General features: G+C 40.6%; 5 protein-coding genes, 1 long non-coding RNA gene, 1 other non-coding gene and 1 pseudogene across 17 annotated transcripts; 3 read left to right on the top strand and 5 right to left on the bottom strand.

The window, feature by feature from the left end:
- Positions 1-27,923: 27,923 nt before the first annotated feature.
- CXHXorf58 (chromosome X CXorf58 homolog) lies at positions 27,924-50,919 on the bottom strand. 3 transcript variants are annotated; one of them, XM_042241877.2, is made up of 8 exons: positions 50,839-50,919; positions 47,130-48,364; positions 45,168-45,262; positions 44,633-44,744; positions 37,491-37,622; positions 31,984-32,213; positions 29,432-29,594; positions 27,924-28,468 (listed from the first exon to the last, which is right to left on the bottom strand). In XM_042241877.2, exons 2-8 carry the CDS (start codon positions 47,202-47,204, stop codon positions 28,295-28,297), a joined length of 981 nt encoding a protein of 326 aa, XP_042097811.1. In that variant the 5' UTR covers positions 47,205-48,364; positions 50,839-50,919; the 3' UTR covers positions 27,924-28,294. The 3 variants fall into 3 exon arrangements, with proteins under 3 accessions (XP_042097811.1, XP_027818993.1, XP_042097812.1); XM_027963192.2 differs by lacking the exons at positions 29,432-29,594; positions 31,984-32,213 and having other exon boundaries at positions 47,130-47,226; positions 48,229-48,364; XM_042241878.1 differs by lacking the exons at positions 44,633-44,744; positions 50,839-50,919 and having other exon boundaries at positions 47,130-47,146.
- A 383-nt stretch (positions 50,920-51,302) lies between these two features.
- Positions 51,303-118,300, top strand: APOO (apolipoprotein O). Of its 7 annotated transcripts, none has more exons than XR_006058285.2 (10): positions 51,303-51,367; positions 76,416-76,523; positions 77,928-78,047; positions 80,551-80,605; positions 83,265-83,360; positions 88,261-88,352; positions 91,721-91,801; positions 114,692-114,757; positions 117,737-117,765; positions 118,193-118,300. XR_006058285.2 is itself a non-coding variant. In XM_004021968.6 (9 exons), exons 1-8 carry the CDS (start codon positions 51,359-51,361, stop codon positions 114,725-114,727), a joined length of 597 nt encoding a protein of 198 aa, XP_004022017.1. In that variant the 5' UTR covers positions 51,303-51,358; the 3' UTR covers positions 114,728-114,757; positions 118,193-118,300. The 7 variants fall into 7 exon arrangements, 4 of the variants coding, with proteins under 4 accessions (XP_004022017.1, XP_060264103.1, XP_060264104.1 ...); XR_009598881.1 differs by having other exon boundaries at positions 51,303-56,665; XM_004021968.6 differs by lacking the exon at positions 117,737-117,765.
- Positions 100,731-107,158, bottom strand: LOC132658821 (endogenous retrovirus group PABLB member 1 Env polyprotein-like; annotated as a pseudogene).
- Positions 118,301-122,829: 4,529 nt separating the features above from the next.
- LOC132658820 (uncharacterized) lies at positions 122,830-160,250 on the top strand. Its single transcript, XR_009598872.1, has 3 exons — positions 122,830-123,112; positions 157,616-157,680; positions 158,305-160,250. It is a non-coding gene; the product is annotated as an uncharacterized LOC132658820 (long non-coding RNA).
- A 12-nt stretch (positions 160,251-160,262) lies between these two features.
- On the bottom strand, positions 160,263-163,333 carry SAT1 (spermidine/spermine N1-acetyltransferase 1). Its single transcript, XM_004021966.5, has 6 exons — positions 163,089-163,333; positions 162,806-162,857; positions 162,634-162,717; positions 161,046-161,147; positions 160,912-160,952; positions 160,263-160,785 (listed from the first exon to the last, which is right to left on the bottom strand). The coding sequence occupies exons 1-6, from the start codon at positions 163,152-163,154 to the stop codon at positions 160,615-160,617; spliced, it is 516 nt and encodes a 171-aa protein (XP_004022015.1). The 5' UTR covers positions 163,155-163,333; the 3' UTR covers positions 160,263-160,614.
- A 27,390-nt stretch (positions 163,334-190,723) lies between these two features.
- On the bottom strand, positions 190,724-190,796 carry TRNAE-UUC (transfer RNA glutamic acid (anticodon UUC)). The gene has a single exon. It is a non-coding gene; the product is annotated as a tRNA-Glu (tRNA).
- A 14,115-nt stretch (positions 190,797-204,911) lies between these two features.
- Positions 204,912-234,365, top strand: ACOT9 (acyl-CoA thioesterase 9). 2 transcript variants are annotated; one of them, XM_027962917.2, is made up of 15 exons: positions 204,912-205,081; positions 209,589-209,680; positions 211,767-211,812; positions 213,608-213,778; positions 214,001-214,038; positions 218,735-218,818; positions 219,216-219,319; positions 224,165-224,238; positions 231,268-231,335; positions 231,795-231,906; positions 232,059-232,149; positions 232,327-232,412; positions 233,242-233,329; positions 233,477-233,627; positions 234,062-234,365. In XM_027962917.2, the coding sequence occupies exons 1-15, from the start codon at positions 205,062-205,064 to the stop codon at positions 234,148-234,150; spliced, it is 1,314 nt and encodes a 437-aa protein (XP_027818718.1). In that variant the 5' UTR covers positions 204,912-205,061; the 3' UTR covers positions 234,151-234,365. The 2 variants fall into 2 exon arrangements, with proteins under 2 accessions (XP_027818718.1, XP_060264101.1); XM_060408118.1 differs by lacking the exons at positions 204,912-205,081; positions 211,767-211,812 and having other exon boundaries at positions 209,611-209,680.
- Positions 234,366-246,719: 12,354 nt separating this feature from the next.
- Positions 246,720-257,908, bottom strand: PRDX4 (peroxiredoxin 4). Of its 2 annotated transcripts, XM_027963038.3 has the most exons (8): positions 257,567-257,908; positions 254,000-254,117; positions 251,619-251,735; positions 250,796-250,918; positions 248,712-248,842; positions 247,718-247,752; positions 247,042-247,092; positions 246,720-246,830 (listed from the first exon to the last, which is right to left on the bottom strand). In XM_027963038.3, exons 1-7 carry the CDS (start codon positions 257,811-257,813, stop codon positions 247,042-247,044), a joined length of 822 nt encoding a protein of 273 aa, XP_027818839.1. In that variant the 5' UTR covers positions 257,814-257,908; the 3' UTR covers positions 246,720-246,830. The 2 variants fall into 2 exon arrangements, with proteins under 2 accessions (XP_027818839.1, XP_027818838.1); XM_027963037.3 differs by lacking the exon at positions 247,042-247,092.
- Positions 257,909-266,022: the final 8,114 nt, after the last annotated feature.

The raw sequence follows: 266,022 nt of genomic DNA, 5'->3' as shown, positions 1-266,022 counted from the left end.
CCATGCCCAAAACAGAGTTCAAAGTGGTCCTGGGAAGTGCCCTGAGAAAACTACCAGAAGAAAACAAAAACTTTTCCTAGAAAAAACACATTTACCAGCTTTAAGAATTACCAGAAAGTTACTAATTTAGAATAATATGTAAATCACAAAATCTGTGAGCATTAGCATAAACATCGAAATTCAGAATCAGGTACATAAACACACAAAACAATAGATATGTGATATTCAGGTACTGATTATAAAATACTAATGTTTGTTGTATATAAAGAATTAAAAATAGGGTTGCCAATTAAGGGCAAACAGACTATCAAAACTGACTAGGGTATATTGGAAAGAAAATCAAATAAGAGCTTATGCAATAAAAAGTAATAATTTAAATTAGAAACTCAAAGGATCTTATAAAGAGCAGATAGAACTAAAGATAAAATTGGAAAATTTATGAGATATTTTCAGACATAAACAGACATCATTAAAAGAACTTTTAAAGAACATATCCCAGAAGGATAAAAATGATTCTAAGAGGAACATCTGGAACATTGGTAATGAAAAAAGGCAAGAAAAAAGAAATAAACAGCATACATATCAGAAAAGAAATAAAATCATTTATATCAACAAACAACCCTTCCATGTATAAAAACCCAAAGAGTCTACCAAAAAACTATTAGAAACAATAAGTGAGTTTTTCAAGGTCATAGAACAGGAGGTCAATGTACAAAAATCAACTATATTTCTGTATACCAGTAATAAACAATTGGACGTTGAAAACACTCCTATTTATAAGAGCACCAGAAACATGAAATCCTTAGGTATGATTCTTATAAAATACGTGCCAGATTTATAAGCTAAAAATTACAAAATATCAATGAAAGAAATCAAAGAAGTCCTAAGTACATAATGATACACCATCTTCATAACCTGGAAGACTCATTGTTAAGATGTCTGTGGCAGGCAGCCTCTAAGATGACCCTTAATGATCCCTGCCTTCTGGTGATTATGCCCTTGCACAAACCCCTCCCCTTGAAGGTGGGCTACACCAGATCATGCACATCTAATGAAGAGAATAGGGCAAACATGATGTTGCTTTCTAGGTTAAGTGACAAAGATTCTGTGGTTTTGTCTTGAGTACTCTCTCATCTTCTTGCTCAGAAGAAAGCTAACTGCCACATTGTGAGCTACTCTAAAGAAAGGCCCATGAAAGAAAAGTGAAAGTTTAGTCACTCAGTCGTGTCCGAATCTCTGTTACCCCATGGATTGTAGACTACCAGGCTCCTCCGTCCATGGGATTTTCCAGGCAAGAGTACTGGAGTGGGTTGCCATTTCCTTCTCCAGAGGATCTTCCCGACCCAGGGATCGAACCCCGGCTTCCCACACTGTAGGCAGACTACCATCTGAGCCACCAGGGAAGTCCCATGGGTAAAGAAAGGCCCATGGGCAAAGGAATTGAGGGAGGCTTCTAGTCAACACCCCAAAAGAAACTGAATCTTGCCAACAACCACATGGGTGAGTTTGGAAGGAGAACTTCCACCAGTTGAGCCTTCAACTAAGCCCTGGCTGACATCTTATTGTAACCTGATGCAAAGACTTGAGCCAGAGGCACTCTGGGAGTCCCAGGTGGCTCAGCGGTAGAGAATCTGCCTGCAATGCAAGAGACTGTTTGCAATGCAAGAGACACAGGTTCAATCCCTGGGTTAGAAAGATCCCCTGGAGGAGGAAATTGCAATCCACTCCAGTATTCTTGCCTGGGAAATCCCATGGACAAAGGAGCCTGATTGGGCTACAGTCCATGTGGTTGCAGAAATCGGACACAACTGAGCAACTAAACCACCACCACATATGCACCCAGCTAAACTGAGACACCTGATCCACAGAATCTGTGAGGTAATAAATACTTGATGATGTAGACTGCTTAATTTTAAGTGAGTTAGTTATGTAGTAATAGATAAGACAATGTCAATTTTCCGCAAATTGATGGATAGATTCCATGCAATCCCAACCAAAATCTCAGAAAGATTTTGTTAGAAGTTGTCAAGCTGACTCTAAAATTGATATGGTAAAGCAAAGGAACTAGAATAGTCAAACAGTATTGAAAAAAAAAACAAAAACAAAGCTGGAGGACTCACAATGCCTGATTTCAAGATGTGATATAAAGCTAGAGTAATTAAGTGTGGTATTGGCAAAAAGATAGACCCATAGATCTATGAAATAGAACAGAGAGTCCAGAAATAAACCCACACATATATTGTCAACTGATTTTTGACCTAGGCACAAAAGCAAGTTTTACATAGAAAATTTCTTCAATAAATATTGTTGGAACCACTGAACATTCACATGCAAAACAAACAAGAGAACCTCATTGTATACCTCACATCATATACACAAATGAATTTAGCATAAATTACAGACCTAGATGTAAAATCTAAAGCAATTAGAGTGAAATCTTCGTGACTTTTGTTAGACAAAGAATTCTTATCTCTGACACTAAAAGGACGATCTATAAAAAACTGATAAGCTGGACTCACTAAAATTCTGCTCATTGAAAAGCACTTTTAAGAAAAGGAAACAGACAAACCACAGTCTGAGAAAAATACTTGCAAAATACATATCTGATAAAGAAATTGTACCAGAATACATAATGTACTCTCAAAACTCAGTAAGAACACAAACAACCCAACTAAAAATGGTCAAAATATTTAGATACTTCACTAAAGAAGATATATGGATGATAAAAAGCACATGAAAATCTTCTTAACATCATTAGTTATTAGGAAAATGCAAATAAAAACCATAATGAAATATCACTCCATTCCCTCTAGAATGGCTAAGATTAAGATGACTAATAACTTCAAGCACAAAGCAAGGATGTGAGGGAACTCGAATTCTTTTTTTTTTTTACATATTAAATTGTATTTTTATTTTTTTCCTATACTTTGCTAGTGGGAATGCAAAACGTTACAGCCACTTTGGGAGAGAGTTTGGAAGTTTCTTATAAAGTTGAATATACACTTACAAAGTTAAACATACATAGGCTGAATAATTGCTTTCTAAATGTGCCACATCCTAACCCCTGGAATTTGTGAAAGTTACTTTACATGGTAAAGGGAACAAGTTGCAGATGTGATTAAATTAAGGCTATTTGGAGAGGAAATAAGTCTGGATTATCTGGATGGGCCTCATGTAATTTCAATGGTATTTATAAGGGCGACACAAGAGAAGTCAGAGTAAGAGGAGAAGGTAATGTGATAATGGAGGCAGATAACTGGAGTGATGAGTATTGAAGATGGAAAAAGAGACCTTCATCCATCCTCCTATATTCCACCTGAAAAAGGAATACAAGTGGCCACAAAGATATTCTCTCCCACATTGATCAAAAATTCAATGCAACCCCAAAGTCTTAGCACAATTTATTTTGGGTAAAATGTTGACAAATAGATTAATCAAATAGAGAGTTCAGGAATAAATCTTCACATATATGAACAACTTATTATTATTATTTAAAACTATTTATTTTGCTGTGCTGGGTCTTTGTTGCTGCACAGGCTTTTCTCTAGTTGTGGCGAGCAGTGGCTACTCTCTAGTTACAGTGCATAGACTTTTCTCATTGTGGTGGCTTCTCTTGTGGTGGCTTCTCTTGAGCAGGGCTCTAGGGCTCGAGAGCTTCAGTAGTTGCAGCACATGGATTCAGTAGTTGTAACTCGAGGGCTCAGTAGTCCTGGTGCACGGGCTTTAGTTGTGTGCAGCATGTGGAATCTTCCCAGACCAGGAATTGAACCAGTGTTCCTTGCATTGCAAGGTGGATTCTTATCCACTGTACCATCAAGGAAGTCCATGAACAACTTACTTTTTAAAAACAAGGGTGCAAAGGCAATGTGGTGGAGAAAGAATAGCCTTTTCAAAAACTAGTACGTAATAATTTGTTACACATGTGCCAAAAAAAAAAAAAAAAAAAAAAAGGAACTTGGATCCAAGCCTCACACCATATGGTGAGGACCATATACCAAAACTACTATAAAATGGATCATAAAATAAATGTAAAACCTACAATTATAAAACTAGAAGGGCTTCCTGGTGGCTCAGTGGTAAAGAATCTGCTTGCCAATACAAGAGACATGGTTCAATTTCTGATCTGGGAAGATCCCACATGCCACAGAGCAACTAAGCCTGCGAGCCACAACTACTCAGCCTGTGCTCTAGAGCCTGGGAGCTGCAACTACTAAAGCCCTTGACCCCTACAGCCTGTTGCCTCCAACAAGAGAAGCCACCACCATGAGAAGCCCACACACCACAACTAGAGAGTAGCCCCCACTTGCTACAACTAGAGAAAAGTCCAGGCAGCAAGGAAGACCCAGCACAGCCAAAAGTAAATACATAAATAAAATTATTTTAAAAAAACTAGAAGAAAACATGGAAAAAGCTTTGTGACTGAGTTAGGCAAAGATTTCTTAGATAGGACAATAAAAGCATAATCCATTAAAAACCAAACTGATAAACTGTGTGCTGTGCTAAGTCGCTCAGTTGTGTCCGACTCTTTGTGACCCCATGGACTGTAGCCCGCTAGGCTCCTCTGTCCATGGAATTCTCCAGGCAAGAATACTGGAGTAGGGTGCCATTTCGTACTCCAGGGGATCTTCCTGACCCAGGGATCAAACCCAGGTCTCCTGCATTGCAGGCAGATTCTTTACCAGCTGAGCCATCAGAGAAGCCCAAACTGATAGATGTCATCAAAATTAAGAACTGCTCTTCCAAAGAGACTTGTGATGAAAAGACAAGCCACAGACTGGGAGAAAATCTCTGTAGAGAATATATCTGATAAAGAATTTGTATTCAGAGTATATAGAAACTCTCAATACCCCAAAGTAAGAAAACAACTGACCCAATAAAAATATGGCCAAAAGATTTGGCAGGACACTTCACCAAAGAAGACATATGAATGGCAAATAAGCACATGAAAAGATGTTCAACATCATTAGTCCTTGAGAAAACGCATATTAAACTACAGTGAGATATCACTTGACACTTATCAGAATGGCTAAAATTAAAGAGACTGATGATGTCAAGGAAACGAAAGCCTATATCCACAAAAAGACTGTACATAAATGTTCAAAATAGTAGTTTCATTTGTAATAGCTCCAAGCTGGATACAACTCAAATGTTCATTACAGGTGACTTACCCAACATGGATAAACAAATTGTGGTGTATCCAAACAATGAAATATACTATTCAGATGAGTACGTGTAACAACACAAACGAATCTCCAAATAATTATGTTGAATGAAAGAACCTAGACAAAAAAAAAAGCAGATGCTATTTGATTCCACTTATACCGAACTCAAGAAAATGCAAACTAATTTATACTGACAGAAAGCAGATCAGCAGTTGCTTACAGATGGGGCTGGGAAAGGCATAAAGCAGGGACTACTGTGGTATGAAGAAACTTATGGGGATGGCAGAGTACGTATTCACTACTTTGTGGTGATGGTTTTATGGGTGTATATGTACATCAAAACTTCTCAAATTGTCCCTTCAATATGTACAATTTATCATATGTCTATTATACCTCAACAAAGCAGTTGAAATTTAAAAAATTAAGATTTGTGTATTGTGTATTGAGAATATTTTTCCCTGGCCCAATTTTCTATCTGAGGATTATAACCATAGTCATGCTTGACTAGGAACTCATCATTTATTAGTTATCAGAGGCAGAAGAGCAGGGATTAAAAGGCTCAGTTATTTTTCTCCTCTTTGAAAATAATTTATCTTTTTACTTGCAGAATTAAATTTCTTCAGTCAATGTACTTCAAAATTCAGCAAGAATGTTTTGCATTTTAGTAAATCAGGAAGGAAATAAATGAAAGAAAAAACATAAAACTTAAATTTGAAAAATTTTATCATACTGCTTTGTCCATTATCATTGTTGGTCTCTCATCTCAGTCTGGCCAAAATACAATTAAAGTATTATTAATTTCACTAGCATGGAGCTTCAAGTCTAGAATGGAATGATAGAAGAAAATGGAGTTTTGTCAGAAAAGGCATGTCACTCTATAATTCACATTTCCTGCTACAATTCCCTGTTCCAGCTATTCTTCACAAGCAAAGGCAAACATTTAAGACATTTAAGGAGTCATGTCCCTTTCTGAAAAGACAAATAGTAGCAACAATAATGGCATATGAAAAATTAATCAGAGTGAAGCTCCAAATATGGGAAACACTGGTGTGAGGTTCAAGTTCAGTCAGTTTAGTTCAGTTGTTCAGTCGGGTCCGACTCTGTGACCCCATGGACTGCAGCATGCCAGGCTTTCCTGTCCATTGCCAACTCCTGGAGTTTACTCAAACTCATGTCCATTGAATCGTTGATACCATTCAACCATCTAATCCTCTGTTGTCCCCTTCTGCCTTCAATCTTTCTCAGCAGCAGGGTCTTTTCAAATGAGTCAGTTCTTCGCATCAGGTGGCCAAATTATTGGAGTTTCAGCTTCAACATCAGTCCTTCCAATGAATATTCAGGACTGACTTCCTTTAGGATGAACTGGTTGGATCTCCTTGCAGTCCAAGGGACTCTCAAGAGTCTTCTCCAACACCACAGTTCAAAAGCATCAATTCTTCAGCGCTCAGCTTTCTTTATAGTCCAACTCTCACATCCATACATGACTACCGGAAAAACCATAGCTTTGACTAGATGAACCTTCCTTGGGAAAGTAATGTCTCTGCTTTTTAATATGCTGTTATGCATAAAAGTTATGACCAACTTGGTCATAACTTTTCTTCCAAGGAACAAGCATCTTTTAATTGCATGGCTGCAGTCACCATCTGATTTTGGAGCCGAAGAAAATAGTCTGTCACTGTTTCCATTGTTTCCCCATCTATTTGCCATGAAGTGATGGGACCAGATGCTATGATCATAGTTTTCTGAATGTTGAGCTTTAAGCCAACTTTTTCACTCTCCTCTTTCACTTTCATCAAGAGGCTCTTTAGTTCCTCTTTTACTTTCTGCCATAAGCGTGGTATCATCTGCATATCTGAGGTTACTGATATTTCTCCCAGCATTCTTCATTCCAGCTCGTGCTTCATCCAGCCCAGCGTTTCTCATGATGTACTCTGCATAGAAGTTAAATAAGCAGGGTGACAATATACAGCCTTGACATACTCCTTTTCCTATTTGGAACCAGTCTCTTGTTCCATATTCAGTTCTAACTGTTGCTTCCTGACCTGCATACAAATTTCTCAAGAGGCAGGTCAGGTAGTCTGGTATTCCCATCTCTTTCAGAATTTTCCAGTTTCTTGTGGTCCATACAATCAAAGGCTTTGGCATAGTCAATAAAGCAGAAGTAGATATTTTTCTGGAATTCTCTTGCCTTTTCAATGATCCAACAGATGTTGGCAATTTGATCTCTGGTTCCTCTGCCTTTTCTAAAACCAGCTTGAACATCTGGAAGTTCACAGTTCACGTATTGCTGAAGCCTGGCTTAGAAAATTTTGAGCATTACTTTACTAGTGTGTGAGATGAGTGCAATTGTGCAGTAGTTTGAGCATTCTTTGGCAATGCCTTTTTTGGGGATTGGAATGAAAACTGACCTTTTCCAGTCCTGTGGCCATTGCTGACTTCTCCAAATTTGCTGGCACATTGAGTGCAGCACTTTCAGAGCATCACCTTTTAGGATTTGAAGTAGCTCAACTGGAATTCCATCACCTCCACTAGCTTTGTTCGTAGTGATGCTTCCTAAGCCCCACTTGACTTCACATTCCAGAATGTTTGGCTCTAGGCTGGTGATCACATGATCTGGGTTGTGAAGATCTTTTTTGCATAATTCTTCTGTGTATTTTTGCCACCTCTTCTTAATATCTTCTGCTTCTGTTAGGTCCATACCATGTATATCCTTTATTGTGCCCATCTTTGCATGAAATGTTCCCTTGGTATCTCTAATTTTCTTGAAGAGATCTCTAGTCTTTCCCATTCTGTTGTTTTCCTCTATTTCTTGCACTGATCACTGAGGAAGGCTTCCTTATCTCTCCTTGCTATTCTTTGGAATTCTGCATTCAAATGGTATATCTTTCATTTTCTCTTTGCCTTTCACTTTTCTTTGGACTTCCCTGGTGGCTCAGATGGTAAAGTGTATGTCTACAATGCGGGAGACCTGAGTTCAAGCCCTGGGTCAGGAAGATCTGGAGAAGGAAATGACAACCCACTCCAGTATTCTTGCCTGGAAAATCCCATGGATGGAAGAGCCTGAGCCTGGTACGCTCCTCTGTCCATGGGGTCACAAAGAGTTGGACACAACTGAGCGACTTCACTTTTTCTCTTCTATTCACAGCTATTTGTAAGGCCTCCTCAGACAACCATTTTGCCTTTTTGCATTTCTTTTTCTTGGGGGATGATCTTGATCCTTGCCTCCTGTACAATGTCACAAACCTCTGTCCATATTTCTTCAGGCACTCTGTCTATCAGATCTAATCCCTTGAATCTATTTGTCATTTCACTGTATAATCATAAGGGATTTGACTTAGGTCATACCTGAATGGTCTAGTGGTTTTCTTCAATTTAAGGTTCAAGTTAATGTTCTTTTATTTTTGCTTATGGATGTCCAATTGTTCAAGCACCATTTGTTGAGAAGACTATTCTTCCTTCATTGAATTGCTTTTGCATATTTGTAAAAATAAACCAGTTTGGTGTATTTATTTTGATTTATTTCTGGGTTCTATCTTGTTCTGTTGATCTATATGTCTATTCCTCCACCAATATCACAGTCTTTATTACTGTGGCTATACAGTATCAGGTAGAGGTATAATTCCCACTTTATTACTGTTTTTCAAAATGTAGCTATTCTAGTTCCTTTGCCTTTCCATATAACTTTTTTTCCTGTTTCTCTGAAGTTTAATAAAAATTACAAAAAGGATTTTACTCCACAATTACACAGTTTGATGAATTTTGTATTGTAAATTGCTAAACAATTTTCTATGTCTTCTTAGAACTCCTAGATAATGTACTCTTGGGGCTCAATATTTTAGTTCTATTTTGACATTATGTCTGGGATCTTCTAGTTTGCTTCTAAACCTGGAGAGAAAATCCTGGGCATGTCTTTGTGTATGCACAAACACAACAACTGGGGTGTTCTTTTTCCCACCATTTACCCCATTCTACCTCCATCCTCAGAAAAAGCCACGAGGGTGGAGTAGATTTATGTAGCATAGAACAGTTTCACTTCTTCTTATCATTCTTGTTGGGTCACAAAATTATCATTATCAGACAGAGTGAGATTAAAAGTATCTGTTCCTTTAGAATTTGCCTGTTTTCTTTTTTTTTTTTAGTTTTTTATTTTTTAAATTTTAAAATCTTTAATTCTTACAGGCATTCCCAAACATGAACCCCCCTCCCACCTCCCTCCCCATAACATCTCTCTGGGTCATCCCTATGCACCAGCCCCAAGCATGCTGTATCCTGCGTCAGACATGGACTGGCGATTCAATTTTTACATGATAGTATACATGTTAGAATGCCATTCTCCCAAATCATCCCACCCTCTCCCTCTCCCTCTGAGTCCAAAAGTCCGTTATACACATCTGTGTCTTTTTTCCTGTCTTGCATACAGGGTCGTCATTGCCATCTTCCTAAATTCCTACAGGTGGAATGTAATACATTAGCCTTCTTTTAGTTGCTGCTGCTGCTAAGTCGCGTTAGTCGTGTCCAACTCTGTGCGACCCCATAGACGGCAGCCCACCAGGCTCCCCCTGTCCCTAGGATTCTCCAGGCAAGAACACTGGAGTGGGCTGCCATTTCCTTCTCCAGTGCATGAAAGTGAAAAGTGAAGTCGCTCAGTTGTGTCCGACTCTTAGCAAACACGTGGACTGCAGCCCACCAGGCTCCTCTGTCCATGGGATTCTCCAGGCAAGAGTACTGGAGTGGGGTGCCATTACCTTCTCCCTCCATATAACTTTTAGAATAAGCTTGTTCATATCTACACAAAAATCTTTCTGGGATTTTGATGGGAATTGTGTTAAGCCTGTATATCAACTTAGAAATAATTGATACTTTTACTATATTTTCTGCCCATTCATGAACACAGCATATCTCTCCATTTATTTAAATCCTTGATTTCTTTTATCCATATTTAAAATTTTTTAGCATACAGATTATTTACATGACTTTTTTAGATTTGTACCTGGGTGGGGCTATTTTTGGTATTGATTTTAGGTGGTATTCTTTTTCAGTTTCCATATGCTTATTGCTAGTATACAGAAATAGATTGATTTTGGAGTATTCACCTTGTACTCTGCAAACTTATTGAACTCATTGGTTTTAGAAGTTTTTTTTTTTTTTTTGGTAGATTCCTTGGGATTTTCTATGTAGACAATCATTCCATCTGCAGATAGGAATCGTTTCCATTCTTTCTGATATGTAAACATCTTATTTCTTTTTATCATTTTTATTGCACTGGCTAGGACTCACAGTGCTATGTTGAATAAGAGTGGTGAAAGTGGTGAAATCCTTGCCTCGTTCCTGACCCTAGGGAAAAAGCATTCAATTTTTTACTCTTAAGTATGATGTTAGCTGGGGGCTTCCCTGGTGTCTCAGACAGTAAAGAATCTGCCTGCAATGTAGGAGACCCAGGTTCAATCCCTGGGTGGGAAAGATTCCCTGGAGAAGGGAATGGCTACCCACTCCAGTATTATTGCCTGGAGAACTTCATGGACAGAGGAGCCTAGTGGGCTACAGTCCATGGGATTGCAAAGAGTCAGACACGACTGAGCAATTAACACTTTTCACTTATAATGTTAGCTATAGGGGTTTTTTAAAATAATTTTTTTCAATGCTCTTTATCAAGGTAAGGAAGTTCCCCCACATTGCTAGTTTGCTGAGAGTGTTTATTATGAATGAGTGTTTAGTTTTGTTAAATGCTTTTTCTGCATCCATTATATTATCAGGTGATTATTCTACTTTAGCCTGTTGATATGATTTTAAATATTTTACCTTTACATCCTGGAATAAACCCCACTTGGTTATGGTGTATATACTTCTTTTTATAAACTGCAGGATTCAATTTGCTAAAATTTTTTGAAGATTTTTGTGTCTAAGTTTATGAGTGATGCTATTCTATAGTTTTCTTTTTACACTGCTTTGGTCTGGTTTGGGTATTATTATATTGTCCTCAAAATGAGTTAGAAAGTATTTCCTCCTCAACTTTCTGGAAGAGTTTCTGTACATTAGTGCTAAAACTCAAAGAATTTTAAAGCTGGAAGGCACCGTTGAAATCACTGATTACTGACTGGGACCTTTATTTGACTACAGGGACACCAATGTGTGTGTGTGTGTGTGTGTGTGTGTGTGTGTGTGTGTGTTAGTTGCTTAGTCGTGTCCAACTCTTTGCAACCCCATAGACTGTAGCCCACCAGGCCCCTCTGTCCATGGGATTCTCCAGGCAAGAACACTGGAGTGGGTTGCCATTTCCTTCTCCAAAAGGAACTACAGAAAGAAAGAAAGTGAAGTCGCTCAGTCATGTCTGACTCTTTGCGACCCCATGGACTGTAGCCTACCAGGCTCTTCCATCCATGGAATTTTCCAGGCAAGAGTACTGGAATGGGTTGCCATTTCCTTCTCCAACAGAGACACCAGAGACCTCATTTTTTTCTCTCCAGGTAGCCAAATTCAATTGCAGATTTCTATACCTTGGAGGATTACAAAGGAATTAAAGTGACTATTCTTGACACAGAATACAAAGAAGATAGTATGTTCAGAAGGAGCAGAACAGTCATTTCTTAACTAAGTTGCTATTTGTTCTCTTTATTGCACTATAAAACCAGGAAATTACAAATAAATTCAAATGTTGAGTAAAGAACGAACCAAAGCAGTAAGAGCTGGTCCTTGGTTGGTTTTCCCCAGAAGCTGACTCTGAGGCAAGGACCTCAGTGCAAGTAGCTTATTTAGAAGGTATAAAAATAAACAAATCCCTCAGTAGGAGAATGAGGAAGTTATTGGGAAGGTAAGACATGGAAGGCAGGGCAGCCAACAGAGTGAATTATTAAGTCTATTGCCACTATGGGTGACTGGAACTTAATCGTGCTGTGGAAAATGTGAGAACCAGTTTAAGGCATATACACCTCAGTGACCCCACCAAAGACAGAAGGAGCTGGGATATTTATATACCAAGTTCCTTCAGGCATTGAATTAGTCTCACTTTTGAGACTCTCAGGCATTAATTGCCTGGCACTTCTGCCCTGCTATGTAAAAATCAGCACCAGAATGCCCTAAACAAAGGTCAGCCTGCTTACCAAACAAAAACCAAACACATAAACATAAAAAACAAAAATAACAGTTTTACCTGTTGGTCCCAATATTTATATATTTTTTAATCCACTCTTTTCTTCTTTTTCTGGTTCTTCATCTCTCTATAATGACAATTCTCAAAATCACATTCTCTCCAGTTTACATTTAAAAAGTTGTTTACCATTAGTACCCTGCAGTGGTCTTCCTAATGATGCTCTTAAATATTAATACACAATTTGATGAATAAGAAGAAAAAAGGTGGTTAGGGCTTGATAAATTGGAAGTTAGGCTGTGTTCATGAAAGTGGTAAAGGCAAGGGGATACATGGAGGACATCTACAGCATTTGCCATAGCTGGGAAGGGGGATCACATTTTGGAGACAGTGAAATTACCTTACAGAGAAAGATTTGTGTGATTTTATTAGGAAAATATGAATATCATGGGACTTCCCTGGTGGTCCAGTGGTTAAGACTCCATGCTTCCAATGCAGGAGGTGTGGGTTCCATCCCTGGTTGGGGAACTAAGATCTTACATGCCCCTCGATGTGGCCAAAAGAAAGAAAAGGAATATCATAAGTTAATTTATTCCAAAATTACTCAAACTACAGAAACATATTTCTGGGAGTGACCTGTAAAATTTTTGTCAAAAATAATATCCCTTTGATGCTATGCCTTCAGAAATAATCTGTGAAGGCAATAAGGGACTGGTAATGCATAGTCTTTGCACAGAGCATTTTTATTCACTTTAAAACAAACTTGAATATCATCATCTGATCCTATGTAGCATGTTAAAGGAATCACATCAATTTACATGCACCACACAAGAAAGTACTCTGAATGAGGGAAAAGCAATGGATTGTATGCTGAGAATAACCTATGGATTAATATTTAAAGTTTTTCAAGATGATATCATAATAAAACTCCCTGGGACAGACAGTATAATGGCATTAGTCATAGATTTCTGGAAATGCTGATTCAATATCTTTTAACACCAGAGGATTTTTTTTTTGATTTATAGAAAGTTGTAGTAATTATTGATCCAATATATGCTCAGGCTGTGTTTGATTTTTTCTTAATACTCCATGACAGAATGGTATAATTTTTGATATTTATTTTTCTGGTCTTGTCCCTAACCATCACTGATATTTTCACTTTTAGAAGTTTCTCATATCTCTGCAAATGTTGGAGAATATAATTTGACAGGTTAATTTTAATGCCAAAGATTGTCAAAATTTAATATTAGCAGGGAGAAATGAATATTCACTTTTCCAAAAATACAGAAGGAAATGACTTACTCTTGGAGAACTTTAAAAAATGATACATATGAATATTTTAAACTTAATGTCATTCCTATGAATCATAGCTGAATATAATACTGTAAATTTATAGAGAGGGGTTGAGACTTTTTGGTATTTGGGTAATCTTCATTCTTTCTTATCTTTCTGGTCCACAAATCTGAGCATCTTACCTTACTTTCAAACAAAGATTGAATAGTGGAGGTGAAGTAAATTCTTGTTAGTAAAACCTCATTAATTTTATAAACATAATATATATATGTAAAGCAATCACTATACACTATGAAAATAAGCCACAACACTATTCTAAATTAAATCACACTTTAAATAATTTAGCCTAGTACTACTTACGAACAGGAAACCTTGATGTTTGATTTAAAGCAAATCAACAGTTCTTTGAGTTGTCAGTATTATTCTAGAAATAATTAGTATTGGTGGTTCAGATGGTAAAGAATCCACCTGCAATTCAGGAGACGTGGGTTCGATCCCTGGGTCAGGAAGAGCTCCTGGAGAAGGGAGCAGCTACCCATTCTAGTATTCTTGCCTGGAGAACTACATGGACAGAGGAGCCTGGCAGGCTACAGACCATGGGATCACAAAGAGTCTGACATGACTGAGAGTCTAACACTTTCAAGGAGACTGTAAAAGTTATGACCAACCTAGACAGCATATTCAAAAGCAGAGACATCACTTTGCCGACTAAGGTCCGTCTAGTCAAGGCTATGGTTTTTCCAGTAGTCATGTATGGATATGAGAGTTGGACTGTGAAGAAGGGTGAGCGCTGAAGAATCGATGCTTTTGAACTGTGGTGTTGGAGAAGACTCTTGAGAGTCCCTTGGACTGCAAGGAGATCCAACCAGTCCGTTCTGAAGGAGATCAGCCCTGGGATTTCTTTGGAAAGAATGATGCTAAAGCTGAAACTACAATACTTTGGCCACCCCATGCGAAGAGTTGACTCACTGGAAAAGACTCTGATGCTGGGAGGGATGGGGGGCAGGAGGAGAAGGGGACGACAGAGGATGAGATGGCTGGATGGCATCACTGACTCTATGGACGTGAGTCTGAGTGAACTCCGGGAGTTGGTGATGGACAGGGAGGTCTGGCATGCTGTGATTCATGGGGTCGCAAAGAGTCGGACACGACTGAGTGACTGAACTGAACTGAACTGATTATGGCTTCATCATGGGAAAAAGTTACAGAGAGCATCAAGTACTAAAATCTTATTCTGTGTCCTTTTTTAAACTTAAGATTTTGGTTTTTTTTTTGTTGTTTTGTTTGTTTTTTGGCCATACCACCTGGTTGGCAGGATCTTAGTTCCTCAACCAGGGATCAAACCCCAGGCTCAGCAATGAAAGCACTGAGTTCTAACCACTGAACTGCCAGGGAATTCCCAGGTTCTGAACATTTGGAATCATGTAATCAATTTCCCTCCTTTTCTTTCTAAAAAATCCTTTACTGTTGTGTTCCTATAAACTGTTCCTATAAAATTTGCAATCACTGTCAGTGGTGTTTGTTAATGTAAAAGCAAACAGAGGTTTCTGCACGAGTGGTTATGCAGTTAATAATTTCTTCAGGAAGGCATTGCTGCACTACTTCTATGCTATTATAAAGAGTCCCTCTGTTGGTTAATATATATTTCACATATAAGACCTAACACTTTTGCAGATGCCTCCTGAGTTGGTGACCAAGCTAATGCTATAGAGGGAAGTATAATAATTTGTCCCTCAAGAAGATTCCATCAGTTACCTGAAAATAGTGTAAGTCCTTAAAAATTACTTCATATTTTTATAGCATCCTATTCAGGAGCTGACTGTGGCTCAGATCATGAACTCCTTATTGCCAAATTCAAATTGAAATTGAAGAAAGTTAGGAAAACCACTAGACCATTCAGGTATGACCTAAATCAAATCCCTTACGATTATACAGTAGAAGTGACAAATAGATTTAAGGGACTAGATCTGATAGACAGATTGCCTGATGAACTATAGATGGAGGTTTGTGACACTGTACAGGAGACAGGGATCAAGATCATCCCCAAGAAAAAGAAATGCAAAAAAGCAAAATGGCTGTCTGAGGAGGCCTTACAAGTAGCTGCAAAAAGAAGAGAAGTGAAAAGCAAAGGAGAAAAGGAAAGATATTAGCGTCTGAATGCAGAATTCCAAAGAATAGCAAGGAGAGATAAGAAAGCCTTCTTCAGTGAACAGTGCAAAGAAACAGAGGAAAACAATAGAATGGGAAAATCTAGAGATCTCTTCAAGAAAATTAGAGATACCAAGAGAACATTTCATGCAAAATGGGCACAATAAAGGATATACATGGTATGGACCTAACAGAAGCAGAAGATATTAAAAAGAGGTGGCAACAATACACAAAAGAACTGTATAAAAAAAGATCTTCACGACTCAAATAATCATGATCATGTGATCACTCACCTAGAGCCAGACATTCTGGAATGTGAAGTCAAGTGGGCCTTAGAAAGCATCAGTATGAACAAAGCTAGTGGAGGTGATGGCATTCCAGTCGAGCTATTTCAAATCCTGAAAGATGATGCTGTGAAAGTGCTGCATGCAACATGTCAGCAAATTTGGAAAACTCAGCAGTGGTCACAGGACTGAAAAAGGTCAGTTTTCATTCTAATCCCAAAGAAAGGCAATGCCAAAGAATGCTCAAACTACTGCACAATTGCACTCATCTCACACGCTAGCAAAGTAATGCTCAAAATTCTCCAAGCCAGGCTTCAATAATATGTGAACTGTGAACTTCCAGATGTTCAAGCTGGTTTTAGAAAAGGCAGAGGAACCAGAGATCAAACTGCCAACATCCGCTGGATCATTGAAAAAGCAACAGAATTCCAGAAAAACATCTATTTCTGCTTTATTGACTATGCTGAGGTCTTTGACTGTGTGGATCACCAGAAACTGTGGAAAATTCTGAAAGAGATGGGAATACCAGACCACTTGATCTGCCTCTTGAGAAATTTGTATGCAGGTCAGGAAGCAACAGTTAGAACTGGACATGGAACAAGAGATTGGTCCCAAATTGGGAAAGGAGTATGTCAAGGCTGTATACTGTCACCCCGCTTATTTAATTTATATGAGAAACGCTGGGCTGGATGAAGCACAAGCTGGAATGAAGATTGCTGGGAGAAATATCAATAACCTCAGATATGCAGATGACACTACCCTTATGGCAGAAAGTGAAGAGGAACTAAAGAGCCTCTTGTTGAAAGTGAAAGAGGAGAATGAAAAAGTTGGCTTAAAACTCAACATTCAGAAAACTAAGATCATGGCATCCGGTCCCATCACTTCATGGTAAATAGATGAGTAAACAATGGAAACAGTGACAGACTTTATTTTCTTGGGCTCCAAAATCACTGCAGATGGTGATTGCAGCCATGAAATTAAAAGACACTTACTCCTTGGAAGGAAAGTTATGACCAACCTAGACAGCATACTAAAAAGCAGAGACATTATTTTGCCAAGGGGTCCATCTAGTCAAAGCTATGGTTTTTCCAGTAGTCATGTATGGATGTGAGAGTTGGACTATAAAGAAAGCTGAGTGCCAAAGAATTGATGTTTTTGAACTGTGGTATTGGAGAAGACTCTTGAGAGTCCCTTGGACTGCAAGGAGATCCAACCAGTCCATCCTAAAGGAGATCAGTCGTGAGTGTTCATTGGAAGGACTGATGTTGAAGCTGAAACTTCAATACTTTGGCCACCTGATGGGAAAAACTGACTCATTTGAAAAGACCCTGATGTTGGGAATGACTGAAGGCGAGAGGAGAAGGGGGTGACAGAGGATGAGATGGCTGGATGGCATCACTGACTCATTGGACATGGGTTTGAATAAACTCTGGGAGTTGGTGATGGACAGGGAGGCCTGGTGTGCTGCAGTCCATGGGGTAGCAAAGAGTTGGACACGACTGAGCAACTGAACTGAACTGATTCAGGCATATAATAAATGTTCAATATATTTATCTGCTGAATTAGTATTTTCGTTATTGTCATTGTTGTTGATAATAAAGAATGAGTCTAGATCTACCTACCAATTTACAGGGAATACACAGGGTGGAAGAACATGTTAAGCTATGTCATGGGAATTCAATCAGCAAAATCCAGATCATGGGATATGCTAGAGATAAATGATCCAATTTTGACCACAAATTTTAAGAAGGACAAAAAAAGGTGAATGGGGAACCTACAGATTAAAAAGAGGTAATAGCCATATAAAAATAATAAGCAACACTAAACCACAATGTTTATGGATGCATGCTTAGGCGGTGAAACTATAAAGTAATGAAATGGTTACCATAGAAGTCAGAAGTATGGTTACTCTCAGGAGAAGGGGAGCAGTTAGAGAGCCTCTGAAGTTGTTAGCCATGGTTCTTTTTCTGACATGGATTATGGTTACAAAAGTGTCTTGGTTTCCAATAATTCATTAAACTGTGTATCAGTCATGTAGCTTTCTATTGATGTGTTATATTTAACAACAAAAAAGTTTAAGAAATAAACAAGAAAGACATATATTTTCAAGTTAGTTTCCAACCTGATTTCATAACAGAGTTGAGAAGATATGTCTAGTAGCGCAACATTGTATAGTATTTCCATTAGACAGATAAAATATATATAAATAACAGCAAGGTCACAGATCACAGTAAAATAAGGAGGAAGTGATGAGTTTTGAGTAACTAACTGTGCTTTTAATATAATAGTTTACTTAATTGTAAGCCTATACATTTAACTTTTAATAATGGCTATATTTAACAACTGGTTTATGAACTTCCTAGAAATTTAACAACCAGCTTCAGCAAGCTAAATATGAGCTGCTCTGACACACTCCTGTCTGCATCCAAACAATTCTCTTGCTTTCTTGTATTTTTTAAAAAAACTTTAGTTTTTAAAATCAAATGTATACTTGCACAGAGTTTTAGAAGTCAAAGAGTTCTACAATGATTTTGTAAAATCCACTAGACCACTCCTCTTTTTTCCATTTTCTGATTCATAGAGACAACCATTTCAATTCCTTTATTGGATTCTGTCTTCACATGGCTGTCTTCTTATACAGACGCCAGTCCTATTGCTTTAGGGGCCCACCCTATTCTAGGATGACCTCATCTTAAGTAATTACATCTGCAACAACTCTGTTTCCAAATAAGGTCACATTCTGAGGTACTGGGACTTCAACATATATATTCTGGGGAAGAAGATAGGACACAATTCAACCCATAACAGTGGGAAAGGGATTTGATGTTTTCATTGTGTCTTAAACAGATTTTCACCCAATTCTTCCTCCTTCACTTCACCCCCACCTCCAAAAACAACCTGTTAGCTGTTGCCATTTCCCAAGTCTTTTAGGGGTTGCATGGTGTAAACTAGTTTGCTTCTTAGCTTTCCTTAGTCTGTTTAAGATACAGTTTTCTTAGATATGTTATGTCAACTATGTCAAAAACTCATGTTTCATAACTAACAAATTTTTTCACTGCTTTCTCTTTATCCCTGAAAGTTTATGCCTTAAAAAATCTTTTTACTGTTATTTTCGTGGGGTTTGTTGGGGGAGAAGAGACTAAGATAGATATTCAAGCCAGCATTTTTAGTCAGAAGTCCTTCTATGTGTATCTTAATTCTCTCCTCAAAGGGTGCCTTCTTTCTTAATTCTTTTACATCTCAAACCACAACAAAGCTTTTTAGGGAAAGAGTTTCTCTAACCTCTATATATGTGAATACTGGCAGGATAGAGAGAGATGGGGTACGGAGTGAGAACCAGATTTGGCTGATTTAAACTCATAATCTATGATACCACTCAGCCTCCATGAAGTGGATAAACAAGAATAAATATAGTACTCAAAAAGAGAATGGCTGGAAAGCAATCTGACAATGCATATGAATAGCTATAAAAATGTTTAAAACTTCTGATGCAGTAGGTAGTGCAATTCTCGGCATTTTATCCTTAGGAGATAATTCAACAGAATTAAATGACAATATGTGGACTTTTACTTATGAGAAAATGATACACTAAATATTCTGAAAAACCATCTCACTGCAAAAACCACAGAAACCCTAGATAAAATAAAATAAAAAATCTTTTAAGAGGATAGTTGAACTTGTGAGGAAAATCCTCAGGAGTGAAAAATAAAGAGGGAGCTACAAACTAGCATGGTAAGTGACTGATGGCCCTGAGCACATCTGTCACTCTCAGGAACCTAAAGTCTCACATTTTAATGACCTCATGTATGTGGGAGACAAGATCCTGGGCTCAGACAGGTTGAGACTGAGACCTTCGCATAAAGCCAGCCTCTCAAAGGACAATGAGGTAAAATAAAATGGGGAGAGAAAAGAGAATGTGGGACAATCTTCTTCAGTATAATCGAAGAGCACAAAAGACAAAAAGAAAATCTTTCAGGTTTCAAGAGAGAAAAGAGAGAGCATCTAAAAGTCACAACTACTAGGCTGGCAGCAACAGGGGAACAACAACTTCAGACTGCTGAGAGAAAACCACTGTCACTGTAGCCTTTGATAACTACGGAAATTAAGCATTTAATAATATTTAAGAAATAAGGGTGAAATGAGGACATTTTCAGAAAACAAAAAACTGAGTTATCAATAAAAGATGTGCATTAAAGGAACTTTCAAGAGTATTCATCAGGACAAAGAAAAATGATCTCAGAAAAAAGTCAGATTTATAAAACAACAATGATGTCTAATTTGGAGGTTAAAAACAAGGTGGTGCTACAATATTGGAGAACAAGAACTTTTAAGACAAGGGGATGCTGATTAGCATTCTCAGACCTTTGGATACTTTGGTAAAGGGAGTGGAGATTCAGGTTTTAAGTACACATGATAAACTTTAAGAGTAATCACTAAGAATAAAAATAAGTTATAAATTCCAAAATAATAGAGGGGGGAAATGTAGAATCAAAAGAACAATCTGAAAGAAAACAGGAAAAGGGAGAAAAGACAGAAAAATCAGAACAGATAGCACAAAATAAAATGGTAAACATAATTCCACATATCAACAATTAATTAAAATACCAATAAAGTATAACTTTAAAAACACCAGTTAAAAGCCTTAAACTGCTTGTTTAAAACCACCAGTTAAAATCTTAAGATTGGATTAAAACAAAACAAAACTAAACAAACCATATATTTGCTGTTATCCTAGAGTAAACCTGGGTTTCAGTGGTAAAGAATCTGCCTTCCAACGCAGGAAACGTGAGTGCAAACTCTTGGGAGGATCCCCTGAAGAAGGAAATGGTAAGCTACTCCAGGATTCTTGCCTGGGAAATACCCTGGACAGAGGACCCTGGCAGGCTGCAGTCCTAAGAGTCACCAAAGAGTCAGACCCAACTTTACAACTAAACAAGAGTAAATCTAAAATGCAAAGACATGGTCTCAGTTCAGTTCAGTTCAGTCCAGTCGCTCAGTCGTGTCCGACTCTTTGCGACCCCGTGAATCACAGCACGCCAGGCCTCCCTGTCCATTACCATCTCCCAGAGTTCACTCAGATTCACGTCCATCGAGTCAGTGATGCCATCCAGCCATCTCATCCTCGGTCGTCCCCTTCTCCTCCTGCCCCCAATCCCTCCTAGCATCAGAGTCTTTTCCAATGAGTCAACTCTTCGCATGAGGTGGCCAAAGTACTGGAATTTCAGCTTTAGCATCATTCCTTCCAAAGAAATCCCAGGAATAATTAATGCTAGCTGCTGTAACAAATCACTCCTAGGATCCCTGGGGCTTAATGCAACAAAGTTTATTTCTTGCTCACATCACAGTTTATCAGGTCAGGGTGCTGCTTTGTTGCTTCTTCAATCAGTGACATAGGAATCCAAGATTTTTCAATCCTAGTTCTACCATTTTGGAGTTTATTTTTTGCTCTGAGCCATATGAGCTCAGTTGTGTCTGACTCTGTGGGACTGACTCTCTAGTCCATGGAACTCTCCAGGCCAGCATACTGGAGGAAATCAGTCCTGAATATTCACTGGAAGGACTGATGCTGAAGCTGAAACTCCAATACTTTGGCCACCTGATGCAAATAACTGACTCATTTGAAAAGACCCTGATGCTGGGAAAGATTGAAGGAAAGAGGAGAAGGGGAAGATAGAGGATGAGATGGTTGGATGGCATCACCGACTCAATGGACATGAGTTTGAGTAAACTCTGGGAGTTGGCGATGGACACGGGGGCCTGGCATGCTGTAGTCCATGGAGTCACAAAAAGTCGGACATGACTGAGCGACTGAACCAAACTGAACTGAGCCATATGAGCAGGGGAAAGAAAGCATCAAAGACCATGCATAACATTTTGGGGACCAGTCCTAGAAGGGGTATACATTATTTCTGCCCACATTCCTCTGGTGGTCCCAAAATAACTGTAAAAAGATTTGGGAAATGTTATCTTGTGTTCACAGGAAGAGGAAATGGAATCAGTGAACATCTAGCCAGTCTCTGACACATAAAACTGTTGAAAATAAGAACAGATGCAAAAGGATATGCCAGGCAGACACTAACCAGAAAAACACTAGAGTAGCTCTGTTCATAATGGACAAGTCTTCAAAGAAAAATGTATTATTAGGAATAAAGATAGTAACTACATGATGATAACAGATTCAATTCATCAGGAAGTGACACAGTTTCTGAAGTTATGCTGCTGCTGCTGCTGTTACTGCTGCTGCTGCTGCTGCTGCTAAGTCGCTTCAGTCGTGTCTGACTCTGTGAAACCCCATAGGCAGCAGCCCACCAGGCTCCCCTGTCCCTGGGATTCTCCAGGCAAGAACACTGGAGTGGGTTGCCATTTCCTTCTCCAACGCATGAAAGTGAAAAGTGAAAGTGAAGTCACTCAGCCGTGTCCAACTCTTAGCGACCCCATGGACTGCAGCTTATCAGGCTCCTCCATCCATGTGATTTTCCAGGCAAGAGTACTGGAGTGGGGTACCATTGCCTTCTCCATCTGAAGTTATATACATACCTAATGATATCTTCTGGAGAGTCCTAGGTGGCTTGCTGGTAAAGAATCCAGCTGCCAGTGCAGGAGACACAGGAGACGCAGGTTCGATCCCTGGGTCAGGAAGATCCCTGGAGAAGGAAATTGCAACCCAGTTCAGTATTCTTGTCAGGGAAAATTCTGTGGACAAAGGAGCCTGGCGGGCTACACTCCATGGGGTCACAAAGAATCAGACATAACAGAGCAACTGAGCATGCACACAAGCAAATAAAGTTCACAGACTTATGAGGAAAAACCAGCAAGTCTACCACCATCATAGGCTATAACATGTTTCTCAGTAACTGACATCATACAGAACAGAAATTAGTAGCACAGTATAGAGAATATAAATAAATTAACAAGCTTGATCAAAACGACATGTATAGAATGTTGTACCTATCTATAGAGAATGTACATTTTTCTTCAGAATACAAATAAGACCTATAAAAACTGATCATATACTTGGTTATAAAGGCAGTCTCAACAGGTTTCCCAGAATCAGTATCATACAAATCATGTTTTCTGATTACAGTGCAATTGAGTTAAAAATAGCAGAAAGATAACCAAATGGAAGAATACCATGTATGAAGATGTTCACTCTAGTGTTAATTGCCTACAATAGTGAAAATTAGAATCACTGAAATATGCAATGATATGAGTATGATTAAGTAAATTATCTTACTCATATCATTCCAACAACACAAGAGAAGACTCTACATATGGACATCACCAGATGGTCAACACCAAAATCAGTTTGATTATATTCTTTGCAGCCAAAGATGGAGAAGCTCTATACAGTCAACAAAAACAAGACCAGGAGCTGACTGTGGCTCAGATCATGAACTCCTTATTGCCAAATTCAGACTGAAATTGAAGAAAGTAGGGAAAACCACAAGACCATTCAGGTATGACCTAAATCAAATCCCTTATGATTATACAATGGAAGCAAGAAATAGATTTAAGGGACTAGATCTGATAGATAAGAGTGCCTGATGAACTATGGATGGAGGTTCACAATACTGTACAGGAGACAGGGAGCAAGACCATCCCCATGGGAAAGAAATGCAAAAAAGCAAAATGGCTGTCTGGGGAGGCCTTACAAATAGCTGTGAAAAGAAGAGAAGTGAAAAGCAAAGGAGAAAAGGAAAGATATACCCATTTGAATGCAGAGTTCCAAAGAATAGCAAGGAGAGATAAGAAAGCCGTCCTCAGCGATCAGTGCAAAGAAACAGAGGAAAACAACAGAATGGGAAAGACTAGAGATCTCTTCAAGAAAATTAGAGATACCAAGGGAACATTTCATGCAAAGATGGGCTCGATAAAGGACAGAAATCATATGGACCTAACAGAAGCAGAAGATATTAAGAAGAGGTGGCAAGAATACACGGAAGAACTATACAAAAAAGATCTTCACGACCAAGATAATCATGATTGTGTGATCACTCCCCTAGAGCCAGACATCCTGGAATGTGAAGTCAAGTGGGCCTTAGAAAGCATCACTACGAACAAAGCTAGTGGAGGTGATGGAATTCCAGTGGAGCTATTTCAAATCCTGAAAGGTGATGCTGTGAAAGTGCTGCACTCAATATGCCAGCAAATTTGGAAAACTCAGCAGTGGCCACAGGACTGGAAAAGGTCAGTTTTCATTCCAATCCCAAAGAAAGGCAATGCCAAAGAATGCTCAAACTACCACACAATTGCACTCATCTCACACACTAGTAAAGTAATGCTCAAAATTCTCCAAGCCAGGCTTCAGCAATACGTGAACTGTGAACTTCCAGATGTTCAGGCTGGTTTTAGAAAAGGCAGAGGAACCAGAGATCAAATTGCCAACATCTGCTGCATCATCGAAAATAGCAAGAGAGTTCCAAAAAAAAACCATCTACTTCTGCTTTATTGACTATGCCAAAGCCTTTGATTGTGTGGATCACAAAAAACTGTGGAAAATTCTGAAAGAGATGGGAATACCAGACCACCTGACCTGCCTCTTGAGAAACCTGTATGCAGGTCAGGAAGCAACAATTAGAACTGGCATGGAACAACAGACTGGTTCCAAATAGGAAAAGGAGTATGTCAAGGCTGTATATTGTCACCCTGCTTATTTAACTTCTATGCAGAGTACATCATGAGAAACGCTGGACTGGAAGAAGCACAAGCTGGAATCAAGATTGCTGGAAGAAATATCAATAACCTCAGATATGCAGATGACACCACCCTTATGGCAGAAAGTGAAGAGGAACTAAAAAGCCTCTTGATGAAAGTGAAAGAGGAGGGTGAAAAAGTTGGCTTAAAGCTCAACATTCAGAAAACAAAGATCATGGCATCTGATCCTATCACTTCATGGGAAATAGATGGGGAAACAGTGGAAACAGTGTCAGACTTCATTTTTTTGGGCTCCAAAATCACTGCAGATGGTGACTGCAGCCATGAAATTAAAAGACGCTTACTCCTTGGAAGAAAAGTTATGACCAACCTAGATAGCATATTGAAAAGCAGAGACGTTACTTTGCCAACAAAGGTCCATCTAGTCAAGGCTATGGTTTTTCCTGTGGTCATGTATGGATGTGAGAGTTGGACTATGAAGAAAGCTGAGCGCCGAAGAATTGATGCATTTGAACTGTGGTGTTGGAGAAGACTGAGAGTCCCTTGGACTGCAAGGAGATCCAACCAGTCCATTCTGAAGGAGATCAGCCCTGGGATTTCTTTGGAGGGAATGATGCTGAAGCTGAAACTCCAGTACTTTGGCCACCTCATGCGAAGAGTTGACTCATTGGAAAAGACTCTGATGCTGGGAGGGATTAGGGGCAGGAGGAGAAGGGGACGACAGAGGATGAGATGGCTGGATGGCATCACTGACTCTATGGACTTGAGTCTGAGTGAACTCCGGGAGTTGGTGATGGACAGGGAGGCCTGGCGTGCTGTGATTCGTGGGGTCGCAAAGACACAACTGAGCGACTGAACTGAACTGAAGTAAATTATGCCTTATCAATCCAATGGGGTATCATGGGCCATTAAAAATTATTTTTAAAAAATAGACCATGCTTAAGATATAATATTAAGTGAATATTTTAGAATCTGTATGTTGTTTATGATTACAACCATGTGAAAATGTATGCATTTGGACAGACTGGAACAATATGAGCAAGTGAAAACAGTTGTTATAGTGATGAGATTATATGTAATGCTACTTTAAAATTTATTATTTTTATTATTGGCTGTGCAACTTGTGAGATTTTAGTTCCCCAACCAGGTATTGAACCCAGGCCTGTGGCAGTGAAAGTGCTGAGTCCTAACCACTGGACTACCAGGGAATTTCCAAAATTTTTTTATCTTTTATTTTTTGTGTTAGTTTCAGGTGTACAATAAAGTGATTTAGTTATCTATTATGGAGAAGGAAATGGCAACCCACTCCAGTATTCTTGCCTGGAAAATCCCATGGATGGAGTTGTCTGGCAGGCTACAGTTCACGAGGTGGCAAGGGGTCGGACACGACTGACTTGCACATTATCCATTATAGGTTGTTATAAGATATTGAATATAGTTCCTTGTGTTATACAGTAGGTCCTTGTTAGTTAAATATTTTATATATAGTAGTGTGTATATGTTAATCCCAAACTCCTATTTTAAAATAGACCACATTTAAAATAGGTTCTAAATTTTCACTTTATATGTTACTCATGATTGCAACTATGTGAAAATATGTGTGTATTTAGACAGATCAGGAAGCTATGAGTAAATGAAAACAGTCACTATATTATAGAGATGAGATTATATGTAATTCTACTTCTTAAAAATAATTTTATTTATTTATGGCTCTGTTGGGTCTCTTGCTGCCTGGGCTCTCTCTGGTTCCTGTGAGTGGTGGCTATTCTCTAGTTATGGTGCACGTGTTTCTCATTGTGGTGGCTTGTCCTGTTACCGAGCACAGGCTCTAGAGAATGTTGGCTCAGTAGTTGAGGCTTCTGGGCTCTAGAGTATAGCCTCGGTAGTTAGGGCATAAGGGCTTAGTTGCTCCATGGCATGTGGAATCTTCCTGGACCAGGGACTGAACTTGTGTCCCCTGCATTGGCAGGCGGATTCTTTCCCACTAAGCCACCAGGGAAGCCCTATAATTCTACTTTTAAAATAATTTTTTTGTGATGTGATTACACTGTGTGTTAGTCGCTCAGTCATGTCCAAATCTTCACAACCCCATGCACTGTAGCCAGCCAGGCTCTTCTCTGTACACGGAATTCTCCAGGCAAGAATACTGGAGTTGGTTGCCATTCTCTTCTCCAGTGGATCTTCCCAATGCAGGGATAGAACCCAGGTCTCCTGCATTGCAGGCAGATGCTTTACCATCTGAGCCACCAGGGAAGCCTGATTACATTGTTTAATGTAAGTTAAAAGAATCGATAGAAGACACTCTCAGTCTGGCAGCTGATGCTAGTTATGCCTTAATATCCATTATCCCTTTCTTTTATAACAGTAGAATCTTAGGTGGGTACATAACTGCTCCACATAGCCTCCCTTGTAGCTAGGCATTATGATGGGACAAAGTCATATCACAGCTAATAAAATATGAGAAATGGGTGCCGTTAAACATAAAGAATCTGTCCTTTGACTTTTTCCTTCATCTCGTTATCTGAAATGTTGCTGGTTTTGCTACTGCACATACTGTGAGTGGAATGGATCTGATATGCATTTGATTAGATGAGAGACTGCTTCCCAACTTAATGAATGGGAATATGTGTGACTCATGAGGACAAATTATGTCTTCTACTCAACCAGTGTCCAGTACAAGCTCTGAAAACAAGATTATCCATCCTATTTTTAGAAATCGAATGAGGATATATTAATATTGAAGTGTACACACATGTTAAATATATTCTAGTGGGAATTATATACATTTACTCCAATATTCTTTATCATTTAAGAGAATGTTTTAATAGAGAGTGAGATCCATTTATAGGCTGCTTTGCCTGAGTTAAATCAGGAATCAACCTTCACATTTTAAATATTAAGCAAAATCAAAAATTATATTTTTAAAGTACAATAAATAATGCACTTTGTTTAATTTCATAGCCTTAGGGAAGGTTTGATATAATCTAATAGCTTGGACCACCACAAGAATTCATTAATTGGTACTATATCAGGAATGAGAATCTATCAATTCAAAAGGAAATTGATAGATATTACTCAAAATAGTCTTTATACTTACAAACAAAGTACAACAGTGAAGCACATGCAGCATTCTGTCCCAGGTGTTTTCAATGCTCAATAATAATTATGTATGCTATGTCATGCCTTCTATAGCAACAAATTCATTATTATTTTTATTATAATTCAGAATGGGTCAATCACAAGCTGTTCTGTAAAAACAACATGCTATTAATAAGAAAAAAGACACTGGAGGCTGACTCAAGAGCAGCCTTTTATTCTGTGAATTCTAATATTTATGCTAAGCATGTCCTGTTCAGATATTTTTTTTTTAATGAAGGAAAATAAAAATTGAATTAAAGTTCCAGAGATAAAATTCTCACCATTTCTTGAAGAAAATCTTATACAGCTAGTTTGAGGGCACCTATTCGAAATTATTATTAAAATTCTGTCAGTAAAAAAATACCTGTACCTATGGTAATACAGAAAGGGCTTTAAAATCTGTCACACATTTGCTTAAGAGAGCATACTGAGCACTTGTATATATTTTGTTTTCCTTTAATGCACATACTCATTTATAGAAAGACAAGCAGATTGTTGAATAAGTTGGTTTTCTGTCAATTAGCTGTGCATTAAAATGATGGAGAGTTATTAATAAACAAGTCTTGACACCAGGCAAATAATTCCTTTTCCTCTTTTTCCAATTCGTCATCTGACAGTTCTTTAACTTTCACAATGTCAAAAGATGGGGTGGAGAAGACAACTGTCTCTTTCTGCTTTGCACCTGGTATGTCCATTTTTGGTTCCTAGGTAGAATTATAAATAAAAATGGAAAGTGTTTTATAGTTGGTTTCTACTGTTTTATGTTTTCATATTTGACTGTTCATACTTAACCTCATCTGAAAAAAAAATTATAGCAGATTTTTAGAAAACTATGAAGGAAACATGAATACATGTTCATTGAAAATATTCCTGAAATGTAGTATACTGAAGCTGACTTTCCACACTATAGCTCTTAGTAAGTGTAGATAGAAATGACTTCCATTTTGAGAAACGCACCATTAGAGATGTGCTGAATCAACAGTGTCAATATACAGAAACAATTGGGCTTTTTGCCAGCTTACACTGATGTGGAGCCAAAATGGCTGGTATTTATCAGAATAGCTATTTAAGAATTTTTAAAACATGTGTTACCAAGAGGAATGTAGCTTTATACCATCTAAAGTGAAGTGAAGTCACTCAGTCGTGCCCAACTCTTTGCGAACCCATGGACTGTAGCCTACCAGGCTTCTCAGTCCATGTGATTTTCCAGGCAAAAGTACTGGAGTGGGTTGCCATTTCCTTCTCCAGGGTATCTTCCCGACCCAGGGATTGAACCTGGGTCTCCCACATTGTAGGCAGACCCTTTACCCTCTGAGCCTAAAGTGAAAGTGAAGTCTCTCAGTCTTGTCTGACTTTTTGTAATCCCGTGGACTGTAGCCCACCAGGCTCCTCCGTCCATGGGATTCTCCAGGCAAGAATACTGGAGTGGGTTGCCATTTCCTTCTCCAGGGGAATCTTCCAGACCCAGGGATCGAACCCTGGTCTCCCGCATTGCAGGCAGACGCTTTAACCTCTGAGCCACCAGGGAAGCCCTGAGCCTAAAGTATATACCAAATGTATGTTTCATTCGTGAATTTATAGATTAGGAAAATTCTACCTAAGGAAGTAGAATTACCTACAGTTTGAATATTGTCCAAAACAATGAATTCAGTACAAGTTAAACTTACAGATCCCACAGAAGCATTTTTTTCTTTAGCCATCTTATAAGCTCTTTTCATTTTTTCAACTTTCATTAGAGCTTGTTTGGATCGACGACCCAGAAGTCTAATTTGACTTTGCTGTTGGTAGGGCCGATATAAAGGTTGAAGACTTGATAAGAATAAAGGGGACCTAGAAAACATTTGTAGTATAGACAGAAAAATTGCACAAAATAAAATTTACATGTAAAACAAGTTCCAACTTTTATTAAAGCACCCTTTAGCAACTATATCATAAAGCTCAGTGCTTGGAGTAATATTGCATGTAAGTATTTAGGCCAAAGTTATCATTTTTGCTTGAGTTACACAGCATAGTTCTCACTTATGAAGGTGTATGCTGATGTTCCTGCTTAGTCGCTTCAGTCATGTCCGACTCTGTACGATCCTATGGACAGCAGCCTGCCAGGCTCCTCTGTCTATGGGATTCTCCAAGGCAAGAGTACTAGAATGGGCTGGCATGCCCCCCTCCAAGGGATCTTCCCGACCCAGGGATCAAATCCAAGTCTCCTGCATTGCAGGCAGATTCTTTACTGCTGAGCCACCAGGGAAGCCCATGAAGGTGTATGGACGATGTTTATGATGATGATAATGAAAATTACAAAATGTGGTATCAATTTAAAATCAGTTTTTCTGGAAAACACCATGTAATAGCCATTGGACTCTTTCAAAAATATATACTATATATGAACACCAACAAGTATTAAATTTCATAATGGCTGAAACAAGTTGTTTATATCAGTGTTGGAACCAGACATGGTTGGCGCCATGCTGTTAGTTCCCTTGGCCATAGGGCACATATACCCAACTTCCAACTGTCAGCATTGGCTTCATTTACTCTGAGAGCTTTCTTATGGAAATAAGAGCCCATGTGCAGGGAAAGTGTCCCAAAATTAATACCTCCCCTTCTAAGTTACCCTTCACCAGTGACTGATGGGTGTTGGTGTATAAATATTCCCTCAGTGGGATAACTTGAGTTGCATGTTCTACACTGGCTAGGTCATTCCCAGGAAGGATTAAGCTTGTTACCCACAGTAACAACTTGCTCGCTAACACACACTGTTTTGGCTGGTGGCCCTTCCCTGTTTCACTTTTCTATCCCTTGAAATGACTTAGCACAACACCCACTCTCATCAATGGTTCCTGGGATCACCTCCGAAATAAACTACTCATACTCTAATCCTTACCTCAGGGTTTGCTTCTTGGAGATCCCAAACTAAGACTGCATTCAAAGGAGTTTTTATGAAAGTACTTTCCCCTCTTCAGTTGATTTAGAATATGATTACTTATTTGGCTTTTTAAGTGACTCATTCTTGGATAATCAGTAGCATGAGTCTAAATAGCAGGGAGCCTACAGTTATATATGGTGGCAGAGAAAATTACATCATTTATTTGACCTTGGTGGTAATAGGGTTAAGTCCCCTATTCAATGCTTATATGGATAAGTTAGAGAAAATCTATTTCATGATGACAGACTGTGCCCTACACTAGGCCATCTGTCTGGCAAATGTACAGCCTTGATCATAAAATAAATGGGATAAATCATGTTATTGGGTCAACACCCACTCATCTCTACTCCTTGAAAAAAATCCAATGTGTTTGCCTGACAGTGGGTCACCAGTGTCTTTTCATGTACTAAAGCAGTATTTTTCATTTCAAATATAGCTGTGTGAAAAGAGACTGCCAACAGGTCCTCTTCAATCTTATTATTTTCTTTTTCTTAAGAAAAAAGCTTAATTTGTAAACAAGATGGGCTAGGTGAGATTTGGTAATAGAAAGAAAAAAAGAATATAATTGGTATAGTCATAGTCTGTCCATTGTTTCAGATCATAATACAGTCTATTTTGCTACGACATGTTTTTCTATAATGTGAACTGGCTCACATGTTATTGGTAAAGAAGGGAATAATGTCACTGCAATTTATATGCAATTTATCCTCTGCAAAGGGAGCCAGAATAGCAAGACTAGAATTATAACCTTCAGCAGAAAAGGAAAATGTTTTCCTCTGTGCAGCATGGGCAATGAGAGCCCTTTTGGTTGCATTTATGAAAATAACAATAACACTGGCACCTAGTGCTCTCTCCCCATAGAGCCCCCCAAATACACACAATCTACCCTTACTGCCCTCCACCATACTTTCTGCCTTGCGTGGTTCCTGGTTTGTGGCAGGTTGCACTGCTTCGTATCTCTACTTAAAAGGTCACCACACTGGTCCAGCGCTCCACTTCCATCTGTACTGTCTCAGTGCCCACTACTTCCTCTAATTTAAGAGTCACCAGTATTTTCACTCTACATTTTTGATATTTGCTCTGGTGGTCTGTCTGGTGGTACAAGTTATCTCCCCAGGTACCAAATGTTCTTTTTGCTAGTGCTGTGTTTACAAAGTTGCATAAAATTTGAGCAATCTGCTCCAACCCATTTTTTCTCACGTGCTCTGTTATTATCTTTCCTGAGCTATTTGGCAGAATGTGAACATTTCCAGAAATTCCCCTAGTACTGTAACTCCAGTGAAGTACCACTTTTACCTAACTTCAGAAACAATCTGTAGCTGGTGCTGACGCATCTCTTCTGTTTTTGGTCTTTGTAATAGATACTTCATTTCTTTTTTTAGACGTTTTGAGATTATTCCAGACTCAGCATAATCAACTATGTCATACATTATCATTGTCCTGGGAATGTTTTCGAGGCTTAATCTTCGCCAACAGTTATTTCTGCCACCAGAAGATGCAGGGATCTCATCCAGATGACTGGAATACTATATGAAAAACAACCAAGCATGATTGGCTATGGTACTCCAGAAGTTTTTAGGCACATTTCCCAAGAATCCAGTCAAATGCTACTTCATCCAAAAAGCATTCCCTGACTCCATCTCTGGACTGTATTGAGATCACTCTTCTATGCTCTTATTACTGACTACTCGGTGTTCTAGCTACCTGTGTATGTTTAGCTCCCCTGCTGTGGCAAGGCAGGATCCCTGTCACACGGTATTGTGCACACAGTACCACGCTCACTGAACATTTAATGCCTAAACACTACATCTTTAAGGTAAATATAACTCAGATAAAATTGAAAATAGTGGTATGATCTACATACCTGGCAATGCTTGTTCATGACATGCTTGCATTGAAAGCACAAACCTTTGAGAAATAATTAGTTCACCTCTGGTGCTAAGTGGTGAATTTCACTATTTTCATGTGGAGTATTTGTAGAAATCCCACTTTTCTTTTTTTACATTTAAAATATCAAATTAGGAATTTTAAATGTATATATAATCAATTCAACCTTATAAATGTTCATTTAAGAGACAGGAATAGGGCAGGAGAAACTACTATGTTAGGCCTTTAGGGTATCTCTCTCACATACACACACCCCCCCCTCTCTCTTGCATTCTCTAACTCACACACATACAAACATACAAGCAGTCCTTCCTTTGCATCCTTTAGGCTTGTACAAATTCCAATTACCACCATTTAGCAAAATAAGCTTAGTCCTTCAACAACACAGTTCAAATTTCACCTACCACAGTATAGCTGAATTAAATGCATAAAGTACAAACGCTGTTGCTAGCTCTTCAATGCATAGATTACTACAGAAATAATACGTGTGTGTGATGGTAGACGACAAATCGTGTCACTTCTTTCAAAGTGTGACAGTGATTGGACACTGTGGATCTGCTTTTTAGTTCACACACAGACAGCAAAGTATGTAATTGTGTTGTCTCTTTGTCTCCCAGTGATAAACCCATGTGACATTTTACCAATAAAGATAATCAAAAGAGGGAAGAGTCCAACAAAGAAACAAAAAGTGGTAAAGCTGGAAGTGAAATTCAAATTAAATGTAAACAGAGTTCTAAAAGAAACAGGTGACCATGGAGATGTTGATACTTTCATCATTCAGGAGACTGCAACTAGGCTGCAAGAGGGACTTAGTGAAAGTGAACTTATCAACATAGATGGGAAAATGGCAATGATGGAAAGGGTAGTTTTCTTAGAGGAAGTAATGTTGGCAAAAAAGAAACTTCATATTAAAGGAGCCCTGAAATATTTCAAAACACTTCAAGTACAAAGTATAGGGAATTCCTGGTGGTCCACTAGTTAAGACAGTGCTCTCACTACCAGGAATCCAGTTTTGATCCCTCATCAGGGAACTAAGATCCTGCAAGCCAGGTGGAGAAAAAATGTACAAGGGGTAAAATATTGGTGGGTAATGCAAACTCAGCAGTATGACAATTTTCCAGGGCATAGAGAAGATGCTCACTCCTTATTGTAAATCATATGAGAATAAAGCAGCAAGCACTGTTTAAATTACTCTTGATAAACTAGCTTTTTTACAGGTTTGAGAGTCACATTTCTTATAATTCACCGGTTTAAAGTATATAATTCAATGGTTTTTAGTATATTTTATTTTTTTTTAATTTTTTTTAGTATCTTTTAAATAATAAGCTTTTTACAAAGAAGTAAAACATTTTAAATTCTGAATGTTTCTAATGTTTTAAATTACAGTGTACTAAATAAATGTTTTGCTTTTTTCATTTTCCTATATAATTATAACATAGAGTAAGGGAGTTTTTAATGTTTTTATAAGGTTTTTGAAAGGCACAGAACAATCATGATTTTTCCCATTGATGATTAAGTTTGGTTTGCATGGTTTCAGCTTTCATGGTCATTTTTATGACCCTGTACTACCATGCAAAGTGAGGACTGCCTGTACATTTTATTTCCTGAGAGTGGAATAGCAAAATGGGTAAACATCTCAGACCTGTCAATGATTTGCTCTGTACTTATTAACTATATGACCTTGGGCAAGTTTTAAAAAATCTCATTAAGCTCCATTTTTCTCATCTTTTAAAGGGTCACAAAATTCACAAACTTGAAGGTTAAAGCAGATAATATGTATTTAAAGAGCTAGAAACAAGGCTGTGTCCATAAAGGACTCAATAAATTCCAGCAATCATCATATCTCTTTCAATATCTATCTGGGAACTTCTTTCTGTGACACCAGTCCTTGGCATAGTCACAGTCTGCAAGGATGTGACCCACATCATTCACAAAGATAGTTGACATCCCCAAGCTCTACTTCTTCCCTGGTTCAGTTCTCTAATCTTCTAGGTTAGGGCTCCAAAAGGAAGAAAACACAACTGGGAATCTCTAAAGCACTGCATTAATTTCATGTTTCACACGGAAGCAACTCTGAGTGAATAGTTAAGGCCATATATTATTACTATTATTATTAGTAGCTAGAATTTTGGGATCCCTTGTTTCTTTAGAACTTACAAAACGGGGGTTATAATAGTATCTACTTCTTAGGGTTCTTATGAGAATAGGAGTTAGTATTACATCAGCATTTGCTATTATTACTATTCAGATTTCTAGTTTAAGTTCCCTGATTCAGCACTGCTGTCAGACCAGTTATGCAAACCAGAAACCTAGGAGCCATGTTGGACACCTTCTTTTAGCTCACTTCTCTGTTCCCAAGGCCCACTGCTTTTATTCCCTAATTATCTTCTGCATCTCCAGCTTCACTTCCCTAAACCAAGATACCACCATCTCTCCTAAAATACTGCAGGAACCTCCAAACAAGGAGACAGTTCTTCCTGTCCTCTAATCCCTTATCTACATTGCAGCCAGACAGATCTCTTCAAGTATTAGATTAGATCACCTCATTTCCTAAGATACTGTACCAGCCTCTCACTGCATACAGGATCAAGGAAAAAAAATAAACACCTTACTATGGTCAAAAGCCCTGTATGATGATCTTTTGCCAGCCCTCCAGGCTGACAGCCCTCCACACCTTCTGAGCCCTCCCTTCTCCAGGCCCACAGACTCTTTTTCAGGCCCTGCAGTTCATCCTACCACAGAGCCTTGCCTGGGGTGCACCACTTGGAGGCTGTGACGCATTGTTGATTGCCTGCCTATCAACCATTCCCCAACTCCTTTGCTTATGGAGCCCTGGTTTATTTATTTTTTCGTTTAGAACAGACATAAGCTCTGGGAAGGAAGGCCTCAGAATATGAACCGTGATTGTCCTACATCAATTATGGGAAAACGATCCCATTTCCCTTTACAGTGATTGGTTTAGGGGGAGCATGTGATCCAGTTCTGACTAAGAAGATCTGAGAAGAAGTCTGCTGGGGGATTCTGGGAAAGATTTTTCTTCTTGAGATAAAGAGGAAAAGATGCTGAGTCTTCTTCCTGCCTTTGAGTATAGGTGAGGATGTGCTAGTCATCTTGTCACTGTGTGAAGGAAACTGAAAGGACTGTAGAGAAGCTGGCTAAGAACCCTGATATCCTGGAGTTGTGGCACTAGCTATTCCATGATGCTCCTGTCCAGGGACGTTCTAATGTGAGAAAATAAATGTCCTTCATTGTTTAAGCCTCTTGTGGTTGCAGATATTCTGTTACTTGTAGCAGAAAGCACCCAAACAATAATAGATCCCTTCCTTACTAGGTCAAATCTCTATCATGTACTCTTTTTAGCACCATGAATTTATTTTTTATTTTTCAATTTTTTGTGTTGAGATAAAAATTCACATAAAATTTACCATTTTAAAGTATAAAATTCAGAGTGTGTAGTAAATTTATGATATATATCACTCCTAATTCCAAAATATTTCCATCACTCCCAAAAGAAACCCCATATTCCTCAGCTATTACTCCCCAGACACAATAAGCCACATATTATATGATTCCATTAATATGAAACATTCAGAACAGGCAAATTCAGAGAGATGGAATGCAGATTAGTGGTCAGTAGGGGCTGGAGTGAAGGGGGAATGGGGGAATCCACTTAATGCATGTCAGGTTTCCTTTGGGGTGACAAAAAGTTCTTAAACTAGATGGCAGTCATGTTTGCTGGAATCAAGATTGCTGGAAGAAATATCAATAACCTCAGATATGCAGATGACACCACTCTTATGGCAGAAAGTGAAGAGGAACTAAAAAGCCTCTTGATGAAAGTAAAAGAGGAGAGTGAAAAAGTTGGCTTAAAGCTCAATATTCAGAAAACTAAGATCATGGCATCTGGTTCCATCACTTCATGGGAAATAGATGGGAAACAGTGGAAACAGTGTCAGACTTTATTTTTGGGGCTCCAAAATCACTGCAGATGGTGACTGCAGCCATGAAATTAAAAGACGCTTACTCCTTGGAAGGAAAGTTATGACCAACCTAGATAGCATATTGAAAAGCAGAGACATTACTTTGCCAACAAAGGTCCATTGAGTCAAGGCTATGGTTTTTCCAGTAGTCATGTATGGATGTGAGAGTTGGACTGTGAAGAAAGCTGAGTGCTGAAGAATCGATGCTTTTGAACTGTGGTGTTGGAGAAGACTCTTGAGAGTCCCTTGGACTGCAAGGAGATCCAACCAGTCCATTCTGAAGGAGATCAGCCCTGGGTGTTCTTTTGGAAGGAATGATGCTAAAGCTGAAACTCCAGTACTTTGGCCACCTCATGAGAAGAGTTGACTCACTGGAAAAGACTCTGATGCTGGGAGGGATTGGGGGCAGGAGGAGAAGGGGATGACAGAGGATGAGATGGCTGGATGGCATCACCGACTCGATGGATGTGAGTCTGAGTGAACTCCGGGAGTTGGTGAGGGACAGGGAGGCCTGGCATGCTGCAGTTCATGGGGTCGCAAAGAGTCGGACACGACTGAGTGACTGAACTGAACTGAACTGATGATTGTACTTAATGCCATTGAATAGTACACTTTAAAATAGCACATTTTGCATTTGGAGAAAAGTCTAGGGTGGTAAGTGAAGCTGTAACTTCTATACATGACATTGCTATTTTTAGAAAAATATCTATTGGGCTACCTGCCTGGTGAGATTATGCAACTATTTCCTTTTTGTTATTATCCTTTCTTGTATAAAAATAAAATAATAACAAATCTGAAAAAAATAAAATAGCACATTTTATATTGTGTCTATTTTACCACAATAAACTAATGTATAATTCTTACTTCCTGAAAGAAAGGGTCACAAGGCTTATTTTGCTGTTGTTTGTTTTAAATATCCAAATCTAAATTTCTTACTTGCATGTAATCTTTCAGGGTGACAATATCTGTGTCATCAGTTATTTTGAACTTCTGGAAAAGACGTTCATCTTCCTTAATTTGATGATAAAATTTCTTTCTCCCCATTATTTTGTAAGCATCAGCCTCAGCCTATAAAGAGAAAAGATTTACTTTTAAAATACTAATATAATAGGAGTAACTATCAGCACACATTTTACATATTTTTGAGACAAATTCATCAAATATTGTTCCTTTCTTCTAGTAACTTGCTGTTCAATAAAAAGACTGTATTTACAAAGAAAAGATTATGTAGATTTTTAAACCACTTAAAATCTGTTTCCATAACCATATCTACATAGTTTTCAAATGCAGCGAGAGGAGTAGCAGAGTCTACAATCCCCAGAGGACCAGTCTTTTTTTTTTTTTTTAATCTGTTTTTCCCCCTTAAAAAAACATTATTTTCCTTTAAAAAGCAAAACAAACCTCTAACGTCATTCATGCTGTCAATGCAGAGAAAGCCTATCTGGTTATTAAACAGGTTGCCCTAGGAACCGCAATGAAAGGTACCCGGGCCAGCTCTCTTTTATGTGGTAGTTAATACGTCGCCCCCAAATGGAAACATGTATGCTTCAGAGTGCTCAGACCTCCCTTTCCTTCAGGCTCTTCTCGGTAGCAAAAGAGCAGCAAACAAAGGGTTTTTTCCTCTCCCAAATGTCAACATTTTGTTGACAAGACCTGAGAGTGCAGAGACAGAAGAATCACAGAAAACATGGAGGCTCAAATCCTGTCTAGCCATATTTGCTTCATACCTTTTCATGTATACCTGTCCTTGTGCTAAGAGCTATACATAGACTGTGAATAGAGACTTCAGCACTCTCCACCCTCCTCCCTACTCCGCCATAAGTATGTGCTGACTCTTCTAATACATATTTATATTACATATCCATGCTTCTGGCCACAGAGATTATGCTTATGTGAAGGGAGAGTGGCATAGATGAAAATTCAAGCATCGTTAGATTCCAGATCAGTTTCTTTTTTCCTTTGTATCTTAGAATGTGATACTGTGAAAGTGTGGGAACTCTGTTTTCATGCTGATATTAGGCTATAGAATAGAGACAGGATTGAAACTCAGAATCTCTGTTCTTTTTACTTACACAAAATAACAGGAAGCCTTAATGTATTTCTTATTTCCATTCTCACTTTTGTTATCCAGAATATTTCCTATGTATTTCTTTATTTAAATTGCAAAGCACAGAACACAGACACATGGGGAAAATGAAAGAAAATATTCAAATGGTTGTAGTTTGATTCCAAATGCACTAAATCAAAGGCATAGAAACAGTTTACTAAAAATGTGATGGAACCTTCCTTTAGGCAGATCATTTTCATTTTCCCTTTCATTAGTTTCCTTAAACACTATGCATCTAAAGGAAAGGCAGTATAGTGGCACGTATCTCCATTATGCTTTCTTGCATAATGGGGTTCTAATTCTCATTCCCACAATAACACTAAAGGTAAAGGCAACAGTTGTACACTGAACAGGTCTGAAAACCTGTTTCTGCCTTGAGAATTTCTTTAGTAGATATAAATGTATTTTACTTTAGTTCAGGTTACTTAGAAAAGGTATTTCTGGGACTTCTCTGGCTAAGATTCTGTGCTCCCAAGGCAGGGGGCTCAGGTTCGATCCCTGATCAGGGAACTAGATCCCACATGTCGCAACTAAGACCCAGTGCAGCCAAATACGTAAACACATAATTTAAAAAGAGAGAAAAAAAATTTTTTTGTCAGTTCCTCCCTACTCTACTCCACTCAGCCACCACCACCAATCTCTCCAAGCCCCAGTTTCCTTATTCATACGGCAGCTCAGCTGTGTGGCTCAGGTGTGTCAAGCCCATTCCAGTCTCTCAGCCAAAAAACCAGCACCTGGCAGCACAGGGCAGGCTTGTTGCCCAGCTGTGTCAGGGGTTTGAAAAAAGTTTGCCCTCCAGTGGCCAAGATGTTCTTTCTCAGACACTGGCTATCTATGGCAAGGTTCACAAAGTCCTTCTGGGTAGGAAGGGATGGGAATGAAGAGAAAAGGAAGAAAGGAGAAAAGAAAGGGTAAAATTAGGCAAGGATTCCACGAGAGCAGCCAATCAAGACTAGAATTCTAGAGGCAGGTTCCATTCTTAGTGGGTGACTCAAAGGGTCAGAGGGCTGTTGTTTTTGTTGTTTTTTAGTCCCTAAGTTGACTCTTTGCAACCCCATGGACTGTAGCCTGCCCAGGCTTCTTTGTCCAAGGGATTTCCCAGGCAAGACTACTACAGTGGGTTGCCATTTCCTTCTCCAGGGGATCTTCCCGACCCAGGGATTGAACTTGAGCCTCTTGCATTGGCAGGCAGATTCTTTACCACTGAGCCACCAGGGAAGCCCAGGTCAGAGGGGGGCATCTCTAAATTTGATACCTCTCCTAGTAGCTAGCATAGCTGTGGCCCAGAAGACCCCACAGCCTTGTGGCTACTTGCTGGCCAAGATTTACAGTTGGGCTTGTTAAGTTACTCTCATATCTCAAGTCACTTTCCTCCTTGGCTGGAAATTCTCACTCATGAAGGTAGTAATAAATGCTCAGGAACAGGGTATCTTGGTTTAGAAAAGTTCAATTATATATAAGCTCAGAATTAATAAAACCACCATCACTACTAAGATTGTTTCAACCCTGAAGTGTGCACAGTATGGTGGAACATTGTTTCAACCCTGAAGTGTGCACAGTACAGTGGAACATTGTTTCAACCCTGAAGTGTGCACAGTACGGTGGAACATTGTTCAACCCTGAAGCGTTCACAGTATGGTGGAACGTTGTTCAACCCTGAAGTGTGCACAGTACAGTGGAATGTTGTTCAACCCTGAAGTGTGCACAGTACAGTGGAACGTTGTTTCAACCCTAAAATGTGCACAGTATGGTGGAAATATGAAGTGTTCAAGTCTCAGTTCTGGCTCTGACAAGCCTCTCCAAGTTCCGGCTTCCACACAGGAAAAATGGGAATGACACGTACCTCATCAGAGTTATCAGGGGGCCATATAAGAAACTTATTTAGTAGGGTTCCTGGAGAAGGAAATGGCAATCCACTCCAGTACTATTGCCTGGAAAATCCCATGGACAGAGGAGCCTGGTAGGCTACAGTCCATGGGGTCGCAAAGAGTCAGACACGACTGAGCGACTTCACATTCACGTTCACGTTCATGTTCCTGACTCAGAAGTGGTTAAGAACACGGTTCTGGAGTCAGGCTCACTTGGTCTTGATGTCAGTTCCTTCACTTTGTAGTTGTGAGAACTTAGGCAAGTTACTTAATATTTTAAAACACGAAGACAGTAACAGAATCTACATTCTAGAATTTATGAGAATTAAATGATAATGTGCTTAAAATGTTTAACATCATACTTGATGGTGCTCAATAAGGGCAGCTATTATTAACGATGTTTTTCCCTTTTACATAAAAATTCAATCCTCAAAAAGAACAGGGATTTTCAATTTAACAACTGCTGGATGTTAAGGAATTGTCAACTACCCAGAGGTGTCTAGGTCATGGGGGAGGGCACCTTTATGACAGTGCTTGTCAAACTATATTGTGCCTAGAGTCACCGGGGGGTCCTGTTAAAATGCACCTGTTGATTCAGTGGGTGTGAGGTGGGGCCTGAGAGCCTGCATTTCTAATAAGCTCCGGGGAATGCCATTGCTGCAGGTCTGCAGATCACACTTTATTTTATATTTAGTTTTAAAAACTGTTTTTGGTTTTTATATAGTTTCCTTTGTTTGCAGACCACATTTTGAGTAGCAAGGCTTTAGAATATTCTAGTTGGTGGACTACTATATGACAACCCTGTGTAGATAGGCATTGCTCTGAAAATAGATCTTTGAAGTAGGTAAATGAAATTAGACCTTTTTTATACCCATGACTATTCAATTGTTCTGGCACCATTTAAACTGCCTTCAAACCTTTGATAAAAATCAACTGATTATATATGTGTAGGTCTATTTTTGAATTATCTTTTCTGTTTCATTGATCTACATGTCTGTCTTTTTGCCATCATTATAGCGTCAGGATTACTGTAGTGTTTTAAGTCTTGAAATCAGGCAGGGTAAATTGTCTAATTTTGTTTTTCTTGTCTAAAGTAGTTTAGGCTATTCTATATCCTTTCACTCGTTGTTGCTTTTGCGTGTGACAGTGTGTTTGTAAATACATGAGAAAGGCTGTTGGAAAATCATAAGGAAATGAAACTAGAAATGGATATAAGAACGAGGGGAAAGATGGAACAACAAAAAAGAATTGGTGAAACTCCCCTCCTTCATAAATGAACTTAGATTAAACATCTGAATGGACTAAACCTGACTTACTTCTTTTACATTAAGAAATAATAAAGTTGCAGCAGTTTGCTCAAGACATAGTGTCTATTATACATTCAAAGAGCAAAATAATTCAGTGACCTTAGAGTCACTGAAATTTCCATTTCTACAGGTTTTCTACTAACTATGAATCCAAATAGTGCCAGAGTTTCTTCTGAAGCTGAACTAAAGGGTAAAAGAAACCCTAAACTGTTCAAGTTAGGTATGTTCTGACCATTTACAAGCCTTTATAATATTAAGTGAAAAAAGCTGAATGGTATAATCTCATTTAAAAAATAACAAAATTTTTAGCAATATATTTATATTTTTATGGAAAAAATGAAGGACATACAACAATTAACAGTGATCACCTCAGGTGAATGAAAGCTGCAGCACAAAGAAGAAAGGAATATTTTCCTTTTTAAAGAAATCTCTGTGCTATTTCCTTTTTTTCAACAGTTACTTTGTAATTAAGATAAATTTAAGTTACTGTACAGCATTTTTAAGTGGAGAGTGAAAAAGTTGGCTTAAAGCTCAATATTCAGAAAACTAAGATCATGGCATCCGGTCCCATCACTTCATGGGAAATAGATGGGGAAACAGTGGAAACAGTGTCAGACTATTTTTTTGGGCTCCAAAATCACTGCAGATGGTGACTGCAGCCATGAAATTAAAAAACGCTTACTCCTTGGAAGAAAAGTTATGACCAACCTAGATAGTATATTGAAAAGCAGAGACATTACTTTGCCGACTAAGGTCCGTCTAGTCAAGGCTATGGTTTCTCCAGTAGTCATGTATGGATATGAGAGTTGGACTGTGAAGAAAGCTGAGCGCCGAAGAATCAATGCTTTTGAACCGTGGTGTTGGAGAAGACTCCTGAGAGTCCCTTGGACTGCAAGGAGATCCAACCAGTCCATTCTGAAGGAGATCAGCTCTGGGTGTTCTTTGGAAGGAATGATGCTAAAGCTGAAACTCCAGGACTTTGGCCACCTCATGCAAAGAGTTGACTCATTGGAAAAGACTCTGATGCTGGGAGGGATTGGGGGCAGGAGGAGAAGGGGACGACCGAGGATGAGATGGCTGGATGGCATCACTGACTCTATGGACGTGAGTCTGAGTGAACTCCGGGAGTTGGTGATGGACAGGGAGGCCTGGCGTGCTGGGATTCATGGGGTCGCAAAGAGTCAGACACGACTGAGCGACTGAACTGAACAGCATTTTTAATGCCTTGTAATATATGCACAGTGCTTTCCAGTCATGGACTCTGAGCTTCTCATTTGCAGCAGCCTGGGCATAGCAGGGTCTGCTAGGAACTGTCTTGGGAAAACGTAAGTTCCTAAAAAAGCCCCATTATATAACCTCAGAAAAGCAACAACTGATGACATTTTATAGGGACAACTATAAGCTTATTCTGTAGATATATGTGATATGAATTTATCTCTGGAATGGAGAATAAATATATACTTTTGCAATTGAAGTCATTCTATTGATATATAAATGAACAAATATTAATGGTGCTGAAACACCATATTCCACATGAAACCACTAGTCCTTATGCTACATTTCTGAAGCCAAGCTAAATTTTCTCTGATATTGCCTGAGAAGACATAGAAAAGCAGTCTCTTTTCCTTTTCTAATATTCTGCAGAGAATAAATGTTGCACATGCTGGATCTGGTCAGAAACTGCCAGGGTATGTGGTCTTTTATTCTGAATACATGCCAGTACTGATAATTTCAGGTGGGTCATACCTTTCATGTAAAATATTTTAGAAGTCTACAAAAAAATAACCTTTGATATATGGTTTATAAAAGGCTAAATATGAGAATGTACCCTTTTTTTAAAAAAAATCAATTATAGTCATGTATAAGGGTCAAAGGAATAAAACTTTTGTTGTAGATCCTTGCTATTAAAAATATGGTCTAGCAACTTCCCTGGTGGTCCAGTGGTTAAGAATCCGCCTTGCAATGCTGGGGACACAGGTTTGATCCTGGGTAGAACTAAAATCCCACATGCCTTGGAGCAACTAAGCCTGAGTGCCTGCCACAGCTGGAGAGTCAGTGGTGCAACGAGATCCCGAGTGCTGTAACTAAGACCCAGTGCAGCCAAAGAAATCAATATTTTTTAAAAAATGTGGTCCATGGACCAGCAGCAGTTGCAGCACCTGGGAACTGGGTAGAAATTCAGAATCTCAGGCTTCATCCCAGATTGACTGAATCAGAAACTGTATTTTAACAAGATCAGGTGAGTCCTATGCGTAGACACAATTGTGATGAATATTCATGAAAGTAAGAAGTATAAGAACTCATGTAAAAAAGGATAAATATTTTAAAAGTTCCTTTTCAATACTCTAGCACACTTTTTCTAAACAGGCTATCAGAGTCAAAGAGATAATGATAAAATGCCATTAAAACAAAATTGTATCAAATGTTCTACATAATTAAAAATAAAAATGTTTAACAACATAATTATCATAACAAACATAATAAACACTATTAATATAATTAATAATAAAACTCCTGACCAATAATTCACTGTAATTCATTATTAACAAACCAAACTTTTCGTACAAAGAAAACTGATGGGTATTTTCTAGGTCCTTATACAAGTACTTCATTCCAAATATCTTTTTTTAGCTAATAAGCAAAGACACTTTGAAACATGATGCTTAAAAAATACTACCCGCCTGCTGGGCTGTTTAATGGTGAAATAATGTAGTCTGTATACTTTGAATGCAATTCAGATAACACAGAGATTTTAAAAAGCTAAATTAACACAAACTCTACATCATGAAACATCACCTCACTTGATGGCTTTAAAAATTTTTTTCCGCTGAAATACTTATAACCATGGCCTTCAGTGTGAAGAAAAATTTTAAATACGATGAAAGGTGGAAATATTTCGCCACTAAATCTGAAATAAAGACCAAAATTAGTCATTTGGTATCAGACTTGGGACTCAGTTACTTCTCCCGCTTGTACTTAGGATGATTCACATAGTTTCTTACATGCAGGTTAAAGGCTATACCAGAGCATGAAAAGAACTAGCAATGAAACGGATCACAAAGGATGAAAGAGCCCCACTTTGGCATGTGTGCTCACAACTATTCTCACACGTGTGTCAGACTGAACACATCATAGAGATGAGAGCTACTCTCAAGGCAACTTTTGGCCTGAGAGAGTCATGCCTTGGCTTCTTCACATAATAAATGTAAATAAGAACAAGACACTTAATTTGTAATTATAACATGAGAAGTTATGAGGACTTAAGAAAACAAATTTCTAAGGTTTCTTCATACTAAGTACTTCTTGAAATGAATCTGCATAAAAACATTACCTGAATCTAACTTTACACTTCATGCAAGGATCTTTAACAAGCTCAGCCTCTAAGGGGCTCACTTTCTTCAAAATTTCATGTGTCACGTGATGTTCCTGAAATAGATGATGGTGCTGTCAATGGAACACAATACCCTGCCCAGGCACAATTTACTGGAAACAACACAGGAGGCATGGTAAAGTGAAAGTACACCAGACTTGGTATTCTAAAGATCTGAGTTCTAGTCTTGGCTCCCTCACTTATCATCTGTGTCACCTTGAGTCACTACTTTATCCCTTTGGCCTCCAAGTTTGTGTATGTATCCCTCCTTGAGTTCCCAGGCACTGTTCTTTCCCTAAGACAGCACTTTTCACAATGTGCTGTAACTAACTATAAATGTGTCTGTGTTTTCTACTAGATTGTAAGCTTCGTGAAGGCAGGGGCCATGTGTTTCTTTTTTACCGTTGTATTCCTAGTATCTAGTACAGTGCCTGGAACACAGCAGGTACTAAATAAGTATTTGATGTTGAGTGAATCACTGTAAAATGAGGACAATAATAGAAATGGTACTAGATTTTAAGCACCTTTTATATACCACACTACATTAGGTACCTTATACACATAAATATTTCAATATCATCATTCCCATTTTACAGATGAGCATGCTGAGGCTCTGGGAGTGTCTGTAACCCATTCAAAGGCATAAAAGTAGTAAGCAGAGAAACCAGGACTCAAACTTAGATCTGTTTAATTCTAAAGCCCCCATTTCCTCCCCTCTATGATCCTGCCCAACCTTTATGCCTATGACAATCACATAAAAATGTATACTACAGGGCTTTTCAAATGACAAAGCATTATTAATGTAAGGTATTGCAGTAACTTGAAGTGTTAGGTTAACAGGTTAAAAAAGACTTTCTTTCTTTTTTTCTGTTACTAAAAGAATCTAAAATTATGACAAACCAGCATTACAATAATTCAATACATGTTCCACATGTGAAGACAATAGACAATGGACCTGAAGTGTCACAGGTTTACCTGAGTGGGTTTTCTCTGAGGTATTCTGCTTTTGCTGACATCAGAAATGGGTCTGTAGGTCAGATTGTGAGAACGTGTACACATTTCTCAGCGTTTATCTTTTTTTCAGAACTGCTAAAATTCCCTTAATGTGACTATTACTAATTATAGACTACTGTAATCACAGGTGATTTTATTAGGAGAATATTAAGTACTATATGAAAGAAGGCTTAATACTCTGCCAGGGTTGCCAGAGTTGTTTCTTTGGGGAGTGGGGGGATGTGCATCTTTTTGTTTGTTGGTTTGTTTTTATTCAAATAGGACTATATTATTCATAATGTGCTGCACTTGCCTTGTTTACTAATGAGATATTTTAGTTACCTTCTATTGCAGAATCATATGCAAGGCTGCAAGGCTTAACAGTATGAAAGTATCAACATTTATTTAACCGGTATCCTATCGATGGACATTATTTTCTTTGCTGTTATAACAATACTGCAATGAAATTATATATATATATTGTAGAATGGATTCCTAGAAGTAAAACTGCTGGGTGGACAGTAAAGGCACTTTTAATTCAGAGATTTTTAGCATTGTAAGATCACTGTCTGACATCTTTAAATAAGGAATGAAATTTTAAAAAATCACATTGGTTTCAGAAAAGAAACAATAGTTACTCAGGTTTAAAGTAAATCCATGTATACCCGTGGCTGGTTCATGTTGATGTATGGCAAAAACCATCACAATATTATAAAGTAATTATCCTCCAATTAAAATAATTAATTTAAAAAAGTAAATCCAAAAATATCCATTCAGGGTTAACCAAAGAAGAAATCCCATAATCCCCTGCAATATGATTAGATTCAAAGAGAAGAGATTTTAAAAGGCTATATATTCTATTTTATTTAACACACCTTTTACCTTGATAAGTAATTATATCTGTCAGAGCAAACAAAAAGCAATACATACCGCTGCACAAATTGTATGCTTAAGGAGTTGAAACACAGTTTTGTCGAGATGAGATAACCAAGCTTTCTGTATCATGTGAGCCGAAACATCTTTATTTCTGAGAGGAAACAAAAGAGCTTAAGATTTGTGAAGTAGTTTTCATTTTCCTAAAATCTTGGGGAACTCTGAATTTATGCTTCCTCCTCTTGGACCTCCTCATCCCCCACCCTAAGTCTGACTTAATGAGGAACATTTGGATGTGGTAATTAGAACCGGTCATCTGTAGAGTCTAGTCAGAATGAGGATATGAAATACTTGAGAATATTTCCCTTGAGATTAAAAAAAAAAATCCTGGTAAAACTTTATCATCAAAAAAATGTGCTTTCTAAAAACATCCATGACCTAAAATGATTCCATTAGAGCTAGTTCTTAAAAACATTGTCCAACTAGTTCAAATGCTAAGAAAATAGAATATAGAATATGTGAAGTTACAGGAGGCCCAATATTCTTCTGGGAGCAGATGACCATGCCCCAGAAAAAGAAATTCCCTTCTCTGATCTTTGTTTGAGCCAGTCTCATCCCAGTCAGGAGGTCAGAGCATCATTCTACTTTGATCATGTCCCAGCACTGGCAGATTGTAGGAACCTCACTCTCCAAGAATTGCCCCCTACAACACTATCATTACCCCTCACAGGGTTACATGCAAAGAGAGGTACTCCTGTATAGTGTCGCTGCTGGCTAGCAAAGTGCAGACTACAAGATGTAGAGCAGAAAAGTCCTGAAGTATGGAAACAAACCCTTGAATAGTAGCTGATGCCATCTATTAACTTTCTGCAAATTGCTTACCTTATTCCAGTTGTTACTTCCTCACTTACAAAATGTGGTAACAAGACTGCATCACAAGGTTGTGTTAAGATCAAAGAGATGTGTGTTAACATGGTTTGTAAATTATGAAATACTGTAATTATAATAATTATTATTCAATTCAAAAGTAGTTTTAAAACACACAAAAAACCCCTCGAATTTACAAAACAAGAAGTGTTAGATGTTAGCTGGGTAAACACCATATGGAAACTGTCCAGTTGTAGAAGATAATACAAGGCAAAAGATGGCTACTTACTGTTGTTTTTCCTTTGTCTTTACAGTATTCGAGAAATGTACTTTGTGACCTTTTCCCAAGTGTGGATTATCTGATTTTGGGACACCAGTAACTGGTATCTTCAGGGAATGACTCATTTTCTTCACAATGAAATACCCTGAAAGTATATAAATTAAAATTTGAGGTCATAATCCATGTTATTACACTGTTTAGATGAGACTCAAGTTCCATATAATTGTTAGACTAATTCCAAAGCCCCTGAAAAAGGAAGGTTTCATAGATCTCAATGTTACTTACCTCCTTTGTGTGCTACAAGAATTATGAGGTATATAGGAAGGACAGTGGATCTACTCATAGCCTTTTAATTGGTCTCCTGGTCTCCAGTCTCTTCATCCTCCACACTGCAGCTGGAGTTAACTTCTCAGAGTAATAATCCAACCTTATCACTCTTCAACTTAAAATCTTTCAGGGACACCTCATTTCCTCCAAAAAAGTGCAGACTCCTTAGAATCGTGTGCAAGTCTTTTCACAATTAAGCTCCATTCTCTCTCTAATCTCAAAATACCAACTTTCCACTAGCATTCCTCTCTATACTCTACGAGAATAAGAATTTCTTGCCAAAGTCAGTGTTTTACAACTTTGTGCTGATGATCATGCGATTTCCTCTACCTGAAACAACTTTCCTACCGTCAGCAAACATCAATTCACCCTTCAAGATCGAATCTAAATGATGGCTCTTCTCTGAAGTTTTCCATCGTCTCCTTTTTACAGAACTACTCACTACTGTCTTTAAGGTTCCATAATACTGTATATGTTTTTCTTTCACAGTACTTCTCATATGCACCATAATTTGATTTCTTGGCTGTCATTCCAACATGTTGGTTGAAAGCAGGAGGCATCTTGCTATCCATGGAATCCCCAAAGCACATCAGAGTGGAAGGTTTTTATATGCTTTCTAAAAACTTTTCATCCTGGTTTTATCATGGAATAGCTGTGAGACTTTGGGCAAGTCCCTTAACCTCTCAGTAACTCAGTTCCCTCTCTGGTAAAGTGAGAGGATGTGTAATAAGTGATCTGATTCTACCTCTGATTTTCTATCCCTTACACATTACTCCAATTTGGATGCAGCTCCCAAATTCTTAGTCACTGCTGAGTGTCTTGTACTAAACCAGGGTCTCTTAATCTTTTCTTTTGGTGCCATGGATCCCTATGGACAAACTCCTTTTAAGAACTATGTTTCTTAAAATACATAATATAAAATATATGGGATTATGAAAGACTCCGATTATCTTGAAATTATTGTCAAAATATTTTCAAAGACAAAATTCTAGAAATGGGTCTTCTTTATGCATTAAACAATATGAGAGCTCTGTACTTGTGAAGTGGTAATAAGTAGAAACAATATTTCAAGAAATTTGCTGTTACTGTAACATGATATGAAAATACTGTGTTTTCTATTGATGACAAAGTCACAGGTACTGCTGATACTACTGTGGTTTGTTACCTACATATAATTGAAAGAAATGCTAAAGTTCAGGCAGAGGTTTGGGAAAATAAAGTTGCAATTTTTTCCCAAGTTCACATACTCCTTGAATTAAGACTTCCTGCCCTAACTGATCACTTATAAGTCACATTTTTTTTATACATATGACATTCCACTACTGAGGCAGAGCCTTCAGAGTCTCAATATTTCTCCTTAGAAATGGGGATGGGGATAGCTTGGAATACACTGAACTCTTGAGAAAGAGAAAAGCAGTCCTTAACATCCAGGAGCTGGCCTGGCATTCACAGCTGGGCTTAGGTGTTAACCCTGGCTTCCTACTACCACCCAACCCAGAGCAAAGCCCTGCTTTCTTGAACCCGCCCCCAAATCACCCAACCAAAGCCCAAACCCTAGAATAAATCTTTCTAACACTCTCTCACTGAGATGCCCCACTGTTTCCCAAGGTGTGCGTTTTCCTAGCAGCTGCAAGAAACAAACCCAACTTGTTCAACTACAGATGTGTTCCTAGTGGTCTTTGGCTGGAAGGCAGGGACACAGCACCACACAAATCCCCCAAATCTTCTAGATGCATGCCTGGATGGGCTTACACTTGCTATGGGGTTAGATGTGAAATACTGAACGAAATATTATAGGAAACACAACCCCATTATGAGCCACCGTCACAGTTGTTGAGGTGAGACCACAGGCTTTAAAGCTCGACTAGGTAGATTTGGATCCTGACTTCCCACTTTCCTTCTCTGTGGCCTTGCACCTATTCTCTGTGCTTCAGTTTCTTCATCTACTAGATGCGGAATAATAACCGTGTCCACCTACTTGGGTTGTTAGAAAGAGAAGACAATATATGTATGGAGTTTAGGTAAGAGCCGGGCATAGAGTAAACGCTGTTGCTTGTTCCTATTCTTGTCAATAAGATAATTATTACCATTATTACTTATTTCTATTAGTATTAAGGGAACAATAGTTGATTCCCAGTAAGAGACAGAAGCTTAAGTATTTTAAAGAAGAAAAAAAATTTTCAGGGTCTTTCGAGATGAAAGGATGTGGCAAATCAGTTTAAATTTAAAATCTTAAAACTGTCCCGCCCAGAGTAGAAAAAAAAAAAAAAAAAACACCACACAAGTAAAAACCTTTTGTGAGGTAAATCCAGGCCCCAGAGGTCGGCGGTTTGCGTCTGCGAGGCTTTCGATGCCGCCCGAGGCCTGACGAGCGCCCCCACCTGGCGGCCTCCGCACACAGGGTTCTCAGCCTACGCCGTCGGGCGTCCAATCAGCGCGGCGAAGGCCGATTCCCAGCGCTGCGCGGGCAGCGGCGCCTCCCTCCTCGCGCCCCCGCGCGCTGCCCACGCAGAGTGGGCGCTTTCCCGCCGCCTAGCAACCGCCGGCGCAGGGGCGGAGCCTCCGGAAGGCGGGGCTTGCGTTCGCTCGCCGCCTGAGGCGCCACGCGCTGCAGTTCAACAACGCAGTTTTCAGACCCCGGCTTCCGAGCTAAGCCTTGGCCGCACCTAATTGGCTGTACGGCGGTCACCCGCATCGCGGCCTATTTGCGGTCGGAAGAATCGGGCCCTATCCGGCCGCCGTAGCCGCCTCTCTCTGTAGTGGGCGGGGCCAAGGCTGGGGTGACCCCGCCGGAGCTGCCGCTGCCAGCGACATGTTCAAGGTGAGAGAGTGGAGCCGGGTCACAGCTGTCACCGCCCCCTCCCGGCCGCCCGGAGCCCTCTTCGCGCTCTCGTGGGCCTCTCCGGGGACCAGGCCCGGCTCGTCCCGAGGTTTTTTCCCGCCTCTGGGCCGGCTGCGTCCCGGCCTCGCTGTTCATTCAGAGATCCGCGTGGAGCGAGCGGCTGCCGGGCGGAGGCGTGAGACCTGGGGTGGCTGGGTGGGGCCTTTTGGGTTGTGCTCTCGTGAATAAAACACTTAAAATTTTAAAGTATCCTTCAAAGTATCCACCCTCTGGCTGGTCCCCTCTTGTGTTCGTTAGGAACGTTAGGCCACATCAGGGCACTGCGGGGTTCGGCTTTGGTTGCCTGGCAAGGTCAGGTTTCAGAACCTGCTGTATGAATGGGGGAGGGTCACCTTTGGAGAAGCTGCTGCAGAAAGTTAGAGAGGCTGGCCTGGGAAGGGCTGGGCTAGAAGGAGCAACTGGAACTTCTCTCCCCCTCCCAGCAAACGTTATATAGTATGAACAGATTGACTTCTTTCCATTTTATGAACTCGTGTCCTTTGAAAGAAGTTGACTTTTACAGTGAAGACTGTCTCGGAAATCTGCATTTTAATATGAAGGCATTGTTCTCCTTTAAAAAGAGTAAATGGTATTTGTATATCACGAAAAACAAATCACAAGCTATTAGAAAGGAGTCTACAAAATCGAGTCTTGAAGCAGTGCACCCGTAAAGTAGTGCTAATGAAATGTCAGAATTGTACTATTTAAATGTTTTATTGAGCTGCAATATGCTTTGGGGGCATTAGGACAGTACAAAATCAGACCGTGAATTTGGGCTTCCACTTGTGGCATTGCCACTTTTCCAGCTGTGTGACCTGGGGCAAGTCACTTGGCCTTTCTGTGCCTGATTTCCTGTTGGTGAGATTGGGGAACCAGCTTCTACCTCGTAGGGTTGTTAAAAAAAAAAATACATTAGGTGTGAAGCACTTGGAAGAGGCCCTGACACATAGGAGTGACATCTAAGTATTTGCTTTTATTTTATTTTCAGGCAGCTCACAGTTTAGTTAGAACAACAGATCACAAAAGCATCTTGCATTCATTTCATAAATTTGTGTTGAAACACTTATGTGCTAGGAGTTTGGCTCGATTTTAGGGTTGCAACAACTAAGGATATGCTATGATCAGTTTATATTGTTATTAATGTACTGTGGTAGTAAAAAGGAGAGTAGGATCTGTCTTACTGCTCCTGCTGCTGCTGCTAAGTCGCTTCAGTCATGTCCGACTCTGTGCGACCCCATAGACGGCCTCCTACCAGGCTCGTCTGTCCCTGGGATTCTCCAGGCAAAAACACTGAAGTGGGTTGCCATGTCCTTCTCCAGTGCGTGAAAGTGAAAGTGAAGTCGCTCAGTCGTGTCCAACTCTTAGCGGCCCCATGGACTGCAGCCTACCAGGCTCCTCCATCCATGGAATTTTCCAGGCAAGAGTACTGGAGTGGGGTGCCATTGTCTTCTCCTAGGAGTTCTCAACCTGTGGATCTCATTCCCTCAGAGGGTCTGTGGGTAGAATTTGGGGGTCCCTGAACTTTGATGGGAAAATATAATCTTTTTCACTAATCTTCTGGTGAAGTTTATCATTTCCTTCAGTTATGAATGTAGGTAACTGTTTCAGTTATCCATTTTTGGATAAAACCACAATGATTTTTTATTTCTCACCACCTATAGGTTGGCTGGGCAGTTATAAATTCAGCTGGTGGCTAGACTACAAGGTGGCCTTTCTCCCATATCTGTGGGCCTGGGGCCCGTCAGTATGGCTATCTTGGGCCTCCTCACATGGTTACTGGTTTCCAAGAAGGCTTGTCCTGAGGCATGAACAGCTGCTTGCATCACATTTGCTGATGTCAAGACAAGTTACATGGCCAACCCAGAGTCAGTATGGTGGGGGACTACACAGAGCATAGATGTGAGGACATAGGGTTCACTGGGAGCAATTCATTTAATAAGCAACTACAGCAACAAGCTACAGTAGTATTAGCAGTACCTGTCACCAGTTGAAGTCAGTAGGACTAGTGCATGTCACAAACATTGTCATATCACATTATAGTTGTTGCAGATCTCCAAATATCATTTATATTCATCATTACATCAAAATTATAGTAGTTATAAGATTCACTTTAATGAGCTAATAAACACATTACTGTATCAGATTTTTGGTCTTAAAAACAATTATACTGCACTGTAATTGGCATTTTATGCAATTAGAAGCATTTTTTGGAGAAGGGGTCCAAAGTGCTCATCAGACTGCTGAACAGGTCTATGATGCAGAAGAGCAAGGAAGCCTTGGGGACTTCAGACGAGGCAAGTTTTGAGAGACAGGAGTTCCTCAACTGATTGAGTTGGGGAACAGCAGCAGTGGTATTCCATTGGGAAAGTGTCACTGACTTAAGTTCTGCTGTATCAAGGAAAGGATAAAGGGAGCTGAAATTGTTGAAACTTTTTTTTGAGTAGAAAAGCTCAAACAAACCTTGGTGGATACCAAAATGTAAGGAGGAGGAAGAGGGGAGGCCAGAAATTTTTGAAAAGCAACTTTTGATAAGTAGAAGTAGGGTCATAAGAGTGATATTTAGAAAATGAAGAGAGGGAAGTTCAGGGATGTTCAGTTCAGTTCAGTCGCTCAGTCGTGTCCGACCCTTTGCCACCCCATGGACTGCAGCATGCCAGGCCTCCCTGTCCATCACCAACTCCCGGAGTCCACCCAAACCCATGTCCATCGAGTCAGTGATGCCATCCAACCATCTCATCCTCTGTCGTCCCCTTCTCTTCCTGCCCTCAATCTTTCCCAGCATCAGGGTCTTTTCAAATGAGTCAGCTCTTCGCATCAGGTGGCCAAAGTGTTGGAGTTTCAGCTTCAATATCAGTCCTTTCAATGAACATCCAGGACTGATTTCCTTTAGGATGGACTGGTTGGATCTCCTTGCGATCCAAGAGACTCTCAAGAGTCTTCTCCAACACCACAGTTCAAAAGCATCGATTCTTCAGCACTCAACCTTCTTTATAGTCCAACTCTCACATCCATACATGACCACTGGAAAAACCATAGCATTGACTGGACAGACTTTTGTTGACAAAGTAATGTCTCTGCTTTTTAATATGCTGTCTAGGTTGGTCATAACTTTCCTTCCAAGGAGTAGATGCTCTCAATTTGGGAAAACCCAGTGGCATAAACAGTAAGGGAAATTATCTCACAAAATCCAGAGGAAGGGTGGATTCCAGTGGGTCAACAATGTTTTCAAGGTTCCCATCTCTTTTCTTGGCTTTCCACAGTAAGATTGGTTCTCCTTAAGTTTGCAATGTGACTGCTAGTAATGTACACTTTCTCATCCACTAGAGCAAGAGAGGACAAAACTTCAGGCTTGGATTACACTCTTCCTTCAATCTGATTGGATCAGCTTATGTCCGGTGTCTGCACCTTACCCAATAGCCAGTGCCAGGGGAATGGCATGACCTGATAGGCTTAGACAAAACAGAATCAGCTCAGGATGGGGTCACTCTGCCTTAATCACTTGGGAGAGAAATGAATCCATGAACACAATAGGACACTGGAAACTGGATGTGCAACAGCAATGTCTGTTACAGAAAGATGAGTTAGATGGGTTTGGAGAAGTGTTCACTTACTTGGGCAATTTGGTTGGAAGACTTTCATGATCTTTATACATGTAGGTTTACTGGTGGAAGTGAAAACTAGATTAATATGGGTTGGTGACTGAAAGATGAATTAATGCAATTTAGAAGATTGACTGTCAAGGGAAGTAGGGAGAATATAGTAATTAGAGGGAGATGTTTGGTCAAGATTTTAGAGTTGTTTTGTGGTTGTTACAGTATTCAAGATTTGGCAGTGTTTATGGCCTCGGGAAAATTCCATAGATAGAGAAACATGGCAGGCTACAGTCCATGATGTCGCAGAGAGCTGGACATGGCTGAGTGTGCATGCACCCAAACACATACACTCCATGGCCTTGGGAAGAACGTGGGGAAGAAACTTTTACAAAAGAGAATCCCTCAGGTTTGAAAAGGAGGAGAGATAGTCCCTTCCACTTGTGAGATGGTAGGGAAAGAAGGATGGCAGTGATGATAGACCACTGCTTCTCAACTAGATGGTATCACTTGCCTTGCGTATGTTTTAGAAACTTGGTTGGTTCTTCACATCTTTTTTATTAAAAAATTGGGGGGGGCATGCCATGTTACATGCGGGATCTTAGTTCCCCAAACAGGGATTGAACCTGTGCCCCCTGCAGTGGAAGCATAGAGTCCTAACCACTGGACTGCCAGGGAAGTCCCTGTTCTTCGCATCTTTTAGTTGTGTTGAACATGCTGAAATATAATGCTTATAAATCTTTCCTTTTCGTTCTCCATTGTGTTACCATCAAATCAATATATTGGTCTCTTTTTTTGGACTTATATGTGTAGGGCTTCCCAGGTGGCGCTAGTGGCAAAGAACTCGCCTGCCAATGCAGGAGACATAAGAGATGTGAGTTCGATCCCTGGGTCGGGAAGATTCCCTGAAGGAGGAAATGGCAACCCACTCCAGTATTCTTGCCTGGAGAATCCCATGGACAGAGGAGCCTAATGGGCTACAGTCCATAGGATTGCAAAGAGTTGGACATACTGAAGCGACTTAATGCACAAAACACATATGTGTAGCTGGGTGATGAATTTTACTTCAAGATACTGGGTTGGCCAACAAGTTTGAGTTTTTCTGCAAGCTGGTATCAGAAAACCCTGAATGAGCTTTTTGGCCAATCCAATAGCAGGAGTTACTTAGAAAATTATTTGTCATAAATGTCAGTGTTGGGACTTCCCTGGTAGTCTAGTGGTTAAGAATCTGCCTTGCAATGCAGAGGATGTGGGTTCAATCCCTGGTTGGAGAACTAAGATCCCGCATGCTTCAGAGGAATTAAGCCCACACACTGCAACTAGAAAGGCTGTGGGCCAAAACGAAGATCCTGAGTGCTGCAACTAAGACCTCATGCAGACGAATAAATATATAAATAATCAAATATTTTTTTAAATGGAGGTGTCAAATCTAGTAGGTGAGGACCAGTGCTCCTCAAACTTCAATGTGCATGCGACCTCTTGTTAAAATGCAGATTCTGATCCAGGAGGTCTGGGTGGGGGCCTCAGAGTCTCCATTTTTTTTTGACAGGCTCCTGGGTGATTTAGATGCTGCTTGTCTCCTTTCATAATTTGAATAGCAAAAACTGAGGCAAATTGGGAAATGAATGGTTTCTTTGGTGTTTTCCAGGTGAGTGATTTTATGAGCATGGTGAGATTTGGAAGAGGCATTGACCAAAGACCAAAAAAGATAAGTGAGAGGCTTTGAGGGCTCTGCTGAGAGCTGCTACTAGCCCTCTCTTATGATTGCAGCCTGGGAGTGGGGATGAGCAAATGGTAGGGACTGATCAGGTTTATCAGCTTGTGTCAGCTAGGACTGGAGGGCAGAAGAGTTGATGATATAGGTGTTGATGGAAAAAGTAAAGTTTGCATGGCTGGTTATGTGTATCAATTCAGTTCAGTGTCTCAGTCATGTCCAACTGTTTGTGACCCCGTGGACTGCAGCACGCCAGGCTTCCCTCTCCACCAACTCCCGGAGCATGCTCAAACTCATGTCCTTCGAGTCGGTGATGGCCATATGTTATATGCATATACAATTAAAATATTGTAACTGTTAGCCACTATTTTGGTTTAGCTATCCATCTTCAAGTCAGTAGGGGGCACTGGTGGATTACAAAACACGTTTGAAAAGCTGCCCAGTGTTTAGTGCTTTGGCTTCCCTGGTAGCTCAGATGGTAAAGAATCTGCCTGCAATGCCAGAGACACAGGTTGGATCCCTGGGTCAGGAAAACCCCCTGGAGAAGAAAATGGCAACCACTCCAGTATTTTTGCCTGGGAAATCCCATGGACAGAGGGGCCTGGCGGGCTAGTCAATGGGGTTGCAAAGAATCAGATGCGGCTTAAGTGACTAACACTTTCACTTTTTCCCAGTATTTACATTCTATTGCAAGAAGCAGATTTTCCAGGTGCTGCTGCCAGAAGCTTGAATATTGACTCAGTCTCCAGATTCATGTTACTAGATTTCATTCATTGCACATATGTCTATCACAGTTAGTTCATCTATGAGTTGGGCACTGTACTGTACCTTGCCAGGTGTAAATGAAACGACCCGTTTTTGTTTTTGTTTTTTAACCTGGGAGAGAATCCCCAAATTTGGCCACGTAGCAGAATTATTCATTAGACAGTCTCCAAGGTGCTGCTCATGGATCTGATTGAGTTTTTAAGTGAGGTCTAGGAACCTCTAGTTTTGAAAAAGCCCCTCAGGTGACTGTGAAACCTAGGTTTTAGGAGCTCATGATGCGATCAGCGGCACAGATAGGGATAGTTCATTTGGATGCACTGGGACAAGTGCTCTGATGTAAGAGTCGGGGAAATGTAGAGCAGTAGTTCTCAACCTTGACTGCATGTTAGACTCACCTGGGTAGTTTTATAAAAATTTTGTCTATTTTTATTTTTGGCTGCCTTGGGTCTTTGTTGCTGCATAAGGGCTTTCTCCAGTTGTGGAGATCCGAGGCTCCTTGTGGAGCGCAGGCTTCGGTAGTGCAGGCTTCGGTATTTGTGGCTCATGGGCTTTGTTGCCCCAAGCATGTGGGATCTTCCCAGACCAGGGATCGGATCTGTGTCCCCTGCATTGGCAGGCGGATTCTTAACCACTGGACATCCAGGGAAGCCCTCACTGGGTAGTTTTTTATAAGTCCCTGTGCCCAGACTGCACCGGACCAATGCCATCAGAATCTCAGGTTGAGCTCTAGGCATCTAGTTTGTAGGGCATGTAGCCAAACTTGAGAAGTACTGACTTAGAGGAACAAGCACCAGCAGGGGGCATCAGGAGACTTGGTAGAGGAGGACATGCTCTGGTCCTGGTCTTTGAAATGGGGCAGACAAGGTTGAAAGAGCCTTCTTAAGCAGAGAGAAAAAGCTCATGCAAGGACACAGGTGAAAGTTCAGTGCCAGGATAAAACCTGGGCTTCACCGTGTAACCTGGGGTGAGATACTAGTGTTCTGTAGCTTTGTCCTCATCTGTAAAAGGATAGGACTAGTTGCAACCTGGGACTTCCCTGATAGTCCAGTGGTTAAGACTCTGTGCTTCCAATGAAGGGGGCTCAAGTTCAATCCCTGGCCAGGGAGCTAAGATTCCACATGCCAGTTGGTACAGCACCCCCCCCCCCACCCCACCCCCCCCGGCAAAAGACTAGTACCAACCTTACATTGTTGTGTGGATTTAAATTAACTCAGACCCAGAGTTTAGCACAGCGTTTGGTACAAAGTAAGTGCTCTGTAGACATGAGCTGTTAATATCTTTTAGTTGGTGTCTTGTATAGGTGGCTGCTATGGTAGTGTTATGGTGGTGCACAGTCTTGGGACTTTCCAAATTTATTTTTTAATGTCAAAACTTGGTATTTGATTGGATATGGCAGAGTTGGGAGAAAGAGAATTTCAGGATGCTGCCCAGGCTTTTGGCTTGGAAAATTGAGTGGCCGTTAGAACTATTGAATGAGATGGGAAAGTGGAAGAAGGCTGAGTTTGGCTTGAAAGAGATGATAACTTGCTTTTGAATAGGTTGGACTTGTAGAAGTTTCTGTGGACATTAGAGGTGGTAATCAGTTAACATGGAACCCAGGAAGGTGGAGTTTTCCTGAGAGGAGATGTGGGCTGAAGGTAAAGGAATCATCAAGTGCCTCAAGGGCCAGAAGATAGCCTAGTGAGAGCTGGTCTATGTCACTTCCTTCCTGTGGGACGGAGATGTGACCTGTACTCAGAGCTCACTGCTCAGAAGGGCCTGAGGTGACTGTATCCTTGGCTGTAAGGTGTTATTACCTCGCATATGCTTTGTGACTGTTTGGTCTTGATGTAATGCCTTTATTGCCTGTCCTTCTGAAATAAATTTTCTTATCATGAATAGTATGTTACTAATATAAACTGAGGGGAGAATTACACTGATAAATGGAAAAGGAAAACCCATCTGTAAATTGGAAAAGAAGTACTGTAACTTTATTTTACTTGATATTAAATGTCACATATTTTGAAATAAAGATTTTTTTTGCCCTTACAGTTTAAGTATCTCTGAGGGAACTTTCCTTGAGGAATTATAGTGAATGCATTTTGCTCACATAAAAACATATTTACATGCAGAACTAACTGAATATTCTTCCTTTCTTACCCTTCAAAGATGTTGGGTGGTAGATCACAAAGGAGAAGGAAAAACTGCTCTGTACCGCAGGCTGCAGTCAGAAAGCACAGGCTCAGGTTCTGGTTGTGTTTCTGTTTTCTGGCTGAGCAACTTTAATGAGGTTTCTTTATCTCCCCGAGTCCCCTTATCAAGGTGCTGTGGGGACAGTAACAGGCCCCACATATGGCACAGGGTTGTTGGAAGGTTTAGATGCAATAACATATGTAGGAAGAATGGTAAACTGCCAAGCACTAAACCGATGTAAGGTACTTGTGATCCCTTTTGCACCATACCTGTCCACCAAAATGATCTAGAGTTTCAGGTTAGCACTGTCGACCTAGGGCTGTAAAAAGTAGCTCAAACTTGAGTAAATCCACTTCTCATTTGGAACTGAATTCTGCTCAGGACACTGTACCACTCTTTGAAAATGCAAATAGCTTCTCATGTGCAGCTAACAATGAAGAAGAGAAGGAGGAAGTAGATGAATTATACCCTAAAAGAACGGGGAGCAGAGACAAAATGGGGAACAGTAGATAATGCACTTGACATTTATGATAAATTTATTGCCCCATGAGACCTATGTATATTTACTGACTTTTTATGATTTAAAGGTTTAATGTTTTAATTACATGTATATGTACTCCGCACCCATGTCCTTTCTAGGCTAGCTGGGACTTCTTAGAGCCTGAGAAATGAACTTTGATACTTGTTTGTACAGTACATTTAAAATTACTGCAAGTAGTGAGATGCACAAGAAATCTCTGTAGCAATGATACATACCTACTTCAAAAACTTGAGAATTGACTTATAATATGACAGGAAAGTGCCAAAAGATTTTTTTTTTTAATAAAGGAATTAGAGTTTGTATCAGTTGATTTTCCCCAGTAATGCTAAAGTGGAAATTTATGGTTAGTGCATACAACATGAAACTTCACATGGATATTTTCAGGGAGGAAAAAAACTCAGTCTTGAGATATATTTTAGAATTTGGAAACTACTTGTTTTTCGCTTTTGCTACATGGCCTCATGCCAGTTTTATTAGAAACCTTGAACTGCCAATTACTTAGTGTGGTGGATTTCAAAACTTGGTTCATTGTACACTAAAACTTGTAGAAGGAGGAATTTAGAGCAAGGGTTGTCTAGTTTTCGTTATGCTGACAGCCTATAACTTTGAATATTAAGCTGCGTTTTCATGAGAATAGCACTATAGACAGAAAGTTGTATTCTGAATGAATATTGTTTTAAAGGCACTTTGAATACAGCCACCCTTTGTCTTCCTACTTCTTTCTCACTCTTTGAAGCAAGCGGTTTGTTTTGTTCCAAGCCCTCACTGGCTCCAACTTAAGGACGTCTTTGTTTGGTTGGGTGAGGATGAGGAACCCTCTGTGGGAGCTAGAGACAGGTTTACAAGTACATGTTCACTGCTTTAGTTGGGACACAGACACAGTGATTTCTTTTTTTTCAGATGTTCCTATTCATTCCTTTGAACAATCTTTTAAAATAGGATATATGAAAACAATAAAGGTTCATTTTTCTCCCCCACCCCCGACTCTGTAGATGTCAGTCTTGTGAAATAACAGCTTGCTTTTCTTGTGCTTGCTGAAATGACTCTCCTTTCCCATTAAAGGTGCTGCTTCATGTGTCATTTGATGACATGGGTTAAACTGGTGAGTGAGTAGGTGAACACCAAGTGATAGGACTCCAAGAAGTTTCCTAAATCATTTGCTAATGGCTTACCTCACTTGGCAAATATTGACACTGAGCCTGTTGGTAGAGTCACATGGTTTGGGAGCACTGTTGAAAGTTGCTGTGTTTAGTCCAAATATTGACTTTTCCTGTTTTTGTTCCTTATTTTCGCAGAGATTTTCATTATGAGTCTAGACTGTCATCAGCTGATTTGAGCCTTGCTCACGATTTTTTTTTTTTTTTGCAAAAGAATTTGGCAGTTTCCTTTTCTTTGAAGGATAAAAAGCCTGTGAATAACTGAGATGAGGTTGAGGGCAGTTGTCAGTGAGTTCAACGTTCTCTGTGCACACAGTGGTCTGTTAGGAAAAGAAAAAACCTGGGTGTAGATAGACTTTACTTTGACAGAATACCTCTTCCTCTTAGAAGACGGAAATCCTTTTAGTTGTTAGAAAATGTAGAAGCATTTGAAAGGGAAGTCTTGAAGTAATTATTCCCTTGTGTGTGTGTGTGTGTGTGTGTGTGTGTGTGTGTTTTTTGCTGCCTATATTTCCTTAACTTAGAAAAGATTGAATGGATCTTGGGATGCCATTCGGGTTTAGGTAAGCACTGTTAAATTTCTGTCTGAATGAGGAAGTTCAGAATAAATTTGCTACATGGTAAATTATATGTCATCTTTGTTCCAAGTCTGTGAAACCAGTACAGCCTAACCAGATGACTCAAAACCGGCCCGAATGAACAATTATCTCACTCTTTGGCTCTGAGGCTTCCTTCCTGTTTATCAGACAAGTTTATTTATTTATTTATTTTTGTGTGAATTCAACAAAATTCTGTAACTATTTTAAAAGATGAAACAATTGCAGGTGAAACATATTTGCTTTGCTTTGCTGACCTAATTTTGTGGTGAATTCTGCCCTCCAATGATAAAATAGGAGGTGGTTTTCTGAGAAAAAAAAAAAAGTTAATCTTGAAAATACCCTTGGTTTTTTTCTTCCCTTATCTCTTTAGATCACAGTGTGCTTATAGTGGATGAGGAGGAACTAGGAAATATCAGTTACCCCAGCACAGAATTAACAGAATTCAGAGTTTCTCATAAGGTAGTTCTATGTTTGTCATAGTTGGAAGACAGTTTTTCTTTTCGTTGGTTGAAGTCTGAACTCTTAAAATACTAACTTTATAGTCCCTTCACTGTGAAACAGATCGAAATGATTGTGGTTTGTCTTGTTGAAGTGTAAGGGCTCCCAGATTTCTACATGCAAATGAGGGCCTGCCAAAATAGTCATTATTAAGAGGACAGATTTAATTACCTTGTCAATACATTTCTTCCAAACATGCCGTCACTGATCAGTATATTTATTCCAGAAATGTCATCTGATCAAAACATTTTATCCTTTTTCATTTGGAATTACCCTTGCATTCTCTGGCAGATTGTTTAGAATATCCTCAGGAGCCAGCCATTTTTGTTTCTTGCATGTTATAAAATTAATATTCATTGTAAAAACTTCAGGATATTCAGTTAATTCTAAAGAATCATCCTTAATCCCACCACCTGTATATAACCACTGTCATATCTTTCTCAGACTCATTTCTGGGCATACTTATATAGACATCCTTAGTTTGATATTTTAAAAAACCTCACAAATCCCCCACCCCTTTAAAAAAATCTTATTTATTTCATTTTTTAATCTGCTTTTATTTCAGATATATTGAGACATTTTCTTACAGTCTTAAAATTTGATGTGAAGGCATTTAGAAACGAAAGCTGTATGATCGCATATTGAAAGTCAATTTCCTTTATTAATTTGGTATATAAATAGTTACAGTAAGTTCTGATGTGATCTATCAAGGTTACTACTTTGGAGAGAAAAATTATTTTTGAGAAGGAAAAGGTATACTGTATTTTTTTTCTGGTTGCTTTTTTTGGTGTTGTGTACCTTAATCATTTTTCTTAAGTTCCATACTTTTTAATTATGGTGATAAAACTCATATAACATAAAATTTACTAGCTTAACCATTTTAAGTGTATTGTTCAAGTGTGTTACATATATTCACATTGTTGTAGAAAAGATTTTCATGTTACCAAACCAAAACTCTGTACCCATTCAACAAAAACTCCACATTTTCTCCTTCCCTACAACCCCTGGTAACCACCATTTTGCTTTCTGTTTCTATGAATTTGACTACTTTAGATGCTTCATATAGATGAAATCATACAGTATTTGTCTTTGTGACTGACTTATTTCACTTAAGGTTCTAATATTCCATTGTATGTATATATGGCATTTGCTTAGCCATTTATCTGTCCATGGACAGTTGGGTGAATTCTCAACTTTTATTTGTTGTAAATAATGAACGTGGGTGTGCAAATACATCCTTGAGGCCCTGCTTTCAATTCTTTTGCATTTATATCCAGAAGGGGAATTAATGGGTCATACAATAATTCTGCTTTTAATTTTTTGAAGAGTTTCCATGTTGTTTTCCTTAGTGATTGTACCATTTTATAATCCCACCAATAATGAATGCACAAGGGCTCCAGTTTCTCTCTTATCTTCTCCAGCACTTTTATTTTCTGTTTTTTTTTTTTCATAGTAGCCACCCTGAGGAGTATGAGGTGAGAAAATAATTTGAAAAATAGTGTAAATCATGCTAAAATAACTTTTCCTTATAAAAAGTCAAACAGTACAGTTATGATAATTATCTGTTTTCCATCATCTGTGTCCCTCTAATCCTCTTCTAAGAGAAAGCCTTTGTTACCGGTTTGGTGTGTGACCCTCCAGGTTAGAAAGGATTGCTGTATCAAATGTAAGTACTGTACTGAATGCTTATTATGGGGGGAGGCATATTCTTTTGATGTTTGGAGAATGCAGACTCATTTAGTTTCTCTTTATTTTTTATTCAATTTATGGCTCATTACTAAGAACAGCAATACAGCCTGATTTGGGCAAAATTGTTTATTGTTTTCATCATTTTGTTTTACCCTAAATTCTTTTACATAATCTATTGTTTGTTTTATGTTCTTTTTTTAGAACATGAATAACCTCAAAAGTATTGTCAGTTTTCATAGACGTAAAAAAAAATCCCTATCAGATTTTTCCCTCTTAAACAACTGGAAAGAATCAGATTAAAAGCATTTTGTTTTTAAGTGAAAAATGCTTTCAGATGGAAATTTTTGCAGAAAAGGTTGATTGAGGATCAAAGAAGTAATGTAACAAACAGGGAGAAATTGCATAATTGTGCCTCATTTCCTGTAAATATAGGAATATCTAATTTTAAATGGCATTTACTTTTAAAATGTTCCCAAATGCCATTTATTTTCCACCCACAGTGATAGATACAAAAGTGATGTTAACCAATAACTTTGGAAATAGCTACACATTTTAGTGTACCAGTTATGTGACAGCTAGTTATATAATAGCTAAAATGGGCCGTAATTAAAGCATTAGATTTATTTCTACAGTTTTGCTACCAGGTTATTTATTTTGAGTAGATTATCGTTGAAACCCCATCTGATCTTGAGATTAAAAGAGAGCTTCTGGATTGAGAATGTTGATATGTAAAAGTCATGGTTTATGGTTGCTTGTATTTGTTCCATCTAGAGATTGTAGCTGTTGTTGTTTAGACGCTCAGTTGTGTCTGACTCTTTGTGACCCCGTGGATTGTAGCCCACCAGATTCCTCTGTCTATGGGATTTCCCAGGCAAGAGCACTAGACTGGGTGGCCATTTCCTTCTCCAAGGGATCTTCCTGACCCAGGGATCCAATCCAGGTCTCCTGCTTGGCAGGACGATTCTTTACCACTGAGCCACCTGGGAAGCTCATAGATTGTAGCTAATTATGAGTATAACTGAAAAGATTGTAATGTGGAGTGAGAAATCATCCTTATGATCCAAACCTTTGTTTCTTTTGTTACTCTTTACAGAGACTGTTCCTAGTGACATTGAGTCTTAACATCAATCGGTTGGGTGACTTTGCTTTAAAAAAAAGGAAGGAAGACAGGAAGGCAGGCAGAAACTTTCTAATTGTTGATTTTCCTTTCTCTCTACAGATGTTCCCCAGAATTTCCAGTTGTGGTACATTACTCCTTTTTCTGTGTTACTCCTGTCCTTTGTCTGGTAATGCACTTATCACAAGTGGCATAATTATTTGTTTATCCAAACTTTATTAGATTGTGGGAGCAGTGACCGCATCTTATTGTCTTTGAAGTCTATTTTCACTGTTTCATTAAAGAATTGCTTTGATGGTGTCTTGTGTGTGGCTTGGTAAGGCTATTAAAGGATGTAGGGAAACTCAGAGAAAAAGAGCTTTTTGGAAAAAGAGAACTCATTATGAGGTAGCAATTGAAAAACCTGATGGGGATGTCCATGGGGAGTTAGACAACCAAGCTGAGGCTTAGGGAGCGACCAGGCCTTGGAATTGGCCTACTGATTTAAGCCTGGTGGGCTGCCATCTATGGGGTCGTACAAAGTCGGACACGACTGAAGTGACTTAGCAGCAGCAGAGAATGGGAGTTGAAGACTTAGATGTAATGAAGTTGAGCTGGAGTGAGAAGAAGAGAGGATTAAGGACTACTGTGACTCATCAACCTTGAAGAGATGGGCAGACAGAGAAAGAGAAGGCCCATATAGAGATTGATGGAGTGCCCTACAAAGCTTAGAGAATGGAGCTAGAGCAGATTCTTAGAAACTAAAGGAAGAGAGTTTGGTGGAGGGGTCACCAGTTTCAGGGCACAACTGAGATGCCAGGTGTCCTTTGCAGTTTAGTTACTGGGAGGTCATCAGTCGCCTGGGAAAGGCCCCTTTTAGATATCTTGAGTAGTGAGGGGAGGAGGGAATAAAATAGAGAAAGGAGGCAGAATCTGTCTTTCTAACTTTGTGTTGACATATACATACAGGAAAGTGCACAGATCACAAGAAATTTTTGCAAACAGACTGTACTGGTATATCTTGTACTCGAGAAACCTTCAGGGCCCTTCTACTTACTCACCAGCTCACTAAGGATATCCACTGTTCTGTCTTCTAACCAGTCTTTTTTTTTAAATATAAATTCATTTATTTTAATTGGAGGTTAATTACTTACAATATTGTATTGGTTTTGCCATACATCAACATGAATCCGCCACAGGTATACACATGTTCCCCATCTTGAACCCCCCTCCTACCTCCCTCCCCGTACCATCCCTCTGGGTCGTCCCAGTGCACCAGCCCCAAGCATCCTGTATCATGCATCAAACCTGGACTGGCGATTTGTTTCATATGTGATATTATACATGTTTCAATGCCATTCTCCCAAATAATCCCACCCTCTCCCTCTCCCACAGAGTCCAAAAGTCTGTTCTATACATCTGTGTCTCTTTTGCTGTTTCGCATACAAGGTTATCGTTACCATCTTTCTAAATTCCATATATATGCATTAGTATACTGTATTGGTGTTTTCCTTTCTGGCTTACTTCACTCTGTATAATCGGCTCCAGTTTCATCCACCTCATTAGAACTGATTCAAATGTATTCTTTTTAATGGCTGAGTAATACTCCATTGTGTATAGGTACCACAGCTTTCTTATCCATTCGTCTGCTGATGGACATCTAGGTTGCTTCCATGTCCTGGCTATTATAAACAGGGCTGCGATGAACATTGGGGTACACGTGTCTCTTTCAATTCTGGTTTCCTTGGTGTGTATGCCCAGCAGTGGGATTGCTGGGTCATAAGGCAGTTCTATTTCCAGTTTTTTAAGGAATCTCCACACTGTTCTCCATAGTGGCTGTACTAGTCTGCATTCCCACCAACAGTGTAAGAGGGTTCCCTTTTCTTGACACCCTCTCCAGCATTTATTGCTTGTAGACTTTTGGATCGAAGTCGTTCTGACCGGCGTGAAATGGTACCTCATTGTGGTTTTGATTTGCATTTCTCTGATAATGAGTGATGTTGAGCATCTTTTCATGTGTTTGTTAGCCATCTGTATGTCTTCTTTGGAGAAATGTCTATTTAGTTCTTTGGCCCATTTTTTGATTGGGTCGTTTATTTTTCTGGAATTGAGCTGTAGGAGTTGCTTGTATATATATGTATTTTTTAATGTCAGTGGAGGGAGATAGAAGGATAGGATGGTAGTTAGGGGACTAGGGGTAGAGGGAATTATGCTGTTTTTAAGATGGGAAAGATTTTCTTGAATGTAAATAAACCCCATAACTTCTCTAGTGGTTGGCCAGTCACTGTTTCTTTTTATGTTTAGGACAATTTTCATTTCATCCTTTCAAGTGTTTTTAAAAGTAAGTACAATTCAGTGTTTTTACAAACTTAAGTTGAATAACTGTTCCTCAAGCATCTGCTTTTGGAATAGTGGTTTTCTAAACTTGGCTGATCATGGGAATAGATTCTTGGGACTCTCTTAGGTTTACTGACACTCTGGGGGAAGGCACTGGAATCTGTGAGTCTAAAAAAAATCCTCAGGTGATTCTGAAACCTTTTGCGTTACACAGTCCTGGTACACAGTACATTTTATTGAAAAGGAAACTGGTATGTGTATGTATATATACAGAAATACACACTCATATATGTGTATATATATTTTAAATTTATATATATATGTATAGATAAATTTATTTTATTGACCTATAGTTGATTTACAGTGTTGTGTTAGGAAATTGGCATATATTTTTAGTCGAAATTCTAGTAAAATAATATATCTGTAATGGTGGGAGAATAAAAGGATACTCTTCTTAATAATGAGAGAGACTATATGCTATGTTTTCCATAAAATTGATAAAGCAAATTGTCAGGGTTTTGAGCCCAACTGTTCTTGAGCATCCTTGAATAATTCTGAGGATGACTGATTCAGCTTGAGATTTATATGTGTCCCTAAAGTAGTCTGTTTCGTCAGAGCTATGGTTTTTCCAATAGTCGTGTGCAGATGTGAGAGTTGGATCATAAAGAAGGCTGAGCACCAAATAATTGATGCTTTTGAACTGTGGAGCTGAGGAACCACAGCTGAGGGACTCTTGAGAGTCCCTCGGACTTCAAGGAGATGAAACCAGTCAATACTAAAGAAAATCAACCCTGAATATTCATTGGAAGGACTGTTGCTGAACCTGAAGCTCCAATACTTTGGCCACCTGTTGTGAAGAGCCGACTCATTAGAAAAGACCCCAATGCTGGGAAAGATTGATGGCAAAAGGAGAAGGGGGCGGCAGAGGATGAGATGGTTAGATAGCATCACCCACTCAATGGACATGCATCTGAGCAAATTCTGGGAGATAGTAAAGGATGGGGAAGCCTGGGGTGCTGCAGTCCATGGGGTCGCAAGGAGCTGGACACAACTTAGTGACTGAACAGCGATATCATAGCAGTTTTTCTGGGACACAATCAGAAAGTTGTCCTGGAGCTAGAGTTCTGGACAGTACACTTTTATTTGCAAAACAAGGACAGGTTAGCCTCTGGGTACCCATTGTGATCTGAGTGTGAACTCACCTGATTAATATCTTAGTTAACTGTGTACTGGAATCTGCCCTTGCTGCTAGTGCTGAAGGCTAAACTCAGTCTTATGCCTGAGTCTTAAAAAAGTTTTTTTAAGTTATAACCTGAGTCTTTTTGAGTTAACTCATAGTGAAGTGAAGTTGCTCAGTCGTGTCCGACTCTTTGCGACCCGTGGACGGTAGCCCACCAAGCTCCTCTGTCCATGGGATTCTCCAGGCAAGAATACTCATAAGCCTCCTGTAAACTCTCAGGACCATGTCTGCTTAAGTGTCGTATCATGGCGTGCATGCATATGTTCACTTCAGTTGTCTGACTCTTTGTGACTCTATGGACCATAGCCTGCCAGGCTCTTCTGTCCATGCGATTCTACAGGCAAGAATACTGGAGTAGGTTGCTGTGCCCTCCCCCAGGAGATCTTGACCCAGGGATACAACCTGTGTCTCTTACGTCTCCAGGTGGTTTCCTTACCACTAGTGCTACCTGGGAAACCCATGTTACCTGATGTGGAAAAGATCTGTAAAAAAATATTTGTTTTAAAATGGAATTCTAGTTGACCTCTTCCAATTGTTATATCTTATATAACACTACTTTCCTAGCCAGATTTGTTTTTGTTCTTGTCAGTCCTTGATGAGCTCCAGTGGAGAGAGCAAGAAGTGGAAGCCTTTTAAACAGTGGTGGCCTGCTCTTTTACAATATTTCCTGTTAGGGCTCCATCCAACCAACTGCCAATCCTGGTGCTCAGTTTGCATTGACAATCAAGTGCTCTGTGGACTATGTAAAACAAAAGTTGAGAGACAAAGAGAGTCCACAGGTCTAAGATGGAGAATATACCTTGATAAGCACAGCATATAAGATGTATTCTTAGGGAATATAGTCAGACAGAAAGAAAAAGGGTTAGCCACATGAGTCAGAGAACTCCATGACACTCCCTCTGAAGTCTGCAAACTCAGGGTCACCCAGCTGACGTGTTTCTCCTATGACTATGGGTCTCTTACAGCTACCTTTAAAATCTCAAGGAAGCCAATACATTGGTCTCCTTAATTTGAGACCTTCAACTAGCTGAGTTCCCGGAGGGGCGTCTAGTGACTGAAGGGCACACTACAGAGGATAGGCTGGACCTAAAGCAGTGCAGCCTTTGGATCTAGTTAGTCCCATGGCTGTAGCTTAGCACTCATTGAAGATACAGAGTGGACTTGACTTTGATCTAGCAAACCAGACTCTTCTAATTCAAGGTAGAGAATGTTTAATCGGGCCTTAGAAGGTGCATATGTTCCCAGTTTCTGAGCCAAGCCATCTACCCTGGGTGGAGAGTGAGCCTGGCAAACAAGGAAAGATTCTCAAAGACTGTCACTTGGGACAGTGAGTGCTCAGGCCATGGGTACACATAGTTTAGGGATCCTAGCCCCTCACCAGAAGAGGTCCAGGGGCGATCTCACTCCCCAGGAGGTATTTTTAGTCTGGTTGTACCATGATGGGTCAGGATCCCTCATGGAGAGAGAGCACCTTTGTGTTCATGTCTCACAGGGCAGCATGACAGGAGTGCCCATGAAGAAAAGGTCAGAAAGCCAGCGCTTTAGTGATTATGACCCAGTTGGTTAAATCTTTCTTGAGGACATCAAACTTCCAGATTCCTATTCTTTTTCTTCACTGGGGAGATAAAAGATTAAAGATGATTCTTTGCTCCTTTTATTGCCCTCACACTTTCCTGGGGTGATCTCTGCCCATTTTAACAGACTTTCCTTCTTAAATTCTGATATTGAGTGGCTTAACCCAAACAGTCAATATGAGCTCTGACAAATTATGATAGCCACCCGATAGGGGCCCACCATTGAGAATCTCCATTTTGATAACGTCTGGTCAAGCCGGATGGAGTAGTCTCTCACCAAGAGCAGCCCTCTTTGCTACCAAAAAAGAAAATAAACCACCCGAGATGCTGGGTAGTGAATCAGCATCAGACTTCTCTGCCTGTGGATCCTTTACCCAGGCTCTTCCTGTGAGTTTGCACTGCACAGGTCAATACCATCAGAACCTTACCATGGTCAGGTGTGTGGCTGACTCATTGCTGAGAATGACCCTTGACCTGCAGTTTCCACCCATATTTTGGCATAAACGACATGATTTATGTGTGTGTGAATTTTTTTTTGACATACAATTTATACACACTGAGATGCACAGGTTGTAAGTTATACAGATTATAATGTGAGCTTTGACAAATGTATACACCTTCTATAAGTCTCACCCAATCGAGATATTGATCATTTCTGTCACTGCAGAAAGTCCCGTTGTGCCCCTTCTCCACAAGTCAACCCCCCACACACTTCATCTCCCTAGCATTGTTGTTGTTCAGTTCCTAAGTCGTGTCTGACTCTTTGTGACTCCATGGACTGTGGGACTCCAAGCTCCTCTGTCCTCCGCTATCTCCCGGAGTTTGCTCAAACTCATTCCATTGAATTGATGATGCCATCCAACCATCTCATCCACTGTCTCCTCCTCCTACTGCCCTCAGTCTTACCCAGCATCAGGGTCTTTTCCAAAGAGTCAGCTCTTCACATCACGTAGCCAAAGTATTGGAACTTCAGCTTCAGCATCAGTCCTTCCAGTGAATATTCAAGGTTGATTTTCTTTAGGATGGACTGGTTTCGTTTCCTTGCAGTCCAAGGGACTGTCAAGAGTCTTCTCCAGCACCGCAGTTCAAAAGCATCAATATTCTTTGGCACTCAGCCTTCTTTATGGTCCAACTCTCACATCCACACATGACCACTGGAAAACCATAGCTTTGACTATAAGGACCTTTGTCGGCAAAGTGATATCTCTATATTTTAATATGCTGTCTAGGTTTGTCACAGCTTTTCTTCCAAGGAGCAAGTGTCTTTTAATTTTGTGGCTGCTGTCACCATCCACAGTGATTTTGGAGCCCAGGAAAATAAAATCTGTCAATATTTCTACTTTTTCCCTTCTATTTGCCATGAAGTGATGGGACCGGATGCCATGATCTTAGTTTTTTGAATGTTGAGTTTTAAGCCAGCTCTTTCACTCTCCTCTTTCACCCTCATCAAGAGGCTCTTTAGTTCCTCTTCACTTTCTGCCATTAGAATGTTATCATCTACATATCTGGCATTAGAGTATTATCGTCTATATGTCTGCAGTTGTTGATATTTCTTCCAGCAATCTTGATTCTAGCCTGGGATTCATCTAGCCTGGAATTTCACATGATATACTCTGCATAGAAGTTAGGCAAACAGGGTGATGGTGTAAAGCCTTGTAGTACTCCTTTCTCAAATTTGAGTCAGTCTGTTGTTCCATGTCTGGTTCTAACTGTTGCTTCTTGACCTGCATACAGGTTTCTCAGGAGACAGTTATTGACTGTGCTAATTTCTGTCACTGCATATTAGGACTAAGTCCACAGATTTTAAAGCATAAAGATTTCCTTAAAATCTAAATGGCGAGAAATATCAGAAAATAATATTTAATCAAGGAAATTGGCACTTCTCAAGGCGGGTGGAGGCCTCCAAGGAGACTTCTGTGAGTATCTGGACACATTTTTGACTTACAGCTGGGAGGGGTTGCACTGGTATCTAGTGTGTACAGGCCAGGATGCTGCTGTGCCCCCTACAGTGCACAGGACAGCCTCCCAACAGAGAATGATCCAACTCAAAATGTCAACATTGCTGAGACTGAGAAACCCTGAAGTAAACCTCTGCAGAGAGAATTGTGGCCCTGGGGAGTGTTAGTTTCTGGATGGCCCAGGTCTCTGGGGATGAGGCTTTGTTGTTGTTGTTGTTTTAATTTGTTGAGAGCCTGCAATAAACTCAAAGGGCAGCTGCAGGAGAGAGCTTTCTTAAGTTCCTCCACCCTTGGAGCCACACTTCCTGCTGTGGAATGGGAAGGAAGGTAGGCTTGGGTCAGGAGAGGCTGACAGGAGAAGAGGGAGAGGAAGAAAACAACTTGGGCAATAAAAGGGCAGGCTTAGCATAATATTAAAACTAGAAAAAATGGACAGGAGTGGGGAAAAGTAGAGATTAAGGACTCCTAGGCACAGCAGCTAAGAATCTGCCTGCCAATGCAGGAGACTCGGGTTCAATCCCTCATCTGGGAAAATCCCACATACTGCGGAGCAGCTAAGCCTATGCTCTAGAGCCCTGGAATTGCAACTTCTGAGCCTGTGTGCTGCAACTTCTGAAGCCTGCTCGCTTAGTGCCTGTGCTCCAGAACAAGAAGCCACTGCAATGAGAAGCTCCTGCTTCGCTGCAGCTAGAGAAACCCCACACAAAGCAGTGAAGACCCAGCACAGCCAAAATAAGTAAACTTAAAAAAAAGTTAATGACACTTAAAGTACAAGCAGCAGAATAAAAAATAAACAAGTGAGACTACATCAAACTCAAAAACCTCTGCACAGCAAAAAAAAAACAACAACAAACCATCAACAAAGTGAAAAGACAACCTATGGAATGGAAAAAAATGTTTGCATGCCATGCATCTGGTAAAGGGTTGATATCTAATATATAGAAAGAACACATACAAGTCAGTAACAAAAAACCAAATAACTCAGTTAAAAAATGGGCAAAGGACCTGAATAGACATTTCTCCAAATATGACATGCAAAAGGCCAGAAGATACATAAAAGGATGTTCAACATCACATGTCATTAGGAAAATGCAAATTAAAACCACAATGAGATATCACCTCACTCCTGTTAGAATGGCCATCATGAAAAAGACAAGAGATGAATGCTGGCATAGATGTGGAGAAAAGGGAACCCATGTGCACTGTTGGTGGGACTGTAAATTGATACGGCTACTATGGAAAACAGTGTAGAGAGTCTTCAAAAAAGACTAGCAGCAGAACTGTCATGTGCTCCAGCAATTCCACTTCTAGGACTATATCCAAGGGACACAAAAGCACAAGCTCGAAAAGATATCTGCACCCCCATGTTCATAGTGTTATTTATAATAGCCAAGACAAGGAAACGCTCTAAGTGTCTATTGATAGATGAGTAAATAAAGAAATGTATGTATATTGTGCACACACACACATACATATATATAATGGAATATTGTTCAGCCATAAAAATGAAATCCTGCCATTTGTGACAACACGGATGGACCTTAAAGACATTATCCTAAGTGAAATAAGACAGACAAATATCATGTGATCTCACTTATAAATGGAATCTGAAAACAAAACAAACTTAGGCAGTGATGTGTGCCAGTTAGTTCTCAGTAGAACTGGAAAAATGCATATCGATTCCAGCAAAATGTTTAATTTTAAAAGTAAATGAGTTGAGATCGAAAATAAAAGATGAAAGTGAGTGAGATTAATCATTAAGAACATAAAAGTAGAAATCTGAATTAAAACAGTAGAAGGCTGTGAGAGGAAATATGTGAAAAGTAGGGAGGATTAAAGATTGAAAGCAGGAATCAAGAATTTAAAAGGTCAACACAAGGCATTGTATCAAATGAGGAGGAAACAGGGGTCAGCATGTACCCAGAATGCTTGGATGGGGAAGTGGGAAAGGGATGAGGCACCAACTGTTGCTGGTAAGAAGGGGAATTGAACAAAGTCGGGGTGGGGCCAGCCAGCTGGCTCAGTGGAAAGTCCCCAGTATCAGCAGTGTTGTCAGTAGTCTGAACAGACCCAGAGGGCAGAGAGCGCTGAGTTGGCACCTCCAGATACCAGCAGCCTGATAGGCCATCTCCTGGGGAGTGGGGAGGGGCATACTGACAGCAGTGGCTTACTAACCTTTATCCTGAAAGCAAAAGAAATTAGTGGCAGTATTGTCTGGAAATTAATACCTTTCAAGTATTCCACTTAATGCTTTGGGGTGTAGTCATTATTTTTAAACCAGTTTAAGTAATAACCATTTCTTTAAAAAAAATAGCTTTCAGCTCTTTGTTTGCTTCTGAAATATGGGAATTTCCTTTTGTGTGTGTGTGTGACTCCAGGCGTAAATTTCAACAGACCTTTTGAGGTTTTAACTAGCACTATATGCTTTGTGAGTATTTCTGAGTAACCTAGTCTTTCACATTACAGGCATTGCAAATCTCGGGAACAGGATTTCCATGATGCTAAATCATGCCTGAGTAATTAGAACAGGTCAATCACTCATTTACTTTTTGCCTGTCTTCTGTCCCTTCATGTAGGCAGAAACTATTGTTGAGCATTTTTAATGTGTTAAACACAGTTGTAGGCATGAGGAATACAGGGTGAGACACAGCCCCATCCTGAAAGGGCTTGTAGTTTGGGACGGAAAACTTCATAGACATAAATAAATGGATAAATAAGACAAGCAATAAACCTCTATGCTCCTGGGCAATTGTACAGAAAGCAAAGCAAGTGTAGAACATTCTATATGGAGGAACCAGCATGAATGAACCCGTAAAACTGGAAAACAGTATGGGAAGAATGCAGGAGTCCAAGTTTTATGGGAAAAGGCAGAGTGACTGATGAAGTTAAGAAGGTGGTTGGGGTCAGATCATAAATGGGCCTCTTAGGCTTACATAGAAGTCCTAGGTAATAAATACCAAAGGGTCTCAAATACGGGTAAAAGATACTCAGGTTTGCAGTGTGGTGGTTTGAGTCATCGAGAGGGCCAGGTGAACAGTTAGAATTAAGCTGTTGAAACAATCCAGGAAAGAAACAAGGGCCCAAGGGGAGAAGAAAAGAGGAGAGAGTAAATTAAGTTCTTTTAACAGGCAGAATTACCAGGACTTAATAACCAATAGGATGGGGGGTGTGGAGATGACCTTAGAGTTTCTGATTGGGTTGTCTAGTTGGAGGGTGGCACCATTCCTGAGAGAAAAAGTAGATGAAGAGTGGGCATTTCTGGTGGAAAGATTCAAGATGGTCAAGTGCTGTGTATTAATTTTTTTAATGTATTATATTTTAAGACTTTTCTTGATTCTACAGCACACATTCACCTATCAGGCCTCATATAGACTTGGAGGCACAGTCAAGATCCTGATGAGCTGGTTTTGGGTGTGTTTGGTGTTGGGAACTTGTGTCCCATCCAAGTGGAAACGTCCAGAAGTAGTAAGATAAGTGAGTTGAGAGCTCAGAAGAAAGCTCTGGCCTGGAGTTGCATGTCTGGGAGTCGCTGGCTTTGTGTTGAAGCCATGGGCATGAGTGACCCGGTCAGGGAGAGCAAGGCACAGAAAGAGTGTGAGTTCAGGAACTGAGATTAGCGGAGAGCAGCTCTGGGTAGGAATGGAAAGCAAGGGCTGCTGAACATTTCATTCTTAGAATTACAGAAAGGATCTTCACTCTGTTCAATGAATCAATTGGTGAGATCATTAAAAACTCCTTTCCCTGTTATTGGGGTGTGTGTGTGTGTGTGTGTGTGTGTGTGTGTGTGTGGTGTATCTTTTATTTTACTTAAAAAGCTAGGTAGAAAACTCAGGAACTACTGTCTTTTGGAAATGAAGATAAAGGTGACTTGGAATTTTGAGTCCATGAGGACACGTTTTTTAGGTTCTGACTTCCATAAAACTTCAAGAATACATTTATTTCCCATAACGTACAATAAGCCTTTTGGAGCAGAAGTGGCTGAGGTTGCAAGTGTGCCCACGTTACACACCTTCAGTTTGGAGAATTGGGAGAAAGCTTAAATTGCTTCTGTGTTTCAGGTAATTCAGAGGTTCGTGGGGCCGGCCAGCCTGAGCCTGCTCACCTTCAAGGTCTATGCATCATCAAAAAAGGACTCACCTCACAAAGATACTGTGAAGGTTAATGAGGTAATATGTTGTGATATGTTTTGAATATCTGATAGAGTTACTTTGGGAAGGATACAAATTGACTATCAGGAAGATATAACAATTCGGAAGATATTTAAAAGGAGGAAATATATTTCCTTATAGTTTGTTTTTGTATGTGGGATGCTGCTACACTATGGCTTTTTCAACTTTAATTAATGGTACTTAGCTAAGGGGATAATTAAGGAATATTTCTTAGATTTTTACTGGGAAAACTGCTCTATCCCAGTAAATTGTAAGCACAAGTCACTTCTAAGTGATCTTCCTGCTTCTAGACTGCTTATTAAGCCAGGAAAACATTCACATTTTTTCCTCTCCTAAGCAATTAAAGACCAGGGCTTATCCTGCTTCTTGGCTGGATTAGAGGTTTATAAGTGAAGTGAAGTCGCTCAGTCGTGTCCGACTCTTTGCGACCCCATGGACTGTAGCCTGCCAGGCTCCTCTGTCCATGGGATTCTCCAGGCAAGAGTACTGGAGTGGGTTACCATTTCCTTCTCCAGGGGATCTTCCTGACCCAGGGATCGAACCCAGGTCTCCAGCATTGGAGGCAGACGCTTTAACCTCTGAGCCACCAGGGACGCCCATAGAGGCTTATAAGTAGATGCTTAATAAATATTGAATATATAAAACAAGAAATCATCTCTCCATTGTTTACATTCCCTTTTGTCTCTACTTCCCAGTGATTATTTTGGCTATTTGGTTTCTTTTGAAACTAAAATACTCTGAGTAAAGTATCATAAAGATCTACCTTCAGTCATGATCAGAGTTACTTGAATGGTGTTTACATAAAGCTAAATAGCTTATTTTTTTTTGCCCTTTACTCTCTTCTTTTCAGGCCTTGGGGGAATGGCATCTTTGAGGGTGAAGAAGGCAGCCCGTGGTGGCTCTGAAACATTTCCTCTCTGCCTGGGGAACAAACCTGCTTTCCTGCTTTCGTTAGTGTTAGACTTATCATTAGAAGATGACTAGAATAGACTAGACTAGAGCTAAGTCTAGACTGACTCTTCAGTTACTCTCAGGCTTTTTTTCCCATCCCACCACCCACCCTTTAGAGTAATAGAATCTTTTTTTCTAACTAAATCTAAGGTGAAATAACAGATACCAGTATATAAAATGGGTGAAGAGGGCTGCTTTGTCTGCTACAAGCAGGGACGGAGGAGGCTACGACACCTCATAAGAGCCCTGCTCTCTTGGCCTAGGCCTTATTAAGAAAGTAAGTATGGTACAAAGATGGTCTAAAGCAAGGTTCAGGGTGCACGTAATCCTTAGTCACTGTAGTTCATGAATTACTAGAAATATGATGCTTGTAAATTTGACAGTTGATTATTATTTCATTTCTGTATACCCTTCTTCAATTTTTTCTGTTTTGTTTGTCAATCTTTACAGCTTTCACTCTACTCCGTTCCTGAGGATCAGTCTAAATATGTGGAAGAACCAAGGACCCAACTTGAAGAAAGCATCTCTCATCTCCGACATTATTGTGAACCATATACAAGTTGGTGTCAGGTACAGCTGTTCTGAAAATAGAATGAATGTATTTCTGTTTAGAGTCAGTAGTGAAAAGTCTATATTGGCTCTAAGTTTTCAGAAAAAGGCACAACAAAGGGCCCCAAGTTAAAGAGTGCCCAACTTAAAAATGTTCATCAGTGCCATCTCTGGAAGAGAGCAGAGAGCCCTAACTTCCTGGTGGCAGCTGTTGCCATAGCTGCGGAGAGAATTTCCTTCCCACTGGGCAGAGAGTATCACATTGCCTAGAGAGCAGAGGCCCATGGTACTTATCTTTTCCTTTTGGCCAGGCCTGCTTGGCTTGTGGGATCTTTTAGTTCCCCAACCAGGGCTTAAACCTCAGCCATAGCCATGAAAGCTCTGAGTCCTAACCACTGGACCAGCAGGGAATTCCCCCATGGTAGCTATCTTGTTGGTCATGGCTATGAAAACATTATACCAGGGAGGATACTGGGACTGGAACTTCAGTAGGAGGAAAAGGGTACAATGTAAACATTTATATATATTAAAGTTAGGAGGTTTCTTTCCTCACAGAGATTCTGTAAGTCAGTACCACTTTAAGCAGGATGGGTACAGAGCATTTCAAATGTAATAATAAGAGAGTAGATAACTGAAAGAGGGTGGAATTACATGTTTGAGTACTGAAATGTTTCCTCTAGTGATCAAAGATCTGCATCTACAGATTGACTTGTGCTGCTCAGGTTTTAGATCAGACATGTCATTATGTTCATGAAAGCATATCTGCAGCTTTTACCATTGGAAACTGAAGCTTACAGTCTACAGAATGTTTCTGTGGACTTTGATCTATATATTTGCCATACTTGATTTTGAAAATTGATGACAAAGTAACAGAATGTAGATGTGTGTGCTGTGGTCTAGATTTACTTTGATTGAGATTTATAAGCTCAATTTTCATCCAGATCTTTTAAAATTTTAAATTTCCACTGTCTGTGCCAGTGCTGAACTTTTGTTCACCAATTTAGAAAGAAAATGGTAAACATAGACCCTGTCAGCAACATAAATTAGGCCATAATACTAGAGTATCATAACCATATTATAGAGTTATGAAATACCTAAAGACTTTACACATAATGTGCTGTAACACATTTAGACTTTATTCTCTTGTTCTAGAAGATTTTTAAATCATCTGCTGGTGGTTAAGATAAGGTCAGCACATTTGCAAATAGTTTTGTACCATGTAGGCATGACTGCATGACTACTGTTATTTCTCTCTTGCTCTTTTTTTTTTTTGTGGTTAGAAGTACTTTGTCTCTTTACCTTTCAACCTAAGGTTGCTTTTTGTTTTTCACTTTCTTGCCTGTGCTTGATGCTTAGTGCAGCAAAATGCCTTTGAAGCTGACAGAATAGTAATCAACATGTTTATTTGTACTGTTAATAAGTACTGCTTATAAGTAAAAAGCTTTTTTGTGATTATACTAGTTTTATTTTCCTGTACATTAAACTCTTCATGAATGAAAATACTTTTCATTCCTGACTCCATTTTCAGACCTACAAGTTCTAGTCCCTTTCTTTAAGAACTAATTTAATTTTCTTAAATTAGAACTGATTCTAATTCTTAAGAACTGATTTAGTTTTTCTTCATAGTTAACGGATTATGCTAGCAGAAGAAGTGGGCAGTCAGTCTAGACATTGATCTGTAGCTTTTCTGTTTTTATGTGTAGAAAAAACTAATAATGGATTTTAACGAAGCAGCACTCAGGTTTTTTTTAATGTCCTTTATGTCCCCCCCTAAATTCAGCATTTATTATTTAAGGCCATTTAACAGTATTAGTATAACTTGCTCTGAGTTGAACTGAGTTAAAATAAACAAATCATTTTCCAAGTGGCAGCTGGTTCTGATATCTTCTAATACCCACATATCTCTTTTTCCATTTTTTACTGTAGACTTCTTGAAGGTGGATACTTTCTAGCCTAGTTCCTTGTTTTCTTTAGGATCATCTGATGTTCATGTAAAAAGTCTTTTTATTGTTATTAAAAGAATGTTAATACTTCATTTGCTCAAGATTGGGGTACATGTCTCCAAATCTGGATATAGACTCCTTTGTCACATTAAATCGGGTCATTTCTGCTTCAAATGGGCAGTTTTCAGATACAGGCTCTAAAATCATGGCAAATCAGGAGATAGACTTAATATGAAAGATTTAATCTCACAGGGAAAGGATTTCTACTTTAATTATCAAGGGGATTGAGTGTTTTTCATCCTCTTCAGTTTCAGTAGAAGAATAAAAAGGCTGGGTTGTTAAAACCACTCTATTTGAAATCTTTGCTTCCTGTGGCAATAATAAGCCATTCTACTAAGCAATTTGTGGTGAACAGGAAATTACAAAAGAAAAAAAACAACACAAAACCCCTCAGATAGACAGTAAATCCCTTTGTTCAAGAAGTGCTAATAACATGATAATTTATTCAGTAAAGACAAATACATATTTATTGTTACTTTCTAATCAACAAAGTCTATTCATTCTTTTTTTTATCTTTTTAGGAAAAGTACTCCCAAAATAAGCCCAAGATGCAAAGTTTGGTTCAATGGGGGTTAGGTAAGTTGATTTTTAATTAGGCACAGTCAGTTTGTTTGACATTGTATGTTTTAACTGGTATTCTGTGGATGGACTCCAGGGGATCTGTGAATTCCTTAAAATTATATGTAGAATTTTAGAGCTACTTGGATATTTCTGGAAAGAGGATCTGTTTTTTCCATCAGATTTCAGGAAACTAGTGTCCCCATTCAGGTAAGTCTCTTCAGGATCATTAGGATTGTTGACATAGCCGGTGCAGATACACTGGATTTTCTTTTTTAATCTGTTTCCAGATGCAGTGTCCTAGCTCATCTATAGGTTTTCGGAATCAGGATTGCTCATTGGTATGACTGTTAACACATGTTATAGAAGTCTAGATGCAGGAAGGAACTAGGCTAGTGTGCTTAGGAAAGGCTTTATTGCATGATTCACGTGTTCTTACATGTTTTCATTTGTTTTTTTATCGTCTTTAATTGTTTTTCACATTCACTTAACACATACACCCATAAACTGATTTCACAGTCTTGTGTTCAACTAATATTAGGGAATTAATAGACATTGATCATATTTCATTCCCTTTATTGGGCATCTAAACCAATCATCCTCTTCTTTTTACAAGTGTTGGTTTCCATGACAGAATAAACATGAGTACAATTTATTTCTCTGTGAAGATCATCAGAGCATTGATGTGCTAATACCCCTGATACTACCTACCATATAAACAAAGTCTTCCTTTGAAGATAGACATATTAGTGGCTTACCAGTTCTTTAAATCATTCATGTGGATTAATATCCTAATTTTAAAAACAGTTATTCAGTGCTTATTAAGTATCAGGAGCTAATCTATGTGACTTGCAAGTATTAATTGATGTAGAATCCTCATAATAACTCTGGCAATTAGGTACTTTGTTACCTTCTTTTTTTCCCTCAGGAAGCTAAAGATGTCCTGATCTTTTATCTCTGTGTGACTCAGGTGATCTCTTTGTTGTCACCTGTCATTTCCCATAGAAGTAAGCAGTATTTGCAATATGAGTCTTTTTTTTCTTCTCTTGGACTCAGTTACTGCAACGGCTCTTAAGAAGAAACATTCCATTATGAGTTGCGTTGTTGTCTGCCAAGGAAACCAGTCCATTTCCCAGCAGTCACAGCCAAGATGTGTTAACTAGAAGCTGGACTTCAGCTTCAGTGCAGTCTTAGAGTCCAATTTCTTTGATTTTCCTGCTTTGGCTCAGCTCACCAAGGGATGTGGGTGTCCTATCACCTGCTCTGTGTTCATGGCTACAGTTGAAAATAACATGCTGGTAGGCAAAAATAAAGAGAAGTAGAAAATTGCCTCAAATGACCCAGGCAAGTTAAAATCAGGTTAAAGACAAGACAGGAATTGGTGCAAACAGCACAAACCCTATTGGAGAAGGCAATGGCACCCCACTCCAGTACTCTTGCCTGGAAAACCCCATGGATGGGCTACAGTCAATGGGGTCACGAAGAGTCAGACACGACTGAGCAACTTCACTTTCACTTTTCATTGGAGAAGGAAATGGCAACCCATTCCAGTGTTCTTGCCTGGAGAATCCCAGGGATGGAGGAGCCTGGTGGGCTGCCGTCTGTGGGGTTGCACAGAGTCGGACACAACTGAACCGACTTAGCAGCAGCACAAACCCTATAGCAGTATTTAAAATGATCACCACAGTTCCCAAAGAACCCAAGGAAAGGAAAACTGGCATGTGTCTAGTCTTATCTGGAGGAGAGAATTACAGAGTATTCCAGTTAGTTCGGTTCCACTTTCATTTGTTAGGTCACCACCATGGCAGGCATTGAAGAGAGAGGCTGAGGAAGACAGTGGTCACAACCACTGAGGTGCATATAATAAAGTGTCCAATACTATCTCAAATACAGAGGCAGTCGTAGACCACCATCGAAGGTACGGAGGAAAGAGACTAGTTTAACAGAGATTGGGGAGATGGAAGCAGTCAGGGAAGGAGTTCTGAGGAGGCGTCGTGCAAATGAGGTCATCAGGCATGCTCAGGCGTGGCAAATAGGCTCACATGTTGCATTTGTTTATATTTATCTATCAACAGTGACTATTTCCTGCATGTACTTGCACTACAAGTTTCCTTCAGTGTTTAGATTTTTCATTTCTTGAGTCTGAATAATGAATTCAGATGGCAGAAGATACGTTTTTTTTTCCCCTGAGTCTATTTGGTTTCTGAGTTTTAGAGATCAATCAGCAAAGCTTCAGACAGTGACACATCTGTCCAAAGATTTATCCAAGTTTATTCGAATCCTGTGTTTGAATAGCGAGAGATTCCTGTATTTGTATTTCTCCCCTTATAAATAATTGATTCAGATCTGTTGCCTTCAAGAATTATGAAGATAATCTAATGTTATCAGATGATAATCAGATTATCATCAGACTAAAAAGTGTTTGAGAATTGGATACTTTCTATGTGACTAGTAAATCATGTTTATCTCTCACATAAAAAGAACTTGTTGAAGCATATTAACAGCAGACTACATTATTTGAAAAGTATTTGATACTACATATAGTTTTATATATGGCTTCTTGTTTTGTTCTTTTTGTTCATTTTTATTTATTTTTAATTGGAATATACTTGGTATGTGTGTTTTATTTATTAATGAGCAATTTATGGTACTGTTTTCTGATCTGATTCTATTGTAGACAGCTATGACTATCTCCAAAATGCACCTCCTGGATTTTTTCCAAGACTTGGTGTTATTGGTTTTGCTGGAGTTGTTGGACTCGTTTTGGCTAGAGGTAGGTACAATTTTATAGTTTTTTTTAAGAAAAAAATTCATAAATCAGAGATAAGGTATATATTTGGTTCTTTGTTTTCATTTATCAGTTTTTGGAATAATGAGTTGGCTTCTGCATATGGCCTTCTTTGTGTAAAATTGATACGATTATCTTCTCCAGTATATTTGATTTTAAACATATATAGAAATTGTAAAAAAATAAAATGAAAAAAATTGTGTACTTTTGATTTAAAGAAGAAGTTAGTTATCCTTCATAGGCACATTTACTTCGTTTACTTGGTCAGATTCCTGTTGCTCTTCAGTACAGAAAGTGAACTTTTGTTAACTAAGACCTGTCACACCTGAGAAACTGTTTCTAAATATTTCACTATTAAGATCAGGCTAGGTCACAGTCATTATTAGGAGGGTAGCCGGTACTCTGGGTGAAGACAGGAGGGCAGGCAAGGGAGGGACCCCTGCCTGCTGGAGAGTATGACCTCATTTAAGAATCAAGACTTTTAAAAAAAAAAAAAAAAAGATCAGGCTAATTGGCTGGAATTCTGGCAGTTACCTCTTAGATGTTATTTACACATGTAGAATGGCATATGTTCAAGGTTGTGCAACGTAGTATTTTTTTGTAATATAAAAGATTAGAAAGTAAAAAAAATCAGGCTATTAATCACAGTACAGTGATTTCATAGAGAGCTTATAATTTCTTGATGTCTTATAGCTTCAGTCAATGATGATAAAAAAACTTTTAAAATACTTAAAGTTAAAAGCTAACAAATATCAACTTAGAGATATTACTACACTTTACTACTGGATTACAAAGTATTTATAGGAAATACAGGATGATAAAATACTTTACCATAATGAGATGAATTTGTTATGAACTACTTGGAAGTTTCACTGGTTGTAAAATTCAGATTACAAAAATATCTAAATTAGAAAGATTATGAACCCTGTAATCAGGTTCCCATAAGAGATGACTATAGAGACTAGTTTGATAACCATTTCTCAGTATTAAGAACCTTTCTATATATGCCTGAACTGTTCTTTTATGATATGGAAGAATGCTGTCCTGTTGTAGTTTCTGTGTCCTCCTCCCATTTGGCGCAGAATATATAAGAATTAAAAGCAGAGTTTATTTTTGCTAATCGACTCGGGCAATAGTTGAATCAGCTTTTTGTCCCAGACTTCTTTCCCCTCCTTCTATAAAGCTGTCCAAAAAAGCATTCCTATCTTATTTAGATAGTGTTTAGAATTTATGGAGATCCCAAGGCCAGGGTGTTGGAATGTTGACTGGCTGTAGGGAGCCAGGAATGTGGAGTCGAATGAGCTTAGCTTCCTCCTTCCCTCTCCGTGGGGAGAGCACATGGGACAGTTTTACTGCTCTCTGTGCCAGGCGTGCGCTCCACACTGTGTTCATCCTCCGCACATCCGCTGGGCTGGCTGTCCTGAGGACAACTGGGAGCTGTGCTCTCCTGAGCAGACCAGCAGCGGAAGGACATCTGCTGCTGTGGGGCCTTTGCCTTTGTCTTTATTTGCTTGTTTGTTTAGATGTTCCCCTCTCTTTTTCCTTTTCCTGAGAGGACTCTAGTTGTGTTAAAGTACTTTAAAACCTTAATTCTTTTCCAGAAAAGTACACATGCACACATACTGTACAATAGATCTTTCCCCATGGGTGCTGGGATACAGGAGCCAGAGGTAAACACCACTGGGTGGGGCTTCCTAAGCAAAATGAGTGGGAGGGTAAGTATGTTTATGGGTGGTCAGAGTGATTTGCAGGCCCCTTTAGGTAGATGCTGGCAGCAGTATGATGGGCTAAGTCTGTCCTGGTAGGATTTCTTTTCTTTCTTTTTTCAAACATTGTATTTATTTTAATATCATTTTATTTTATTTTTTAAATAAAGAAATTCAGTTTTTTTCTTAAGTACACACAGTTGTATGAATTGCCTGTATACAAATTAACCAGGGCTTGACAACTCAATAGACAGGTTTCATTTATAATTAGGACTTTTTTTTTTGATAGTAAATATCTCTAAAATGCTAGGCAATTGTTTATCCTTTCAAGCATAATTTTCCCCCTCCCCATTTTGTAAAGTAATATTAATTATTATAGAGTATGTTGTACTTAAAGTAGGAAAATAATCTGTAATAAAAATATATATGTATTTAAGGTTTACAAAGTGATGTTTTGATATGTAGATATGTATATGACAGGGCTGTCTGCTGTCACCCTATTTGTTTAATCTATACACTGAGCACATTATGAGAAATGCCGGGCTGGATGAGTTACAACCTGGAATCAAGATAGGTGGGAGAAATATCAACAGCCTCAGATATGCGGATGATCCCACTCTAATGGCAGAAAGCAAAGAGGAACTAAAGGACCTCCTGATAAGGGTGAAGGAGGAGAGTGAAAGAGCCGGCTTAAAACTAAGTATTTAAAAAAACTAAGATCATGGCATCTGGCCCCATTACTTCATGGCAGATAGAGGGGGGAAAGGTGGAAGTAGTGACAGATTTCCTCTTGGGCTCCAAAATCACTATGGAAGGTGACTGCAGCCAGGAAATCAGAAGACGGTTGCTTCTTGGCAGGAAAGCTACGACATACCTAGACAGTGTGCTGAAAAGCAGAGACATTACTCTACTGACAAAAGTCCGTATAGTCGAGGCTATGGTCTTCCCAGTAGTCATGTACGGTTGTGAGAGCTGGACTGTAAGGAAGACAGAGCACTGAAGAATTGACACCTTCGAACTGTGATGCTGGAAAAGATTCCTGAGAGTCCCTTGGACAGCAAGGAGATCAAACCAGTCGCTCTTAAGGGAAATCAACCCTGAATACTTGTTGGAAGGACTGATACTGAAGTTGAAACTCCAGTATTTTGGTCATCTGATGGGAACAGCTGACTCATTGGAAAAGCCCCTGATGCTGAAAAGATTGAGGGCAGAAGAAGAAGAGGGTGTCAGAAGATGAGATGGATGCATGGCATCACCAGTGCAATGGACATGAACTTGGGCAAATTTCAGGAGATGGTGAGAGACAGAGTGGCCTGGTGTGTTGCAGTCCATGGGGTAGCAAAGAGTCTGACTGGGCGACTGAACAACAGCAGCAACAACATATGTGTATAAATAGTGAAATGATTACTGGAGTGGAGCTCATTAATATATCTTCTCACATAGTTACCTTTTTTGTCATGAGAGCATCTGAAATCCCCTCTCAGTAAATGTCCAGGGTTCAGTATTATAAACTGTAGTTATCATACTGCACATTAGATCTCTAGACTTACTCATCCTACATAACTGCATCTTTGTATCTTGACCAATATCTCCACATTTCTTGCACCTCCCTACTCTTGGTAGCCACCCTTCTAGTCTTTGCTTCTGTATATTTGACTTTTTTAGCTTCTACATATCAGTGAAATCATGTGCTGTTTTTTCTTTCTCTGTCTGAATTATTTCACTTAGCATAATGTCCTCTAGGTTCATCTGTATTTTTGCACATGATAGAATGTCCTTATTTTTAAAGGCTTAATAATATTCCATTGCAAATGTATACCACAGTTTCTTTATCCATTCCTCCACTCCAGACATTTAGTATGTTTTCATGTGTTGACTATTGTGAATAATGCTGCAATGAACATGAGGTATTTCAGGTTACTGACTTCATTTCCTTTGGATATACACCCGGAAGAGGGATTGCTGGATCATACGGATAGGTTTCTTGGGCATTTAGCAGATAATGGTGATGAGGGTGGCCAGGACCGTGGTGATGACAAGAGGTATCTCTCTGGAAGAGAGATGAATGGATGATTATTCAGAGGAAGTAGGCCCAGCCAGGCCACTCAAGGAGGGCAGGTGGTTGTTGCCCTTTGTTGTCGCCTTTTGGAAGTTCCCTCTGGCCATGCTGCCAGTTACAGTCTACATCACTGGCTTCTTGGGAAGTGTGGGAGTGGAAACAGGCAGGGAAGCAGGGGATTGTACTTCCTTCCAGAACTTCTAGGACCCCCGGCTCATTGTGTGCACCAGTTGGAGCTAGAAACTCAAGAGCAGCTGCCTATCAGCTTTCTCTGTGCACAGTGCTCAGTCGCTCAGTTGTGCCCAACTCTTCTCAATCCCATGGACTGTAGCCCACCAGGCTCCTCTGTCCATGGGGTTTCCCAGGAGAGAATATTGGAGTGGATTGCCATTTCCTTCTCCATGGGATCTTCCCAACCCAGGGATCGAACCTGTGTCTCCTGCACTTGCAGGCAGATTCTTTACCACTGAGCCATCTGGGGAGCCCCTATCAGATTCCTCTTATATATTCTTGATTATTTTCTTCTTTTGAATTATTTTACTTTGGTCATTTCCAAGAGCTCTTTTCTGCTCTGTTTCACAGAGCTCATTTTTCTTTTAATGCAGTAGCTTCTTAAATTTATTGATGATACCTAAGAACAAGTTTAATTTGGTTTTAAGTTCTTTTTCCTTTGGTCATTTTTGTCTTTCTTGTCTTGATGTTCTCTTTTATGTTGTGAGCTTTCTTCACCTTTCCGGTAAGGCGATTGAAACTCTAATAAGAACTTTTTACATATAAATGGGGCTTGCTGGGAAGCAGGTTCTCTTTCTGGGTGAGCTGAGACGGAACTGACCTTAAAGGGGAGTGGTGACAATGCCCACCTGAGCGAGGCTGGACTGTCTCCACTAACACGCACTTGCCGTTACACCAGCTGTCTTGGCTTTCAGCAGCAAATCCATGGCATTTCTTTAGAGGTACCTTGTGCCCCTTTTAAGATTTTGTCTGGAGAGATGCCCTAACCACAGCAATTTGGCACTGGCATGGTGTGGAGGAGTCTTACACAGTGTTAGATGTACAAGGCAAACTGTGATGATAGAGATAATAAATCCTCTGATGGTGTCCACAACCTTTTATTTAATAGGTTCAAAGATAAAGAAGCTGGTATATCCACCTGGTTTCATGGGATTTGCTGCCTCTCTTTATTATCCACAACAAGCCATTGTATTTGTCCAGGTAAGTTATATTGGTAAGCTTGCATGTCCCTTGTTCTTGCTCATGTATGTATGGGTTTACTGCCTCATTTAATTTTATTTTGCAGACTTTTTTACACCAGAGTAAAGTTTCTTTGCACATATAGATTTAAATGGTTTTGCAGCAAATTTAAATGATTTTCTCCACTGTATACCTCAGTTCTGGCCCTCCTTTCAATGTCAGTGTTCAGAGAAGGCAAGCTAATTCAAATATTAATCAAAGAAAATTTAATATACCTGTTTTGCAGAATTACATGAAGCCTAGAGACTCAAATTCCAGAGTTGGTGTTTACAGATCATTCTCAGGTTGGGCGTACCTGGTCATAGCCTGCCCGCCTTGGCGTTGTAGGCATGGGCCTTGTGCTCTGGCCCTCTGCGCCTTCCCCCTCGTCTGGTGCCAGCCTCACTTTCCTTGCTGAGGACTTCAGGGAGTGCAGTTCGCTCTGTTGGGAACACCCTTTTTAGGGCTGTCAGTTGGCTGCTCCTTTCTTACCCTTGAGGCCTCAGCTTGATGGCAGGTAGAACATAGTGGCCGAGACATGAGTACAGCTGATGCCTTCGTCAGCTCAATCTGCCATGACAAAATACCACAGCCTGTGAGGCTTAAATAGTAGAAATTTATTTTCTCACAGTTCTGAAGGCTGGAAGCCCAAGAGCAAGATGTCAGCAGGGTTGGTTTCTCCTGAGGCCTCTCTCCTCGACTGCAGATGGCCACCTTCTCCGTGTCCTTGTGTAGCCTTGTCACTGTACGCACACTTCCCTGATGTGTCATCCTTGTCTTATAATGACACCAGTGGATTAGCGCTCCACCCTTATGACTTCACTTGACCTTAATTACCTCTTTAAAGGCCCTTTCTCCAAACAGTCACATTGTGGGCTAGGGCTTCAACACATGAGTTCTGGGGGACACAGTTCAGTCCATAACAGCTGGACCAGCAATTCTCAGACTGTAGTCCCTGGATCAGTGGGATCAGGGACTTATTAGAACTTATTAGAAATGCAAGTTTTCAGGCCCCAACCCAGACCTGTTGACTCAGACACTGAGAGTTAGGGCCAGCAATCTGTGTTTTAGCAGGCCCTCTGTAGGGTTTTTGCAAGCCCATATTTGAGAACCACTGATAAAGACTAGACTCCCTCAGGGCAGTGGTGTCTGGACTTGGAGGGACTGTACACATGAAATCCCTTGGAAAACTGGCAAGAACGAGGCTGACTTAAAGTTTTGAGATTCCCATTTGGAGAAGGGGATTCATTTGCTAGAACTGCCATATCACACTGAGACTGGTTTCTAGGAAGAAGAACAGTGCCATCACCAGAACTAGTTCCTGAAGCTCTGAGTCAGTCCAACCAGACACTGTGCCCCCTGGAGTCCTTACAATATCAAGTCTAGATTTCTGGATGGTGCTGCAGTTGTAGGTGGGAGCCCAGTGGATCCAGCTGTGGGAAATTGTTGGCTTTGGTGGCAAATACCAGTACAATCTTTATAACATGGGTTTGGCGTTGTTTATAGCAGTCCTGGAGGCAGTTACTGATCCTCTGTCTGCTTCAGTCCCAGCTCTGGAGCAGTGAATCATGTCTTCCTGCCCTAGATGACAAAAATAATCAAACATCATCTCAGTCTGTTATGGGTTAAATAGTAAATTGGCTGGTGGTTGAGAAGCATATGTACTAGCTCTCTGAGTAGAGGTCTTTTTTTTATCTTCCATGCCACAGCATGCATTGCAAAAGAATTTTTTGTATTCACAACCAAGATGGTAGCATACAAATCTGAGTTGTATTCTACTTTATTTTTAAAGTCAGTGGGAAGGAGTTTTGTCTTTTTTTTTTTTTTTTTTGTACCTAGAGTAAGCCAGAACAAAGCAATTAACTGTTTTCATGAGATATAAAACATTAGTGATCTGTTTGGAATGATGAAAAAGTTCTGAAAATAGTGGTGGTGATGGTCACATAACATTGTGAATGTAATTACCACTTGCACACCTAGAAGTGGTTGAAATGGTAAATTTTATATTATGTGTATTTTGCACAATAAAACAAAACAAACATCAGTGATCGAAAGAAAATTAGTTCCTATTTCACAGTTTCTTTTCTACTTCCTCTTTTTTTCCCTCCTAATGAATGCCATGACCTTGGACAAGCCACTTAATCACTTATGTTTTGTTTTCTGTTCAGTAGTGTTTGGCGAATAGTATTGTCAGAAAACTCTGAAAGTGATGGGCGAATATTATTTTTCTCTCAGAAATTTATAACACTGAGAACAGTGCCATACTGATAGTAAATACTTGTTACATCTACCAGTGAGTCTGAGAATCATATCATATTTTAAGAACAGTTGGCACAATTGGAAGAATATAACTTGTAAGAAACCAGTATGTTGCAGCCAAATGCTGGATTTACTAGCATTGTGACCTTGGATGAGTCATTTGGCCTCTGAATATATCCTAATAATCTTTGCCTACGTACCATATAGGATTGTTATATAGAATAGAGATAAATCATGTGAATGTGCTTGGTAAAATAAAATGCTATATAGAGACAAATGATTATAAAAATTTGGAAGAGAATAATAACTGCTTTCAGAAAATCAAAGTAGTTTCATGTAGAAGACTAATCAATATTGTCATAAGTAGGACCAATGAATGCAAATTATTGGAAGTTCTTTTTAAGAAAGCTCAATAGTTTTTTTAAAAGTTTCCAGTAATTGAAGTCAGCAGGCCAAAGGCGGATCAGCACCTTTTAAGGTAGGGAGCTCACTTATCCCAAAATGTTCTCTGACCCTGGAGCCTACCTTTCTGCATGTTGTAGAAAGGATTTTGGAGCAGACAGCAAAAGTCCTATAAAAACTCAAAGACTTTTATGTTTTGAGGGATCTGGGAAGACTGACCATCTTTAGTGGGCTCACTTGTTTTTTACCTAGCCCCTAAAATGAATGAATGATTTTCGTCTTAAGTTTGGCTGGCTTGAGACTTGGTTGGCTGTTATGTGCTAGATGTGATAGGTAGAAGCCTTCTTTCTTATCTGCTTTTTTAGGAATTTCTCATATCAGCATTTTTTCCCACATTTTTTCCCTTGAAATTGTGAAAGGTTGAAATATACACCTATAATTTATGGTACATTATTTTAAACAGTAGCTATACATAGGCAAACTATTTTTTCTTCTTACCCCATCATTCTTGGCTATCTTTTATTTGCTTACATTGTATAGTTTTAATGTGTATGTTCAACCAAGATTCCTGTGGTAGTTGTATGCTTAAATACGGTTCTTTTGGAAACGGGACAAAAGAAAGCAATAAATTCTCTTCCTTACCACTTCATATATGGAATAGCAATGGATCTTTTATATTTTATTTCAAGGTCAGTGGAGAGAAATTGTATGACTGGGGTTTACGAGGATACATTGTCGTAGAAGATTTGTGGAAGGAGAACTTTCAAAAGGTGAGAAAGATCTTTTTCATTATCTTCCTTTCAGTTTAAATGTGTGGTTTCTCTCAGGTTTTATAAAATTCTTGATAACCCTGTTGCTTGCTCCTGCTTTTTGTGTTTGTATTTCCTTATGCTTGTGGCTCAGATTCTCGGGTGGCCTTTATTGGAGGAGAAATAGGACTTCTATGCATTTGATTGTTTTTAGCAGGGCTGAATATTGTTATGCCCAAGGTCCCAATCCCCAGAACTGAGAGAACAAGACATCCACAGCAATGCAAACGCAAAAAGGGAATTTATTGCTAGCTCGAGCCAGGGCCAAGTTTCATCCAACGCAGTGGAGTGGAACAAGGGCCCTGGGCCCTGAATTACAGCAGTATTTATAGGGTTAAGACAAAGACAGGGAATTGGCAGGGGCGGATTGGTTGCAAGGGTTCCTTAGCATCTACTAATTGGCTAGATTTTCGCGTGCGCGCACGCGCGCGCGTGGGCTTTCTCAGGGGGTTTTCATCCTTGTCCTGATAAGCCTGAACCAGGCTACAGGGAGTACACTGATTGGTCGAGTCCTGGCGCCAGCGGAGGATGGTCTCAGCTCCTCCTTGGCAATAACTCAGCCCCTCTGTAAAGGAGACTTAGGCCTACCTTGGCCCCCTGAAGCCTGTCATGCCGCCTGTTTGGTCCTAACAAATAGAAGTGGGGATCATAGAATGCATTCCACTTCAGTCTTAGACCATAATTTCTGCTCTGTTGTATTTACAGGTTGTTCAGAGTGTTGCATATTATCTGAAAGTTTTATCAAAACTAGAATAGATGGAAACAGGGTATGTTCCCAGCAGAAGACAAATAGCCGAGACTCCTCCTCTTGCTATTTCACTCATCATAGGCTCCATTCTTTGCTTTATCAGTACTGTATCTGTTCATTCCATAGCCTCTGGGCCCTGTTAAGGGCATATAGGGGCCCAGCCACCAGTTACAGGCCACTCTACTGACTCGTAGGCGAGCATCAGAGGGGAAGAGGTTGTGGAATTATAAAGACATGCCATTTTTGGTCTCTTCTCACAGCCACTTAGCTGATAAGTGTTGCCCATGTTTGCTGGAACATTCTCTCTCTTCTGATAAGGAAAAGTAAGTGTAGAACAAGGCATCATGTCTTCTGTGAGCACTCAGAGGCACAGCTCAATGAAGAAGAATTAGGGTTCTTATTATTAACATACCTGATCATAGAACACTTGATTCTGGTCATCTCAAATCAAAGTACTCTTTTAAAAAAATATAAATATCTGTCTCAAAATTAAAGCCCAGGATTTCGAACTGGAACTTGAAAGTAACATTGTAGAATAAATTATAAGCCCTTCTCATTAGTTACATAAATAGTCTTCCAGTGAAATTGTAAGACTGGGTTTTGTACTGGTGATTTCTAAAGGAATTAACCTCTATTGAGCCTGTTTAAAACCAGCTAGCTCTTGAGTAGGAAGTTGTATATTAATATCAAGTGCCCTTTGGCAATCCATTTTAAAGAATAAACACTCATAGTTTTATTTTCATTTCTCTGACATTTTCTTTGGAAGCTCTCTTTCCTGTTTAAAAAATTCCTTAAGTCCACACTGAGTTTAATATGAGAAAGGAAGTAGACTGTCAGGAAAGCTATACACACACAGCCTTAGAAAGAAATGCGGAAAATGAAACCACCTCAGTTCTGCGTGCTCGCTGTGATGTCAGTACGGAATTGATGCACACAAAAGCCATGGTGTGGGAGTGTCCCCTGGGAATCTGAGCATTCACTGTGGTGTCAGGTAGACACGTGCTCACCAACTGGACTGTGGTTGGAATGCAGGCTGAACAGGCCAGCACTTTATGGCTGTTTGAAAACGTTGGATATGGGGAGTGAGGTAGTAAAGATGCCTAATTAGCCTGAGGTTGGTCTGTATATCCTCTCTGGTCTCCTGTCTGTGCCCTTGCCCTCTTGAACATCACTGAGAGTTCCACTCATTTACTCTCAAAGCACAATTCTCCTGAAAGCTATCTGTAATAAAGTAATAAAATAGAGATAAAATAAAATAAAGAAAGTAATAAAATGGATATTGACAACTTAAACATTTAGCACAAGTTCTAAGTGAAAAATATCAGAAGGCCTTATTAATTCAAGATTTGATGTACTTAGATTTGGGGAATTATTTGATAGTGAAATGCTTTTGTTTTTTATTGATTTCCCTGCCCCCCCTTGTTGGACTTTGTGGGTTTCAGTGTTTTTTGTTTGTTTTTCTTTACTAATGAGAGTAAAAATTTAAGCTACCCTGGAACAGGAATCTTTTGGAGCTCAGGAACTCTTTGAAGGGGATGGAGGAGATTTTTGTTTCTTAGCATGTTTAGAAATTGATTTTCAAGTCAGGCTTTAATTACCAGTCTCAAATTCAGCACAGTCTGATTTGTGATTGTTTGAACTACAATCATGTAACAGATATAAATCCTTTAGGTTGTAAATAGTCAAAAGAAACTTGTGGCCATTGTGTTTAAAATGGGGCCCTGAAATTTTAAGTGGTATGAATGATGGTTCAGTTCTTAATTATTTCCCATGGAGCTGTATTGCTCTCAAAAACCCTAAGGAAATCTGTGGCATTTTTTGGTCCGCCACATCCCTTTTCCCTTTCAGGAATTAATTCTAAATGTTTGCAGTGAGTCTTCTACCAATGAAATTTGAATGAGGTGATCTTTCAGTTCTGTGATTGGTTGGTGAAGAGGAATTAATCTGCTTCAGCTAAAATGAATTCTTTGCTTTGGCAGAACTGTGAAGCAAAGATGGGTGTGTCCAGAAATATTGTCGTCATAGTGGGTCAGGGTTTTTTCCTTTTTTTGAGATAAAAGAATATATAAAATAAATGTACAATAACTGTATATGTATATTTACAGTTTAAAATCCAACAATATAATGACCATTCATATACCAACCAACCATCCATCTTTAAAAATAGGAAATTACCGATGTCTTTCAACTTCTTCCTATGCCCCTCTTTCTACCCAGAGAGAATCACTATCCAGAATTTTGAAGTTTTTATTCCTTTGTTCTTCTTTAAACTTTTCTTGTAGTTTACCCACATACATATTTATTCTAAAACACTGTAGTTCAGCTTGCTTATTTTTTGCCTTTTAACGTAACTATATCAGATACACATATAAATAAATATATAGTTTATCTAGATGGAGTCTTACTATATGTATTATTTGCAAGTAGTTTTGTTCCCTAAGCATTATGTTTATGGGCTGTGTATGGCCGTAGTTTATTAATTTATACTGCTATAGAGTATTTCTTTGTGGGAAAATCCCATGTTGATGGCTAGTTGGGTGGTTTTCAGTATATTGTTGTTGCACACACAGCTGTGAGCATATTTTTGACATGTGTCATGGTTTATTAAGAGTCTTTCTAGGCTGAGATTCCTAGTTCATAGGGTCTGCACATCAATTTTACTAGATGACAAATTTTCTATTTTTGCCAATCTGGTACCTTTGAAGTAGTTTTTCACTGTGGGGTGTATGTGTGGCTTTGTTTTGTTCCCCAATTTTTGTTTTGAAAAAAAAATTCAGAACTGCAGAACAGTTGCAGGAATAGTATAATGAATATACCCTTCACTTAGATTCACCAGTGACCATTTTGCTACATTTGCTTTGTCTGTCTTTTTACACATGCTTGGGCACTCACACATCTGTATTTTATTTTTCTGAACCGTTTGAGACTTACAGATATGGCGCTTTCTACACATATCTAATTCAGCATGTATTTCCAAAGAATATGGTCATTTACTGATAGAATCACAATACCATTATCATGCTCAGGAAAGTTGCCATTTCTTTATTTACATAGATGTTATCTAATATGCAGTCCATAGTCAGATTTCCTTAGTTGCCCCAATAATGTACTTTCCTTCAACTATTAATAGCTTTATCACCTAAGTATCTATCCCTGCCTCTTTAGTCTTGCCCACTATTATTTCTGATTTAATATTTCTTTTAAGGCTTTTTTCCCCTTCTAAGTCACTTTTAATCTACAGTTTCTCCTTCTATCCTCTTATTTTCCTTACACTGTGTCTGTTGAAAGAACCTGGCATGTTGGACCTGTAGAGTTTCCGGCAGTTTGGGTTTTACTGATTACACACTTAGTTGAAAGTGTTCCTCTTCTCTACATTTCCTGAAGATTGGCTGCTGGGTCCACAGGCTACCTAATCAAGTTTGTGTTAATCCAGTTGGCAAGGCTATAGGTCTTTGCAGGCACCTAAGTTTTTGCTTCTCTTTACCAGTTTGGTATTAGTGGCTGTTGAAGATCAATGTCTAGACTCATGGATTCACTGGGAGTTGGAAAATGGTGATATTCTATTTCTGTCATTTAATTTTCACATGATAGCTAGAGCACTTGAATAAAGAACTCCTTCCCCTCATAAACTAGTTAGTTAGTTATAAGAAAGACAAGATAAATGCTCAGCTTTTTCTCTTGGATTTGTCTGGCTTTCAGAATAATAAATTTGTTCCCTCACATCCTCAGAATGTCTCCAACTAGTTTTTTGTTTTTTTTTAACAATCATTTTGAATTTGTCTTTTTAAACATATTTGGGTTTGAATGCTTTGTAATTCTTATCCTTGTTGGAGTTCAGGTTGCTCATTTTGGCTGGTAGAAGCTGGCTCTGTGTCCTTCTGATGTGATGCAAGAACTCTGCAATAGTTTCCTGGCTGTCTGGCATGTCACAGTGGTCTCAGAATTTCTCTTTGTTGTTTTAGTGTACATTCCTTTGATTACTAATGAGGTTGAACATCTTTTCACATGTTTATTGGTTTCTTCTTGAAATACCTGTTCATGTCTTTTGGCATTTTTAATGTGGGTCATTAGTTCCTCTCTTAATGATTGATGTAAAAGCCTTCATTTTTTCCTAGATACTAATATTGTGGTCACATGTTTGCAGATGTCTTCTCCCGGTTTGAGGCTAGTCTTTTCAGTTTTGGTGTCTTTTGATGATGATCAGGAGTTCTTAATATAGTTGATTCATAGATCACTTCCATTACAGTTTTCACTCATTGACTCTAGGCACTTAATAAAAGCAGGAAACTATTCATTGATTGTTCATTGCTAATCTGAAACCCCTTCAGAATAGTCCCAGCCCAAAGTCTGAGTTTCAGAGATGGAGGCCAGTGGTGGGTGTCAGGCCCCAGGGTCACAGATGGCCCTTTTGGAATTGTCTTCTAAATTAACCAAACACAGCAATGTGTTTCAGTAAAAGTCATGTTTAATTTTCAGTAGGTTTTACAAACTTGTGACAATTAAAATGACTGTTAAAGACCAACAATAACTAAAAGCCAAGAACTTGATACTTCTTTGTAGGGCAGGAAAATATAAAGAAATATAAACCTGTTACTAATGTGAACACTGAGCAGAATTTCTAATGCTGAGCTTTTAATAGTTGTATTCAAGCCTTTGCTAGCTCAGCAGGAAAATAAAAGGGAAACAGTGGCCACCATCCTGAGTAAATCTTGTTTTCTCTTCCTCCATTCAAAATTCCTCAGCTTTCTAAACACACTCAAGTTCAGCTGTAAGTGATATGATTTTAAAATGATCATCTCTGAAATAAGGCAGTCACAGGAGAAATACTGTTTGAGTTCACTTACATGAAGTATCTAAAACAGTCAGATTTATAGAAGCAGAGTAGAATGGTGGTTGCCAGGGCCTGGGGGTGAGGGGAAAATGGGGAGTTGCTATTTAATGGGTATAAAATTTCAGTTATACAAGATGGATAATTCTAGAGATCTGCTGTACAGCATATGCCTATAGTTAGCATTAAAATTTGTCAGGAGAGCAGATCTCATATTAAGTGTTCTTACCACAATAAAATAAAAATAAGGACAATATAGTGGGTTTTCTGTAAAGCTAAATTTGTTCTGAATTTCTGCCCACTCTAGCTTTTGTTATTAAAATGCTAAGAAATAAAGGTACTAGGCAATGAGTTTGCTTTTGTTCTTTAAAAACAATATTACTTAGCAAAATAAAAAGTAAGAAATCCTGAAAGAAACAGCCTCTCGGTATCAGAAAACATAGACGAGGCAGGATGCAGCGTGACCTGGTAGCCAAGAGAGCGGACTCCATAGTGGACACGCCAGGCTCTTCTCCAACTCCCACCCCACCCCCACCTCTTACAATCCTTGAGTGAGTGAAAGTGGCTCAGTTGAGTCTGACTTTTTGCGACCCCATGGACTATAGAGTCCATGGAATTCTCCAGGCCAGAAGACCAGAGTGGGTCTTCTCCAGGGGATCGTCCCAACTGAGGCATCGAACCCAGGTCTCCCGGATTGCAGGCAGACTCTTTACCAGCTGAGCCACTAGGGAACCTTGGGAAATTGCTCTGGTGCTCTGGTAAATGGGGGTTGTTTCGAGGATTCAGTGGGTTTATCCATGTCAGAAGCAGAGAAAATGGACCAACTTTAGACATGGTAGCCATGATAGATGTCATGTGACATCTGCACAGGAGAAGGTAACATCTCCTGATGGAAAATGGAGCCATAGAGCTTATTATACTCATTAGTCAAAAGTCCTTGTATCTGTTTTAGTTTGCTATTTGCTGCCGTAACAAATGACCACAACTTTACTGACTGAGAGGAATGCAAATCTATTTTCTTAGACTCTGTAGGTTAGACGTCCAGTGCTAAATCAAGTTGTCCTTGATTCCTGCATTCCTTTCTGGAGGTTCCAGGGGAGAATCCGCTTCCTGCTCATTCAGGTTGTTGACAGAATTAAGTTTCTTGGCGGTTATAGGATCAAAGTCTACTTTGCTGGCTGTCAGCTGAGGGCAGTTCGCAGCCTCTAGAGGCTGCAGCATTCTGTGTCTCCCAGCCCTCTTCCTCCGTCTCCAAAGCCAGCCTCTGCAGATGAGCCCTGTTCACGTCCTGTTTCTTTGACCCTGTCTTCTGTTCTCTTACACTATAGGAACCCATGTGATTCAACTGGGCCAACCTAGATAATCCAAGATAATCTCCCTATCGTAAAGTCAGCTGCTTTGCCACCTTAACTCCAGCGCCACTGTAATTCTCCTTTGCCATGTACAGTACCGCAGTCACAGGTTCCAGGGTTAGGATGCAAACACCTCTGGGGGGGCCATTATTCTGCCTACCGCATCCAGTGAACTGGAATTCCATTGGGGTTTTGACAGGTCATTTTTCCTTACCTTTTATTTCCTCATTGAAAAAGTTAAGTGACCTACCACATAGGATATGTGACATTTATGGAGTACTTGCTGGGAGCTTGGCCCTGGGTGCTAACCTCTTTGCTCAGGAAGAGTCTGTGAACCAGGTTCTATTATTTGTTGTTCAGTCGCTCAGTCATGTCCGACTCTTTGTGACCCAGTGGACTACAGCATGTCAGGCTTCCCTGTCCTTCACCATCTTCCAGAGTTTGCTCAAACTCATGTCCATTGAAATGGTGATGCCATCCAACCATCTCATCCTGTGTCATCTTCTCCTTTTGCCTTCAATCTTTCCCAGCATCAGGATCTTTTCCATTGAGTCAGCTCTGCATCAGGTAGCCAACGTATTGGAGCTTCAGCTTCAGCATCCATCCTTGCAATGGATGTTCAGGATTGATTTCCTTTAGGATTGACTGGTTTGATCATCTTGCTGGCCAAGGGACTCTCAAGAGTCTTCTCCAACACCACGGTTCAAAAGCATCAATTCTTTGGCACTCAGCGTTCTTGATGGTCGTCCAACTCTCATATCCATACATGATTTCTGGAAAAACCATAACTTTGATTATATGGACCTTTGTTAGCAAAGTCATGTCTCTGCTTTTAATATGCTGTCTAGGTTTGTCATAGCTTTTCTTCCAAGAAGCAAGCATCTTTTAATTTCATGGCTGCAGTCACTCTCTGCAGTGATTTTGGAGCCCAAGAAAATAAAGTCTGCCACTGTTTCCATTTTTTCCCCATCTGTTGGCCATGAAGTGATGAAAGGTTGTTGTTGAATTATGACGCCAGGATTTTTGGCCCCCGGAGGAGAAGAATTTAATCCGGGGCCAGAGACGAGGCTTGATCGCTCAGAGCTTTTGTGTAACGAAGTTTTATTAAAGTATAAAGGAGATAGAGAAAGCTTCTGACATAGGCATCAGAAGAGGGCAGAAAGAGTACCCCCTGCTAGTCTTTAGCTGGTTGTTATATAGTCACCAGCAGTCTGTTAATGAAAGAAAGGAATATCTCAAAACTTAGAATGGCACCAGGCCCCTCACCCATAGGATGTATTTTGGGATAATCTTGGCTGTAAGTGGTTCATCTTGGGCCATAAAAGGATTAACTTGCATCTTGAAGAAGGGCAGAGCACCGTACAAATAGTGCATACAAAATCACATAGATTAGAGGAAGGAGTATAACATACTGGTTTATCAAGTAGGTTCTGAGCCCAAAAGGCAGAACCGACTTGAAGACAGAGTTTGGGGTAAATGCATAGTACATTAGCATAGCTTAAGAAAAACATTTTTATAAGAAAAAGGCAATGGTTAACTTCAAGTGAAACCAAGTGTCATTATGGCAACACAGAATTTTAAGAGAAACCTTTTAAATTTGTATAGAGAAGGACAAAAAAAAAATCACTAGTTTGTTTTTTTTCTGCTGCTTAAGGGAGATAAAAATGTCTGACACTTGCAGGCTATTTCCTCTATTTGGAGACCCCTGGCCTTTCTGCTTATTACCCTCTCATTCCCCCCCTTTTTTTAGGAGAATTATGTTGCCTAGGGAAAAGGGGCATCGTTTTCATTCCATAACTGCTTCTGAGCTAAGAAGGGGCGTTGTCCCTAAATTGACGAGGCAACATATTCTCCTAATCTTCATATTGAGGATATCTGATCCAGGGGCCCCAAATAGTTGGAGGTGTTATGCACCGAGCCTGTATCTCCAAACCGACCGAGAGAGCAAGTCCACCACAGTAATGCAAAGGCAAGAAGGGAGTTTATTTCTAGCGCGCTAGGGCCCAAGTCTCATCCAGCACAGTGGAATCCAACAAGAGCCCCGAACAAAGGAGTATGGCGGCTTATATACAGGCAGTTCTTTGTCTCAGTTACAGGAGTAGCTGGCGTTACCTGATTGGCCAGGCAGGATGAGTGCATGTCCTGCCTCTTTCTGGTTGGTGTGTGCGGGAAGTCTTCCTAATTTGGTCAAGGAATGTTCTGTTAAGGAAACATGACTCAGGTCCTAGAGCCCATCGTTTGGTCCCTAACAGGAGGCAGCTGCAGCGGTAGCAGGAGTTTGAGCAACCATTTGTGACTTGAAAGCTTTCATGCGGCTAGAAACAAATCCAGTTATACAGTTGCAGATGTAGGGAGCAAACAGTAAAAACAAAACAATCAGAATTATTGTAATTAAGATAGTTGTCGACCATGGGGAACTAGTTAACATCTCTCAAAGTGAGGCAATTGAGGCTTCAGGAGTATCCATGGCCTCAATTATCTGGTTCATGTGTTTAGTAAAATGAGTAACATTTGTGTTTATATCAGGTATATATGTACAGCATTGGGTATGAATAATAGCACACATTCTTCCTTGTGCAGCTGTCAGAATATCTAAAGCCAATCTGTTCTGTAAAACTACCTTTTTAATTTGTGTTTGTTCAGCATTAAGAGCTGAAATAGCCTTTTGAGAATCTTGTAATGTCTGTTGAGTAAAATTAGTCAAAGCATCCATTTGTAGCATAACATCTGTAGTTCCCAAAGAGGGAACAAAGACTGCAGCCAAATAATTATACCAGTGAAATACAGACCTTGCCCACCGAGTTTTAAGGTGGGGTAAATTAAGCAGGCTTTTTTGGGAGCTCTGAAAATATAAAGCCAGGAGTAAAGGCTAGACCCAGGGTGCATCTCCCTATCCAACCAGGGGGAAGCCATGCCCATATGTAAGAGCCACATATCCAATAAGTCCCGTTTGGAGTAAGCCAGCGTGACTGAGATATCCAGTCCCAATTAGTGCCTGGCCAGACAGAGAGAACCTGAACTGGGGTTGGAAAACACAGGAATGATTACGTTGTATCTTTCCTGAGGCAAAAATCCCAATTGTTTCCAATCATTGTAATTAAGTTGTTGGCTAACTTTTGGGGATGGCTCTGTTTGTTCCCAGCATATAGGGGCAGTAGATATTAAACGCCCTTTTTCAGCAGTTAGCTGTATAACCTCATCCCATATTTGATAAACGTCAGGTGAAAAACCATTAGATCTAGACCTATTTGCCTTATGTGTAGCAAAATAGTCATTGAACCGAGACAATGTATAATCAAAATTAAAAGTTACATTATGTCTATAGTTAAAGTACAAAGTGCTGCACCAGTCCATTTTAGGGTTGGTAGATGTCATCAGATGAAGGAGAGGCATCGCATGTAATTGTTGTCGAAGGTATTTACACACTTGGAGAAAGTCTTTTCCTTGAAGTGGAGATGTCCACCACGGCAAGCCTTCCACTGATGAAGAGGGGAGTGCTTCACAGACCCAGCAGTTAGACCGATTGTGGAACACAGCATACGAGTGAGCCCAGGACAGGAAGGCATTGTCTTGAGGATCAAACGGCACACTCAGGATATTTGGAGTGAGCAGAAGTAAGCTCACATAGGTTATCAGGCCCATCTGAAAAGTACAAAGTCAGAGCATAGAAAATAAAGACATAAAAAGATGTCACTTAGTTTTGGTCAGGGTGTCACCTCTTAACTCGAGTGTGATGTACCCACGAATCAATTTCTGGCACTTTGACAGCTGTGGGAGAAGAAAGAATAACCTGGTAAGGGCCTTCCCAAAGGGGCTCAAAGGATGGGCCCCCAGATCTCAAAGTTTTTATGAGGACCTCAGTTCCTGGCTCAAATAGAGGCTTGCTTGACTCAGAGGCGGGGTCAGGAGTCGTCTTCCGGAGTTCTGTTAATGCCTGTTGAAAAGCTGAGAGCTGAGTTACATAACTAGTTAATTTTAAGGCTTTAGGGTCTATAACAATGTCTGTGCATAAGAAAGGCCTTTTATAAATACATTTAAAGGGGGACAGTCCCTCCTTTTTGGGGGCAGTTTGAACCCTCATTAAAGCTATGGGTAGGACTTTAATCCAGTTGTCCTGCGTCTCTTGAGTTAATTTGTGCAGATGTCTTTTGATAATGTCATTAGCTTTTTTAACCTTTTCTGAGGATTGGCGTCTCTAGGAACGGTGTAAGTGATATTTTATTCCTAGAGCTTTAGATACCCCCTGAGTTACAGCAGCTTTAAAGGCAGAGCCATTGTCACTCTGAAGGCTCCGTGGCAGCCCAAACCTGGGGATAATTTTATGGATTAAAATCTTTATAACCTCCTTAGCCTGTTTACTATGACAGGGAAAAACCTCAATCCATCCAGTAAAAGTATCTACCCAAACCTGTAAGCAAGAATATCTGTTAGCTTTTGGCATATGAGTAAAATCAATTTCCCAGTCCTCTCCAGGATACTTTCCACTTTTTTGTAATCTAGATTTGGCTAGCTTTTTAGTCTTTGGGTTATTTTTTTGACAAACCTCACACCTTTTGATAATATTTTTTAAAGTTTTTATTACATTTCTACCTTCAAACAAACGAGAAGCCATTTGGTAAGTACTCTCTGCACCCAAATGAAAACCCTGATGTAAACCCTTAAGAATTTTTTATTGAGCATTTTCAGGAATTATTAATCGTCTATCCTTAGACTGTAACCATCTTTTATCAGTAATCTGTGCTCTTCTTTTTTTATATTTTTTAAATTTTTTCTCAGTATATTGTGGTTTTTCCTGTTCCACAGCACCTGGCGTCTGCAGTGAAGGGGTTTCTTAAAGTGCTGCTTTTCTGGGTTGATAGCCAGCCAGCTGATTACCTTCGGCTACTTTACTCCCATCTCTGCTGTGCCCTTTGTAATGCATAACAGCTACTTTTTTAGGACAATATATAGCAGTTAAAAGTCTCTCGATCTCTCTGAAATGCTTAATAGGTTTACCTGTTGCTGTTTTAAACTGTCTTTTTTTTTTTTTCATATTGTAGCCTGAGCATGTAAAGTCAAATAAGCATACTTAGAATCTGTGTAGATATTTACCCGCTGCCCTTTGTTTAACTCTAGAGCTCGGGTCAGAGCCACAAGCTCCGCTAACTGAGCAGTGGTTCCCTGGGGGAGAGATTTTGCTTTTAAAACCTGTTCAGCAGTCACCACGGCATAACCTGCTTTACGCTTTTTATCCTGAACAAAAGAACTGCCATCTGTAAATATTTCCAGGTCAGGATTGTCTAATGGGGTATCTATTAGATTTTCCCGAGCTGTATAGTTTAAAGTTAGGAATTGAGAACAATCGTGATCAGGTGTTTCATTTTCCTTCTTAGGAAGGAAAGTGGCAGCATTTAAATTTCCACAAACTTTAGATTCCACTCACATCATGAGAAGTCAGTACAGTAAGGTTTTGTCCATTAATTATTTTTAAAGCTTCAGGTGCTAATAAACCTGCTGCCCCAATTACTCTTAGGCAGTGGGGCATCCACGTGAAATTACATCTAATTTTCTGCTTAGATAAGCAATAGGTTGCTGGTGAGGCCCTCAGGGTTGTGTCAAAACTCCCAAGGCCATACCTTTTTTTTCGGTGACAAACAAATTAAATTTTGGCCCTGTGAGCAAGCTCAGATGACCATTATATACTGCGGGCAGGAATCCCTCAGAAGAAATGGAGTAGCCATCATGGTCAACAAAAGAGTCCGAAATGCAGTACTTGAATGCAGTCTCAAAAACGACAGAATGATCTCTGTTCGTCTCCAAGGCAAACCATTCAGTATCACAGTTATCCAAGTCTATGCCCCAACCAGTAATGCTGAAGAAGCTGAAGTTGAACAGTTTTATGAAGACCTACAAGACCTTTTAGAACTAACACCCAAAAAAGATGTCCTTTTCATTATAGGGGACTGGAATGCAAAAGTAGGAAGTCAAGTAACACCTGGAGTAACAGGCAAATTTGGCCTTGGAGTAAAGAATGAAGCAGGGCAAAGGCTAATAGAGTTTTGCCAAGAAAACGCACTGGTCATAGCAAACACCCTCTTCCAACAACACAAGAGAAGACTCTACACATGGACATCACCAGATGGTCAACACCGAAATCAGACTGATTATATTCTTTGCAGCCAAAGATGGAGAAGCTCTATACAGTCAACAAAAACAAGACCAGGAGCTGACTGTGGCTCAGATCATGAACTCCTTATTACCAAATTCAGACTGAAATTGAAGGAAGTAGGGAAAACCGTTAGACCATTCAGGTCTGACCTAAATCAAATCCCTTATGATTATACAGTGGAAGTGAGAAATAGATTTAAGGGCCTAGATCTGATAGATAGAGTGCCTGATGAACTATGGAATGAGGTTCATGACATCGTACAGGAGACAGGGATCAAGACCATCCCCATGGAAAAGAAATGCAAAAAAGCAAAATGGCTGTCTGGGGAGGCTTTACAAATAGCTGTGAAAAGGAGAGAGGCAAAAAGCAAAGGAGAAAAGGTAAGATATAAGCATCTGAACGCAAAGTTCCAAAGAATAGCAAGAAGAGATAAGAAAGCCTTCTTCAGCGATCAATGCAAAGAAATAGAGGAAAACAACAGAATGGGAAAGACTAGAGATCTCTTCAAGAAAATTAGAGATACCGAGGGAACATTTCATGCAAAGATGGGCTCGATAAAGGACAGAAATGGTATGGACCTAACAGAAGCAGAAGATATTAAGAAGAGGTGGCAAGAATACATGGAAGAACTGTACAAAAAAGATCTTCATGACCCAGATAATCATGATGACGTGATCACTCATCTAAAGCCAGACATCCTGGAATGTGAAGTCAAGTGGGCCTTAGAAAGCATCACTACGAACAAAGCTAGTGGAGGTGATGGCATTCCAGTTGAGCTGTTTCAAATCCTGAAAGGTGATGCTGTGAAAGCGCTGTACTCAATATGCCAGCAAATTTGGAAAACTCAGCAGTGGCCACAGGACTGGAAAAGGTCAGTTTTCATTCCAATCCCAAAGAAAGGCAATGCCAAAGAATGCTCAAACTACCGCACAGTTGCACTCATCTCACATGCTAGTAAAGTAATGCTCAAAATTCTCCAAGCCAGGCTTCAGCAATACGTGAACCGTGAACTCCCTGATGTTCAAGCTGGTTTTAGAAAAGGCAGAGGAACCAGAGATCAAATTGCCAACATCCGCTGAATCATGGAAAAAGCAAGAGAGTTCCAGAAAAACATCTATTTCTGCTTTATTGACTATGCCAAAGCCTTTGACTGTGTGGATCACAATAAACTGTGGAAAATTCTGAAAGAGATGGGAATACCAGACCACCTGACCTGCCTCTTGAGAAATGTGTATGTAGGTCAGGAAGCAACAGTTAGAACTGGACATGGAACAACAGACTGGTTCCAAATAGGGAAAGGAGTACATCAAGGCTGTATATTGTTACCCTGCTTATTTAACTTCTATGCAGAGTACATCATGAGAAACGTTGGACTGGAAGAAGCACAAGCTGGAATCAAGATTGCCAGGAGAAATATCAATAACCTCAGATATGCAGATGACACCACCCTGATGGCAGAAAGTGAAGAGAAGCTAAAGAGCCTCTTGATGAAAGTGAAAGAGGACTTAAAGCTCAACATTCAGAAAACTAAGATCATGGCATCCGGTCTATCACTTCATGGGAAATAGATGGGGAAACAGTGGAAACAGTGTCAACAGTGTCAGACTTTATTTTGGGGGGCTCCAAAATCACCGCAGATGGTGACTGCAGCCATGAAATTAAAAGACGCTTACTCCTTGGAAGAAAAGTTATGACCAACCTAGATAGCATATTCAAAAGCAGAGACATTACTTTGCCGATTAAGGTCCGTCTAGTCAAGTCTATGGTTTTTCCTGTGGTCATGTATGGATGTGAGAGTTGGACTGTGAAGAAGGCTGAGCGCTGAATAATTGATGCTTTTGAACTGTGGTGTTGGAGAAGACTCTTGAGAGTCCCTTGGACTGTAAGGAGATCCAACTAGTCCATTCTGAAGGAGATCAACCCTGGGATTTCTTTGGAAGGAATGATGCTAAAGCTGAAACTCCAGTACTTTGGCCACCTCATGCGAAGAGTTGACTCATTGGAAAAGACTCTGATGCTGGGAGGGATTGGGGGCAGTAGGAGAAAGTGACGACCGAGGATGAGATGGCTGGATGGCATCACGGAGTCGATGGACAGGAGTCTGAGTGAACTCCGGGAGATGGTGATGGACAGGGAGTCCTGGCGTGCTGCGATTCATGGGGTCGCAAAGAGTCGGACACGACTGAGCGACTGAACTGAAAAGCCTTTTGAGTTTCTGGTGACCAAACCAGTTTGTCAGTTTGGGCCTCTGAGTTTCAGCTATAAGTTTATATAAAGGCCGGGCAAGTTCCCCATAACCCGGAATCCAAATGCGACAGTAACCTGTGATTCCCAAAAATCCTCTCAATTGTGTTAAAGTCATAGGTAGGGGATGATTTAGTATAGGCTTAGTTTTCTCAGGGCCTATAGCCCTAGTCCCTTTTGATATGATTAGGCCCAGATTGTTGACAAAGCTGAGCCTTTTCTCTTGATGCCTTGTAACCACAGCCTGCCAGAAAGTTTTAGAAATCTTCTGAGGCTCCCGAACAAGCTTCTTCTGTCTCAGCACAGAGCAAAATATCATCTACATATTGTAACACCACCGCTTCAGAGCTATTAAAGTTTTGGAGATCCCGGGACAAACTTTGTCCAAATAAGTGAGGACTGTCACGAAATCCCTGGGGCAAAACTGTCCAGGTTAACTGAGAAGCTGGCTGCGTAGGGTCTTCAAAGGCAAATAGAAATTGACTTTTCTCTGCCAAAGGCACTGAATAGAAGGCATCTTTTAAATCAATTACTGAGAAATATTTGGCTCCTTCAGGAATTTTAGACAATAGAGTATAAGGATTAGGCACCACGGGGTGTAAAGGAACTACAGCCTCATTTATTATATGTAAATCTTGAACTAGTCTCTATTTACCATTTGATTTTTTTATATCCAAAATAGGAGTGTTGCAAGGACTGTTACAGGGAATTAATAGTCCCTGTTCCTTTAAATTTTCAATGATGGGTTTTAACCCTTCTTTAACCTCAGGTTTTAGAGGATACTGCTTCTTCTGTGGAAATAAGTGTGGGTCTTTGAGCTTGACAACTACAGGAATAGCATTTTGCGCTCGACCCACAGATTTTTTATCAGCCCGTACTCTAGGATTTACATTTTGTTCAACTAGAGGGAGAGAAAGGGAGGGCTCCATATTCATAAAAACAGAGGCATGGACCTTGCTTTGTATATCCCTCCCCAAAAGGGGTGAGGGAGATTTTGGCACAATCAGAAACTCGTGTGAAAATAGCACAGAATCCCAGTTGCAAGATAAAGAATAACTGAAATAATACCTTTTGGCTTGTCCAGACAGTCCCATTACAGAAGTGAATCGGGAAGAAAGTGGGCCAGGGGCTTCGGTAAGCACAGAGTAAGTTGTCCCAGTATCTAAAAGGAAATCGACGGATTGGCCCCCCACAATTATTAATACCCGGGGTTCCTCAGGTGTAATTAGGACGCGAGCTTGTGTGGGGATCCCCGGGCACCTTCAGTCCTGATTGTCTTGAGAGGCCAACCCTGGAGACCTACGCCTCTGAGGGCAGTCTCTCTTCCAGTGTGGTCCTTTGCAGACTGGACATGGAGCCGGGGGTGGGGGTGGGGGGGTGGGGGGCGGCTTAGATGCCTGAGGGCAATCCCGCTTGAGGTGCCCCTCCTTTCCACAGTAATAGCAAGCCCATCCCTTTTCACCTGGGTCCCTCTGGGCATTTTTCTCAGGCTGCTTAAGACCGTTTTTCATAGCCACTGCGAAGGCTTCCGCCTTTTCCTTTGTCTTTTTTTGCCTTTTTTTCCCCCTCATATTCCCTACCGTAATAGACTGTCTGAGCCAGTTGTAACAGAGTATCTACTGATTTGGTCCATACGCCTGTTTTTGTAGCTTATGGTGGATATCTGGAGCCAACTGAGTGAGAAATCTTATCTTTTAAGATCACTTTTCCTTCTTCACTTTTGGGATCAATCTCAGTGAATCTGTGAAGAGCTTCTCTTAGTCTATCTAGGAATTTACCAGGAGCTTCTTTCTCCTCCTGTTCTATGTCTGCCAATTTGCTATAGTTTAAAGGCTTAGGACACGCCTGCCTGAGTCCTTCAAGAATGCATCTGACAACATGACTCTGATCCCATCTTCCTTTAGCTGTGTTGTAGTCCCAGTCTGGTTCTATAATTGGGACCACCTGATTCCCAGTGGGGAGGGCTGCTATCTCGTCCTCCCTCTTCCCTACTGATTTATTACCAAGCCATTCATCTCCATAAGCAACCGCTTTTCCCAAAACTCGAGTCTTTGAGTTGGGAGTCAGCGTTTGTCCCAAGATATACATCACATCTTTTCAAGTAAGGTCATAAAGCAGAGTAACACCTTTAAAAGCTCTAATACATTTTTTTGGGTCCTCTAAATAGTCTCCCAGATCCTCCTTGATTCTTTGTATTTCTTGATAAGAAAAAGGCTTATTAACGCTCATAGACTGATTATTTCTCCCAGTGGGTGTTTTATAAAGAGGCAACAGCTTGTGTGGCTGTTTCTCAGTCTCTCTGGCTGTTCTGCGCATATGATCCCAGGGATAGACTGGAGAAACCTGTTTTTCTTTTTTTCTTTGTCTCCTGTCCATCTCATCTCTAACTTTGATGGTCTGAGTTTTTACTGAAACCAGAGTAGTCTGAGGTCATACTGGGACAGGAGTTGTTTGGACCTCCACGTAGGCAGTTTGAATCTCAGTTTGGGTTTCCATTGAGACCAAAGCAGTTTGAATCTCAGTTTGGATTTTCACTGAGACCAAAGCAGTTTGAATCTCAGTTTGGGTTTTCACTGAGACCAAAGCAGCCGTTCTAAGGGGGGTTTTCTGGCTTTCAGTTAGCTCAGCTTGGAGCCCCTGGCACGAGGGCAAAGTAGCAGGACAGGAGGGAGCTGAACGTTTCACGCCCAAATCTATACCCTTAGGACATAAGTCTGGCATATTTCGCAGAGAGAAAAAGGGCAACACATATGCTACTTCTACCCATTTCCCTTGTTCCTTACAGAACCGGTCTAATTGTAAAACAGTATTATGCTTAAGAGACCCTCCAACTGGCCACCGTTCGCCGTCCTCCAATGGATACCGTGGCCATGCAGTATCACATAGGAAGACCAGGTGTGTCTTCTTTAAGCCCTGGGGATCAAATCTATCCCAGTTTTTCAGGATACAGTTCAAAGGAGTGAGGCTGGAATTGTTAGCTCCCATCTGGAAGAGAGAAAAAAAGCGACCAGCGCCATTTTTCTACCGGAGGCGTCCCTCCCTGCTCTAGATGGGGGTGTAGACAGACTTTACACCAAAAGCTTTTCCTTTCTGGTCGGACTTAGTCTGTCCCTTACCGACGCAGGCGCCGTCTCAACCCTCCCGGTTCTACCACCGAGATGGGGTGGGGATATACCAGGGGTAGACCTGATAGCATCTCTACCTGACGTCTAGCTCTTCACCTTTAACCTTGTTTGCCTCTGATGCCACCCGGGGTGCAATCAGAGTAACCTTCCAGAATGCCTCCCAATGCTAAGACCGCTGGGGGAAACATTTGTCACCTGAGTGCCTGTGCATGACCCTGAGTATATTCCTGACCACAATAAGACTGATATGAACATAAAGCTGGGATGTTCTTTTCAAGCATCACCACACCAGTATAAGAGCCTCCTCTGGTCCACTAAGAGCCAGCGTTACCAAAGGGAAAAAAAACCCATTGCCTTCCCAATCTGAGTAACCTTTAACCTCTGAGATGTTCTTGGGGCTAAAGCTCCATCTAGCTTCCAAACTTTCGATTCCTAGCGAGGCTAGGCGCTTTCTTGACTACCAATCCAAGTTTGGGACCTAAGCCACAGTACACAATAACAGTATAGATCACAAGTCTCTTGAAAGTCTATGATCCGATAGATTAGGTTAGTACTTCTGATTCCCAAGGAGTTATGAAATGGTCAAAGAGATCGAAAAGTTTGACCGAGAAAGGAGAGTTTGGTCCACACGCTTTGCCCATTTCTGGTCGGTTCCCAAAGGAGACGTTGGGTGTCTCTTGGCCTTGGCAGGTCGGTAGAAACCCCCGACAGGTTTCTGCCATAAGCCGTATGAGATCACCGTGGAACCGCAGAGCAGGGCTCTTCACTTGCTTTGCGCAGGGCATGTCATTTATTCACACAAGCACACCGTACAGTTAGTAGAGCACAGCAGAAAACGTGTTCGCTAAGAGAACAAAGAACTAGAGCTCCAAGCATCCTTACCTTGTCCTGAAGGGTCCCGGACGAGCCCCCAAGATGAAAGGTTGTTGTTGAATTATGACGCCAGGATTTTTGGCCCCCGGAGGAGAAGAATTTAATCCGGGGCCAGAGACGAGGCTTGATCGCTCAGAGCTTTTGTGTAACGAAGTTTTATTAAAGTATAAAGGAGATAGAGAAAGCTTCTGACATAGGCATCAGAAGGGGGCAGAAAGAGTACCCCTCTGCTAGTCTTTAGCTGGTTGTTATATAGTCACCAGCAGTCTGTTAATGAAAGAAAGGAATATCTCAAAACTTAGAATGGCACCAGGCCCCTCACCCATAGGATGTATTTTGGGATAATCTTGGCTGTAAGTGGTTCATCTTGGGCCATAAAAGGATTAACTTGCATCTTGAAGAAGGGCAGAGCACCGTACAAATAGTGCATACAAAATTACATAGATTAGAGGAAGGAGTATAACATACTGGTTTATCAAGTAGGTTCTGAGCCCAAAAGGCAGAACCGACTTAAAGACAGAGTTTGGGGTAAATGCATAGTATATTAGCATAGCTTAAGAAAAACATTTTTATAAGAAAAAGGCAATGGTTAACTTCAAGTGAAACCAAGTGTCATTATGGCAACACAGAATTTTAAGAGAAACCTCCTTTTAAATTTGTATAGAGAAGGACAAAAATATCGCTAGTTTGTTTTTTTCTGCCGCTTAAGGGAGATAAAAATGTCTGACACTTGCAGGCTATTTCCTCTATTTGGAGACCCCTGGCCTTTCTGCCTGTTACCCTCTCAGATGCCATGATCTTAGTTTTCTGAAAATTGAGTTTTAAGCCAACTATTATTATCCCCATGTTATAACTGAGAAAACTGCATTTTGGAGAAGTTAAGTAATTGATCAAAATGATTCAGCTAGTGAAGGGCTCAGACATTTCAGTGGGTTACTATATGTTAAAGGTTTAGCTACAAATACCCCTTTATATGGCAATACATAGAAATAAATATTTTGATTAAGTCCTGTAGCCCTTTGCAGTCTAATATGGCAGACACCAGCTGTGGACTACATGAAGTGTAGCTGATCAGCACTGAGGTGTGCTATAAGGGCAAATTCACACCAAATTTGAAGACATGGTCTAAATTAAAAAGATTGTAAACTATCTCAGGATTTTAACATTGATTGATGTTATATTGATTACATGTTGCAATAATAGTATAATATTTTTTAGATGTGTTGGGTTAAAGTGCATTAATCACTTAAAAAGAACAGTGAAACCCAATATGTATTAAAATTAGATTATAAGGAGAATGGTTGCATTGTAAAATATTTTAAATAAAACCGTCTGGAGATGCAAAAAAAAATTGATTTCTGGCTTGTGCTAAGTCACAAACTGTCTTTTGAAGTCAGAATATTGTTTTTGCTGAAATCATGATTCCTGCCAAGAGAGATCTGATTTGTAATAGCGTGGATGGGCTCACTATTTCATTAGTGAGATATTTGACTGTCATGTTTTATTATACTATAAGTAATATGTAATCAAACAAGAAAAATTTCCTAGCAACAGAGTTGTTTTCTTCAACCAGAAGAATGTTTTTATGTGCTCATTTTTTTAATGTCCAAAAGATTAAAAAGCTTATGAACTTAGCATTTTATATTTTTGAGATCGAGTTGCTGGCAAATACCCATAGTAGAATATATAATATATCACTGAAAGTACTTGGCAAGCATTATGTTAAGGTAATTCAAACCTGAAATACATTTAACTAGGTAGAGAACCACATGATTTTTATGACACACCCAGTTGTTGGACATGGTTATCTTACTTATCTTCAGAAGCTTGTTTTTATCTCTTCATTAATTACATGCCCAAACTTTTTTTAAACACTCATCAGATTTCTAGGTTCTACCTCATTCCATTTGTTTATTCAACAAATGTTTGAATGCTCTGTGCTAAGAGGTCCTAGGGATATTGTGCCCTTGTGAAACATATATTAGTGAAGAATTCAAACATGAATGAAAGAATTCCACAAATCAGGAAGTGCATGGGTGCTATGAATGTGAATAAAGATTCTCATCTGAATAGAAGGGCAAAGGACAGAGGAAAGCCTTGATCTGAAGGACCAATAGCATTTAGCCAGGTAAAAATTGGGAGTGACCAGTCTAGGTCAAAGGATTTATTTTGTAAAGGTCTTATCCCAGGAAGGAGCTTGGCAAGTTGGAAGAGCAACAGCAAGAAGGCCTCTGGTGTGTGCGTGACTGTGTGAGAAAGAGGCTGTGGAGGAATAGAGTAAGACACACAGGCACTGAGTCCTGTAGATTGAGAGCAGCAAGTGGACCTGGGTATTATCTGATGATCCACCAAGCAATCTTGCTTTATTCCCCAGAACTCCATCATCAAGTGGTTGTGGTCTGTAGATACAGTGGTCATATAATTTGTCATCCAAAACGGGATACTCTTAGGAGTGAAAGGGGACACTTATTAATTATACTGAAACAGAGGGTATAAACCAGTATGGATAACTTGAGCAAACCAGAATGTATGATTACTGTGCTTAGAGATAGGTTCTTAGCCCCTGCAGCCAGCCTGACGTTGCCTAGAAGTCATGCTCTGAAATTATAGGGTTAGGCGTTTGTTCCTGCTTTTTCGCTTTCCCCTCCTTCACTCGTGAGTAACTCTGAGAGAAGGCCACTAGGAGAACCTGCACCAAGTCGCCCACAGAATCACAGCCCCATTTTCACCCAAATGCAGCCTAGTGTTTTTCAGATTGCCACTCATGGGAGCTCAGTTCCTTGACGTACATCAGGTCTTATTAATGTGTTTTCAGAATTACAGTCTTAAGAACTTATGGGAAAGAAAGTAAAGTCTTAAACATGTAGCCCATGAATTTTTCCCTCTAGAACCTTTCCTTCATCACTTCTCATGGATGACATGACCTAATTATATGTTCTCAGATGACAGCCAGGCAGGATGGGTGTGGTCTGATTATAACCTCTTTCAGAATAAACATGTTTTGTGATTTGACCCCTACAGTGAACGATATACAGAGTAGAGGACCTATAGGAAGTATTACCATATGTGTAAAACCTTTTTTTTTTTTAATGTTCCAATCATAGTGACTATTCTTTGTTTCTCTAAATTTTACTGCAATTTAGTTGATTTACAATATTGTGATTTATAATATAGTTTCAGGTGTACAGCAAAGTGATTCAGTAACCTTCTTTAACAAGGACAATGACATGAAGTAGTGAAGAAATCTTTTCACTGTTGATTGGATGTTTTATCAAATCAGCTATTGGCCAAATCTGTGTAGTGAGGATTAATGGAGTTTTATTTCCTCCTCTCCTCTGGGCCCGAGTCAGTTTCTACAACAGAGCCCTCAGGGAGCCCTAGTAATACCTTTAGTTTATGGAGACATGGGTCACTTTGCATCAGATAATATTCAAATAGTGAAGATGTGTACTTTGAAACAGTGTACTATTTCTTTAGAAGTTTTACTATTTCTTTTCAAACTGCATTAATATTCTTACTTTCTGTTTTACAAGTCAGGAAATGTGAAGAACTCACCTGGAAATAAGTAGAATACTCCATGCTCTTTCCATTTTAATCAGGTAAAGAACAAAAAAACTTTGTGGTTATTTCTAGCATTATTAGCACCAATTGAAATGACTTGTCTTTAATTAATTAGTTATAGCCATTTAAACTTTGTGTGGTGGAAACATAAGGGCCAGGATGATATTTTCATTTCATCTTTAATTTCTAGGCTTAAGTGCTATGACTTCTTTAATTGTGTTTGTTCCTGAGAAGTACCTGGGTTTTTTAGACAAGCTAGAACTCGACAGTTGTGATTTGTCTACAAACCTATTTCAGACAATCATTTCTTAAGCTTATTTTTTTTCAGACAGCATTTCACTATAGTCAGCACACTTGTATTGACCTAATAATCATTCAATAAACATTTGCTGAATGCATGACTTTGGTAGAGACGCTCGAGATTATATAGAATAAGTGACATAGGGAATTCACAGGTGTAATTTTCTTTCCTTAAAGATTGAGTAACTGGAGGCTGGGCTTCCCAGGTGGTTCAGTGGTAAAGAATACACCTGCCAATGCAGACGATGCAGGAGATGTGGGCTGGGAAGATCCCCTGGAGGAGGAAATGGCCGCCCACTCCAGTACTCTTCCCTGGAAATCCCATGGACAGAGGAGCCTATGGGGCTACAGTCCATAGGGTTGCAAAGAGTTGAACACGACTGAATTGACTTAGCACACACACATATGCACAATTATCAAATGAAAAAAAGAAGCTAGTATAATACATTTTTAGACAGGACAATTACCAGAAAATACAAAAAAAGTTTAAGTATGTATCTTCAGGTAGTAAGATTATAGATGATTTTTATACTTTTTCTTCTATATAACTATGTATTTTTAAATTTTTGCAATGAGTATGAATTTTCTTTTATAATAGATATTTGTTTAAAAAAAATCAGTGTTACATTTATCATAAGTCACGGCTACTGTTTAAAACTCATGAAAGCTCTGGGTTTGAGGTTTTTTCTTTCTCACATTGTCCCAATATTTTTGAAAACCCAGAGAGTCATATAATCTTAGAATTTTAAAGAAGTATTTGGTATAACCCCCAGCCTCAAGCAAAATTCTCTGTAGCCCTGTATGTTCCCAGTTTTTACCTCCACTGATAGGAAAAGCACCCTACGGGGCAGCCATCTTTGGACAGTTCTAATTTTTAGGAAGCTGTTTCTTATACTAAGCAAAAATATGTCTCCTTATAACTCCTACACAGTGGTCTGATCTTGCTTTAGCGGTCACAGAAAATAAATTCAGATCCTCTTTCACATCCCAGCCCTTCACACAGAAACCCTAAGTCAGCATTTCTCACATTTTGTGATACAGATTACCTGGGAGATTGTTGAAAAGCAGAGGCTTAAGCCCCACCCCACAATTGGCATCTCTGGGGAGTGGGGCCAAATGTGCATCTGGGTGACTAGTGGGTAAGCAGCCAGGAAGTCACACATGTTTGTCAGAGATTTGACACTGGATATGATTATATTTCTCTCTAGGGACACTGAGTCATAGAATATAGGGAAACTGTGTGCACGTTCATTTCATTTTTTCAAAAATGTTCCGAGCCAGAGTTCAGCTTATTGTATATACAACCTTGATTTCGTTTTTTTAAGTTGTTTATTGGAAATGTAGTTTTTAATTATGAAAGTGATGCATATTTGCTATAAAGAATTGTTTTTAGCTAAATGTTTTGAAAGCTTGTTTTGTCTTCCATTCCTTTCCCAGAGGTAATTTCTGTTAATAGTTTGTATATCATTCCAAACTTTTTTCTCACACACACACATCCAAATATGCTTTTGGGTTTTTGATAGAGTGAGATCATATTCCTTGTATTGTTTTGCAAGTACACCGAAAGCTCCATGCAGGCACATATTGCAATTTTATTATCACATCTAGAGAAATTAACACTAATTCCTTAATCTGCATTCAGAGTATGCAGATTTCCCTGATCATCTCATTAATAACTTTTTACAGTTGTTTTGGTTGTTTGAGTCAGGATCATAACAAGATCTGCCCATTGCATTTGACTGATGAGTCTCTTAAGTCTCTTTCATTTTTTTTTTTACAAAGATATAAACTATGTTTTCAGATATTTTAAGTCCCTCTTAAGCTGTAATAGTTCTTCTCCCTCATTTTTCTCTTAGCATTTATTTGTTGAAAAACTGGGCTTATTTGTCTTTTAGAAATTTCCCATGTTCTGGCTGTGGCTGAGTGCATCCATTTAGTGTCATTCTGTTTTATCTCTTGGTTCCTCTCATCTCTGCCTTTCCCATAAACTGACTGTTGGATTTGAAGGCTTAATCAGATTTAGGTTCAATTTTTTGGTAAGAATACTTTGCAGACCCTGCTATGTTTAGCTATGCTGAATGAATTAACTTGCTTTTTTGAAATTAATTTTTATTGGAGTATAGTTGCTCTACAATGTTGCCTTAGTTTCTGCTATACAACATAATGAATCAGCTATCAATGACAGGACTTCCCTGGTAGCTCAGATGGTAAAGAATCTGCCTGCAATGCAGGAGACCCAGGTTCGATCCCTGGGTCAGGAAGATCTCCTGGAGAAGGGAATGGCAACCCAATCCAGTATTCTTGCCTGGAGGTCACCACAGAGCACTGAGTAGAGTTCTCTGTGCTATACAGTAGGTTCTCATTAGTTATCTATTTTATACATTAATTTGCCTTTTTTTTGGTCACTTAATATATTGTGTACATCTTTCCCTGTTGGTGTTTGAAATTTTTTTTTAACAATGCAGTAAATCTATTGAATTCTTAGAGAAGTTCAAAACAGATTAATAAACTGAGATAGAAAAGGTAAGCTAGTAGTTTACATGTTTAAAAATGTTTAGCTTTATTTTAAAAGATCAAGGAAGTAGTCATTGGCCTCTAAAATTGTTATAAATCTCTAATTACTAAGTAGATTCATTACGTATTAGGAGAAAGGCAATCTGAAGAAGAGTTGGCTTGTCTTTACTGTATCTTTAGATTTGATGTGTGTTTCATTCCAGAAAAGAATGATGGGGTGATGTGAGGAAAGGTATGTGTCGGACTTGCTATGATATCATCATGCTCTCCCCCAGCAGATGGATGGAAATATAGTTGTTTGATTTTCAGAAGGGGAGGAATGTAGTGTGTGCTGTGCCATTTAAGCAGTTATTTTTTATTTATTCATCCATCCATCTGGTTAATTTATCTCAGATATACAGCCAGTCAAGAATCTGCATATAGTATTGGAAATAAAAGATAAACCAAAATCCTTTCTGGTTTTTAGTGTACTCATTTATAAAATGGGAATAAGTACAGTCTTTACCAGCTCATTGTGATGTCATATAATGGTAATATATGTATTTGATATGACTTTCTCTATTTAAACCTAAGAAATTTTAAAAATGCAAACTCTTAGAGCTGTTTTTTTTTTTTTTTCCTGGGAGGACACTGTATTTATGTTTTTCTTTTTCTTTTAGTTATAGGTAAACATTGGAAACTCCATATGGTAAACCAGTATTTCTACAGAAAAATGGCAGAGAAGTCAGTATTGAATGTAATAAATTGGCATTCTTCTTCTGGAAAAACTATCCTAGGCCTCTTTGTTATCTTGGGTGATGCCATACTCCAACTGGACTAATCTGAAATTCTTCCACCTAGAGATAATGTATAAGCCTTAGAACTCCTCGTTCTCATGTTGCTATTTATGTACATAATTAAAGATCTAAGTTAAAAAAATTGTCCTTTTTTTTCCTGATATTGTTTGAGTGACAGTTTAAGTGTACCTGATGTCCTTTCCCTGTGTGTATATATGGTATGTGTCTGAGTGTACATGTATGTGTGTGCATCTTGTGTGTGTGTGTGTGTGTGTGTGTGTGTGTGAAGGAAAACCAACCACTTTTCTTAGCATCAGCTGGCAGTCTCCAAAGGTTTCATTAAGAAGAGTGACTCTAGGGGACATAGGTTCGATCCCTGTTCAGGGAACTGAGATCCCACATGCTGTGGAGCAACTAAGCCTGTGAGCCACACCTGTAGAGTTCATGTGCTCTGGAGCCTGCTCAGCACAACTAGAGAGAAGCCTGAGCACCATGAAGAGCCTGCACGCCACAGCTGAGACCCAATGTAGTCAAACATAGGTAAACAAACATTTTTTAAAAATAAAAAAAGAAGAGTGGCTCTGGAGCTGAGAGATCATGCTTCCATCGCCAGCCCAAGGAACAAAACTTGTAAGTAATAGTTTGCCTGAGCCTAATGAGAAGACATACAAAAGAAAACAATGACCCTGACTCCTTGTTTTATGCCATTGCCTCCCAGCTTGTATAGATCTTCCAGTTCTTGACTGCCAGTGGGAGACACAGAAACGTGCTCCATGTGGAGCACCCACTCCAGTACTCTTGCCTGGAGAATCCCATGGACAGAGGAGCCTGGTAGGCTACAGTCCATGGGGTTACAAAGAGTTGGACATGACTGAGCGACTAACACTGGAACTTCACTTTCTACTTTTCAGAGTACCATTTTGTATCTTTCCTTTTTGGCTTATTTCCTTACCTCAGTGCATTTGTACTCTGTTTTTTTAAATCCTGACTTAATATTCTCTATTTACAGTTACACTTTTTATTCTGTTTCTTATAGCCTTTTTTTTTCTTATAATAAGACTGACTCTTGGGGACTTCCCTGGCAGACCAGTGGTTAAGACTCCATGCCTCTACTGCAGTGGGCGCAGGTTCAATCTCTAATCAAGGTACTAAGATCCCACATGCTGCACAGCATGGCCAAAAAACAAAGCAAGACTGACTCTCAATGCAATTTACCTGTAACTTAATCAGGGTAGTTCTGTTTGGATAACTTTAATGCTTTGGAGGAAGCTTCTCTAGCGTACAATGTGATCTAAGCTTCTCTGAAGAAACAAATGTGGCATGCTTTGTTCCGTGATAATATGTCCTAAGAAAGATTGCTGTGTCAAAAATCAAGAGTTAAAAGCAGTTGTTTCAGCGTAGGGGAAAAGAGACTAGTGATGTTAGAGAATGCCTTCATCAGTCTTATCACCTGTGTCACACCTAGGGACAAAGTTACAGTAATAGTAGTGGAAGAATCGAGGCCCGCTGGGTCAGCAGCTTTTGTGCTAAATGCAGGGCTGGATTCCAGCCCAGTGGTGGCCCATGTGATGCAGATGGATCAGTGGCATTCCCTAATGGATCAGTGGCATTATATCTAAATGGCCCCCCAAAAATTCAAAATGTATGTATAATGCCTGTGTTCACATATAAAGATAGAAAAATGCAACTTACTTGTGGTTAAATGGCAAATCTGTGACGTCACATCACATCACTTTGCCAACAAAGGTCTGTCTTGTCAAAGCTATGGTTTTTTCCAGTAGTCGAGTATGGATGTGAGAGTTGATCCATAAAGAAGGCTGAGCACTGAAGCATTGCTGCTTTTGTATTGTGATGCTGGAGAAGACTCTTCAGAGTCCCTTGGACAACACAAGGAGGTCAAACCAGTCAATCCTAAAGGAAATCAACCCTGAATATTAACTGGAAGGACTGAAGCTGAAGCTCCAGTACTTTGGCCACCTGATGCGAAGAGTCGACTCATTGGAAAAGACCCTGATGCTTGGCAAGATGGAAGGCAAAAGGAGAAGGGGGTGGCAGAGGATGAGATGGTTAGATAGCATTACCTACTCAATGGACATGGATTTGAGCAAACTCTGGGGGATAGTGGAGGACAGAGTAGCCTGGCGTGCTGCAGTCTATGGGATTGCAAAGAGTCAGACATGACTTGGTATATACAACAACAACAAAAATGACAGTTAAAATTAGGCCAAGTAATGAGAAATAATGATTTTCATTAGTTTGAAAATAAAATTCTGATACTTCTGTGGTGGTCCAGTGGCTAAGACTCTGTATTCCCAGTGCAGGGGGGCTGGGTTCAATCCCTGATCAGGAAACTAGACCCCACATGCCACAACTAAGACCCAGTACAGCCAAATAAATAAATATATTTTAAAATTAAAAGAATGTTTGAGTTCAACAACAACAAAAAGATTTTTCCTCATTTTTCTATCTGTGAACACACTTTGCACTTACATTTTGAAAAAGGCTGGGTGTTTAGAGGGACATTTTTCTTTGTAACCAGCATTATTCATGATAATTTATATGAGCTGAGAGATTTATTGTGAGTGTAAGTTTTCACTTTTTAGTTCGTTAATGGAATTTTTAAGTTAATGGAAAAACCACTGTCAGAGGGACCAGCAGTGTATTGTGCAATGAACCCTCACCTGAGGTTTAATTAAAAGTATTTGCAATCATGGTTTTGTTTACTACTGAAAGAAACGCTTGAGATTTTGGTATTCACCTTGTCCACTTCCTGTCTGATGTTTTGTTTCCCTTCTGATAGGTTCAGATTTCAAGTCAATAAATAGCCAGCACATAGTTCTAAGGGTACAGTTAGGTCAAACTCCAAATATAACTGAAGTTCAGACTTATTTAGTTTATGAAATGATAGACAAGCGAATGTCTCAGGGGGAGAAAAGTTTGTTTTCATAAACAGTGTTTCACTGTTTCACATTTTGTTCAGTGCTGAGTCACCTGTATTTCACATTGAAGGGCCTTTATTTTCTTGATCAGCTCTAGAGCTTCCTTGTTCGTCTTTAGCTATGACACCTGAAGGCAAAAGAAAAGCGAAGGAAGTGACTGTTTCCTGCCAACCCTCCCGCCTGTGAAGTAGTCTTCACACTCAGCATTGGCAGAGTCAGTCCATAAACTCTCTCTGCTCTCAGATACACGCTGAAGTTACACTGAAGAGTTCTTTCGGTGCTGGCCTGTCTTGGGAGTGTACAAGACAGGTGGAAGAAAAAGCAAAAGGCAAAGATGGAGAAAAATATAGGATGCAAAGGCTGCTCTGACACTCAGAAGTAAAGTCATATGCTCATTTGGCGCAGTACTGGTTTTTGTTAGTGACTCCAAATTTGAGTGTGGTTGGAGGAATGATTTTATATCCTTTTGTTCACTACAGGGAAAATAGCAGCTTTTAAAGATCAACCATCTCATTTATCTTCCATAACTCTTCTGAATTATGAGAAAACAGCTTTCAGGTAATGATAGAGTCTGAACACATACATTACTTTTCTCTGGAAACCCCAGGAAGATGAGAAGAAAGGGGTTGTTAAGATGGCCCTAGTGCCCTAGGAAAGGCTAGGGAGAGGCAGACAATAACGATTCTGTTTTTTACAGCAGACTTAGTGGAACTGTTCAGCTCTTGAAACCCTGTACCCACATAACATTGACATAAAGAAAAAAAATGAAAACACTTAAATTCTAAGAAAAGGAAGTTAATATTTAAAGTCTCATGTTTACTTTGTACATTTTGGTTTCATGTGTCCAGTGGGGCCCCTCCTGTAATGAATGCATTGTGACACATTTCTCCCCACTTTTTAAAGTTTGAGAAGGTTATGGTGTGTCTTTGTCTTTATGGCATTTTCTGGTTGATATCTGGGATTCATTTTCTGAGTCCTTCATCAGGAATGCAACCCTCGATTGCAGCATTGCTCAAGAGGGGGGCTGTGATGCGCTGGGGGCATGTTTTCCAGAATAGGAAGTCCATTGTTTCCTTTCCTTAACCTTTAAGGATACCCATAGGCATTGGATTTGTTTCATTGTCACCTATTTGAGGGTGTGTGTCCCTGTGTTTCCCTATGTTTCTGACTTCCAAAACAGAGAAGATTGTACTGAGTACTCTCTAAAGACCTTCAATCCCTATAACTTCCTCTTTAGGTTTATTAAGAATCAGTTGAATGCATGGTCTAGATATTTTGTTTTGATAGGAGAAATACAGTTTACAATTCAGATGCAAAGACAAAGCAAGTACACAAAACAATCAGAATAATTACAGGGGAGCAGCATTTTACTACACAGATTAACTGTCTTATAGACAGTGATTCTACATATTGCTGCTGCTGCTAAGTCGCTTCAGTCGTGTCCGACTCTGTGTGACCCCATAGACGGGAGCCCACCAGGCTCCACTGTCCCTGGGATTCTCCAGGCACGAACACTGGAGTGGGTTGCCATTTCCTTCTCCAATGCATGTAAGTGAAAAGTGAAAGGGAAGTTGCTCAGTTGTATTCGACTCTTAGTGATCCCATGGACTGCAGCCTACCAGGCTCCTCTGTCCATAGGATTTTCCAGGCAAGAGTACTGGAGTGGGGTGCCATTGCCTTCTCCATTCTGCATATTGGTCTTGTGCCCAAGGATATTTGTTCTTTAGAGAAGGAGGTCGAGTAATCAGAGGAAACAAGCCTGGTAAAACAGAACATTGAATGAGTGATTTTACTTTTACTGCATTAGGACCTAACTTGTGCTGTCTTTGTGTGATCGCTGTTTCTCCTTGGAACACCTTCCACAGTAAGTTCAGCAGGAGTTAGCCTGGAGTTGGGCTTTTGAGGCACCCTTGTATTCTTCTAGCTTATTCCTTAATGTTATTGCACGTGTTGTTATTGCATATAGACAAGATTTAATGTCTTAATACTTTCAGTATGAATAAGAATTTAAATGTCTGGCTAAGAGTTATACCAGTTGAGATCCTGCAGGTTGTGCTTTAATGAATAGATATACTTAATTTGAAATTAGAAACTTCCCTGACAGTCCAGTGATTAAGACACCATGCTTCCTCTGCAAGGAGCATGAATGAGTTCAATCCCTAGTGAGGAAGCAAAGATCTTGCATGATGCATGTGGCCAAAAAAATGGGAAAAAATTAAAATTAATACCTATTTTCATAATAAGGTATACCACTGTCCTTTAAAAATCTTTTTGCTTTTTGAAATAGCATCCCATTGTAGGAATAGTCCACATTTTACTTGTCTGTTCCCCCTATTGGTAGACATTTAGATTTTTTTAATTGTTAAATACAGCCTGCATTAAACATTCTTTTGCACACCCAAAAAAAGAATCTCTTAACTTAAACATGCACCATGCAATATCTATTGTTGTAATATACTTTAAAAAATTTATTGATCTAACTAAAGTGATGACAAAAATCAGACTGTTACTAGACCCCAAGTTTGAATGTTTCCTTAAGTAAATTTCAAATTAGAGCTTGAGTGAATGTCATGGCTTCTGTGCAGTAAGAGAATTAACCTTGCAGTTCTGAGACTGCGGTCTCCAGAGAGAACTCAGGGTTGGCCCTTAGGAAAAAGCTGCTCAGAAGTCCCCAATCTGATAAAGACTGGGACACCAGATTCTGTGCTGTCAGGTCACATAGATTGTTTGTGTAAATGCTGTGATTTATGGTAAACATTTGATTTCCTTCTGGGGATCATGAATTTTGGTAGTTGCTGGGTAGGGGCTGCCTCTGTGACCAGCCTCCAGTAAGAACCGTGGCTGCTGGGTCTCTGTAATCGGCTTCTCTACAGCAGAAGCACTGCACGTGTTAAGCTGCAGTTTTTGTACTGGAGAAAGGAAAATGCTCATGTATCCCTCCCAGGCTGGGAGGGCGAGAGCCTCTGAAGCTTGTGCATGCATTTGTCCAGATTCTGCCCTTGTCTTTTTTCCTTGCTGGCCTGTGTACCCTTTGCTGTGATAAACCTACACGACAAGGACAACTGTATGCTGTCCTGTGAGTCATCTCAGCGAATTGTTGAATGTGTGGGTAACCTTGGGGACCCCCCAAAACAGCATATCAAAATGGTATTTGTTTTATTTATGTTGCACCATCTCCCTCTGCTTTAGAGGCAAAACATAAATAAAAAGACTATTATATTTACATTAAATATTTCCAGGCCACAAGACATTAAAACAGTTTTTAAAATTTTTTTTTAAAATTTTTTATTTTAATTGGAGGCTAATTACTTTGCAATATTGTGGTGGTTTTTGCCATACATTGACATGAATCAGCCACGGGTGTACACGTGTCCCCCCATCCTGAGCCCCCCCTCCCAACTCTCTCTCCTCTCCATTCCTCTGGGTTGTCCCAGAGCACCAGCTTTGAGTGTCCTGCTTCATGCATCGAATTTGCACTGGTCATCTGTTTTACATATGGTAATATACATGTTTGAATGCTATTCTCTCACATCCCACCTTGCCTTCTCCCATATAGTCCAAAAGTCTGTTCTTTATATCTGTGTATTTTGATGTCTTGCATAAAGTGTCGTTACCATCTTTCTAAATTCCATGTATATGCGTTAATATACTGTGTTGGTGTTTCTCTTTCTGACTTCACTCTGTATAATAGACTCCAGTTTCATCTACCTCATTAGAACTGACTCAAATGCACTCTCTTTCTATAGCTGAGTAATACTCCATTGTGTATATGTACCACAACTTACTTATCCATTCATCTGCCAATGGACACCTCGGTTGCTTCCATGTCCTAACTATTTTAAATAGTGCTGCAATGAACATTGGGGTACATGTGTCTCAATTCTGGTTTCCTCAGTGTGTATGCCCAGCAGTGGGATTGCTGGGTCATAAGGCAGTTCTATTTCCAGTTTTTTAAGGAGTCTCCACAATGTTCTCCATAGTGGCTGTACTAGTTTGCATTCCCACCAACAGTGTAAGAGGGTTCCCTTTTCTCCACACCCTCTCCAGCATTTATTGCTTGTAGACTTTTGGATCGCAGCCATTCTGAAATGGTACCTCATTGTGGTTTTGATTTGCATTTCTCTGATAATGAGTGATGTTGAGCATCTTTTCATGTGTTTGTTAGCCATCTGTATGTCTTCTTTGGAGAAATGTCTGTTTAATTCCTTGGCCCATTTGTTGATTGGTGTTTATGGAATGGAGCTGCATGAGCTGCTTGTATATTTTTGAGATTAATTCTTTGTCAGTTGTTTAGTTTGCTATTATTTTCTCCCATTCTGATGGCTGCCTTTTCACCTTGCTTATAGTTTCCTTCGTTATGCAAAAGTTTTTAAGTTTAATTAGGTCCCATTTGTTTGTTTTTGTTTTATTTCCATTACTTTGGGAGGTGGATCATAGAGGATCTTGCTGTGGTTTATTTCAGAGAGTGTTCTACCTATGTTTTCCTCTAAGAGTTTTATAGTTTCCGGTCTTACATTTGGATCTTTAATCAATTTTGAGTTTATTTTTTTGTATGGTGTTAGAAAGTGTTCTAGTTTCATTCTTTTACAGGTAGTTGACTAGTTTTCCTAGCACTACATTAAAACAGTTTTTATTCATTTTCTTCAAGCAAAGAGAAAGTAGTTTTTGAAAGCCACTGAAAACTCTAAGCTCCCTTGTTTAGACCAAATTAGTGATTGGATTTTTTTTTTTTCCTGATTCTTACAATAGAGTCTTTCTTCTTCCTCACGCTATGGAGGCAAACTGTTTGGGCTAGTTCATAAGTAAATAGGTCATAAACTGTACTCCATTCAAAAGTGACGTACTTCTGAAAGCATTTATTTGTCCTACAGAGAGAGCACTAGCTCATTTCAAAAATATTGTTCTCAGCCTAGATCAGAATGCTAAAGAGCACACATTGCACATTTTGTTTTAAACACAATAGTTTAATTGTTTGTTTTTTGATGGTGCCATAACCATTTCCCTGGAAAAGCACTACCAAATAGGTAAGACTTTTAGACTGTGGGATCATAGACCTAAATGTAAGAGCTAATATCAGAACTCTCAGAAAACAATGTAAGAGTAGATTGACTCTTGGTAAAGGAGTAAATCATGACCTTGGATTGGGCAATGGTTCCTTTGATACAACAACAAAAGCACAAGTGAAAGAACAGATAAATTGGGCTACCTCAAAATTTAAAACCTCTAGTGCTTATAAACAATACTTTCAAGAAAATTAGAAGACAACCCATTATATATATATAACAGATTCATTTTGCTATATACCTGAAACTAACACAACATTATAAATCAGCTATATTCCAATAAAAATTGGAAAAAAGAAGACAGCCCATTGAATGTGAAAAATATTTGTAAGACGTATATCTGATAAGGGACTGTGTCCAGATATATGAAGAACATTTACAACTCAACAATAGAAAGACAAATAGCTTGATTAAAACTAGGCAAGGGATTTGAACAGACATTTTTCCAAAGAAGATTTACAAATGGCCAATAAATACATGAAAAAGATGTTCATGAGAATTCCCTGGTGGTCCAGTGGTTACAACTCTTTGCTTTCACTGCCAGGAGCCCAGGTTCATTTACTGATCCGGGAACTAAGATCCCACAAGATGCACAGCACAGACAAAAAAAGATGTTCAACATCTTTAGTCATTGCTGTTGCTGCTAAGTCGCTTCAGTCGTGTCCGACTCTGTGAGACCCCAGAGATGGCAGCCCACCAGGCTCTTCTGTCCCTGGGATTCTCCAGGAAAGAACACCAGAGTGGGTTGCCATTTCCTTCTCCAATGCATGAGAGTGAAAAGTGAAAGTGAAGTTACTCAGTCATGTCCAACTTCGCGATATCATGGACTGCAGCCCACCAGGCTCCTCCATCCGTGGGATTTTCCAAGCAAGAATACTGGAGTGGGGTGCCATTGCCTTCTCCGTCTTTAGTCATTAGCGGAATGCAAATGAAGACCACAGTGAGATACCACATCACATCTACTAGGATGGCTATAAAAAATGGGGAGAATGTGGAGAAGACAGACCAGGAGTTCCTCAAAATATTGAGCCTAGCGTTTTCACATGACCCAGAAATTCCAGCTATATACCCAAGAGAAATGAAAACATGGTCTTCACGAAAACTTGTATACAAATGTCCACAGCATCATTATTCATAACAGCTAAACAGTGGAAACAACCAAATGTCCATCAACAGATGAATGGATAAACTAAATGTATTTTCACACAGTGGAATATTATTCAGCCATGGAAAGGAATAACATACTGATAAAGGCTACATTGATGGCACTTTAAAACCTTATGCTAAATGAAAGCAATGAGTCACGTATTGTAAACCGTATATTGTATGATTCCATTTATTTGAAATGTCTAGAATTGGCAAATCCATAGAGAAAGAAAGTAAATTAGTGCTTGCTTAGGACTGTGGAGGGTGGGAGTGGAGTTGACTGTTATCAATCAGGGTTCAACTAGAGAAACAGAACAGCTAGGGGATATATAGAGAGAGGTTTGCTGCAAGGAATTGGCTTATGTGATTGTGGGGTTAGCTGGACAAGTCTAAACTCAATAGGGCTGAGCATCAGGGAAGGCAGACTGGAACTCTCAGGTGTGAACTGAAGCTATCACTCAGAAGTGAAATTGCTTCTTCAGGGAAACCTCAGTTCTCTTAGGCCTTTTGACTGATTGAACCAGGCCACTTAGATTAAAGCCAACTGATTATGGACTGTAATCACACCTATAAAATAACTTTCACAGCAGTTCCCGGATTAGTGTTTGATTGGATACTTAGGGATAGCCAAGTTGATGCATAAACCTGACCATTGTTGGCTAGAACATGTGGGACATGGAGGGAAAGTGACTGCAAATGTTTTTTTTGAGATCATGAAAATCTAAAATTGTGGCAATGGTGACACAACTCTAAATATATAGAAAACTTTTGAATTGTACAGTTTAAATGGCCACATTGTATGGTATGTGAATTATATTTCAGTAAAGATATTTTTAAAAAGACTGTGTATGTATATGCATACCTGTGTTTATAGCAACACTATTCACAATAGCCAGGAGGTGGAAGCAACCCAAATGCCCATCAACAGAAAAGTAAAATGTAATATACTGGTAAATGGAATATTAATACCTTAGTGGGTGTCTCAGTTACCAGGTTGACTGTCCCAGGATTGCAGTGCTTGTATTCAGGTACAGTACAGGCATACAGAGATATAGCAGATTCAGTTCCAGACTACTGCAGTAAAGTGAATATCACAATAAGTCAAGTCACACGAGTTTTTCGATTACCCAGTACATACAGAAGTTGTGTTTATACTGTACTGTAGTCTATAAGTATGCAATGGTGTTTTGTCTAAAAAAAGCAATATATGTATCTTAATTACAATACTTTATTAATAAGAAATGCTGACTGAGACTTCCCTGGTGGTCCAGTGGCTAAGACTGCACTCCCAGTATAGAGGGCCCAGGTTTGATCCCTGGTCAAGGAACTAGATCCCATATGCCACAACTAAGAGTTCACATCCTGCGTGCCACAATGAAATTCAAAGATCCTGCCTGCCACAACTGAGACAAGGTTCAGCCACATAAACAGATAAAGAAATAAACATGCTGACTATTATCAGCCTTCAGAAAATCATAGTCTTTTTGTAATAGTAACATCACAGGTCATTATAACAAATGATAATGAAAAAGTTTGAAATACTGCAAGAATTACCAAAATGTGACACAGAGACACAAAATGAACAAATGTTTAGAAAAATTGCACCAAAAGACTTGCCTGACACAGTGTTGCCACAAACCTTCAATTTGTAAAAAAATGCAGTATCTACAAGGTGCAATAGAATGAGATATGCCTTTATGTATATAGGGTTCCGTGCTATCTGTGGTTTCAGGCATCCATTAGGGTTCTTGGAACAATGTATCCCCCAAGGTTAAGGGGGCATGACTATAGTCAAATCATAGAAAAGAAAGTGGTAGTTTCCAGGAACTAGGCTGAGGGGAAAATGGGGAGTTCTTATTTAATGGGTAACAGTTTCAGATATTTAGAGATGATGAGTTCACATGATAAAATTTGAAGTAGAGTTGTTTATTTTTCCAGTTCACTGTTCAGTTCAGTCGCTCAGTCATGTCTGACTCTTTGCGACCCCATGAATCGCAGCACGCCAGGCCTCCCTGTCCATCACCAACTCCCAGAGTTCACTCAGACTCACATCCATTGAGTCCGTGATGCCATCCAGCCATCTCATCCTCGGTTGTCCCCTTCTCCTTTTGCCCCCAATCCCTCCCAGCATCAGAGTCTTTTCCAATGAGTCAACTCTTCGCATGAGGTGGCCAAAGTACTGGAGTTTCAGCTTTAGCATCATTCCTTCCAAAGAAATCCCAGAGCTGATCTCCTTCAGAATGGACTGGTTGGATCTCCTTGCAGTCCAAGGGACTCTCAAGAGTCTTCTCCAACACCACAGTTCAAAAGCATCAATTATTCAGCGCTCAGCCTTCTTCACAGTCCAACTCTCACATCCATACATGACCACAGGAAAAACCATAGCCTTGACTAGATGGACCTTAGTCAGCAAAGTAATGTCTCTGCTTTTGAATATGCTATCTAGGTTGGTCATAACTTTTCTTCCAAGGAGTAAGCGTCTTTTAATTTCATGGCTGTAATCACCATCTTCAGTGATTTTGGAGCCAAAAAATAAAGTCTGACACTGTTTCCACTGTTTCCTCATCTATTTCCCATGAAATGATGGGACCAGATGCCATGATCTTCGTTTTCTGAATGTTGAGCTTTAAGCCAACTTTTTCACTCTCCTCTTTCACTTTCATCAAGAGGCTCTTTAGCTCCTCTTCACTTTCTGCCATAAGGGTGGTGTCATCTGCATATCTGAGGTTATTGATATTTCTCCCAGCAATCTTGATTCCAGCTTGTGTTTCTTCCAGTCCAGCATTTCTCATGATGTACTCTGCATATAAGTTAAATAAGCAGGGTAACAATATACAGCCTTGACGTACTCCTTTCCCTATTTGGAACCAGTCTGTTGTTCCATGTCCAGTTCTAACTGTTGTTTCCTGACCTACATACACATTTCTCAAGAGGCAGGTCAGGTGGTCTGGTATTCCCATCTCTTTCAGAATTTTCCACAGTTTATTGTGATCCACACAGTCAAAGGCTTTGGCATAGTCAATAAAGCAGAAATAGATGTTTTTCTGGAACTCTCTTGCTTTTTCCATGATTCAGCGGATGTTGGCAATTTGATCTCTGGTTCCTCTGCCTTTTCTAAAACCAGCTTGAACATCAGGGAGTTCACAGTTCACGTATTGCTGAAGCCTGGCTTGGAGAATTTTGAGCATTACTTTACTAGCATGTGAGATGAGTGCAATTGTGCGGTAGTTTGAGTATTCTTTGTTGTTGCCTTTCTTTGGGATTGGAATGAAAACTGACCTTTTCCAGTCCTGTGGCCACTGCTGAGTTTTCCAAATTTGCTGGCATATTGAGTACAGCACTTTCACAGCATCATCTTTCAGGATTTGAAACAGCTCAACTGGAATGCCATCACCTCCACTAGCTTTGTTCGTAGTGATGCTTTCTAAGGCCCACTTGACTTCACATTCCAGGATGTTTGGCTCTTGGCTGGTGATCATATGATCGTGACTATCTGGGTCATGAAGATCTTTTTTGTACAGTTCTTCTGTGTATTCTTGCCACCTCTTCTTAATATCTTCTGCTTCTGTTAGGTCCATACCATTTCTGTCCTTTATCGAGCCCATCTTCGCATGAAATGTTCCCTTGGTATCTCTAATTTTCTTGAAGAGATCTCTAGTCTTTCCCATTCTGTTGTTTTCCTCTATTTCTTTGCATTGATCGCTGAAGAAGGCTTTCTTATCTCTTCTTGCTATTCTTTGGAACTCTGCATTCAGATGCTTATATCTTTCCTTTTCTCCTTTGCTTTTCGCCTCTCTTCTTTTCACAGCTATTTGTAAAGCCTCCTCAGACAGCCATTTTGCTTTTTTGCATTTCTTTCCCATGGGGATGGTCTTGATCCCTGTCTCCTGTACAATGTCATGAACCTCATTCCATAGTTCATCAGGCACTCTATCTATCAGATCTAGGCCCTTAAATCTATTTCTCACTTCCACTGTATAATCATAAGGGATTTGATTTAGGTCATACCTGAATGGTCTAGCGGTTTTCCCTACTTTCTTCAATTTGAGTCTGAATTTGGCAATAAGGAGTTCATGATCTGAGCCACAGTCAGCTCCTGGTCTTGTTTTTGTTGACTGTATAGAGCTTCTCCATCTTTGGCTGCAAAGAATATAATCAATCTGATTTCAGTGTTGACCATCTGGTGATGTCCATGTGTAGAGTCTTCTCTTGTGTTGTTGGAAGAGGGTGTTTGCTATGGCCAGTGCATTCTCTTGGCAAAACTCTATTAGTCTTTGCCCTGCTTCATTCCACATTCCAAGGCCAAATTTGCCCGTTACTCTAGGTGTTTCTTGACTTCCTACTTTTGCATTCCAGTTCCCTATAATGAAAAGGACATCTTTTTTGGGTGTTAGTTCTAAAAGGTCTTGTAGGTCTTCATAAAACCATTCAACTTCAGCTTCTTCAGCATTACTGGTTGGGGCATAGACTTGGATAACTGTGATATTGAATGGTTTGCCTTGGAGACGAACAGAGATCATTCTGTCGTTTTTGAGATTGCATCCAAGTACTGCATTTCGGACTCTTTTGTTGACCATGATGGCTACTCCATTTCTTCTGAGGGATTCCTGCCTACAGTAGTAGATATAATGGTCATCTCAGTTAAATTCACCCATTCCAGTCCATTTTATTTCACTGATTCCTAGAATGTCGACGTTCACTCTTGCCATCTCTTGTTTGACCACTTCCAATTTGCCTTGATTCATGGACCTAACATTCCAGGTTCCTATGCAGTATTGCTCTTTACAGCATCGGACCTTGCTTCTATCACCAGTCACATCCACAGCTGGGTATTGTTTTTGCTTTGGCTCCATCCCTTCATTCTTTCTGGAGTTATTTCTCCACTGATCTCCAGTAGCATATTGGGCACCTAGTGACCTGGGGAGTTCCTCTTTTGGTATCCTATTATTTTGCCTTTTCATACTGTTCATGGGGTTCTCAAGGCAAGAATACTGAAGTGGCTTGCCATTCCCTTCTCCAGTGGACCACATTCTGTCAGACCTCTCCACCATGACCCAACCATCTTGGGTTGCCCAGCAGGCATGGCTTGGTTTCACTGAGTTAGACAAGGCTGTGGTCCTAGTGTGATTAGATTGACTAGTTTTCTGTGAGTATGGTTTCAGTGTGTCTGCCCTCTGATGCCCTCTTGCAACACCTACCATCTTACTTGGGTTTCTCTTACCTCGGGCGTGGGGTATCTCTTCACGGCTGTTCCAGCAAAGCACAGCTGGTGCTCCTTACCTTGGACGAGGGGTATCTCCTTACCACTGCCCTTCCTGACCTTCAAGGTGGGATAGCTCCTCTAGGCCCTCCTGTGCCTGCGCAGCCACTGCTCCTTGGGATGCTCCTCCCGGCCTTGGCCTTGGCCTCGGGCTTGGGGTGGCTCCTCAAGGTCATAGCCCTTGGCCCTGGGTGCAAGGTGGCTTTTCCTGGCCACCCCTGACCTCGGGCAAGACAACTGCTAAAAAGCAACTAAAAATCTGGTGTTGAATGATAAAAATGTGACTGCTTGGCCCTTCTCTGAGTTTGGTGGATGGCTGCAGGGTCCTCTTCAAGGAAGTGATGCAGAACCCAGACCCGTGATAGCCACCTGACTGTACCCTGTGGTTTTCTGATACTGTCTGGCTGCAATTTTAGGCTATGAGTGGGGAAGAAGAGCAATCCACAATAAAGGGTTGAACGACTTCCTGGTTTGCCACTTTCATTTTTAAAATCTATTGCCAGTTGTCACAGTTGACAGATTGACCAAAAGGGAGTGGTGGTTGGAGCTGGTGAGGCCAAGCAGGCCAGGCCCAGTGGTTCTCAGGAGACATTTCTGATTTCTCAAGTTAGAATGGATGCTACTAGATCTTGTGGGCAGAAGCCAGAGATGCTATTGCTCTTCCACCAACCCACAGGACAGCCTCACAACAAAGAATGATCTATCCCCAAATGTCAGTAGTGCTGGCGGTGAGCAACCCTGCCCTGGACCTTTCCAAGACTAGCTCCTTGCCATCTAGGTCTTGACCTAAATCGATCTTTGGTTGGGTGGGTTTCAGTCAACCAATGTAAGGTAGCTTTATTTTCCATCTCCACTATCACTATACTTTGTCTATCTTTTATCTACACCATCTCTTCCCCACATATGATATACTGACTAATATAAATTCCAAAAGTCTCCGGAGATTAGAGACCTTGTTCCTCCTCACTGCTATAACCCCAGCTTCTTGCATAGTCTTTGGGACATAGTGAGATGGAATCAAATATTTGTTTCATCAATGAATGAAATGGATTTAACTTGCTTTAGTCACTTGGCCTCCTCCTTGCTCCCCAAGGCATGCTAACTGCTCTTTCTTAATCCTAAAGCCCTTGGTCCCTTCTTGCCTCCCCAATTCCTCTCCTACCATGGTTGGATTTGGGGAGGAGCAAAATTCCTGGGGGAGGCAGACATGCAGGTCTCAGGGGAAGTCTCTGGAGCGGCACCATCAGGGAGAAGAAGGACTCATGGGAGATGAGCTAAATGGCAAAGGATAGGATGGGGGAATCTGAGTCTGCCTGGCTGCCATTTTGGGTGGAAAAGAAAGGAACTAATATTTACTGAGTGCCTTTTTGGTGCAGGGCAAAATAATCTCACTCAATCCTTTTAATAATTCTGAGATGAGAGCACTCAAGTTCAGCATAATCAAGTCCACATAACTAGCAAGTGGCCAAATTGAGATTTAAAACAAGAATTCTGTGATCCCAAAGGTTCAGTCCTTTGGGGAGACCAGATAAAATGGGTCCTGTCATTAAAAGAGCTTCTAATCTTGTGGAAGAGGGCGCAGGTAGGCCCACAAATTAGCATATGAATGTTGTAGATATGACCTCTTCACCAGCTTGGAGTTCCAAGCGTCACTTCCTTGTTGTTGTTCAGTCTGTGAGACGTGTCCGACTCTTTGCGACTCCATAGACTGCAGCATGCCAGGCTTCCCGGTCCTTCACCGTCTCAGAGTTTGCTCAGACTCGTGTCCATTGAGTCAGTAATGCTATCTAACCATGTCATCCTCTGCTGCCCGGTTCTCCTGCCTTCAGTCTTTCCCAGCATCAGAGTCTTTTCCAATGAGTTGACCCTTTACATCAGGTGGCCAAAGTATTGGAGCTTCAGCTCCAGTATCTGTTCTTCCAATGAATATTCAGGGTTGATTTCCTTTAGGATTGACTGGTTTGATCTCATTGCAGTCCAAGGGACTCTCAAGAGCCTTCTCCAGCACTTCCTTATAATTAATCAAGTTAATTGCTCAAATACCCACATACCCAAATTAGTAGCCAATCCAGTATTGTGCTCTTGCTCTTGGCCCATCCCCCCACCAAATTGTATTCAGGGACCCCAGGTGCTTACTAGGTCTGAATCCGTGAATCCTAAATCGAAGGTGATTACCACTCTTTATATTCCTGCAGCTGATTTGTACTCGTGAACTTGGCCTTTGTTCCACAAGGAGTTCCCATGCCAACAGAGCCCCAGCCTCAGGCGTGTACCCCAAACCTGCTGTGATCAAATTTGGCCACAGCACTATTTCTGTTTCCACATGTTCTTGAGGAACTTGACCAGGCCTTCTAGCAAGAGGAGGAATCTAAGTCTCATCCCTTTAAGTATGATTTCCTCATATCAGATTGGATGCTGCAGAAGTGAGCTCCATGACTTTTAAGGTTAGGTCCAAAAAGGCAGTGTGGTTTCCACCTAGTTGCCTTACTAAGCTCACCCTCAGAACCTGGACACCATGCTCTGAGGAAGCCCAGGTCACACCGAGAATCCACGTGTAGATGTTCCACTGACAGCTCCAGCTATGATCCTGGCATACAGCCAACCGTGACTGTCAGACATGCAGGTGAGCCTCAGGTCTTCTGGGCAAGACACAGTGGGGCAGCCTCTGTCCCTGCTGAGCCGTGATGGAATTGATGACTTGCAGAATCCATGAGTATAAGTAAGTGGTTATCTGCTTCCAAGTTGGGGGATAATTTCTTTTGCCACCATTGCAACCGGAAACCCACGTATCACTGGTGAGAGTTTTGACCCTGCCTTTGAGGTCACCATTCCAGATACTCTTGTCTTCATTGTTTTCAAAGGTCTAGTCAAGGATCAACCTGTAATCATTCTGATGCCTCTTAGGGAGAATTCATCTCCTTGTACTTTTTTTTTTGCCTGTAGTTTTGCCAGTATTTTGACATAATGTTTGTCATATTATATTAAAGCTACTGTGTTTGCCTCCCAGGTTGACTTTGAGCTGTCTTGCAGGACAAGGCAGACCCATGTTGTACTCTCTCCACTGGCACCTAATATGTAGCAAGGCTAACAGCTCCTTCTGTACTCACCACATGAAGCATAGACTCAAAAATCAACACTTTGGTACAGTATCAGGTATCGTCAGTGGCTTTGCTTATGTACCTATATCTGTGTGTTTTCTTTAAAAACAGTTCCTGGGACTTCCCTGGTGGTCTAGTGGGTAAGACTTCGTGGGGCTTGGGTTCCATCCCTGGTCAGGGAATTAGATCCCACATGCTGCAACTAAGAGTTTGCATGCCACAACTAAAAAGATCCCACATGCCAAAATGAAGGTCAAAGATCCTGCTGCATGTCACAGCTAAGACCTAGTGCAGCCAAATAAATAAATAAAAATTTTAAAAATAAAAATATAAACAATCTCTCTATCTATCCATATCATGAAACATAATTCAGCCTTAGAAGGAATAGAATTCTGACACATGCTACCCCATGGATGAACCTTGAAGACATTATGTTCAGTGAAATAAGCCAGACATAAAAGGACAAATGTTGTGTGAGTCTACTTGTATGAGGCATCTAGAGTAGTCAAAATTCATAGAGACAGACAGTTGGGTGGTGACTGTTGAGAGCTGGACAGGGGCTTAGTGTTTAATGAGGACACAATTTCAATTTGGGAAGATGAAAAAGTTCAGTGGATGGATGATTCTGGTGGTTGTGCAACAATGTGAATGTATTTAATGACACTGAACTGTATGCTTAAAAATGGTTAAAATGATAAATTTTCTATTAGATAAATTTTATAACATTAAAAGAAAGATTTCTATATAACCTGTTGTTTCTGAATATCACCAAGGAGACCCATACTGCAAATTCATCCCTGGAAGAAGCAGTAGAGATGCCTTCTGGACAGTTTCATCTCTTCCTTGCAAGCCTGCTATGAAGGAGCCTCATGAGAGAAGTCACGTGCACATAGTGGGAGTCTCTTCCATTTCCCATCACGTGCTGCTCAGAGCCTTTGCATTGAACATTCAGCCTACGATCCTTCCCGTGTGCTTCCCACTCCTGTGGCTTCTAGTCCATCAACAGATTCCAACTTGCCAGAACTCTTATAGTGCACACGTCACCCTCCACATGCTTTGTGGTACCCCTGGTCTTGGTTACACCAATTCTGAAGTGGAGGGCCAACACGCCTGACTCCTTGGCTTGAAGGAAAGAACACTGAATCAGAAGCTCGAAAGCCTGGATTCGTGTCCTAGACCTGTGCCACACCGCCTGGTGACCTCACAAGTTGCTTTACAACCACGTTCCGCTCTCTCTCTCCCTAAGTGATAAATGCATTCTGAATTATACACCCACAGAATGTGTGCTCACCTACCCTTCTCCCTAGATAAAGACTATTAGTCATTCATTCTCACTGTGAATCAGTTTAATCAGATTGTAAGTGGGTGTTGGACAGTATTGGCGAATGGAGAAGACAGGCCTAAAAGAGGCCTAGGAGGAAAGGAAGCAAAGAGGCCAAGGGGAGTCTTTGATAAGCACCGCAGTACTGCACTGGCTTCTAGCAACAGGAAAGAGGAGTCAGGAGCCAGGAGAATACTGGTCAAAAAAAAAAAAAAACTACCTTTGCAAGAACACAGGAATTTATCATGAAAACAAAGAGGTACCTTTGTGAGGTAGAGGACAGTTACCCTCCCTAAACTGAGTTTGATGTATTAAGGAGAGAAAGGGGAGGGTCTGAGACCTCTCCCCTAGTTATTTTCTGAGATCACAGATGTATCTCCTTGGATTGTGTTCAGCCTGAATTGGGTAAAAATCCAGAAGTTTATTTCTCAAGAGAACTTTAAAAGAAAGTCCAAGGCTGGTGTGACAGCTCCATGGTCATAGACTCAAGCTCCCTCCAACTGTCCCTCTGCCATTCTTAGGATAGAGTCTTCATCCTTATGGTCTAAAGTGGTGCTGGAGGTCCAGCCATAACACAGTAGTTCCAGGCAGCAGAACAGAAGAGAGTGTGGTACACCTGCCACATCCCTTCCAAGACTTCCCGGAACGTCTCCCTATAACTTCAGCTTACTTGTTGACTCTGACTTAACCTAGCCACAGTGGAATCTGACAAATACCTTTTTGAACAATTTTTAATTGATTTTTGACTGCGCTGGGTCTTTGTTGCTGCCAGCAGTCTTTCTCTAGTTGCGGTGTGGGGGCTTCTCGCTGCAGTGGCTTCTCTTGTGGAGCGCGAGCTCAGTAGTTGTGGCATGTGGGCTCAGTAATTGCAGCTCACAGACTCTAAGGTGCTGGCTCAATAGTTGTGGCTCTCGGGTTTAGCTGCCCCATGGCGTGTGGGATCTTCCCAGACCAGAGACTGAACCCAGGTCCCCTGCATTGGCAGGCGATTCCCAACCACTGGACCACCAGGGAGATTCCTGACAAATGTCTTTTAGCTGAGAAGCAATATGCCAAGTGAACAACTGGGGTTCTCTTAATTTGTGAGATATTTGGAGAGTAGATATTTGGTAGGCAGCTAGACCCTGCACCACAACAGCCTAAAAGACAACAGTGGACGTGGTCACTAGGAAATCCAGTTCATTCAGCCACACATTCCCTTAGCATCATGGAGCTGTCGTAATGCGACAGCTACTTTTACTTTAAAACTTTCAGCTCCTTTTCATGTGTAGAAAGATACCAAATGTGTCTGTCCTATTCATTCAACAAAATTTCCTGAATTCTAGCAACTGGCAGCGTAGTGCTGGAGAGGAAAAGCTGAGGAGGATCCAGCTTTTGCGCCTCCCCTCACTTCATCACCGCTGCTCTTGCTCTGTAGACTCGTGCCACCTACGGACTTTCCACACTCACGTGCTAACACGGCTGTGACTGCTGCGAAAGGGGAAATGCTTACTGTGGGGGAAGAAAAGAGTCATGGCATTTTAGGCAACACTGAGAACCCAGAAAATATGGAATGCAGTGTGAATATCTATTGTTTCAATTTGAAGAGGGCTTTTTCCCTGAATGGGAAAAAGTTAGATTTATTACCAAGAATAGAGTAAGTGCAATGTCGGCCAAGTGCCTTCATCTGAGAAATGAATTTCATTAGGGTCACAGTTATTGTCTATTGTCCTGATTGGTTGTTATAGTTGAGCTGAGACCTAATTTCCACTTCAGTTCTCACAGTTGGCATTATTATTTCCCTTTGTGTAACTTTCGGGAAAAAAATTCAATATGAATCAGATTTTGTTTTTAATTCCCACCAAAGAGACTTTTTTTTTTTAATACAATGAGAACAGATTCAGCCTTAGATCAAAATACTTATATCACAATGGAATACCTTTTCACAGCACTATTGAGTCCTCTGCCTTTTATTGTTTCAGTGTCCCCACGACGGTTCCTGTCCTGATTTAGAACAGAGTGCACCTGCTGCCTCCAACATTTGGCTTCCTTTAACTCAGCCTTCCTCTTTTAGTATTTTTCCCCCCATGATATTTACAAACCTGCGATTTCTTTTTTTACTGGATGCCTCCCAGTCAGAAGAACATACAAAACTCTCCAACTGCAAGGTAACACCCAATTTCCTGCTTCCCGCTCTTTCCCTGTTCTTTCAGGCAAAGTTTGGATCTTTAGCCTTCTCAGATTCGATCCATGAATGATCACATTATCTTCCAAATTTTCTTCCTTCAAGTTCTGATGTTTGAAACCAAGGTTGAAAAAAAAATTGTAGAAACCACATGACATAAAACTTATCATCTTAACCATTTAAAATTTTACAGTGTAGTAGTAGTAGGTATAGTCACATTGATGGGAAAAAGATCTCCAGAGAGTTTTCATCTTCCAAAACTAAAACTCTATTCTGTCAGGGAGCAAGAAATTTTCCTCTACCTTTGTAGGTTCTTCTGGCTGGCCTAAGAATTAAATTGACATGAGACAGATTAATTGGAAAAAATCAAACAAAGTTTTAATAACATGGATACATAGGAGAGACCCAGAGAAACTAAGTCACTCCCCAAAATGGTCTCTGCCCTCACCTTGAATGCCATCTTCAGCTAATGACAAAGGAGCATGTTGGGTGTAGTGGTTTGGGATTTCAAAGGGGAGGGAGGCAATTCATACTGAAGATGGAACCATCAGCAAATGCTTAATAAACAGTGTTTGCTGGGCCAGGCAGAGACGATGGGATACACAGTAGATTGGTATCTCTAGGCCCTGCTGAGTCTCCTTCATCATATACCATGCAAGTTCTTTGCCAAGATCTCGGGTGATCTCTGTATTTGGGGAACAGGCTCTTTATCTAAGTTCTTTTAGGCTAGTCAGAGGTTCTTCCTGAGTCTTGGGCCTTGGTTGTTTTCAGCTCAAAATAATTGAAGAGACATATTTTAGGATAGCAAATTTTGCTCATTAAATGACAGCTCCCAGGACTTCCCTGGTGGGCCAGTGGCTAAGACTCCGAGCTCCCGATGCAGGGGGACTGGGTTTCGATCCCTGGCCAGGGAACTAGATCCCACATGCTGCATCTAAGAGGCTGCATGCCACAAGTAGAGCTCCTACATGCCACAACGAAGATCAAAGATCCTGCGAGCCTCAATGAGACCTGGCACAGCCAATTAATATCTAAACAGAAAAATAACCCCCCAATCACAGTTCCCTATTTTTCCCTCCCTTCAGTTCCTGGAAACCACATTCTACTTTTTGTTTCTATGAATTTGACTAGACAGATACCTCATAAATGAAATCACATTGTATTTGTCTTTTGTGACTGGCTTATTTCACTTAACATAGTATCATAGTAACATAGTACCTCGAGGTTCATCCCCGTTGTAGCATGTGACAGGATTCCCTTCCCTTCTAAGCCTGAATAATATTTCACTGTATGTAGAGACCACATTTTATGAATCCTTTCATACATCAACGGACGTTTGTGTTGCTTCCGCCTCTGGGCTATCGTGCATAATATTGCTATGAATGTGGGTATATAGGTGTCTCTTTGAGACCCAGCTTTCAACCCTTTCGGATAAATATCCAGAAGTGTGATTGCTGGAGCATGTGATAGTTCTATTTCTAACTTCTTGCGGAACTTCCTTACTGTTCTCCTCTTTCAGTTTTAACCCAGAGATATGTAAATGTTAATCTTTTGCAAAGTCAGAAGTGTATATCAAAGAAATACCAATGTTTTTGGCAGATACAGAAAAAAAAGGTGGAGCAGAGTTTATATCAATTGGAATGATCAAAGTGAAGTTATAATGAAGTCACAGCAGTGAGCCTTTCATTTTGAGGGCAGACTTGAAAACGTATCTTCATTTTCAATCTGATATTCACTTCTTCATATTATTATTATTTTTTTTACTTCCTCTCATTAAACCCCATTTTCCTTCAGTAGAATCAGTTCTCCAAGATACAGAGAAGTCAGAGGTCACTTTTTTTTTCTTTTCTTTTTTTTTTTCCAGAGGTCACTTTTTTCCCCACCTGGCTCTCTTTAATTGTTAGACAGGTGACATAAAACTAGACAGAAACCAAAGCCCCTACATGTGCGTCATTACATAAATATTTCTACGGTTAAAGTTTCTGGTCAGGTGGAGGTATCAGTAAGTTTGATCTCAAGCACCTTTACACTAGATTTCTCTGATTGTTGTTAAAACACATACACATGCAGGGTCCCATCTCTTAAGCAGTCTAGCTGAACTTTTGGGGGGTTCAAACTCAGCCTAAGTGGTGGTTAGCAAAACGAGCATGAGAGATGCCAGCATCGGAAGGTTTCCATCTTTTTCTTCCAAACATTTGAAAGAATGGGAAAATTAAAAGATGGGTTTTTGTTTTGTTTTTTAAAATTTGGCCATGTTGTGTGTCTTGTGGGATCTTAGCTCCCTGACTAGGAATTGAACCCATGCCCTTGGCAGTGAAAATGTTCAGTCCTAACTACTGAACCCCAGGGGAATTCCCTAAAATGTGTTTTTTTTCAAATTTATTTCTTTATTGGAGTATAGTTGATTTACAGTGTTGTGCCAATCTCTGCTGTACAGCAAAGTGACTCAGTTATATGCTTATATTCCATTATGGCTTATCACAGAATATTGGCTATAGTTCCCTGTGGTATACAGTAGGATTTTGTTGTCTAACATAATAGCTTACATCTGCTAATACCAAACTCCCAGTCATTCCCTCTACCTTCCCCCTTGGCAAATACAAGTCTGTTCTCTATGCCTGTGAGTCTGTTTTGTAGATAGATTCATTTGTGCCATATTTTAGATTCCACATATAAGTAGTTTGGTATTTGTCTTTCTCTTTCTAACTTCACTTAATATGATAATCTCTAGTTGCATCTATGTTGCTGCAAATGGCATTATTTCATTCTCTTTTATGGCTGAGTAGCTCGATAAAGAACAGAAATGGTATGGACCTAACAGAAGCAGAAGATATTAAGAAGAGGTGTCAAGAATACACAGAAGAACTGTACAAAAAAGATCTTCATGACACAGATAATCACGATGGTGTGATCACTCACCTAGAGCCAGACATCCTGGAATGTGAAGTCAAGTGGGCCTTAGAAAGCATCACTACGAACAAAGCTAGTGGAGGTGATGGAATTCCAGTTGAGCTATTTCAAATCCTGAAAGATGATGCTGTGAAAGGGCTGTACCCAATATGTCAGCAAATTGGAAAACTCAACAGTGGCCAGAGGACTGGAAAAAGTCAGTTTTCATTCCAATCCATAAGAAAGGCAATGCCAAAGAATGCTCAAACTACTGAACAATTGCACTTATCTCACATGCTAGTAAAGTAATGCTCAAAATTCTCCAAGCCAGGCTTCAGCAATACATGAACCGTGAACTTCCAGATGTTCAAGCTGGTTTTAGAAAAGGCAGAGGAACCAGAGATCAAATTGCCAACATCTTCTGGATCATCAAAAAAGCAAGAGAATTCCAGAAAAATATCTATTTCTGCTTTATTGACTATGCCAAAGCCTTTGACTGTGTGGATCACAATAAACTGTGGAAAATTCTGAAAGAGATGGGAATACCAGACCACCTGACCTGCCTCTTGAGAAACCTACATGCAGGTCAGGAAACAACAGTTAGAACTGGACATGGAACAACAGACTGGTTCCAAATAGGAAAGGAGTACATCAAGGGGGTATATTGTCACCCTGCTTATTTAACTTATATGTAGAGTACATCATGAGAAACGCTGGGCTGGGAAAAGCACAAGCTGGAATCAAGATTGCCAGGAGAAATATCAATCACCTCAGATATGCAGATGACACCACCCTTATGGCAGAAAGTGAAGAAGAACTAAAGAGCCTCTTGATGAAAGTAAAAGAGGAGAGTGAAAACGTTGGCTTAAAGCTCAACATTCAGAAAACGAAGATCATGGCATCCGGTCCCATCACTTCATGGGAAATGCATGGGGAAACAGTGGAAACAGTGGCTGACTTCATTTTTTTGGGCTCCAAAATCACTGAAGATGGTGATTACAGCCATGAAATTAAAAGACACCTACTCCTTGGAAGGAAAGTTATGAGCAACCTAGACAGCATATTAAAAAGCAGAGACATTACTTTGCCAACAAAGGTCCGTCTAGTCAAGGCTATGGTTCTTCCAGTGGTCATGTATGGATGTGAGAGGTGGACTATAAAGAAAGCTGAGCACTGAAGAATTGATGCGTTTGAACTGTGGTGTTGGAGAAGACTCTTGAGAGTCCCTTGGACTGCAAGGAGATCCAACCAGTCCATTCTAAAGGAGATCAGTCCTGAGTGTTCATTGGTAGGACTGATGTTGAAGCTGGAACTCCACGACTTTGGCCACCTGATGCGAAGAGCTGACTTGTTTGAAAAGACCCTGATGCTGGGATAGGGTGAGGGCAGGAGGAGAAGGGGACGACAGAGGATGAGATGGTTGGATGGCATCACTGACTCAATGGACATGGGTTTGGGTGGACTCCGGGAGTTGGTGATGGACAGGGAGGCCTGGCGCGCTGCGGTTCGTGGGGTCGCAAAGAGTCGGACACGACTGAGCGACTGAACTGAACTGAACTGAATCCTCCGTTGTATACATGTACTGCATCTTCTTTATCCATTCCTCTGTTGATGGAAATTTAGATTATTTCCATGTCTTGGCTACTGTGAATAGTGCTGCTATGAATATTGGGGTGCATGTATCTTTGTGAATTATCGTTTTGTCTGGGTATATTCCCAGGAGTGGGATTGCTCTGTCGAACAGTAATTCTGTTTTTAGTTTTTGGAGTCACCTCCACAGTGTTTTCCATAGTGGCTGCACCAACTTACATTCTCACCAACAGTGCAGGAGGGTTCCCTAAAAGGTGTTTTTTGATGTCCAGATTTTGTAGAGTGGAAACTCTCTGAGGGTGCACCTGGGGTGAAGGGTGCTAAGCTAAGGGGGAATGGGATCAGGACTATGGATATCATCTTCTTCAAGAAATTCCCTTCCTTCTCTGAGCAGCTGCCTTGCTTTCTAAGCAGTTTTGAGGACAGTGGTTCTTGCTCTTACCCACACATTTGAATCACCTAGGGTGATTTTAAAAAGTCCAGTGTGCAGTCTGCACTTAGACCAATGACATCAGGGTCTCTGGGGCGGGTGAGAAGGAAACTTAGTCATAAGGATTTTGTCAGACACTCCAAGGCTGGGAACCACTGTTTCGAAGAGAAAAGGCAGATTGCTACTATTTTCCCCTCAGCACCATGATTTGTAAATTTACCATTTTTATTAATACAGCACACATTCATTTCAAAGTTGAAGTACCATATAATCTGTGATATTTATGATCTGAAATACACAAGAGCAAGTATCCTTGAAGGATTATTCTCTCTACAAGAAAGAAAAATGGCTAGTGTGCACATACTGCAGATCAGTATATCTCCAAATTAATTTCCATTAAAAATCATTTTTCCATCTTAGGAAGATTTTCCCTAACTGACTTTTATTTCTCACATTTTGTATGGAACTTAATATTCTTTTCAAAGAGTTCCAGGTCTCTTCTTCCTTGGAGCATACACTTGCGGGTTCCCACACTGTTTACTTCTTATGGCTCTAGTGAGTACTGAATGCTTGTGACTCACTGGAATGTTTACCCTTTCAATTCTTTTTCACAGTTGGCCTCCTGGTCTCCTTTTACCTTTGATGTGAACTGACTAACACTGTGGTTCATTTCCTGTTATTTATAATTTTGGAATTAAAAGTGTAAATGAAGTCAAAAAAATGAAAGACCCAGGTCAGCTATCGTGTTAAGGGTCACAGCTGTGGTTCTGGAAGGTTCCAGTCGAAAAACTGGCTTGTTTTCCCTCCCTCCATTCCCCAAATGTAGGCTTCTCCTGTGGAGGCAGTTATTAGGGTTGGCCAAGGCGCTCTCAGAAAAATGTGTTATCTTTGTGAGCGGTTAGTTTTTTCTATGCTGAATCGCATATTTTGTTGCTTGGGAATGTATTTGATGAAGCTCAAGCAAATAATTTGTCTCAGTTTATTCAGCTTGTCCTTCAACATCCTTTATCCCTGAGATACCAGGAATAACAAGGTGCTGTAAGTTGGCTTCTTAGTTGTGGGGGATGGGGTGAAGAGGAGGCGTTATGGGCAGTTTGCTTGCTTAGGCAGAATTTGGAGTCAGAGGTACTTGTGTTCATTGCAATGTATAACTCAGTTCAAAATTCCAAGGTCATAAACTTGAACATCCACCTCCCAGGTTGGGTGTGCACGTGAAACAAGATCAATGTAAGTCCTGCTCTGTAAGTGCTGTTTTTTAAGCAGTCGCCTAGTGTGCTCACTTATTAGAAAAACATTCTGGTTTTAGTATACCTTCTGTCGCAAGAAAAGAATTGGACAGATCTCACATTTTACCCTACTACATGCCAGGCTTGTGTCTTGGAGGAAAAAAGAACAACATAACATGACCTGCTACCAAGCAACTGAGGACCTCAGTGGGGAGAAGACCTTTCCCTGTGGGGTAGATTCAAGAATATGAGGTGTGGCTTCACCTGGTGGCCCAGTGCTTAAGACTCCGAGCTTCCACTGCAGGGGGAGCAGGTTCAATCCCTAATCGTGCATGCTGGAGCAGCAAAAAAAAAAAAAAAAAGAATATGAGGCAACCTATAAATGGGAGGGGACTACACCACTTCCTGGTGAGACTGACCCCGTGGACTGGGGTGGAGCATGAGCTGAGGGTTAAAGGGAAGGAGAAACATCTCAAACCCAGCGACTGTCTCTGGTTCCCACAGACCTCAGCTCTTCTCGCAGCAACTGCTCCCTCAAAGTGAGGAAGATGGCAGCCATCAGCTCCTGGCTTCTGCTGGGTGCTGGGGAGCCTGGAGGCACCAAGCCCTGAGCCCAGTCCTGGGGTCATGGGATCTTAGAAAGGAGCAGGGCAGGCACCCAGACTAATAATTTGGCCAGGACCCCGGGACCATGTGGGTGGAAGAGGAGTTCTTCTGATAAACAGAAGGATGGAGATGGGGAGTGGGCTGAGCAAAAATTAGAGCATTTGCAGACCATGATATTTGCACATTTCTTTTTTTTTTTTTTCTGCCTTCTAGACATAAAACTAAAAATCTGGACTGTTCCAGAAAAAAACCAGAAGCCAAACGACCTTACATGTAGTATCCCTATATTGTCTACACTGACGCTGTACAGACACTTCAAAAAATGTTCAAAATGGTACTCGCCTCTCTGCCCTGCCACTCAGCACGATTTCGCTGATTTCTTACAACCCGTCATTTTTTTTCTTCTTGCTTTTTTCCTGCTTGCAAATCATGTGATACTATTTTTAAATGCTGTCTCTTTCTCATCTTCCTTATCCTGTAGACTTTTCACCAGATCATCTTTTGGACTTTTTGTAAAACAAAACAGTAATTATGAAAAACTTTCTTAAAAGTTGTTAGGATGTGGTATGCAATATATACTGAGAGAATTGGAGCTCTCCCTGCTGAAGCCACCCCAGGGTTCAGGCTGGGAGTCCAGATAGGAAAAGAATAGATTGTGATGATGATATGGTTCTGTTTTACAAGAAGAAAGAAGTTAGGTATGAATCTAAAAGCATCAGCCACAAAAGTTTCAGAAATTATCTTCCATAAAAATACATTAAAAGAAAAAAATTTTCAATCAGAATAATCCCTTCCTGAACCTTTAAATAATCATGAAGACTTGAGATATTATCCCCCAAACAAACTTAAATGTGTTTCATATTTTCAAACCAAGAAAAATATGGTGGCTCAGATGGTAAAGAATCTGCTTGCAATGCAGGAAACCTGGGTTCGATCCCTAGGTTGGGAAGATCCCCTGGAGAAGGGAATGGCAACCCTACTCCAGTATTCTTGCCTGGAGAATCGTATGGACAGAGGAGTTTGGTGGGCTACAGTCCATGAATTCACAAAGTGTTGGACACGACTGAGCAATTCACACTTTCACACTTTCAAAGTATAGAACGACTTGCCCAAACCTTTAAATAATCATGACTTATTTGAGATACTATCCCCCAAATAAGCATAAATGTTTTTATCCTTGGTTTGTTCTCAGTACTCAAATAGTAAAGGCAAAGGCTTATCTGAGTTTTGAAGACAATGTTTCCTGAACAGGAAATGAAACTGCCAACGTTCCACAAAGCAGACAAAGTGCCTGATTCGGTGAAGAAATTATGCTGATTCACCAGAAGAAAATGGTCTTAGTTGTAATCAACTGAACATTTGTGTGTGAGAGTTTTTTTAAATTAAATTGCTGTAAAAAATCGAATTGCTTTACAGGCAAAGTCATGTCCTAGTGTGATTCACAATTTAAAATGTATTTTAAGGATTTCTGACTTACATGCTGATTAGGAAATGTGAATGTCACAACCATTTAACACATTGGAGTAGGGTGGCTGGAGTTGGGAGTGGAAAGAGAAGTCACTGGAAAATGTCAAAAACAAAGCAATGTCAGGCCATATATACTAGCTTCCAATTTTTTGAGAGTCTACATTTTTGGGTGAACTGTTTATATTTTTGGTTCAACCTAGTTAGAAAGTTGTGTAGCTTTATACATCATTAACGGTTTGTTTTGTTGTAATAACTGTTTTGTTAGCTGATTATTTAATTTACCTTGCAGTCTTCCAGATTACTTCTAAAACTGCAGCTTGTCATTTTTCTAATATGTGATCTATCACTTTGCTCACCTTATACCCATGACTTCCTCTACAAGACCAAGAAAAGCAGGGACTTGCCTCGTTGTACAGTGGCTAAGACTCTGAGCTGCCAGTGCAGGGGGCCCAGGTTTGATCCCCAGTCAGGGACCTAGATCCCATATGCTGCAGCCAAAGAAATAAAATTTTAAAAAAAAGGAGTAATCAGAAAGCAGCATACTAGAATTGCCAGCTTCCTTTACCACTAAGAGTTCCTGTGACACATCCCAGCCAATGAAGTATAAACGGAAGTGATTTGAGATGGCTTTCTTATGAATTTTTTTAAAAAGCCAAGCTGTTTAAGGACAGGCTGTGTGTTTTACCATCTACCTTCCCCCATTCCCTGTGTAGAAAGTGGACACATGGCTTGGAGGCACCAGAAGTGACATTTAAGTTGATTGCTGACAAAGAGTAGGAGCTAATTAGGGGAAGGGAAATGGAGATCATCAAAGAAGGATGGTGCCCTGACAAGAAATAATGTAATACAGAATTGATAAAAGATTGGCTATCAGATATGATTATCACGAAATCATTAAAAGCATGCTCAATGGATAAGGGGACTATTCCAGCTCCAGTGGGAGAGTTTAGGCCACAGCTGGGTGAATAGAAACAACAGAGACAGCTTTTGACTCCAGGCTAACTGAACTTTTTAAAAAATGGAGCTTTCCAACAATGCTTTGTGCTAGCATATAGGGTAGTAATTTCCCCATCACCAGATGTGTTCAAGCAAATGCTTAACTGACACCCACCCAGGAAGAGTAGAAGTGGGAGTCCTGTGTTCATGCAGTGATTGTATTATTTCAGTTTTGTTCAAGCATTTCTATTCTCATAAGTCCTAAAAGAATTTTGAACAACTGTTATATACCCCTCCACACATTTTGTCTTATAAAAATTTAACTTTCACGTTTTCTCTTGCACATTTTGAATTGACATTTTCTATTTGTAAAATCACCAGTTAAATAGTTGCAAAGAACATAATTTCTGATGTACTGTGCATTCTGCACATACTTTAAATCTATCTTTATTGCTTTAAAATCTCGGCACAGTTCATTTAGCTCATTCAGTTAATGGAAAGTGCCCGCTCTACTCATAATGGTACAGCTAGTCCTCATTGGCAAACCAATCAGCCTCATCAAACTAACTTTTAAAGAATTGTGCAAATTATTAACCCTGTCCCTGCTCACCAATCAACGATGGGCCTAAAACTGGCATGATTCTTGCCCTTATGTGCTTCTCTCTAATGAGAGAGAGAGACCTGAAAGAATGTCGCAGATAAACAGCAAGTCACAACTGGCAAGACTGCAGTGAAAGAGATGTTAGTGGAATGAATAATACAAGGTGATCTGGGAGGGCTTCCCTGAGGAAGTGACGTTTAAGCAGAAACAGCCCCAAGTCAACTGACCGTTAACACTCTAACCGGTAGTTCCTTAATTGTACACTTAGCTTGCTCCTGAGAGAGACTCTTTGAATTGGCTTGCTCAGGAGCCTCTTTCTCTGTGGAGTTAGAAATAAAACCTTAGTTTATGCTCCTAAGTAAGCTGAGAAGCTGGTGAAGGAGGGCAGACTATCCCTCCCTCCCAACATGCCTCTTTGGCATGAGATTATTTTAGGCTATTTTTAAAAATGAGCAGACCCAGGAGAAGCTCTGAAAACCAAGTAGAAATTATCTTTTTGTAAGAGACGTTTACACTTAGAAATCTCCATTTGTAAGGGTGTTTCTGTCTCTGTACCAGGAAGAAGAAAATGTCTAACTCTCTAGAACCTCTATCAATAGAGAAGGCAGCAACTTAAATCTGCCTTACCCTTGTTTACTGTGCTTTTCCTGGTGACCATCTGTAACCAGCTCCCCTCCCCCCCCCAACATCTTTCTGTGTTTATATATAATTTGATTTATTTTTGGCTGTGCTGGGTCTTTGCTGCTATGCGGACTTTTCTCTAGTTGCGGCAAGTGGAGGCCACTCTCTAGTTGCGGCACAGGGTCTTCTCGTGGTCGTGGCTTCTCTCATTGTGGAGTGCCGACTCTAGAGCACAGGCTCAGTAGTTGTGGTACACAGGCTTAGCTGCTCTGCAGCATGTCAGATCTTCCCAGATCAGGAATTGAACCCATGCCTCCTGCATTGACAGGTGGATTCTTGACCACTGAGCCTCCAGGGAAACCCCCCCAACATCTTTCTTTTGGTTTTACCTAGAGATGATATTGAAGGTTGTGGTTTGGGCCATTTTGGAGAGTTACTTAGTTTTCCTGGGTATACAGTAGTGTACATGTATTAGACTTCTGTTTATTTATCTCTTGATAATCTTTTATTACAGGGGAATCTCAGCCAAGAACCTAGAAAGGTAGAGAGAAAAATTCTTTTCCTCCCTGACCCAGGCTTAACTCTCAGGAAACTCTTCCCTCTGGAACACTATACATTGCTGAATTATTTGGTTTGGTGCCCAGAGGTTTTTATACTTTGAGGTAACACACTCTGCTAAGATTCAGTGTAGATGAGGGATACACCTTTTTGTATTCAAGTGCAAGAAAAGTGAAAGTGTTAGCTGCTTGGTCATATCCAACTTTTTGCGACCCTATGGACTGTAGCCCACCAGGCTTCTCTGTCTGTGGGGATTCTCCAGGCAAGAATACTGGAGTAGGTTGCTATGCCCACCCCCAGGGGATCTTCCTGACCCAGGGATTGAACCCAGGTCTCTGGCATTGCAGGTGGCTTCTTTACTGTCTGAGCCACCAGGGAAGCCAAGAAGTATAAGAAGGCTATTATAAAAGAGGAGATGCTAAAGAAGAACCACACAAGCATGGCCTTGTTACCCCAGGGACGTTGTCAAGCAGATTATTTCCAGAAAGAGTACATATGGATTTGAGGTTTGGAAAGCAAGTTCCTAAAATTCAAGTCACATGAAAGTTCTCATATACCTCAGTTTCAGTTCAGTTGCTCAGTTGTGTCTGACTCTTTGTGACCCCATGGACTGCAGCTCACCAGGTTTACCTGTCCATCACCAACTCCTGGAGGTTGCTCAAACGCATGTCCAGCAAGTTGGTGATGCCATCCAACCATCTCGTCCCCTTTTCCTCCTGCCTTCAATCTTTCCCAGCATCAGGGTCTTTTCCAGTGAATCAGCTCTTTACATTAGGTGGCCAAGGTATTGAAGCTTCAGCCTCAGCATCAATCCTTCCAATGAATATTCAGGATTGATTTCCTTTAGGATTGACTGATTTGATTTCCTCTCAGTCCAAGGGACTCTCAAGAGTCTTCTCCAACACCACAATTCAACAGCATCAGTTCTCTGATGCTCAGCCTTCTTTATGGTCCAACTCTCACATCCATACTCGACTATTGGGAAAACCATAGTTTTGACTAGATGGGCCTTTGTTGGCAAAATAATGTCTCTGCTTTTTAATATCATATACCTCAAGTGGCAAGTATTTCCCAGTTTGAAGGCTTGAACTAGAAAACTCCTCTGTCCTTGGGGCAAAGGCTTATAAAAATGATTGTAGGGAGTGATTTATCAGAGATCATATCAAGAGATTATACTTCGGGTTCTGGAACAGAGGCACCTGGGGCACCAACCTGCATCTGTCCAAATGTCCTCAAAACTCACTCTTCTCAGTGGTTCCTTTGAGATAGAGTGATTATTATTCAGTGGTTATTGCAGAAAGATCACGTTGTGCTTTAGTTTCTGAAAAAACTAGTAAACTAGGAAAAACCAGAAACTATTCTGTTTCTCCCCTAGATGTTGGAGCCTATGAAACGTAAAGGTTTGTTTTCAAAACGAAGTCTCAAATAATTATCATTGGACCCAAAAGATTGTGTATTTTTCATTGGAAGAAAGGCATGTTCTTAAAAAATAGTACTTTCAGTTTTGTCTTATCACTTGTTAAATTTTCACTTCCTTTCTCAATCCAAATCTCATTCTTTCCCACAAGCCATTACCAGGAAGCACCTAGATTTGAAAACATACAGCTTGCTTTTTTAAACTGAGTTTTAGGTAGAAAGAATAATAAACTTCATGAAATTCAAACACAGGATAACGCACCCAGAAAAATACTAACAAAACAACCTGGGTTGCAAAACTTGTTTAGCAAGTTTCAGGTGGAGGTTAATTAAAACCTGCTTGGAAACCTCTTAAAACACAGACAGGAATGCAAAGTACACACACCACCACCTAGATTCTTCCCTCGGGAACTTCCTCCTGTCTACTTCCCTGGATTTCAGTGGTAACATTTCCTGAAAGTTCCATCTGGGCAGGTCTAGTGTCCATGACCAATAGAAGTCTATTTCTTCCATCCCAGTGGAGGAGCTGCGGGACTGTGGGTAGGCAGCCTACTCCTTAGCAGTGATAACAAACAGCCACTCCTTAAGATTTTAGCTCCTCTGGGAGGTGGAGTGCTGGTGGGGTGGGGACCGAGGGATTGTAAGAATTTCCTCCAGTGTTTCATGTTTAAGTCTCCATGTTTCGAGACAGAGAGGAGTTAGCGATGTTGTTCTGGACAAGACGAGAGAGCACAGAGAGAGGCCAATCACAGTACAGGAAAAGGCAGGAATGCTGCCTGATGTCTGACCTGTCTGTAAGAGAATATTGAGCTGGCCGAGCATTCTAGAATATTAGCTGTATATTCTTTCAGAAGTTCCTCCAGGTGACCGCTATTATTTCTTCTGTCCAGGCTTGTTTAGAGTGATTGTCAGCTAACACCCCGTTGGTGGATAAGCATCTGTGAGATGTGCAGGCAACAAGGCCGGGGTGTAATTATAACATAATGCTGTAGCAACATTGCACAAGACTGCCTCAGTACTGTCTGCCAGAGTACATAGCCACCCTCTCACTGACAGTCATTTGGATGGTGATTAGTGTTGGATCACGTCCTGGAATCAGGCTTGAAGCCAGAGAAACTGGAAAATGATTTTTGTTTTTCAACTCCTTGGAGGCCCGTGTGGAAAATTTAGGAGAGCAAATGTTTGTTTCTAGTAGCAGAACTTGTATATACTTTGAGGAAGAGAAAGTGAAGTGGGATGGTTCCAGAACCACTTGCCTTGCCCTGAAGCTGGTCCTCCGCAGAAAACTTATTTTCTCACGGAGCTGGCCAGGAAGTGTTGAGGCAGGGAGCAGTTGATGGCAATCCCACTCTCCCCTGGCTCCTCCACAACTAATCTAAGCACAGGCGAGACCCTTTCCAGGTGACAAAGAAACAGTCTCCGTCCCAAAGCACCACCAGTATTAATGACTCAAGGCTACCGTGTATGGTTAAACTAGACAATGAGTTGTGGTTTGTGAGGTGTGTCTGGGGCCTGACTGTCCAGTTCAAATCTCAACCCCATTGCCTTCTGGTTGTATAATACAGAACAAGTTGTTTCACCCCCTATACTTTGCCTTCCTCATATACAAAAGGCTGGCTTTGTTTTAAGGATTAAATGACATAATCCATGTATATCACGTGGAACGTAGAAAGTGCCCTATAATTATCAGCTTGCTTCCCCCCCGCCCCCCATTAAATTCTAACTCTCAACATGGATACCTGTTACAGGGAAAGCATGACATTAGAATCGATTCTGTCTCTCAGTTTTCCCCCCAGACTGGGGCTGGTTGATCCCATTTATTTCATGAATGTTTGTTAAATGCCTACTGCGTGCCATGCGTGGAATGAGAGACTCTGAAGATATAAACATCGTGGGACACGGTCCCTGCTCCTGGGATGTTGACGGTCAAGGAGGTAGACATTTTTGGTCACGCTGCTATGCCAAAAGCATAGATACATACATAAATCCAAGGTCAAAGAGTGTGGATCAGCTGCTTTGAGGAGGGCCAGGGATTTTTGAAAGCACATGTTTGTGGAGGCACAGACTGGGTTAACAGCCCAGACCTGCACTCCCTGCAGTGAATGCAAATTGCTTAACCTCTCTGAACCTCCCTTTCCACATCTTTGAAATGGGCCTGATTCAGTGGTGTGCTGAAGCCTGCTCCTATTGGCTTGGGAGAGCCTCCTGTTAAATATTCAAAACTTTTGCAAGCCAGTGGTTAAAGCCCTTGGTAGCTTGAAATCAGCCTTGGTGGAAATATTTACACCCTGTTAATCATCAAAGTATATAGTTCAAAGATCCTCCCTAACCCCTGCTGGCTCACTGGCACACCACAGGAACCTGTGGAGGGAAGGCAAAACAGGACCTTTATCCTCTTGGGGTGTTTGGCTGGGCCTGAGAATTTAATTAACATAAAACAGATCGACAGGAAAAAAAGCACACATATTGACTGAATGTGTTTTACAGTGACAGGGCAGGGGAGAGCCCTCATAAGGAAATGCGCACCAAAGAGGTGGCAGAACCTGAATGCTTTTCCAACAGATTGGACAAAGAGGGGTGATTGTGGAGAAGTAACTGAAATATATAGAAAGAAGGCTAAAGGTGGGCCTTGACTCCCAGGTGAAGAATGCTTCTTTTCTCCTGGGACAGGGAAGGCATCTTTCACTTGGGAGTGTTAGCTCTTGTTTTCAGAATGAAAAAAAGACAGATTAGAATGCCCTTCATGCACCTGCTGTTTTTCAAGTGCCTTTAGCTCGAAATAATCCTTATGCCAAAGCAGCATGTTTTGAGGTGCCATATTCTGCTGCTGTTATGAAGATGAATGAAATAACAGAAGTGTGGTATCTGACACATAGTAGAGGCTCAATATTTCATGTAGAATATATTAATCATATACATCCTGCACTTCCACAGTCATAGTCTTATTTAGTCCTCATAGCAGCCAGGAGGTAGTTTATTTTTAGTTCTGTAAATGAAGTTTTTTTTTATACCTACGAATGAAGAAGAGCCAGGATCAAATTCAGTTTCCCTTGCCTCTAAGTGGAGTGTTCTTTCCACCAGACCCAAACTGCCTCTGGATGGATGGTGTTGCTCTGCAAACAAGTATCACTGCTGTGGATTTAGCTGTTTTGTAACCACTTTTGTTGCTTTTTGTTATTGATTCACTGGATGAAAGAAAGCAGGATAAGCACCCAGATGGAAGAAGATAGCCCTGGGCCACACAGCTGGTGGAAGGCTCCCTGAGCCAAGCTGGAGGTGAATGCCACCAGTCTGCTGTGTCCATGTCATTGTCAAGACAGAACTGTGACCACTACTCTCAGTAAATGTCACTTCCTGGAAACTTCAGAAGCTCAGGATTCCCTCACCATTGACGTCAGGAGCCTCTTGATGAAAATGAAAGAGGACAGTGAAAAAGTGGGCTTAAAGCTCAACATTTAGAAAACTAAGATCATGGCATCTGGTCCCATCACTTCATGGCAAATAGATGGGGAAACAATGGAAACAGTGAGAGACTTTATTTTTGGGGGCTCCAAAATCACTGCAGATGGTGACTGCAGCCATGAAATTAAAAGATGCTTGCTCCTTGGAAGAAATGCTATGACCAACCCAGACAGCATATTAAAAAGCAGAGACATTACTTTGCCAACAAAGGTCTGTCTAGTCAAAGCTATGGTTTTTCCAGTAGTCATGTATGGATTTCAGGAGTTGGACTATAAAGAAAGCTGAATGCCAAAGAATTGATGCTTTCGAACTGCGGTGTTGGAGAAGACTCTTGAGGGTCCCTTAGACTGCAAGAAGATCCAACCAGTCAATCATAAAGGGAATCAGTCCTGAATTTCCATTGGAAGGACTGATGCTGAAGCTGAAACTCCAATACTTTGGCTGCCTGATGTGAAGAGCCTACTCATTGGAAAAGACCCTGATGCTGGGCAAGATTGAAGATGGGAGGAGAAGGGTATGACAGAGGATGAGATGGTTGGATGGCTTCACCGATGCAATGGACATGAGTTTGAGTAGGATCCAGGCCTTGGTGATGGACAGGGAGGCTTGGCGTGCTGCAGTCCATGGGGTTGCAGAGTCAGACATGAACGAACAACTGAACTGAACTCAACTGAACTGATATCATGTCTGGGGTGAGAAATACACAAAACGAACCTGGGATATCTTAAAAGCCAGGAAGCTAACAAAGAAAGGCTTCTGGGATCATGGGCAATGGATTCTGAAGCCAACTTGAAGAAGTTCTCACTGGACAATTAAATCAGTCTGAGCTTCAGTTAGAAACATAATGTCAATGATTTGAGACACAGGAAATGTTTCAAGTCCACGAGTTAATAAAGATACTTGGGGGGAGAAAACCTAATTGGAAGATGCCAGAAAGCCAATCCATTCTTTTCCAATCTAGTAAATAACAAGAATCGAGCATATATCCTGCTTTCTCTGGGTGAATTGTACTTTATGGCAACAAAATACAAGAGAGGAGAAAATTCTTTTTATAGAAGTATTTTAGCTAAGGAATGAAGAACGACTGATAAGACCACATTTTGAAATTCCCACTGAATTTCGGTCTTGACATCGGTATTGACTGCTAGCATCACAAAAAGAGATAATCAAATGTTATATGCCTCTTGATGGAAAAAGAAGCATATTATCTGTGAAATATTTTTGCTGTAAATCAAGCCTAAATCTGATTACATTGGAGCTCAGTGGGTAGAGTCTTCCCTCTGATGCCACTGGCCTTTTATTTTTTAACCAATCAGAAGTAGGCAGTATTGCATTATGATCACAGCAGTGTTTCTCCAACTTGGGTAACTCGGATTCCTTTTAAAGGAAAGGATTCTTACAGAGCCCCAGTGGTGATTGAAATTATCCTTTTTTAAAATATGTGTATTTTAAATTACTTTTATTGGAGTATAAATGCTTTACAATGTTGTTAGTTTCTGCTGTACAACAAAGTGTATCAGCTGTATTATGTCTGCATATATGCCACCCCTCCTGAGCCTCCCTCCTTCCAAAATTATTAGACTACTTGCTGTAGACCTACAGCTAGACATGGACATTTTACGTTCATGGCTCCTATACAGCTGTGAAACCATATACATTTACAAGTTAGATACAAACAAAACTACCAAACAAAACTCAAATGAGCAACACTGATTTAATGTGAGGGAAGATGTTTTGCTGAAATGAAGTGACTGCTTGCAAAGGAGCGTGGTACTGCTGGCAGTTTTCAGTTTCAGCACTGTATGCAGTTGGCTGACACAGTTCTCTCGCCATTTTTTTTCTAAAAATTCTCCAGGATCGTGAGGTGTGATGTGATTTTACTTGGTCTTTGCTTGGCAAGAGTTCACTGTTAATGATGGGGTGTCAAGGTGAGCAGCATAAACACACATAGAAGTGGTTGTACTAGATAGAAGTGGTTGTACTCACAATTGCGGCTGGGATTTGGTTACAAGGTGATTACCTAGCTCAGTGGCCATCAGCCCTGGCTTTACTTTGGAATGTACATTAAGAAATAATTAAATTAAGATTCTCTCAGGGTGGGGCATTAGTAGTTCTTAAAAGCTTTCTAGGTGATTGTCATGTGCAGCCAGTATTGAGAACTACTGATTTTGAGGATCCAGGAAGTGCTTATACGCTTGGCCTTCCCTTATCTGTGAGCTCCGCATCATTGGATTCAAGTAACAGTGAATGGAAAATATTTGGAAAAAAAAATTCCAGAATCCCCCTCGGATACTGAAGGAAAACTGTACTGATTATTCTTTAGACTATAATCCAAAAGAAACACCAAATTCAATCATTCTGAGAGAGAATATGCCAGTGAACCCCCAGGGGTTTGAGAAATTTGGTTTGGAGTTTGATTCCCAGGCCTAGTTGTGTGGCCTTAGGCAACTTAACCTCTCTGAGGGTTAGTTTCTCATTATAAAAAGAAACTAATAATAGTATCTACCTCACAGGATGTTCGTGAGAATTAGATGACATCATGACTGTACAAAGCGTCAAATGGAATGCCTGGTTCCTGGTGAGTAGTTACTAACGTTAGCTCTTATGAACTGTTATGTTGATAACCATGTGGAAGCTACTAAAAACATTTGCTGGGTCGATGTGAGCTCCAAGAAAGAGAAGTAACAGGGGCAAGAGGGTGCTGGGAGAACCTTTCAAGGAAGGGCAGTTAGTGGCCTTTGATAGAAGAGGAAACCAAGGCAATGATGGCAAGGATGGGGGTGGTGGGCTCCATAAGGGTATAGGCCTGAGCCTGGGTTGTGGGTGACGGCTGACTAGGTTGAAACCTGGACCAGCAGCACAAAGAAAAGGGATGAGAATAAAACAGAGTCACCCTGACATGGCTATCCTCAGGAAGACATGATGAAGCAGGGAGACAAAGATGAGGCCAGTCAAGTAAACAGAATCTTGGGAGCAGACATGGCCACCTGCAGATTCTGAACGGGAGTCTGGGCTTCCCAGGGCCTGGCCAGCTCCCTCAGTTGCTGCTGAGCAGCCCCTTGCTTCAAGGAGCAGAGATGAGTCATCATTCTAGCCCCTGCTGGGGACTCACAGTACTGTGTATAGTGGGTATGAGACCTTAGATTTCTTCCAAATCGTTGGTTGTGCATTTCTGTGAAAAAGACTCTATTTTCTTTCCTAGAAAGGCTGCCTGGTGAAATCTACACAGCTGATGACTTTGGGCTCTGGTTTGGACCATGACAGGCCATCCCTCTACTATTGACCCTATAACCAGGTTGGTGGCTGGATGTCTTCTGAGCCTATGTGTGGACAGACCCAGCCACTTCCTGTTTTAGCTGTATCAAGAATTACAATTTTATTCTTTTAAGGGAGATACTACACTTAGCAAATAAGAGTTATTTTCTTAAACTACGCAGAGAAAACCAGAAAATATTCTCACGTAAGAACTGGCAAGTTCTTAGGCCTGAAATACTATTCTTCCCAAATGATATTAGGCATAACATATTAGTAAAATAGTACTTTTAAAGTTATCTTTACAGAAGTCTTGTTTACCTGGAGTCTCTCCCCGAACCCTGCCACTTTTTCAGGTTTTTGTTTTTTATTCCCTTTGATTTCCCCGGAACATGCTTTCTTACTTGCCTGGTGATTTCAAGCTTTGCCGATTCGTTTTTAGTTCAGTTTTTAAACAGGTGTCTTTGTAACGAGAGTTGAATATACAGTGGGCTGATGCTGTGGTGTTTCAGTTTCTAAGTTTTAAACTTAAGGGACTTCTTTAAAGTGGACACAAAAACTTCATTAAAGCTTTCGTGGTGACAACACTGGGCCTTTAGGGCTAACTCTAAGAAGGATGAGAAAACAAAGAGTTACATTGTAACTCCCTTGGTTAATCTAATTTATTCACATATTTAACCACAGTCAGCATGTAGTTGTTTTCCTCAAAGAGGCCCACTTTCCAAAACACAATTTTCAAAATGTCTTTCCCCACAAAGCTCCTTGTGTTTCATTAACCCTTTTTATGCTTGCCAGCATTTCTCTCCTATAGTTATTTGCCAGCCTAGCAGGACCCTGGTTGAAAATTGACTCGAATCCTGTTTTCATGACATACTCTCTAAGTTACCAATTAATCCCAAGGCTCTCCTGTTAAATACAGTACAGGACCCTACTGGTGTATATGGCTGCCTTCTAATTTAGGAAGCCACAAAATACTGAAACCAAGGCATGCAGGCCAAAATCCTCCTTTGAGTGAGAAGCCCAGTATTTATTTCCTGGAGAACACAGAAAGAAGATCCTGAGTACTGCTTTTCAGTTATCTGATGAATTCTTTTGGAAAAGATTCATCTTGGAAATCAGTACAGTGATTATTAACTAACATTGTGGGAATTAGTGGCTTTAGGAATTTAGGTCAGTGTCATGAGTAATAAAAAGGAGTTCACCTATCTGTCTCCGCCTCAGCCCTCTTTTGGAGTTTGATTTTCAGTCCTGGAGAAAGGTCTTAGCTACTTCTTCCCCCATCCCCAGTGGCTTTAACCACCCCTGCAGTTTCTCTGCACAGATGTCCATGGTGTTAACACAGTTCCAGAAACTTGTTTTCCAAATAGGATGGTGATTTCCCTGACTGTACCTGTGTCCAACTCCAGCCTTTTAGTTTACCATGTTCCTGTAAAAATGTGGAATTTTTATTCCTGCCTGACTAGCAAAGTGATTTACTTTCCCTTCAGCCTAGTGTTTTGTGTGGGATGAGGTTGTTGTGAGCAAGATGTTTTTTCCTCCCAATTTCCAGTGTTTCAGAATCCCATTCCCACCTCTTTTACTGGTGTAACAAATGGGCTTTTTTACTGTGGGGCCTGAGTTTGTAAGCTCTTGAAAATTCTGTTGGGTTAAGTGTACAGTGTCATCAATAGAAGGTCATATTTTATATGTTGCTACATATAAAACCTTGGGATTCAACTGGCTTCTTTCTAGACATTGGGAATACAGGCACAACACAGCTCCTGACCATCAGACACTTTAGACTGGATTAAAAATTCTTTGAAAAAAATTGTAAGGTTATCATGTTTCTTGGGCATTTTTACTTTGTACTCAACAGCAAGAAAAATGACTATGAAATAAAGGATCAGTAAAAATGCTTACACCAGAGAATTAAATCAAAGGGTACTTTATTAAAAAAAAAGAATCAAAACAGAAACTCTAAGTACCAGTGTGTACATTGTACACATTTAAATGACTCACAAGAATGAAGTTTTTTTCATAGACATTATCACACTACCTGTTGTTTATCAAAAGATGTTAATAGAGAAATCTGTCTCCAATCTGTATATAAGATTGCCATCTTAAACAGAACTTATTTCAAACATGCAACAACGCCACTGGTAATAAAGCTTTGGAATGGGTGCTCATTCTATTATTTCACTACAAAGAGGAGAGAAAGCAAGATAAGTTGAGAAGTTACTCTAAATAGAATGGAAGCTGTCATTCTCTACACCAGCACTCCTCACTCCTCTGCTGCCATTTTTAGCAAGTACTCCTTGTCGATCTTGAAGAGTCTCCATCCCTCTTCGCTGGATAGATCAGAGGCACCTCTTCTTTTGTAGAAGTTGATAGATGGTTCATTCCACTCTGCCACCAAGAAGTGCATGCTGCTGCAGCGACACTTCATTGCAACCTGTTACACGGGAGAGGAAAATGAACTCAGTGACAGTGCACCTGCTTTCCAAGACCCAATTTCAATTCAGTCCTTCAAATAATCCAGTAACCCTTGCAAATTTGGAAACCAAACACCAAGACATACCTGGCTTAGCTTCTTCAGAATTTCTGAGCCTATGCCAAAGCCTAAAAGAACGAGAAGTGCCATTTTAAAAAGTCATTTTAAGGACTTCAAGCCCCGATTTCTCTTTAGAGCAGCCCCCCTGAACTCAACCATACCTCTATAATCGCTCATCACAAAGAAGTCCTCAAGATACAACAGTTTGCCAATCCATGGATCATAGGTAAAATAGTACATGGCAAAACCAACAATGCTGTGTCCTGTAATAAGAGTATCACATGAGTTATGGATGAAAAACAATCTGTCAAGGTTGTAGGTGCAAAATCAGAAGCCTATCATAAGTTTAAAAAAATATACATGCATGTATTATAAAAATAAGTAGCCATTGGACCGGACTATCTTCTGACTTTTAGGCTAGTGCAATCCAGGTCACTGTTGGATGATCTCACTGTTCTTAGAACATGTTTTCACAAAAAGCACACGTTAGAGCTAGCCGAACCCAGGCTAAAACCATGGACTGGCCACTTGGCAATCTGTTGGATCTCACACTCAGGAAGTGAGAATGCTTTCATTACTTGCCAGAGTGAAACTGCTATGGTCTTAAACTAAACACACACATTATTCACATCCTATTGATATATTGGTATGTTGACTTGGGAATAAGTCAGGTTTACACGGCAGTTCAGAATAGTAAGTATTTGTAGTTTAGAAACCCTGCTTCCTTAAGGTCAGGACATAAGGCCGAAACAGTAAGGTTTAATTTCAGAACTTGCCTTCCAATTCACACATTTTCAATTTACTTTCCCCAGTGTTTAAGTCGGAAGAAACAGAGGTACTCAGGTATGATGTAACATCCACATACCTCTGGAAAGTACCTCATCCCTTATGTATTTCGCTCATTTTTTTTCTAGCAGGAGGAAATGACCTCAGAACAAACAAACAAAAAAAAAAACCCTTAATCACCCCCCAACCCAGCGCATCAACTTCCCCATTTGGCTTTGTCTTTTGGCCATTCAACAATGACCAGGAAGAAAAACAACGACAAAGAAAAAAAAGAAAAAGAAAAAGAAAAGGAAAAAAGCATCCGACTTCTTCTTAACAGGTGTCTGTAATTCCAATTGGAGGCATAAGTTTCAAATTAAACTTTCTAGCCATCTTATAGTCCTTCCCAAATAGGAAGCGAGTACATTGGAGCTTCTGATCTACCGTGTTTTAAGTGTGTGATAATAGGGCCTTACCTCATTTATCATGATCATCTACTTTATTGTGTAAAGGATCTTTTAGTTACCTCCCCGCCCATCCATGTACACGGAAGGGCCATGTACATGGCGAAGCTAGAGACTGTAACCTGAAGATTGGGACAAATTAAAGAAAAAAATGTAATTTAACACAGATACAAAAAAGGTTACGTTAGGGTCAAACAAGAACCATTTATGAAACTGAATTTACAACAAATGACTTTATACCTAACTTTTCCGGGTCTCCACCGCATTCTGATACTTACATAAACAGCTCAAACTCTTCCGGGTCTCCACAGCACTGATACTTAAAGAGCTCTTTTGACCCGCCCTATTATTAAGTGCAGCACATTTTTTTTTCAGTACTTTGAACACTGGCTGGCTATTATTTCTGGCCAATTTCTCAGTTAAGTAACTTCAGCCTGTGTTGTCAGTGCTTCTACAGAGCGGACTCTACGTCTTACACAACACTCGGTCTCTTCGGCTTCTAGAAGGACAGGGCGATTACCTTCCGGAGTCAGGTGCTCCTTGGGCACTTCTGCAACTAAGCAGTGGTAGAAGGGGTGCTCTCCGAAACCGTCTTCTAGCAGATCTGCAAGAAGGGGAAGCAGAGACAGTGTTGGAGTCGGTGACGGTCGTCCCCCAGACGCTCGTCCCTTGCCCTGCCACTGATGCGTTACCTTTTTCAGTTAACATTACTTGCTCTTCCATGTATTCGTATTTAGCCAATTCCTGGGTTAAGGCACATAAGAAAAAGGAAAAAGGAAGAGAAGCAGAAAATTAAGTGAGGCCCCGGCCCGGACAGCTCGGGGGAAGGGGGTGGGCGGGGCGGGGATTCGTTCCGAGTTTCGCCCGGAGCAGCGCCGCCTGGCCGGGGCTGTGGGTAGGTGGGCGGAGAAAAGGGGACCTGCGGGGTACAAGGACCCCAACTCCGCCTCGGGAGGAGCCCTAGCTTCCCGCTACCTTGATCAGCCGCAGGATGTCACTGCAGTCGGCAGCGGTGGCCGGGCGGATCACGAATTTAGCCATTTTCGTCTTTTGCTTTTCTTCCCTTTGCGGACCAGGCCCCTGTACTTGAACAGTAGGAGGAGGTGGTTCCTCATTCGTCTCCCGGGAGCGTCCTCTTCCCAGTCAGGATGGCACCATGACCTGGCGAACCTCGGCGAACGACGTAAGACAAGCAGCTCTCTGCAACTGGAGCCGCGCGCGTTCCTGCCGCCGGGCTCTCTGCTTTTTAGCCTGAAGAAGCCCCTCCCCGGGACGTGAGGCGGAGGCGCCTCGTCCAATGAGGTCGCGACCGCCCCCTCTTCCGGGCGCCTCCCTCTTTTCCGGGCCCCTGTGTGAACCTGGCCGGCGCGGGCGGGGCGCGGGCGGCGAGGCGCTAGGCTGAGCTCTCTAGCGGCGCCCTCTCGTGGCACGTGGTGGAGGCTTCCCGAAAGTCCGACCGCCCAGCCTAGGCGTCCCCTAAGTGACCTTTGCAAAAGGAAGAGAGAGGTTCCCCTTTGGGCCCTGGACCAATGACTTGACAATTTCTTCTCTGGAGACACCTGGCTTTGAGCGGCGAGGGGATGAGAGGTTTAGAGTAGCGGCTCGCATAGGGTGGTCTGGGGGGCCCTGTGGGTTCCAAGATCATTTCAGAACTAGCTAGCTTCATAGTAATAATAGGGTTTCATTTGCCTTTCTTAGTTTCGCTGGAATTTTCCAGAGAACTGATGTATGATGACGCCATTGCTCTCATGACTAAAGGAATGTGTGCTTGCATGTTCTTGTGTTTTCTAGAATTTCCCAAGGTAAGCTATTTGGCTTCCTCAATAATTCTTTCCCCCTCTGCTGGCAATTTTTAGAGTTAACAGAATATTTTCTTTCTTACTTTTTTCGTTTTCATTTTTTTCTTAAAATCTCTGGCTTTCCTATGAAAACACTTTCCTTTTGCCTGAGGTACACTCCTTCTGACTTGCATTTAGTGAGGGTCCGCTCTTATAACATTTTCTGTTTTGCTTGTCTAAATATGTCTTTCAGTTATCCTGAAGTTCTTGGAGGATTTATTTCACTGTGAACAAATTTGAGGTCGGAAGTTCTTTTCTCTCAGCATATTGATGACATCTATCTTCTGGCTTCCATTGCTGTTTAAAGTTGTTATATTCCCTCCTTGTTCATTCCCTGTGCTTCTTCTCCCCTCCTTTAAAACTTTTTCTTTTGAAGTAACTACAAATTTACAGGATGTATGATGACATCCTTGCTTTGGTGACTAAAGGAAGGTGTGTTTGTATGTTCTCATGTTTTCTAGAATTTTCAAAGGTTAGCTTTTAGAATTTTTCAATAATTTTTAAATGTCTTGAGAGGAGAATGTCTGAGAACAGTTGGATTAGATTATAGCTCTTCCTGGGTTATACCCACTGGAGTAAGTACTCCATCCTTTTGCAGATACAGGTTTTTATTTACAAACCACCTTCCCAGACAGGCCTTCTGAGGGCCCTGCTTCGACTAACCAGCCTGGGTTCCTCACTGAGTCAGAGCGAAAGCATAAAAGGAGCCTGCAGTGTTTTCAGTCTGTAGGTTGGATTATCACCAAATGACCCCTCCCCCAACATTCAACATAACTCTCTGCCTCTGCTCGCAATATCCTGTAGGTAGAAAAGAAAGCAAAAGTAGCTCCCCTTCCCACCCTCTGGGGCTATCATGCCAAGTGAGTCATTGTGAGAGTTTATGGAATGTTTCTCAAACATCTTTAAAAATAGCATTGATTCTCATCTGCCTAAGCCACTTTAGGTAGTGTTTCCTGACACTATTGCACTTGGGATGACCATACATAAGCCCTTCCTTCCTCTGCTTTGTTTTGTGTTGTGGGAAGACCCAGGAGAGCGTGTTACAGAATTAGTACTAACAGTAAGTTAGAACTCTGTGACTAAGCATTAATAATAACTGCCTCCTTGAAGCAAAAACAAGGCCGTTTTCAATGTGGTCTGCTTAGTCTTTTAGAATAATGGTTGTTTGTCATTAAAACACACAATATATGTTTTTCTGTTTATTCTGCTTTTCCGGTTTCAGTTTCATGTTTTTATGCTTCACTTTGCCATTATGACAATAAGAGACCATTCAGAAAAACAGGTGGCTAGAAAAAGCTCATTTATTGTGTTTTTTGCACAAGCTTAGAACCCTAAGAAATGTGGATTTTCTTTATGAATCAAGTTAGGTTTTGAAGAATCTAAGCTACTCCATTTTGTTAACAGAAAAACTCCATTTTGTAAGGTTCCAGGAAAAGAGCCTTTGGAAATCCAAGAGGCTTTGGAAATCCCCTGACCTCACCCCACCGCCCACAACCCAATCGGACCCCAGACCAAAATCTCCTGACTTAACGCTCAGGAACTTGTGGTCTACCTAGACAATAGGGACCAATCAAGAACCAACACACAACCCTTCGAAAGAAAGTGACCGATCAGATGTTCCCCTACCTAGAAATCCTTTTTCCCATGTATACTCCCTATATAAGCAATGTAATCCAAGACCCAGGGCTCCTCCCTATAGTCGCTGCGTCGGTATCGGTGGGAGCCCCAGCTCGAGCTTGGTAATAAAAACTCTCTTGCTTTTGCATCGGATATCGGCTCCCTGGTGGTCATTGGGAGATTTCATGACTTGGGCATAACAGTTTCTCCATTGTCAGGAATAGATAGATGCCGTGAGTGACCAACAGTACCTGCTCCTGATAGTGGAATTTAAATTTAAAACTGCATAGAAAGAGGTTAACTGCCTAGCATTTGGAAAACTTTTATTTGGTTAATGAGTCAACAAATCAACAACTATTTATTGACTCTTATGCTAGGTACTTGGGGGTTTATAATAAAGTAGGTCTAAGTTTTGAAAGAACCCCTCAGGACATACAGTTTACTTTAGAGATATATTTGTAGTTTACTACAATCAGACTCCCTGATGGCTCAGAGGTTAAAGTGTCTGCCTCCAATGTGGGAGACCTGGGTCGGGAAGGTCCCCTGGGGAAGGAAATGGCAACCCACTCCAGTATTCTTGCCTGGAGAATCCCATGGACGGAGGAGCCTGGTGGGCTACAGTCCACAGGGTTGCAAAAAGTCAGGCAAGACTGAGAGACTTCACTTTTACTTTAGGCTCAGAGGGTAAAGGGTCTGCCTACAATGTGGGAGACCCAGGTTCAATCTCTGGGTCGGGAAGATACCCTGGAGAAGGAAATGGCAACCCACTCCAGTACTCTTGCCTGGACAATCCCATGGACTGAGAAGCCTGGTAGGCTACAGTCCACGGGGTTGCAAAGAGTTGGACACGACTGAGGGACTTCACTTGCTTACTGACTTACAACCAGATTTAATCTTTATCAGAAATATAATTCCTATAACTGAAGAGGTCTGAGCAGGAGAAGAGTTGCAGGAAAGGAAACGGCCAGGGACATCATGGATGTTTTACAGTCATTGTCTCATTTGATATCAGCTGTCTTGTGAAATAGCTAATGTTAGCTCCATCTTTGCAACAAAGGAAACCAGAGGCTCAGAGGGCTACAAAACTGCCACAGCTAGGAAATGGTAGAACTAGGAAAGAAGGAATTCTGTTGATTTCCATGCCAAAGTGAAGCTGTCCAATTTGCTCTATTAAACTGTTATGGAAGGTGTCATAGTTTTTTTTTTCTGTTTATAAAAATAATGCATATTGATTAGGAAAATTGGAGAAGTGCAGAAATAGAAAAAGTTAATAATAATTCCAATTAGTAGGCTGACTTCCTTCTAGTCTTTTCTATGTACATACACAGGTAGGGCTGATACTAAGTTGGTATGTACAGTGTAGTGAATTAAAATGGCCACAAACTCATCGAAGCTCTTCCCATCAAGAGGTGGAGTCTGTTTCCCCACTCCTTGAATTTGGACTGGCTTTGTGACTTGCCTTGACCAATAAAATACAGTAAAAGTGGTAGTGTACAACTTCTAAGCAAGACCTCAAGAAATCATAAAGCTTCTGCTCACGCTCTCTTGGATTGCTGCTGCTGCCATATGAGGAAGCTTGAGCTAGCTTCCTTGAGGATGAAAGATCTCATTCATATGTAAGGCCAGATACATAAGTGACACCATCTTGGGCCATTTAGTCCCAGTCGAGCTGTCAAATGATTGTAGCTACACAAGTGACCCTAGGTAAGACCAGTAGAAAAACCTCCTCGCTGCTCCCAGCCCATGTTATCAACCCACAGAATCATGAGTCAATAGAATGCTTGTTTTAAGCCACTACACTTCAGGGTTTTTTGTTACACAGCAAAAGCTTACTGAACTCAGATGGCCATTTGGATTGTTTACTTCTGACTTCCATTCTGATTGGTTGCAGCGTCCATTCTGACAGGTCTGTGCTTGCTTGTATTCGCTTAAAAATATTTAAAAAATAACCTGTGTGGGTTATGCCTATGTAATAAAAAGTTGGAATCATGTATCTATAATGCCTCTCCTGCCGAATAGTGTAGTAGCTTCTTATCTACTGGGCTTCCCTGGTGGCTCAGACAGTAAAAGTGTCTGCCTGCAACGTGGGAGACCTGGGTTCAATCCCTGGGTCGGGAAGATCCCTTGGAGAAGGAAATGGCAGCCCACTCCAGTACTCTTACCTGGAAAATTCCATGGATTGAGAAACCTGGTTGGCTGCAGTCCATGGGGTTGCAAAGAGTCAGACACGACTGAGCAACTTCACTTTCACTTTCTTATCTACTACAGATTTGTCCTTACACACTCCCCATCTGTGTGATTACGTCACTACATAACCTTGTTAAGTCACTGTTTCTTCATCTGTAATGAGAAAATATTAATAGTATCCTTCATATGGTAATTGTTGTAAGGATTAAGCAAAGTAATACGTATGAAGTACCCAGTGGGAATTCCCTGGTGGTCCAGTGGTTAGGACTCTGCACTCTCACTGCCAAGGACCTGGTGTTCAGTCCTTGGTTGGGGGACTAAGATGCCACAAATAGTGTGGTGTGCGTGCCCCCCCCCCCCACGAAAAAGAAGTACCCAGCATCGCACCTGGTATAATTGCTAGCATTATTACTATCAATAGTATAAAGTATTTTTCTGTGTCAGTGAGTGTATTTAAATTAAATATATATAGTGACTCCCTAGAGTTGCATTGTGTGCAATTTATTATACCATTCTATTGTTGAAGACTCAGGTGTTTTTCCAGTGATAAATAATATTTTGATAAACATCTTTTTATCCAAGTTTTAGCCCAGCTTTCTGATCATTTTCTTACATAGGTTCCCAAAAGTGAAATTACTAGGTAAGCAGAGATGTAATTTTGTTGGTCTGGAGCCAGAGAAACACTCTAAACCTTCAGGTCCTCAGTACCTGAAAGTGTAATTTGAGATGACTCTCCAGATGCGCTCATTCTAGATTGAATTATCTAAACTTTGGTAACTTGTCTGTGTTCCACAGGTTGTAATAGATGTTTCTCAGAGGATGTTTTTCTTGCTACATAACACAGGTGGGTGATAATCTGAGAATGATCAATGAATAAATACAACCACCTCTAAGAAAGCATCTTGTTTGGGGCCAGAATTTTCTTTTTTTTTTTTCAGATTTATTTTTTATTGATATGTAGTTGAATTACTGGCCAAGATACCTTCCTTTCTTTTCTTTACCTTACCTTTCATTTTGAGAAATTACAATTTAGGACATGGAAAGCTCTTCCATCTTTGGGAGTAAACCATGGAAAGTGTAAGACTTCTCTTTGTAAACATAAAGTATTATATGACTTTAGGCCACAGCTGAAAGAGCCTGGTCAGTAATAAGCGAGGTATTAACCAGGCCTCTTGTTTGCAAGTGAACTTACCCCATTCTAACTGGCTTAGGCAAAAGGAGAATTCACTGCTCATTGCAAGAAGCACAGGTATGACAGGAACCAGGACCTTGTGGTACCACCTGAAATGTATATTGAGTGAGAGAGAAGATCACAGCTTGTGATGGGCAGATATTTGTTTCCCAGAACAGCATTTCCTGCTTTTGAAAAATTATTTCCCCCTACTCCCAGGTGGCATTAGTGGTAAACAACCCTCCTGCCAGTGCAGGAGATGTAAGAGACACAGATTCGATCCCTGGGTCCGGAAGATCCCCTGGAGAAGAAAATGGCAACCATTCTCCAGTATTCTTGCCTGGAGAATTCCATGGGCAGAGGAGCATGGTGGGCTACAGTCCGTGGGGTCGCAAAGAGTTGGACACAACTGAAGCGACTTAGTGCACAGCTACACACACACACACACAGCTAGATGCTTTTTCTTGGTCACGCGTGTGTGCTCTTTTTGACCCTACGGACTGTAGCCCCCAGGCTCCTCCATCCATGGGATTCTTCAGGCAAGAATACTGGAGTGAGGTAGCTATTTCCTTCTCCAGAGGATCTTCCCAACCCAGGGAATGAACCCCTGTCTTTTCTGTCTTCTGCAGGCAGATTCTTTACCACTAGTGCCACCTGGGAAGCCCTTTTCTTGATCAGGGAGCTGCTAATCAGAACATGCCACTCCCTTGGTCAATACTGTGATCCAAGCCATACCAATCAGAGTCTTTTCTTATTGGCACCAAGAAAGTACTTTCCTTTCTGCTGGCACACCTGGGAAGATATGGAGGTATGAGACAATGACTTTGACTTGTGGGAAGGACTGACCACCTTAGGGTTTTTGGCTCTCCATAGCCACAGCTCAGATGGCGTATGTCCTCTCAATCACTGCTGTTGCCTGCCTCTGATGATGTCATCTCTCCTGCCACTACTACACACACATGGAAGGAAGAGAGAGCCAGATGGTCACAAAGTGTCCATTGCTTTCACTGCAGAAAGCAGTGGGGTTAAGATGTTCCTTGGCCAGAGACGGAGATTGGAGGTGGTAAATGCTGTTTGGGAATATGCAGAAATAGGGGTGATTATATTTTAATTCCCAGGAACATGCCCAGCTGTGCTCATTTCTGACCTTCACCACAAGGAATATCTATAGCAAGGCTGGGAATGAAAAGCTGTATCAGAAGACTGGAGCAGAGATATTGTCCTACTGCAAGAAGCCATCCCAAGCTACCCCTGTCCGTTTATAAGATGGAATGTGTTTGCCATCCTAGCCTAAATCCATCCCAGGCTGTCACTCTTGCCCGCCATGGGGCTCTTGCTGAGGATCATAAAAAATTGTGTTGGAGAGAGACCATTGAGACCCTTTGGTTGAAGTTCAAGGGAGATGATCATGCCTCCTTTCTTCCTTTCTAATGCTCCTTGTCAGGAGGCTGGAACATTGGCAATTGTGGTAAATCCACAGGGATTGCCCCCTGGAAACCAGGCATAGAGGCTGAGAGACTTTTAGGCAAAGACATGGACATATGCCAAAGCTAAGACTGGTCTTGCTGTCCCAGTGGCCTTTGCTCTCTATCCTGGACACTTTGTTTCATGGTTCCACAACAGAAAGGTAGTTATTTGAAAGCAAGCTGTGTTATACCACTGCTTTTGTGGTAGTTAGCTATTGCCACATAACACATTACCACAAACTTGGTGGCTTAAATTACATGCATTTATCATCACGGTTTCTGTCATTTGGAAGTTGAGGCATGGCTTAGCTAGGTCCTTTGCTCAGGGTGTCAGCCAGACTGTATTTTCATGTGGCAGCATGGCCGAGGAAGAATCCACTTGCAAGTTCAAGTTATTAGCATCGGCAGAATTTATTCATTTCTTTGACCGAGGATCTTAGCTTCTTAATGCCTGTCAGTTGTTGCCACTCATGATTTCTAGAAGTTGCCTGCAGTTCCTTGTAATGAGGGCTTACCCAATATGGCTATTTACTTCATCAGGCCAGCATGGAGAGTGTCTAGAGCAGTCTACTAGCAAAATAGAGTCATTTTTTTATTGTGAAAAAAAAACACAAAGCAAAATTTACTGCCTTAGCCATTTTTGCGTGTATGATGCAGTAATGTTAACTACTGATGCATAATATTGTGTAATAGATCTCTAGGACTTCTTTGTCTTGCAAAACTGAAACTCTGTACCTATTGAACAACTCCCTTTCCCCTTCCTCTGTGCTTTGTGCTGTGCTTAGTCTCTCAGTTGTGTCCGATTCTTTGCAACCCCATGGACTGTAGCCCACCTGGCTCCTCTGTCCATGGGATTCTCCAGGCAAGAATACTGGAGTGGGTTGCCATGCCCTCCTCCAGGAGATCTTCCCAGCCCAGGTCTCCTGCACTGTAGGTAGATTCTTTATTGTCTGAGCCCCCAGGGAAGCCCCCCTTCCTCTGCCGCTGCTGCTGCTAAATTGCTTCAGTCATCTCCGACTCTGTGCGACTCCATAGATGGCAGCCCACTAGGCTCCCCCGTCCCTGAGATTCTCCAGGCAAGAATACTGGAGTGGGTTGCCATTTCCTTCTCCAATACATGAAAGTGAAAAGTGAAACTGAAGTCGCTCAGTCGTGTCTGACCCTCAGCGACCCCATGGACTGCAGCCTACAAGGCTCCTCTGTCCATGGGATTTTCCAGGCAAGAGTACTGGAGTAGGGTGCCATTGCCTTCTCTGCCCCTTCCTCTAGCCTGCTGGTAACCACCATTCTACTTACTGTCTCTGAGTTTGACTACTCTAGGTTCCTCTTATAAGTGGAATCATACTGTATCATTTTGTGACTTGTCTCATTTAATATAATGTCCTCAAGGTTTATCCATGTTGTAGCCTATGACAAAATGTCCTTCTTTTCAAAGACTGAACAATATTCCATTTTATGTATATACCACATTTCTTTATCCATTCATCCATCAGTGGACATTTAGGTTGCGACCACCTTTTTGCTATTATGAGTAATGGTGTAGTGAACACAGGTGTGCAAATATTTCTTCAAGATACTCTTTTAAATGATTTTGGATATGTGCCCTGAAGTAGGATTGCTGGGTTATATGGTAGTTCTGTGTTTAATTTTTTGATTCCCATCAACAGTACACAAGGATTCCCTTTCCTCCACATCTGTACCAGCATTTGTTATTTTCTGTTTTTTTAAAATTTATAGTGGTCATCCTAACAGGTGTGAGGTGATACTTCATTGTGATTTTGATTTTCGATTCTCCTGTTATTAGTAATGTTGAGTGTCTTTTCATATGCTTATTGGCCACTTGTATATCTTCTTTGGAAAAATGTCTATTCAAGTCCTTTGCCCATTTAAAAATCAGGTTATTTGTTGTTGTTATTGTTGAGCTGTGGGAATTCTTTCTATATTCTGGATGTTAACCTCTTAACAGATATGTGGTTTGCAAATGTTTTCTCCCTTTTAGTAGGTTGCTTTTTTACTCTGTTGTTTTGTTTGATATGCAGAAGTTTATAAACATTTTTTTGGTTGTTTTTAAGTTTGATATAGTCCCATTTGTTATTTTTGCTTTTGTTGCCTGGCAAGAGAGAGGTTTTTGTTTAACTGATTGTTTAATTTTGGCTGCACCAGGTCTTAGTTGTGGCATGTGGGATCTTTAGTTGCAGCAAAGACCCTGATGCTGGGAAGGATTGAGGGCAGGAGGAGAAGGGGACCACAGAGGATGAGATGGTTGGATGGCATCACTGACTCAATGGACATGGGTTTGGGTAAACTCCAGGAGTTGGTGATGGACAGGGAGGCCTGGCGTGCTGCGGTTCATGGGGTCACAAAGAGTCGGGGATCTAGTTCCCTGAGCTGGGATGGAACTCTGCCCCCTCCATTGGGAGTATGGAATCTTAGCTATTGGACCACTAGGGAAGGCCCAAGAGAGTTTTACATAATGTAGCATAATCCTAGGAATGACACCCTATCACCATTACCATATTCTGTTGGTTAAAAGCAAGAAACAGATCCTGAATGCACTCAACCAGAGGATCACAAGAGGTGTAAACACCAGGAGGCAGATTCCTGAGGGTCACCCTGGAGTTTGTCTGCATTTAAAGGGCAATAATTGCCTGCTTCTTGTTCAGCATTTACCAAGCATTTATTAAGGTCTGTTTCCTGCCAAACATTTTGCTTGGGAAATGCTGAAACCAATATGGTGTGGTCCATGCCCTCCAGGGACTTACAGTTCAGCATCCCAGGCCCTTACAGTTCTAGTTATGGTTGGAGGGATCCAGCCTTCTGGAGAAAAAGGACAGGAACAGTCAGAACCTGTGTGACCTACCTCCTCCAGGCAGGCCTCCCTCTCTCCCCTTGTGAAATCAAATCCAAAGGGAAGACTACTGCCCAACATTCAGCTCAGGGATCAAGGCTCTAACTCTTCATAAATGACTAGGCGATCTGAAAGTGTGATTAGTCATTCCTAGGCCTCCTAAAGTATCAGCTCAGCTCTTTGAATCTGGGTGTGGCGGTTACTTAGTAAGAAGATCATAGGAAATAATTGCCTGTTAGGGCACAAAGTATAAGACACCCCCTCTTTTCCCTATGCCCCCTGGGTACACGCAATAGATTTTAAAGGTCAGAATCTAGTTTACCAATTTCTGTACCATTCATAAACTGGCAATTAAATGTTAACAGTGAATTCAGGAAAATAGAGGATACTTCAAAGAAGGAAATGGAAAGGAGTGAACTCCAGGCAAGCAGTATGTGTCCTGTGCAGCAAGGAATAGACCCATGTTCTGGCCCTGGTATGAGTGGACGTTGGGCTTATTCTGCTGGAGACCACAGAAATTATTACCTGAGAATCATTCAGGAGGTGGAGGATATGGAGATGAGTCATTTCTTTTAGGGGGGTGACAGAGGTAGGAGAAGGGTGCAAGAAGATCGAAAGAGGACCTAGACCATAGAATTGGGAAAACTGTGATACATTTTAAGTTCTCTTTAAAAGATTAGTTATAAGAGGGTACTATAGGAGAGGAAGAACCAAGAAAGATGCAACTAGCATCTCCTAGCACCTACTATGAGTGATATGCCTTGTTTGGCATTTTACAGATATGATTTCATTTAGTCTTAATTACCTTGTATTATTACTATTTTTACATATGTTCCACTTTGTCATCTAAATTCTGATGAATTAAAAAGATATTTGGTGCCAGGACCTATTGTACAGCACATGGAACTCTGCTCAGTTTTATGTGACAACCTGGATGGGAGGGGAGTTTTGGAGAATGTATACATGTACATGTATGGCTGAGTCCCTTTGCTGTTCATCTAAAATTATCACAACATTGTTAACCGGCTATACCCCAGTACAAAATAAAGAGTTTAAAAAATAATAAAATAATTAAAAAAAAAACTAAAATAAAAATTTCAGAAACCACCCCTCACCCCAAAATGGGCAAAGGATTTGAATAGACATTTCTCCAAAGGTGGGAAAAAAGATATCTGTTGCTCTTTTATTTTAAGGTGATTTATACATTTCCATTCCAGAGCTTCAGGGAAAACAGGGAATGAAACCAAACAATTTTTAAAAAATAATTTAATTAATTTCTTTATTTTTGGCTGTGCTGGGTTTTTATTGCTGCATGTGGGCTTTGTCTAGTTGCAGTGAGTGGGGGCTACTCTTAGTTGCTGGTGTGGGCTTCTCCTTGCACTGGCTTCTCTTGCTGCAGGGCACAGGCTCTAGGGCATGTGGGCTTCAGTAGGTGTGGTGCACGGGCTTAGTTGCTCCAAGACATGTGGGATCTTCCTGGACCAGGGATCAAACCCGTGTCCCATACATTGGAAGGCAGTCTCTTAATCACTGGACTACAGGGAAGTCCCTAAAATAATTTAAATAAAGCTGGCTTGGATGAATATAATCTGGGAGAATAGGTTTTTTTCCCCCTCTGAAGCCCTCCAACCTGTGTTGTTGAGATTTCTGTTATCATGGAAGCATAGAATGTTAGCGATTCTCTAGTCCAAATTCCTTACCTAATAGCTAAGAAACTGAAGCCCAGAGAGGGTTAAGTGCTTGTCCAAGGTACTTTCCACACAGCTAGAAAGTGGCAAAGTCAGAAATATAACAGGAGTCTCTTAACCCTTGGTCAAGAGATCTTTTACTATACCACTGTGGAATTATAGTCCTCATAGATTTTCTGGGGAAAATGGAAAATTTAAAAACAAACATTGTCTTAAGGCTGGAGCTCAGGTGAAAAATTGTAAACATTCAACACATTTGATCCACTTCTTACAAATTAAGTTTTACTAGCACATGCCTTGTTTTATTTATTTACTTTTTTCCAAACTTTAAACTTTTTATTTTGTATCGGTGTATAGCCAATAAGCAATGTTGTGGTAGTTTCAGGTGAACGGTGAAGGGACTCAGCCATACATATACATGTATCCATTCTCCCCCAAACTCCCCTCCCATCCAGGCTGCCACATATACAATAGGTCCGTGTTGGGTATCCATTTTGAATATAGCAGTGGGTATATGATATGACCTTCCCAATCTCCCTTACTATCCCTTCTCCCTGGCAACCATAAGCTCATTTTCTGAGTTTGTGAGTCTCTTTCTGTTTTGTAGGTAAGTTCATTTGTATCATTTCTTTTTAGATTACACATATAAGTGATGTCATACGATATTTCTCCTCTGTCTGACTTCCTTCACTCAGTATGACAAAGTCTAGGTCCATCCATGTTGCTGCAGATGGCACATGCCTTGTTTTAATTACAAGAAGGAATGTACACTCTTGACAGTTCTAGTCTCCCCAGTGTCTTCCTCTTTGTAAACCTTCTTTCTCTGCCTTGTACCCATGTCCCCATCCCAAGAATGGGACTGACAAGTAAGACCCTGCAGTATGGATCAGGAGTCCCTTCTGAGACAACTAGAAACAGTTAATTAGCTGGGGAGATCCCTGCCATCCTAAGAGGCTGTAGAAAGCTTCCTCTAGCCAGGCTCATTCACAGAAGAATTCCAGAGGCCATAGGACCTTCTCTCATAGAAGAATACTCTGTGAACATCTAGTCATTGAATCTGGGGCACCACAATAGCATTCTTCTTTCTGAGATGGGTGCTGTCCCAGTACTTTTGAAAATGGTCCACAGCTCTTCATTTATGTTCTCCTTTCATAGGTAGAATACATGCTCAATCACCTCACAGGAAGAGTGGTTTTTCTCATCCAAGCAAGTGACTTTGAGAATGCCAACCTGTTGGTGTGAAGCCAAAAGGTAGTTGACTCAGTAAGTACTTATTGGAAGGTGGAGCTGAGTGCACTTGTGTGGCAGAAAAAGCCAGGATCTTTGAGGCCCAGCAGATATGGATGCAAATCCCAGCACTGCCAGTTACCAGCTGTATGATTTTGGACAAGATTCTTATATCTCAGTGTGCTTGTATGTCAAATGGAGTTAATAATAATAGTTTCCTCCTCCTAAGGTTGTGAATATTAAATGCTGCTGTAAAGCCCTTTGTGAAGTACTTAGAATACTGTGAAAAGAGCAGCTTCGTTGCATGTGTGGTGTGCGTAGGGTAGGGAGGGATCGGAAGAACTGACCTCTAAATGTTTATTCCTTTCTGTCTATTTAGTAAAATAAAGACTGTAACAATTTTTGGATGAGGAAGAATGATTGTGAATGGTCCAATGGGGAGAGAGAAAGATTTGTCCCAAGACAATTTTTATCCTGCCTTACACAGGGATTATTCTCTTATTCATTGACCTTTGTCATGAAGCTTCACCTTCCTCATGAATAATAAATGTGCAATGATTCTGTTAATGTTTGCCAACCAGTGAGGTCTCCTCCAATGGAATCATCACAGAGGCTGGGTAATCAGTATTGTAATGCCTATTGTATTCTGCCTGGAGTTTTTTTTTAATCTGACTAGCCAGACATCATGTGGACAAGGTCCAATCCGGAGCACAGCATCTGGGATAAATTATTTACAATCCTGTCTCTAGAAGTGGACCTCTCTCTGACCTAATTAATATTCCAACTGTAAACCACATGCAGAGATTTTTTAAAAGAGACAAACTTAGTGGAAATAGGAGAAAAGGTTGAAAAGGCATTATGCAGAACATGTTAATTCACACAACATTTTTTCCTTCTCCTTTTTACAGACATTTTAATGTTATACAAAATAGAAGGAAATTATGCAGTTATAGTGCTAAGAATATGGGCAGGACAGCAGATAGAACATTGTCCCATTCTTTCTTTCAGTACCTAGTCTGTGAATCCATGGTTAAAAACAAAAAGCTGTTAAAGAGCTGTGAATGGTGGTTAAGTATTCTTCATTTATCTTCAGCATTCTATAACAATGAAACACAATTTACACTGGATATAAAATTCTGGGTTGATGGTGTTTTTCTTCCAGTGGTTTAAGGATGTTGTTCCACTGTCTTTTGGTTTGCACGGTTTTTGATGAAAAACTAGAGATTAGTCTTAACTTTAGGATTTTCTCTGTATCACTAGTTTTGAGAAATTTGATTCTGCAGTGCCATGATGTGGTTTTCTTTGTGTTTATGCTGCTTGGTATTCACTGGAATTCTTGGATATGTTTGTTTGTAGTTTTCAACAAATTTGGAACAGTCTGGAAATTGAGTAAGTCAATAGAGGGGATAAAATAGATTCATATAAAATAATACAAGGGAAGACAGAAAAAGAGGAAAAAAAGGAATAAAGAACAGATGGGACAAACAGAAGTGTAGAACTGCTCTTGTTTCTGATATCTTATACCTATCAGGTAACAAATCACCAAAGAAAATACCCAAAGCATCTTTTATTTACCTCCATATCCAGACTCCCACAAATGGAATTCAGAAGCTTTTCTTGAGGATAACATCAGCTACATTCTGATTCATTCAGTATTGAAATCAGTTCTGTTTATCATTATGAAAGAGATTATTTTGGTTCAGAAGTGCCAGTGACCTGGCACAGCTTGGAAGGATTTGAAGGAAAGAGCATATCAGGCAGCAGAGTGTGGGAAAGGAGATGTGAGGTGCTTAGCGCTGTCACAGTTGGTGGTTGCATGATTTGTGTAGTGGTATTAGAAATCAGTGAAATTAGCATAGCTTCTAAAAGTGAAATTAAAAATCAAGCAGAGATATTCAAACTGTATCCCAGGCCAGTTAATATTTGACTATAAACTGACTGAATGAATTAACATACCTAAAGTGAAAAAGTATACTTTTAACCAAACTTGATCACTTTATCAGTTAGGAATGCTTTTGACTACAGCTAACAGTTAATTAGAGTAACTTAAGTAAGTCATAAAAACTTTAAAAACAATTCAGAAGACTTGAGGTAGCTAGTTCCAGGGCTAGTTCAGCAATTAACCGTGTTATAGAGAACCTAGGCTTTTAAAACCCTTCCTGTCTGCCAATTAGCCTCAGTTTATCTCATGAACATAAAAGGGCTGCAATAGCTCCAAGCATCATGTCCTCACATCAGCATCCTAAGCAGGGAGGATAGGTCAGGAGCAAAAATCTTTCTCCAACTGAGGCTCTGTTTTATCTAGAAAGCAGCATCTTTCCTAGAATACTCTAGAAGTCTTCCTTTAATATCTTATTGGACAGTTGTTTTGCCCAAAGTTTTTAATTTGTTAACAAAAGAAACCACTCATTACACAGAAAAATTTCAGTTTTTTAATAAAGGATTATTTGACTTAATCTCAATATTCAAGTATTAAAGGAAAAGAAACAATAGAGAGAAATAACAGCATATATATCAAGAAATTGGGCCAGCAACCTACATCCAAACTTGAACAGTGCTGAGAAATTCCTTATTAACAGCAATCTGGAGTCCCCGTTGGGAAAGGGTTCTGGGTGGTACATCCACCCCATGAGTGAGACTTCAAATTGCAGTTTCGGAGGCTCTCATTTATAATCCCAGGCCACAAACTGATATTATCATCAATTTGTATGCAGACATGCTGCTCTGATTTTGCTTTAACTTATACAATGTTGTTTGTTTCACCTTGTGAGTTACAGGATTTCATTAGACCCTTGGGGGCTGGCCAAGCTCTCAGGGGCTTAAGAGATTACAAGACCCATTCCTATCTTATCTAACTTGCTGGTAACAATTGGTGTGCTTACAGGCAGGCATATGTCCATACAAGGTCAGAAGTTGGTCAGAGGCTGGCTCCCCTGCTTCTGAAGCCTGAACAAGACTGCTGCTGCTGCTAAGTCACTTCAGTCATGTCCAACTCTGTGTGACCCCATAGATGGCAGCCCACCAGGCTCCCCCATCCCTGGGATTCTCCAGGCAAGAGCACTGGAGTGGGTTGCCATTTCCTTCTCCAATGCATGAAAGTGAAAAGTGAAAGTGAAGTCGCTTCAATCGTGTCCAACTCTGTGCGACCCCATAGACGGCAGCCCACCAGGGTCCTCCGTCCATGGGATTTTCCAGGCAAGAGTACTGGAGTGGGGTGCCATTTCCTTCTCCAATGCATGAAAGTGAAAAGTGAAAGTGAAGTTGCTCAGTCGTGTCCGACTCTTAGCGACCCCATGGACTGCAGCCTACCAGGCTCCTCCATCCATGCAATTTTCCAGGCAAGAGTACTGGAGTGGGGTGCCATTGCCTTCATTTAATTTCTCTAATGACAATAATGAATAATGGCTAACCATGACTACAAAGGAGGCTGGGACAGTGAGTATTTGGCAAAGGAAACAGATGATATGTTTGGGCAAGATGAATGGTGATCTGTTCTTTGAGGATGGGCACATTGCTGCTGAGAACAGAATTGGAATGTTCCTAGCAAGAAATTAGAATGAAATGGCTGTAATGTAGGTAACTAAAGGTGTTTACTGGGATCAGTCCTAGAAGCACAGGTAAAGAATCTCAGACGCCAGAATCGAAATCTCCTGCTCTGGCACTCTTAATGTGAGAACTCCAGTAGCTGAATCTTGAGATTGGTTTTTGCGTATTGTGGAGATGGATACTTAAGATTCTCCTTATTCATTCATTTATTTAACACATTTTTATTGAATCAGGTGTTGTTATTGTCTCTGGAATTTTAGCATTGGAAAGATCAGACAAAAATGTTTGCCTTCATGGTGCTTACAGTCTAGTGACTGTTTTAGCTTAGTGCAATTGATTCCATACTCATCAGTAAATTTTCTGTTTATAACTGGGTTTCTCGTGTGTCCCAGGCAGTCTTACATCTCATTATAAATTACAAAGTTAATATTGTTATTTCATGGTTATTTCTTGGTTAATATGAGTCCACATAAGGACATGGATTTACCTTTAGTGAAGTGACAAGTCAGGTTTCTGACTTGCACATCTGAGGGCCAGGACCTAAACTATGGTAAATTCAAGAAGGCATTTCAACCTTCTTGTGAGCCATTGTGGGAGACAGCCAGTTAATACCCCAGCAGTGCATGTTTTCTCCATTTTAATGTTTAGACTTATTCATATGTATGAAAGGGATACAGGAAGAAAATATTAAATTATAAACATTGAAATCTATCAAAAAAAGAAGTCCTCACCTTGAAACTGTGATTCATGCCATAAATTATGAACTAATTGGATTCAAATTCATCCTCAGAGGATTCGAAGTTAAAAAAATTTCCTACTTACGAACATTTAGATTGTGTCCTCCCCGTTTCCACTGCCCTTTCCAGCAATGCTCTTATGAGCATTCTTGTATATGTCCTTGAGTATAGGAGCAGTGATTTATAGGGTATTTGCCTAGGACTGGAATGCTGAGTCAAAGGGTAAAATATTTGGGTTCAGCTTTATGAAATAGAGCCAAATTGTTCTCCAAAGTGATTTGGCCAATTTATAGCTTCTCCTATCAGTGAGTGAGAATTCTTAGCAGTCTCTGTTCTTGCCAACAGTTGGTAATTTCACTTCATGGTTTTTCCTTATATAATGAGTATGAAATAGTATCTTATTGTGGTTTGAATTAGATTAATATGATATTGATCTTTTCATGTGTTTATTGGTCATATTTTTTTCTTCTATTGAATCGCCAGTCCCTGACATTTATCCATTTAAATATTTATTTATTTTTGGCTGTGCTGGGTCTTCATTGGTGTGCGTGGGCTTTCTCTAGTTGCACTGTGTGGGGGCCACTCTTTGTTGCAGTGCATAAATAGGCTTCTTATTGCAGCGGCTTCTCTTGTTGTGAAGCGCAGGCTCTAGGTGAGTGTGCTTCAGTCATTGTGGCACGTGGGCTCAGTAGTTGTGGTGCATAGGCTTAGTTGCTCTGTGGGATGAGGGATCTTCCCAGACCAGGGGTTGAACCTGTGTCCCCTGCGTTAGCAGGCGGATTCTTTACCACTGAGCCACCAGGGAAGCCCCCATTTTTGGTTGGCTTCTTTTTTTCTTATTCATTTGTAGTAACCCTTTTATAGAATTTATTATTCTCTCCACTTTTCTGTTTGGTTACTTTTTCTTGCAGACATGTGCTAGGGTTTTTGTTGTTGTTAATAGTGTCTTTAGTCATATGGGAGTTTTTCAATTTAAAGCAGTCAAATTTAGCAATCCATTTTGAACTAACACTATTATTAGGTGCAAGCAAGTTTGGAACTTTTGTATTTTCATGGTGACTTTTTCCTGTTCACATGTTTGTGCCTTTTTATTTTCATACTGGTTTTTTATTTCAGTACATTTTAATGAAATAAATACAGCTAATACAGGAGGAGAAGGGGACGACAGAAGATGAGATGGTTGGATGGCATCACTGACTCAATAGGCATGAGTTTGAGCAAACTCTGGGAGATGGTGAAGGACAGGGAAGCCTGGTGTGCTGCAGTCCATGGCGTCGCAAAGAGTTGAACATGACTGAGCGACTGAACAACAGCAATACAGCTTTGTTTTCATATGTATTTACCTGATATGTTCTTTCTCCCAATCTTGACTGTTTGTAGACATTTATTTATCTCTTTATCTTTGGCTGCGCTGGGTCTTCACTGCTGCTTGAGCCCTCTCCAACTGTGGAGAGCAGGAGCTGCTCTCCAGCTGCAGCGTGTGGGCCCCTTGAGGTGGTGGCTTCCCTTGTTGCAGAGCATGGGCTCTAGGCATGTGGGCTTCAGCAGTTGTGTTCCCAGGCTTCAGAGCACAGGCTCAATAGTTGTGACTCATGGACTTAGTTGCTCTGTGGCGTGAGGGATCTTCCCAGACCAGGGATTGAACTTGTATCTCCTGCATTGGCAGGTGGACTCTTTACCACTGAGCCACCAAGGAAGCCTCCAATCTTGACTTTTGACCTTATTGTATCATACCAAGAACAGGCCAGTAGGAATGGTCCATGTCAGTTATAGAAAATAAGGACCTTGCACCCTCAGAACTGGGCTTCCCTGGTGGCTCAGTGGTAAAGAATCCGCCTGTAATGCAGGAGATGCAGGTTTGATCCCTGGGTCAGGAAGATCCCCTGGAGAAGGAAATGGCAGCCCACTCCAGTATTCTTGCCTGGAGAATCCCATGGACAGAGGAGCCTGGAGGGCTGAAGTCCATGGGGTTGAAAAAGAGTTGGACATGACTTAGCTACTAAATAGCAGCAACAAAGGCCCAGCTTGCATCTGGTTTTGAATTTCATGCTTGTTTTTGTCCCCTTATCACTTGCTGCTTCCATGGTGGATAGGAGCAAGTGATAGATGAGGTTGATATGTATGTAAGGATCTAGCCAATAAATGAGACAGACTCAGATCCACCTGAAAGGATCAAATTAAATAGTAATAAGTTCTGAATCTATTTTTGCCAAAACATAGTGGAAAGAAGTGGAAATAAAGTTCCCTTATTTACTGGCCTGAGATAGAAAAAGAGTTCTAGATTGGGAAAGTTAACATTCAGATATAGAATTCTGAAAGGACAAATTTCAAAACGTTTTGTTTGCAGTATGTCGGGGAGCCATTTGATGATAACACATCAAGTTAGAACCAGGTGTCCTTACTTTATAATTTATGAAAGTAAAAATTAAATGTAGAATACATTTGTCCACATGGGGAAACAAACCAGAAAGAGAGAGATAATTGGCAGAAGGCTTAGAACATGCTGAATATGAACATGAGAGGGGAAACTTGAGGAATATGATTTGAGGCCTTATGGTCATCTAGTTTTCTAGATGCCTTCTCATTTCCTGGTTTGGTTCCTCTGTGAAGGATCCCCCAATTCTAGCAGCGATTGCTATTATATGTGACTGAGGTCGTGAATCTACTTACCCAGATCTACTCATACCATCAGTTTTTCAGGGCAAGTCTGGGGTATAAAGCTGTGCCCTCTGGTGGAGAAGGACACTATGCACTATGCATCTAAACCCTGATTTTCCTTATCTGTAAAATGGGAATAATGGGAATACAGATCTCCTGTGGTTGTTGTGAGGGCTTCTCTGGTAGCTCATTGGTAAAGAATCTGCCTGCCAATGCAGGAGACAGAAGAGACATGGGTATGATCCCTGGGTCGGGAGGATCCCCTGGAGAAGGAAATGGCAACCCACTCCAGTATTCTTGCCTGGGAAATCCCATGGACAGAGGAGCCTGGAGGGCTACAGTCCATGGGGGTCACAAAGAGTTGGACACGACTTAGCAACTAAACAGCAACAACATGGTTTTTGTGAGGATTAAATAAGATAATTGACCAATTCATTCTCAATAAATAACACTATCCTTCTTGATATTCCCTCTTCATTCAACAAATATTTTTTATACATTTTCAACATGTTAGGCACTGAGATAAGTACTCAACACATGGTAGCTATCACTGCTGTTTTGTCATTTCATCAATCTATTTTATTATATAATTACAGGGTATCAGGCACTGTGCCAAATTTAGGAGCCAGTAAATAAGACTCAGTCATGCCTGACTCTTTGCTACCCCGTGGAGTATAGCTCACCAGGCTCCTCTGTCCATGGGATTTTCCAGGCAAGAATACTGGAGTGGGCTGCCATTTCCTTCTCCAGGGTATCTTCCCAACCCAGGGATCGAACCCAGGTCTCCCACATTGCAGGCAGGTGCTTTATCTGAGCCACCAGGGAAGCCCGACAAATAAGACTTAACCTTCAAGACTCTAGATAAGCTTTTCTGGTTCTACTAATGGGAATACATTTGTCTTTTGTGAGTTCTTTGGAATTCTTCAATGATATCTTCTCTTCAGTAAAAGAGATCACTGTCAGATGCCTTCCTACAATGTGCCAGGTTCTGGCTGACTATAGGACAAAAGAAGGGTATGAAGGTTGTGCAGACTTTTGCCCCACATAGGCTCATGACAGGACTTTTGCTCCTCCTTTCCTTTCCTTTTCATCTCCTTTCCCTTTCCCAGAACCTAGTTTACTAGGGGAAATGTTCTGCGAAATACCAGGGGGAAAACACTAGTGCAACAAGAGAAAAGAATATAGACATGAAGCAACCCAGACCCAATGTCCACTCCAGCCTCTCCACAAGAGACCAGAAGGAAGTGCTGGACTTGCCTTTTTTCCAGCCTGTGGGCGAAACCCAGCCCTTCATTCGTCTTCCATTCCATAGCCTTCAGCAAGATGTTCCTCATCTAGTTCCTGGATGAGATAGGCCAGGGGTCAGAAAAGGCTTAAATTTCCTCGGGCTTGAATCCTACAAGAAGGTAGAAAAGGAGAGAAAAAACAAAGAGTCCGTTAACCATGGTTATGAAAAGTCAGACCTTTCCCACTGCCAACCTTCATGTCCTTTCAGGCATTGTAATGCTACAAAGAGTTGCTGTCTCTTTCCCTACTAAATGCCTACTTCTGTTAATCAGGCTTTCCTAGGTGGTGCCAGACCCTAGGAATAGGTTGGGAGAGGGAGGAAAAAACAGTCCTTTATGGCAATAATAAAAAAGTTATTTTTAACTTAAAAGTGTCTCAAAGTGGGGAATTCCCTGGTGGTCCAATGGCTAGGATCCTCGCTCTCATTGAAAAGGGCCCAATTCAGTCCCTGATTGGGGAACTAAAATCCTAGAAGGCTGTTGGCCTCAAAAAAAAAAAAAAAAGTCTCAAACGGTTTAGGTTAATGCATGGATAATAAGTTGGTTAAATTAAATTTAGGATGCTGGGGAGGCTAACTTTTGAGGCTGACATTTACATTGTTGGCTTCCCTGATAGTTCAGTTGGTGAAGAATCCGCCTGCAATGCAGGAGACCCTGGTTTGATTCCTGTGTTGGCAAGATCATCTGGAGAAGGGATAGGCTACCCACTCCAGCATTCTTGGGCTTCCCTTGTGGCTCAGCTGGTAAAGAATACACCTGCAATGTGGGAGACCTGGGTTTGATCCCTGGGTTGGGAAGATCCTCTGGAGAAGGGAAAGGCTACCCACTCCAGTGTTCTGGCCTAGAGAATTCCATGGACTGTTTAGTCTATGGGGTTGCAAAGAGTCGGATATGACTGAGTCACTTTCTTTCTTTTTTTTTTTTTAAGTTTCAACGTGATTTTTTTTAAAATTTTTATTTTTACTTTATTTTACTTTACAATACTGGACTGAGTCACTTTCACTTTCACTTTCCCAGGTGGCCCTGGTGGGAAGGAACCCACCTGCCAGTACAGGAGACAGAAGAGACATGGGTTTGATCCCTGGGTTGGGAAGATCCCCTAGAGTATAACATGGCAACCCATTCCAGTATCCTTGCCTGGAGAATCCCATGTACAGAGGAGCCTGGTGGGCTACAGTCCATGGGGTCGCACAGAGTTGTACACGACTAAAGTGACTTAGCATGTGTGTGCATGGCTATCATAAATCATCTTTTTTGTTTTTTCTACTGCAGTGGACCAAATCTTTAATTGGATAAATTGTGAATATGGTCTATATTGTGGACCCTTTCATTTTTATGTTATGCTCTTGTGGAAGGTTCTTTAAGCCCAGTGCAGCTGGTTTTTGAAGGCAGTATTAGGACCAGACCAGCCTTTAAAAGGTGGGAGCATTGCTTACCATTCCTCTCCTCCTATTACTGCTCAAGAGCTGGTTTCCATCATCCAGTCAGTTAAATCTTGACTAGATGTTGCGAGTTAACTATCTGCCCAGGTTTGAAATTTAAAAGATGACTCCTGCCTTCTAGAAGCTTGCAGTATCATTGGAGTACCACGATGGACACTTTACATAATTAAAGAAATAATACATAGAAAAGTATAATAAGTTGTCAGACACAGACTTAGTGAAATAGAAATGTAGAGAAAGTAGATGATTACAGAGTCAGGAAATCCTCTTAGAAGAAGTAGAACTCCAGTTGGGCTCTGTGAATACAGGGAAGGAGGAAGGTACTCAGAAAAGGGAATACAGCATGAGCAGAGCAGAGAAAGAAACCAGAAAGTTCAGTTTCAGTTTCCTCATCTGTGAGATGAGTCAGGAAGCCAGATATGAGCCCCTCTGCAGCACAGACTGTTGTCTTCAGTCCTGTGGCTCTATCATCAAGCAGGATTTCTCTCATAGAGTAGGCACTTGATAGATGCATCTTGACTTGAGCAAACGTGACATATGGAGGAGATGGCTTGTAAATTTGTCCACCCAGGGACAAAGTTTATGTTAGCAAGCCATGAATCTCCCTCAGCAATCTGGGGCTCAGCTGAGAACCATCCTGACTGAGACAGGCACATTACTTCTCCCTGGGTGTGGGACTAAGTCCTCTGAGAATGTAGCAAAAGGGTTATCTTGCTTGTGCAACTCGCTTCCACTGGGGACACAGAGCCCTGGTTGCCTCCAACATAAGTTTCAACTAGGTCGGTCGTGATAGTGACACTACTAGGTCACTCAGGGAACTTGCTTGTTGGGAAATGAGCAGCTGGGCTGTGGGTACATTGATAACATTGATACCTGGCCACCCTCCATGGGTACCTTTAATTAAAATGACATATTTTAATTAGCCAGGTATGTGCGATAATGTGAGACAGAAAAACAACAAACATTCCCATTTAACTCCTTGGAAAATATTCTTAACCTCTTTATAAAGTTTACTTATGAAACTGGAAAATTCAATTTGGATAGTTTAGTCTCTTTTTGCCTAAGGGAAGAACTCTCAAATGTAACCTCTTCCTGTGATTCTACGGGCCACTAGTCTGTGTCCTCACCAAGACTCCTCCAACTCTCCCTCCCAGCAGAATGCATTATTTATATTGCTTCCTCTGAGATCTTATGGCACAGTATTCATTGGAGCAGTTGTCACAGTGCATTTGATAACGTTTCTACTTTTTCTCTTTGGGTGGTGGATTCCTGGAGGTCAGGAACTCTCTCTGTTTGATTGTTGTAGCCTCAGCACCCAGCAAAGCACCTGGCATATAGTAGGTGCTTAATAAATGGATTAAATTAATATATTGGCTCTATTGATTACTTTTAAGGAACTTAAGATAGAATTTGCTTCCTTGGTGGCTCAGCAGCAAAGAACCCACCTGCAATGCAGGAAATGCGGGTTTGATTCCTAGGTCAGGAAGATCCCCTGGAGGAGGGCATGGAGACCCATTCTAGTATTCTTGCCTGGAGAATCCTATGGACAGAGGAGCCTGGTGGGCTACAGTCCATGGGGTTGCAAAGAGTTGGACATGATTGAAGTGACTTATTAGCAGCAGCAGCAAGATAGAATTCATCAGAAACATTCCTCCTGTTCATTATCTTTACTTTCTCTGACTGAGACTATAAGAGCCTCTTGGCTAACTAAAAACCATCCACAGAATTGGATTGTAGGGGATTCTGAAATGAATTCTCTCCTAGAACCTCCAGGAAGGAAAACAACCCTGCCAAAACCTTGTCCACTGAGTCCTGTGTCAGATATCTGACATCCAGAACTGTAAGATAATCAATTTGTGTTATTTTAACTCACATAGTTTGTGGTAATTTGTTACAGCAGCAACAGGGAACAAATATAGTAGGTGAGGAAAATACTGTCTACATCACATTGCCCAGGAACAATTCACTCTTGCTGTACCAGGAGTATTTTGCATATTCCTCCATTAGAGTTAATGTCATATTATATTGATTTGTTTCCTGTTCTCTCTCTTTTAGCCTGTTTGCATTTCCTTGTGCAGGACTGTGCTTTTTTCATCTCTGTATTCTTAGTCCCTTAAATGTCACTGACTTTCTATGTGTGTCTCTGGTGACGAAGGAGGAAGAGGGGAGGCATGTGGGGAGGAGACGTGATCATGGTGGCGTCAGCACGAGGGAGGGGAAGCTCAGGAACTGGTGAAGACTGGATCTGGCTGACGTTAGTTCTCTGTGGTGTGGGCTGGCGGTGCTGGAATGCAGAGTATCTGCAGGTTCACTGCAGGCAGGAGGAGGCAGCGCCAAAAGCAGCTTGGTTTCTGTGGGTTTCTTGGTCCAGGAATGATTGATGAGCATGTCTCATCAACAGTGAACTCCTCTCTGATTCCCTGTCACCCACTCCCTCACTCAGAGTGTTTCTCAACCCTTGTAGTCCCAGACTGGAAGCCACAGACTTCAGTTAGAATTGGAGTAGCTCCAGTCACTGAAGTATTCAATTTGGGCTTCCAGTGAGTGACACTGTTTCTCTAGTTTCCCAACACTAGACTGCAGTACCTTCAGGGGCCCTGAATGTGCCCTTTATGAGCAAACCCATATTCTGGCAGACTTGGTCCAAGACATTTATTTCAGTCCATTAACGCAGATTGCTCTTAGTACGTGTATGTGTGCATGTGAACGTGCATGTGGTTAAAATTATATACAAGATGGAGGCGGGATTTGAGAATTCCCTGAGCAGACAAAACCATTTAACCAGTAAGCTCAACTTGCTGCTGCTGCTGCTAAGTCGCTTCAGTTGTGTCCGACTCTGTGCAACTCCAGATTTGGCAGCCCACCAGGCTCCCCCGTCCGGGGGATTCTCCAGGCAAGAACACTGGAGTGGGTTGCCGTTTCCTTCTCCAGTGCATGAAAGTGAAAAGTGAAAGTGAAGTCGCTCAGTCGTGTCCGACTCCTAGTGACCCCATGGACTGCAGCCTACCAGGCTCCTCCGCCCGTGGAATTTTCCAGGCAAGAGTACTAGAGTGGGTTGCCATTAAATCTAGCTTATTTTATGAAAGTAAGTGAAACTTAACCTAGGTCATTTCTTATAAATGCCTGTGACAATCATAAAAGAAACTTGAGTTATCGTCTTTAACCAATCCCCTGCCACCTTGATCTCCCCACCTTGTAATAACCAGTCATTGTAAGCATTAATAACTTTCTCATTTTCACTTTATAAGCCCTGCTGTAATTTAATGCCCTCGAGCTTCATATCCATCTTTGAATTTAGAAGTCTCCAGTCCCAAACTGTTTTTATTTTATTTAAAAAAAATTATTTATTTTTGGCTGTGCTGGGTCTTTGTTGCTGTGCAGGCTTTTGTCTAGTTGCGGGAAGCGGGGGCTACTCTCTAGTTGTGATGCGTGGGCTTCTCATTCTCTGTTGTTGCAGAGCATGGGCCCTAGGGCACACAAGCTTCAGTATTTGCAGCACGTGGGCTCTAGAGCACAGGCTCAATAGTTGTCGAGCATCGGCTTAGTTGCTCCACAGCATGTGGAATCTGTCTGGATCAGGGATTGAACCTGTGTCCCCTATATTGGCAGGCAGATTTTTTTTTTTTTTACAACTGAGCCACCATGGAAGCCCCCAAACTGTTTTTATGTGCACAACAAACTCTTATTAAATACTATTTGTTGATTTGGTGGTTTTAATTATGTTATGTGTGTACATGTATGCTCAGTCATGTCTGATTCTTTGTGATCCCATGGACTGTAGCCCTCCAGGCTCCTCTCTCCATAGAATTTTCCAGGCAAGAATACTGGAGTGGGTAGCCATTTTCTCCTCCAGGGGATCTTCCTGACCCAGGGATCAAACCCACACCTCCTGCATTGGCAGGTGGATTCTTTACCACTGAGCCACCAGAGAATCTTAATTGTGTTATTTCTGGATTTTTGACAGTTTTCTGGCATCAGAAGTGGGATCCAAATAAGACCTTCAACAACTCTGAAGCCAGCGAGCAACTGCGTGCTGGTAACCACAGGACCCGAGGAGCTCAGTGCTTTCTCACCGACCTTGCAGTCAGCCTGAGTGCTGCTCTCTTTGCGTGTTGCAGTCTCCAACTTTATCATGCATACCTGTATTCTGTTTGTTCTAGCTTCTTGGTAAGTCACCCTTCTGTCTGTAAGGGGAGAACCTGTGATTCCCTGGAATTTAGGCAGCAGTAAGATTACTGAGCTCCTCATGGATTGTTTCAGGGAATCTAAAGGCAGAGATAGATTCCACTTGGTCTAAATCTCATTCTCCTCCCCGCTTAAAGACTCCCGCTTCTTGTATGTATAACCACTATGGGCCAAAATCTTGTGCGCTTCTGGCAAAATGAGTGAACTTTACAAAGAATAATTTGGAATTATCATGGCCACTTTGGGGAAATTTAACTTAGATAACATAGTCTACTTTAAGAGGTGCCCTTGAAAAGAGCAAACTTCTCAGAGACAATGGAAAATACTCTTTGATCGGTAAAAGTTTCTAAGAGACCAACTGACTCCAAAAATAGCTTTTCTTAAAGAATTTTTATAATGCACATGCGCGTACACACACACACACACAGTCTATAGTTAAAAAAAAATTTTGGCCATCTGAACAGGTAACCTTAACCTTAACTTAGTCTGTTGTCCAGAAACAGTTTGGATTCAGATTCTTTTGCATTTTGTATTATCATACTTGAGACATAGTTAAAATTTAAAAATGAAAACTATAATATCTCTGTATCTGTACCTGTATCTGTATGTGTATAATACCTCTGTACCTACTTGTTTAGGTATATCCATATATGTACATGTATTATGTATTTATGATTTTTTTTTGGCTGTACCATGTGACTAATGGGATCTTAGTTCCCTGACCAGGGATTGAACCTGGGCCCTCAGCAGTGAAAGTGCCAAGTTCTAATCACTGAACCACCAGGGAATTCCCATGTATATATGATATTTTTAAAAGAATTCTATTTAGTTGGCTTAAAGAGAAATAAGTGCTTATATAAATTAAATATTCCTAAAACTTTTCTGAAATAGTAACTCTAACCCAATTGTTTTCAAGTCCACATGATCAGAAAAATCCTTGATGAAAAAAAGCTAGTTTAAGTTTGTTGGTTTAATAAAAACAAGCATTTTTTGGAATTGTCATTATTAAATGTAATGCAAGCATATAATTTTTTCTACCTTTGTTTACTTATCAAATAAGCTCATGCTATCTTTATGTTACAAAATAACTTTAGATGATGGCTAGCTGTTTGATGTCTAATCTAAGCATAATTGTTAAAAACAAGTAATTTAAATAAATGTAAATAAGATAAAAGTTTATACTAGGTTAAATAATTAATATTTATATCTAGTTCATTTCCAAATAAGATAGTATACTGAGACATTGATCACTGAACATAAATTTAAATTTATTTACTTTTCTTAATTTTTACAGAGATAAATGATACTTGAGTCTATTAATAAATATGTCTTTTGTCACATTAAAACCACATTAAAATTGTACTATGAAAAGCATATTTCTAAAAATAGAAATTTACATAATTATGTTTTTATAAATTTGCTGTTTTACTATGAGATGCTAAATATGTGATAAATAGCTCACTACTGCCTGCTTCCTAATTTTCCCCGGGAAGTTAAAGATTCAGTTCAGTTCAGTTCAGTCGATCAGTTGTGTCCTACTCTTTGCAACCCTATGAGCCGAAGCACGCCAGGCCTCCCTGTCCATCACCAACTCCCAGAGTTCACTCAGACTTATAGTTAAAATTTATAAACAATGTGTAAAATTAGAGCTACTACAAACAATGAAGAATGAAAGAAAACAACTTTGTATACAAAGTAAGGGAAGAAAATCAGATTTTAAAAATCAGTACAGGTTTATTCCATTTCCTCATAGAAAACAACTCCATAAAATATTTGAATAAAAAAAAAGAGCAAACAGTTTTCAGTAAGTGTTTGCATATTTTTTCTACATACTTTTCTTCTCCCTTCAAGTTCCAAAACACAGTAGAATTGAGATATTCTTAATTTTGTCACAGTCACATAGCCTTTAATTCTGTCAACACACATTCTATCCATTGTCCATAAAGCCCCTGAATATCTGGCATGAGGAAATTAAACTCTTTGTCTAAACTCGAGTATATAAATTCCTTCCAAGTGTCAAATTGCTCATTCATTATGAGACTGGCTCTTCCATTTCCTTGCTAAGGATGTAGAGGTGTGTGTTACATCCTGAAAATAATAAACTATGTTTGCATGGATACAAGCAGTAGTTACTTCACAAGTGGATAGGACACAAAACTACCTGAGCTAGTGGATTAGTGTGTTGCAAGGAAGAAGAGCTGGTGGCTGGTTTTATCTTTCCCTCTAACTCTTTGACAGCCAACAGCACATGAACATAATTTGTTAAACTATTCTGCCCGTGCATTTTTTCACTTTGATTCAAAGAAAGGAAAACTGACATTGCTCTCTCTCACATTGATTGGAAGAAATCAATATGATAGTGAAGATTTTGGTGATTCTAGGAGTAGGAAACATCAAAGTAATCTTTATTATGAGGCATGAACTTAGAATTTTTAAAAACTGAACTATAGTTGATCTATAGTGGGATGTATTTTTATTTGAGGAGTATGTGAGGAATATAGGGTGTAGTTTTGTTAAGGAGAAAGAGTAATGTCTAAAATAAACTTTTTTTCAGAATAAAAAAGGAAAAAGAAAACAAAACCTAAATGGATATAGAAAGATGCAAAAGGTTTGTGGAAAAGAAATTTTATGTTGTGAGGTTATAGCTGGCTAAATTGAATAAATTTATACAGGGATTTTTAAAATAAAAAACTAGAGTTTAATTTTCTCTCTGTTAAAATCACAAAATTTCTTAGATTATTGGTCTGTTTTTAATAAAATATTATAAAGGTTTTTCTTTACCTTTAATGTAACCTGCCTAGGAAACAGGGATTCTTTGTCATGGGAAATATTTCCCTTATTCCAAATTGTCTTTGTCAGATCTTTGATTAATTAGGAAAACAGAGTCTTTTTAGTTTTAAAAGCTAAGGTTTTTTTGTTGTTGTTGTTTATTTTGGTTTTGTTTTTCACAGCTACTTAACTTTGTATATTTGCCTTTGAAATCTTTCAGTTGTCACTTTGGTGAATGGATAACTAAGTATTATTTCATAGTGACTTAAGCTCCTATTTGATGAACTATTTCTAATCTTTTGACATTTTTAACAAACTTCCCCAAATCAAATTCTGAATGAAGTCTTTTTGACCTCAAACTAACTTTGGGATTTTCTGGAGGGCCCTTAGAAGATCACAAAAGATTTGCTCTTTCTCCTTATGAAAGAGAAATCTCAGTTTATTTAGGCTTACTTGATATTAACTTCTGTAGGAAACATTGTCAAATAAAAAGTAATGTTCTTCTTAGATTATATTTACATAGTATATATTATTAATATATGTTCTAGAAATTATATAAAATTCCAAAAAATCTGATATGTCCTGGTATAATATGATCAGTCAAAATTCTAGTCATTATTTTATAACAATGTATGCATAAAATAATAGTTTGCTTCTCAATTGCATCACTTTTTGGTAGCCTGTCACTAGATCGTTAACCACGCTGGTTTTTAAGTCTTCTGTCACTCATAGTTATTGTTTTTCTCTTGATTCCTCTCTGAAAACATTTATAATTAGCTACCAGCAACCCCACTTCCAAGGAGTGGCGGCTGCACAGGCACAGGAGGGCCAAGAGGAGCTACTCCACGTTCAAGGACAGGAGATGCAACCTCGTCCAAGGTCAGGAGCAGTGGCTGCGCTTTGCTGGTGTAGTGTGAAGAGATACCCCAAGTCCAAGGTAAGAGAAACCCAAGTAAGATGGTAGGTGTTGTGAGAGGCATCAGAGGGCAGACACACAAACAATAATCACAGAAAACTAGCCAATCTGATTACACGGATCACAGCCTTGTCTAACTCAATGAAACTAAGCCATGCATGTGGGGCCACCCAAGACAGACGGGTTGTGGTGATAGAGGTCTGATGGAATGTGGTCCACTGGAGAAGGAAATGGCAAACCACTTCAGTATTCTTGCTTTGAGAACCCCATGAACAGTATGAACAGGCAAAATGATAGGATACCAAAAGAGGAACTCCCCAGGTCGATAAGTGCCCAATATGCTACTGGAGAATAGTAGAGAAATAACTCCAGAAAGAATGAAGGGATGGAGCCAAAGCAAACACAATACCCAGTTGTGGATGTGACTGGTGATAGAAGCAAGGTCCAATGCTGTAAAGAGCAATATTGCATAGGAACCTGGAATGTTAGGTCCATGAATCAAGGCAAATTGGAAGTGGCCAAACAGGAGATGGCAAGAGTGAACGTCGACATTCTAGGAATCAGCGAACTAAAGTGGACTGGAATGGGTGAATTTAACTCAGATGACCATTATATCTACTACTGTGGGCAGGAATCCCTTAGAAGAAATGGAGTAGCCATCATGGTCAACAAAAGAGTCCGAAATGCAGTACTTGGATGCAATCTCAAAAACAACAGAATGATCTCTGTTTGTTTCCAAGGCAAACCATTCAGTATCATGGTGATCCAAGCCTATGCCCCAACCAGTAATGCTGAAGAAGCTGAAGTTGAACAGTTCTATGAGGACCTACAAGACCTTTTAGAACTAACACCCAAAAAAGATGTCCTTTTCATTATAGGGGACTGGAATGCAAAAGTAAGAAGTCAAGAAACACCTGGGGTAACAGGCAAATTTGACCTTGGAGTAAAGAATGAAGCAGGGCAAAGGCTATTAGACTTTTGCCAAGAGAACACACTGGTCATAGCAAACACCCTCTTCCAACAACACAAGAGAAGACTCTACACATGGACATCACCAGATGGTCAACACTGAAATCAGACTGATTATATTCTTTGCAGCCAAAGATGGAGAAGCTCTATACAGTCAGCAAAAGCAAGACTGGGAGCTGACTGTGGCTCAGATCATGAACTCCTTATTGCCAAATTCAGACTTAAGTTGAAGAAAGTAGGGAAAACCACTAGACCATTCAGGTATGACCTAAATCAAATCCCTTATGATTATACAGTGGAAGTGAGAAATAGATTTAAAGGACTAGATCTGATAGACAGAGTGCCTGATGAACTATGGACGGAGGTTCACAACATTGTACAGGAGACAGGGAGCAAGACCATCCCCAAGAAAAAGAAATGCAAAAAAAGCAAAATGGCTGTCTGGGGAGGCCTTACAAATAGCTGAAAAGAAGAGAAGTGTAAAGCAAAGGAGAAAAGGAAAGATATAAGCATCTGAATGCAGAGATCCAAAGAATAGAAAGGAGAGATAAGAAAACCTTCCTCAGTGATCAATGGAAAGAAATAGAGGAAAACAACAGAATGGGAAAGACTAGAGATCTCTTCAAGAAAATTAGAGATATCAAGGGAACATTTCATGCAAAGATGGGCTCAATAAAGGACAGAAATGGTATAGACCTAACAGAAGCAGAAGATATTAAGAAGAGGTGGCAAGAACACACAGAAGAACTGTACAAAAAAGATCTTCACAACCCAGATAATGATGATGGTGTGATCACTCACCTAGAGCCAGACATCCTGGAATGCAAAGTCAAGTGGGCCTTAGAAAGCATCACTATCAACAAAGCTAGTGGAGGTGATGGAATTCCAGTTGAGCTATTTCAAATCCTGAAAGATGATGCTGTGAAGGTGTTGCACTCAATATGCCAGCAAATTTGGAAAACTCAGCAGTGGCCACAGGACTGGAAAAGGTGAGTTTTCCTTCCAATCCCAAAGAAAGGCAATGCCAAAGAATGCTCAAACTACTGCACATTTGCACTCATCTCACACACTAGTAAAGTAATGCTCAAAATTCTCCAAGCCAGGCTTCAGCAATATGTGAACCATGAACTTCCAGATGTTCAAGCTGGTTTTAGAAAAGGCAGAGGAACCAGAGATCAAATTGCCAACATCTGCTGCATCATGGAAAAAGCAAGAGTTCCAGAAAAACATCTATTTCTGCTTTATTGACTATGCCAAAGCCTTTGACTGTGTGGATCACAACAAACTGTGGAAAATTCTGAAAGAGATGGGAATACCAGACCACCTGACCTGCCTCTTGAGAAATGTGTATGTAGGTCAGGAAGCAACAGTTAGAACTGGACATGGAACAACAGACTTGTTCCAAATAGGAAAAGGAGTACGTCAAGGCTGTATATTGTCCCCCTGCTTATTTAACTTCTATGCAGAGTACATCATGAGAAACGCTGGGCTGGATGAAGCACAAGCTGGAATCAAGATTGTTGGGAGAAATATCAATAACCTCAGATATGCAGATGACACCACCCTGATGGCAGAAAGTGAAGAGGAGCTAAAGAGCCTCTTGATGAAAGTGAAAGAGGAGAGTGAAAAAGTTGGCTTAAAGCTCAACATTCAGAAAACTAAGATCATGGCATCTGGTCCTATCACTTCATGGCAAATAGATGGGGAAGCAGTGGAAATAGTGTCAGACTTTATTTTTTTGGGCTCCAAAATCACTGCTGATGGTGATTAGAGCCATGAAATTAAAAGACGTTTACTCCTTGGAAGGGAAGTTATGACCAACCTAGATAGCATATTAAAAAGCAGAGACATTACTTTGCTAACAAAGATCCATCTAGTCAAGGTTATGGTTTTTCCTGTGGTCATGTATGAATGTGAGAGTTGGACTGTGAAGAAAGCTGAGCACCGAAGAATTGATGCTTTTGAACTGTGATGTTGGAGAAGACTCCTGAAAGTCCCTTGGACTGCAAGGAGATCCAACCAGTCCATCCTAAAGGAGACCAGTCCTGGGTGTTCATTGGAAGGACTGACGCTAAAGCTGAAACTCCAGTGCTTTGGCCACCTCATGCAAAGACTTGACTCATTGGAAAAGACCCTGATGCTGGGAGGGATTGGGGGTGGGAGGAGAAGGGGACGACAGAGGATGAGATGGCTGGATGGCATCACCGTCTCGATGGACATTAGTTTGAGTAAACTCCAGGAGTTGGTGATGGACAGGGAGGCCTGGCGTGCTGCGATTCATGGGGTCGCAAAGAGTCGGACACGACTGAGTGACTGAACTGGAACTGGAACCCGCAGAAATGCTTCATCTTCAAAGAGATTCTTGGAAAAGACATTAACAAGTACTTAGAATACAGGTTTCTGATAACTTTAAGATAATATCACTGCACTGGATAGGAATTTCTAAGACTCTCCTGGAAAACTGATTGATTGATAAAGCTACTAACCTAAGATGAAGCAAAATAAAAATTAAAAATAGGAGACTGAATGAACTGATTAAGATGATTATAATTTTTATGACTTCATTTGAAATATTGCTGGTTGTTTAATGTTTTGTTTTCCAGATTTAAAAGACCCCTTTTGCTCCTCTCTTTTAAGCTATTTATAACATGACAGCAATTTGATAAACAGTACTTTTGTAAACAAAAATTGAAACATTTTTGTCTTTTTCTTTTTACCTAATCGCTCAACAATTCAGAAACTCTTATTAAAATACTCATAGTTTGGGGACTTCCCTGGTGGTCTAGTGGTTAAAGAATCTGCCTTGCAATGCAAGGAACGTGGGTTCGATCCCTGGTCAGGGAACTAAGATCCACATGCTGCAAAGCTACTGAGCCCGGGCACTCTGGAGCAGTGTACCGCAACAAGAGAGCAAGTCTGCCGCAACGAAGATCCCACATGCTGCAACTAAGACTCGACACAGCCAAATAAATCAATAAAAAAAAAACACCTCTGATTTTTCTGACAGTATATGTCTTTATATAAAGCCAATAAGAACTTGTTCTTGCCATACATCAACATGAATCTGCCACAGGTGTACACGTGTTCCCAATCCTGAACCCCCCTCAAAACCAACACAATATTGTAAAGTAAAAAAAAAAAAAAAAAATCTAAAAAAAAAAAGAACTTGTTCTTGTTGCAGGATGTAATTAGACAAGTCCTTATCTTGGCTTCTTAGCCTAAAGAGACTTTAAAGGCCTAATCTGAAATTCCTTATTATCAGACAATTTTAAAGAAGCAAAGGTGGCTCAGTAGTAAAGAATCTGCCTGCCACACAGGAGATGCAGGTTCAGTCCCTGGGTCAGGAAGGTCCCCTGGAGAAGGAAATGGCAACTCACTCTAGTGTTTTTGCCTGGGAAATTCCAGGGACAGAGGAGCCTGGCGGGCTGAAGTCCATGGGGTTACAAAAGAGTAGGACACAGCTTAGCAACTGAACAACAACAAAGTTGAGTTTGGAGCCAGTAAAGCCTCTTGGATATTACCAAGGCTTTGACTAAAATGTCATATTTGAGAATCTGCATAGAATTACTATTCTTACTACATTTATGTAAATAATCAATCCAAGTTTAATGAGATGACTTTATTTAAAGTTTTTTCCTGCCCATGCAGCATGTGGGATCTTAGTTCCCCAACCAGGTATCAAACCTGTGCCCCCTGGAAGCACAGAAGTACTGAGTCTGAATCACTGGACAGCCAGAGAAGTCCCAAGATGACTTATTTTATAAATAAATTAGTTTCACTATAAATATCTTTGATAAAAATGGAATGACTATGGAAAAAATTATTTCAGTAGAAAACTATGGTTATCATGGTATCTCTCCTATCAGGTAAGTATAGAAAAGTATGCTGTGTTCATGATCAGATTCTACTCCTGTTAATTGTCTTTGAGGTTTTGTTATTTACTTGTAAGCTTCAGGGAAATCATTACTATAGATCACATATGGACAGCCTTCGTGCTTCATGCTGTATGGACCACTCAAGAAAGTTCAATGGAATATCTGATGATATCAAGCACAGTCTGCAAACCAGGAAAACTGACCAAATTGAAAGTACCATCCTTATTTCACCCCCTAATGATGCTTCAGATTCAAATCTAGAAATGTTCTGAACTGACTGCTCCCCAAACAAACTGAATTTATAATTTGCTTAAACTAGTAACCCTTCTTTTTCTTTTATTTCCATAGAAATGCCTCTTATTAAACTACCTTATTGCTCATATCATGTAGAGGCCTAATTTAGGTGGAAGTGTACCTACAGCACCACCTCCTGAGCTAAAATACAAAGTACCCTCATGTTCATCCTGTCCTAAGTAATCATGAGGATATATGATTGCTGATACATCATGTTGTGCCTTTGTAAAAAAATTTTAGATAGATAGATTGACTCAGAAAGCTAAAGGTTGAAGTTGGTTACAACCCATTTGAATTTAGTTGGTTAAATCTTAGCTTCTGGGAATCTCTGCCCTGGAGAATTTGAAAAATTCTTGGCTGTTATGGGTTTTAAATGCCTTTGGCAGCCTATACCAAATAGGAGAAGGCAGTGGCACCCCACTCCAGTACTCTTGCCTGGAAAATCCCATGGGTGGAGGAGCCTGGTAGGCTGCAGTCCATAGGGTTGCTGAGTAGGATATGACTGAGCAACTTCACTTTCATTTTTCACTTTCATGCATTGGAGAAGGAAACGGCAACCCACTCCAGTGTTCTTGCCTGGAGAATCCCAGGGACTTGGGAGCCTGGTGGGCTGCCATCTATGGGGTCACACAGAGTTGGACACAACTGAAGTGACTTAGCAGCAGCAGCAGCAGCATATACCAAATGATATCCATCAGTATTAGACAACTTGAAGAACTCAGTGATATGACTTCCCTGGTCTGTGATGATGCAGCTGTCGGTAACAGCAACTACGTGACTCTCTGTCCTGATGACTCAACTGCTGCAGACAATGAATGTGTGATGCTTCAGCCTCGCTGCATCAACAGTGGTCACTAAGAGCAGTGCTAAACTAGTTGGTCACACTCTGCACTTGCTGAGATAAGGACCTAAAAGCGGGGAGCTGCTACACATAATCCAGTTTTACCTCCTGACAAGTGCTAAGAATAACAAGCACTGCTTGTATTATAGTATACTCAGCTGCTGCTGCTGCTAAGTCACTTCAGTCGTGTCTGACTCTGTGCGACCCCATAGACAGCAGCCCACCAGGCTCCCCCATCCCTGGGATTCTCTAGGCAAGAACACTGGAGTGGGTTGCCATTTCCTTCTCCAATGCATGAAAGTGAAAAGTGAAAGGGAAGTCGCTCAGTCGTGTCTGACTCCTTGCGACCCCATGGACCGCAGCCTACCAGGCTCCTCCACCCATGGGATTTTCCAGGCAAGATTACTGGAGTGGGGTGCCATCGCCTTCTCCGAGGGAAGTCCCTACATGTACTATATTTGACAGTATCTGTATCTATGTCTTGATCTATAGCTATACCTCCTCAGAAATATATATGTATCTCCTTAGGGAATTTTTAAGGGAACTGCTAGGGACAGGGTGAGGGAGATGGAGGAGCCTGAACAATATACAAGGAGTGAGTAATTGTGGGTTATGGTAGGAACTGGAGTCAAGGAAGAAATGGCCCCATTGAAGAGCCTTTTTAGGAGTAAAATAGGGATATTTCCTCTCTCCAGGCATGGTTTTTGCATCGCCACAGATGAAGCCAAACGCAAGCCATATGTGGTGACCTGTGCAATGTGCTAATGAGTTACTTATATAAACAAACCAAAGCAGGCTAACAATCCCATAAAGATCACACATAAAGATAAACTGCTAGAATAACGTCACTGTTTCTGAAGATAAAGTCATCTAATACTAATGGCACCATCCTGTGTTTGTGTGGCCCCATCTCCAAATAGCACAAGATACACATTTATACTGGGAAAAATGTTGTGTAAATTCAAACAGCATGATTTTTAGTATCTCTAAAATATACAAATCCTCATTGTGAAGGCAGTTTTGAAAGCTTGCCGGGACTCTGAAGCATGAGCTTTTGCAGTGATACTGCAGTATGTTTACAGCTTTGTTCCCTCTGTGTTATGCATCTGGTGCAGCTGTAATTGTATTAGAGGTACTTGTTGATTTTCCTTGGGCTGAGGAATGGAAGTGTTGGTGCCTCCACTGGCCCAGTTGAATGGACTGCCTTGGGGTCTGAAGGGAGGCTCTATTTCCCAGCTGGAATGGTAGCAGTTGAGGTGATGTGAAAAAATGATGGAAAGTTGGTATGCAAGAGACTGGAGATAAATAGGATGCAGAGGGAGAAATGAATGGAAGAGAACTGACTTTGTTGGAGAAAGTGGGTGAAGTGGGTGGCAGGGTGGGCATGACAAGGTGAAAATGATAGAAGATAAGGTATGGGTAGGAGAGATGCCCATTGTAATTTCACCTTTTAAGTTCTATTTTATTGAAAGACATCTTTATTGAAGATGACACTCTGAAATGAAGATGTCCTAGCCTAATGAGACCCTCTGATCCCATGTCACTAATAGTATGCCATGTTTTACATGTTTGCCATTTTTAAGCAAGAGGATACTGTTAGAGGGAAAGAGCATTGTTGAAGACACAAACCTTTCAACACTTGGATTTGATGAACAGTAGTAAAAGTGGAGCTCAGGAAAGGTAAGAAAAGTGATAAAAACTACCACCGCTTTGAAATTGCCTAGCCTGGGTTTTACTTCTGTTGGAGCTGCTGCTGCTGCTGTTCAGTTGCTCAGTTGTGTGCGACTCTTCGTGACCCCATGGACTGTAGCCCGCCAGACTCCTCTGTCCATGGGATTTCCCAGGCAAGAATACTGGAGTGGGTGGTCATTTCCTCCTTCAAGGGATCTTCCCAACCCAGGGATTGAACCCACATCTCCTGCTTGGCAGATGGGTTTTTTACTACTGTGCTACTTGGGAAGCCCAGGTGGAGAATAACAGGAAACAAAAATGTGGAGTAGAACATCTGTTACTTAGGTGATTCTCACCACTACACAACTGTTGCCCGTTTCCTGGCCTGGTTTTGTGACCACTTTGCCTTCTATCCCTGCTACCCCAAATCTGGTATGGCATATACCAAATGTACACCCCCCCCCCCCACCACACACACACACACAGATATCAGGGTTGCTGAGCTGTTTTAAGAATTTTACACAGGCTGCCAACTGAGAGAACTGTAGACGTGGATGAATGCTGGACTGGCTGGGTTTTAACAGGGGTTCCCTGAGGTTAGAACTAAGGTAAGTGGGCTAAGCGATGATGAGATGATTTTTTTGTTCTTTAAATAATATCTGCAGTGAGACATCTATGGGGTTGATTGCTCTGTACTCCTTTTCCAAGGAGAGCTCCATATCCCCATTTGAATGGCTACTTATGAAGATAGCCATATGAGTAGATTGTGACGTGTCCACGGGCCTGGGTGAGGAGGTTCCTGTTAAGTCAAATGGGCTAGTCATGTGACCTTGCCCTGCTGCCACAGTTGACCAGCTCAGGGGTGTGTACCTGATCCCACCTGGATCTACCTCTTTCAGGACTTTTTGTATTTGGGCTACAGATTTTTGGGATCAGTCTCCAAGCATGTGGATGTGGCTGTGATTGTAAAATGTAAAATTCAGGAGCTGCTTTGACCATGTGGAGGATGCCATTATATAGGGAAAAAAGAAAGAAGCCTGTGCACAAAGTAAAGCAAAGATAAGTGATGGAGAAAAAGCATCTTCATGGCATCAAGTCAGTGAGTCTAGCTGTTCCAGCCCCAAATGACACTATTTATACACTGAATCACCGATGCTCAGTGGTAAAAAATCCATTTGCTAATGAAGGAGACTTGGGTTTGATCCCTGGGTCAGGAAGATCCCGTGGAGAAGGAAATGGCAACCCACTCCAGTATTCTTGCCTGGGAAATCTCATGAACAGAGAAGTCTGGTGGGCTGCAGTCCATGGGGTTGCAAAGACTCAGACATGACTGAACAACGAAACAACAATACACTGATTACAGGCTGATGAGAATGTGTCTGGCTGGAAAGTGACTTGATTGCACAAAATTATAAGCTATGCCTACCTATCATTATACCATCTATGTAACCTAAAAGATTCTCTTGCACTTAATTTTTCTCCCTGAACCTACTGTTGCCTCAACCAAAAGTTCAAGTAAAAACCAACAAGAAAGTGTAATTTGATAAAATATTTATTGTACCATGTTAGGTATGGTAGAGTCCAAAAAATATTGTTACCAAACCAAACCTGAGTCTGCTCACCTGACTGCTGGTAAAGCCAATCTACTGAAATCAGGTTGTGGTGAAGGAAAGTATAGTGTTTATTGCAAGGTGCCCAAAGTGGTCTTTAAAGGCCATATTATAGGTGACATTGTAGGTGCCTGATCAGTGTGTGGACATTCTTCTGATTGGTTGGCAGTGAGGTAACAGTGGTATTTTGGGAGTTAACCATCATCAGCCTTCTGGTTCCAACTGATCTGGGGTCTAAGTGCTTGTAATCAACATTCAGGTGGGGGTTTTAGTACCTGCAAAAAAAAAATCAAGGATATGGCTCAGGATTTTATCTATCACTCTTGTGCTATGTGCTAAGTTGTTTTCAGTTGTGTCTGACTCTCTGTGACCCCATGGACGGTAGCCCGGCAGGCTCCTCTGTCCATGGGATTCTCTAGGTAAGAATACTGGAGTGGGTTACCATGCCCTCCTCCAGGGGATCTTCCCAACCAAGGGATCGAGCCTGCATCTCTTACGTCTCCTGCATTGGTGGGCGGGTTCTTTATCACTAGTGCCACCAGGGAAGCCCCAGTAGCTCTTGAGGAGTAACTAAAAGTCCTTGACTTTGCTTTGTGGCTAAATTAATGTTATTTTGTCTTGCTTGACTGTTTTCCTTTGCTTCTGTATTTTCTCACTTCTCCAGTTAAATTTGCTCCATGGAACTTGGGGCCGAGCTATGAGGCTAAAGCTTTTCTACAAATAAGAGGCAGGGGACATGGTGGGGGTGGGGGTAATGGGTTCCTGGGAAGGCCCTATAGGGTCCTGCTCTGTTTCAGTTGAACTGTCATAAAGCAAAAACAACAACAACAACAACAACAACAACAACAACAACAAAACCCCAACACTGGAAAGGTATGGACAATATGAACAAAAAGAAAGGTGAGATCCATGCAGGCCAAAAGGAGAGTGGTATTTCAGGAGTTAACCATCATCTGGATGTGGGACTGATAAAAGCAGGGAAAGTTAGGTGGAGAGGAAAGAGGAAGCCAAAGACCATGGTCCATCTGTAATTCATAAATTGATTTTTTTTAAAAAGCCACCTTAATTAAAACTGACAATTTTTTCATAAGCATGAGGTATCAGAAAAAGCATACAATATCGACCCTGCCTTATAGGAAATTACCATCTTCAAGGACAAAGCAAGACGTGCGTATATTTTGGAAAGATCCCTCTCATTTCCTTCTTTTCTTTCCTCCTTTGACCGCTTTATCACGTTTGAAACGATGCAATTTGCTAACTTGCTTGATGATTATAAGGTAAGCCTCCTAAGGGCAGGGAGTTTTGTCTATTTTGCTGCATCTTTAGAATCTACAGAGTCCTGCACACTGCAAACAGCTGTATAAGAATTCGTTGAATGAACTGGAGAATCACAGCCTAGGGTAACATCGTCTTAATTTTCTGGCCTTGAATCTCTTGGGCGGGCCAAGATCTCCCACTGCCATACGCTAGGGGGCAGATCGAGATTAGAAAAGGAACAATTTTTTCCCCCGGAGGGCAGAGTTCTCAACCTTTGCTAACGTTAGCATCACCTGGGCTGCCTTTAGACATACTGCACCAGGATGCTGATGATGATGTTCAGTCGCCAAATCGTGTCCAACTCTACCTCTGACTAAATCAGCATCTCCGGAGGGTGGGGCCCTGAGTGGGATAACGGAGACAAGCTCCAAGGACGCGGCTGAACCTATCCTCTGCGTCACACTCTGGTGCCGCCGGGTGCATTTTATCCACAGTATTTGTGATAGGCCAGTGTCGTAGTTAGCAACACTTCCGCCGCTGCTGATAGAGCGGGAACCTGAGGGGAGACGGATTCCAGCTTCTCGCCAATGAGGGGGCCTGCAGGCGCAGCGTGGCCCCGCCCCCAGGCAACGAGGCCCCGCCCTTGGACAGCGAGACTCCGCTCCCGGACTGCGTAGCCCCGCCCCCAGCCCCCTTCCGCGGCCGTGGTGCAAGGGTGCGGTCCGGGTGAGGTCGGGTCTGGCGCCCGAGCGCTCTCCGTCTTCGCGCTTTACATTGCTTCGACTTCTCTCCACCGACCGGTGCGTGGGGCCCGGCTCTGTGGTCAGGCGTGCAGCGGCTGCCAAGCGCGATGAGGCGAGCGGCGCTGCGGTAGGTAGCCGGGCGCCTGGCGGGGCGCGGACCGGGGGCGCCCACTCCCTCCCTCGGCGCTGCTAGTGGGCCCGGGCGGAAGGAGCGGGCCGCAGCAGGCGGAACTAATGCCGGGGGCTTATGGGCAGAAAACAGGGTCGGGTAGGGAAGGGCGCTAAGGTACCGTGACCCCGCCGGCTTCAAGTGGGGCATCGCACCCCCGACCGGCGCGTCTTCTGGCCGGAGTTTGATGATGAAAGTGAAGCGACACTTGAAGGGAGGAAGTTGGGCGTTCCCTGACGTTCCTTTTTCTTTGCTCATCTGGGGTGTAGTGTGGAGTTAGCCTTTTGTCGGAAGGCTGGAGTTTAGGACTGCATATTACTTTTATCGCCCTCTACGCTTCTTTGGAGAGCATGTTTAAGGTTAAGTGCTTGACAGACTTGGACTCTGACTTGAGTGTGTTGTAATGTGGGTAGAGATTGCAGGGTACCTTCTGGCCTCTCCGGACCTCAGAACTGTGTGACTAGGTCCCCTGGTGCTGATTGAACTTTACTTTTACTGAGCAGCAAGACCCATAAGGCCAGGTGGGGGAGTGGCTTTGATTGGGCCACTTGCACAAGGAGGATGCCTTTTTGTGTAAGTCATCATCCCAGCGTGTCCAGTGACGGTTTAAGGCTTTAGACTCCAGAGCATGTCTGGCTCTCCCCCAACCCGCTGCACCGGAGCCCTCCAGCTGTTCCAAGATCTTTCTGCTTGGTTGCGTCCCAGGGGGCCGACCCTTGTTGCAGCTTCTGAATTCATCCTGCCACAGGTGTACCAGCCCCCCTGGTATGGCCCGCAGTGGTTCTGAGTGACGGTGATCCCCAGCCGTTCACTTGGGGGCCCTGAATCTCTCTCATTGTTCCTGTGGACCCTGCTGGCAGTTGAAAAAGGTTCTCTGTGTCTGTCTCTCATTTTCTCATTAACTTTGTTTTACTGCTTGAAGACAGGTTGAAGGTCATTAGGAGAAGAACCACAGTTGCCTTTAGCTTGTATTGACATGATGTGGCAGGCCTTGTACAATCTCCAGGGTTCTGTCCATGTGCCTTTTCCCAGGAAGCCTTACTTGATCTCGCCTCTCCCCCATTCAGAAGTCCTCTTTATTTTTGCCGTGAGCTCCTTGTATACCTGCCATTCCTTTCTTCTGATTCTTGTAGACCCTCAAGCAGGTACTCTGTTAGTGTCTAGCGAGAGTACATAAATGAATACAGACTGTCTGGCGTATTTAGGTTATTTGACTGGTAGGTTGTTTTTGTACTTTCTTTTTTTCCCCTTACTAGTGGAAGAGTCACTTATATTTGTTTAGTCTCTAAACTGAGGCATTTTTCCTAAGTGGAGGGCCTGTGAGTGTCATTGCCTGGTTTTGTACTGAAAACTCTTCCCAGATGCCCATCCTAAGCTTGGAACCCAGAACAGCTAAGACTTCTGTTCACATCTGCATGTGACTTTGGTGACTCCCTTCAGTAGCCATGGGCAGGTTGGGTTCCTTCGTTTCCTTTCATTGGGAAGGTTCAATAATGGAGTCCTAGGGCCTGACTCTCCTAGAGGCCTCTTGACAGTTTCTTCTAAAGGCCTAGAGGTTTTGCTGTAATTAAGACTCCAGAGGGCTTATTGGGGAATAAACCAATAACTGAGGTACTGAGGTGTTAGGCAGTGGTTGAAGCATTACACCGCCCCCCCCCCCCAATCTCGGTGTCTCGTAGATAAAGAGAAGTAGTCTGGAGTTATGAAAAGAGCAGCTTCCCAAATGTCTGGTGTATGTGGGGGGTGAGGAGGGATCAGAAGAACTTGGCTGTATACAGTGTGCTAGTTGACTGGCAGGGGAAAAGTCATCTAATTTCTTTGGGCCTTAGTTTTTCCAGGAGGTTGATCTGAATCACAATATTTTAAGTCTAGGGGCCCGTGGGGGTGTCAAAAGGGAGTGGTCTGTGAACCATCTGAAATAATATATATCATTGTGTGTATCAATAAAATATATCCCCCCACCCCAGCTACTAGGCATGAGGGGCCACAGGTTTCATCAGATTATCGGTAGGGACAACATGAAATTGTAGTGAAAAGTTACAATACACTGAATATTCACAGGATAATAGAAATTTGTTATACTGATACATGATCAGTATAATCAATGATTTTTAAAAAGAGCATTCACATTAGGCCTTCATTGTGCTACAGGGATGTATTTCCACATTTTTTATGGCAGTGTGCAAAGAGCAGGGTTGCAGGACCAGGACCACAGTTTTCCAAATAATTTGACCCAAGTGTTTCTCTGTATTTATTAACTTTTTTTTACTGTCTCCATTTGATACTCTATTCAGAGATGGTCCATTACAGTGCCTGGCTTATTCCCAAACTTCTGGTCACTTTTGACTTTTAGGGGAGACTCTGAAGAAGCATGCCTTTCTGGACTAGCTCATGTTTTTTTGAGGACTTGTCAATGTACTAGGCATGCCCCTCACAGGTTAATGTGTATTAACTTCTCTATTTTACATATGAGGAGACTGAAGCTCAGAGAGGTTAGGTAACTTGCTCAGCTAACAAGCAGCATGGTCAGGCTCTTAACCTCTGTATGCTACACCGCTCTTCACTCAGGCAGAATGAGATAGTTTTCCTCAGTCTGCAGAAAATGCTGCTTCTTAAGGAACAAGACAGAATGCTTGTATAAATGTGTATTTACCCAAATATGTGAGATGAGTTGTATAGCTCCTGTTAGTCCGTGATTAGTATTTAAAGTTTTTACCCACTCAGAGTCAGATCTCATTTCTTATATTGCGATCATCTACCACGTCTATTATTATTCCCAGTTAATGTATTGAGGGCATGATTTTTTGCTCTTCCAGCTAATAGTGGCAATGGGAGATTTTTAGCTTTTTCCAGTGTGCTTTTTAAAACCCAATATATTCAGTTGCAGAATAGTAGTTTCTGAGATGGGAGAACGAAGGACCACATGCTCTATTTCCTTCAGTGAGGGATTTGAACCTACAGAGTATACAGAAAGTGAAATAGTGAAAAAGTTCAGCTCATGTTCTGAGAAAATGCAAATTAGAAGGTCAGGAATAAGAAGATTGAAATATTAATCCACATATAAAAATACAGAAATGGAAAATTTATTGGGAAAAGATAAACCAAAACTGTGTAAGGTAGAGTCTTGCTAGCTGTGTGATTGGAGAATAAACACAAAACGAAAACCTGAACCCTTTAGGAAGCATTCTGGTCTTAGTGGATGAGCAGGGAGCATATCAGAAACAGTGTGATGTCTGGCTGGCTAAGGAGTTAATTTAGCCATTGAGCATGTGCTCCTTTCTGTATTCTTTGCAGTTAGAGTAGTTGACTTGGTGAAAGGACCAGGATTTGTTCTAGTAGCACATGACTGAAAACTACATGGAGATTTTACCAGATATTTTTAGTCAGAGACCCTTTGTGAATGCTGTAATTCAGAAGAGAAATCTATAGTAAATTTGGACTCTAAAGAAAATAAGTTAGTTATTACTGAACCTGGCATTGCTGCTGCTAAGTTGCTTCAGTCATGTCCGACTGTGTGACCCCATAGACGGCAGCCCACCAGGCTCCCCCGTCCCTGGGATTCTCCAGGCAAGAACACTGGAGTGGGTTGCCATTTCCTTCTCCAATGCATCAAAGTGAAAAGTGAAAGGGAAGTCGCTCAGTCGTGTCCAACTCTTAGAGACCCCATGGACGGCAGCCTACCAGGCTCCTCTGTCCATGGGATTTTCCAGGCAAGCGTACTGGAGTGGGGTGCCGTTAGGTAGTAAGAATTTACTAGTCACTTGAGCTGGAATGAATAACAATATCTGGGGTTCTTGACGTTTTCAATGCCTTGCCTTAGTCCACTGGGCTCTCAACAGATCACTCTGTCAGTCCCTGATACTATATGTGTGTTATCCCTGATAGCAGAGTGTGTGGTTAGGAGTCAAAACTTACATACTAGCCAAAATCAAGTTAAACAGTTTGTTTTGGGGGAACAGGTTAAGAATATTTGGGTGAATACCTTGGCTTTTATTCCATTGGGGAGTAGGAAATTTCTGCCTAAGTACAATAAATATTCTCTTTGAGTAACCCTGGAAAGGGTTAATTCTGTTTTCAAAGCTGATTGACTTTTAATTGGGTTTAGTTTATTTATTGAGGAAGTATGGTATGACAATAACAAAATATTTTTTGTTTACTCAGCTGTTTACCATATAGATTCTGGGCTTCTGAAGGTAATAAGTTAGAACCATGAAACCTGGTTGATATCTTTTATTTATTCATTTTGTAGATTGTTAGCCTAATTTACTCTCATTGGAGAGATGGTTTATGGTGTAGCCTCATAAGCAAATATACATACACTTGAGAAACAACTGCAGACACTGTAAAGACAGTATTTACTAAGAGTGTGCAATGGCAAAGTGCTCCAGAGGAGGCACAGGTCTTTGGAATTGCAAGGAAAGAAGCCGTGGAACCTTCTCTAAGTGTGTTTCTTCTTGTTTTATAGGCTTTGTACCCTGAGCAAGGGCCTGCTTGCTCCCAGCAGAGGACTGACTCAAGAACCTCAGAACCCGGAAAACGTCTTCCACATCCGTGAAGGCAAGCATGAGTACTTACCTTTTAGGCCCATATAGGGAAAAAAGCCACCCTGTTTTATTTGAGAGGCATGTAGATAGACAGGGCAAATGACGCATAGTAAAGGTTGCTTTTTCATAAGATTCTCATTTAGAAAATGACCAGGATAGCTTTGGATAGAAATCACATTCAGAATTTGACCTTTGGTTCCTTAGGGACCAAGCTTTTAGTTAAGTGATTTTTACATCCTCTGTGTAGGTACTGTGAAGGCATGGAAAAAACATATAATTCATGAGCAAGAGACAGGCCCTTCAGTTGTACCAACTAAAGACTTCTAGTCTGTAGTTTTGTTAGAGGTATCCTATTAATCTATGGTTAATCAAAGTTAGTTTCAGTTACTAACACGATATGCAAACTATGGATGTCTGTGTCAGTGTAGGAATATTCATTATAATGAAAATTATGGCTTCTTTAAAGGATCTAAATATATATATATATATATATGTGTGTGTGTGTATATATATACACACAAAATTTAAAATTTGCTTTGTTTTCTTGGCCCTCAGCACCTGCCTCTCTTCTTAAACTCATTATAAACTAATAATAATCATTTTTTATCACTGAGCATCAGTAATCTGTGTACTATTTGGGATACTTTCTATCCATTCTTTTATTTAAAGGACTTGGGAGGGAAAAAAAGTCAGAAATAAGACTAATTTACTAATGGATATTTTTGGCACAGTACTCTATGGTTTAATTGTAATTAGAGTTTGGACCTAATTTATGGTATATAACAGTTGGGTTTTTTTTGCCACACTGTGTGGCTTGCGGGATCTTAGTTCCCTGACCAGAGGTTGAACTCAGGCCCCAGCAATGAAAGTACAAAGTTCTAACCTCTGGACCACCAAGGAATTTGCTATAACAGTTGTTTGATAGAAAAATCAACCACTTTTTAATGAAAAGTAAAATGCATGTTCATCTAACCGTATTTGGTTTTGATCACTTAGTTTTTGAAGGAACAAGGATTGCTGTAGGTAATTTTCTGTAACTGGAATGTATATTTTTAAATGCTAGATAACAATGCATGAACTCAAAACATTATTTAAAATCCTATAGATTTATTTTCTAATGTTGACTAACTACTGTTTAATCTTAATTTATTTCCCCTTTATCCATATAGCATGTTCACCTATACATGTGAATCATGGTGTGTGTGTGGTAATTGGTATCAACTCTTTTTTTAAGTGCTTAAATTTTTTTTGCAATAATTTATTCTTGCAATATGGGGCAATGGACATTAACTAAACTTAAATTGCTTTCTTTGCCTTTCCTTTTTTGCTTCATTTTCCTTGCCTCAACTTTTCTAACATTTAGGGTAATATAAATGTATGAGAAATCAATTAGAGTGAGACTCAAATTTTTTTTTTTTAAAATCTTTAATTCTTACATGCGTTCCCAATCATGAACCCCCTCCCACCTCCCCTCCCCATAACATCTCTCTGGGTCATCCCCATGCACCAGCCCCAAGCATGCTGTACTGCCTATAAGAGGATAGGCTGGGATTCTGTTCATAATGTCTTCATCATAAAGGGACTCCTACTGATGCTGATACACAGCCTCATCTGATGAATAATTGGAGTTACCCTTTTCTGCTTATTTATAAGGAAAAAAGTTTGGGTTTTTCCGTATCATCTTATGGAAAACCCGAACTTTTTGGCCAGCCCAATAAATCCCAGTGATTGACACAGGATATTCTTTTCTGCACTAAGGAAGGAGAAGGACATGGCAACCCACTCCAGTGTTCTTGCCTAGAGAATCCCGTGGACGGAGGAGCCTGGTGGGCTGCTGTCCATAGGGTCGCACAGAGTCAGATGCGACTGAAGCGACTTAGCAGCAGCAGCAGCACTAAGGAAACAGTAATTGTTTTAAGTTTTGGGGACCCAGAGGCCTGATCCCTTCCCTGAGCTGTTTGTTTATGGCATTAAATGGAAATTCATAGCTCTTTGAATATTTTGAATGCATGACTCACTTTTTGGAGTTCTGGAGCTCGTTGCCGTAATCCAGTGCTCACATTCTTAGTTTCATGGAATGACTTCTATTTTTGTTTCAGTTCGAGATAAGTTGCGGGAGATAGTAGGAGCATCCACAAACTGGAGGTATGCACTCTGTTCATTCGTTCTTCTATCCCTGGAGTGGTATGCCAGGCTTATTTAGGCTCAGTTGATGCTCCCATTATAGGAATGGGGGAAACCCATTGTTAAGAAATGGATTGAGAGCTTTTTTCACTTGGGGGAGAAGATCAACATTCCAACATACTCATCAGTTGATGCTTTGTTGTTGTAAAATCATGTAATTTACATGTACTCTACATTTTTCAAAGTGCATTCAGGTATATTACCTCACTGATTGTCAGTGAAACTTAGGACACGCTTATGACATATGTTTCTGTTCCTTTTTTGTATATGATGAGACTGAAACTCAGACATTGAACGATCGAGTGCTGGGGTTTGGAACTTGAACCCAGGTTTCCTGGTTTATCTGTTTCATGAAGCATGACTCCTTTATTGCTTCTTATGAGTTCATAATTAACCAGGTCTCCCATACAATCTTTGTCTCTCAGTATTTCCTTATTGTAAAATAGGGTAGAATCCCTCTTGGTGTACAGAATTTTGAGGCTAAAATGAGATAAACAGAAAGCAAAGTAATAATCTATTATTGGTATAAAAATTACCTAATGACTTCTTTTTATCTCATTTTATGAAAAATTTCAATTTACTGAAAAGTGGAAAAAATGAATACCTTTTGTTCCCACCATCTGAATTGGGTGCTTAGGAACATTTTTCCAAATTTGCCAGTTTACATATACTGGCTATATAGGTTCATGACACTTCAGCTCCAGTTATGTTCCAGTACATCTCTAATAAATAAATATATTTTCTTATGTAACAAAATAAGCAGTTGTAAATCTCCAATAAGTAAGATGTTCTCTCCTGTGGTGAAATTGACAGTAATTCCCTAATAGTATATTATTCATCTGTATTCAGCATTCCTCCATTGTTCCCCACATTTTTTATAACTTTTAATAAAAATCAAGATCCAGTAAAAAATTGCATGCTTATGACTCTCTTGTCTCCCCTAATGTAGAATGATAATTACCCCTGCCTCCTTTTTAATCCCTATGAGTTTAAAGAGGCCAAGCCATTTGTCTTATTGAATGTTCCATATTCTGGATTTATCTGGTTCCATTTGTAGGCTTCACCTTTCTGGCAGTTATACTTCATAAGTAAGCTTAGAAAGACAACTTAATGAATGATACTGTGAACATTTTAGTTCCCTATCCCCTTGTGTCTCTCTTCTCTTCCACCTTAATTGTCTCTTCTTTTTCTTCCCTGTCTCCTTTTCATATTATTTTCCTCTTTACCTTTTGGTCTGCCTTCCAAACTTCTTTTGGATATACTCCATTTTTCCTCCTCTGTCTCTCTTTCCTGAAATTGAAGGCAGAGAGAGAGAGAGAGCTGGGGCACAGAAAAAACGAGACTTGTCCAGGTGAGAAATGGGAATGTGGAGTTCAGTGGCCATGTTGTTCTTTAGTGCATTTACATATATTTTAATATATATATATTTATTATGTCCATTTCTGTGTTTTTAGTTTGATTTTTAAGATTCTATTCTTTCAATACACTTTTTGATGAGGGTGAATGTATCATTCATTTGGATATATCTGTATCACTTATATTTTTCTTATCTACTAGGCTGAGAAATTTTAAAAGAAATTTTTAATTTCACCAAGTGGCAGGTGGGAAGGGAGGGAAGGAAGGGAAGGAAAAGGAGATGAGGTAGGTCCAGACTTGCTCTTTCCTCCTTTCATGGTGTCTGACGGGCCTGTATAGCACTGAAATTGTGGGAGAGCAGGTTCCTGTGTTTTATGAAGCTTGTATCCTTTCTTCTCAGAGACCATGTGAAAGCAATGGAGGAAAGAAAACTACTTCATAGTTTCCTGGCTAAGTCACAAAAAGGACTGCCTCCTAGGACCATGAAAGACAGTTACATTGAAGTTTTCTTGCCTTTGGGCAGTCAGCCTGAATTACGAGAGAAATATTTGACTGTTCAAAACACTGTAAGGTAACACAGCACTATTTTTGCTTGTGCCATTTGTTTTTATTTTATTTCCTTTCTTTGTTATAACTTTGAGATCCATTCACTTAAATGTGTGATTCTCTGATTTTTAATATATTCAGAGAATTGTACAATTTTAGTAGATATTTATCAGCCCATGATGTGTTATTTTTTTTAAAGGGTGATCATCATGATTTTCATTTCATCACAGTTTTCTTTATTTTACAGGTTTGGCAGGATTCTTGAGGATCTTGACAGCCTAGGAGGTACTGATATTTTAATATTTTTGAATAGGGACTTACATCAATGCATTGATGCCTCTGGCTGGAAAAGGTCTTTTTTTTCTTTAACTTGCACAGATGAAGATATTCTAAAAGAGCAGAAAAAGAATGGCATCTGTACTAATTCTGAATTGTCATAATTATTTAATTAAATTTACCGAAAAGTGGCAGAGTACAAGGAGTTGTTCTTCCCTGAATCATGTGAGAGTATGTTGATGACACGATGCACATCAGCCCCAAATATTTTCACATGTGGTTCCTACAAACAAGGACATTCTTCTTCATTAACTACAAGATAACCCTCAAAATCAAGAAACTAACACTGACATTTAGACAGTCTAATCCTCAGACCCCATTCAACTTTGGCCAGAAGTCCTTTATAGCAGGAGGATCCACTTCTGAATCATGTATTGTGTTTAGTTGTTGTGTCATAGATAGTTCGTCAGTCTTTCCCTGACTTTCATGACCTTGACACTCTTGAAGGTTATGCGCCAGTTCTTTTGTGGAATTTCTTTTTATTTGGTTTTGTTTGATGCTTCCCCAAGATTAGATATGGGACATGCATGTTCGACTGGAGTGACATAGAAGGGGTGCTGTGTTTCTGTTGCATCTTAGCAGGTAGTGCATAATTCTAATTTGTCCTATTCCTGTGATGTTATCTTTGATTCCTTGGTGAAGGTGGTGTCTGCCAGGTTTCTTTGCTGTAAAGTTAGTCTTTTCCCCTTTTTAATTAATAAGTACCTTGTTGGGACTTGTGAAAATCACATTCCTCATCAGACTTTTATCAATTATTTTGAACTCAGTAGGGACTCAGGGATTCCTGTGTTACTGAATGCATTAGAATGTATTTCTGTCGTCTGTTTTGATGTTCAAATTGTCCCAGGACTGTTTCAGTCCCTTCATGCTGACTTCTGTGGTGTTTTTTTTTTTTTCTTTCTTTCTTGGATGTGTCCCCGTCATTTTCTGAGCACTTCCTCACTTTTTGGCACAAGATCTTCTAGGCTCATTTCTACTTTTGGGGCTCCAGTCCTGGAATCAGCCAAATCTCTGAGGAGCCCTGGATCTTTTTAATGGAGAAACCAAGATCTGGGTGCTGGAGTGGTCATCGTTGCTGGGGTATCACTATTCCAATGCCCTTTCAGTATGTGAGCTGGGGAATATATGCACATACATGTTCATTTCCATTTATACCTGCCTGCCAATCTATCTCTTCTCTTCTTCCCATCTGTGTATATCTCTGTCTGTTGGAACCCTGGGTTCATACTGATAGTCCCAATTCTAATCCAGCCACAGGTCCATTCTTTATTCCTCCTTTCTCACATTTGTAATTCTCTTCTCCAGCTGGCTCCATTATCCAGAATATAATTACTTATTTGATCAGTTCCCCTGTATATAGCCAGTTTCACGTGACTGCCACCTCAAAATCCTCCTGGATGCTCCCCTCACCTCGCTGGGGTGCTGCTCTGTACCAGGTCACCCTCTGCAGGTCACCGTCCTCATTGTGCTTGGGCTGCAGCTTGCTGGGCCATGGCTCTCATTGCCTCACGGTGTGTCCTCCTGACCCCACGTGGGCTTCAGCACTCGATTTGGGGCTGTGCTGCTTGCTCCTACTGAATGGCCTTTGGACTGAACTGTTTGGAAAGCATTTAAAGAAAGGCTCTGTTAATCTTTAAAATAGAGACGTAAATCCGTTGTTGGGCTTACACCTAGTTACGTTTTTCTTGAAATTAATAAACTTGCTTAAAAATTCATAAGTTAGTTAATGTTAGTCACTCAGTTGTGTCTGACTGTATGTGACACTGTGGACAGTAGCCCGCCAGGCTCCTCTGTCCATGGAATTCTCCAGGCAAGAATACTGGAGTGGGTTGCCATTTCCTTCTCTGGGGGATCTTCCCAACCCCAGGGATCGAACCCAGGTCTTTTGCATTGCAAGCAGACGCTTTAACCTCTGAGCCGAATAAATGGGCTTCCCTGGTGGCTCAGATGATGAAGAATCTGCCTGCAATGTCTGCCAGTGAAGGAGACACTGGTTTGATACCTGGGTTGGAGAATTCCATGGACAGAGGAATCTGGCAGGCTACAGTCCAGGGGGTCACAAAGAGTTGGACATGACTGAGTGACTAACACTTAGCTTAAATATACAAACACCCCTGCCACTATGCTGTTTTTCTTCATCATCTCATGTAGATGGCTAGTCCCTTTTCCTTGTTCATTTGATACTGTTCCATCCCTTTCTTCAAGAAACTCGCCTTTTATCACATACACTTTCTCCCTCGTATCTCAAGCCTTTGGTCAACTTCACTTTTCCCTCACTTTCTAAACATATTCAAGGCTCTTAATGAAAAATAGGTAAAATCCCCTTCCCTTATAGCGCTCTCCAGTTTTCTTTCCTCTCACTTGAGAGCTAACTTTGTGTTCTAGCTTCTGCTCCTCTGTGTCATTGAGCTGATCATGCCAAGCAGTCTGTTGCTGCCTTACTGCGTGATCTCACAGGTGCTTCTTGGCATACCTGACCCCTTTGCAGCTCCTGACAATGTCAAACTCACCTGTGGGCGTTGGCTATATTTCCTCCCACCTCTCAGGCTGCTACTTCCCAGTCTCCTTTGTAGCTTCCTCTTTCTCCGTTGATCCTTTAAATGTTGCTGATCCCCAGGGTGTTGTCTTCTGCCCCTTTTGGTTGTTGATAGATGCACTTTCTCTATAAATCTCGAATCCCAGTGCTTCAGCTGTTCTCAGTATTGTTGAGTTGTTCAGTCGTGTTCTACCCCGTGGATACCAGGCTTCCGTGTCCTTCACCATCTGACGGAATTTGCTCAAACTCATGTCCATTGAGTCGGTGATGCCATCCAACCATCTCATCCTCTGTCGTCCCATTCTCCTCCTATATTAGCTGTATTTATTCCATTAAAATGTACTTAAATAAAAACCAGTATAAAGAGGCACAGACATGAGAACAGGAAAAATTCACCATGAAAATATAAAAAGTCCAAACCTGCTTGCACGTAGTAATAGTCTTAGTTCAAAATGAATTGCTGAATTTGACTGCTTTAAATTGAAAAACTCCCATATGACCAAAGATACTATTAAAAACAACAACAAAAACCCTAGCACATGTCTGCAAGAAAGAGTAACCAAAAAGAAGAATGAAGAAAATAATAAACTATATAAAAGGGTTACTACAAATGAATAAGAAAAAGATAAAGAAGCTAACCCAAAATGGGGGCTTCCCTGGTGGCTCAGTGATAAGGAATCCGCCTGCTAATGCAGGGGACACAGGTTTAATCCCGAGTCCAGGATGATCCCATATCCCACAGAGCAGCTAAGCCCTTGAACCACAACTGCTGAGCCCACGTGCCACTGTGACTGAGGCCCACTCGCCTGGAGCCTGTGCTCCACAAGAGAATCTCTGTTGTCCTCTTCTCCTTCGGCCTTCAATCTTTCCCAGCCTCGGGGTCTCTGTATCAGGTGGCCAAGTACTGGAGCTTCAGTATCAGTCCTCCCAATGAATATTCAGGGTTGATTTCCTTTAGGATTGACTGGTTTGATCTTCTTGCTGTCCAAGGGACTCTCAAGAGTCTTCTCCAAAACCATGGTTCAAAAGCATCAATTCTAGTATGGGAGCTATATAAGGTACATTTCCTGGCCTGCTCTTGTGAGTTGCAGACCAGTTTGTCCTGCCTTTTGGCCATCTTCATTTGGATCTGCCATGGACTTCCTGAATTCAGTGTGTTGAAAATAGTCCACTCTGCTCTTCCTGTGTATGTCCTTTTTCTTAGTGAATTGTACATCGTCTTCACTCATGCAAGTTAGATACCTGAGTTAATTTGAGTCTTGTCAAACCTGCTTTCTTCTTAGCTCTTGGATCTTTTCTCTTGTCTTCATTTCCACTAATGTGCTGTAGGTCAGACACTTACAGTTTCCTTTCTGGGTACCATAAAGGTTTGTAAATGGAGTTTCTTGCCTTTTGCTCCTCATCCCCCTCCTAGTACATCCTTTAGCAGGTGCATGGATGGAAGAGTTTATTGTTACTCAACAGATACTGAGCACAGACCCAGTCCTGAGGGTTGATGATACGAATTTGAATGAATCATTGGGTAGGCAGGAATGCTATTGAAGAAGTACAGTACAATTTTAAATGAGTTGATATTTGTAAGGTACATAGAGTCATGCTTAGCACCTGTACATACTTGTTAAAATATGGGAAGTACACAGATCACCATGGGGTAGTCCAGGAGCCGAGGGTATTATGGGGAAGGAGGGAGAGCTTTAAGCCAAATAATAGCTTCATGATTCAGGAAGAGTCAAGAGAAAAAAGGTAGGTGAGTCCTTGTCTTTTATTTCTCTTTTTGAAGAAGTTTGATGTTTTCAGACTCATGTGTTTGGGTCTTTTGCTGCCTTAGGCACCATACCTTGGTTGAGTGATAATAAGCCACCTGGTAGACCTGGGCTTTGGGCTTCAGTTTCCTCATCAGAGCTAAAATTCAACAGTCAGATTAGAGGATTTCTAGATCTCATTAATGTATCAAAATCTTTGGTTCTAGGATATGACCACTAGTGGGATATGGGGAATTGGGTCTTCAAAACCAGATAAGACTGTTTATGAATTTCAAGGAGTAAATTGTGAACATTAAAAAATAATTTTGCTTTTTCCTTTATTTGGTTCTCTTCTGTTTTCCTACAGTTCTTATTTGCTACATGCACAACAAAATTCATTCAGCTAAGATGTCTCCTTTATCGATAGTTACAGCCCTGGTGGACAAGATTGGTAAGTGATATTATTTTCTTGGCATACTTAGAATTTTTAGTAATTATAAAATATTGATATTAGAGGTAATATTTTCCTTTTATGGAGGAATTTTTATGTATATATATGTATATGCATATGAAAATGTCAACTATGTATCAACATGTTTTTTATAATTATCTTCGAGTGGAAGAGTTTTGCATGATTCTGGTTTCACTTTTTATATTCTTTGCATTGCCTTATTTTTCAGAAAGACATACATATGTCTTCAGTATGTCAAAAAGGAATCATATTTTTAGTTTTCAAGACAAAAAAGAAATATAGTGGAATTTATGAAAATTTCCAATGAAATATGTCGATTTACAGTACAGAAAAGTTGGAGTATGATTTGTGCTCAGGTTGATTTTCTGTTTTGTAGATATGTGTAAGAAGAATTTGAGCCCAGAACAGGACATCAAGTTCAGTGGCCATGTTAGTTGGGTTGGGAAGACATCCATGGAAGTGAAGATGCATATGTTCCAGGTGTGTCTGTGCCCAAAATCTGCCGCCTTTTTCTAATACAGCCAACTAGCCTGAGTGAAAGAAAAGCTTACTTACCTATCTATCCATAGACAGGTGTATAGTTTTATAAGTTTTCCACTTACAGAAGAGCAATTCAAGTTCACGTCATACAGATGGTGTATTAGTATCCTCCTGGACAAAGACTGACAGATTATTTGGTGTTTATGCGTAGTGTTTATTATTTTCAAATCATATATAGCTCCGTGTTAAGGTACTTATTTCTGGTTTTACCCTAGAGAATTTCACAACAGTCTGAGTTCTATTAAACATAAATGGAATTGGTCACTGTTAGTTTCTTAGGTCTGCTGTAGCAAAGTACCACAAACCAGATGGCTTAAAGCAACAGAAATTAATTGTTTTACAATTGGAAGGCTATAAGGTCTCAGCAGGACCATGCTTCCTCTAAAACCTGTATAGGAGAAGCCTTCTTTGCTTCTTCATAGCTTCTAGTGGTTTGCTGGCTTTTTGGCATTCCTTGGCTTGTAGTTGTAACACTCATTGTCTTTCTTCTTTATTACATAGCACTTTCCTCTTGTGTTTCTATGTCTCTTCTATTCTTACAAGGGCATCAATAATACTGGATTAAGGGCCCACCTACTCCAGTGTGACCTCATCCTACTTGATTATATCTGCAACAACCCTATGTCTAAATACAGTCACCTTTACCTGTACTGAGGGTTAGGACATCAACATGTCTTGTTGGGGGACACAGTTGAACCCATAACAGTCACTTAGATTACTATAGCATCTAGGAACAGCCTCTCTGATGAACACAAGTCAGAACAGCTATTTTAAGATAATGAAGAACGACTTCCCTGGTGGCCTAGTGGCTAAGACTCTGTGCTCCTCATGCAGGGGGCCCGGGTTTAGTCCCTTCTCGGGGACCTAGATCCTACATGCTGCAACTAAGAGTTTGAATGCTGCTAAGACTCAGCACAGCCAAATAAATTAAAAAATATATTTTTAAAAAGAGATAAAGAAATTTGTCAAGAAAAAGTACCTGAAGATAATAGTACAGAAATCAAATAATTCAGAGTATGTTCAAGATTTCATTGTGAAAACTTATCTAAGAACAACTTAGTTATATCAGGGTATTAGATGGATCTATCATTCAGATACATTTTTCTTTTCTGTTATGAAATCATGAAGCATTTCACCTTTTGGAAAAAGTCTGAAGGTTGCTCTGCAGTAATTAAAATTATTTTGTCAAAATCAATTCAGTTCAGTTGCTCAGTTGTGTCTGACTCTTTGCAACCCCGTGGATTGCAGTCCTGCAGGCCTCCCTGTCCATCACCAACTCCCAAAGCTTACTCAAACTCGTGTCCATTGAGTCGGTGATGCCATCCAGCCATCTCATCCTCTTTCGTCTCCTTCTCCTCCCACCTTCAATCTTTCCCAGCATCAGGGTTTTTTGCAGTCTCAGTTCTTTGCATCAGGTGGCCAAAGTATTGGAGTTTCAGCTTCAGCATCAGTCCTTCCAATGAATATTCAGGACTGATTTCCTTTAGAATTGACTGGTTGGATCTCCTTGCAATCCAAGAGACTCAAGAGTCTTCTCCAATACCACAGTTCAAAAGCATCAATTCTTTGGTGCTCAGCTTTCTTTATAGTCCAACTCTCACATCCGTATATGACTACTGGAAAAACATAGCTTTGACTAGATGAACCTTTGTTGGTAAAGTAATGTCTCTGCTTTTTAATATGCTGTCTAGGTTGGTCATAGCTTTTCTTCCAAGGAGAAAGCATCTTTTAATTTCATGGCTGCAATCGCCATCTGCAATGATTTTGAAGCCCAAGAAAATAAAGTCTGTCACTGTTTCCATTGTCTCCCCATCTATTTGCTGTGAAGTGATGGGAGACTGGATGCCATGATCCTAGTTTTCTGAATGTTGAGTTTTAAGCCGACTTTTTCACTCTGCTCTTTCACTTTCATCAAGAGGCTCTTTTGTTCTTCTTCACTTTCTACCATAAGGGTGGTGTCATATGCGTATCTGAGATTATTGATATTTCTCCCAGCAATCTTGATTTCAGCTTGTGCTTCATCCAGCCCAGCATTTCACATGATGTACTCTGCATTTAAGTTAAATAAACAAAGCAGGTACTTTTAAAATTTGATACTGTATGTAAACATTGAATTTTTTAAACTCCCTTGTTGCTGCTTTTAAATAATAATAATCATACTGCTTTTAAAACCAAACATGAAGTTGTTGGGGATGGTGCTATGATTTGTTCACTTCCTTTGTTAGTCCTAATGGTTGATTCACAGTGGATCCCTGGCATAAGACCTGCTTTGTAAGAATCTTTTACAAATAGATTGAAAAAGAGATAAAGGAATTATTTGGAAGAGAGCCAGTGAAAAATCAGTGTCAGAAATACACTTTTGTTTTGAATTTGCATTTCTCATTGGCCATTTTGATGAATAACTCATGGCTTAAGTGATCTTTTATTCCAGAGAGGGAGCTTGGGTCTCCAGTAGACTGATTCTTTACCATATGAGACACCAGTTAGGATCTAAGATGCTCCATAAATAGCACCAATCTACCTAGTGGCTGGTTCACACACCTTCTTAGAGCATACCACTGGAGACCTTGAGCATCCTAAGAGTAGAGTTGTTTGTTTTGCATCCACAATGCTTAGCACTAGTGCATGTTAATTATAATAAACTGGAACATTACACAGTAGGTGAGTGGATGAGTATCCTGTTGTACATCTTCCTTTTGCCGGGATTTCGTGGGCAGTGGCTCCCCATATCCTCATTCCACCTGTGCTTCCGGGTCACATCATACTCCAATCTGTCCCTGATCCTTTCAGCTCATAGTACCTGTTCCTTCCCCACGTCCCTCTCTTCTGGTTCCTGATATCCTCTTCTCTACAAGCTCTATACACACATGTTTTTTCTGTTTGACTATGTGCGCATCCCCAGGGAGATGTGGGAGTGAGTCATCTATTCCACTTCCTGATGGCCAACATTTAACACTGACTTTGCAGTGATTTATGGGGTGTTCCATCTGTGCTTGGTATACAGCAGTGAGCAAAACAGAGAAAGTTCCATTCTCTTGGAGTTCACACTCTAGTAGTGCTCAACAGTCAGTTCATTCATTGACAGTCATTGATTGGGTATCTGCTGTCTGCCAGTCTTTGTGCCAGTTGCTGGGATAAACATGTGAATAAAAATGGTCTTTGTCCTCAAGGAGCTCTCGGTGCAGTAGGAAGACAGACACATAAGTAAATCATTATGGTATAGTCAATTAAGTGGGCTTCCCTGATGGCTCAGTGGTAAAGAATCCACCTGCAATGCAGGAGACACGGGAGACGTGGGTTCAGGAAGATCCCCTGGAGGAGGAAACAGCAAATCCACTCCAGTGTTCTTGCCTGAAAAATCGTATGGATAGAGGAGCCTGGTAAGCTGTAGTCCAAAGGGTCACAAAGATTGGACTGAGCGACTAAGCACAAATTAAGTACTGTGCACTATTTCTCAACAGGGACACTATTAGCATTGTACGTGGGAGAATTCTTTGTTCTGCAGGACCTTCCCCTGTGTTGTGAAGTGTTACCTGCGCTGCACTAGTAATGTCCCTCAGCTCATGGCAACCATCACCAGCCCTGCATGTTTCCAGATGCCCCTAGGGGGTGATATCTTCCTAGCTTATGTTGAGAACCACTGTCAGAAGAGGCCTTTGTTTCCACTTACGTGGCAAAAAAAGAGAGGGAATGATCAACTCTGCCTGGGGAGTAGGGCTGGGACTGGGGATGGAGAGGAGTATCTTGAGGAATGCCACCCTGAGGAAGGCATCAGGCAAAGATGTGGAGAGGAAGTGCTCAGGTGACAAAATGGGACATTCCAGGACCTCCAAGTTGTTAGGTGTGGCTAGAGAAAAAGGTGCAGGCACGAGGGGAATGTTCGGTGAACAACTGGAGAGAAATTTGGGCTCCGTGGCAGAGGCTTTCCAGCAGGCTTAGAACAGATGCTGGGAGAAAGGAGGAACTCTTGAAAGGTTTGAACAGGACAGGGACGTAATAAGGTGGGGGAGACTCTTCCCAAAGTTGAAGGGGAGGACTCATAAGGGGTTGAACGGATATTGGTCATGAGGACTAATGATAAGATTTGTTGAGGATGGAATCAGCTGTAACCCCAGGTTATGATAGGACTTGAGGATATAACTTTCCTGGAAGTACAGACTCCTAGGGGGTAAAAAAATACCTTAAAATCTTGATGGACTCTGCATTGTACATATTTAGCTTAATCCATAGAGTTGTCACCCATCTTATCCATTTTTGGAAGCCCCTGTGTTGGGCTAAGGAAACAGGCACATCCTAGTAGTTGGCACACTCAAGTTTCCAGAAAATTTGAATGTCTGGGTGAGCAATGGGAGGTCTGCCTGGTTGTGTGTGCCTTTGGGAGGACAGCTAGGCCTGAAGAAAGCCAGCCTTCTGCAAGATGGTTACACTTAAGTGATGGTGATGCATAAGGTCCCTCTGTGACCCTTGCCCTGGGTCCCAGTCATGCAGCTCCAAGGCATAGTTTGTGCCCATCCCAGCCCTTCTCACTCTGTGCACTGTTTGGGTTTTGGAGGTGTCTCCATTGTCTGCTAGACCACAGATTGCTTGATCTTGCTGCCACTCCCCGCCAGCTGCCAGAGCCTAGTCATGTTTCTGGCATCTCACCAAATGGCAATTAATGAATGCACTTGTCCTCTTTTGCTAATTTCAGCCTTTCCTGAAGGCTCTGGTATCTGTTAAGATTGTACTAGGTCTTCCCACTAAATGCATTTCTTACAGCTGCATTTTCTTTTCTTTGTTCTCTAGTTACATGGCAATGACTTTTCTCCTGTTTTGGATGCGACATTTGTAATGGTGGCTCGTGATTCTGAAAATAAAGGGTAATTGCTGTTTTTTTTTTTCCCTATTTCTTCTTTTTTCCTGTTCTTTGAAAAATATAAAATATATATTTTTCAAATATCTGGAGATACCTGAAAACTGGAGAGAAAACTTTAATAAATCTCTAGATTTATTAGATTTAATTAATTAAATTTCTAGATTTATTCTAGATCTAATAAATTTCACTCAGTTTTGTCCGACTCTTTGCAACCCCATGGACTGTAGCCTACTAGGCTACTCTGTCCATGGGATTCTCCAGGCAAGAATACTGGAGTGGATTGCCATTCCCTTCTCCAGAGGATCTTCTGAACCCAGGGATTGAGGGGCTCTTGCATTGCAGGAAGAGTCTTTACCATCTGAGCTACAGGGAAGTCCTTAAATATATTTTTCAAATATCTGGAGATATGTGAAAACTGGAGAGAAGACTTTGATAAGTTTCTAGATACCATCACCTAAACTTAAGAGTTTTGACCTTTTGCCATATTTGCTTCTTTTTTAAAGGTATATTATTTTCTGTGTCATATTTTAAAGCAATTCCAGATATAATGACATTTCACCTCTAAATACCTTAGTGTAGACATTGCTTTAAAAATGAGGATATTTCTTAAATAACTACATTACCACTAGCACACCTAACAAATAATAGTAAGTACTTAATGTATTCTAATAGTTCATATTCACTTTTCCCCAATTACCTTTTTAATGATTTATTTAAATCAGAATTCGAACAAGGTCCACTTACAGCATTTGATTTTTATGTCTCTTAAGTCTGCTTTTTTTGTTTGCAACTTTATTGAGATATAATTCACATATCATGCAATTCACTGATTGAAAGTGTTCAGTTTAATGGCTTTTAGCATATTCATAAAATTGTGCAGTCTCTTCAGTCTGTGTTAATCTGTAATGGTTGTGTGCACCCACCTGTCCTTTACCCCTTCTCATGAAGGGGGCAAAAGCCCAGATTCATTGTTCTATACAGCGTCTCACTCTCTGGATTTGTCTCATTGCTTCTTCATGGTATTTTTTTTTTTTAACTTGTTTCAGTATCCCTCGTATTTTCTGTAAATTGAAGTTAGATCTAAAAGCTTAGTTAGATTTGAATTCAGTGTATTTGGTGAGAGCACTTCCTAGGTGATACTGTCTCTACTGTATCATGTCAGATTTTCCCACTCATAGTAAAGGTAAGATTAGTGTGTGGGTTCAAGTAGCAACAGACTGATCTTTCCATTATGCACTTCAGTTTATCCTCTTACGATCAACAATAATCCGCAGGTGTAGTACAGTACAAGATGTATCCCATGTACATCTTACAAATAGCTGGTTTCCCATCAGTCTTCCTTCAGTGCTTTTAATCTCCTTTGCTGATTAGCAGTTTAATCATTTTCATTAGAGGATATAAAATGATTCTCAAATTCTGACATTCTTTCTGTATTTGTTAGCCAGAGATCTGTAAAGACTTTTTCTTTACCAGCTAGGGCAGTTTGGTTTGTCAAGGAAAATCAGGATCAGTGTTTCATCCTTTGCTTTATTTACACATTTACTAGCTAGTGATGACATGACAGTTTTTCTGCCTTTTAAGAAAGTATCACTGTGAGTTCATGGATTTTAATATAGGAAATATATTTCAGTAAATTGCAGCCATTGTTCTTCCTGTTCCTTGGAATGAACATCTTTGGTCAGTGGGAACTCCTTTAAGCTGCCTCCTGTGATGAGCTATTTTTACGTTTCCTAGTCTTTGATAACTTTCTGCTCTCTGGTACCTTGAACTTATCCTATACATTTCCTGTCCCAGGCCTGGTATCAGCTATTTCTCCAAGGAGTCCTCAGGTTCCTTTTAATGGGAAATTGGTAGTTAGACACTGAAATCTGGGCACTAGAACTATACGTTTTTATTAGTTTGTCATTGTTTCTAGGCTTTTTCAGTGAACAGAGCTTGAATGTATGTTAAAAAGAAAACAAAAAACCTCATAAATTTATACTATCATTTCCAAGTCAAGTTTAGCTATACATACTTTAAAGCTTTCAGTTCAGTTCAGTTCAGTTCAATCGCTCAGTCATGTCCTATTCTTTGTGACCCCATGAATCGCAGCACACCAGGCCTCCCTGTCCATCACCAACTCCCGGAGTTCACTCAGACGCACGTCCATCGAGTCAGTGATGCCATCCAGCCATCTCATCCTCGGTTGTCCCCTTCTCCTCCTGCCCCCAATCCCTCCCAGCATCAGAGTCTTTTCCAATGAGTCAACTCTTCACATGAGGTGGCCAAAGTCCTGGAGTTTCAGCTTTAGCATCATTCCTTCCAAAGAAATCCCAGGGCTGATCTCCTTCAGAATGGACTGATTGGATCTCCTTGCAGTCCAAGGGACTCTCAAGAGTCTTCTCCAACACCACAGTTCAAAAGCATCAATTCTTCAGCACTCAGCCTTCTTCACAGTCCAACTCTCACATCCATACATGACCACAGGAAAAACCATAGCCTTGACTAGACGGACCTTAGTCGGCAAAGTAATGTCTCTGCTTTTCAATATACTATCTAGGTTGGTCATAACTTTTCTTCCAAGGAGTAAGCGTCTTTTAATTTCATGGCTGCAGTCACCATCTGCAGTGATTTTGGAGCCCCCCCAAAATAAAGTCTGACACTGTTTCTACTGTTTCCCTATCTATTTGCCATGAAGTGATGGGACCGGATGCCATGATCTTTGTTTTCTGAATGTTGAGCTTTAAGCCAACTTTTTCACTCTCCTCTTTCACTTTCATCAAGAGGCTTTTTAGTTCCTCTTCACTTTCTGCCATAAGGGTGGTGTCATCTGCATATCTGAGGTTATTGATATTTCTCCCAGCAGTCTTGATTCCAGCTTGTGTTTCTTCCAGTCCAGCGTTTCTCATGATGTACTCTGCATATAAGTTAAATAAGCAGGGTGACAATATACAGCCTTGATGTACTCCTTTTCCTATTTGGAACCAGTCTGTTGTTCCATGTCCAGTTCTAACTATTGCTTCCTGACCTGCATAGAGATTTCTCAAGAGGCAGGTCAGGTGCTTATCTTTTCTTTCTTACATCGAATTCTTAGTTCCTAATGCTCGTTATACCCAAGACATTCAAACTGGGAAAAACTGTTTAATTATGTGTGTGGGAGTTGGGGTAGCAGGGAATGTTACAGGATTGCTATTGTACAGCATGGAGTCTGGAGGCCTATAAGAAGTCTGATTTGTTTCAAAAATTTGAGTTAGGAGTCTTCAATGATAAATCTCTTTTGCTGCATGGAAAACTGACTTGGAGACCCAAGTTAAGAGCAAAAAATCCCTTGGTGACTCTTATCTGAGTGAAGTATCCACCTGTCTTCTCTATCTCCTCCAGCCACTTCCAGCTGACCTGCTGCTCCTAGTGGCTGACCTGGGGCTCCTTTTCCAGCGCTGAAGGCATTACTTAAAGTTTCTCACCCAGCTGATGCATTCTAATTTTCCAAGCTGCTATTTCAGTACTTTTGTTTCCATTTTTGTTTCATCCAACCTTTGGATTCTACCATAGTGAAGGATTATCCCTTTTCTCCGTGTTTTAGTTTGAAAAATTTGACACCTACAGGAATGTAGAAAGAATAATGCAATGATCACCCATATACCCTTCACCTAAGTTCTCAAATTAACATTTTACCACTTTTACCTTACTCTTGCCCTTTTTCAGTAAATACAAATATATACACTTTTCCTCATGTAATTGTTTCAGAGTAAGGTTGAGACTACTTTACCCATAAATAATTCAACATGTATCTCCTAAGAATAAGGCGATTCTCCTATATAACATTACCAACTTTATTATACCCAAGAAATTTAAGTTATACAATTATTGTTTCTAATATCTGATCCATATTCAAACGACGCCAGTTGTCCCTAAAATAGTCTTTATAACCTTTTCTCTTGAGTCAGGGTATGATTAAGGAGCATGTATTGTACGCTCTTGGGGCTTCCCTGACGGTTCAGATAGTAAAGAATCTGTCTGCAATGAGGGAGACCTGGGTTTGATCCCTGGGTTGTAAAGATCCCCTGGAGGAGGGTATGGCAACCCAAGCCAGTATTTGTGCCTGGAGAATCCCCATGGACAGAGAGGCCTGATGGGCTACAGTCCATGGGGTCACAGAGTCAGATACAACTGAGCGACTAAGCACACATTATATGTTATTATCTTGTTTCTTTAAATAATTCCTCTTAAAACAATCCCCCTGGCACTTTCTGTCTTTTAAGACATTGACTTTTTAAACTTTTTACTGAAGTATAATTGGTGTACAATACTGTATTAGTTTCAGGTATACAGCAAAGTGATTCAGTTATGTATCTCTCTCTCTCTCTCTATATATATATATAGATAGACTTTTTCAGATTCTTTCCCTATATAATTATTATAAAATATTGAGTATAATTCCTTGTATTATACAGTAGGTGCTTGCTGTTTATCTATTTTATGTATAGTGATATGTATATGTAAATCCCAAACTCCCAATTTATCTCCCCCCTTTCCCCTTTGGTAACCATAAGTTTGTGTTCTGTTTGTGAGTGTTTCTGTTTTGTAAATAAGTTTATTTGTATCTTTTTTTAGATTCCACATATAAGGGATATCATATGATACTTGTCTTTGGCTTATTTCACTTAGTATGATAATCTCTGGGTCTCTCCATGTTGCTTCAGATGGCATTATTTCATTCTTTTTTATGGCTAAATAATATTTCTTTCTGTTGTTTTCCTCTGTTTCTTTGCACATCGTCTTTATCCATTCCTCTGTTGATGGATACTTAGGTTGCTTCCATGTCTTGGTTATTGTAAATAGTGCTGCAGTGAACATTGCAGTGAATGTATCATTTTGGATTATGACTTTCTTTAGGTATATGCCCAGGAGTGGGATCATTGGATCATATGGTAGCTCTGTTTTTTAGTGTTTTAAGGAACTTCCATACTGTTTTCCATAGTGGTTGCACCAGTTTACCTTCCTCCCAACAGTGTAGGAGGGTTCCTTTTTCTCCATACCCTTTCCAGTATTTACTATTTATAGACTTTTTGATGATGTCCATTCTGACCTGTGTGAGGTGATGACCTCATTGTAGTTTTGATTTGCATTTCTCTAATAATTAGCAATGTTGAGCATCTTTTCATGTGCCTTTTGGCCATCTGTGTGTCTTCTTTGGAGAAATGTTTATTTATATCTTCTGTCCATGTTTTGTTGTATTGTTTGTTTTGATATTGAGCTGTATGAACTGTTTGTATATTTGGAGATTAATCCTTTGTCAGTTGTATCATTTGCAAATATCTTCTCCCAGAATGTAGGTTGTCTTTTCATTTTGTTTATGGTTTCCTTTGCTGTGCGAAAGCTTTTAAATTTGATTCAGTTCAGTTCAGTTCAGTTGCTCAGTTGTGTCTGACTCCTTGCAACCCCATGAACTGCAGCACGCCAGGCCTCCCTGTCCATCACCAACTCCTGGGGTTTACCCAAATGCACGTCCATTGAGTTGGTGATGCCATCTAACCATCTCATCCTCTGTCGTCCCCTTCTCCTCCTGCCTTCAATTTTTTCCAACGTCAGGGTCTTTTCAAATGAGTCAGCTCTTCACATCAGGTGGCCAAAATATTGGCGTTTCAGCTTCAGCATTAGTCCTTCCAATGAACACCCAGGACTGATCTCCTTTAGCATGGACTGGTTGGAGCTCCTTGCAGTCCAAGGGACTCTCAGGAGTCTTCTCCAACACCACAGTTCAAAAGCATCCATTCTTCGGCACTCAGCTTTCCTTATAGTCCAGCTCTCACATCCATACATGACTACTGGAAAAACCATAGCCTTGACTAGATGGACCTTTGTTGACAAAGTAATGTCCCTGCTCTTTAATATGCTGTCTAGGTTGGTCATAACTTTCCCAAGGAGTAAGCATTTTTTAATTTCGTGGCTGCAATCACCATCTGCAGTGATTTTGGAGCCCAGAAAAATAAAGTCTGCCACTGTTTCCACTGTTTCCCCATCTGTTTGCCATGAAGTGATGGGACCAGATGCCATGATCTTAGTTTTCTGAATGTTGAGCTTTAAGCCAACTTTTTCACTCTCCTCTTTCACTTTCATCAAGAGGCTATTCAGTCCCTCTTCACTTTCTGCCTTAAGGGTGCTTAGGTCCCATTTGTGTCTTTTTTTGTTGTTGTTTTTATTTCCATTACTCTAGGAGACAGATCCAAAAAGATATTGCTTCTATTTATGTCAAAGAGTATCTTGCCTATATTTTCCTCTAGGAATTCTGTAGTACTTCACCTTACATTTAGGTCTTTAATCCATTTTGAGTTTATTTTTATGTATGGTATTAGAGAATGTTCTAATTTCATTTTTTTACATGTAGCTGTCCAGTTTTCCCAGCACCACTTATTGAAGAGACTGTCTTTTCTCCATGGATGATATGTTCTTGCCTCCTTTGTGGTAGATTAATTAACCATAAGCGCATGGGTTTATTTCTGGGCTTTGTATACTGATCCATTGATCTATATGTCTGTCTTTGTGCCTGTACCATATGGTTTTGATTACTGTAGTTTTGTAGTATGGTCTGAAGTTGAGAAGCTTGATTCCTCCAGCTCTGTTTTTCTTTCTCAGAATTGCTGTGGTTAGTCAGAGTATTTTGTATTTGCATACAAGTTTAAAATATTTTGTTCTGATCCTGTGAAAAATGCCATGGTAATTTGATAGGGATTGAATTGAATATGTTGATTGCCTTGAAAAGACATTAACATTTTTGGAGAGTCCAGGCCAGTTGTCTTACAGAATTTTTACAACGTGTTTTTGGCTATTTCCTCATAATTAGAGTCAGGTGAAACATTTTGACAAGTGGCCATATCCTTTTTTACAATGTGAACTTTCTAGTGTACAGATCAGTCTGTCCAGAAGGCTCCCCTGATTGTTCCAGAGCCCTTATGTGAAGCTGTCAGTAGCATTACCTAAAATGAAAATCTTCAGTTTTTTTTTTTGGGGGGGTAATGGCATGTCTTAAAATTTTTTTCTTTTTTCTCTTTAGTCCAGCCTTTGTAAATCCACTCATTCTTGAAAGCCCAGAGGAAGAAGAGCTCTTTCAACAGGGAGAATGTATGTTAATTTGTTCTTAATAAGATAGAATTTAAAAAACATATTAACTCTGTTGTAGAGGAAATTAAGAGTATGTATGGACTCCTCATACCAGTCAAGTGTCCAAAGAGTCCATTCTTTGAACAATTTTATTGATCATACAATATTAAGTAATTTGTTTTTTTACTTTTGATGAAATGCGAGTTGTCTCTTAATGAAATAACTGCTGGTTGGGGCTGTAGGTCAAGGTGATTATAAGTGATCTCACACTGAGTTGATATGATTTCCATCTGAAAGCAAAAAAATCACTGGAAGTTTTATGTAGCCTCAGGAGCCTTCTTTGGGATAAATATACAATTTCCAGTGGGCTTTTCAAAATCTGGAAATACTATGTTTTTAGGGTCCTAGGCAGCCCTGGACAGGAACCTTGTGCTGTAGTGTGGCCCTTCTGATCATAGCTCTTATTGTCCCCTGTTGCAGTGAACAAGGGGAGAAGGGTCGCCTTCAGCTCCACGTCATTACTGAAAATGGCCCCCACTGCCGAGGAGAGGACAGCCATACATGAGATGTTTCTTAACACGCTGGATCCAAAGTAAGTTAGGATGGTGAGATTTTGGGTTGGGAAAGTAGGCCTTCTCCAGAGCTACACTTGCTCGAACATATTGGGTGGTGGTTGGAAATATTTTACTTTTCCGTAGCAGAGCCATGGCATTGACAGGGTTTCCTCCACCTCCATTTGCACAGGACTATAAGTTTTCGAAGTCGGGTTTTGCCTGCTAATGCAGTGTGGATGGAGAATTCAAAACTCAAGAGCTTGGATATTTGCCACCCTCAGGTATTGGAACTTAGTGAAGAATCTTCTGAACAGGATAACCAGGACTCATGACACTCATCTCAGATTTGGCCTGCTTTTCAAGACTGTCCTCTGTTCTGTGGTATTGTTAATTCCTTATTCTGTAGATTTGGATAGTCACAAGCTTGTATTTATTAATATTTATCTTATGTCCTATAGGAGCGGAACATTTTCAATCGAATCTTTGGTGGTTTCCTTATGAGGAAAGCATATGAACTTGGATGGGCTACTGCTTGTAACTTTGGGTGAGTTAGATTTAAGGTAGTCTTAACTCCTGAGAAGCTGTTTATACTACCACACTCAGGGAAACATTTTGGACCAGTCTAAATGAGTTTGGTAATATATGGTGTTTTTAAATAAATGCTACACTGGTTTCAGATGGGTTTGTTTTTTATTTAAAATTTTTTATTGGAATGTAATTGCTTTACAATGTTGCATTGGTTTCTGCTGTACAATGACATCAATTAGCTATAAGTATACATATATTCCCTCCCTCTTAAGCCTCCCACTCCACTCCCCTTCTCCCTCTCTAGGTCATCACAGAGCAGAAAGCTGAGCTCCTTGTGTTATAAGCAGTTTCTTACTAGCTATTATTTTACATGTAGTAGTATATATATTGGAGAAGGAAATGGCAACCCACTCCAGTGTTCTTGCCTGGAGAATCCCAGGGACTGGGGAGCCTGGTGGCTGCAGTCCATGGGGTCGCACAGAGTCGGACACGACTGAAGTGACTTAGCAGCAGCAGTATGTATATGTCAGTGCTACTCTTCCAGTTTGTCCCAAACTCTCCTTACTCTGATCTTCATTTTAGAAGGTTCTTGCTCTGATGCTGTCAGTTAGTACATTAAAGACCCGCTGAGAAAAAGGGGTGATGACATGCAGCAGGGAAAAGATGATTTTGGCACTGATCTGAACACAGTGTCATCTCTTACAGTTCCTTATTGGTGTGATTATTTCCTCCTCCTCTAGGTTTATTCTTTGATCTTTTAAAGTTTGCTTTAGAGGATTATTAGGGAAAAACTAGAGATCAGCTGAATTTTGCAGTTGACCCCATGTATTATCTTTCCCCGATAGTGGTTCCCGACCGTTTATAGTTGCTGTGGATGATATCATGTTTCAGAAACCTGTTGAGGTGGGATCATTGCTGTTTCTTTCCTCACAGGTAGGTGTGTGATGAGACAGGGAAATATAATCTTTTATTATTTGGGCATAAAAGAGAGGCTTTTGTATTCTAAAGCCACCATTTGTCTTATGACTGCTTTCTTCCCTCTTCCTGATGCAACTAACTATCATGTCCCTAATCACTTAGGTCTGCTTTACTCAGGGGAATTACATTCAAGTCAGAGTTCACAGTGAGGTGGCCTCTCTTCAGGATAAAGAGCATATGACCACCAATGTCTTTCATTTCACGTTCATGTCGGAAAAGGAAGTGCCCTTGGTTTTCCCTAAAACATATGGAGGTAAGTGACAATGACTGCTTGTCCCTAACAAGGGGAACTTTCAAAGATAGCTTTCTCCTTTTAGGTTGTTGTAAGAAGTACTCTGATGCCCATCCGCCCGAGTGCATGTCTTTAAGGGATTGTGCTTTTGAGATTCTGCAGCCCTGAATGTCAGGGTGCCTCATGGCCCTCGGGTGGCCATTGCTGTTCTGCCTGCCTGGCCATTGTCTGAAGGGCCGGTGCCAGTGCAAGCAGCCACTGGTGGTTAGGACTGGTCCTGCCAGGGCTGGAGTTGAGGCCCACTCCCTGGGGTATGCGGCCCATTCTCTGGCCCAGCATTGCATGCCTGGTGTCAAGTTTGCATTCCCATTGCTATCCCAGGGTCCCAGGTGGTCTTGTGTTTGTACAATAATTTTCTTAGGTTTCCCCAGGGTTCTCTCTCTCTTGTGTTCCAGAGTCCATGTTGTATTTAGATGGGCAGCGGCATTTCAAATCTATGAGTGCACCAGTGACCCTGAAAAGGCACTACATGGTCGAGCCCTAGGAAGACTGCACTTGTTGAAGACCAGCACCCCGCAGTGACACAGTGCCGGATGAAGGCCTAAGCGAGTGTATCGGTTTTAGTGTTTATTCTCATCTTCCATGGAGATGAAGGATATATTCGGCTTTTAGGATGGTCAGAAAAGAGGAACGAGAAATGGCTGGGTGGGGCAGAGGGAGAAAGAATTATTGAATAATAAATACTTTTAAGAATTTAAATTGTGAAGCTACCATGTTGCCTCCTGTCTGTTTAGGAAATGAGGGCAGAATGCCTTTTTATGTGGCTGGACACACTCTTTTTTTACACATATTGCAACTATCAGTCTACATGGTTTCCTGCCCAGGCATTTGGAGGGCATTTGTTAAACCTGACCTGAAGTGCAGTTCCCCTATGTTGTTTAAGTCCTATGTACCCTATGTGATTCCTTTGTAATTTTACCTCTTTCTATTTCCCAGCTTTTGTTGTTAGCAGAGGACAGATGAAAAGTTGAAGTGAAGGGATTCAACAAAAGACACTGCATTTGTAAGAATCTGTGGGACACTTTAGATCGGAAACCATACCAAGAGGAGGAGTTCACAGATGGTCTAGGTCAGGAGATGCAGGACCAAATGTTCCTTCTTCCACTCACCTGACAGCTCTTCAGTACACTCTGCTAGAGGCTAGGAATCTTCTATCTGATGACAAAATATGAACAGTAATGGTAATAGCAGCTGCTTGTGCTTCTGGAGCTTGCTCTGTGCTAGATAGGCATTCTGTGAAGTGTGTGATGTGTATCAGCCCATTTGCTGCTTTCACTGACACTGAGGTAGGCTGTGTAACCCGCTCATTGGGTTCGGGCACTCAGGAATCTGAAGCACAGAGAGGTTAATAACCTACTCAGGCTCCTTCAGCTGGTCAGTGGTGCTGCTGGGATTCATAACCAGGTAGTGTCGGGCAGGGTACTGCTTTCTGGGAATGTAGCAAGGGAGGTTATGCCCAGTATCACAGAGCCACCTTGGAACCCAAAGGGACGTATTCCCATGAGTCTGCGGCCAAGACCCAGTTTCTTCTTTGATGTGAAGTTGATCAAGTACAGAAGAGAGAAAAACCATGCTGCACAGAGGGGGAAAAAGTCACCTCTGAAAAGATGTTCCCAGCAAATAAAAAGTGTGGGTTCCAGAATGGCTGTCACAAACTTGGCTCTCTGCCTCTGAATCGGCTGGAGTACTTTTTTAAAAAAAATTCTATTAATGTTTATTGAAACCACAGTTACATGAATGAGTACTTCTGGCATAAATAGTCATGGGAACAAACAACTGCTCTGGAGGTGGGCATTTGGACTCATGGCACCCAGTGTGTGCTACATTGTAAGCTTGCTTGCATCTGCCTTCCTTCCCCTGCCCCCGCCCCCCTGAGCTGTATTATCAATACTACCATCCTGAGTTTCACCTGGCCCTTCAGTCCTGCATTTTGCAGATCTGCCTATAACCTGGTGGGGTCCCTGAGCTGCTTGGTGGGAAGAAGGGACAGCCCTGCGAAGTTGTCTGAATGTGTTAATAAGCAGAGTTCAGTTGAGAGACCCACTGCATGCTGATACATAGATTGTACATTATGCATTTAGCCACTTATTGCTGTACACGGAAGCTTTTGCAAGAAGTTTTCTTCCTGTTGTGAGAAATGTTGCAGTTAATATCCTAAAGCTAAAACATTTAATTCTTAAGTTGTTTTCTTTGGAAAATTGTTGATAAGTGATCTGTATGTCAAACTAGCATGCATAAGACTTTTAATATGTATTTCAAGTAATTCTCTAGCAGTTGTACACATTCATTTAACTTTTTAGCAATTTTCCTGAATTTGGCTGAATTTTAACCTTTTATTTTTTTTAAAGATTTTTTTTTTTGATGGGGACCATTTTTAAAGTCTTTATCCAATTTGTTACAGTATTGCTTCTGTTGTTTTTTATGTTTTGTTTTTTTGGCTGCTCGGCATGTGGGAATCTTACCTCCCCAACTAGGGATCAAACATGCACCCTTGTTTTGGAAGGTGAAGTTTCAACCACTAGACCACCAGGGAAGTCCCTATCCTTTAGTTTTAAAAACATCTTTGCCATTTCTATAGGTGAAAAATGACATTTGTTAATTGCTTTCTTTGAATTTTACTGAGATTGAACTTTTAAGTATCGTCTTTTTTTTCAGTTAAATAACTTGAGTAATTTTGGATATCAGATTTTAAGTCAAATTATGTTGTCTACCAATAACAGTTTTAATATTATAAGAGCTAGAGATTTTTATTTTTAATACAGGACTTTGAGAAGATGAGATGAAGCAAACTCTGAAGGATACACTGTAGGTTCTTGGTGTTCAGTGTTTTGTCCCTCTTCTGTAAGGAATAGCGGACTTTCAGCCAGGACCAGCCCTGCTGCTGGTCTAGCGCAGAACTTCCTAAAATGGGTGGAGCATAGTTTTATATCGACTAGTCCATGTGCCCCATTTTACATCAGGCATTATTACCATGTTCTTACTTTTTGCTCAGGTAGTTCTTCACTGGTAAGTCGTCAAGGATGATGTCTTTTAGTTTTCTTAAGAGTTCACTTCACATTAGTGTGCTCTGCACTGGGTTGTGTGTGTCCACATGAGGCTGTGGCTCCATTTCTCGTGGTAACCAGACTGTTCTATGTGGCTATGTGTTCCCTTTGCTACCTGCATTCTCTGTATCTTCTGCTCTTTCTCCTCTCTGGGAATAGAGTCAGTAACTTGATTCCTGAAGAACTGAAGGTTGCCCTCCACCCAGGAAATTCACCGTTTTATTTTTCGTTTCTGAGTTTGGGCAGAGAAAAAGACTTGTCATCTTTCAAAAGACACGTTTGATTTTGTGGCATGGCTGGGCTCATCTGGGAGGTTCTTTTGCTCTTTGTGGTGTTGGCTGGCATCACTCAGGCAGCTGTGTTCAATCAGGAGCTCATCTGGGGCTAGAACAGCTGGCCCATCAGCTGGGGCTGTTGGAATGGGTGGGGGCCAGTCAGGCCTCTCTGAACAGACTAGTTGAATTTCTTACATGGTGTCTTATGGGCTCCATGAGCAACCAACCAGATTCCTAGCTCCTAACTGTGTTATCATCCTGCCTCTCAAAGTTATTTCTGTGAAGAGTGATCATGGTGTCATGGAAGTTCCGAAAGTGAGCACTGGAAAGAAGCTACCAGTTGAATGATTGAGAGGTCGCTGGTAAGAAAAAAAATGGTTTCAAAAAGCAGTGGTGTCTAGGGCTGGGTGGAATGAGGCTGAGTAATTCCAAGCATCCAACTCTTTTCTGGGTGAAGTCCTTGAACCCTGGTGAGATGCTCTTTGATAAACATTTTATGTGTTTATATTATAAACAGTTTAATAAAATTTATGAGATTTTATAAAATTTCCTATATTTACAAGAAACATTGGGAGGCACTGCATCAGATACCCCTCCTCTGGTAGTTTATAATGCATATTAACTTAAATCAAACTTTGAAAAGTAGGGCCATTAGAACAGCTCTTTAACTTTTTAAATCAGCTTTTGTGAAACTTATTTGATTAAAGACTTTGTTGTCGTCGTTAATACCTATGACTAAATGGAACATATTAGGTGTTTTAATAGCTTTTACAAAGCCATGATTATACTCTGTATTTTGTAACCTGAAAAGGCATATGTATATTGTCCAAGGGGGAAAATATGCCCTATTTTGCTATGGAGAATCAAGTATTAGTATTATGTTTCTTAACAAATTTATTTATTTTTATAATTTTTGTGTTTTTTTTCAACACCAAAAACAGTTTGTATTGGGATATAGCCAATTAACAGTGTTTTGGTACTTTCAGGTGAACAGCAAAGGGACTCAGCCATACATATACATGTATCTTAAAAACAAATTTAGAGCAGCATTTTAGATCTGACTGACTTTATCACTTTCCAGTGTTGGCAGTCTTGCTTTTTTTTAATGTTTACTTATTTAGTCTATTTTGATTTTTGGCCTCACCACATGACTAGCAGGATCTTAGTTCCCTAACCAGGGATTGAATCCATGCCCTCGGCAGTGAAAACAGGGAGTCCTAACCACTGGACCCACAGGGAATTCCCAGTCTTGGTTATAAGTTTTTTATCTTGAAAGTCGCTCAGTCATGTCTGACTCTTTGTGACCCCATGGAGTATACAGTCCATGGAATTCTCTAGGCCAGAATACTGGAGTGGGTAGGCTTTCCCTTCTCCAGGGGATCTTCCCAACCCAGGGGTTGAACCTAGGTTTCCCTCAATGCAGGCAGATTCTTTACCAGCTGAGCAGGAGTGTAATTTCTTGCTGTCACTGCTGATACTTTATAAAACATTAACACGTAGCAGTGCATTTAACTTAAAATTCTGAGTAGCTCAGCTGGTAAAGAACCCTGGTTCGATTCCTGGGTTGGGAAGATCTTTTGGAGAAGGGATAGGCTACCCACTCCAGTATTCTTGGACTTCCCTGGTGGCTCAGACAGTGAAGAATCCATCTGCAATGTGGGAAACCTGGGTTCGATCCCTGGGTTGGGAAGATCCTGTGGAGGAGGGCATGACCACCCACTCCAGTATTCTTGCCTGAAGAATCCCCATGGACAGAGGAGCCTGGCAGTCCATGGGGTCACAAAGAGTCAGACATTACCTAGCGACTAAGCATGCATACACACAATCTTCTAGCATTATGCCCCATTTATAGATGTGAAGAGGAAGGCAGAAGGAAATACATTAGGAAGCTGGTGAAGGTTAGTTTATAAGATATTTGCGTCTATTCTGATACAGAGAATACAAGTTATTCAATTTCTGTACAAGAGCCTCAGGCTCAAATTCAGTGATGTATGCTTTAATGTGAAAATAGTTGCCAGTTGTTTACGGGCCTCTGCAGTGGCTGAGTGGAGAAGGCAATGGCACTCCACTCCAGTACTCTCGCGTGGAAAATCGCATGGACGGAGGAGCCTGGTAGGCTGCAGTCCATGGGGTCGCGAAGAGTTGGACATGACTTAAGCGACTTCACTTTCACTTTTCACTTTCATGCATTGGAGAAGGAAATGGCAACTCCAGTGTTCTTGCCTAGAGAATCCCAAGGACGGGGGAGCCTGGTGGGCTGCCGTCTTATGGGGTCACACAGAGTCGGACACGACTGAAGTGACTTAGCAGCAGCATCAGCAGCAGTGGCTGAGTGGTGAAGAAGCTGCCTGCTAAGCTGGAGACATGGGTTTGATCCCTGGGGCAGGAACATGCCCTGGAGGAAGAACTAACAACCCACTCCAGTATTCTTGCCTGGGAAATCCCATGGACAGAGGAGCCTGGTGGGCTACTGTCCATGGGGTCACAAAGAGTCAGACACGACTAAGCATGCGTGCACGGATTCTTTATTTGGTTATATAGAATCCCATGGCAACTTGTATTAACATATTAATACTAATGTGCAGTGTGGCAAAATATCAGTCACAAGATGTAATCATAAAATTTTTATATACGGCTAACACATATTGGATTCTTAGCACTGTGCTGCTGCTGCTACTGCTGCTTAGTCACTTCAGTCGTGTCCGACTCTTCGCGACCCCATGGACTGCAGCCTACCAGGCTCCTCCGTCCGTGGGATTTTCCAGGCAAGAGTACTGAAGTGGGTTGCCATTGCATTCTCCGTAGCACTGTGCTAATGACATCAAAATGTATTTTCTCACTTAATCCTTACAATCAGCTTTTGAGGTCAACACCATTATTACCCACTTTTTCAGATGAGGAAAGCGAGACAGAGAGGAAACTAACTTGCCACAGCTTATCTTGTAACTGTATAGAGGTAGGAGTAGGTGCTGTAGACCCACACTATGTCTAGAAGCTTTACCACATAACATTTTCTCAGCTAGTGTGATAAGAGTTAACTTGTGATTTATATATATGTAAATATGCATTGGAATATAATTGGACCTCAACCATAAGTACTCTTGCCTGGAAAATCCCAAGGGCGTAGGAGCCTGGTAGGTTGCAGTCCATGGGATTGCGAAGAGTCGGACACGACTGAGCGACTTCCCTTTCACTTTTCACTTTCATGCATTGAAGAAGGAAATGGCAACCCACTCCACTGTTCCCAGGGACGGGGTAGCCTGGTGGGCTGCCTGTCTATGGGGTCGCACAGAGTCGGACACGACTGAAGCGACTTAGCAGCAGCAGCAGCAGCAACCGTAAGAGACGAGGATGGTTGACTTATTTGGGACATTTACAAGAAGTATTTAGTTTTGGCTGTGCTGGGTCTTCATTGCTGAGCAGGCTTTTCTCTAGTTGCAGCGAGCCGAGGCTACTCTCTAGTTGGAGTGCATGGGCTTCTCTTGTTGAGGAGAATGGGCTCTAGGATGTGTGGGCTTCAGTAGTTGTGGTTCCTGTTCTCTAGAGTACAGGCTGAGTAGTTGTGGTGTACGGAATTAGTTGCTTTGTCATGAGAGATCTTGGATCAGCGATCAGACCCATGTCCTCTGCATTGGCAGGTGGATTCTTTATAACCGAGCCCCCGGGCATTTAACTTGCTCTTAGAGACAAACTTTTGGTACAGTTGTGATTGACTCTCTAAAGTGACTTGTGAATGTTTTCTCTCCCTCCCTTGGCAATAAATAATGAACTATTTTAAAATGAAGTGAAGTGAAGTTGCTCAGTCGTGTCCAACTCTTTTCGACCCCATGGATTGTAGCCTAGCAGGCTCCTCAATCCATGGGATTCTCCAGGCAAGAATACTGGAGTGGGTTGCCATTTCCTTCTCCAGGGAATAGTAAAGAGAGATTAAAAATAGGGATTTGGCAAGTTCAAAAATGGATTTAAGGACCCTTGAAGAGTCACTGCTTCTAGATAAAACTGTTGTATCATGGGATTATTTTGGTCTAAGGGGATCAATCTGAGGTGGATTTGGCGTCCTTTGGTCCAGTGGGGGGTTTCAGGCAGGCAGTGTGATGTGGGAGGAGGGGTTCTGGCTCGAGTGTCCATACCTATGCATTCTTGCCTATGTCTGCAACCAGTCTGTTCAGAGGATAGGGTGGGGGGTGGTTCATCTTTTTGGGTTCTGTTTCCTTCTCCATAAAAGGAGAGGCAGTTTTCTCATCCACAGTTTCCTGATTTAGGCCTATTTTTCTCCACTTGGTTAATGCCTGTACTGCACATAATGTAAAAAATCAAGTTCCATTTAAGATGTGTAAGCTAAAAAAAATGGAGCTTCAGAATAAACCAAGACCTTCTCAAAACCATTCAGTAAGCCAGAGGCATTGATAAAGTAATACCTCAGAGAAAGGATTATAGTAAATGAAAGAAAGGATAGGATATTTTTATTTCTGTGTCATGGAAATTATGTACCTTTAATAGAGGGAATAGTATGACTAAAACAAATGAACAAAACCATAATGAAAGGAAAATTACATAAGACAAAGTATTGCTATGCCAGGCCTTTATTGTATCCTGATTTTATTTGTATATACACATATATTTCAGTTCAGTTCAGTCACTCAGTTGTGTCCAACTCTTTGCGACCCCATGGACTGCAGCACACCAGGCTTCCCTGTCCATCACCAACTTCTGGAACTTGCTCAAACTCACATCCATCAAGTCGGTGATGCTATCCAACCATCTTATCTTCTGTCGTCCCCTTCTCCTGCTTTCAGTCTTTCCCAGCATCAGGGTCTTTTCCAATGAGTCAGTTCTTTGCATCAGGTGGCCAAAGTATTGGAGTTTCAGCTTCACCATCAGCCCTTCCAATGAATATCCAGGACTGATTTCCTTTAGGATTGACTGGTTTGATCTATATTATATATATATACATTTGTTAAAAAAGTGACCCATTAATAGGTCATGTAATTTAGTGGGTTGTAGCCAACATTACAAAAGTAAAAGGCTGCGTCACACATAGTAACTTCATATGAAACTTGCTATATATGTGCATGGTGCACACACACGCATGGTTGTGCTAGGTCATGGTGTAAAATGTACTTCTAACTGGGTCATGGTCATTGATGGGAGGGATACTCAGTACAGATTAAGATGCTTCCTTGAGTTGTAGTTTTGAATTGGTCTGAATTTTAAGTTTTTTTTTTCCTTTTTTTTTTTCCTTGTGTGTGCTAGTCACTTAGTCATGTCCAACTGTTTGCTATCCCATGGACTGTAGCCTGCTAGGCTTCTCTGTCCATGGAATTCTCCAGGCAAGAATACTGGCTGCTGCTGCTGGTGCTAAGTTGCTTCAGTAGTGTCCGACTGTGTGAGACCCCATAGATGGCAGCCCACCAGGCTCCCCCGTCCGGGGGATTCTCCAGGCAAGAACACTGGAGTGGGTTGCCCTTTCCTTCTCCAATGCATGAGAGAAAAGTGAAAGTGAAGTCGCTCAGTCATGTCTGACTCTTAGTGACCCCATGGACTGCAGCCCAGCAGGCTCCTCCATCCATGGGATTTTCCAGGCAAGAGTACTGGAGTAGGGTGCCATTCCGTTCTCCAGGGGATCTTCCTGACTCAGGGATCAAACCTCTGTCTCCTGCATTGGAGGCGGATTCTTTACTGTCTGAGTCACAGGGATACTCTTTTTTTTCCTTAGACTAGTTAAAAAACAAAAATCGAGGACTTCCCTGGTGGTCCAGTGGTTCAGACTTCACACTTTCAGTGTAGGGGGTGCTTTGATCCCTGTTAGGAAACGATCCCACATGCTGTGCTGCCGGCCAAGTAAAAGACAAAAGCCTTCCGAAAACCGAAAATCGTTTGGGTTAGTTGTTGCTCTGAATAGTTTATCCCGAAAGGGGGTGGGGTGGGGAGCTTGGGCGGAAACCTCGGGACAAGGGGGGCTTTTGGTGTGCTGGGCGCCATCTCGTGGCCTTTGGGTTACAGTTCAACGTAACTCCCTTTGATAGAGAACTTGTGAATCGTTTTTCTGATGTCCTGGCTGAGCTGTACAAATGGCCAGAGCTTGAAGTTAAACCCAAGTCTGAAGATTCAGTTCTTACCTTCGTTTATCCTTGTCCACACACTCGACCTGTAATTCTAGCCAGTCATGAGAGAGGATGATCATGAGACCAGCCACTGCTTAGTATCCCGAGGTTGGGTCACATGTACTGCCTTTTAAAATAAGGACAGTATACTGGCAGTGGATTCCGCTTTCAGTGGAGGAAGAGGAAATGGGCTTACACTTCCCCTCCTCTGTGATGCCTTCTCTCATCCCTATCTTCCCTTGTTGTTCATGTTGGCCTTGGAGCCAACACAAGTGTCAGCATTTTTAGCATTTATTCTGCTTTTTCACTGATTTATTCACTGATTGATTTTTTACATGCTTATTTGGGAAACGGCTTCTTGAGGGAAGGAATTGTGCCATATCTTTTTATTCATATTATGTAGCAAAGTACCTTGTGTGTATGCAGGTCATAAATAATTTCCATGTGAATGGATGCATGATTTAGGTGAATTTGGATATTTGACTTGGTTTTTTAACTTGTTAATTTAAAAAATTATAGGCTTAAGCCTCAGTATGGTGAATCTTTAAAAGAGTTTTTTAAGGAATTTACCTAAGTGTACAATATTATGCACAAATTATGTTAACAGTGGAACTCTTAAAAGTTGCTTTGCAGCACTTTTAAAGACAATATTAAAAGCAAGTTAGAAAACATCTGATCTTTCTATAGAAAGTTGGGTACAGTATGTAACTGCAGGAAACCCACTGCCCCTTTGTAAGTTGTAGAACCCAAAATGTATGGAAATATTTGATGTTTTCAGCAAAAGAAAATATGGTCCAAATTAAATTTTCCAGAGATATGTTAAAAAAAAAGGTTGCTTTGCTATCTTGGACTAAATACATAGTATTTTACTATACTACTATGATAAATATTTTATTTCCTTTTAAAGGCTAAGTAAAAAATTTAATGATTTTATAGAAGTGTGTATGTATGTATATGCATATGTGTATGCATATGTATGTATATGCGTATGTATATGTATGTATACATACAAACATAGTATTTATACACCCCCACCATGACTGGCATGGAGACCTTTATGGAGCTATTTGTGTGCAGTATATGTTTCTTCACATTCATGTTGATACCTGTATTCAGAAATATTTTAGTGACATAATTCATAGGTAACAAAGTACAAGAATGCATTCCATAACATCACATGGGGAGGGTAAGGTACAAAAATATCATTAATAAAAGTGGTTAATATATTTAAGAACAAAATATAGAACCTGGAAGTCTACTGACAGATGCCAAGTTTTACTATGTTGGATTAGATGTATCCTTGGATATGGAAGAAATGATCGGAATGAGGAATGATTCCTTGCATGAGCTTCTGGGGACTAAGAAATTGCTGAAAGGGCAGGCCACCATGAGCACTTCAGAGGTCAGAACACTGGCTAGGCTCAACTGGGGAATAGCCAACAGAAGATCAGAGATTTGAGGGAGAAGCAGGGAATTACAGATGTTATTCATATATATATATATATATATAATGTTCATATATGTGGTGTATGAAAAAAGTGAAAGTGTTAATTGCTCAGTTGTGTCTGACTCTTTTGAGACCTCCACGGACTGTAGCCTGCCAGGTTCCTCGGTCCATGGAATCCTCCAGGCAAGAATACTGGAGTGGGTAGCCATTTCCTTCTTCAGGGGATCTTTCCAACCCAGGGATCAAACCTGGGTCTCCCGCATTACAGGTGGATTCTTGACCACTGCGCCACCTGGGAAGCCCTAGATGACGTATGTGCTTGCATGTGTGCTAAGTTGCTTCAGTCGTGTCTGACTTTGTGACTCCATGGACTGTGAACCACCAGGTTCCTCGGTCTGTGGGATTCTACAGGCAAGAATACTGGAGTGGGTTGCCATGCCCTTTCCCAGGGGATCTTCTGACTCAGGGATTGAACCTGCATCTCCTGCATTGGCAGGTGGGTTCTTTACCACTAGCGCAACCTGGGAAGCCCATATGGTGTATGTATGTGTGTGTGAAGACTTTGCCTAGTGTTTCATAGAAACTTTGGGCTACCTCTTGACCTATTATTTTGGATAATCTTCTACTGTCATGGCATGGTCTATTCGCCTGCTGCATAGGTAGCTAAACTTACTGGTCTCCTTTCCTTAATCTGTTGGCAACTGTCCCTAGAGAATGGTTTCTTGGCTACTATTGACATCTTGGACCAGATGATGTCGTGTGCACTGTGGGATGTGTAGCAGCATCCTTGAATCTACCCACTTGATGCCAGTAGCACTCTCATAGTTGACAACTAAATACATCTCCAGACATCAATCTGTGCTCTGGGAAGATTGTGCCCAGTTGAGAACCACTGGCTGTAGATTATGAAGTTGCATGTTTGGGAATAGGTCTCCTGTGCTTCCCTTATTGTAACAGTAAATTGTCCATCCAAGAGAAATGGATTGCCCTGCCTTTTCCATCTCTACACAAACCGCAGGCCCAATGACACATCTGGGCTTTGTGAATGGTGTTTAACATGTATTAGGGGTTATGTTTTCTAAAAAGTTGTGACACTTGTAAATCAACCATAGTTCAAATTACATACTTAACATGTAGATCAATTCCTTATGATAGGCTAAATATAGAAAATAATTTCGTTTCTATTAAAAAAAACAAAGTCAGTGTACACATATATCCTTTAGGTATAGAAACAGCTTCATTCTTGTTTAATTTTGATTTGAAGACCCAGATACAATATTCTTTAAATGACAATGGCCCCTAAAACTTAAACTTACTATAAAAAAGTAAACAAGTGAAGAAATATAATTTTAAACTCTGCTCCTTGCTTGAGAGCCTGGAGGAACCCCCCCCCAAAAAAAGCTACAAAAAAAGTCATTGCTATATTCAGGTGATGAAGTAGCACTGGCGGAGTTCAGCTTTATATGTGGTCATTTGTGAATAGCTGGTTACATTATATTTAGAGATTCAACTTTTGTTTTAAACTGTATGTCTTTTTTTGTTTTTGGCCACGCTGTGCAGCTTGCAGGATGTCAGTTTCCCAACCAGAGACAGAACTCGGGCCATGCCAGGGAAAGGCTGGAATTCTAACCACCAGGCCACCAGGGAACTCCCATTGTAAACTAAATACAAATATTTCTTACTTATAATTTTGGTACAAGCTGAAAATGTAAATTTAGATAAAAGAGAGAACCAAACGGCTTTATGCTGGGTACAGAGTAGAGTCTGGAGTCCACTGTTTCTACCAGATGCAGTGGAAGGTGACTCTGCTCACAACCTATTCTTTCCTGCTGCCCCCAGAGGTGAGCCACAGAGGAACGTAAAGAGCCCCGAAACTAGAATTAGCCTATCTGGGTTCAAAGACTGATTCTGCAAGCTGCTTCCTCATCTGTGAAATAAAGAACTCAAAGAGTTACTATGAGAGTTGAGTGGAAAAAAATGCACCTATACTCCTAACAACGCCTGGCACATGGCATGTACTCCATAAATGTCAGTTAGTATTCCTGTTACTAGTTTGAGTCAATCTGACATTTCATGTTTTGGAAAGATAGAGAATTTGGCATCAGTGTCTAATGACACTAAGTATCTTTGGTTCCTGACATGGATTTTTCTATTATTCGAGAAACTACTACTGTAACACAATGTGGTAACACACAGTGAGTTTTATTGAGAAGTTTCAAGCACTGTGACCTGAGGAAGTATTTTCAGTTCAGTTTATCGAAATACTTCAGTTTTCCGGCTGGATCTGGGATTATCTGTTGAAGAAGACAACATACATCATCAGTAGTCTGATAATAGTTGTCCATCTCTTGACTCAAGAAGGTAAAGATTATTTTCCTGTACCAAATTATATATATTTAGGAAAAACTGGATTTGTCCTACCTGCTAATTTTAATCTCAGCTATTTTAGAAGGCAGGTGATCTGCTACTGAATTAACATCTGTACTCAAGCACTCCCAAACTTACTTATAACTCTTCTCTTGGCCACCAAGCTTTCACGGCATCTTCAGGTTTGATCTAATTAAATCAAACACATTAAGGGAGCATGGCTACAGATGTTAATGCATTAGTGAAATAATCTGCTGATGAAGTGATGGTATGCTACAACCTGAAAAGGGGGCAGAGAACTCAAATGGATTTTTTGGCAGTCTAGGGTGTAACCTTTTAATCTCAAACTGCAAAGTAAAACAAACACTCTATATAGCCTCCTAAATGAAAGAATGTGTTTCAGTCTTGTCTTCCTTCATATGACAAGGAGAGAATCATTAGCTTCATTGTCAGTTAAGCCAGATTTTCTCTAAAGCTTTTAATATATACACTGAAAAAATTTTGTGACCATTCTCTTTGCCCTGAATTTAACAAGTCTCCACTGCTTCCCTCCTTCTGCTTTTTAAATGATATAATTCTCTGAATACTTGGCTTTAAAATCCAGAGCATCAAGTCCCATATTCTGCTTTCCCAGTTTCAGGTACTCTCCCTACAGTCCAAAGAATGCCTGTAATTCTTTTAGGAGTTCTGCCTAGCAATGTTTACTTCATTTACAAAATCAAGGCAGGTCTGTTACAAACAGAGATTATCCCAGGGTTGGCTTCTTCTTTTCGGCCCCAGCCATCCCCTTAACAGAAAAATGAACTTGACTTACTGTTTCACTACCAGGTTTCCAACCAGCAGGGCAGACTGAAAGGAACAAAAATTGGCAAAAGACAGTTTAAAAACTGTTCAATTCTCTCTAGCAACTCTCAGCTTTTCCTTTTCCAAATGATACCAAAAATAGAACCTATATTAATGAGAACATTTCTAGGCCACTGAACACTTGACTTCTGTTAGCTTACTGGCTTGCAACAAGAAATTTTAGTCCTGGAGCTTATCAGCAGACAGCTATTTTTCAGTTTTCTCAGTCATGTTTAGTTACATTTATAACAGAAGAAATCAAATTGAGTGTTCCTCTAGTAAAGCTGGAAAGTTTGGGAATCTGGTGAATCGAAAGGTCTGGGTACAGCAAAATTCCTCAAATGTACATCCCCTTAAGCTTACCTTCTGTGCCCTGCAGTATTTGGTTCTGATGCCATGGTTCACTGTTTCAGCACCCTGACCCAGGCACTGAGTTATACTTTTGAAAGGAATATGTAACATATGTTCTATTTTAAGAAGAATCTGATGTTTACCATTTGGCTACTGCAAAAACTTGGAGTGAAAGGGTGAACTAATAGATCACTAACGTGTTAGTGAATAACCTCAAAGATTTCTGAATTACCTTGAAGAAAAAAGCTAAATAATGTAAAACATGCAAATAAAACCTGCATTACTAGATATGGCCAGATTGGCTGGCACATTTTAAGTTAACAGAAACATAATAGGAAAAATTACAGTAGCAGAAACTTTTCTGAGATTATCCAAAAGGACTATGAAAATAACAGTTTTTCTATCCTATTCAGTAGGTAGAATATATTAGTGATATTTTGTTAAAAGCACTTTCATATTAATAATTAAAATTTGATTTGCTTAAAAGATCTAATAATTTGAAAACAATTGGAAGACTCTGGAAACATCAAAATTACTTTTAAGGTAAGAAACCATATTATGCTACTCTCTCTCAAACTAAAAGATCCAAAGGCTATGACAGAAGGAAAGGGCACCTTCTCCGTGTTTGTCAGTGTACTGGAATGCCTGAACCAAACGTAGTGTCTCATCCACAGATCTACCCACGGGAAGGTCATTCAGAGTAATCTGTCTTAGGATTCCCTTGTCATCAATAATGAAGAGACCTCTGTAAAAAAGAAGAATGGGAAAGATGAGGACATTTGTTCTCAGTTAAAACAAATATTAGTTAATGTGAATCCCTGTACCGCTCAAACAGAAGGATGTTATACAGAACCAAAAACATACTACCTACCTCCTTGACTGGTATGTACATGCACACACCCCTATACCCACACCTATCTACTATGTATTTTGGGATTATCACTGTTAAACGGTAGCATTAAAATTTTGTTTTTGTCTTTGAAATGTACTGTAGTATTATCAGTTGAATCTTCACGTGTACTAGATTTAGGACTGTACTGTAAATGATGAAACTGTATAGCAAAGCCTTATTCTACAATACTTTAAATTTTTTTTTTTGAATGAGTAACGCAACCTCTGAACCTACTAGGGCTCAGTCTCTTTAGACCAGATCAACTTGGTCAAACTTAGATAAAATTGTTAATTACTATTCATATTTGTGTTCTTTCACGTACTACTTTCACAATTGAAAATCCTCATAATAGGTGATCAAGTCTGTTTTGAAGTAAGCGAGGCTGATTGGAAATTTTGACCTTGCCTCCATAACACTCATCATAGCCACACACTCCACATAAAAAGAAAGTCTGTCTGTTCTTTGGTAGCAAACTGTTGCTTCTGTTTTCTCTTTTGATTTTGTATGCTGCTTCTTTGATAGACTGAGACTAAGACATTTGCTGTGCTTGCTGATATTAGATAGTTTACTTAGTTTGTTCGGAGAAGGCAATGGCAACCCATTCCAGTACTCTTGCCTGGAGAATCCCAGGGACAGGGGAGCCTGGTGGGCTGCCGTCTATGGGGTCGCACAGACTCTGACACGACTGAAGCGACTTAGCAACAGCAACAGTAAATGTTCAAAGAATTGTCAATTTGAAAAGTGCCTCGGTATTTAGTAGCATATTTATTCTTTGGGAGTTAATAATAATCGCTAGGCAGAAACAATTATAGACTTGACAAATACAAAACAAAAAGAAACTTGGCAAGGATAAATTGATTCAATATGGATGAACCTTGAAAATATTACGGTAAGTGAAAGAGGCTAGTCATAAAAGAGCAGATACCATAGGATTCCATCTATATGAAATGTCCAGAATAGGCAACTATTAAGACATAAAGTAGATTAGTGGTTGTATAGGGCTAGGGGAGGGGGACTGGGTAAAATGGAGAGTAACTGCTAATGGGTATGGTATTTCTTTTTGGAGCAATAAAAATGTTGTAACATTGATTGTGGTGATGGTTGTACAACTGTGAAATACTAAAAAATACTAAATTGTATACTTTAGATGGGTGAGTTGTATGGTATGTAAATTATATCTCAATAAAGCGGTTCTAAAAAAACACAAGATTATAAAATACTGACACCTTTACATAAAACATTAAATGAACTATTAGCACTGCAAAGTAAATCAATATGATTATAAGAAAATTACAAGTATTTCAAGCTGAAGCTGCCCTTTTTTCTAAGAATTACATCAGCAATTGTTAGCTCAAGTAACTCAATGAGAGCTGTTAAGTAAAATATATCCTTAATTTTTCCTACTCCAGAGGCACAGGTTGGCTAAATACTATGATACTTGTATTTAGGAAAACTATTACTCGAGTCAGTTTGGAAAAGAGAAAGAAATGGACAGAAAGTTTGGGGACCTAGGTTCATGTCTGAGTTCTGCAATTAACTATAGTCACTTTGGCTAAGTTCTTGGAATGCTGAATCTGTTTTTATGTAAAATGACAGGGCTGAAGACCTCTAGAATTTTCCAGTTCTAACAGTCTTTGACACTCATATAGTTTGTCAGGCACTCACCAATTATTTTTAATGTTATCTACAACATTTTTGCAAGTAGAACAAATATTTCTTGATCAAACCTTGTATCTTCTAATTCCATTTCAAGTAGGATTACAAATATATTTGTATTTGTCATCATGTACAACTACTGAAAGGTACCTGAGAGTGTGGCCTGAGTCTTCCAGATATACGCCATAGTCCTTTGAGATCTGATGGTTCAAATCCGCAAGAAGTGGAATACTTATTGACCCAAGTCCTCCTTGTCTTCGAGGAGTATTAATCCTGTTAACAGAAAATGTACCTTTCAGGGTTAAGTAAACAGCATACATTAAAATAGTCCACACTCCCTGCATATGTACACAAACATGTGCATGGCATCTCTTGTCATTTCACTGTCAAATTTTTTGCAATTAGGTGGAACATCTTTTCATGTTTAGTGAATTAAAAATTATTTAATCATTGCTTCTTATAAAGTAAATATAAAAAAATTTATTTCTCCAGATTAAGGTTATCTAATTTATCATAATAATCATAGAATTCAGTGGTTTTTGCTATAGATATTACATCTTCTAAAAAATAATTATTTGGTACTGACCATTTTAAAAATCTTTATTGAATTTGTTACAATATCATTTCTGTTGTTTATGTTTTGGGTTTTTGGCTGTGAGGCATGTGGAGTCTTAGCTCCCTGGCCAGAGAATGAACTGGCACCCTCTGCACTGGAAGGTGAATTTTTCACCACTGGACTGCCAGGGAAGTCCCTATATCTATCTTTTGAATTTAACTTTTTCCAAAATTTGAAATGTTCTATAAAATCTTTAAAAATTTTTACTGTACTTTCATTGAACTAGTAGCTCTCAGATAAATTTATTCCTGAACTGTCTGATAAATAACTATATTCCTGTCATGTTAAGAGTTGTCTGCCCATAATTTAAGAGTATGTCTGTTCTTTCCCTATAAATGTTAAGTTTAAGATACTGACCAGGCCAAATGGGTGAACTGTGAATCAACAGAGCATGCTACCACTTCAGTGTTGATTGATCTGAATTCGTCAATTCTATCACCAAAGGCGATGATTTCAGTTGGACACACAAAAGTGCTGAAATTTAAAAAAAAATCATTATTCTCAAAATACACATATACTTAGTTTCAAATGATTTTGTTTTTATAAATACTTTGGTATATAAAAATGCACATTAAGAACAATTTTATATATGAACCTTCTCAAAATGGAGTAGTCTAAGAAATGGTCATTGGATCAAATATTATTTAATTAAAAAATATAGAGTTCTCAATTATGTCTTGATAAACTTTATATTGGTGCATACAGACTGACTGTTACCTTGTATGTATGTGTAAGTGTATAGGGCAGCAATGAAAAATGGACTCCGTGCTGTGTGTCATGGTCAAGAAAGTTTGAAAAACATAGACGTAGGGGACAGGTTCCTACCACAGTCCAATACAGGCTTTTCAAATGTTTCAGTTGTTTGAGTAGAGGACTGCCATATGCAAGAAGACAGTTCTAATCCAGATTATGTCTTTGGAAATCTGACCTATAAAATGAACTTTTAATATTTTCCAAAAGGTAAGAATGATTGGCCCTTGTCCTCCTTTCTGTTATCCCAAGAAATGTTACCTAGAGATATACTGTGTGTGTGTTAGTTGCTCAGTTATGTCCGACTCTTTGTGACCCCATGGATTGTAGCCCACCAGGCTCTTCTGTGCGTGGGATTCTCTAGGCAAGAATACTGGAGTGGGTTGCCATTTCCTTCTCTTACTGGCCCAACATAAAAATTTTGGCAGAAATCCGAAGGGTTACAATTCTGATTTTCTTCCTTGCAGACTGTGGCAAATGTTCCAGGATTCTTCTTTCTCTAACCAGGTCCAGTTTGGCTGGCATTACATGCATACAGCAGAAGCTCTCTTAGCTCCTTGCTCCAGAAGACCATTGCTAACATCATGCTCTAATTAGATATGCCTTGTTCATTAGGGAGTTTTAAGTAATACTGGAGAAATAGCTTATTTGTCTGCTATGTTAGGCTAATTTCAAAATTCACGATTAGCATCATATATATTTAATATGTGTGCTGCTTTTTGGTTTTACAGCAACATGAATTTAGAAGGCCTATCATTTTATATACATTAAAATGTCTACTTCGGGTTTCTATTAGAAGTTAAGTTATAGTACACATTTTAGTTAGTCAAGCCATAGTACAAATTGATTAGAAAGAAGGAAGTTCTTACTAATTTAAAAGATTACATATTATGCAGAGTCATGGTTTGTTTCAGTCTCAATGTACACGTTTTTATCAGAATTCTATTTGGATTAGAGTAGGAGTCAGCAAACTTCAGCCCACAGGCCAAAATCTAGCGTATCTTGTTTTTGCAAATAAACTTTCAAGGGAGTACAAGACCCCTTTATTATTGTCTGTGGCTATTTTGTGCTATAATGGCAAAGTTGAGTAGTTGCAATGAAGATCACTTCAAGACTAAAATTTTTACTATCTGGCCCTGTACAGAAGAAGTTTGCTGCCCCCGGTCTATAGGAATAAAGATACAAGCTTAAGTATATCCTCCCTACAAATTTAAAATATATTTACATAGTTCTAGATTACTCCTAATGGAGAAAGGAACTTAGTATACAGTGGCACAGACAGAATAATCTGTTTACCTTTTGTAACCAAAAAACATATTCAAACAGAAAAGATCAAAGTTTTGCTAACTCTCTTTGGTATTCTTTTCATTTGCATGGAATTTGAAAAATTCAAAATTAAATCCTCAGTGTGACTAAAACTCGAAGAATCTTTACTTTGAGTCAACTTTCTACCTATAAAAGTGTGGTCAGAGTTAGAGAGAACCCCCTCCATAATCATATTTATGTTAATAGGTGTTATTCCTTAAACATATCCAATATTTTCATGAAAATGTTCAAATCACAGGAAAGTAACATGCAACAAAGAACAAAAATAATAAAGCCAAAGTTAAATGGTATCACCAGATAAAAAGCCTTATAAATATTCATATCAACAGAGAAAGAGATTTGTGGCCTAAGTCTTGCTATTTAAATGCTTTCTAAAATATTCTCAATCCATTTTCTTGCCTTAGTGAGTTTAATGAATATAACTGTGGCTTTTGTCTAATGATTACATTATGTTAACACAATCACACATATATAAGTATACAACATTGGGGTCAATGGGTTATGATTCTGAAATATATTCAAGATGTTACCTTCTTGAAAAAAACTCATCTCAGGTTGCCCTTTACGAACAAGTGCTAAGAAATTTCTAACTATATGATGCTCCTGAGCAAAGATTAATAATGACTGAGGTATTACTAGCTGCTATGATATGGATTACTTACAAATCAAGTGGGTAGAAGAAAAAAACCAGGTACTTCCCACGATAATCAGTTAACTTGAGCTCCTTAAATTCGCCATTTATCACAGCTGTTCCTTCCCAATAAGGTGCTGGCTTGGAAACTAAGAAAGAAAAGCATATGATGTTCTTAAACGATGGGAAGGTTGGTGGGATGACAGGACATCTTTAGGACATCACTAAAAACCAAGGCTTCGGAGGGAATCTTTGGACCTCTTTTAGCAGTCTGGTGATGCAGATGGACTTCTGCAGTGTTACTAAATGCGTAAAATATTTAGCATATTTAGAATTTCAAAGGAAATAAATTACATTGAAATGCAATCATCAAAACTATAAAAAAAAAACTGGTGATATATTAATATTTGTGTCCTTTTTCTTAACACTTTAAACCTCCAAGACCTGGCAGTGATCTAGTAACAACTCAAGATTGTGATGAGTGTAAATGTTTCAGGATACCTGCAGCATCCATAATAATGGTATGAAATATATGTGATTCTTCTTGGCGACAACTACAAATGAGTACTGCTGAGGCTAAGGTGGTTTGTTGCTGATGTTCATAATGGAAAGAACTGCTATACTCCAGCTGGAGATTAGTGAAAATAAAGATTCTTTTTCCTATTCATGCTCACAGACCCCCTACGTTCTATCCCTGCACTAAACCCTACGGGATACTTCACTATAGTTCCTCCAGGTTAATCAGCTTGCCACATTTCAAATAATTAGATTTTCCGTTCTCTAATGGCAGTCTTCCAGATGTATTAATTTAAGTGTTTGTTCAGTTTCTTGAGTATACATGGAGGACCTGCTGCTACATTCAAGGAATAGAAAATCTGCAAATATGTCAGGACAGAAGGGTAAAATCCTAGACCATAGGATTATTTTCCAGGCTTTGAAAGAGACCCTCTTGCACAAGTGACCTAATGGAAATTGAATAGTTCATGCTGCTGTCTTGTCAGGGTATGATTGGAAGTCTAGCACATGCTTTGATAATAATGTACCTTGATATTCTGTTAACACATTTAGATAGCACTTAAACTTTCAGAACCATTACATACATTAACGTCAATACTTGCTTCCAAGTTTGACTAAGGTTCCTAGAAAGTAAGGCTTATAATAGCATTTATTATACTTTGTATAGTAGCCAGCATTTTTGATAACTCTGAAAACAGAGACACACTTAATTTCTCTGTGAAGTTAATGTAGAACAGGTGATTACTTATCTTGAGCCAGCAGCCTACCTCACAAAAACATCCTGATCTGATTAGGTAAAGGCTAGGAGGGAGAATTAGATAGCAGGATATGGAACTATATATGCTTTATATATATTATTTAAAAATACTACTCAAGTGTGACGTTATAGTTGTAACAATGTGTTACAATCATAGTCCATAGTGATTTTAGCATATTGGGAAAACCAATAAAACTGAAAAATTTTGCTCTGAAAATCTTAATTTTTGAGTTCTTTTCATAGACATTGATGGAATGCTTTATTATCATTATTAGGCTTAACAAATTGGTAAAAGTTTGTTAAATGGTAACAATCTTGGCAAGGTGGTGGAAAGGCATGCCTTCATATCCTTGACTCTACCTAGATATGGCTTTCTTTTTCTTTTTTTGGGAGGGAAATTTTGGGTTCTTGATTTACGAACTGCAGTGTTAGTTAAAAAAACTGTCATCAGTTTATAGAGCAGAGAATGCAGTTTGCTAAGATCTATAAATGGAATTCTCAAAGCAACCACTCGCATGTCAGGATGGGGAACACATGTACACCCATGGCTGATTCATGTGAATGTATGGCAAAACTACCACAATATTGTAATTAGCCTCCAATTAAAAGAAAAAGAAAAAAAATAAAGAACGTTCTTACCTAAAACCCCCCAAAAAACAAAACCCAAAAATTGTCCCAAATTCAAATCATAATTAACAAAGCAAAAGGAGAGGAGTATAAAGTATATTTAAATTCCCTTTGCCCATAACCCATCTGTTTAACTACTGTTAACATTTTGATGTCCTTCCTCCTAGTCTTTTTAAACACAAATTTGGATCTTGTTGCATCCCACTTGTGAAAAAAGGAAGCATTAGATCATGAATAATTTTTCATGTTACTAAAAATTATCTGAAAGTATGAACTTAATAGCTCCATAATATTCTGTTTTGAGTGAAGGTCCTTGGCTCCTGTAATTCTAGATGAGCCTACACATGAGAGAAATGTAGCAAATACCTAAAATTTGAAAAGGTCTGCTGGTAGAGGGAAATCTTATTACTACCATTAGCTTCCATGAGCAGACTTGGATGGCATGTTATGGGAAATATATGTAATGCCAGTAAACACTTAACTGGCTGCCATATTTCAAAATATCTTCGGAGGCAAGTAAAAGCAATGAGACTTGGAAATATGATCTTGAAAGTGCAACATTAGCTTTTTAAAAAACAAAAACCTAAAGATAACTTGCAGTAGGAAAGAACTGCAGATGTTTGAGGAGCCAAAATAGTTTTTCTCATTTATCACTCCCACTCCATCCTAAGGCATATCAACATTCCATTTAACACTGGGGATTCATAACTGTGAAGCATTGCTTTTTTTCACTGAACATAGGCAAGGAACATGCTGTAACTGGACCACAAAAGCCAAATACACATCTTCAGAATGCCAGATGGTCAGTAGGAAAAGCAGGTTATTTAAAAGCAAGCAAGGGACACTCTTTATCCTTTAGCCCCTACCCACTTTTTGGCTGATCTTAACATCCAGATGCAGCAGGCCACAATTTTCTCAGTATCCACTTAGTCTGACGTGTCTTTTCTGAAAGTGGCCATTAGTTGTGTACACTGGACAGAAATGCAAATAATCAAAAGCCAAACTGGCAGGACACAAATTTGCCACGAGGTTTATCATCAACCCAAATGCATTACTTCTAACCTCCTTTTCCGCATTTCCCTACAAAGAGCCTCCAAAATACACCCTGTAACAAGCTCTTCATTTCTGAGAAACACAAAGGATGCCCATTAACGCTAAAGGTCTCTGGGAAGGTGGCTTTTAATAGTTTTCTTTGTAAGATGCAACAACAACAAAATGAAACGTTTGCTCTCCTGAGCTAAACGTTGTTCAGCCACTTTTCTGTTTATCCAAACTTTCTGTGAATCGTTATTCAACTTATCAGCGCATTATTCTCCGAAATCGTACTTGAAAACAGACGCGATGCGCTGCAGGCACTTCGCGATGTTTGAGGAAGTGTTCTAGTTTGCACAGCATCCTCGTCGCCTGCAAGCCCAGGACCAGGGCCACCCTCTCCCTCATCTGCGGCTTTTGGGGTAACCACTACTTCCTCCAAAATCTGATCAGTGGAACCCACCCCTTTCTTCACAACTCTGGAACCCCCTCCATCCCCCCACTCCCCAGGAGAACCAAGCTCCCCCTTAGGGACCGGAGGTAGCCCAGGAGGTGCCGCCCAAGCCAGGCCCCCGGGTAGCCACCGTAACCAGGGTACACGTGTCCCCTGGCCCTCCCCACCTCCGGGTGTCACCGGTCACCCCGCCATGGTGGGGCACCACCTACTTTTGGCTTTGCTGAGGTGCAGGGAGTGTTCGGCGACCGAAACCCGGGACACCTCTCCCGGGTACACTTGGCCACCCGCGTAGAAGTGGCACTCCTCTTCGCGGGTTCGGGGCCTCTCCTCCTTCTCCAAGCCCCGCACAGCTTCGGCCCGCAGCAAGACCAACAGCAGAGGCAGCAGCAGGAGCTTTCGGCTCCGGCCAGGGGCCAGAGTCGTCGCGGGTAGCGGCGGCGGCAGCGGCGCCTCCATGACCACGCGAGCGTAGTCGCACGTTCCTTGGCTCGAACGCTACTTCTCCCGCCGCCAGGCAGCTACAACCGCGCGCTCAACGCTCGCTCGAGCCCAAGCGCGGCCTCGCGAGACCAGCCCCGCCTCCTCACTCCCCCGCCCCTCCGCTCCCCCTGTCGCCCTCTTCCCGGGCTCTCCGGGAGCCGGCCTGGCCACGTGGTCGCCAGCCCCGCCCACTCATCCCCTTGCGGGCGTTTGCGCATGCGCCCTGGGGCGGGCCCAGGCAGGGCGCTTTGCCCAACTCTGAGAAGCGACAGCGGCCGTTACTGGTCTCACGCGCTCTCTCTCACACGTCTTTAGACATCCTTTTACGCTCGTCTCTTCCACAAAGCCTCACCACTGCACACCATTCCCCACGCCCCCCAAAAGTGAAACGAACTTATCTCTGAATGGCTTGCACTTTATACTTCTAACAGGTACTGTTTTTTTCCTCGAAGTGATCTGCCAACAACCCCACGACTCCCCTCACCTCCATCCCTAGTTGAAGCCCTTGTAAGTTTGTAAATCCTGGGAAAACTTGGAGAAGAAAGGCCTAACCATTTACTCTTCTCCAGCAGGCAAGGCAAACAGGCAGTTTGGTGACTTAAGCCTGCCTCAAAGGTGTCTTATTTTTTAACTTGAAAAGTTCCCAGAAAACCAAACTTTCTTCCAGCGCAGTATAGTTCCATCGTCTTGACAATTACCCCATCATTTTACAGGAGTCTTCTGCACTCTTTGCTCTCCCCCGCCCCCCCCCCCCCCCGCCCCGGGGTCCCTTCTAGCCTCCTGCGAGCTCTTGTCATCTTTCTGAATCTCACAGAAGCCATCCGACAGTTTTTCTTTCCTCTGTTAGATTGTCAGCTCCCTGGGATCAAAATCGATGTGGAATTCAGCTTTGTTTCCCAAGGCACCTGGCACAAGGTGGGCATTTGCCATTGTAAACTTTGATTTTGTGAATAACACCTAATATTCCCAACTGCCAGTCAGTTTTAAGTTGCTTTCACATTTTATATCCTTACTCCCTGTGACAACCCTTTCCAAACTAGTTCTGCCCATTATAGGACCTTGAAAGAGCAATGGGCTAGGTGCTGAAGGCCTTTGGCCCCTACAGTCTGTCAGCCCCTCCTGCGACTCTCCCCCCTCTCCTGGAGGCATTTGCGCCTGCGCCCTGTGGGCAAGCCCAGGGTGCTCAGCGAAGCCGCACAGCGAAGCCGCACAGCAAAGCCCTATGGCCACAGCGGGTCTCCTGCCCTACTAGACCACCCTCCCTTCTCCCAGCCATTCCTGTTCGCCCTCAGCAGTGTTTTAGGTGCTCCTCATCTTTCCAGGCCCATCTCTTCCACAGAGCTTTGAGGGAGACTGTGCTCCCGCCATTGCAGGTGACTGGTCAGCACTGTTTAAGATCCTCTTATTCTTCCGCGCACATCTCTCCTACAGGAGCCTCACTACCATCCGTCACCCCTCCCCAAAGTAACCTTTCTGCCTCTGAAATTTTATGCTTCTGTGTGTGTGTGTGTGGGGGGGTGTGTGTGTGGGGGGGTGTGTGTGCGTGCGCGCCCATGTGCTCAGTTGCACAGTTGTGTCAGACTCTTTGTGACCCTATGGGCTGTCACCTGCTAGGCTCCTCTGTCCATGGACAGAATTCTTGTCCCAGGCAAGAATATTGGAATGGGCTGCCGTTTCCTCCTCCAGGGAATATTCCCGACCTAGGGATAGGACCCATGTCTCCTGCATTGGCAGGCAGATTCTTTATCACTGAGCCAACTGGGAAGCTGATTTTATACCTCTAACTGATACTTAGGGCTTCCCTGGTGGCTCAGCTGGTATAGAATCCGCCTGCAAGGTGGCAGACCTGAGTTCGATCCCTGGGTTGGGAAGATCCCCTGGAGAAGGGAAAGGCTACCCACTCCAGTATTCTGGCCTGGAGAATTCCATGGACTGTATAGTCCATGGGGTCGCAAAGAGTCAGACACAACTGAGCAACTTTCAGTTCACAACAGATACATATTCTCCTTTTCCCACAGTGAGCTGGGTGAATTGGCACCATGACTCCAGTTGTAAGCCCTTTTAAGTCCTGGCAGAATTTGGAGAAGAAAGGTCTAACCTGAAAAGCAGTATCTTGAGTTCAATTATTATCTTTCAGTGGGAAAGAAGAAGCTCAAGCAGAAAAGTCACATTTTGGTGATTTGAGACTGTCTCAAGGTGTGTATTACTCTTTTAAAATCAAGACTTGCTAAGTTCCCACAAAACTCTTTCTCCCAGGCATGGTATTGTTCCATCTTCTGACAAGTAACCCCATCACTCACCTGTTAGCTAAGATGGCAGATGAGAACTGAGGGGAGACACACAGTGCGCACACTAGAAAGAGGTAAGCCATCGGTAGCTTTTATGTCTCCCTTCTATTTTCCTGTGAGCTCTTGTCATCTTTCTGAATCCCACAAAAGCCATCCAGCAGTTTCTGTTTCCCCAGACTGTCGGCTTCCTGGGGTCAAAATCTACGTGGATTCCCAAGGCACCTGGTGCAGCTGAGCATTTGCTATTGTATACATTTGATTTTGTAAAGAGCATCTAATGTTCCTGATAGCCTGTCATAGTTTAAGGTTGCTTTCACATATTGTACCCCTCCAGATAACCTTTTGAGGCAAATAGGAAACAAACTCATCCCTCTCCCCAGTCCCACCCATTATATGCTCTGCTTTTTGTTTCCTGACCTGTTTCCTGTGGGGAAAGGAGGAAGTCACCTCTCTTTTTCTGAGGGTGGTAGAGGGAGTTATGGGGGAGCATGTCCTTACCCATAACGTAGTCTGTCATTTCTTCACTTTGCAGTGGCCTGTTGATAGGAGTAGGCGTTCTCGGACGAGGTAGCTCTCGAACCTCCCATTCATCTTCTCCTCTGGCCTCCTGTTCCACATGGAAGGGGACTGAGGCCCGGGGAATTCGGGGCTGAGTTCCAGGGACTCGGCTCAGACCAATGCCCCGAGGTCGGCTTCGGTGATCCATGCTGACTGTTGGACAAACAGCCACACAGCCTTAGCTGACTCTCTTAATTTAGGAACTGGGAGAGAAAGCTTGGGGATAGTGTTATTTCCTGACACCTCTGTTATGGCCTGAGCTGAGGTGCCCAAGTTGGCAACAAGGGCTACCCACCAAAGGGGGCCCCAGTGAACCTCCTGGCCACTGGCAAGAGTGGCCAGGTAGGCCAGCTCCCAGCCACAAACTGTGCTCCCCTCACTGGAACCCCCTGGTAGCTGACATTCTGGGTGGCAGTTGCTCTGAATCCTTCTGTCCAATGATGACCTGCCACCTGCGGGTAGGCATTGTGCTGTCAGAGTGGCAGTCACAAGGAGGCTTGGGGTGGGGCCTTGGGGTGGGGCCCTGCCCCAAGGCGCTCACCATCCAGCTGACATCAGCTGTCCGTGTTAATAATACAAAACCATCAGACAATGAGGTGGGTCTGTGTATAGAGAAACACCTGGTGAGCTTAAAGACATTTGAGTGTACAGACCAAGCCCCAGAAATGACCATTTAAATCAGGGGTCCCGGACCTTGGGAATCTAATGCCTGATAATCTGAGGTGGAGCTGATGTAGTAGTAACAGAAATAAAGTGAACAATAAATGTAATGTGCTTGAATCATTTTGAAACCATCCCCCAACACCTGGTCTATGGAAAAATTATCTTCCACAAAACTGGTCCCTGGTGCCAAAAAGGTTGAGGACTGCTGCTTTAAGTGATGTTGAGGGGGCTGGTTCTCAACCGTGTATGGTCTCACAAATGATGTGTTTGGTTAAGAACCACCACTGATGGAGGTTAAGAGCACAAGTTGTGGACTTAGCTGTATTTAGGTTCCAATCTGAGCTTTGCCACCTGTTGGCCTTGTGGTCTGGGGAAATGAACTTAACCTTGGGGAGCCTGAGTTTCATCTGTAGATGGGAGTTGTTAATACCTTCCCCATGTTGTGAAACTGAAATGATATGAGTTTCATGATATAAGTGTAAAACCTGACTTGGAACATCAGTCAGACTTAAGGGCTCATTTCTTTCTTTCTTTTTTTTAATCTCAGAAACATTTGTTTTTAATTGGAGGATAATTGCTTTACAATGTTGTGTTGGTTTCTGCTGCACAACACTGTGAATCAGCTGTGAGTATACCTATGTCCCCTCCCTCTTGAGCGTCCCACCCCATTCCCTCCGTCCCACACTTCTAGGTCATCACAGAGCGCTGAGTTGAGCACCCCATATCACACAGCAGCTTCCCACTATCTAGCTAGCTATTTTACACGTGGTAGTGTATATATGTCAATGTTACACTCTCAGTTCATCCCACCCTCTCCTCCCTCACCCCCGCCCCCCCGCCTATGTCCACAAGTTTGTTCTTTCTGTGTCTACTCCTGCACTGCAGATAGGTTTGGATAGATTCATCAGTACCATTTTTCTAGATTCCATATACATGCATTACTATATAATATTTGTTTAGTGACTCACTTTGTTTTTTAAGGGACTCACTTCTAATGCATACAAGGAGGAATGCTTTATGACTTCTGAGTCAAGGTCATAAAACGGATAGTTCTGTCTTGGATTTACATTCCTCAGCCTGGGGGAAGACTTACTGTTCAAAAATTGTTTTGAGATAAAATTCAGTAAACATATAATTTATCCTTTAAAAATGCAAAATAAATTCAGTGGTTGTTAGTATTGTCACAGTGTTGTACTTTGTGCTCACCACTATTTAATTCGAAAACATTTCCATTGAAGAAGGAATTCATAGGGCCTGGACTCCATCTTAGGCCTGTTCATGCTGATCATGCTCGGCCACCTTTCCAATGGACTCTGAACTCTGTGTTTAGTGCTTATGGGAAAAAACAACAGAAGGATAAGACCCCCTCCAGACAGGGGAACCTTGAAGATCGTATCTAGGTTACTCATCGCTTAAAGGAAACATACACTAATCACCCCTTCCTTCAGACAGGCCATAAATTTTTCTGTATCTATTGGAGTGTAACCTCGGGCTTATTGATTATTGGCTAATTGTTTGAGCACATGAGCACATAGCACGTGAATGATGGGGTTACTGGGATTGTGTTTTCCTTGGTTTATGTAAGTCTCAAGGAATTTGGAGTGGTGGGTTCAGACATGTGCACATGGGGTATAAAAGATTTTCACAAATACTGGTCGGGGTCCTTGGCTAAGAGGAGACTCTGCCTTGGGCCTGCCGGTGTAATAAACTGCACTCCACTATCTGCATTGTCCTTCTGAGTGAGTTTGTTTCCCTGAATGCGTGGCTACAACACCATCACCCTGAAAAAGAAACCTCATTCCTGTTAGTGGTTAATTTCTCCCTTCCCCCTAGGTCCTGGCTATGACTAATCTATTTTCTCTCTGTGTGGATTTGCCTATTCTGGACATTTCATATAAATGGAATCTTGCATGTGTTCTTTTGTGTCTGGCTTCTTTCATTTAAGTATGTTTGTACGGTTCATCTCTGTTGTAGCATGTATTGATACTTTATTCTTTTTTTCTTGTGATGAAATATACATAGCATAATACTGTTTTAACCTTTTTAAGTGTATATATAGTTCAGTTGTTGTAGCCACGTGTTCCGGGAAACAAACTCACTCAGAAGGACAATGCAGATAGTGGAGTGCAGTTTATTATTACACTGGTGGGTCCAAGGCAGAGTCTTGTCTTAGCCAAGGACCCTGACAGTTTTTGTGAAAACCTTATATACTCTTAAGTGTATAAGGTTCCCTGAAACTAGTCTGAACAAAGGAAAAAGAAAGATACAATCAAAGTTAACCCATGATTCATATGCCTTAAGCCTAGGTAGTTAACAGTGGACAATTATCAATAGGTCATCCCCCAATAAGCATAATAGAATGTATGATTCTATTCGGTTCCTCAGATAATTAGGGTATTCTTTTAGGCAGTGGAGAGTCTAGGTGTGGGCCTGGTTTTCCTGTTGGTTTGTCATTTCCATAGAGACTGGGCGTATAGCTCAAAGTCCACAGTCTGGCCCAAGATGGAGTCCTGCTTTCAAGACAGGGCCTGTTCTGTTTCCTCCTTCACAGTGACATTAAGTACAGTTACACTGGTGTGTACTCATCACCACCATCTTCTCCAGGATTTTTCATCTTCCTGAACTGAAACTGTACCCATTAAGAAGTAACTCCTCATTCTACCCTCCCCTCAGCTCCTGGAAACCACCATTCTATTTTCTATCTCTGAATGGGACTACTCTGGATACCTCATAAAAGTAGAATGATACAATATTTGTCCTTTTGTATCTGGCTTCTTTCACTTCAGCTTAATAGTTTCTAGGTTCATTCATGTTTTAGCATGTATTATACTCTTCCTTTTTATGGCTGAATAATATTACATTGTATGGTTATACCTATTTTGTTTGCCCACTCACAAATTGATATTCAGATTGTTGATACTTTTAGACTAAAATGAATAATGATGCTATGAACATTCATGTACAAGTTTTTATGTGAACTTATGTTTTCAGTTCTCTTGGGTATCTAAGACTGGAGTTGCTGGGCGATATAACTTTATGTTTAACATTTTGAGGATCTGCCAAAGTGTTTTCCACAGCAGCCATCCTATTTTACATTTACACCAGCAGTGTATGAGGGGTCCAATTTTCCCACATCTTCTTCAATACTCTGGTTCCTTTTTTGGTCATAGTCATCTTAGTCAATGTGAAGTGGTATTGTACCATGGTTTTGATTAATGATGTTGAACATCTTTTCATGTATATCACCTTTGGAGAAATGTCTATTTAAATCTCTTGTTCATTTTATAATTGGGCTGTATTTTCTTTCTCTTGTTGAGTTGTAAGGATTCTTTATATAACCTGGATACTGAACCCTTATCAGATGTATGATTTACAAATATTTTCTCCCATTCTCTGGATTTTCTTCTCACTTACTTGATAGTGTCTTTTGATGCAAAAGGTTTTACTTTTGATGAAATCTACTTTATATTTTTTCCTTGCTTTTATTTTGGCATCATATTTAAGAAGCTGTTGCCTAATTCAAGGTCGTAAAGATATAAATCCATGTTTTTTCCTGTTTTATTATAGTTACAGCTTTTACATTTATGTATTTGATCCTCTTTGAGTTAATTTTTATATATGGTGTGAAATAGGGATCAGGAATTCTTTTTGAGCACCCACTTTGTGCCAGACACTGTTGTTAGGAGAAAGCAGTAACAAAGGAGACATGTCCTGCTATTCAGTTCAGTTCAGTCGCTCAGTCATGTCCGACTCTTTGCGACCTCATGGACTGCAGCATGCCAGGCTTCCCTATCCATCACCAACTCCCAGAGCTTGTTCAAACTCATGTCCATTGAATTGGTGATGCTATCCAACCATCTCATCCTCTGTTGTCCCCTTCTCCTCCCACCTTCAATCTTTCTCAGCCTCAGGGTCTTTTCAGATGAGTCAGTTCTTTGTATCAGGTGGCCAAAGTATTGGAGTTTCAGCTTCAACATCAGTCCTTCCAATGAGTAGTCAGGACTGATTTCCTTTAGGATGAACTGGTTTGATCTCCTTGCAGTCCAAGGGACTCTCAAGAGTCTTCTCCAACACCACAGTTCAAAAGCATCAATTCTTCAGCACTCAGCTTTCTTTATAGTCCAACTCTCACATCCATACATGACTCCTGGAAAAACCACAGCTTTGACTGGATGGACCTTTGTTGGCAAAGTAATGTCCCTGCTTTATAATGCTGTCTAGATTGGTCATAGCTTTTCTTCCAAGGAGCAAGCATCTTTTAATTTCATGGCTACAGTCACCATCTCCAGTGATTTTGGAGTCCAAGAAAATAAAGTCCTGCTATTATCAAGCTGAAAGTCCAAGGGCACTCAGATACTAGTCCTTGGTAACATAAATGTCTACATGTAAATTTGACCACACACTGTTTTGGATATATAATGGGGCTTAGTGTCAGGATTGTGGGGGAAGGGTGCACCCTCTCATGGTTGACAAATTTACAGTCTGATCTGGGGCTCTGATATGGAGAAAATCCCTGTGTGACTGTCCCAGGGACATTGGCAGGTTCCTTAAGGGACCTCAGATTTCAGTCTCAGCCACATCCAGTGTTTTCCCTCTGAATAGCTACTTAGACTCTCAGTCAGTCCCTTGGCTTTTGTGACCCACCCCTGTGTTGGGATCCTTCTTTTCCCCTGGGT

This window comes from Ovis aries, chromosome X (assembly GCF_016772045.2).
Source record: "Ovis aries strain OAR_USU_Benz2616 breed Rambouillet chromosome X, ARS-UI_Ramb_v3.0, whole genome shotgun sequence".
NCBI lineage: Eukaryota > Metazoa > Chordata > Mammalia > Artiodactyla > Bovidae > Ovis > Ovis aries.
Note: the sequence above shows the minus strand (reverse complement) of the source record. Positions and strands in the feature narration are given on the sequence as shown.

Bases quoted from the DNA above. Each gene is read 5' to 3' on its own strand.
- CXHXorf58 (XM_042241877.2), bottom strand. From the start codon at position 47,204: ATGATACAGAAAGCTTGGTTATCTCATCTCGACAAAACTGTGTTTCAA. The intron at 45,263-47,129 runs GTATGTATTGCT...CATCTATTTCAG, and splicing joins AGCATACAATTTGTGCAGCG to GAACATCACGTGACACATGA. The intron at 28,469-29,431 runs GTAAGTTTAACT...AATTCTACCTAG, and splicing joins AAAATGCTTCTGTGGGATCT to GAACCAAAAATGGACATACC.
- APOO (XM_060408120.1), top strand. From the start codon at position 56,639: ATGAATGGTTTCTTTGGTGTTTTCCAG. The intron at 76,524-77,927 runs GTAATATGTTGT...CAATCTTTACAG, and splicing joins ATACTGTGAAGGTTAATGAG to CTTTCACTCTACTCCGTTCC. The intron at 83,361-88,260 runs GTAGGTACAATT...TTTATTTAATAG, and splicing joins TGGACTCGTTTTGGCTAGAG to GTTCAAAGATAAAGAAGCTG.
- SAT1 (XM_004021966.5), bottom strand. From the start codon at position 163,154: ATGGCTAAATTCGTGATCCGCCCGGCCACCGCTGCCGACTGCAGTGAC. The intron at 162,718-162,805 runs GTAACGCATCAG...CCCTTCTTGCAG, and splicing joins AGTAATGTTAACTGAAAAAG to ATCTGCTAGAAGACGGTTTC. The intron at 160,786-160,911 runs GTATGTCTTGGT...CCCGTGTAACAG, and splicing joins TTCTGAAGAAGCTAAGCCAG to GTTGCAATGAAGTGTCGCTG.
- ACOT9 (XM_027962917.2), top strand. From the start codon at position 205,062: ATGAGGCGAGCGGCGCTGCG. The intron at 218,819-219,215 runs GTAAGTGATATT...TCTGTTTTGTAG, and splicing joins AGCCCTGGTGGACAAGATTG to ATATGTGTAAGAAGAATTTG. The intron at 231,336-231,794 runs GTATGTTAATTT...CCCCTGTTGCAG, and splicing joins GCTCTTTCAACAGGGAGAAT to TGAACAAGGGGAGAAGGGTC.
- PRDX4 (XM_027963038.3), bottom strand. From the start codon at position 257,813: ATGGAGGCGCCGCTGCCGCCGCCGCTACCCGCGACGACTCTGGCCCCT. The intron at 248,843-250,795 runs GTACCTTTCAGT...TCTTTTTTACAG, and splicing joins GACTCAGGCCACACTCTCAG to AGGTCTCTTCATTATTGATG. The intron at 247,093-247,717 runs GTAAGTCAAGTT...TGATTTAATTAG, and splicing joins GGAAACCTGGTAGTGAAACA to ATCAAACCTGAAGATGCCGT.